Below are 286,961 nucleotides of genomic sequence, written 5' to 3' on the forward strand. Positions count from 1 at the left end.
ACCCCTGTGAAGCAGGCACCCTGGGCCCTGGAACACTCTTGAACTTCCCTGTCCCTATGAGGTCCAAGGGAATCCAAAACCCCAAGATCTAGCACAGACCCCTACAAGCTCTGCATTCACAGGGTGAGCAGGAACCCAGTGAGGAATCCCCAATTCAAGGGATTTGGGGATCCCCAGAAATCCTCGTATGTCCCCTGAGCTCTGACTGGGCTCCACCTCAGCCTGAAGCCACTGCTGTTGCCCTTGTCCCGGTGAGCACAAAGGTCTCCAAGACAAACGGGCCCGGAATGCTCTTTCCTTCCTCCTCCTCTCCTCCCCAAGATTCTCTGCCTCATCTATCCCCAGGATCTCACACTTTACAGCCTAACCTACAAGTAGACTTTGCTGAGAATCCTGTAAGAATTGATCCAGCCAATTAAGCCAGGAAATTGCTCTCTAAATTTAACATGTCCATCAGTCTCATCCAAAATGGAAGCACTGATTTCCTGGGCTGAGACTTTGAGGCTATTTTGATTTAATCCAGCAAAAACTACAGCAGGCTTCCCCCACCTCACAGGCTTACTCATGTCTCAGTCAATTTTGATTAAACTCAGCAGTGTAAATACTTCATAAAATACCCCTCATTAATACTCCCCTGCTGGACTCAGATATTTCCACTGTGGAGCCCGATAGCGCTGCTAAGGGAACAGGCAGAAATTTCCTGTTGTACTGCCTTGAGTTTTCTTTGTGTCCCTACTTGCGAATTTGTTTATCTGTAACCTCTTTTCCAACAAGGGTTTAGGGCAACATGTGTGTGGAGATTTATTCACAAATGGCAAGTTATCCTCTATTAAAGTCAAACTCTACCTGGGTCATCTGCCCCACCGTGAGAAGACCATCTGTCACCCCAGTGCATTGCCCTAATTGATCAGACCATGCCAAGAAGAGCCCACAAACATATGCACGAAGCCAACGTTACATTTGGAGACTGGGTATCATCTTTAATTAATCATGCCACAGCCTAACATCCTTTTTGTTGCTGTAGCAGATTGTGATTGTGTGTGTACGTGTGTGTGTGTTCCTGAACAGATGAGGGGCCAGCACAGACTCCCAAGCAGGTCTCAGCCAACAGCTACATCGAGCAGCAACTGGAAGGCAGTCTCCAGAGCAGCACCAGGGCTGGACTCGTGCCTCCCTTGCCCCTGGGCTACCATTCGTGCACTCTGAAGGAAAGGCTGAGGGATGTGCCAGCCCAGATTAAAGGACTTTTCAGCAAAGATCAGCCTCCAGCCCCCAGTCCCCACTGCCTCTGACCGGAGGGACGTCCCTGGGCCATGTTCAGACTGCTAGGAGAAAGTGGACAACCTGGGCCAGCCTTGGTCCCCATGTCACACTGGGGCAGCACCACAATGGCCCAGCCCTGGGCAGAGAATCCAGAACTATTAGGGCCATTAGATTAGTTTCTTTCCAAGATAATCGGGATGTGGCCCAGGCCCTTCCTGGGGCCAGCCAGAGAGGGGCAGACTCAGCCCATGAGAGCCACACAGGCCATCATTTCCAACCCAAACCTAAGAGCCTTCCTGATGTCTCACTCTCCAATTCCCTCACATGCCTAGCAGGTCCACAGCCCAGACATGGCAGAGGAGATCAGCATGATGGTGGGTTGCAAGCAGGCCATGAGAGACCTGGGCTGAGCCAGAACCGCAGCCACATGCCAGCCTGAAGCCAGCCCTCTCCCCCATGGTCACTGCCAGCCAGAGCTCTCTGAAGCCGGATGGGACCCTCGCAAGGCAAGGCAGCAAGTTCCTGGCCTACTGCAGAGGGAGAACACCAAACTGGCTCCACCGTCCCATCTCCACCTGCTCTGTGCCTTTGGAAGGCAAGGAGCCCAAGTCCCCAGGACAGTGATATCAGCTGTTGGGGAAGCACCGTTGTCCAGGTGAGGCCTCAGGCCGGAAGCTGTGTTTGTTCAGTGGGCTTGGGTAGTAGGTGGTCGTGTACACGTTGGTCTGCTGCAACGGGTAGAAGTTGGCTCTGTCATCAGGGATCAGGTTATTCTTGTTCAGGGTCTGTGGGAGAAGGAAGGAACCAGAGAGAAAGGGTGAAAAGGAGAGATGGGGCAAGGGAATAGGCCAGGGCAAGGAAGTCAGGAGCCCATCGATGAGAGAACATTCTGGCTATTGACACAGTGTTCTGTTCACAATACCACTGCCCCCTCTGAGAGCTCATCCCAGTGATGCCCAGCTTAGGGCCAGGACCCCTGTACCCTTCACCCAGCCCCTGCTTCTACAGGAGGGCTCCCACCTTGAATTCCATGGGCATGTACTTCTCATTCTTGGGGGTGCCCCCACCCTTGTAGTGCAGGTGGTTGGGGGTGGCGGGATGGACGAGCGTGGACTCCTGGGACTGGTGCTGGCAATGCTGGCAGGACAGGTACACCGCCAAGGTCAGCAGCCCAGAGCCCAGGAAGCAGGAGATACCCGTGGCCACCAGGTGGATGAGACTGAACCCTGGGAGAGCAAGAGGCCAGAAGTAAGGGAAGGGCCACTGTGAAGACCCCCCACCAACTGCCTCCCGAGAGGAGGCTCTGAGACATAAAGGGCTTTGAGGCCAGAGCTATCAGAAACAAGGAAGCTGAGTGGCCTGTCACCAGGGACCTGTCTCACAGGACCACCTGTGGCTTGGGTCAGAGGAGGCAGCCAGTGGTGTGGAGTTGCGTGACTCCTCTTGAATACAGACTAGACAACCACTTCTTAGTTGGGGGACAAGGGCGGAACTGCCTGGACTCCCCTACATATGGTCTAAAGCAGTGCAGGACCTCAACAAGGTCTGCGTGTCCAGATCGAGAAGTAGACTCCAGATTTTGGAGTAGGTGGGCCTCCTCCTTGTAGGGGTGGTGGTGGGTAGAAATGCCGCGTTGTGAGCTGGGGCAGGTTCCTTTTACCTCCACAGCTGGTGGCCTCATCCACACTGGAGGCAGGCAGGATCACTGCACGAAGACAAGCAGAGTGGGTGTCAGAGGCAGGGAGGGGAGGGGATGGGTCCCTCTTAGGGCTCGGTATGTCTCTCTCGCAGGACCCCTGGGTCAGCAGTAACCTGTGGGACTGGGACTGGCGACTTTCACTCCCCTTTGTCTCCCCCCGAACCTCACCTCTAAGAAGGGTTGGCCCATCCACTAGATGAGAAGGGACAAAGGCCCGAAGTGTGCGAACGTCCCACTCTGGCGTTTCATCCTGCACCCCCCAGAATAGTTCAGAAGGGGAAGGAAGTTGGGGACTCAGAGCAGAGAGGGTGGGTGTGAAGGTGCTGGCTAGAAGACTCACCGGGAATCTCGCTGTAAGGGCAGGGCCGGCTCTGGCTGCTGTTTCCAGCACAAGCGCTGGGCCCAGGGACCAGCTCCTCACAGTGCCTGTCGCGGCTTTGCACTCCATCCTCAGTGCATGCACTCCACTCAGACCACGGCGACCAGCCTTCTGTGGGTTGTGGGTTGGGATGAAGTTAACTCCTCAGATCTCATAGTGGGGATGGACAGGCTCCACAGTTGCTCCCCAGATCCTGCCAGACGTACTCAGTACCTGGGCAGGCCTGTGTGGCACACAGCGCCTCCTCCGTGTGCAGCCCGAGACAAATGTCCTCGCCGGGGGAAGGCGCGGGGCTGGTACAGGAACGGGTGCGTTGGTAGTGGCCGCCACCGCAGGAGGCAGAGCACGGGGACCAAGCGGTCCAGCAAGACCAGGCACCCCGCACTGCAAGGCATGGGGTGTGTGAAGAGGGGCCGCGGGTGCAGGCAGGGCCCAAGACAGTCTTTTCCCCATCCCAGGTCACTCTGCCCGGGCTACCTACAGCCCACTGTGAGGGAGTGCCCCCTTCCCTCAGAGGAGGCAGGGCAAATGCAGGCTGCAGAGAAGACCCCCAAAACCAACTCCATGTCAAATTAAGCACCTTCTCTGGCTAACCCATTAGGAAAGAGAAAACAGCAGCACAGCGGGTGAGGAAATGTCTGGTCCCTGGGAGTCGCTGCTCTGTCCATTTTCAGGGCCAAAGAAATTGCTCTGGGGCCCCGTGTGCAGAGTGGGCGGGGAGGAGTGGTCTCCACGCTTGAGCTGAGGCCCGGGTAGGCCTGGGAGTTCCCTGGGGGAGGGGTTCCCTGGGCAAGATTCCTTGGTAGAGGGTTACCTGGACAAGCGTGCGGGTTGCAGTCCTGATACTCGGCGGCATCACCCACGCAGGGCAGGCCCCCGTTGCGGGGCTCGGGGTTCGTGCATGTTCTCTTCCGGAAGCGGAAACCCAGCTCACAGTCCCGGGAGCAGGAGGACCATGGGCCCCAGGCGGCCCAGCCCCCGCTCACCATGAGCGGGGAGGCGCCCCCGCTGCGCAGGAGATCCTCCACCAGGGCTGGAGGAATAGAGGGGGCTGAGCTTTAGCCAAAATGTTAAGTCGCTTCAGTCGTGTCCGACTCTTTTTCGACCTCATGGACTGTAGCCCATCAAGCTGTCCATGGGACTCTCCAGGCAAGAATACTGGAGTAGGCTGCCATGCCCTCCTCCAGGGAATCTTCCCAATCCAGGGATCGAACCAGCATCTCTTACGTCTCCTGCATTTGGCAGGCAGGTGCTTTACCACTAGCGCCACCTAAGCCTTCTCCCAAACCGCAACCCTTCCCCGCCCACGCGTCCCCCAGCTCTCACGCCACCCCGCCCCTTCCCCGCCCCCATCGCCCTGGGGCTGTACCGTCAGTGTCGCAGGCTCCTGAGCCGTCCGCCGGGCAGGTTCGGGTTTCCATCCTCCTTCGGCCAAACTGCAGCCCGTGCGGGTCGGGCAGCGGCGCGCGGCAAGTGAAGCGGAAGCGCTGCTCCTGCCGCGCCCCGCCCTGGGTCACGTTCACCGGCAGCCACGGCGTCCACGGCGTGTTGCGCCGCACTTCGGGGCAGGCCTCGGGATTGCATGTCTTGAACTCCTTCGGGGTGAGATCCAGTGCTGTTTCACAGCCATGCAGACCCTGGCCTGCCCTTGCACTCCGACCCCGCCCCGTCTGCCCTACCCTGGGCTGCGGGTCCAAGCATCCCGCGCCCGCCCCGGCCTCGGCCGGACCCTCACCACGCCGCAGCCCGGGCAGGAGTTGCCGTTCTCACAGGTCCGGCGGCGCGACTGCACGCCGCCCCCACAGTTGCTGCTGCACTTGCTCCAGGAGCCCCAGGATGCCCAGAAGATGGGCACCGGGCAAGGCGTGTTTTCGTTACAGAACCTGAGGAGCAGAACGGGAGGAGTCATTACTCCACCATTTCGTATGAGAGGTCACTGGGATTGTGAGACTTGGGGAAAATTGGGAAAACGAGGGTCCATTGGATCACCCAGAGAATCCAGACCACCTTCTGGGGGGCCCCGGGAAGTCGGGGACCTCGGGCTTGGCTTGTCGCGGAAACCTCCAGCCACACCCTAACTCACCGCTCCTCCCGGCTCTTGCCCACGCAGATGCGGCCCCCGTGGCGTGGCGCGGGGTTGCTGCAGCTTCGCTGGCGGACCTGGAATCCGATCCCACAGGAGGTGCTGCACAGGGCCCAAGACGACCACGGTGTCCATGCCCCGTTCCTGGTGGGGCCAGAGGGGACAGAGACAATGACCCTCTGAGTCCTATAGCCTCTCCGATCTAATAACATCTGCATAGATGGGTTTTGTATTGTTGTCAGGAAATGCCATTCACGGGAAATACAATAGCTCCTAGCCAAACCATCTCAGGAATGACGTACTCCTGCCTTCATTTGTTCACTCGAACATAGATTGAAAGCCTTCTGCTATACACCAGGCTGTACTCGTGCTTAGAGCACAGCGATAGGACATGGCCTCTACTTGCCAGGGACAAAGGACATCTTCCCTAGAGAAGATGTCCCTTCCCATCTGTACCCTTTGTTTCAGCCTTGTTGGCTGGCAGACCTTACAAATTTTGGTTCTACAACTAACTGGCTTTTTAAGGCTGGGCGATTTATCGAAATCTTCTGTGTTTCATCATACTCTTACCTTTAAAGTAAGGATACTGATTGTATCCTACTCCGTGAGGGTGTTGTGATGGTTAAGTTAATAAATGGATATAAAATTATTTTAAGAGTGTCTGGAATTTTGGATTATTTATTTTAACCACTTTAGGGAGTCCCCAGGTAGTAGGCAGTGTAGTAGGTAGTAGGCAGCTCTCTCTCTCTCTCTCTACATAGGGAGAGAGTCTCATTTAACACGCCCGACAACCTTCAAGGAGGGCACCGTAACCCCCATTTAGAGAATCTCAGAGTGATCAGGTGGCTACTGCCATCCCATGCTGTCCTTCCAGTTGGGGACTGCAAGGCTTATTGAGGCTATAGATCATCTGGGAGTGACTCCCATGCCTATCCAGACTTCCTCTTTGTCTGCAAAGCACCACCAGGCAGACACTTCTCTCCCACTGGCCTGGAAACTCTCCCAGTGCTCGTTTCCTGCCTCAGACCTCAGCCACCTGTCCAGTCTCCTACACAGCCCTGAAGTATTTCCTGTCCCTTAGTCCAAACACCTGGCTGGGATGATGCCCCATTTGCTCTATTCCCCTTACTCCATTCCAAGGCCACCGAGGGCATGCCCTGTATCCTCACATACCTGGAGCAGTTGGCAATGTGAACGGCTGGCCCCAGGCAGTCGAGGCCCCCACAGCGGGGTCGAGGGGAGTCACAGGCTCGGGACCGACACAAGCAAGAGCCTGAGTTGTCCCCATCCAAGTGCTCACATGGTTGCCATGGTGACCATGGGCCGAAGCCCCCATCCCGAGTCACATTTCGCACCTGTGGACACACATCGAGAGCAGGACCCTGTCACCCAAGGCAGGGGCAGAGAAGACACAAGGCCTGTGGGGACACTGGTGGACAGTTAGCCTGAATTCGGGGGAAGAGGTCCCTGGTAGGGGCTACAAAAGGGTGCTCACAGGACATGCTGTGATGTTCTGGGTCCAGAGGCTCATGTTGGAGCTGTCCTCGAGAGTGCTGCAACGTTGCTGCTTTCCATCCCAGCCGCAGTACGGGTCCCGTGCCCCCAGGCAGGCCCTGCCAGACAGAGGTCAGGAGCCTCAAGCCCACTGGACTCCCACCCTCATCTGCATCCCAAGAATATGCCTGGACACTCCTCTCTGGACACCCCTCTCATCCAGATGTCTTCCACAATAGTAACTAAGTTCCTTGACTACTTACTGTGTGCCAGGCATCATTTTAAGCACTTTACAAGTGTGAATTAACTCAATGCAACAACTCAGTGAGGAAGGTACTGTTATTATCCCCATGTTATATGGAGGAAAACCAGAGCTAACCCTGGACTCACACTCTTACCCTCCAGAGCCCGCACACTTAACCAAGAAACTACTGAGTCTGAGTACTTGCCTGAGTCAGGGGTTCCACACTGCACATCTAGGGCCACAGGCGAAGATGTGGTGAGCAGAAACCCAAAGAGGCAGTACCTCCCTGCCAGACGCTATGATTATAGTGATGGAAAGGACCTTACAGATGATCTGAATCAGTGGTTCTCAACCCTGGCTGCACATCAGAATCACTAAAGGAGCTTTTTGAAAAGTACTGATACCTGGGCCCATCCCAGACAAAAAATCTCTGGGTGGGTGCTAGGGGGTTTAAAAGCTTGTGGATGATTCTAGTGGGAGCCAGGTTGGGAATCGTGGGCATCCATAATACAACCTTTCTGTTAAACAAAGGAAGAAACAATCACAGAGAAGGGAAGAGGTATTTCCCAAAGATCACACAAATTTTACATGACCGAGCTGGGGTTAGAATCTAGGCACCCCCTACCACCACTACCACCACACTCTTCCCCTTACGCTTCTGTGTCCCAGCTGGAGGCTGTATCTGACTGTAAACATGGGCGCATGCCTTAAAGCATAGAAGCAGGGGACACAATCCAGGGTCACCTGGACATCCACATGCTTGTGCTGCTCAGTGGCAGGGCCCAGTGTCCAGTGCATTAACATCATAAGAATAAGCTCAAACTGGGATGGGGCAGGGGTCACATCCCAGGTTCCTCTTCCCAGGCAGGCCAATCTGGTCGATCTGCGGTAAGCCAGGAGAGGAACGGTTCACACACCGATGAACGCTTCAAAGCCCCCACTTCTCATATCCTAGGCTCCTCTCTTTCCTTTCTCCTTCTGACTTAGTCATTGTATCCTCTATAGTTTTTTTTTTTTTTCCCTCTATAGTTTTTAACAACAACAACAAAATGTATCTCTACCAATAAGACTTCAAGGAGGCGGGGAAAGAGTATGGGAATTAGGGAATCAGGATGTGCTATCCATTGTTAAGTCAACACAATCTCACCTTCTGAACCCTGAAGGAAGTTCCCTCCAACACCCAGAGAGCCCACCGCCAATCTCAGGGGATACCCTGGGTCCCTTCTGCCTTTCATTCCCCAACTTCCACTCCCTCTGACAAGGCCTGGCTGCTCCACAGCAGTGGGCCTGCTGCGGACAATCTAGGAGCGCACTGCGAGTGGAGCAGAAATTGGAGGTTAGAAAGCAGAAGAGGCTTTGGGGTGAAGGAGGTGCTGCATGACAAAGAGGGTAGGGGAGCCCACGCCATGAGTTGAGTCTGCAGAGGGATTTTCCATTGGCCAAAGGGGCCAAGGCTGCCTAGCACTGAAGGGATACACAAAGGAGTCAAGGGGCTGCCCCTTTTCGTGAGTCTAGGATAGAATCTTCCTTTTCTCTTGAAGCTTCAGGGAACATCACCTGTCAGGGGAGTTCTTTATTTTCGGTGAGTTCAGTAAGCCATATCAGGCTCCAGAGAGAAAAGAAGTTATATGAAGACCTTATAAAGAAGAGGGTGGGGCTCCCCTCCTTGCCAGAGGAGATCAAAGACAGTGCTGTCTCTTGCTCCAGCAACTTATGACCTCATATAAGTGAGACAATGCCTGGGGTTTCAGTGAGTGACAGCCTCGCTGATTGCCAGTAAGCACACCATGGCCCACCTGGAAATCCAGAATGCTCATCTGTTGCTGTGTTTCCACTTTGTTCTCTCAAGGACAATTTGTGTGAATTATACAATGTACAGGTGCTCATGTTTTCATTCAGGATCAGTGGTTTGGCCTGGGGGTGTTTCACCAGCAAATGAGTCAAACTAGATGTCATGGGACTAAATACAATACATGTGCAAAAGTAGTCCCAGCAACCGGTGCTTTTGAGGTTCTGCTTACCTGCTGACATTTGGGCCAAATTTTCTGTGAGCAGACTCAGTCAATCAGAACTCAGTAAAGCCCATTCCTGAGTGTATTTGCCTTAGCTCTCAGAAATGGGTATCAAACTCAAGAAGCACTGACATGGTACTCCACAAGCAGTACAGATTAAATAATAAAAAGAGAACTAGCCATGACTAGTGATTAATAATAATACATATGATTCTACCCATCAAAAACAACTGTATGCTAGAAGAGAGAATGGATAAGAGTAGAAAATTTGAATTGATTTATACAAGGTAAAAACAGAAGATTCTGGAGGAATGCAGTTTGCCTCATGCTACTTCTCTCATCTAGGGCCTAACCAGTTCTAGAACAGTTGTTCCCAGTCTTGAGTACAAATTAGAATCTCCTGGGGATTTTTAAAAACAGCTTAGGCAAACAAAACAAAAACCCTCCTATTTCTGGGCCTTCAGGACTGGAGTAAGCCCAGGCACTGGCGTCTTTGAAATACTCCTCAGGTGATTATAATGAATAATAGCCTTTAGAATTGCTGTTCCAGGGCCACTTTTGTCAGGGTTCCCAAGTCAAGAGATGAGGTATCCTGTATTTCTTCTAATCCATGACAGGATAAAGAGCAAAGAAACACACAGAGTAGATGCTGGCCATAGCCCCTCAGCCAGGATCCCTCACCCTCAGCCTCTCCCGCACTCAGTCGTCCCAGAGAAGAAAGAGGAGAGCAGATTCTCCACGGACACACCTGCGCTGCCCTGGCCCAGGTTGCCCGAGGGGACCTGCGAGACTCCCCTGGCACCAGTGCCTGAGCTCTTTGCTTGTCCACATTTGCTGTTTTTGACCAAAGGCCACTTCAAAGCTTCCAGAGCAGAGAATGTCCTTAAGAAAATTAAAGCTCCAAGCAGAAGAGAGTTACAGTGTGTCTCTGATGGCAGGAATGGGTGGCAGTTAAGAGTTTCTTTCATTAAAAAAAAAAAAGAGTTTCTTTCATAAAGTTAGCCATCAGACTAATAATATATCACCATGTCTTTTTTACTGCAGTGTCTCAGGCAGTCATTACAAAAGGGAACAGGTTCATTCCATGGGCTCAGAAGCGGGACAAAGATGGATGGTGGAATTTACAAGGAGGCCGATTCCAACACCGTGTAGCCATAGTTTCACAAAGGGAGCTGTCCACAGTGGAGCTTGGGAGCAAGTGGTCATTACTTAAAATGGCAGTGGAGGGAGCCCAGACCCTCTGCCAGGGAGGGAGGTTGGGATAAGCTGGCAAGACAGGCCCCTCATTCCAAGGCGGCATGAAGGAGGAAGGGGGCGGTTCTTCAGGCATAAAACACTGCTTTGTAGAGCTAGTCAGCATTCATTCCCTCTGCTCCTTCTCCTGTGAGCCCTGGTCTCTCTGTGGTCAGCTCAGTGTCCTGGTCATGCCCTATGGGGCTGAAGTTTGCCTGAGTGAAAGGAGGGGTCTAGAGACAAGCCTCTGGATTCTGGACAGAGGAGGGGGCATGAAGGGGCCTCTGCTTACCTGTCCTCAGCTTCTTGCCAGCTTTGGAAGAAATGAGGAAAAAGGAAAGAAATGTCTATAGTGGAACACAGTAGAAGCCTGTGACAAACTGCCTCGCTACAGCACACATTCTGATATAGTGTGATGGGCAGGTGGCTCCCAGACTCCCGGAGCGCACAGCCTGCTGGCGGCACGGGCTTCCTCTGTTCATTCTGTTAACTTCTCATTAATGAGACCTCACATTTTAGATCCACCTACAGTATACAGTAGGGTTTCTACTGTACACATCAAGGCCTCTTATCCCAAACTCAGGAAACCAAAAGTATTAGATTCCAAATTGACCTCTGTCTATCTTTCTGTTCCACCCGGCCATGCTCCGTGACCTCCCTGTCCCCTGTCTGCAGCACCACGTGCATGGGGAAACAACTGGCATCATCCTTCCTTTCATTCCACTGCAGCCCCCATTACATCATATCTGGCCCAGAGCCACAGCAGCTCACACTGGCCAACCATCTGCCCTGCGACAATGCTACTCGCCACTGTCTGCTTGATCTTTGTAAAACACCTATTCACACTGCCCATCACTCTATTCCCCTGCTCAAAGACCACTTCAGTGCCCCCAGTCACAGAATTCAAGTCAAAATCCTCCCTTGGCATTCTTAGCTGGCCTCAATCCACTTTCCAGTCCCACTCCTCTCCTGCACCAACCTCCTCTCAAGGCCAAACAATCAATCAACTTCAGGATCAGTCATGTGTGGAAGGCCACTTTGCGCCTGGGGCTGGGTGTGGCCCTCCTGGTGGAGTATAGAAAATACTGGGACACTGGGTTTACCTTCGAGGATTTACATCCTCTTAAAGAACAGGATACATGTGAAAAGTTTAATAATGACACAAGAGTTAAAGAAGACAAGATATGAGGGAAACACCATGATTCATTGCCAAGCAGTGCTGTCTATATTCAATGTCACAGATCCTGAGACTCCAGAGAGCCCAGGAGGCTGATGGCCCCTAAATGCATTCGCAGAGATAAAAAAAAGGAACTAGGACCAACGATGATTAGTTACCAACGATAACTCACTTGCTGGACTAGGCACTTCATGAGCATTATTCCCAATCCTTACAGTTTGTTTGCCGAAATTAAATAGCATGCGTGTTAAGTCACTTCCCTGGTGGCTCAGATGGTAAAGTGTCTGCCCGCAATGTGGGAGACCCAGGTTCGATCCCTGGGTTGGGAAGATCCCCTGGAGAAGGAAATGGCAATCCAATCCAGTATTCTTGCCTGGAAAATCCCATGGATGGAGGAGCCTGGTAGGCTACATACAGTCCATGTGGTCACAAAGAGTCGGACACGACTGAGTGACTTCCCTTTCACTTTTCACTTTCATGCATTGGAGAAGGAAATGGCAACCCACTCCAGTGTTCTTGCCTGGAGAATCCCAGGGATGGGGGAGCCTGGTGGGCTGCCGTCTATGGGGGTCGCACAGAGTCAGACATGACTGAAGCGACTTAGCAGCAGAGGTGGGAAAACTGTATGTCTGAAGATTATCTGTTCAGCTGTTATGGCCTAAAATGTATCTCCCCGAATTCATGCATTCAAGTCCTATCCCCTGGTATCTCAGTGTGTGTTAGTTGCTTCAGTCATGTCTAAATCTTTGCGACCCAATGGACTGTATCTTGTCAGACTCCTCTTTACATGGGAGTCTCCAGGCAAGAATACTAGAGTGGAAAATTAAATTGCTTCATCACAATTTCCCCCTATTTTCCCACTGAGAAAGCCAAAGTTCAAAAGGTTCAGTAACTTGCTCAAGATCATACAGCTGGTATAGCTGACGCTTCAGTGGAGCCCCAGGTGTATCCAATTCCACCACTCAAGCCCCTTGCATTATACCCCAGTCTCTGCCCACACGTCAGTCAGATTAATGTCAAGGCTTCTCTCACCAACCAGAGCCCTAAAAGAAACGAGAGTGTTCCAGGCCTGTTTCATCTGGCCTCCCTCTTCTCACGCCGACAGCCCGCAAAAAACTCTGAGCATGGGAGGGCTTAGCACATTTGGTGCTTTGCTGATGGAACCCTGCATTAGGACTGAGGGAAGTTTGGGTGTTTGCCCACTGCCTTCCACTCCCAGCCCACCCCCAGCCCCACCCCCTGTCAACCCATGACCTTCCAGCCTCCTCCCCAGCCCCCCAGGCCCATCCTCAGTTCCTAGCACCCTCTGCCGGGACTGGAAAACAACCGTTGGCAGCAGGCATGCCATTTGTCTCCCAAATCTTGAGAACAGATGGGCACAGCCAGGAGGTCCCTGTGTTGCAAAGGCCACAGGAGCCCACGGGGCCTTGGCTATACCAGCTGCAGGCAATTTTTTATTATCTCCATAATGGGGGTGGGGAGCGGCTCAGGGTAGCCTCCAGTGGTTAGGAGTCTGAGGTACATCTGCATTTGGCTTTGGGACAGGTTTTGTTTCCCCTTAAATGCCAGCGTCATTGTTGTCAAATTTGTGGATCCACTAGAAGCTAAAGTTTGGAGAACTGATGGCAGAAGCAGCTGGGATGTCGGATCTCCACTTGGCTCCTTACCTCCACCCTACCCACGCCAGATCTCTCTGCCTCTTCTAAGTGGGGAAGTTAGAAGGGCAAGCTTGGGAAGCATAGCCTCCCATCTGCCCTCACATCTGGGTAGTAAGCACTGTGGTTTCAAAGATAAAGCCCCCTCTCTGAACTGAAGGGACTGAGAATAAATCGGATGGAGATGGCCGCCAGGCCTTCACTATGGGCTTGACAACAGGGATAACAACAGCCACCACCTTGTGCTCAACACATCCTCCCCCTAGGGAGAGTGATAAGTGGTTTGCGCAGATTATCCCAACCAGCCTTCACAAAAACCCTGCAGAGATTTATGAGGAGGAAGCCAGGGCTCCGAGAAGTGACTTGTCCAAAGGCACACCATCCGTGACTGCGTCAGGATGCCACCCCAGGGGTACCTTGACTCCGAAGCTCCATCTGTTGGATCTCCACTTCCCAGTGAGATCGACAGAGATCGGCGCTGGGAATCCGGCCCGCCAGCCCGCCGGCCGTGGCGCGGTGCCCACTCACCCCTGGCTGCGGTAGGCGGCGCACCTCTCCAGCGGGACGCGCAGCACACCGTCGCTCAACCCCACGAAGAGCGCGCGGGCGCTGTGCACGATGCGCAGGCTGCGCAGTGGCTCCCGGCGCCCGGGGGGCAGCACGTGCAGCTCCTCCAGGTAGCAACCGCGGAGGCTGCGGCTCGTCGTGGACAGTGCCTTCAGGATGGTGCCCGACTCTGGAGAGGCCAGATCAGGGTGGCCTTGAACCTCAGGGTGGCCCCGGAACCTCGCAGCCCAGTTCCCCACCCCTCCACCCCCTCCCACCCGGGGCACAGGCGGGGCGGGGCGGCCTCACCGGTGCCGATGTAGAGCACGTGGTAGAGCGTATCCTTGGCCTGCACAAGGTCCACCACGAGATGTGAGAAGCGCACGCTGTCTTGGGTGACGCAAGGCTCCGGTGTCACCGGCTGCACAGCCTCGCTCATCAGGAACAGGCGCTGTGCGTCCTGCAGGCTGCGCTCCGTCAGGTTCTCATTGGGGCCCACCTCCGGCAGGGTGCCGCACTGCGGCAGGGAGCCGGGTCACGCGTGCCCAGCTGCCGGGCTGCCGTGATCCCGGGTCCCCTCCTTCTTCCTCACTACCCAGTCCTTGATTCTCCAACCCCTGCTCCCCACCCCCAACATCCCCGCTAAGGGTCCTGCACCCTCTTCCAGGAAGATACCTCATCTTTGGGAACTAAGGGACAGTGAAGCTGAGAAAATGGGGGAGGAGAGACCTACCAGGGGTGGAGAGGGTAGGGAGATGAAAAAGGGGCTTGATTATCCAAAAGCTGATCATATGAGTGTGGATAACAAGTGTCCTGTTATTTCATGCTGTCGCTGTCGGTGCCCCTCCCCCACATTGGGCCAAGCCCCGCCTTCCCTCTCCCTGTCCCTCTCATCTCAAGGTTCTTACGCCTTCTAAACCAAAGCTGGAAGGCAACTGTCATTTACTGAGCACGTCAGGTGCATATCATTCTACGGACCCTGGTCAGGTGCATGTCAATCCTCCAATGTGTCTATGAGGTTGGTGATATTATCCCAATGTGCCAGATCAGGGTAAAGACTCAAGGAGGTTGAGTGACTTGCCCAAGGTCACACATAGAGAGGGCTAGATCTGGGTCAGGACTCTATGACTGAAAAGCCTGAGGTCTTTCCCTGCTCCATTCTGTGTCCTGGGCAGGAAGTTGGATGGATATGAAAGTCAACCATCTGTATTTTTCTTTGTCCTGTGGCTCTTCCTGCTTCTCCATCACACACTGGGGATGCTCATACCACCATGTCTAGGCTCTGACTCAGAGACCTTCTGGGCATCACTACCCATGCTGGGTAGACTGAGAGCAAACTCCTGGCCAGACAGCTTGTGAGTGTGCCCCCCACCCCTGGCCCCCTATACTGAGGAGGGTTGAGTTCCGACCTCCCTCCCTCTCAGGAGGTGAGGGGTCACATTTAGAGATGGCTCAGACCAGGCCCCCTTGCTCTGCATCCCATCCACTCTTCCTTTCTCGCTCCACAGTCTTGAGGTTACCACCCTCTTAGGGAACCCCTGCAGACCCCACAGATGGGCATAGACCAGCAGGGACACATTTGGTGGTTACACTAAGTAGTTGGGCATCAGCTTGTGGCTGATAGTCTGGGGGAGGGTGGTATGTGATGGGAGGGGAAGGAGAGAAGAAGCGGTACCTGGAAATTGGGGATGGGGTTGGCGATGGGGAGCCAGGCAGCCCTGGGGTTCTCCTGGTAGCGAAACGGGCCATTGAAAGCCTGGGAGATGGCACTGAGATTGAAGGCGCAGACAGCAGACGCAGCGATGCTGTTTCTGAAAGGCAGGAGATGGCGGGATGCTGCCTTCTCTGGAGGCCTCGGCACCCTCCCCTAAATCCAACCTCCAGCTGTCAAGTCAGTGTGGCACAGCTCCAGGGCTTACTAAACACCTATGATGAGTCTGGGGCCTTCTGTATCACGGGGCTCTCACAGAAGGAGGAGACGTGGTCCTTACCCTCTGGAAACCCTCTAGGAAAAAAGGACCCATGGATGAGAAAAACTGGTGGATCCTTCTGCGCTTCTCATCCCCTTCCTTTATTCAGTGGGAGGGCAAATAAAGTCAATGGTTTTCGAACATTTTAGTTCATGGTCCACCGTAAGAAATACATTTTATATGATAACTCAGTATGACACACACATACTATTAGACACACACATTCGCAATGCATTTTCACGAAACAATGTATCACCTTACTAAATACATTATACTCTGATATTTTTTTCTGTCAATTCTGTTTTATTATTTTATTAAGAAAATAAAAACAACAACCTGGTTACCAAACCAGTGTTCTATGCTGCAGCTCAACACCTGCAGCCAGGTGACCTCTCAGATCCCTTTCAGTCATGGAAACAAATGTTTCTCTGAGTCTGATGTGGACAGTTTGGAGAGAGGATACCAGTACACCAAATGTTACCAGGCTGTTCTCTGCACTTAGCCCCTCTCCCAAATATGTGCCTTTCACTCCCCCTCTGCCTGGTCGCAGCCCCCACTCTCTGCCAGGACACCATACTGTCCCTGCAGCGTGTCCAGTTTCCTCTAATCCATCCTGCACGCGGCAACTGGAGTGACTTGCCAAATGCACATCTGAGCTAGCCCTTGTCCTGCTTCAAACCCTCCAGCAACTTCTCCTTACCCTTAGGATAAAGATCAAAACCCTTAAAGAAGTCTACAAGGCCCTCCCGTCTATAATCCGCCCATGCCTGCCCTTCAGCCAACTCTCGTGTCTTTCTCCTCCTCACCCACCAGGTTCCTGCCACACAGGTCTCCTCTCAGTTCCTCAAACATTTTTTTCCCACCTCAAAACTTTGTGCATATTGTTCCCTCAGGCTGGAATGCTCCTGTCCTTTAGTTATTTCCCAGTCACCCTGTAGATATCACTTCCTACAGGAAGCCTTCCCTGATCATCACCCCTCCATAGTGATCATAGCTTCTCTGCACGTTGCCGTTTTCCTCTGGAGATTTTCTTGCAGTTCAAACCGGGCATTTAATAATGACCCTCTCGAGAATGCAAGATCCTTATGGGCAGAGTCAGGCCTGCTCTTGCTCACTGGCATGTCTCCCACCCTCACCTCCACTTGACAAGAACCCGGGCCACGGAGAAGGCACACAATACATAAACAATTTGCAGTTTATACTAACATTGCTATTTTCCCTTGATGCCTTTCCAGTGACTCCTGCCCTTTGCTCACAGCTGCCTACCTTCTACTGCTGACAGTGGACTGGTCACTAAGTCCCAGCTGTCAGCTCCAAGCTCATACCACATGGCTGTGTTGCATGTCTGTCCCTTAGCTTGGAAGGCTTCTCTGCTCCAGCTTCCCTGCTTTCCCCTCCCCCTGTCCATCCCCTAAACCATCCATTCTGTGGCTAATCTGGCTCTCATCCAGTGCTGCTAGCTGGGCCCTAGGTACCAAACACCACTCTCTGTTTCTGATGTCCTTACTGGGAACTCTCCTCAGCATGCTGGACAGCAAATTCGTTTCTCAGTCTTTGCTGCCCATTCAGCATTCTCTGTACAAAAGTCACCTGAATGGATCAGCCTATACACAGAAGGAGGCAGTGGAGGACAGACTCATGATCTCAGTGGGGGGTTACCCTTCTAATTCCCAGCCTGTGTTTTCCTGGGCAGTCAGGATTGTGACAAGACTCTGCTGGTTAGATTTAGTGGGATCATGGAGTTCTGAAGTTGGAAGGGTAGAGTCCTCTCTGAGCGTCTCCTGTGGGCAGCTGGAGGACCCTCCCAGGGCTGTCACCCCCTCATCAAAGGCAGCCTGCTGCACTTTCATCCCCAGCAAGTTCTTCTTTCATGGAGTCACAATCCAGCTCCTTTTATTTTCCTCACATCTGGCCTAGGCCTGCCTGTCACAGCGACCCAGAACAAGTGCTCACCTCCCTAAAGGCAGTGAGCCACAAAATCCTCAAAGGACCCAGGGCAGAAGGCACGGCCATCCTCATTTTACAGAAAGAGAAACGAAGACAGGGACTTGCCCAAGGCCACCAGGCTGTGAAGGCAGGTCAGAGCCCGTCCCTGACATCCAGGGGAGGGTATGGGGGGAAGGCAAGGACTCACACGTTGGTGGTGAAGACCCCGTAGATGAGGTCCTGCTCGGGCAGATGGAAGGCGCTCTGCAGCTCGTTGTAGTAGAAGGGGACCTCACCCGGGCGGGAGCAGTTGAGCCGGGCCTTCATGAACGTGGTCCAAGTGTCCTCCAGCAGGAAGCGGCCCCCCACATCGTTCTTGCACACGCGGGCCACCCGAGAGTACACGGTGCGTCCACAGTCGTGCTCCACTGCGTTCTCCCGCAGGAAGAAGTATGCAAACAGCCCGATATCATAGGCTGCAACAAAGTTTGGCTCTGGGGACAGAAGAGGAACAAGAGGTGGGTCAGGCCACGAGGAAGAAGACAGAGCTGGGAGCACTCGACCACTTCCACTTCCTTAGATGGGCATCCTACACCCCCCCGCCAGCTTGGTGACCTGGGGGCGCTAACCCTGTTCCCACCCCCAACACAAAGTGCAGTTACAATGATAGTTAACATGCATGACTGAGCACTCACCGTGCTCCAGACACTGCTGTAAGTACTTTATATGGATTAGCCCATTGGATCCTCTTAACAAGCTATGAGGTACATACTATGATTGTCCCCATATTATAGATGAGACCACTGTGGCACAGAGAAGTCAAGCATTTGCTCAAGGTCACACAGCTCATCAGTGGAGAATCAGGGATTCAACTCCAAAGGGCAAGAAACTCCTAATACCATCCCTCAATCTCTTCTTTCCTGTAACCTTTCCTCTTCATCAATTCCTAACTCTCTCTCCCCTCACAGTCTGCCCTCCATCTGCTCTGGGTCCTCAGGACATCCATGATTTCATCCAGAGTCCATCTCTGATTTGCTGTGGTCCTTGCGCAAGTGTCTGCCCACTTTGGTTGGGCAAAAAGGAAACTAAGGGTGGGCTGGCTGGGTTAGAACCAGGGGAGCCCTAGGGCTGGGTCTCCTTACCATTAAGCCACTTGGAGTTATACTGGGCAGTGCGAAGTGGTGGCCGGCTGCCCAGGCTGCGATAGATAGCAGGGTCCCGACCTGAGAAGTCGATGACTGTGGCAGCATAGAGCTCCCCCTGAGAGGAGATGACGGCAGTGGAGTTGTGGCGTGGGTCATAGGGGCAGCGGGCCACACCATTGATCTTCTCCACCGTCCGGCTGAGGTTCCCCACCTGGGACAATGGGGAGATGGGGCTATTTTCCTGAGACCTTGGGGCTGCCTGTTCTTTCCCTGGAATTTGCTTTCTCCTGGGTCCCTGGTCTCTCTGGACCTCTCCTTCCCTCCACCTCCTTCTCATCGCCCCCCACAGTCCCTCTGAGGGAGCAGTTACCATGGAGGGCAGAGGCTGTTCCCAGAGTTAGGACCCTCCAAGGTGAGGTTGAATTTTGATGAACAATGAATAGTTTTTTAGCGTAAGTATATCCTAAATCTTGCATGGGACATATTTATACTAAAATACTGTCTGTTTTTAATCTGAAATTCAAATCTAATTGGGCATCCTTTTTGTTTTGGTTTATGTGCTGAACTGGAAGCTCCATCTGAGGCTGTGTGCCTGAGTGAGAGAACCTCTTGGTGTCCCCCTCTGTCTGCCCGACCCCACGCAGCCCCCACCTGTCTGCTGGAGCACACTGGGGAAAAGGCATTGGTCCCACACATGAACACTTTCCGGCCAGTGACAATCAGGACTCGCACGTAGTTCTGACACTCCTCCTGAAGCAAGAAAGGGGAAGCAATAGAGGGACAAGCTCTCCACGGCAGAGCTAGGTGTCTTTCCCTCACTCCACTGTGCCACAAATATTCGAGAGCATTGCTCTGCCCCCGATGCACCCCACTCCAAAGTGGAGGGAGCATCTGTGACTGTCCCCCTCCCCCACCCCTCCCTCCCAGGCCAGCTCTCTGTCTCACCGCCCACTCAGATGCTCAGGCTGCCTTCTTGACTACACCAGGAGCCCCTGGCTCATTCAGGCTGGGTCTCCCGTGCAGGTGGCCTCGTGCCCACACAGTGACCCTCTGTCCCTGCCACCATGGGCCTCCTGCCAGCTCCAAGCCAGGCCCCTGCCTACCAAGGCCACCTACCTCAGTCTTCCCTTTGCTTTGGCAGGAGCGGCGCGTGTCCTCGTTGGAGGCCCACTCTGTGGCCTGTGGGAGGAGCACACAGACATCACACAGCTGTGTCACTCGCAGCCAGGGCAGGCAGTGGCCGGGCTGGAGGAGACAGAGAGCTGGGAGATGGCCAGCCATGGCCTGCAGGGTAAGGTTCCTCTCACAGCATCCTTGCGGGCCAGCAGGGCTGCCAGACCTCCTTACCCAGAGACATCCTCTTGGCCCAACACCCTCCACACCTGCTCGGGTTGAGGAGGCCTGAAGTAACAACCCCTTCATCCCCCATCATCCCCATGTGGCTCTGGCCTGGGGCCTCCCCCGCCCTTCCTCCCCGAGGTCAGCTGGGGAGATGCGAGTAGCCAAAGAGGACCCTCAGTCCCACCCCAGGCCCTGAGTAGGAGACAGGAAACATGCCTCAGTTATATACTAGATGTTCCTTAAATGAATGGGAAGCAGAAGGGCTGCCAACCTTAGCTACAGAAGAACAATGTCACCTTCCCACTGCAACCCTGCAAAGTCCTCTATGACTTGCTGCTGGGATGTGGGAGACAGAGACTGGAACCTCCGTTCCTGGTTCAAAAGCTAAGTATGCTTTTCCCCTCTTTATCCCACTGTCTCACTTCCCCTTTTTCACTTGCTACCCTCCGCCCACCTCTGTGCAGGCAGCTTGTTTCCCTGTAGCATCGCTCATGCTCTATTGTGGAATGATGTTTGGGGGACACAGCTTCCATTCAGGGACCCAGAGGACATTTCGTGTTCTCAAGTGCCCTTGGCATGAGGACAGAGCTGTCCCCACCCAGGAGACCTCCTTCCCCTGAATCTACTCCGCCTGTACTTCCTGAAACTCCTCCCAGCCACTGAAGAGCAACTGGGGAGGAAAGATACCCTTCACATCCAGGCAATGTCAGCCCCGGAGTGTGGTTCATTACATATTTCTGGGTCACATGTATAAACATGAACTGCCTACCTGTCCTGGGAGAGGGAGCCCTGAACAAGCAGCTCCTCCATGCAAACGAGCAAAAAGAAAAAAAACCAAAAAACAAAAACCACCTGCTTTTAATTTCTAGCAGAAGCCTTCTAGGCTTGCAGTCACTGTCTACTGAATTCCCAGGGCCTAGGATGTGGGAGGGGCAGGGGTGGCAGGAGCTAGAGTGGCAGAGCTGTTCTCTGCTGTCCAAAGTCGCAGCCCCAGCACCCCTGGGCAGACGGAGAGCTGACTTTGGCCGACCCCAGATTTGGGAGCTAGGTGGCAAGTTTGGTTGTGCCCCTATCAGATCGATGACCAGGCTGGGCTTATTCTGCCACGCCATGCCTGGAGCTCAGGCCTCTGCTCCCAGGCTTTCCTTGGAGAAAGGCAAATGACCCCTGGCATCTGGACACAGAGTCGTGGGCTTCACCTGGACAGGAACAAGGGAGTCATTGTCATACTCAGCACCCATCAGCTCCCAAACTGAGCCTGATGTGAGAGGAAAGAGGGACATAAGCAAACTCAGGGCCTCTAGGGGCAGAGAAGCGCAAAGACCCACATACACTGCAGATGTCCAGGCCTAAAAGTCTGGACAGTGGGACTGTGCTGCAGGGGACAGTGTGGACAAAGGGGCTTCATGGGGTCCCTGAGCACAGGGACATTTCAAAAGGACCAACTTTATTTCTAAGGGGATGGGAATCCCACTGTGAGGGTTGGGGACTCATGGGGGACAGGTGTGTACAATCAAAAGGTGTTAGACAAAGTCACATGGAGCTGAGCACTGGGACAGACACTTGATACACCTCTCTCTTCATTGTACAGGTGAGGCAAATGAAGCTCAGAAAGACTGAACAGTTTTCCCAAGGTCACAAAGCTAGTAAGCAACAAACCCAAGATGCAAACCCAGACAACTGGAACTAAGCTCTCTCTGTTACATTGTGCAGCCTCTCACTGTGAGTAGGTTTCTCAAACCAAAAGTTAGAACATATGGCCTGAAAAGAATGTGTATATTTATAATGATTACAGCACAGAACTGGCTTGAGTCATTTTATTTATTTTTATTTTATTTCAAAAATTATTTTTATCAAAGTAATGATGCACAGAGTTGAAAAAGTTAAATAGTATGAAAAAATAATTTAAAAGACTCCAGGAACAACTCCTCTCACACACCAATCCCATTTCCCAAGGACAATTATTTTAGACTTTTATTTTTCTATATAAAGAAAGATAAGCGTCAAAGAATTGAGGCTTTTGAACTGTGGTGTTGGAGAAGACTCTTGAGAGTCCCTTGGACTGCAAGGAGATCCAACCAGTCCATTCTAAAGGAGAGATCAGTCCTGAATACTCATTGGAAGGATTGATGTTGAAGCTGAAACTCCAATACTTTGGCCACCTGATGTGAAGAGCTGACTCATTTGAAAAGACCCTGATGCTGGGAAAGATTGAAGGCAGGAGGAGAAAGGGTCAACAGAGGGTGAGATGGTTGGATGGCATCACCAACTCAATGGACATGAGTTTGGTAAACTCCGGGAGTTGGTGATGGACAGGGAGACCTGGCGTGCTGCAGTCCATGGGGTCACAAGGAGTTGGACACAACTGAGCGACTGAACTGAACTGAACTGAACTGATTTTTCTATACATGTTTTTAAAAATCCAATTTCTCAGAAATATGTATCAATCTCAGACTTCATCTTCTGACTTCCTGTTATGGAGGTGAATATTTTTTTTCCACTTACCCATCTCCATTCTCCCCCACCCCTCTCCTCTCCCTGTTCTCCTATTATAATTAGGTATTTTAATATATTATCTAATGCTTTAAAATCAACACCATTATTTATATTGTTGTGAAAATTATTCACTGCTACCAACTAGAACCCTAGATTTGACTGAATGTAGGACACCATTGATTGTAATATGAATCATTAAGAAGGAAAACATGCTGGCAAATTCCTTTATTACTTAAATTTTTAATGTAAGCTTATTGGAAGTATTTTTACTTAGATATACATTTAATCATACATTAATTTTATGCATACAAAAAACAAAAATGTAAGCAAAATTTATTAAGTATTTTTAAACCTTCTTTGAATTCAGAGTGTTCATCTCTTCTGAGTTACTTTTCTATTCCGTCATCAGTGCTCATTTTTTGTTGTTTTGTTTGCTTGTTTTAGACCATCATTTTATGAACTGCCCAGGAAGCCCATGATGCAGCAATTCTTCAAGAATATTTCTCTTTGGTTTCCAGAATTTTCTTCCAAGTTATTGCCCCCACTTGACAGGTTGAGCTGGTGCTTTCTTGATCTTATCAGCAGGTCTCCACAGAAGGTTTCTGACAAACCAAGGCTCATAGTCCCTCCTCATATGATCCTTAAATGGTTTGTGAACTGAAATGTCAGTGGCTTGCTGTTGCTGGATGAGCACACCAGGAATAATGACCAAGTTCATGCCTGTACAGTTAGAGACAACTCCATCAAGACTGCAGTCTGCCAATGGTGACTGTAAAATGTCTTTGATAGAAAGCCATGGCCTGATTTCAGACTCAGTAAAATGTGAAAACATACGCCTCTGAGAATCAATGAAATATGCCTGTTCTGACAAGGTTTCCATTCTTGACCAACTTTTTGTTTCTCCTGGGCTGAATAGTTGTCTCGATTTTCTTCATTGGCTTGTTTTGTAATGTACCTATCACTGAATTTTCCCAAATGTCCATCATTCTCTCTCAGTATTACTTGCTAACTGTACACACAGATGGTTCAGAGAACCTATTAATTCCCACTGTCTTCCTCCTGCCCCAGGATGGACTGGTCCTCCTGTTTGGCTGTTAACCTGGGACTTACCTCCTCTCCTCTCCTGTTTGCTGAGTCCCATGTTTCTCTCTTTCTTGAATTATTGGCTTATTTTGGTAGAACACATCTTCAGTACCTTCCTATGAAAAGGAACATGGTAGATCAATTTTTTAAAATTCTTGCATGTCTGATTCATTCTATCTTCATACTTGTTTTGGTATAGAATTCTAAGGTGAAAATAATTTTCACTCAGAATTTTAAAGACATTTATTTCTCCTTTGTCTTCTAGATTCCAGTGTTGCTATTGAGAAGTCTGGTGTAATTCTCAGTCCCCATCGTTTGTAGTGACCTTTTTCTTTTTTTCCTTTAGAAAAGAATGCTAGAAACTTTTCAAATCATCTTTTTGATAACAGTATACTGAATTTCACACTGATGTGCCTTAGTGCAGGTCTCTCTTGGGAACTCAGTCAACCCTTTCAATGTGAAGACTCATCCTCTGTTTTGGCAAATTTTCTTATGGTATTTCATCCTTAATGTCTTCCTTATCTTTTCCTCTGTTCTCTTTTTAGTAACGCTTATTAATCCAATCCACTGTTCCTTGTGCACTGATCCTCTAGTTTTCTGTTATTTTATTTCTCTCCTGCTTTTCATTTCTTGTTTTTTGTTGTTGTTTAAATTTCTGAGAGATTTTTCTTCCACTTTATCTTCTAATCCTTCGATTCAATTTTTATTTGCCCACTCTTTAAATTTTCATTTTTTGTTTGTTTTATAAACAAAATAATTTTATATCCCAGAAAACTAGTTTTTAAAATTAATTTCAAAAGTGTTTTCTTGTATGTCTTGAATTATCCCTGTTCTTACAGCTTCCTTCATTCTGTTTGCTTGTTTGTTTTTATCTTTCTCCTTGACTTTAGAGGCCTTCCTCAAATGTCTGGTGAGTTTTGGCTGTTTATGTTTAAAAATAAATCACTAACCATTTCCCACTGAAAGGAATCAAGTTGTCTTGGAGAAACAGCTAATTCCAGATCTAGGGCAGGAAATGTACAAGGTGAGCCTAGAATATCACTTCATACCAATAGAAAGCAATAAAAAACCACCAGGGTCATAGTGTCATAGGAGTCAACTTGAAGAGGCTCCTTACTGGCAAAAGATGGGATAGTCATGAGAGACAACTGCAATAGGTTGAAACATCCACAATGTTTAAAGCCATGAGTCTGTAGTAAAAGCAGTAATAAAATATAAAATTCACTAATCATCATTGACAGATGCTACAAAGCCTGTTCATTATTTGAAAACTGGTGAATAAAGACAAAGTATCAAACATTTACCTTGTCTTTCTGTACAACTGTTTCATCAGGTAATCAAACAGTAGATAAGAAGTTTTTCCTTGTAAAAGTAGTCTGGCTAATGCATTGTAACCTAAAGAATTAATAGATCTAGGTAAAAATCATCAATGACTGCTAACATTAAAAAAAAATACAGAGAAAATCAGATACTATGCACCTCCTAAAAAAATACATGCTAACATCTCTGAAGTAATCTTGCCAGAATCTAAATTGAATAAAGTCTTCACATCTGAGAATCAACCTACAGATGGTACAGGGAACAGAGGAACCACTTGGACTACAGTCAGCAAAATCCAGACTGTGGGAAACTCTATAGGACAAATGACCAGGTTTCTTTGATAAATAAACTGCACAAAAATAGAAAAAGGAGAAATATTGTTGTAGTCCCATACCCCAGTGGTGAGATTTCCCCTTTCCTGGAGTCTCCAGATTTGAAGACTCACTAGTTGGGCCTTTAAAGAAAGAGTCTTAGTTTTCCTTTCTTGAAGTGAAGTGAAGTGAAAGTCGCTCAGTCGTGTTCGACTCTTTGCGACCCCAATGACTATACAGTCCATGGAATTCTCCAGGCCAGAATACTGGAGTGGGTAGCCTTTTCCTTCTCCAGGGTTCCTTTCTTGGGGAGGGGTAAAATGGAGGAAGGGATTACTGTGTGGGATGGGACAGGAGATCTGGGTTCCAGCTTCTCAATTTAGATAATTTCAACCATGGCCCCTTTTAGACTTATATCTCATCCTCACATTCTGCAATACCCAACAGCCCAATTTCTGAGGCCTTCTGGGGAGTCGTCTTACTTCTCTGCTATATCTCCCTTTGTAAACTGTTCTGCTCCACTACATCAGTTATGATTTGCTCCATCCACTTTCCACCTCCCCAGAATGCATTTAATCTTTTCTCTGCTGACATCTCTTTTGTTCTCTCTGTTATCGCAGATCTGTATCTTTTAAAATTTCTCATTGTCCTTTTAGTGGAATTTTGTGAAGGAGGGAAATAAGATGTGTATAATCAATCGACTACACAGAATGCTTTAAACTAGGAATTCCAGGATAGCAATCCCTAGTAAAGAGAAACTGCACAGTTTTCTGCTATGGGAGAAAGCAGTCAAGAGAGCCAGGAACTGGATAATCTCCTTATAGATTCAACAACTCCCCTGAACACCAGAGACAATGGCTGAACATGAAAACGTCTGAGCATTAAGTCCACCACTCAGCAGAGTTTAGATTTCAAACAACTCTGGAGCTGCCAGCCTAGTTTGGACAATGTGCAGATAACTAGAAAAGAGCTCAGAATCAGCCTCGCCATCTGCCCAGGCACAAACAAAGCCCCATATGCGTCCTGATGCTTATGTACGTCACAGTCCTCATTTCTGCACTTGCAGGACATGTGGCAGCCCAAGACCATAAATCCATGGCAATTAGGCCTCCAGCCACGTCATCCCCTGGAACTGCTCTGGCACAGGTGGCTCATGATCTCCTGATTGACAAATCCAAATAAGCTTACCACTCAGCAGCCCCCTGACACTGTTGACTACTAGCCACCTTTTCTTTCCCACAGCCAGCTTATTAAGTTACACTGAAAGATAACAATCACTGGTGAGCTGATTTGATTTCTCCTCCCCCTCTGCAAGCACAGGAGTGCACACACACATATGCACATGCACACACGTCCACGCTGCACGCACACACCCTCCCGTCTCTGCTGCTACCTGCATCTCTTCAACCACGCTGCTTGAACTGGGAAGGAAGCTGAGTTTTTCTATTTTTTTGAGGAACAGTAGGTTACACAAATTGTTTAATAGGGGTTAGGTACTTAGAAGTCCTTTTAATGGACACTAGTTTGCATAAACAGTTTGCATTTAGATTTTTCTTTAAGGGATGTTAATTATTTAAACTATCAATAAAACACTGCATTTAAGTTTGGTTAAATCATATCCTGGGGCCACGTGGGAGGAGCAGTTGGCTATAAAGGAGAGTTACAACCTTGAGCATACCCCAGGCAGCAAAGACAGTCTAAGAAGCTGGACTGGGGAGCGGGGAGGCCTTGGCCCAGCCTTGTCCTGTCACGGAAGTGGAGGAGCTTTTTGGCCCTTAGTTGCTGTGAGCCACTTGTGATAGCAGATGCTGAAAACGTATAAAAAGGGACCCAAAGCCCCAGGTAGGGCAGTGGAGGGGTACTCAGTGAAGTCCAGCTTTTACGGTCAAAAGGCAGGGCTTTCTCATCAGAGGACAAACAAGGAGACCAGAGGCTGTGGTCTACCTCCAGCCTGGTCAAGGTGATGCTGGACGGCCCCCTCCAACTTCTCTGTTGTTCCCTCCTCTTTGTGGCCAGGTGGGTCCCCCTATGGTGGAGAGGTGAGGATGTGAACATGAAATGCATTTATTTATCTCCTAGGTCCTATTACAAAGAATCCAATCTGAACTCCTGGATTCAGTCCCCTAAGATACACCCTGGGAAGGTGATAAAACCAGTTCCTGGTGCACTTGTGGCTGGTGTGCAGGACCCTTCAGAAAAGCCCCTGAGGTGCAGTCCCTGCCTCAAGCATGAGTGATGGAGCTGGAAGAAGATATCTCCATGGTGAGACCAGATCCACTCAGAGCTGAATGAACCAAACATCAGGCCTCAGCATCAAGCTAGACAGTCCTAACATCTGGTAAGGTAGGGTACCCAGCACCTGTGGGTCAGCTGTCAAGGACACCTGGGGAACCCAAACCAGTTGGGCAACATCTATGCTGCCTAAGACAAGGGCCTTCTTAACATCCTAGAGCAGTGCTTCCTAAATCTGGCTGCACATAGGAATCATCTGGGAGCCTTTAAAAATCCCAGTGCCCAGCCACACCCTAGAACAGAATCTCTGAGGATAGGATCCAGGCATCAGTGCTTTTTTAAAGCTCCCCCAGTGATTCTAGTGGGCACCCAAGAGAAAACCAGTGTCTAGAGCCAGGCTAGCTCCAGTCAACTCCTGGTTTATGCTACTCAGCTCTGTAACCAGAAGGCAAATGGCACCACTGTGGTCCAAGCCTCCACTAAACCCTCCAGGGTTGTCTCCTTTCCACCTCTAGGGGTCACCTTCACACAGAAGACAATGTGCCCAGTCCTCTTTGGAGCTGTGTGATGCTGTGACTCTGTAGGCGTCTGCCACCTGAAGATCAATTCCTGTCTTCTCTCCATCCCCACTCTGCGGCCTTAATTGAGTTCTCCCCATCAATCACCTTACTGCAGTTTCTCCTAACTAGCTCCTCCACTAATCCATTCTCTGCACGGGACCAGGTGATTGGAACACTAAACATAATCATATCACTTTTCTGCTTAAACCTTTATACCTTCAAAATAAAATATGGATCCCTCTGAAGACCCTCTGTGGTGCAGCCTCTCTCATCCTGGGCCTCATCTCCCATCGTTATCAATGCCCACCCTGTGATCCTCCCATACTGCCCCACTCTGTGCTTCATGCTACTTCACATCTCTGTGTCTCCTTGTGCCTCGGCCACCACTGCAGCCAGCATGCCCCCCTTCCTACATGCCTCCCACAGCGCTGTCATTATTTCTGTGCATCTGTTTCCCTTTCCTCACTTGGCTCCCAGAAGACCTTCATTTGCAGACCATGGGAGCTTAATAAAAAGACAACTGCCTGGGCTCAGGGAAGGACCCCTGGATCTACTTCCTCCCACCCACTTTGGACAATCTCTGCACTGGCTTCCCCTAGACCCTGGCCTGTGGGGCTTGGCATCTTGGCTTCAGTTTTCATGAAAGCCACTTGGAACCTAGGCTCTGGATGGGCTCCTTTGACCAACCAAGCAGGCAGGCCATGGGATGTTGCCTCTGGGAATTTACTCTACCTTGCTCCAGCCCAGGCCCCAGGAACATATCCCATCCAGTAAAGGAAATCATTTATAATTTATGTGCTTGCTCCTTGAGGCAAGGACTGAGGGTGATTCACCTTTGGATCTCAGATACTAGGACTGGACCCAGTTTTTAGTAGCTTTTCAGTAAATGTTTACTATATATTTACTCATGTTTATTATAAATAGATAAATGGCATTTCTTTTCCATTTTCTCTAGTTCTTCCTGGACTTTCCCTTCTGAAGTTCACATGTCTTTTTCTTTTTGCTCCTTTATGCCTCCTCTGTGGCTACCAGCTGCAGTGGCCCTGGAGGTCTAGAACAGTTTCTAGAAGAAACTAGACCAGAATATCACACTAGCTCACCAAGGAGTTCTCCCCTTCTCCAACTTCCCTTTGTAGTGAAACCCTACACTAAATAGCCCCATATACTAACAACCATTCTCTAATTAGATTTTGTGTATCTCATCATACTTTTTTCTGGCTGTACCGTGAGCCCTAGAGGCCGGAGATCAGTGTGTCTATAGCCCCTCTGCCTCCAGCTCACTTGTGATACACAGTAAGCACTCAGTGAACGCCCCATCACTGGAGACCAGCAAGCCTCCCCTGGACACAGGAACTGAGCCTCTCAGATGCAGAGACGGCCTTCCTTTCTCTAGAATGTTCAGCCTCTGCAGAGACGATTTGGCATCTGTTTCTCAATCTGGGATAAATGTTCTGGATCAAGGAGTCCCATTAAAATGCCTCCCAAAGCACTTAAGGAATTATGCTTGGGGAGTCCTTCTTGGCAGCAGATAATAAATCAATCACAGCTCAGTGAAAATGCTAAGCTAGAATGGGATCACTCAGGCCAAGCTAAGAAAGCAACCAGGGACACCCTTTCCCTCAAGGCCCAAATGCAGAGACCTTCCTGTGGATTTAGGCTCTGCACTTAGAATGACCAGCCCTTCCAGTTTGCCCAGTACTGAACTGCTTCTAGTGGAAGTCCTGCAGCCTGGAGCCCCTCAGTCCAGGCAAACAGGAGCCTTCAGCTCCTGTTCTCACAATGCAGGAGCCCTGTGTGTGCCCCTGTGTTTACATGGCCGCGACCCCCACTCCCAAATACCTTCCCAGCTGTCATCCCGATAGCTAGGGTGAGTCCACAGCCGCTGACAGGAGCACAGCGTTCCTGTTTTCAACCCTAGGGGCTGAATTCTGAATCTCGCTCCTTGTGCTGCCCTGGCCCCAGCCCCTAAACACCAGGGAAATTACAGGGAAGGGAAGCAAATGTACCTGAAGGAGGGAGACATTGGCAAGGCTGAGTCTGAAGAGGTAGTTCCTGTGAAAACAGAAACAGAGGTCGTAAGTCAGGCTGGCTCTACAGGCAGGTCCCCAGGAAGCGACTTTTTGGCTCCTGCCTCCGGGTGCCAGGACTGGGTGCCAGGACAGAGTGCCAGGACTGGGTGTCGGGACTGGGTGCCAACTGCAGAGGGCTGATGGTGGGCCAACCCCAGGGAGAGCTTTACCTTCATTAGCTCATTTAATCTGCACAGCCATCCAGGGAGCAGAGAGAAAATGCCATGTTACAGGTGAGGAAACATCTGGGGTAAATGGTCCAAGTCAGAGAGACAGTATGTGGAAGAGGTGGGATAGAAACCCAGACTCATGTGCCCCTGTAGGCCCACAGGCACGGTGAGTGGACCTGGAGGGTGGCAGGACCCCCAGGCCAGAGAACCGCATGGAAGTGAATACGGGCTCACAGAGTAGACCCTGCTGCAGAGACAGGGAGAATTCCACTTGCTGGGGGCCTCCTGAGGGCCTCAGTGTCCGCATCTGTAAAGTGGAGACACTGACGCCTGTCTTCCTTATTTCATAAGACCCATGGAAAGAGGAATGGCGTGATGCATGTTAAAAGGCTTTATTAATGTCAAACAGATGTAAAGTTTTGGTTTTCCCTAAGAATTTTCTTTCCTTCTTATATCTTCTTTTGGCTGTTCCTCTTTTGGTTCCTGAAGTTTTTGGAATAACTGCTTTAGAAAGTTTTGGCCTACCTAAGCTGTGCTGAGAAATGAGAGGAAAGGTTGTGGAGTGGGCCAGAAACAGAGGGAGGGGCCCCTGCTGAATGGATCCAGGGGCCTGAAGGAGACACCTCTGGCTCCAAGCCCAGGACCCACTCGGCTGCTTTGCTGTCCTGGTGGGCCTGGCCAGGGGACCTTGGCTTCAGGCCTCCGACATCCCTCCCCAGGCCCCCTGCCTGCACCCACCCGCCCAGGCTGGGGACAGATGGGCTCCAGCTTACGGCTCTGCCCCAGCCGTCTGCTCAGGTAACACAGGCATCTGCTCACAGCTTTAAAAAATTAAGGGAAACACTGCATCACTTTATTCATTTTTATCCCATCAAAAATCATTCATCACAACTTGAAGTTTGCTCTTCTGGGAGATGAGAACAGAGAAATCTCTATAGCCTGACCACCCTAAACCCTTTATGGAACAAGGTGGGGTATAAATGAATAAAAAATTTCCCTACCCTGAATTCCAGAGGCCCAGGGTGTCCCACAGAGAAGTGGGAAACTGTCAGGCAGAAGAGAAGGAGGAAGGAAGGATGATCCTAGAAAAAGGGTTCTCTGCAGGCATAACCAGGCCAAGGTAAGTGGGGAGGAGCGGACCAGGGAGGACAGTGTGAGCACAAGCAGGAGACGTAACCCTCCCAGCTTTCTGGTCCATGCAGTGGGGATCATCACAGGACCTACTGCCTGGGGTTAGTTATTGTGAAGATTAAATGATTTATTACATGTTTCACATATCTTACAGGCTTCCCTGGTGGCTCAGATGGTAAAGAATCTGCCTGCAGTGCAGGAGACCTGGGTTCGATCCCTGGGTCGGGAAGATCCCCTGGAGAAGGGCATGGCAACCCACTCCAGGATTCATGCCTGGAGAATCCCATAGACAGAAAAGCCTGGTGGGCTATAGTGCATGGGGTTGCAAAGAGTCAGACAGGACCGAATGACTAACACTTTCACTTAGATATTTTACCACATGAATGAATGGCCATTTTCAAAATGCTTCCACAAGGTTCAGAGCAAAGGCATCAGGATTTATTTATTTATTTGTTTATTTAAGGTCTAGTTGATTTACAATATAGTAGTTTCAGGGGTACGACTTAGTGATTCAGTATTTTTATGGATTATATACCATTTAAAATATTGGCTTTATTTCCCTGCACTGTACAATATATCCTTGTAGCCTATTTATTCTATACATGGTAGTTTCTCTTAATCCCCTACTCCTATCTCGCCACCACCACCCCTGCCTTTTTCCCTCTCCTCACTGGTAGCCACTAGTTTGTTCTCTATGAGTCTGTTTCTGTTTTCCTATATTCATTCACTTTATTTTTTATATTGCAAATATAAATGATAACATTCAGTGTTTGTCCTTCTCTGTTTCACTTATTTCAAAGGCATCAGGATTCTAAAAGCTACATGTAAAACTGGTGCACCCTGAATCAGGTGGGGAAATGGCATTAATGCCAGCTTCCTGACTGCAGTGCTGTACTGTGGGCAGGCAAACTGTTACCACTGGGGAAAACTGGGTGAAGGGTATAAGGATGGGATCTCTCTGTATTACTTCTTAGAACTGCAAGTAAATCTACCATTGCGTGCACGCTAAGTTGCTTTAGTCGTGTCCGGTTCTTTGAGACCCCATGAACTGTAGCCCTCCAGGTTCTGCTGTTCCTGGGATTCTCCAGGCAAGCATACTGGAGTGGGTTGCCATTCCCTCCTCCAGGGAATCTTCTTGACTCAGGGATCAAACCTGCGTCTACTGAGGCTCCTGCATTGCAGGTGGATTCTTTACTGCTGAGCCACGTGGGAAGCCCAAATCTACCATTATCCTCAAATAAAAAGCAAAACACTGACTCTGTTTGCTAGGAAAATAAGGTCCACACTCTTAGATACTTGTACATGTAGAGACTACCTCAGAGAGGACACATAAACTCACACACGGCATGCCTCCAGTCAGGGGTCCTACCTAGTATACTGGCAGGGGGCGGCTCTGCTTTTCCCTTTTGTACCTTCTAAATGTTATATCGTAACACATATCTGATACAAAATAATAATTTCAAAATAAAACAATAAAATGCATTCAACCCTAGCTTCTTTTTTTTTTAATTAATTTATTTCTAATTGAAGGAAAATTGCTTTACAAACCCTAGCTTCTTAATAGCCCTGTCATGTTGGCAGACCAGACACTGTAACCCAGACTTTACAGATGAGGAAACTGAGGCTCACAGGTCAAGGTCACCCAGGACAAGAACACAGCTCATCTGGTCCAGAGCTCTGTCCTCCTTTACACATGGCAAATGAAGGGGTGGGGCCGCTCAGGAGAGCCCCGAAGTCAAGGCTGGTCAGCTACAGAGTGCAGCCTGGAGGTGCCCAACCCCTTGGCCGTCCTCCCCTGGCCCAGACCTGCTCAATCAGAACTCCCAGGGCAGAGGGCTTCTGAGAAACACCAGTGCAGCTGGAGATGGTAACGTAGTTTGGCAGAAAACCTCAAACCCTGAGGTTCTAGGGGGCCTGGATTTTAACCCCAGACTCTGTTGTTATCTTGCTATGTGATCTCAGGAAGGTCACCTTCCCGTCTTGGGCCTCTGCTTCCTCTTCTTTAAACTGAGGGCAACTGGATTAGGCCAGTGATTCTCAAACCTCAGTGTGCACCAGGCTCAGCGGGAGGGCGTGCTAACACACAGGCCGCTGGGCCCCACCTTCAGAGTTTCCGGTTCATCAGGTAGGGTCCGAGAATTTGCGCTCTAACAAGTTCCCCAGTGGTGCTACTGCTGGTCCTATTGGAACAGACCATCTCTAAGCTCCCTTCCCAACCAGAGCTGGTGGTCTACGATTTTGTGAGATTTCTCTCCTCCTAATTTACTCTGCAAAGTTTCCATAAGTCCTTCAAGAATATATTATCCCAAATACTGGACCTGGGTCTTGGGGGTAACTGATACGGCAAGCGGGAGGTCCTTCACAAAAGCACACGGCCCACGGCCCATGGCCCAGGTGCAGGCAGCCAGCCGGCCAGCAGGGGGCACCTTCTCTGCGTGGAGCTCCCAGGGAGGACACCAGCTTGGTAGGTTCTGGCATGATGGCTGGGATGCAGGCTAGGAGGTTGACAGCATGCATTCCTGCCCTTAATAACGGCCACACCCTGGGGAATGTGGCTTGCTGAGATGTGGCGATTACCTCCTTGCCACTCCCCTCCAATGCTTCCTTTGCTGGGGGACAGGCATTCAGGCACAGAGAGAGTGTCTGGTAGAGAGGAACAGGGACCCAGGATGAGGGGTTGCCCACAGAAGGTCATCCCAAATAATATTCCCTCTGCTCAATGTGCTTAGAATCCATCCCCCAGTCCTGGCCCCAACTCTCCTGTACCTCATTACCTGGCTCCCACGATGAGCTGGTTTCTGGAAGGATCCAGAGCGAGCTGGGAGAAATCTTGGGCTCCAGGGTAAGTGAAGTTAGAGACCCATGGCTTCAGATCTGGGGGAGGGAGAGGCAGTTGTTCAGTTACTGTTGGACTAGGGGCTCCCAACTGTGCCAGCATTGGACCCAAGAACGGAAGGGCTGCAGTGAAGTAGGGGGCACCTCGGAGATCTGGGCTCCACCTGCCCACCTCTGAGAGCAGACAGCTAGGGGACAGGGAGTGGGGGTGTTGTCACTGCTCCTGCTTTGCTCCCTCGCTCAAAGAAGGGCTCCACCCATCCCCTAGCTGCACAAAGGAAACCTGTAACCATCCTTGACTCCTCAAGACCCTCACCAGCCGCACCAAACACACTGGCAAGTCCTATCCTCTGAAATCCAGCCATCTCGCCCCTGCACCCTATCCCCCCGGCAAGCTACCGTTATCTCTTGTCAACAGCATCCTAAGCGGCACAGCTTCTACTCCTGCCCCTCCAGCCCATTTCCCACAAGGCAACCAAGCCATCTTTCTAATACGCAACTCTAGCTGTGTCACTCCCCGGCTTACAACCCTTTAATAGTGCCCAGTTTCCTCCAGGCAGTCACAACTCCTGTGAAGGCCTTTGGTTTCCAGCCCCACTGTCCTCCCAAGTAGAAGGAATGCCCAGCGCATTAGTTATCTAGTGATGCACTGAAAGAATGACGCTTCAGCTTATACATTCCTTCTCAAACCCTCTACCCCAGCCACACTCAACCAGTGCACATCTCCAGATCTATCCCACCAGAGCTTGAGAACCTTTGCAATTCTATTCTCCCTCAGTGCAACAGCTCCTATGTGTCCCCATCCTCACCCCACCTCCTCCAAGAAGCTTTCTCTGACTCCCCCACACAAGGTGATAGGCTCCCATAGACCTCTACTTGACTGCCATCAAAGCCCCTATCTCACTGGTGTCTAATCTGGTAGTTTGCCCCGGGGGACAAGGAAGATCTTGCTTCTGGGATCTCTAGCCTCTGCCTAGCACCCAGAAGTAATTGATTAAATGTATGAATAATTGTCAACTGTCTCTTATACAAGAAGACTCGGGTTTTCAAACAAGACTCCACAGAGGTAGAAGAAAGGGAGGATGGGTGGACAGTGCCCATCTCTGTCTCCAAGGAGGATCATCCCAGCCAAGGTCAAAGTCTCTCATGAGGATTGGGTGGGCAGAGGAGACCTTGCAGCCCTCTGGATGGATGGGGCAGTGGTCATGGGAGGGTACATCTGGGAACAGTGCCCAGATAACTTTCCCTCAAAATGGAAGCTCACTTCCCCCATCCGGGCTCACAGCCCCTTCACAGCTTTCTTTCAGCCTCTTCCTCATGGATGCGAGGGAACTGACTGGTGAAGAGAGAGTGCTGTGCTATGAGCAGAGGAACTTTCATACTGGTAGGGTAAAGATGATGGGGAAATGTGAGGAGGCCCTGAGCTTTCTTCCTCTCAGTGCATTAGTAACTGGCTCCCAGAAGGCCCAGGGGAGAGGGCAGGGTGTGTGTGTGTGTGTGTGCCTGTGTGTGTGCAATCCAAGGGAAATAAATCATTGCTCATTATCCCTCCAACTACAGAGTAAAAGCAGCCCTTCATTTCTGCATGACAGGCAAACACTTAATCGCTCCCCGGAGAACTGAAGGTTTTGCAAGTTGGATGTTTTTCAGAAAACTGAGATATGCACCATTAAAAAAAAAAAAAAGGAGAAGAAAGAAATTCTGCAGCAAAATGAAGCAGACCCTTTGTGTCTGCCTCTGCCCTCAGCATGTGGCTATAGACTGGCACAAGCCATCATGAAGTTGCAATGGCATTTGGGCGATCTTAGTATGGGGAGTGGATCTGGAGACAACTAGGGTTTTTAGTTGATCTCAGGGCCACTCTCAAAAATCCGGATAGGATATCATAGTACCTTAGAGACTAAGCCAAAGGTCCTCCTCCTCCAGGAAGCCTTCCTGGATTATAACCTCTCCACCCTGATCTTATTTTGTTCTATGTTCTCTCTACGCTTCCAGTTCCCTTCACATTGTATGTTTTTGTCACTCTGAATGTGCTCATCTGTTTTCTGGGTGGTGTGTGTGTGTGTGAAGGGTTTGCCTGTCCCCAGCATACTGGGTGCTCTCCAATAAGAGCAACAAGTCACACTTTAATCCCCTTCTTCCCTTCTGACAGGGATGTTTCAGATGCTGAACAGAGGAAGAGGTGGCCTGACTGGTCTGCAGCAAACCAGGAGAAACTCCATCTGGAGATGGCTCAGCTCAGCCTTCATTACAGCCCTTTCTTGAGGTGAGGGGAGAGGAAGAGGAACCGGGGCAGGAGCCAGGATGACAGTGGGAGGTGGGGTGGAGGAGGGGTGGTCCCTTTCCGTTTCTGACCCTCTTCCTTACCCCAAAGTGACTGACAAGGGCAAGAGGGAAGGGGCGAGGGAGGAGATGCAACGGGCTCAGCGTGGTGATCCTGGGGGAGCCGTCTTGGGAAGGGAGCCAGCTTCCTCTTATTAAACAGGCAAAGAGGACCAGAGGGAAAGCTGTCGTTAAAACCCCAAGCACGTTCTGAGCACCGTGTGCAGTGAAGGCTTTGGATGGCAACTTTAAGAGAAAAATGACATTCTCCATGATGCGCCTGTGATTTTAATTATAGTCAAATCAATTACCCACTTTGTGGATTAACCACTGTTAGTGTTAACCCCATAGTGGCTTCTCCCTGCCACCTAGAAAGGCCAAGCTGCGGTGAAAGGAATAACATGCAGGCCAGAGAGCAACACAGGTGGAGCCCCTGAAAAGAAACCAATAGGAGAAAATTCATCCTTACGAAACAGAAACACGGCTGTCAGATTCTGTAAGTGGCAGCTCCTCTGGGGGTATTTAGGGGTTATTCACAGATCAGCCAGGTGTCAGGGCAGAGGGAAACTCAGAGCTACAGGGTTAGAAGCTTACTGATCAGTCAGAAGTAAAGTGTAACATCAGAGGGGGTCCCGGAAGCTGGGGCTTGGTGCTGGGCTGGATTTGGCAACTGGAATACAGCATCACCCAGCACAGAGTCACCTAATATGAATGCAGTCCCTAGTGTGTGCCCTGCAGAACTAAAGGATGGGGCGGCGGTGGACAAGAGGACCAGCCCTGGCCCAGGACGAACTGCGCTGGGGACCAGAGGGAGTGACATTTAAGGAACAAGAAACAGGAGTACTCAAAGGAAACACCTCTGAGGCCCCACAAAGTCCAGCACCGTGCCTAGAGTCAGGTATTGGGTCTAGGTTTGGAGAAAAATTTGGTGAATAGACAGGAAAACTCAAAGTTGTCAGAAAAGGGGAAGGGTTGAATTTCAGGGAGACCAGAAGGCCTGAGGAGGGAAAACAAAGATGACTCCACTCTCTGGGGCTGTCAGTCTAGGATGACAGACCACCTCCCCTCTCCTGGGACTCAGGGAATTCCTGTCACTTCATGTCAACTGTCTGTGTCAACTCTAACCTCATTCATTCCTTCTGAAAGGATGTGGGGTGGGAAGTCAGTTTCATTCAAGTACTTTACAGCTGAAGATCAGAACTGGTGCCAAGGAAGCCAAGTTTTTAAGGAACACGTCTTTACATCTCTCCACCCTCGTCCCATCACACCCAGTTTGTACCAATACAGACCAGCCTGGCTGAGCAACAGGGATTCCCCTGCTCTCCTTCCACTGTCTCTGCTCCCAGATCCAACCATGCCCCAGCAAAGCCCCTGAGAAGAAAGTGTTCATTAGGAGCTGCCACAAGGGGGTCCTCATATGACAAGGCCAGCCTCAGAATCCTGCTCCTCGGTCCTTCCCATCAGCAGCAGCCACCAGCATGCCAGGAGCCATCAGAAGTCTGAGGGTGTGCGTGTGTTTTGTAGGTTTAGGGACACTGCTAATTTACTTTAATCCACTTAAGCCTTCAAAGCCTCGGATCCGAGCTCCAACAAGACAGCACAGAGAAGACGGCTGGAAACTCTCCTCCCTGAGCGGGAGCCAGTCCACAGCTGGGAATCCCGCACATCTGAAAGGCCCCCAGCCTCCCCACCTTGCTGCCCCAGCTCCTATCCATACTGCCTTCCCCACTCCCCAGATCCCATGCCTGCCTCAGTCTCATGGATTCATTTCTCCACTCTGGTTTCTATCTTGCCCCTCTAAGCTGGCTGTGTGGAATCTCACCGGACAGGCTGCCAGGGCACCTGAGTTTGGAGTACCTGCCCTCTGCCCCGGGAAGTGCGAAGAGCCCCGGATGGGAGTCAGGAGGCCAACACTGAGACCCAGGTCTGACAAATCCCTCTAACCGTCTACACCTCAGCCCGCCTTTTTGTAAACAGAGATGAGTCCTTGCCCTGCTGTGCTGCCAGGGTTATTGTGAAGAGGAAAAAGCAGATAGTTTATCAAGCTTAAGAACCTGGGGACTACTGAGACCACATCTGCTGATCCTCATGTGAGCTGCCACATAGGTGATGGATCCTAACACCCCTAGTGACCCCCAAATTGGCTAACAGGTCGAGGGAGAACATGCAAGATGCTCTGGTATTTGTGTTTTATTTTTAGATTATCATCAAATATATATCATTTTAGAAACTCTTATTGAGAACTTATGGACCCCTCAGAATATGTCCAGTGATTCACAAACCCCAGCTTGGGAAAGACTTTAACAGGACACTCTCACGAGCAGAAGGAAGCTTTCCAGAGATCTCCAGGCATTCCCTCATGTGTGAGTCACCCTCATTCTTCCCCAGGGAAACCAAGAAGCAGAGCTCATGCTGCCAGAAGAGCTACAGCTGAGATGACCCACCAACCCCAGGCCACCCCACCCTGGGCAGCCACAACCTCATTCTCTAGCAATGGAATTCTAGGGAAGGACCCCAGGGAAACATGGAGAAAGAGTTGAAGGAATTGTCTGCAGACAAAATCAGATCCTCCAGCCCACTGCTACCCATTCCTCTTACACCTACCCCCAGAGGAAGAGTCTTCGTACCCTACAGAAAATGACTTCCAACATCCAGAGAGACCCTGCAGAGGGCCCACCTAAGTCCTTCAGGACACAGTTACTGCAAGAAAGGACCCAGCGGGAAGTGGCTCTCACCTGCAAAGGCCACGATGGGGTGTTCCCTCAGGGAGCACAGCTGCTGCTCACCGCTGGCTTCACCGGCGACATCCTGGGAGCTGGCGAGGTGCACTAGCAGCAGTGTGACAGCCAGGGGTCCTGGGAACACCATGGTGGGCCCCTCTGTGGTGCCGGCTCCGGAGGCAGGCTGGGCGGAGACCTGCAATGCAAACGCTCACTCACCACGCGCTCCCTTGGCAATGCCCACCTCTCCCGATTTCCTGTGTGCTTGTCAGTGGCCCCGCAGGATCTGTTTGTTTGTTTAAATGAAATTTATATTTTATTTATGATACTTAAGAGTTTGCTCTGCTCCAGTAATATAAAGTTATAGATCATATCTTGAAAGCTAATTTCCCTCATAATGGTATTCTGGACAAAACTGACAAATTATAGAGCTTTTTCTATTATGATCCCAAATGGTTTAAAATTTATTTTAATGATAAAGGTGGTATCTTAGGGATTTTAATAAATGGAGTTAGGATAAGTGGGTAGCCATTTGTAAAAAGATAAATTTAGATCCATAACTCTCACCAACTAGGGAAAATTCCACTGGATTAAAGATTTAAATGGATAAAATCAGATAAGATAAGGATAAAAGCAGAAAAATACTAGAAGAAAATGTGGGCAGAATTCTTTATAACCTTGGAGTGGAGAACCATGACTCAAAATCCAGAAGCTATTAAACAAAAGATTGACAAATTTAACTACATAAAAATCACGAACTTCTGCAAGCTCCTCCCCACCCCCTACAAAAAACAAACATCCAGCAAAATCAAAAGGCAAATGACAAACAAGGGAAAAGATTAGCAGTTTGTGGCAGACACAAGGGGCTAAGATCCCTAATATATAAAGAATTCCTGAGAATCCAGGGGAAAAAGACAACAATCCAGTAGAAAAATGGCAAAGAATTTAAATTCAAATAGGGCTTTAAAATATGAATGACACTACTCTCATTCATAATAAGAGCAACTCAAATTAAAAGTTGAACTGAGGTAAGGCTGCTCATATATCAATTCCGCACACATTCAAGTGAGATGACAACTCTTGGGGAGGTAGTGGGAAAGGGGTGCTCATAAGCTGCTGGCGTGCACGCATGCAAAGCCGATTCAGTTGTCTCTGATTCTTTGCGACCCTATGAACTGTAGCCCATAGTTGTCTCTGATTCTTTGCGACCCTATGAACTGTAGCCCACCAGGCTCCTCTGTCCATGGGGATTCTCCAGGCAAGAATACTGGAGTGGGTTGCTGTGCCCTCCTCCAGGGGATCTTTATGACCCAGGGATGGAACCCATGCCTCTTGTGTCTCCTGCATTGGCAGGTGGGTTCTTTACCACTACCCCTTACAATGCTGGATGGTGTACAAAATGATACAACCCCATGGAAGCGGACCTAGCAACATCTGGCAAAACAACAGAGGCATGACCCCCTTTGACCTAATTCCCTGGAGTAAACCAGTGCTACTCGAAGTGTGGTCCACAAGCTGTGACCACTCTGAGGTAAGATAAATGAAGAATTTGGATAGTGTTTTTTAAAACCTTTATAGTAATTTGACAGGGTAATTTTTATGTCTATTGGATCTAATAACAAAATATGTGGACTTGTATTTTGCCTAGTTTTTTTTTTTTCAATTCACTTCTTAAGAAATTCACTTTGATTGAATTTTACGTAAGTATCCATCTGCTGCTGCTGCTAAGTCGCTTCAATCGTGTCTGACTCTGTGCGACCCCATAGACGGCAGCCCACCAGGCTCCCCCATCCCTGGGATTCTCCAGGCAAGAACATTGGAGTGGGTTGCCATTTCCTTCTCCAATGCATGAAAGTGAAAAGTGAAAGTGAAGTCGCTCAGTCATGCCCGACTCCTAGCAACCCCATGGACTGCAGCCTACCAGGCTCCTCCATCCATGGGATTCTCCAGGCAAGAGTACTGGCGTGGGGTGCCATTGCCTTCTCCAAGTATCCGTCTGCAGCAGACTGCATATGGGAAAGTAAAACCTGCTCCTTCACCATAGTTAGTTAAGAAACAAGAATAGGTGACTGGTACACCTGCAAAGTGACTTATACACGAGATTATTCCTTGCGGCACTTTTTTTTTTTTTAATGACAAAAGACAAGTAACAACCAAATATCCAGCAAATGGAGACTGCTTAAAAAAGCCACGGTGTATCAGCTACAGAAAAGAATGGGGGGTTGGTCTTCAGATTTTGTTGTGGAGGAGTCTCCAGGTATATTAAGTGAAAAAAACAAGGTGCGTAACAGTGTAATATGCTGTTACATACTACATGTTACACTTTGTGTAAAAAAGAGGGTAGAAATAAGAATATATATTTATATTTGCTTATATTAGCATTACAATACAGTGGAAAAAATAAACCCAAACTAATTTAAAAAAAAAAGGACAGTTAAAAGTAGCAAAATGGTGATCCAGGTGTCTCAATATATACTTTTTATATAATATTTTCACTATTGAATATTAAATATGCTTAATAACATCTATTCAATTAAAAAAAAAGCTGGCTTAAAGTTCAACATTCAAAGACTAAGATCATGGCATCTGGCCCCATTACTTCATAGCAGATAGATGGGGAAACAGTGACAGACTTTAGTTTTAGTTTCTTGGGCTCCAAAATCACTGCAGATGGTGACTGCAGCCATGAAATTAAAAGACAAAGAAGGAAAACTATGACCAACCTAGACAGCATATTAAAAAGCAGAGATATTACTTTGCCAACAAAGCTCCATCTAGTCAAAGCTATATGGTTTTTCCAGTATTTATGTATGGATGTGAGAGTTGAACCACAAAGAAAGCTGAGCACCAAAGAACTGATGCTTTTGAACTATGGTGTTGGAGAAGACTCTTGAGAGTCCCTTGGACTGCAAGGATATCCAACCGGTCTATCCCAAAGGAAATCAATCCTGAATATTCATTGGAAGGACTGATGCTGAAGCAGGCGCTCCAATACTTTGGCCACCTGATGTGAGGAGCTGACTCATTGGAAAAGACCCTGATGCCAGGAAAGACTAAGGGCAGGAGGAGAAGGGGACGACAGAGGATGAGATGGTTGGATGGCATCACTGACTCAATGGACATGAGTTTGAGTAAGCTCTGTGACTTGGTGATGGACAGGGAAGCCTGGTGTGCTGCAGTTCATGGGGTCGCAAAGAGTCAGACATGACTGAGTGAACTGAACTGAACTGATTCAATAAAAATTTTAAAAATTAGTGTTGGTTCCTTAAAACTTCTAATACACAGAGTTGCCCAACAGTTCCTCTGGAGCCTGACTCAGACGCTCTGTATCATGTCCCACCTCTCTCCTTCCCCAGTCCATGCAGTGTGTCATCAAGTCCTGTTGACTCCACACCCTTTACATGTCCCGAACTCACGAAGTAGCCTCCTTGGTGTCACTTTCATTATCTGTGAAGTGAAAGGTTGAACTAGATCAGGGATTCCCGGCTGGGATAGCAGCAAATTGGAATCACTTCCACTGGAGGTGGAGTCCTGGGACCAGTAGGTGAGTGATCCCTAAGGTGATTCTGACAAGTCTCCCCAACACTGAGAGGCCCCTGGGGTTCCTTGATGCTCAAGATCGTTTTTACTCCTAATCTCTCCTCTCTCTTCTCTCCTCACTGCCTCTACTTACCCCAGGTTTGGAAAACTACAGCAGGATGTCTCTTCCTGTTTCTCCTGTGTGTAAAATAAGATAAAACCTATCACTGCATTGATGCAAGGCTTCGAGGAAGCATCCCTGTGACCACACAGTCCATGAACCTTTACCCTGCCCCATCCTGCACCTCACAGGTCATTAGCCCCCAGAGCACCTCTTTAATCTCAATCTCAGGCTCAACTGGCTGTTCCTTCCCAGGAGAGCCTGGCCATCTCTCTGAGCAGAAACCCTCTGGGAGGGAGATTTGGCCCCAACTTACTCCCTGGAGCTATTTTTCATACAGCTGTTCACAGAACTTATTCCTCAGTGCTAAGCTGGGTCCTTCCTGCTGCAAAGGGTTTGGCACTGCTCTCCTATCCCAGGTGCCAGCATCTCCTTTCCTTGACACGGATTCCTGGGCTCAAGAGACTGAGGGATCAAAAGGCAGGGCCAACTCTCTAGAGCCAGTCAACCTGAGTTCAAATTCCAGCCTTCTCCTTACCAACTGTGCAACTCTGGGAAAGAATACTTAACCTCTCCCTGCCTTAGTTTCCACAAATTGGGAGTGAGAGTAACAACATCAACTCCCTCAGCATCTGTAAAAGTTAAGAGAGTTACAAGTGGCTGCACCTGTGGGTTCTGCATCTCACCAATATGGATTGAAAATATTCTGGAAAAAAATTCCAAAAAGTTCCAAAAAGCAAAACTTGAATTTGATGTGCCCCCAGCAACTGTTTACATAGCATTTAAATTGTATTTACAACTATTTACATGTCATTTACATAATATTAGTAATCTAGAGATGATTTAAAGTGTATGGGAAGATGTGCATAGGTTATAAGCAAATACTGTACACCATTTTCTATTAGGCAGTTGAGCATCTGAGGGTTTTGGTATGGGGAGAGTGGTCCGGAACCAGTCCCCCATGGATGCTGGAGTGTACTACCTCTTAAAGGCATAGAACAGTGCCTGGCAGACAGTGAGCATTAATTAGAGCTATTCTGGTGCCTTGAGGGAAGAGGAGCAGGGAGGCCTGGGAAATTCCCTCATGTCCTTGGGCTGGAGGCCTTTCTGTTTTCTCCTCTACTCTTTTTCCTTCTCCTTGCTGTGGGCCTGGACTGTATGAGGGGCGTCCTTCCCTCTGGTCAATAGGGGGCACAGGCAGAAGATGGGGAAGGGGAGGCAGGGGTGGACAGGAAGCAACAGAGTGGGCTGCTGCATCCCTCCACAGAAGGTCAGAGCTCCTTTCCTACAGCATCTCTGCCTCCAGGTTTCAACATCACTCCCTCCTTCCTCCCTTCAGGCCTAGGGATGTACCACACCCCTGGTTATCAGCCCCAGGGTACCGCACAGTGAGCCTTCCCATATGGTTCCCCAAGCCCTTCCCACCCCTCTGTAAACAGTTCCTTTATTAAACTGCCCTCGCATTTCCCAATTTGTGTGTGCCATCTGTTTCCTGTGGGGACCCTGGTTGATATTAACACCTAATTGGCGATGTTCAATACATATGCAAATATCATCCTTTCGGACTTTAGCTGGGGCTTTTCTTCTATCAGCTCCTCAGGACATCCAAGGCAGTATGACAACTGCTCTCCCCCCATTATTCCCAACCCTCCCCTTGTCCGATGGTTCTTTCCAAGGCTTCTGTGCCACCCGGAGTCCCCAAGCCTAGCCCTCTGTGTGGCCAGATTCTGGGTTCCTCCAGCCTGAATTAGGCGGACATCCTGGGGCTTCCCAAGTAGTGTTAGGGGAAAAGAACCTGCCTGCCAATGCAGGAGACATAAGAGACTCAGGTTCCATCCCTGGGTTGGGAAGAGGAAATGGCAACCCATTCCAATATTCTTGCCTGGAGAATCCCAAGGACAGAGGAGCCTAGCAGGCTATAGTCTATAGGGTCGCAAAGCGTCGGACATGGCTGAGGTGACTTAGCACACACACATGCCCGCAACTGGGCCCCTTCCTCTCCCCTGGACCCCAGGCCTACAAGTACCTAATTTCTGCAGCAGAAGTTCCGCTCACATTATGGTTTTCCTGTAAATATGTCCTCCAAGTCCCTCCTGAATCAATAATTGCTTGGTGGACATCACTGTGCCCACCTGGGCCCCAGTGCAGCACGCCTGCTGTGTGAGGAGCAGGGAAGGGCACACAGCACAGGACTGAGGGTGGGAGGGACAGGGACTGAGGACAGGACCCGGATTCCAGGTCTCCTCTGCTCAGGTGAGGTAGGAGGGAAAAGGGAGAGCGAGCCGGAACAGCTTTCAGACATGGGAGCAGCACACAGACCAGAGCTGCCCAGAGACAGGCAGCCTCAACACTCATTAGGGAGGAGACGGGAAGAGTCTTTGTTGAGGTGAGTGTTGCCGTGCCCAGCCTATTTGTCCATCACCTTCAGGGACCTCCTCTGCCCTTGGCAAGAAAGCCAGGAGACCTTAAGAGGGGTTCAGAAGAGGGACAGAAGGAGCCCAGAGGCAGGGAATGGTGCTGGAGGGGCACACAGCCAGGGCTCCATGAACCAAAGCCCAAGGACATCAGCAGGGCAGGGGTTGCCATAGTGAAAAAGGCTGCCATAGTGAAACAGGAGAAGGTGGTCAACCTCTGGGTCACAGAGGGTTACAGGGTCTGACTTCCTGAGCTCTTTCTAGATACTTGGGGTGGGGCTTGACTTCCCAACTCCCAAGAAGTCCCCATCTTTGGAAATGATCTCTCCATCCACATATCAAAGGGATAGGCCCCCAGCAGGCTCACACGTACCCTATCCCCACCCCATCACAGCTGCCTGCACCAAGGGAAGACCAATCAGATGCTCTCCCCAGCCATTTGGGTATACACTCCCTACCCCAAGCCCAGAGTCAGGTTGGTCACTGTAGAGGAATTTGGAACACTAATGGCCCCATGGAATGCCATCTCCCACCTGTCCTGTGGGCTGAGAGCAGAGATGATCTGAAGTCAGAGACCAGTGACAGAAGAGAGCAGAGACTCCCTGGGACGCTGCCAGCCTTTCAGTTCCCAGTTCTAGCCCTTTTCTGAGTGAGGTCTGTGTTCTACTTCCACGAGCCACCCCCTCCCAGATCCTTGTAATCAAACTCCCTGTTTTTGCCTGGAGTCATGTCAGATCAGGTGTCACCTACTCAGTATTGTCTCCTCAGTGTCCATTCTCACCCTCCTTCTTCCTAAAGGAGCCTGTGCATCAGCAAGGGTGGGGTGGGGGCAGTGTGCCCTGCTCAGGTCCTGCCTGGTCTTCCAGACTGAGTGGTCCAGTGAGACACTGTGAAAAGTCTCATGGGGCCTGCAGGGAAGTGGCTGAGGAGGCTCCCTTCCTGCCTGACCTGTAGGTATGGGCAGCCTTGCAGCTTTACGTGACCTCTAGCCACATGGTAAGGATCATAGTGCAGAAAGACAGATGGAATCTGGGCTGCTGATGACAGAATGAGCCCTGCTGTGCCTACCTTCAGGCTTCTTTCCCATGTTTGATCATCACACTTTGGGGTCTATCTCTTGTCTGTAAAATGGGGAGAGTAATCCCTCCCTCATAGAGTCGCTGCAAACATTTAAGGAGCTATTTTATCTAATAGGCTTAGATCAGCACCTGCCACAAACTAGGAGATGTATAGGTGCTCAGTTGCGTCCGACTCTTTGCAACCCCAAGGACTGTAGGCCACCAGGATCCTCTGTCCATGGGATTCTCTAGGCAAGAATACTGGAATGGGTTGCCATCTCCTCCTCCAGGGAGGTGCTGTATAAAAGTTGGCTATTGTTATTATTATTTTTGAATAATTCACTCCTTATTTATTTAAGCCCTTGTTTTTCAGGTCTCAGGTATCATTAACCAAGCACCATTCCTATTCCACACAATTGGATTTCTCATGCCTACAACCCACATGCCTAAGACAATCAGGAATTTCTCTTTCTAATATGTTTGGGTGGTCTGGATTTCTCCACTGGCAGTGTGTAGTGGAGGCCATGCCACCTTCCTGAGGCTTGCAGAGTTCCACAGAAAGCCCAGAGCTTGGGAGGCTGCCAGACCTGGGTGCAAACCTTAGTTCTGTCACCTGTAAAATAAGGGTAATATGTCCTTGGATAGAATGCTTGTCACCACGCTCCCAGAACTAAGTCTGGCACAGAGCAGGCCTTCTATGAAATACATTTGTATAAATGTTTCACGTACATAAAACACTCACCTAGTCACCTAAGTGTCTTCCCAGGCTCTCCCTGCATTCGTTTATACATACTTCATTGGGCATCTGCTGAATGCCTATTACATGCAGTTTCCTATACAGATAAAGGAAGTGAGGGAGGTGGAACACCCACAGGACGAAGACTTGGTCCCTGCTTTCGTGGAGCTTACACTTCACTATGGGAGAGGAGACAGTCTCCCGAGGAACAAGCAGTCAGGAGGCAGAGACAGTGACCTGGGCCTGGGGTCTGGATGCTACGGGGGACAGAAAGCCTGTGCTTCTCCCTGTCTCCAAGTGCTTGTCACTGGCTCTGGGTGGGGTGCTCTAGAAGAGGGGGTTGGAGAGCAGCACCAGCAGACTCCTGCTATTTGGGGGACCCTCAGTGACGAGGAAAGCATGTTCCCAAAGCCTTGGCCAGACATTCTACTGTTTCCTTTCCTGCTGCTGCCCCAGTTCCCTGTGGTCCTCACTATGGGGTCACTGTAATGGTGCTTGGAAGCATGTGAATGCATGTTTGTGGGTGTGTGTGTGAGAGAGAGACAGAGAAAGAGTACGCACACCCACGTGGGCTGCCCCTTGAGGACGCCTCGCCTTCATGGGACTTCTCCAGAGCTCATTTTCCCAGCTCAGATAGTGGGAGGAGGATTAGCTGCAACCGTGGGAGGGGATGAAATTGCTGACTGAGAATGAAGGAAAGAGAAAAAAGGGCAGAGGGCCAGGCCCAAGGTCCAGGAAGGACCGCAGTCCTACAGGGACCTTTGCTCCTCTCTGGGGAGAAGGATGAGGGACACAGGGGTGGAGAGTGTGTGTGTGAGCTGACTCCCTACAGAACCCACACTGACCTCCCAGCACACTCCCTGCACAACCATGCCTTTCCTGCTTGCAAGGCCCACTGTCCAGACCTGCCTCTGGCAGGAGAAGCTAAAAAGTCACACCAAGGACCATCGAGTCATCCATCATTCCATTCCGTAGAAGGATAAACAGGGGGGTGTCCCAGCTCCCCTGCTGCTTATGGTCCCACAAAAGAGAAGGAAGTATGAAGAGGAGATGAGCAGGAAGCAGAGTCCAAGGTGCCCTGGGAAAGGGAAGTGAGAGGATGCCGGGGGATGGAGGTCTAGACCCTCCCGTAAAAGGTGGAACTCAAATAGGGCCTTCAGGAAAGAAGAGGAGCTCTCCCAGCCATCGGGGAGAAGAGCATTCCAGAACGTTGAACTGGTAAGGGCACAGGCTGAGACACGGCCGTGGTCCATCCTCGCATCATCTAGCGAGGCTGGAGAAGTGGGCAGCAAGAGACGAGTCTGGAAGACCGAGGCCAAATGAGGGAGACTTCAGCAAGAACCTGTAGCGTCAGGAGGTTTCTTCCGCTGAAAGGGAAGATGTGTCGATAGTTTGGAGCAGAGGAAGGATGTGGTTGAATCTGTGCTTTGGAAAGGTAGGTGGCAGGGACAGCGGGAGGGATGGGTTAGAGCAGGCCACCTGTCTGAGAACTGGAAATGGGTACCTCGTCCTCTGAGAGAGGCCAGCCCATGCTCAGAGCGTGGCTAGGTCTCAGCCCCACTAGCACTTGCCCAACTGCAGGGGCACAGCCCTGGAGAGAAGCCAGGAGGGGCTGGAGGAGCGAGGGGGAGGGGCGTGGGTCACAGAGCTGAGCAGGCAGCAGTGGTGTGTGTGTTTGGTCACTTCAGTTGTGTCCACCTCTTTGTGACCCCATGGACTATAGCCTGCCAGGCTCCTCTGTCCATGGGATTCTCCAGGCAAGAATACTTCAGTGGGTTGTCATTTCCTCCAAGGCAGCAGTGGAGACCATTCAAATTAATGCTGCAAGTTGGTTGTACCCAGAGTGGCCGGGGTGTATTTTGATTGCTATAAAAGGTATAATCAGAAAGGAAGAGACCCTGAAAGATGATGACTTGAATAAACATGGCTGCAGCCTGTTGAGAATGTGCCAAGCACTGTGCTAAACTCCTCCCTCCAAGACCTCATGGCAGTTTGGCAAGAAAGTTGCTCGATGCCCACGGATCACTATGCTCAGCTGATGAGAGGAAACAGACATGAGCAAAACTGAGGCACGCACACCACCACTTGATAACAGAGTGATCTGAACCCAGGACTGTCTGCTGCTGCAGCCCACCTCTGGGTCACTCCACACACCACCCTCCCTCGAGGAGAACTGGCCCAGCCCTCCTGGTATCTGCTGAGCCCTGGCTCTGTGAGCTCTCTAAGCAAACTTCAGAGTTTCATTTGGTTTCCTGAGTTGGCTTCCAGACCAAGGAGAGCGCTTTCTGGTTATAAATTATTGAGCTGACTTCCTGCCACAAATCAGTCTCCTGTGAGTCTGGCTGTGGAGGCCAGTTTTTCCAGGTCCTGAGTGACTCTGGAGAAAGGCATTCCAGAGGTTGGATGGTCAGGGCAGAGCCCCACCCCTAGGGCTCTGACAGTAGCCTGGCAGTGCTGGGTCCAGCCTTGACTGGATGGCCAGGGGCCAGGCTGGATGGGATAAACTGAGAGACTCCCTTCTGTCCCCACCACTGCTCAGCCCTTGAGCCCTCGGGGACTCTTGGGGAAGGGGGCTCGGCTGGTTCTCCTTCCTCGGGTTCCTCCCTCCTTGCCTGCATTCAAAGTCTCCACTTGGCTGCTTGCCTGGGAAAGGAGGAGAAAAAGAGAAGAAAAAGAAAAGAAGAGGAAATAGGGGGAACCAAGAGCAGGAAAGAACACCATCTGCCTGTGGTTTGGTGTAGAGGGGAAGGCATGGGGGCCGCTCCCCGCCTCCCACCCAGGATCACAAATGCTATCTTCCCACCCACCCATCACTCACCACTTGGGGGGCAAAGCTTAGCCAAGCTCAGCACAATGATAAAATTGAGATGCAGATTCCTTCCCATTGCTCTGAATAGAGCAGATTGGATACGGATTTCCCCCTTTTCTTCCCATTTAGACCATCTGGGCGGCTGGGGCCCCAGAGAAGAGTGGGACCAGGTGGGGGAGGGGCAGAGGTTTCCTAGCACTTTTCAGCTCTGAAACCTCAGGGTGAGGGTAACGGATGCCACCCCCACCGTATCCCCTTCCCTGGGGCAAGTTTGTTCTCTGTCTTTGTATTCTGCTCTCCGAGCTGGGCGGGGCCCGCTGGAGTCGCCTCTCCTCTGTCCTAGCAAACTCGAAGAGGTGCGTTTGTCATCAGGGTCTGCCGTCCTTCCTGCAGGCCCACCCACACCCCCTAACTGCAAACAAACCTGTGGGGAGGATGGAAGGGAAAATGCGATCATAGAAAGTTGATAGGAAGGGCTATTAAAGATTGCTTTAAGCCTGAGGAAAGTGAAGCTTGGGGAAGAGTATCCAGCTTAAGGTTGGGGAGGGAGCTGGTGGGAAAACCAAGACTAGATAATAACAACAGCAGCAACAACAAAGACCATGTTATTTTGTATCAGGATGTGTTCTACGCTCTTTGTATAATGCCATTTAATCCACACAATAACCCTACAAAGTAGGTACGATTATCATGCCTATTAGCCCATTTCATAGATGGGCAAACTGAGGCACAGACCTGCTAAGTAACTCCTATAAGGCCAAACTGGTAGAAGTCAGACCCAAATCCAGGTGGTGGGGCTCCAGAGCCTGCCCCTCGCACGGTCTCAGTGCACCACCCAGGAAAATGGCATTATTTGACAGACCCTTGGGAGTGGAGACATGAGTGGACATGACTGAGTGACTGAACTGAACTGATCTTGTAACAAATTTATTTCCTGTTTCATAGCTAAATAATTTTCCATTATGTAGCTCTAACTCACTTTCTTTACTCATCAATCAGTTGATGGACATTTGGGTTGATTGGGAAGATCTCCTGGAGAAGGAAATGGCAACCCACTCCAGTATTCTTGCCTGGACAATCCCATGGATGGAGGAGCCTAGTGGGCTGCAGTCCATGGGGTCGCAAAGAATTGGACACGACTGAGCAACTTCACTTTCACTTTGGGAGTGGAGCTCAGGCTGCTCCAGTAAGCATTTGCAGATGGGGAAACTTAAAAAACAGCCCACAGCCATTCTGTATTTATAATCACAAAATCTAGACTTGTTCCTCTGAACAGAGTATATCAACACAAAGTTAGAACTGGAAATAAGAATAGAAAGGGAATATTTACATCGCTTGGCAAAAGAAGCAAGTGTGAACCTCGTGAGGAGACGGCATGTGGCTGGACCAAACACGGGAGGAGAGAACCTGGCGCTCAGGGAGACGCCATGAATTAGATCCAGGACCCTGCCTCATGGTTGCAGCGCAGCTTAAGTGAAATAAGGTGAGTAGCATGTTTGGTTCATACCTTGTCGGAAAAGTAATATGAATGGTGGTGGTGGTGGTGGTCACCCTGAGGTGGTAAGGTCATGAGGAGGGGTTTTTTCCTGTCTTTCAGACAGTCTGTAATATTTAATTGTTTTCACATGGAGAAGAAAATAAAGGAGACTTGCCTACTTTAATTGCTGGAATTAAATGCTAAGGATGTTGCCAAACACAAATCAAGCTTATCTATTCATTAGAGCAGCCTCCTTTTTCTCCTCCCCGTGGGCAAGCTCTTTCCATGGAAATATTTTGCTATCAGATATTCAGTTGCTGTATAAAATGAAAACTGCATTTGAAAACATGCCTAAGCTCAAAAACAGCCCACGAATCCAGCTAAAGGCCTGGGTTTCCTTGGGGTTTCAATGACAGATCCACTGCTCAACATAAATCTTCGTGGGGAGGGTCCCTTTCGCCCCAGAGCATGGTTCTGAGCATCTGGAGAGGCAGTTCTATAACGTAGAGAACCCCGACAGAGAGGCACGGTGCTGCTGACGGTTACACAACAGCGTGAATGTTCCTAATGCCGCGGACTACAAAATGGTTAAATGGGGTTGATAAGAGTGTACAATAGTGCAGCTGCTATGGAAGACAGTATGGTGGTGCCTCAAAAAAATACAAATAGAATTACCATGTGATCCAGTAATTTCACTTCTGGGTGCAGGCATACTTCATTGTATTGAGCTTTGCTTTATTGTGCTTCAAAGATTTTTCTTTCTTTTTTCTTTTTTTACAAATTGAAGGTTTGTGGCGAGCCTTCCTTGAATAACTCTATCAGTGTCATTTTCCAACAGCATTTGTTCACTTCATGTCTCTCTGTCATATTTTGGTAATTCTTGGAATATTTCAAACTTTTTCATTATTATTATATTTGTTACGATGATCTGTGATCAGTGATCTTTGATGTTACTATTGTTTTGGCATTTTTTAGTAATATTTTTAATTAAGGCATGTACAGTTTCCTAGACATAATGCTATTGCACACTTATTAGACTACAGTATAGTGTGAATATAACCCTAATACGCACTGGAAAACCAAAACATTCCTGTGACTTGCTTTATAGTAATCTTTGCTTTATCGCTGTAATCTGGAACTGAACCCATAACATCTCCGAGCTATGCCTTCACGTGCGCGTGTGCTAAGTCACTTTAGTCATGTCCGACTCTTTGTGACCCCATGGACTGTAGTCTGCTAAGCTCCTCTGTCCATGGAACTCTCCAGGCAAGAATACTGGAGTGGTTGCCATGCCCTCCTCCAGGGGATCTTCCCGACCCAGGGATGGAGCCCAGGTCTCCTGCTTTGGCAGGCAGATTCTTTACCACTAGCGCCACCTGGGAAGCCCATGCCTGTATATATCCCCCCAAAATGAAAGCAGGGACTCAAAAAGATATTTGTATACCCATACACATCACAGCACTATTCAAAATAGCCCAAAGGGGAAGCAACCCAAGTGTCTATCAAAAGATGAATGAGTTTTTTTAAAAATGTGGTATATAATGGAATATTATTCAGCCTTTTATAAGGAAGGAACTTTTACACATATACAACATGACGAACCTTGAAGACATATGCTGAATGAAATAAGCCAGACACCAAAGGATGTATATTGTATGATTCCACTCATACGAAGAATAGTCTAATTTACAGAGACAGAAAGTAGAATGGTGGTTACCAGGGGTTGGGGAGAGGGGAGAATGGCGAGCTGCTATTTACTGGGCACAAAGCTTCAGTTTGCAAGACGAAAAGAGTTCTGTAGATGGGTGAAGGTGATGGTTGTGTTACCGAAAGGTATGTGTGGGCTGTCCGGCTGCTTACTTACTGCTCAAAAGCCAGCAAACAGGTTAGGTTGGTGGAAAGGAAAGTCTGCTTTACTTCAGATGCCAGCAACTGGGGCAGAGGGAGGGTGGTGGATGTCTGTCCAAAGGCCGATTCCCCCACTGACAAGCAGGGGATGAGAGCTTTTACAGACAGAAGTGTGTGTCGGGGGTGGGGGGGAGCTGTTTACATGCAGAAACAGCACAGCAATCTTTAACAGTCATCTTCAAATGGGCAGTGATCTGACCAGCATCATCTTGATTGTTTCAGATGAAGTTAATCTTCAGTTCCAGGGTCCATTTGTTTCCATTGTTTTGCGGTCAATTCTCACAATTGTGGCAGCTCGTGTCCTGAGTACAGTCTGGTCATCATGTAGTTCACTTCTCCACTGGTGTTTTGGTATCTATAACTCAGAGGATATGGCTCAGAATATTATCTATAGCCCTTGAGAAAGAGCTAAAGGTTCTTGACTATGCTAATGACTATATTATTATTATTATTATTAGTCTCCTTTGACTGTTTTCCTTTGTTTCCACATTTCTCACTGCTCTGATTAAACTTACTCTTTGACTAAAGTTTTCCAGAGGCAAAAGGCAGGCAGAGGACATGGTGCGTGGGCAAGGACTATACGGTCCTGCTCCATTTCAACTGGACAACAATGTGAATGTTTGTAATACCAGTTAACGGTACACAAGAATGCTTAAGATGGTAAATTTTACACTGTGTGTACACTACCAAATTTTTTTGAAAATAGTTTCTAAAATCCTCAGGATTGAGGAGGACCAAGAGACCCCAGCGGGTGTGCTGCCGACCCCCCAGAGGATCAGGTCTTCTCCCACTCTCCCCGCAGTGTGATGCCCACTGCCAGACCCTCACACCTCCCAAGGCATACTTGCCCCTGATCAGTGAGTGAAGTGAGCCCCCTACTGTCCATGCGCACCCTGGTAGCGGGCTGGGGCATCAGACTGCCCAGGCTGAGCTGAAACCACTAGGGGCAATTTCCGGTGAGTCCTTGGATATACAGGGAATGAGGCTGTCTTTTGAGACAGGTTAGGTGTGAGGACAGACATCTGGGTGGACTGTGTGCTGGCCACTGTCTTCGTTTCCTGCTGCTGCTATAAGCAATGACCTGGTGGCTTCAAACAACACACATTCATTCTCTCCAGTCTGCAGGTTGGAAGTCTGACATGGGTCCCCCTGAGCTGAAATCAAGGGGTGGGCAGAGCCACATTCCTTCCTGGAGGCTCTTGGGGAGGATCTGCTTCTTTGCTTTTTCCAGCTTCTAGAGGCAGCCCACATTCCATCATCAGAGCCAGGAGCCCTGCCTCTCTATAGCCCTTCTTTGGTAGTTACATGGCCATCTTCAGTTTCAGTTCAGTCACTCAGTTGTGTACGACTCTGCAACCCCATGGACTGCAGCACGCCAGGCCTCCCTATCCATCACCAACTCCTGGCGTTTACTCAAACTCATGTCCATTAGTCAGTGATGCCATCCAACCATCTCATCCTCTGTCAGCCCCTTCTCCTCCTGTCTTCAATCTTTCCCAGCATTAGGGTCTTTTCCAATGAGTCAGTCCTTCGCATCAGGTGGCCAAAGTATTGGAGCTTCAGCCTCAGCATTAGTCCTTCCAATGAATATTCAGGACTGATTTCCTTTAGGATGGACTGGTTGGATCTCCTTGCACTCCAAGGGACTCTCAAGAGTCTTCTCCAATACCACAGTTAAAAAGCATCAATTCTCTGGTGCTCAGCTTTCTTTATGGTCCAACTCTCACATCCATACATGACTACTGGAAAAACCATAGCCTTGACTAGATGGACCTTTGTTGGCAAAATAATGTCTCTGCTTTTTAATATGCTGTCTAGGTTGGTCATAACTTTTTTTTCAAGGAGGAAGTGTCTTTTAATTTCTGCAGTCACCATCTGCAGTGATTTTGGAGCCCCCAAAAATAAAGTTTCTCACTGTTTCCCCGTCTACTTGCCATGAAGTGATGGGACCAGATGCCATGATGTTAGTTTTCTGAATGTCAAGCTTTAAGCCAACTTTTCCACTTTCCTTCTATACTTTCATCAGGAGGCTCTTTAGGTCTTCTTTGCTTTCTGCCATAAGGGTGCTGTCATCTGAATATCCGAGGTTATTGATATTTCTCAGGGCAATCTTGATTCCAGCTTGTGCTTCATCCAGCCCAGCGTTTCTCATGATGTACTTTTCATATAAGTTAAATAAGCATGGTGACAATATACAGCCTTGACGTACTCCTTTCCCAATTTGGAACCAGTCTGTTGTTCCATGTCCAGTTCTAACTGTTGCTTCTTGACTTGCATAAAGATTTCTCAGGAGGCAGGTCAGGTGGTCTGGTATTCCCATCTCTTGAAGAATTTTCTACAGTTTGTTGTGATCCACACAGCCAAAGGCTTTGGCATAGTCAATAAAGCAGAAATAGACGTTTTTCTGGAACTTTCTTGGTTTTCCGATGATCCAGCGAATATTGGCAATTTGATCTCTGGTTCCTCTGCCTTTTCTAAAACCAGCTGGAACATCTGGAAGTTCATGGTTCATGTACTGTTGAAGCCTGGCTTGGAGAATTTTGAGCATTACCTTACTAGCGTGTGAGAAGAGTGCAATTGTGTGGTAGTTTGAGCATTCTATGGCATTGTATTTCTTTGAGATTGGAATGAAAACTGACCTTTTCCCGTCCTGTGGCCACTGCTGAGTTTTCCAAATTTTCTGGCATATTGAGTGCAGCACTTTCACAGCATCATCTTTTAGGATTTGAAATAGCTCAACTAGAATTCCATCACCTCCACTAGCTTTGTTTGTAATGATGCTTCCTAAGGCCCACTTGACTTTACATTCCAGGATGTCTGGCTCTAGGTGAGTGATCATACCATCGTGGCTATCTGGGTCATGAAGATCTTTTTTTGTGCAGTTCTTCTGTGTATTCTTGCCACCTCTTGTTAATATCTTCTGCTTCTGTTAGGTTCATACCATTTCTGTCCTTTATTGAGCCCATCTTTGCATGAAATGTTCCCTTGGTATCTCTAATTTTCTTGAAGAGATCACTAGTCTTTCCCGTTCTCTTTGCACTGATCACTGAGGAAGGCTTTCTTATCTCTCCTTGCTATTCTTTGGAACTCTGGATTCAAATGGGTATATCTTTCCTTTTCTCCTTTGTTTTTCGCTTCGCTTCTTTTCTCAGCTATTTGTAAGGCCTCCTCAGACAGCCATTTTGCTTTTTTGCATTTCTTTTCCATGGGGATGGTCTTGATCCCTGTCTCCTGTACAATGTCACGAAACTCCGTCCATAGTTCATCAGGCACTCTATCAGATCTAATACCTTGAATCTATTTTTCACTTCTACTGTATAATCGTAAAGGATTTGATTTAGGTCATACCTGCATGGCCTAGTGGTTTTCCCTTTCTTCAATTTAAGTCTGAAGTTGGCAATAAGGAATTCATGATCTGAGCCATGATTTGAGTCAGCTCCCAGTCTTGTTTTTGCCGACTCTATAGAGCTTCTTCATCTTTGGCTGCAAAGAATATAATCAATTTGATTTTGGTATTGACCATCTGGTGATGTCCATGTATAGAGTCTTCTCTTGTGTTGTTGGAAGAGGGTATTTGCTATGATCAGTGCGTTCTCTTGGCAAAACTCTGTTATCCTTTGCCCTGCTTCTTTCTGTACTCCAAGGCCAAATTTGCCTGTTACTCCAGGCTTCTTGAATTCCTACTTTTGCATTCCAGTCTCCTTTAATGAAAAGGACATCTTTTTTGGGTGTTAATTCTAGAAGGTCTTGTAGATCTTCATAGAACTGTTCAACTTCAGCTTCTTCAGCATTACTGGTCAGGGCATGGACTTGGATTACTGTGATATTGAATGGTTTGCCTTGGAAATGAACAGAAATCATTCTGTTGTTTTTGAGACTGCATCCAAGTACTGCATTTCAGACTCTCTTGTTGACTATGATGGCTACTCCATTTCTTCTAAGGGGTTCTTGCCCAGAGTGTAGATATAATGGTCATCTGAGTTAAATTCACCCATTCCAGTCCATTTTAGTTCACTGATTCCTAGAATGTCGACATTCACTCTTGCCATCTCCTGTTTGACCACTTCCAATTTGCTTTGATTCATGGACCTAACATTCCAGGTTCCTATGCAATATTGCTCTTCACAGCATCAGACTTTGCTTCTATCACCAGTCACATCCACAACTGGATGTTGCTTTCACTTTGGCTCCATCTCTTCATTCTTTTTGGATTTATATCTCCACTCATCTCCAGTAGCATATTGGGCACCTACCGACCTGGGGAGTTCATCTTTCAGCTTCGTATCTTTTTGCCTTTTCATACTGTTCATGGGGTTCTCAAGGCAAGAATACTGAAGTGGTTTGCCATTCTCCTCTCCAGTGGACCACATTTTGTCAGAGCTCTCCACCATGACCCGTCCGTCTTGGGTGGCCCTACATGGCATGGCTCATAGTTTCATTGACAAGGCTATGGTCCATGTGATAAGATTGGTTAGTTTTCTGTGACTGTGGTTTTCATTCTCTCTGCCCTCTGATGGAGAAGGATAAGAGGCTTAAGGAAGCTTCCTGATGGGAGAGACTGACTGAGGCAGAAACTGGGTCTTGTTCTGATGGGCGGGGCCATGCTCAGTAAATCTTTAATCCAATTTCCTGTTGATGGGTGAAGCTGTGTTCCCTCCTTGCTATTTGAATGTGAATGTGAAGTTGCTCAGTCCTATCTGACCAACTCTTTGCGACCCCATGGACTATATCCTACCAGGCTCCTCCATCCATGGGATTTTCCAGACTGGAGTAGGTTGCCATTTCCTTATCTGGGGCCAAACTATGGTGGAGGTAATGAAGATAATGAAGATAATGGTGACCTCCTTCAAAAGATCCCATGCATGTACTGCTACACTCACTTCCCCCAACTCTGCAGCAGGCCACCACCAACCCATGCCTCTGCTGGAGACTCCTGGACACTCCCGGACAAGTCTGGGTCAGTCTCTTGTGGGGTCACTGCTCCTTTCTCCTGGGTCCTGATGCACACAAGGTTCTGTTTGTGCCCTCCAAGAGTCTATTTCCCAGTCCTGTGTAAGTTCTGGCAGCTCTATGGTGGGGTTAATGGTGGCCTCCTCCAAGAGGACTTATGCCATACCCAGGTGTGCTGCACCCAGAGCCCCTGCCCCTGTGGCAGTCCACTGCTGACCCGTACCTCCACAGGAGATGCTCAAACACAGTTCTGCCTCAGTCCCTGTGGGGTCCCTGGGGCCTGGTGCGCACAAGGTTTGTTTGGCCCTCTATCTGTGGCCTTTATCCTCAAAGCCTCACAACCCACACAGGCTCCTGACTGGCTTCCAGTCTGTGACCCTGCATGTTGAACAACAAGGACAGGCAGCTCTGAGCCCTCATTCCCCCTTGAGACCCCACACACCTGCCCAGTTTTCTCTTCTGTCCAACTTTCCCAGGTCTTACCTGGGAAAGCTCTTCTGCTTTTAAGGGACTTTGTGATGACAATGGGCCCACCTGGACAGTCCAGGATGTGCTCCCCCTCGAGGTCCTTCACTGAACCACGTCTGCAAGGCTCGTTTGCTGCATAAGGTGACACCTCCACTTATGCTGCCTACCACACCCACGCTATGTACTCACTCAACATGCTGCAAACACCGCTGGCATGAGACTCTTCTGTGCCTGAATTTCTAAAGAAGGAAGAGCGGGAACAGGTAAAGGATCACCACCAAGTCACAGCCACAGTCTTGGGGAGGAAGAAAGAGGCTACTGGGGAGGGGACAGTCGGGAGCTCAGAGGTGGAACCAGTGGGGAGAGAGGAGCAGAGATGGGAGATGACTCATGCAAAGAAGGGGAGCAGTGTGTTTCCGGGGGCGGGGGTTGGGAGAAGGCAGTCACAGATGCAAAGGGGAGACTGCGGGAAAGATCTTACAGGTGAACCACATTTCGGACAAAGAAATTCATGAGCACTGGCACAAAAATTTTACCAAAGAGGGATGATTATTCACTGCCCCAAAGGATTTTCCAAAGCGTTCTTCAAGTAATGAGTTCCACTGTGTTCTTAAAATAGGATTTACACCCGATTTTTCAGTCACACATAAAAGGATGCTTGTAAATCTATGGAAATGAAGTGAGACCAGTAACATCTGCCGCCTTCTGTGCTGGTGGTGTCAGAGGGAGTGGGAAGGAACCACGGCCTGGCAGGGTGGGGGTTGGTGGCTGGGGAAGGAACCGACTTCCAGCGGGGGGCCGGGCTCAGCCTCTGGCCTCCATGTAGGCCTCAGGCAGGCTTCCTGCATTTCAGTTCAGTCGCTCAGTCATGTCCCACTCTTTGTGACCCCATGAACTGCAGCACGCCAGGCCTCCCTGTCCATCACCAACTCCTGGAGCTTGCTCAAACTCATGTCTGAGTCGGTGATGCCATTCAACCATCTCATCCTTTGTCGTCCACATCTCCTCTCGCTTTCAATATTTCCCAGCATCAGGGTCTTTTCCAATGAGTCAGTTTTTTGCATCATGTGGTCAAAGTATTGGAGTTTCAGCTTTAGCATCAGTCCTTCCAATGAATATTCAGGACTCATTTCCTTTAGGATGGATTGGTTGGATCCATCCAGGAGATCCAACCAGTCCTGCATTTCACATGTGCACAACCCAAGGGCAGAGAGGGGAGGGGACGGGAGCAATAGGTCAAGTTCTTGGACTCCAAGGCCCAGTTCCTCCTGCCTCTCCTCAGATTTTCCATGACAGCAGACCTGTGAGTCTGTGTCAGCAGCAGCAGTTGCTTTGCTCCTACCTGCACACAGCCTGCTTACACATTCCCGGGACAATACCGAAATGTCCAGTTAGGGACAGCGCCGTTCATCCTAAAGTTATTATTAAAGTTGTAATAATAGAGAGAAGACTCCAAATGCCCTCAAAGGGACATGATGTCAGTGGCTGATTTCCCACCTCTTTGAGGAATTAGTGAACATAGCAGCACCAGTAGGAACAAGGGTTTTGGCCGTTTCCCTCCCTCCCTTGCCCGCAGAGCCTGCAGGAAACACCTTGGACTGCAGAGCCTGATAATGTAGATGACAAGTGCCGTGAAAACCTTGGCCCCCGTACCCACTTCTCTGTCATTACCCCGTCCAGGTTCTTTGTAACCTTTCCCTTGGACTGAACTCTCATTTCTCGTTCTTTTCCCCAGATCTGTAGTTCTCCAAGTTTCTCCTGTCAATCCCCTCTTCTTTCACTCGGACAGACCTGGGTGGTCTCTGCTTCTTCCTCTCCAGGGTTTCCACTCCCCCCTCCAGCTCCATCAGCTCCCCAGGTCACTAGACCACCAGGCCATCTCTGTCTCAGTGATATCCAGACATTTCTTCCACAACCTGCCCCAAATGAAGCTGTCACCCCTGTCCATTAACCTGCTCTTCCCACGTGGGATCCCTCCCACCAGGTATCGTGACTCACATCTCAGCATTCCCAGATTCCCTCTCCCTCAATCCCCACATCCAACCCATCATCAAGCCCCGGCACTCGTATTTCAGCAGTGGATCCCAAACCCAGGGCTGGCGAGCCACACACGAGACAAGAGCACAGGGAGCGGGCAGGGGGGTGGAGGATGCACCCCCATCTGGACAGGACAGCTGTGACTCAGCTCACCTCTTCTCCAGACTGTTGCCGTCCCAGGATGGGGGCCCACATCTACCTGTTTCTAAAGTCTATACTTCTGTATTTATGGGAAGCTCCTTTATTTTTAGGCAATTATTATTTGCATTTTTGGAAATCCCTATGCACGCCAAACAAAACACATCTATGACCTCAAGGCTCCTCCCCCTCAGACTCTCCCCAACTCTTCCTTCTCTCTGTCCCCAATGCCCATATACCAGTATGTCCTTGCTCCCTCCTAGTCAGGAGAACCACCTTCTCAGGGTCTTCCTGGGCCATTTTCTCCATCTTTCCTCTGCTGATCTCAGGCCCCACTGAACCAATGTCGGGCCTTTCAGCTTTAGAGTCAGGCCCTCTGGTGGTGAGGAGAATGTTCTATGTGCTTAGTCACTCAGCTGTGTTTGACTCTTTGCGACACCATAGACTGCAGCTCACCAGGCACCTCTGTCCATGGGGATTCTCCAGGCAAGAATGCTGGAGTGGGTTGCCACACCCTCCTCCGGGGATCTTCCCAACCCAGGGATCAAACCCATGTCTCCCGCATTGCAGGTGGATTCTTTACCATTTGAGCCACGAGGCGAATGGCTTGGGTGAAAGAGACAGAGAAGAGAAGGCTGATGCCACTTAGGGTGACAGAGCCATTAATTAACAAAGTTAAACATCTGGTGTTTAATTAACACCTTCCCTCCTCTTTCATCCTCCCTCTCATCTTTCCCCAGAGGGGCTCCCTGATGGGTGAAACTGAAGCAGAAACCAGGCGGGCAGAGGTGGGAAAGCGGGAAATGGGATGGGAGGTCCCGGCTGGAGGCAGGCCAGGGGAGGGGACTCCAGGCGAGGGGAGGGGAGTGAAAGTCCCCTTATGCTGAAGAGGATGGGCTGGGAAGAAGCAGGCTTGTGTTTCAGCAGGAGGCACTCAGATTCATTCGAAAGTTTCTTGAGCAGAAGCTTGGTGCCTAGGATGGCATGAGGAAGTCCATGGCTCTCCTGCAGCCACACTGCTGGTTGCCTCCTTGACAGTCACTTGCTCATCCTCCTCAGCAACAAACCCCATGATACACAAAGTGGCATCATTCCCAGTCCCAGGTGAGATGCTTCCCAAGCTCTCCTGCAGTTAGGGGTGGCCTGTGTGCTGAGTTCTGACCAATGCGAACTAAGCTGGCAACTACAGATTCTGGAAAGTGTTGCTATCTTTACAAGAGAATAGACTCAGTTGACTCCATCCCCTTCCTCCCTGCCATGCAGAAAAATATGATGTCCTGAGCTACAGTGGCCATTTCCATACCCAGAGAGGATAGGTTCCATGCCCTCCCAGGGAGGAAGATACAGACTCTCCTGATGCTATCATGTCACTGAGGGAAGATCAGCAGCTGCTGCCACCTCCAAACCTCTTGTTAAGTGATTAAATGAGTCCTTATGTCTAAAGCTATTTTAAGTGGTGTTTTCTGTTTCTTGAAGTTGAAAACATTCCTAAGTGGCACACTCCCTCCTGTAAAATCTCTTCTTTCTAGGGAGATAACGAGCTGACCACTTTTAATTAGGGTTACGTCAAGAGCAGACACTGCTGCTCAGAGCATTTGCCAACCTAGACTGCCTAGGATGTGGGGTGAAGGATGGGACAGCTGACAGCAGTGTGAGCCGCGTCTGCATTGGACCATGAGCTCCGAGGGGAGCCCTCTCATCACTGCCTCCCCACTGCCAAGCACAGAGCCTGCCATGTAGTGCGAGCTCAGCTGAATGTATTTGTGAATGAATACACAAATGGATGGATGTGCCAGTGGCACAGGTGTCCCCATGACAACCAGCTGGCAGGAAGGGACTGTCTAGCAGCTAGCTTGAATCTAATGGATTCAAGACCCACCCTTCTCTGAAGGCCATCCTGGAATCCCTCACCCCTTTGGAAGCTCCCCCATACCCAGTTCCTACTATGCCCACCTACCCTGTTATTTGGCAATCCATCAAATGTCCCCATGGGTAACATACATGGCCCCCTGATCAGACTGAAAGCCTCTAGGGCAGATGTCAAGATCTTTTTTCCCCCAATAAACTGCCTTCAAATATTCTCTGGTCAATATAAAAAGTCTGAAAATATTCCATGTAAGTGAAAAATTCACCAAAGTCAATTTAGAGTGCTCCCTACCAGAAATGATGCCATTAACATGTTAATTTTAAATGTTCTAACATATCCCTTTTAATTAATTCTTACGATTTCCCCAGCTATTCATTTAGTTAAAACCAAAAACACATGACCCAAAGTGAACCAAAAGTCCTTGTTGGTGCATGCTGAAAATTACTCATATTTACTTTAATACTTACGTTACCTCTAACACCTAAATGGAAATATTAGAATATTAAAATAAATTTGTTGAAAAGCCTTTTGTTTTGGCAAAATTCTTTTAAAGCCCCCATAAACTACCAGTGTCTTGAGCACAGAAGACAGTTGATATTTTCATTTGAGGTTGATACTTTGGAGAAGTGCTAAGAGGCTGATGATTTAAGAAGTTGCCCAGAAAAGAGTTCCCCCTAAAAGGGATAGTCCCCTGATATCTACAATACACATGAAATTTTACTATTAGACTGATTACTTTGACTAGCTAAGTCACCTTAAAGTAAAACATTTAACCACCTGAGCAACAGTTTATATAATGAGAATAATACAAACAAAACCTTCTGTAGTGCCCTTGTGAGAATCTGATCAACATGAAAATTCATTTTAAGAATGCTTAAATAAGCATTTAAATGTAATTAGTCAAGGAAGAATTATCCCAGCAATTAATCACTTTTGAGTGCAAGCTTGTAGACCTTAGAACAGAAAAGAATCTCAGATTCCCGGCTTCCCAATCATCCTGCAAATGACCTCTATGAGGTCTTCAGAAATATCTGAGGAACTTCTTGAGTTTAATTAATGTGGTGCTTTGTAGGAGAGAAAGAAGAGGGGGAAATGTGGGGGTGGAAGCGCTCTGTAGCAGGTGCTGTTGGTGTCCTGCCAGACCCTCCTTTCCGGGCTGGTGTACCCATCTCCCAGCGACCTTCCCCAGAGGCCAGCCGACAGCCTAAGGCAGTCTCCTCAAGGAGAAGAGCTTGGAGGACTAGCAGGCCATCACTGACTGGTGCAGGGGTGTGAAAGCCCAGCCCCTTCTCAGTGTAACGCTTTCTGCAGTGCGGTTCTCACTCCAGGTCTCCCACTGGGGCCAGGCAGGCCTCCCCGTTTGGCATCCTGCCCTGGGTCTGTCCTGCTTCCCTCACGCCCTCTCAGATGCTTCATAAGCGCACTTCTAGCCAACCACCTACGTGAGAATCTCACTCAGGCTCTGTTTCCAGGGAAGCAGCCTGGAGGTTCTGCAATGCCTTGGCACTGTGGAGCAGGACTGATGAGGAGACAGGGGAAGAAGCGAACAGGCTGGTGGAGGTGTGTGTGCTCAGTCGTGTCCGACTCTTTGTGACCCCATAGACTGTAGCCCACCAGGCTCCTCTGTCCATGGGATTTTCCAGGCAAGAATACTGAAGCAGGTTGCCATTTCCTCCTCCAGGGGGTCTTCCCAATGCAGGGATCAAACCCATGACTCTTGCATATCCTGCACTGGCAGGCGAGCTCTTTACCACTAGTACCACCTGAGAATGGGACCAAACGGCAGTCTTGTCTGGCCTAGGGCTCTGCCCCCTCACCTCTAAGCCAAGCACAGCGTGGGCCAGGCCAGCCCGCAACCCCTCCAGGGCTGGAGCCTTGAGCAGAGCTGCTATCTGCACCTTCATCCTTCCTGCCCCCCGACCCCCTACCCCCGCCCCACTCCCACCCCATGCTCTCCTAATCTCCAAGGCCCCACACATTTTTCTAGGAAGTTGTAAATCCAAAAAGCAACTGGTCTCCACGTCAGGCCAGATTATCAGGATGGGCCCCAGGCAAGTTCAGGCTCACAGACTCACACAGGATTAGCACAGAAAGGGCCTTGGGAGGCAGTGTAACTCCCCAACACACTTTAATCTGGATTATATGTCTGCTTCCATGCTCTCCCCTCTCATTATAATTCTGATAATTACAGTCTGATCTGTTTGGCTGTAAACCGTTCACACAGCTAGACAGAGTCAGAAAAGCATGGTTGCCAATCCCCCTTCTGGGGTCCTTTTCTCAGGGCTGGTCTCCCCAGCAGCAGTGAACCTTAGTCAGAAGGGATGATGGTCCTGGGGGTGACTTGTAGTGGGTAGGCTGGAGATTGAAAGGGTGCTAATTGTTGAGAGTCCCTTGGACTGCAAGGAGATCCAACCAGTCCATTCTAAAGGAGATCAGTCCTGGGTGTTCTTTGGAAGGAATGATGCTAAAGCTGAAACTCCAGTACTTTGGCCACCTCATGTGAAGAGTTGACTCCTTGGAAAAGACTCTGATGCTGGGAGGGATTGGGGGCAGGAGGAAAAGGGTTCGACAGAGGATGAGATGGCTGGATGGCATCACTGACTCGATGGACGTGAGTCTCAGTGAACTCCGGGAGTTGGTGATGGACAAGGAGGCCTGGCAGGCTGCAATTCATGGGGTTGCAAAGAGTCGGACATGACTGAGCAACTGAACTGAACTGAACTGATGCCTCTAAGCTTGGAGACGGGGAGGGCAGCTGTTTGCATTCCAAGCTCCCCACCCCCACAACACAACTGGAAATATCAAGTTTGGTAAGAGAAAGTGGAAGTCACTCAGTCATGGCCGACTCTTTGTGACCCCCATGGACTATACAGTCCATGGAATTTTCCAGGCCAGAATACTGGAGTGGGTAGCCTTTCCCTTCTCCAGGGGATCTTCCCAACCCAGGGATCAAACCCAAGTCTCCCACACTGCAGTCAGATTCTCTACCAGAGAGGGCAGAGGGGAATCAGGGAAATCTGGGTCTTCCTGCGGTTCATAATGCCTTGAGGACATGTGGGGTCATCCTGTCCATTCCCCCAGGCTCCAGCTGAGACGGCTCCTCCCCACACCAGGGCAACTGGATTTGGGGACGATAGGGGTCACTTCACATCAACCACACCTCCTAGTGACCACATAAGTGTCTGCTGCTCATCAGTGTCAGGACATTCCTGCATCTTTTCTGCATTACGAACCAACACTTATCAAGGGCACTAATAAATGCCAACGGCCTCAAGAATTGGGGGAGGATACACTCTCTCTCTGGAGAAGGCAATGGCACCCCACTCCAGTACTCTTGCCTGGGGAGACTGGTAGGCTGCAGTCCATGGGGTCGCTAGGAGTCAGACACGACTGAGCAACTTCACTTTCACTTTTCACTTTCATGCATTGGAGAAGGAAATGGCAACCCACTCCAGTGTTCTTGCCTGGAGAATCCCAGGGACGGGGAAGCCTGGTGGGCTGCCACCTATGGGGTCGCACAGAGTTGGACACGACTGAAGCGACTTAGCAGCAGCAACACTTTCTCTCAGGCTTTCCCCTGTGGCTCTGCAGTGAAGACTTTGTCTGCAGTGCAGGAGCTGCTGAAGGCGTGGGTTCGATCCCTGGGTTGGGAAGATCCCATGGAAAAGGGCCTGGCAACCCACTCCAGTATTCTTGCCTGGAGAATTCCATGGACGGAGGAGCCTGGCAGTCTACCATCCATAGGTTTGCAGACTTGGGCATGACTAAACAACTTAGAACGCATGCACCCACACACACTCTCTCGATCTCTTTGGGGAGAGAGAATTCTGTGGTCTTCTGCTGACTTAATGCTTACCTCTGAACACATTTTCCTCACCAATGAGCCCAACTTACCAAATGCCAAATACCAGGTCTTCTGGAGATAATACATGATTCCTACAGTTTAATAATTATATCTAAGCTTTATTTTCTTTATTCTATGATAGGCAGTATGATTCTTGCTGCTGCTGCTGCTGCTAAGTTGCTTCAGTTGTGTCCAACTCTGTGCGACCCCATAGATGGCAGCCCACCAGGCTCCTCTGTCCCTGTGATTCTCCAGGCAAAAATACTGGAGTGGGTTGCCATTTCCTTCTCCAATGCATGAAAGTCAAAAGTGAAAGTGAAGTCGCTCAGTTGTGCCCGACTCTTAGCGACCCCATGGACTGCAGCCCACCAGGCTCCTCCGTCCATAGGATTTTCCAGGCAAGAGTACTGGAGTGGGTTGCCATTGCCTTCTCCATGATCCTTACCATATGCTATAAAACAAGCTTTATTGTCTTTTGACAGCTAAGGAAACTGAGAGGTTGGGTTGCTTGCCCAGAGTCACCCAGCAAGTGACCCAGCCCAGATCTGGCCTCATGTCCATTCAAGGCTAAAACCCATGCTGTTAGCCAGCTGGTTTCCCACCTCCTTACAGGGCTGCTGGAGAGCCGATTCCTCCAGGAAGAAAGGGGGGTTTGGTGATCTCTGCAGCTGTGGGGATGCAGAGCAGGGAAGCTTCCTGGGCCCTCTCCTCATCTTTGCCCCAAGGCTGTCTCCAGCTCAGCTCCTCTCTCCCTGCCTAGAGTGTCTTCTCAACTTTCCATGTCATACTGGGTTCTGGATCCATCTTTTTCAGCTCTTCTGCTGCTACCAGGGCCATTGATCATTATTTTCTGTTCCATCCTCTACAATGGGAGCTCCTAGCTGCACTCACATCCTGCTCCACCCCTCAGACCTCACAAGCCCTGAGTCCTCCCAGCGTGCCCCCCTCCCCGCTGGAGCCCACCTGTATTTATACTCAGGGGTAAGTCAAGTCCTCTGTGCCTCTCTGAATTGCTCACTGCAGCGGGACTTGGTGCCACCGGCACCCTCTTCTCCTTCACATTAACGTTGCTTTCCAGTCACTGCTCATCAGCTGGGCCAACAGCGGGGGTGGCAGAGAGCAGCGAGGCAGATAATCCAAGGTAGCAGGGAATGTAAAAAATCATCTCTATTTGGCTGTGGAAGGTATTTTTGGACTTACAGTTGAATGTGGGTGTGTGTGATGTGTTGGGAATTCACAACACTTCAAACCAAATCCTGAAGCGAAACCAGCAGGACCTGACTGCTGCTTTTAGGAATTAGAAAATCATCTACCCGTTCTAACTCCTGCTGGGCTGGGGAGCTCAGTGACATTCAAGATCAGCTAAAGCAGAGCTGCTAACTGAAAGACAGGTCCACACCATCCCCTGACCTAGAGCCCCAACTGCAAACTTGAAGCTGGATGCCGACAGGGGCCAAGCAGCCACGTGAGCAAGGCCAGCTGGGGTAACACAGGAGAGCGTGCACCGCAAAGCGAGGACTGGAGCCCCCTCATAAGGGCACAGCCACTCCGTGGGGCAGCTGCAACTCAGCTCCAGCTGATGACAGGAGCCAAACAAAACACATCTGTGAAAGAATCTGGCCCACTGACAACTGGTTTGCAACTCCATCCCCAGGGTTCTCACACTTCAGCCTGCACCAGAATCTCCTGGAGGGCTTGTTAGAGTAGATTGTTGTGCCCCATCCCCAGGGTTTCTGATTCGGTAGCTCTGAAGGGGAGTGCAGGAATTTGTATTTCTAACAAGTTCCCAGGCGATGCTGAGTCCAGGACCACACTTCGAGAATGACTGTTCTAGCCTAGTGGCTATACGACAAGGGAATTTTATGGTTCCTTACCTTTACATGCTAAGTCACTTCAGTTATGTTCAACTCTTTGTGACCCCATGGACTGTAGCCCCCCAAGGCTCCTCCATCCATGGGATGCTCCAGGAAAGAATACTGAAATGGGTCTCCATGCCCTCCTCCAGGGGATCTTCCCAACCCAGGAATCGAACCCACGTCTCTTACGTCTCCTTTCTTTAGCCTCTTTACCTTTAAAATGTAATATCCTTCCTGTGTGAACTCACAAGGTAATCAGGTCCTTAAGAAGTTGAAAGTCGGGTGTACACTGAAGAAGGATGCACACACCTTTATGAAGTGTCAACTGTGCCTCGGAAGCGTTCTTGAACAGTATCTGCTTTAATCACAGCAGCGTTTCCTCGAGGGAGGAGTTTCTGCCCCCACTTCACTGCTGAGGAGCTAGGGCACAGAGTTGTTTATGATGTGCCCACGCCACACAGCTAGTAGTGACAGTTCTGGGACTGGAATCCGCATCAGCCTCACTCTAGCGTCCGTGCTTTTGCCAAGCCATCAAATTCCACAGAGAAACAGGCCCCCTTTTTAGAGCACACCTTCTTTCTGGGGGCAGAGCAGAATGGCTTCCTCTTTAGGGGTCCTCTAAGTCTGTTCACTGGGGACACTCTCACAGGAAGGGCCAGATCAGGAGCCAGAGGACACAGCAGCCACCCTTTGTCACCTTCCAAAAGGAAGAATCAACCAAGACCTGGTCCCTGGGCACTGCCCAGTGGCTGTGATTCCCAGAAGACAGGACTGTGCAGCTCTGGGGCAGAAATGGCCCTCTGAATGCCTTGTGTAGGAAGCCACAGCACCTTAGTCCTTGGCAATACAGCAGAGCAGGACGGGGGAATTGTCTGGTTAATGTCTGTAAACTCCTAAGGGCAAGAACTGTGTTTGTTTTGCTCAGCCCTGTATCCCTAGCTCCTAACATAACACCCGATGTGTAGTTGACACTGAATTATTTGTTGAATGAAAATGACTGAATGATGGAACAAAAGGTAGGGAATCTTTGCTCTTAGCCAAAGGGACTTTGGATAATGTGCCCACTCATGACTGAAAGTCTAGACACTCATAAAGCAGCCAGCCTTGAGAAAGAAGATGTGGCAGGTGATAATTCTGCTCAAGGTAATGGATCGGAAATGTTTTTCGAATCCAGTGTGGGCTGAGAAGCAAAGATATTAACAGGTCTGCCAAGAGCTGACAAGAATAATGTCATGTTCACCTCTGGATCCCCAGCCCCTGTGCCTGTTAAATGAATGAGTGAGAGCCTCCCATCCTGAATGCCCAGTGGGGGAAGTTCATGCCCTGCTGGGAGGGAGCAGTGTGCCTCTGCAGAGGAGCTTCCCTCAGGCTTTTAGGCGAGCAAGAGGATGGAGTGAGAAGCACACGGACTTCAGTGGAAAGGCCTGGCTCCCACTGAACTAGTCAACACCACCCTCAGCGGGAGCAGTGCCCAGCACTGTGCTCTTAATCACGGGGCCTACTGCCTCCCTTCTCTTTCAGTGAGGGATAATAGCACAGGGACAACAACAATAGCACAATAACAACTACTGCATAGACTTGTGATAAAGACAAAATGCTTGTGAAAGTGGTGGCACAGTGAGCACTGTAAGTGCTTCAGTCTGTAGACTGAAGGAATCTATTGAGGGACAGGCAGCGGCTGGGTCACTTCCCAGTCTGGATAGGCTTGGGAAGAGCCTCTCACCTTTCTAGGCAGAAAGTTCTTCCACTGTTTCATCGCCTCCCTCCTACTGCAACTTCAACCCTCTTATTCCACTCTCCCTGGTGACGGGCTAGGAGGGCAGTTGCTGAGACTTTCCTACAACACTGGTTCTCCAGTACTTTCAGGAAACCAGCAGTAACAGATTGGCTGGAGTCATGCTTTAATATCGTATGTGCACTGACTTAATGTACGATTTGTCCAAATCAATGTGATTCTAAATTACATGGTAATATATGGAGTTGCTGTTCCATCTGCAACATGCCAGCCCTTTTCCTTTTCATCCAGCACATTCCTGGTCTCTCCCCTCACTCCTGATCAATCCCTTTATTGTCTATGTGCAAAATTCAGCCTGGACCAGTCATCCCCAGAACTTGAATCAAAGAAAAGTTGTTCTTAGACTGTACACTCTTTGGCATTATCTGTGCTATGGTTTGACTTTATTCAGGTCTTCGTTTAATCCACTAGCTCCAGATAATCCCACTGATGCTCTTGGGCGAACTGGGGAGCGAGGAGGCAGTGAGAGTGGTTGTGAAGCTGGCTTGGATGCAGTTGAAATGACTCAGCAGAAAGGAGCATGTTGGGGTGCATGCATAGCCCCTTCCCTTGATGGGTTCCTGAGGGTCTTCACAACCACGACCCCATCAGATCTCCTGTGAAGTCTGCCTGCAGGTTTCCATCCTTCCATTCAACAGATGAGAAGTTGGAGGACCTGTAAGTGGCCCCAGATCCAAATGTCCGGATGAGGACGTTGGCCCAGATCTGCCTTCTCCCCTGCATCCAGCTCCAAGTCCAGTCTTGATGGTTCACACTACCTGAGGCTTTGAGCAACTTGGGGCTGGGAGTCTGAAGTTGAGAGAGCCCCTACCAACCTAGGACAGGTAATTCAGAGTGTCTACATACCTTGTTTCAGAAATCTGGGAGCTAGAAGTGATTGAATCCCAAAGTGCCCTGAAAAACCGCTCTTAATACCCTCTTTGGGGAGTGAGCAGCATTGAGACTAAAGCAGGGATGAGAAGGGATGACTGCTCATCTCAGTCTAGGCCTCTGACTCCCTGACTTCTCTCTGTGTTCAAGTTACATTTTATCCTTCTCTCCCTTCCCACCCCCAGCTTCCCAGTCAGGGTGCCAAGCAGGCATGTGCCTCCAGACTCCTGAGAGGAGCCAGCCAATGAGCTGCCAAGTTCAGGGTACATGAGTTGGTCCAGTCCAGCTCTGGAGACGAAGCCAGCTGATGGCAGGACCCCAGACCTCTGAGGACAGGACCCCAGACCTCTGAGGACAGGGTCCAAGACCTCTGAGGATAGGACCCCAGACCTCTGAGGGCAGGACCCCAGATCTCTGAGGACAGGACCCCAGACCTCTGAGGACAGGACCCCAGACCCCTGTGCTGCAGGTGGGTCTCCTCCCCTACCCCCAAGGTGAGTAGGGCAGAGAAGGCTGGCTATAGAAGGTTCTGGAGTCTGCTGCTTTTCTCTTGGAGAGAGGAAGAAGGGAAAGAAGTGGGAAGGGTCGAGGGGAAAGGAGGGAAGGATGAATAAGGACAGGGACTAGAAGAAAACAAAGGAAACTCAATTGTTCATCCGTTGTCATGAATGGAGGGATCTTTCCTCCTTTTGGTTTGTTACTGCTCTTACGATGGTGTTTGGACAACAAATAAAACAGTGAAGGGCTAAGAGGCTAGAGTCTGTGCTGGACTTGTGTAATGCTACAGACGTGGTGGGCTGCAGATTCCCAGGGCAGGCAGACAGCTTGGAGTCCAGCACAGGGCGGGGAGGTGAGGAGGCAGGGAGGATCCTGGGATACCTCAAATCCCTCCAGGGTTTCCTGCTGGAGGGCTGAGGATTTTGTCACCAGGCTTAGTTCCTCTTGATCTGGGTCCTGCCAGCTCAGATTCCTGAACTTCCAGAACATAATTTTGTCACAACTCATCAGGATAAGGTCACAGGCCATCTGGGAGATGACTGCCATTCTCGGAGCATGTTACATCACTGCCCAGGTCCACTTGGCAGCAAATAGTTGGCGGAGGGAAGAAAGGGCTCAGGCACACCATCCCCCATCTGCTCCACACACACACCACGCTGCAGTCAAGGGAAGAAGGCTCACAGGTGGTTGAGCGGTGGGGCGGGTCCTGCAGGTCTCCCATCCAGCCCCAGCAAGTCTTTCCAGGAACTACTCCCATTCCCCTCTTGCCAGCTGAGACCCACTTTGCCTGCACAGGCAGGTGAAAGGTGTATCTGAAGAAAGACCAGGCAGGGACTGCATCCCTACCACTGCCCCAGATATGCAAGTGTGCATATACACAGGCCTGAGGTTCAGACTCATTTCCTGAGGTTTCTCCTGCAGGTGCCTAACGTAGGTCCTCACGGCTCCCTCAGCCCTTAGCAGCTACAAACTAGGTGACTGGACCTTCTAGTTTGAGGGTGGGGGGCAGGGCACGTGCTCAAGGACCTTCCAGGTGGACAGGCCTTGGGGCCTGGTGAGGGGTAGAAGACAGCTTTAGCCTTGGGCCAGGGGATGAGAGGAGAGGAGGGGGGTCTTTAAGAGAAGTACAGTGAGCGCTTTTTGACCTGGTATCAAAGCAGCCCTTCTTAGAGATAGAAAGATGGTCAAGCTCTGACAAAGCCCTTCCAGTGCTTAATGAATGTCTCTCTTGAAACCTGGTCATCAGTGCCAAAGTCCCTTAAGCTCCACATTCATAGAGCTCAGTTATAATAAAAATGACAGCTCACAGGCTTATTATTTGCAGGCATTTTTCTATGAGGACTTTATTACTCACCCTGCAGGTCTTGTCCCTCCCCCACCCACCTCCTTTTCCATAATGGAACTGCCTGGGCATAGACCGGCCATGGTCGGGGCCAGTTGGAGGAGCACCTGAAACACAGGAAACCTGGGAAGGTGCCTGGAAGTGTCCTCTGATAGAAGGGAGAGGGACGCAATATCGTTTTGCTCCTAGAAGCGTTAGTCAAGTGCTTGCAGGTGTGGTCTGCAGGCAGCTGTGGGGAGGACTAGATGGGAGGGATGGAGAGTGGGTGCAGGGTGAGGGTGGGGGAGGGGTCGAGGGAGGCACAGCTGGGCCCCTGTGTGCCAGGAAAGCAAACTCTGCCACCGATGGTGAAGGAATGCAGGGAATGCTCCCTGTCCAGCTGTGCCTCTCCTGGCTCAGGCCTCAGCCTGGGCAGGGGAAGTACTGAGAAAACTGATGACTACCCGCAGAGATGGGGACCAAGGCAGGGACCTGCTGGCCTCCTGCCCTAGGCCACCCTCCCTGCCTTTGTGTGAGTGCTCACACTAAACGCACAGCCCTGCATTCACATTCCGGCCTGGGCACTCCTTAACCTCTCCATCAGTCGGGTTCCTCATCTGTGAGACCACGCAGGGCAGTGTAAAGATGAAATGTTTGCAAAAGCACCCAGCACCGGCTGGCACTTACAAAGCACTCGATAAATATCAGCCATTATTTTACCATCGTCATTAGTGCTGTGATTATGCGGACCCTCCACAGCTCTCACTCCAGAAGCTCACAATAGCCTCCGAAATCCGCTCCCTATCTTTCATCTCTCCTCTCCAATCTGTCCCACACAGAGCTGCCAGAACAATAGTCAACATCGATGATTTGGTCCCATTATTCTGTTGCTAAGCCTCCACTAGCTCCCCAATGCCTACATGATCAAATCCAAACGTTCTTTCCATATGGTACAAACCATTCATCCTGCCTCCTCCCTGGCCATTCCCTCTCCATCCCACCTCCTCAACTCATCCCAAATCTCAACTACCCGTCAGGCACTTGCCTACCCCTGTCCCTTTGCTTCTACTATTCCCTCCACACAAAATGTCCTCCCCTACAAAGGAAACCTCCCATCCTTCAAGGCTCATGCAGATACCTACTCTTCTGTGAAGCCTATTCTGACCCTGGCACAGCTAACAGCTTCCCCTGCTTATGGACAAGGCACGTGGTTTATCCATCCTGTGTTCGGCTGTGTGTGAGGGCGTGCATTCACGTGTGCTTAGTCATGTCTGAGTCTTTGGGATCCTACTCACTGTAACCTGCAAGGCTCCTCTGTCCACGGGATTCTCCAGGCAAGAATACTGGAGTGGGTTGCCATACCTACCCTCCTTCAGGGGATCTTCCCAACCCAGGGATCGAACACGAGTCTCCTGCATCTCCGGCACAGCCGGCAGATTCTTTATCCACTGATCCACCAGGGAAGCCCTGTTTGTAAGGGCTGCTGCTGCTGCTGCTAAGTCGCTTCAGTCCGACTCTGTGCGACCCCACAGATGGCAGCCCACCAGGCTCCTCCATCCCTGGGATTCTCCAGGCAAGAATACTGGAGTGGGTTGCCATTTCCTTCTCCAATGCATAAAAGTGAAAAGTGAAAGTGAAGTTGCTCAGTTGTGCCCGACTCTTAGTGACCCCGTGGACTGTAGCCCACCAGGCTCCTCCATCCATGGGATTTTCCAGGGAAGAGTACTGGAGTGGGGTGCCATTGCCTTCTCTGGTATGCAAAGGCAGTGCTCCTCAAAGTGTGGTTTCTGGACCAGCAGTATCTGCATGCCCTGAAAACTTGTCAGAAATGTAAATTCTCATGTCCCACCCCAAATCTACTGGATTAGAAAGTCTGGGGAGGACTCTGAGGAACTGACTCTGAGCAACTCTCAGTTGGGGAACCATGGGTATAGTGTACCCATACCCTTCAGATGGTTCCTGTTACATACAGAGAAGTGATGGGTTAGATCAGATCACCTGGGTAGCTTTGAAAAGATACTGCTGCCTGCAGAGTTCCTGATTTGATTGGTCTAGAGTGGGGACTATGTATTCACATTATTCTCCTCCAAGATTTTATAAGTATTTTCGAGCATATAAAGCAGCTGAAAGATTGTAGCGTGAACACCTGTATACCCACCACCTAGATTCCATCATCAACATTTTGCTGTATTTGCTTTTCACATATTACTCATCATCCTTCTACCCATGCATTCATCCATTTTATTTTTTGATACGTTTCAAAGTTGGAGACATCACATGCATCACCCAAAGACATGTTAGAGCTTTAAAAGTCCTCCAGGTGTTTCCACTGTGCAGCCAGGGATGCTCTGACCTCAGTTGGGAACATGTGCCAGCCTCCTAGCCTCAGTTTCTGCTGTGAAATGAGGATGATGATTATGTTTGCTCTGCCTCACCATTGTCGCAAGGAAAGAAAGAGATCACACCTGATAAAGCCCTTTGTAAAGGGCTTTGTAATTAGCAGGAAACAATTGCTCATTTCATGGGCTGTCAGATAAAATATAGGATGTCTAGGAAATATGAATTGCAGATACATGACAAATAATTTTTTAGTACAGGTATATCCCAAATATTACATGAGATATACTTGTGCTAACATATATTTCATTGTTTATCTGAATTTTAAATTTCACTGGGCACCCTGTATTTCTATTTAAGTCTGACAACAGGAGCTAAACCCTGTCCTGTGGAGGGCAGCAAGGTTGGGACACCCCACTCACAACAGAGTCAGGGCAAGGCGATGGCACTTACTGCTCTGCCCCGCCAGCCTCTCTGGTACCTTGGAGCATGTTACTGCAGAGCCAGGGCTGATGGGGGGGGGCGGGGGGCAGGCAGGGGTCTGCATGCTTTCATCTGCCCAGGTCTGATTGTGATGGCCAGAGCCTTGCATATAGCAAGCCAGTGCTTTAGTCGGGATTCTCTAGACAAACACAACTATAGGAATTATATAGCTGTCTAGCCATATAAATCTGCAGGGTAGGCTGGTAGGCTAAATGTCCAGGAAAGAGCAAGTGTTGTAGTTCAAGTCTGAAGGCCACCACATGGCAGAATCCCCTCCTGCTCGAGGGGAGGTCAGTCTTTGTTCAATTAAGGCCTTCAACTGATTGGATGAGGCCCACCCACAGGATAGAGGGTAATCTGCTTTCTTCAAAGTCCACCAATTTAAATGTGAATCTCATCCCAAAACATCCTCACAGAAACATCCAGAATAATGTCTGTCCAAACTTTTGGGCACTGTGGCCCAGCCAAGTTGACAGAAAATTACCCATCACAGTCAGCAAGTCTCAAACATTAGGACACAAAAGTATCACTTGGGAAAACTCATTAAAATGCAGATCCCCAGGCTCCACCCAGAGGTTCTGATGCATGGGATCTGGCACAGTGCCCAGGAGCCAGCATTTTAACCATTCCAGATGGTTCCAATCCAAAAGCTTCATGGGCTCACTTTGGGAAGCACTGCAGTTGGACTCAATAAATATTTGCTGACTACAGGAATGCCGAAGACGACAGTGTTAGTGGGAAAGGGTCCAAGCTAGGGCTGGGCCACCCCTGCAAAACTGTGTCCTGGGGGCTCTGGTGTGGGTGTAGTGATGGAAATGGGGAGCCTGCCATCCAGTCCCACCCCTGAAGGGGATCCACACCAACGTCTGCAGACATATGTAGGGGATGGAGGACAAGACCTGTGCCTACACCAGCCCTGGTGCTAACCCAAAGGGCAAACCCTTGAGCCTCTCCTGACCCCACTCGGATCCTGAAGTGCCCCTCTCTCTCCCATGTGAGTGGAGTCGGTGGACGTGCTCGGCCTCTCACGAGCCGATGAGATCATGGCTCAGGAATCTGTGTGCAGTCGGTTGCTCCTGAAAAGAACCGCTCACTCAGCTGGGGAAGCAAGCAGTTGAACATTCACAGGCCCGCGGGGGAGGCAAAGCGCGGGCTGCAGGGGACCCACAGCATCCCAGACGCCAGCCAGTAAGCACTCTTCCTTTCCTGCAGAAAGAGGAAAATCGATCCAGGACAGCAGAAGCTTATATGACATAGCCTGTTTGTTAATGGACTCTCATGGACCAGGGGTCAAAGTTATATCCTTGAAAACCCTAAGAGCTCAGCCTGGGAGGGGAGGGAGTCAGGCAGAAAGAGAAACTCAGTGGTTGGTTAGGCTTCCCTGCCAGTCCCGGCATCACCCCATAACACAGAGTTAGCAGGATGGAGGCCTCTGCCAGGTGGCCTAGAGTAGAGCTCTGCAGGATAGAGAGGAAGCGAGGCTTCTCGCTGGAGGCCCTAGGTGCTGTGCATGTGCCCATGCAGAGAACGTAGGTGCTCCATAAACGCATCTTCAGCTCAAATGGGTGCAGGACAGGAAAGGAGGCTGACAGCTGCTCCTTCTTCCAGACCCCTTGGCCTCCAGCACTGTGTCTTGTAGCTCAGGGCTGCTCTGTTTCAGCCACTTCAGTGTGACCACAGGCCACCACGCTCCCTTCACCCCAGTCATCCTGACCAGGTCCTGTCGACCTTCCTCAGCCAGCCCTGAAATTGATCACACAGTGGCTGGATAGGGGTTCAGAGGGAGATATAGGGTAGAAAGCATATCTTGAAAAGAATGGCTAAAGGACTGAGGCTTTGCAGCCTGGAGAAAAAAAAAAAAAAAAAAAGAATATCAGTGGGATGGGGGTGGGGAATGCTCGTGTCAAAAATCCTCAAGACTCGGAAGGGCAATCACCTAGAGGGGATGACCAGGGATGCCTGGAGATGCCCGTCACTCTACGGATAAAGCGAGGCAGAGAGCATGAGACAAATCACAACTGAAGCCGAGGGGCAGGAAGGATGGCCCACTCCATCTCTGAGAGCACCCAGGCTGCCTCCAGAGAAAACAGCAGCCGGCCCATAGCCCAGCACCCCCTGAACACCTATTATGGCTTGTCATCCATGAGCATTTCCACGGTCTCCCTGAGTCTATTCCTACATTTAGCTTATGCTACCTCTGGGGGTTATGAGTTCCATATAAGTTTACTACCTGCTGTGTAAATAGCACTTACTTTCATTTGTGCTAAAGCTGCCTTTTGCCAGCTTCAAGGGTTGCCTGCTACCACACTCAGATTTCAGAGACTTTGGAGATGAAGTTCATATCCACTTCAGCCACAGCCTTAACAGGCAGAGGGGATTCACAATCGAGATGGCCCCTCCTTCCTGCTGGAGTCTGGGTAGACTGTCAGCCTCACCTCAGACAGACGATCCTTTACAGAAGGAACGAGACCACACATCCTGTTTTGCCCAGGTCAGAACCAAATGGCAGGCTGTTTCCAACACCCTCAACCATAACCCTGGCCATTTGGCTGGTCTTTCTGTCCAAACCAGCACACCAGGCCAAACTTCAGGCTGGCTACTTGTGGACATGACTTTACTTTTTTTCCCCAAATGTGTGGCCTTACACATGATAGGGTGGTGGGGGGTGGGTGGGGGAAGTGAAGTTGGGGCTTCCCAGGTGGCTCAGTCCGGTAAAGAATTCACCTGCAGTGCAGGAGAATTGGGTTCAGTCTCTGGGTTGGGAAGATCCCCTGGAGAAGGGCATGGCAACCCACTCCAGTATCCTTGGAGAATCCGATGGACAGGGGAACCTGGCAGGGTACAGTTCATAGGGTTGCCTTTGGTTCATTTGGTTGCCTTTGGTTCAGGGTACAGTTCAATGTCCGACAAAGAGTCGGACATGATTGAGCGACGGAGCGTGCAAAGTAAAGTTGACTCTTTGTTCGGCCCTACCCACCAGCTGACCTGACATTTCATCACCTGGAAGCTTTTGATGTCATCTACATTTTCCAGTGGATTCTGCTATCAGCTACCCCACTCCAACCCCCATGCAGAAATGTATTGTCCCAGGATGAGTCACTGAGTTGTGGACCCATGGAGCCCCAGAAGGTCTCCCTGTTCAGGGTGCGGGATGCTGGCAGGGCATGCCCACCCTCCCTGAAAACCTCAAGGCCAGAAGAAGACCATGCCTTCAGGCTAACAAGGCAGAGAACTGGCTCAAATTATTATAATTAAAAAAAAATATATTAATTTGACTGCACCAGGTTTTAGACGTGGCGTGTGGGATCTAGCTCCCTCCCCTGTATCAAGAGTCCAGAGTCTTAGCCCCTGGACCACCAGGAAAGCCCCTAAAATTTTTTTAATTGTGGTAAAATATACATAACATTAATTTACCATTTTAACCATTTTTAAGTATACAGTGGCATTAGGTACATTCACACTGCTACTACCACCACCACCCATCTCTAGAACTTTCATCTTCCCCACCTGAAACTCTGTACTCTTTCAACACAAGCTCCATTTCCCCTCCCCCAGCTCCTGATGACCACTGCTCTGCTTCCTGTCTCTGTGGATCTGGCTACTCTGGGTGCCTCGTGTTAAGTTAAATCACTCATTACTTGTCCTTTTGTGACTGGCTTATTCATTTAGAATAGTGTCCTCAAGGTCCGTCTGTGCTGCAGCACGTGTCACCACGTGATCTTTTAGGGCGTGTCACCATTGGCATTCTGTGGGCCTGGTGAGTCAGGAATGGACAGTTTCAGCAGTGGCCCCATAAACGTGGGCATGGGCACACACTTGGTTCCTGCAAGTCCAGGAGTGTAAATGCCCTCGTGCTCACACTCTCCCCTCCACACAACCTCCACAAATCTCCAAGGGCTGCTCTCCTGTGGATTAGGAGTAGATCTCAGACCTTGTGCAGTAGATGCCACGTGCCAGTAGAAACACGTGAAGAGCTGGTTCCACTGCAGAGAATTTCGTTGGGCAGGGTGCAGTGATGATGCTGGGCAGCTGATGGGGCACCTCACGGGACGGCTGCCTGTGCAACAAGGGGAGGGCCTGACGCCAGTCTGAGACCCTGTGCAGCCAGCCCGCCCTGGACCACTTGTGAAAACCAGCAGGAGAGGGCTCTGTGAGGAAATCAGGTCACCGAGTCCCCCAGGGCACACCTGGCCTGTGAGTCAGCGCTAACTGCCTACTCCCTTCCCCTCCTTCTCCACTCGACTGTTCCCTGGATAGCGCACGCCAAGGGCAAGACAGAGTGCTGGGGTCTGCAAGGAGGAGAGGCCAAGCAAGGACTTCCAGGGGATGAGGACAAGAACTCCGAGGCTGTCAAACAGGCAGAGTGTGGCATCAGGGGCTGGTTTTCGGAGCAGGGACAGAGAGCATTTCTGGAACAAGGAAGTCTCCTCCTCCAAGGTGGTACCAGAGCTCAACAGAACCCTGGCAGTAGATTCAGAAGAGGCAGGAAAGCGAGGTGTGACAATGGAAGTCAGCCAGGACCCAGTGTGATGTGGAGGGACAGAGAGGTCTGAGTCAAGACTCTGGGTACGATTCCAAGTGCTTTGCACTTAGATGTGTGACTATGGCAAGTTACCAGGTCCTGCAGGCTGCTGTTCCTCATGTCAGGAGCAGGGCTGGGGTGATGGGAGAGGAGGTTGAGACTGTACTATGGAGGGCCTCGAATGCATTTAATTCAGGGAGAAGCTGGGAACCATTCACTGTTCCAGAGAAAGATTCATCATACTCCTTTTAGCCACAGGCTTGTTGACCAGGGAGGGGAGGTGGATTCCTGACCTACGTCCCTCCTGTGAGGTTGGCCTGGTTAGTCTGACACCTCCAATCTCCTCGTTTCCCACTTCAGGAATTCCCTCCAGTGAGTACATAACCCCTGGAAGAGGGTTTCCTCTGGCTCCTGGAAGTGCTTACAGCCCCCTCCCGGCACCCGTTCACAAAATCAGGAACTGTGAACTCTAAATAATTTATAAACATGTTAAATAAGACTAGGTCTAGCCTTGATCCCTGGGGAGCTCACTGTTAATACTTCCCTCATTTAACATCAGCCTGAGCCAGACATCATTAGGAAGGGAAATCTCCCTCTCTCTCTTTTAAAAATCATGTAGCTTAAATGGTTTGGGATTATTTGCAGCTTTGAATCATTCCTGCCACTGCTCCTTCCCATTATGGGGATAATTAAGAATTGACTATGGTTGGCAAAAAGCGTTCGACAGCCAACTTTTTATTTGGTTTTTCAAGTGCCCCAGCCCTCCCTGCTCACCCCCCAGTCTTCCCTTTCTTGTCCCTGCAGCCTCGCAGCCCAGGTCCCCCAGGGCTCCCCCCATGCAGGTCTGCTGCCTGTAAACACACTCAGGGCCCCATGGAAACCACACACTGAATGGAGGGAAAGCAGGGACACCATTCACTTTCCTCTTATTCCACTGCCCCATTTCCTCCAGGCACCTTGCCTGCTGTCCCTTGGGCCTGGGGCCAGAGTGTGTTTGTTCGGCTGCCCTGGTCACCCGGGAATGGGGTGGGCTCAGATCCCAGACCTGTCCCCCAGCTGGTCATTCTTTCTTTCGAGAGTCACTCTCTCTGACCGGCTCAGGCAGGATTAGAGGCTGCAGGAGGAAGAGCGTGCCTCCAATGGCAGAAGGAGGGGTCCCCGACACCAGGCGACCTCCAAGGCTAGCCAGTGGGATGAGGGGCCCCCTATCTCCATCCCCTCAACCACAGAAGCTCCTTCATCTCCTGCTGATCAGAGAAGGCCAGGGGCATCCTGTCAGCCTAATTCTTTGAAGGCAGCCCTAAGACTAGGGTGATCTTCCTTTTCCTGCCCCCAACCAGAACTGTGTCTAAGTAAAAACTCCTAGAAATTCCTTTTGCTGTCTAATTTAAACATCTTCTACTGCAGGTTCCATGAATCGTGGTTTGTTCTGGGTTCAGAAAGCTGAGGCTCTATGTCTTTTGTGTAATAAATCATCATGGAAACAAATGTAAACCATAAAGACACACAGGAAGTCAAGCTACCTTTTGGGGGAGATTGAGATTAGAATACAAAGAAGCTTCTAGAGCAACTGCCAAATTCTCTTTCTCAACCTGGGTGGTGATATAAAGTGTCATTAGTAAAATATGTATTTTGTGGTTTTCTATATTTGTTTTATAATATCTCAATTAAAATTAGAAGTAAAAAATACATCATCAGAGTGTCACAAATGACCAGTCAGCTGTGTCATCCTTCAGGGTCCCCTCTCCTGAGCTCTTCTTTGGGTTGAACAACCCCACCTCCTTCAGCATTTCCTCCAAGTTCAGGATGCATGAATCAGATGGTTAGTCAAGTTCTCTGACATTTGTCTAAAGGAAACGTTTTGGGCCAGGTGCCACCGGGCCACTTAAAAGAGCAGAGAGCTGGGACTGCCTTGAGCTTCAAAGAACAGACTGCATGACTGTTTTGTGCTGGCTTACTAATAAAGTCTGTATGTAGAGAGAAGGCTGACACTGCCTTCCATGGTAACCTGTAATGAAGTGGGAGGAGGCCCATAGCCCTCACCTACCCATGATGGTTGCAGGTACTGACGTTTACCAGAAAGAACCTAAGAATTTGGCAGGCTCTGTTTGGCCAGGGTCAGATCATCTCAGCCTGGCATGAAGTAACTGCTCAATAAATGTTAGCTTCTATTATTCCCTCCATTACCAGTGCTGTGAAGAGGAGAGGCGTGGCAGGGAACATGGTATATAAAGGGGACAAAGGGAGGAGGAGAGGCGGGGCGGGTCACCTTCTGGTTTGGCCTTTTGTAAGATATTCATTCATCAGCCTTATTTCTGATCCTGCTGTGAAGAGGAGTATATATAAACAGCTGGCAAAGCTGAAAGAAACCACCCTTACCAGTCTACAGTGGTTTGCTACAGAGGGTTTGCCGATAATTCTCCAACTAACTCCCCCACCTCTTCTCATTGGTGGCCTCCCCCAAGGGGGCCCATAGTTCTTTCACATAGGGCCATCCCCAGCTTTTGAAAACTGCAAAGGTGAGTCCAGTGTCTCAGAGTGGACCCTCCGCTTGGGTCTGCTCGCCCAACCACCCAACGTCCATAGCTAATGAGAAGCCTGCCAAGGTGCTTAGATTGCTTCTACAACTCCCATTTGCCCCGCAGATGGACTCATTATCAGGAGAGTGTCTGGGTTTGTTTTCCTTCGTCACTTGTCAGTTGGGGACCACTGATCTGTCCACGTCTCTTATGTCCATCTGTAGTCTTCGGTTTGGACCCGTGTCTTTATCACTTTGCTCTTTTCCTCTAGGACACTCTTGGGCTCCCCTGATCCAAACCAAAGCTATGGTAGAATTCTGGATACACCATAAAATTTTCTTTTAGAGAATAATGACAAAGGAAGCTACAGAGGAAAAAAGAGAAAGGTAGATTTTATTCTAGATTTGTTCAATATGGGAGATTCCCCAGAGACAAGACTGAAAATGTGAAGGCCCTAAAAAGAAAGAGAAAAAAGATAAGAGAAAAAAAAATGTCCCCCTATATTGGGGGACAAAGACTTCCTTGAAATATATGATTTCAAATATATTTCTAAACTCTGAAATTTTTTCAGAATGAATAATGTGTTTAGTTTGGGGTATTTTGTATGTTCCTAAATCATTTCTAAAAATTATGCAGTAAGATTTTATGTTAAACAAGTGACATCAATCTTTTTGTTGGCATATAATGATGTACCTTGTTTGACATTCCTTTCTAAATGACCTACAGAAAAATCAATGGTTCCTAGGAATCCAAGTACATTTCCACTTATAAGTATAGAGAAAAGTAAAATAAATTACTTCAGTCAAGGATAGGGAAAAGTTTTGTCCTCAGCAACCCAAGTTTTTAAACTACTGGGTCTAGGATTCAGAGACAGATCTGTGGAGGGGTGAGAGGGTCACAGCATTTAATAAAACTACTAAAACACACACAAAACATGACCTAGCCGGTGGCAGGCATCTTTGGGGTTTGGGTTTAGAGGAAGCTGGGGACTCCCAAGCAAATCCCTCCCCCATGATGGCCACACCATTATATGGCTCCAATCTGTTCCCTAAGTCTCCTCCTGCATGTGAAAGAACCAGGCCATATTTAGGAAAACATGGTGCAAACCAAGAGATAAATTAACATGTGAAAGAAGGGAGAAACTTGTCTCAATCTAGGCAAACCTTCAGTTTTTAGGACTCTGGAAAGACCATAAAAATGAAGTGTTAGAAGAGTCAAAAATGACTTGAGGTGATGGCTCAGAGAATGAAGCTGATTAGATAAAGTTCTTTGGAGTGAATTGTGTTCAATGAGATTTAAAGATTTCCCTCTCCTTTCTTTCCACAATTCCTTTCCTGAAAATAAGTGCTTTTCTGTTTCTCGCCAACACCAAGTCCAGAAAACATAATACTGTCCTTTGTCTTACTCCAAGTGTATTGTAGATGGAGTCTTCTGTTTAAGGCTCTGACTACCTCTTAAAAACCGTCAGAAGAGAAGAGACACTAGACTTCTGAAAGAGCAAGCACTTTTACAAGGGGAAACTTGGAACTATTCACAGAATACACTGTAACATATAATGTGATATACTCAACAAGTTAATCTTATTTTTAAAAAATCAATCACACACAACTACTTTGATATTTTGAAACAAAGGGACATCAGGCCTTGTGACAATCACCAAAAACTTTCATATGTTCTTTTTCTTTCTAATATTTGAAAACCAATCTCTTTCCAACCCTCCTCCCCACCACCCCGTGCCTCTAAATTTCTGAAGGTGTTTAAATCCAAGGTAAGACACTCCTGGTGCTCCCCAGAAGGCAGGAGAGACAGGATGTGGCACTGGGAGGTGAGGAGGCTCCAAACACATGTGTGCACGGGTAGGGGGGCCCTGTATGTTTTTGCGTGTTGGCCCTCCCCCTCAGTCCTGCACTGCAAATAGTGGGTACAAGGGAAACGAGGAACACACACACACACACACACACACACACACACACACACACACACACACACACGAAGGGACAGTCACTAAACCAGGAAAAAAAACTCAGCCGAGGTTAACCCCATAACCCTGCCTTTACTCCACCCTCTCAAAAGAGATTTCAAATTCTTTCCCAAACTTTGCAGCACTTTCCATGAGAATGGGGATGTTCCTGCATAAAACATGAGTTTGGGAGGGCAGGGAGCAAGCAGGCTTGGGACAGCCTTGGGGAGCTTGGGGGAGTGAGCAAGGAGAACAGAGCCATGGGGGAAGGGAAAGGAGGCTGTTTTCTCAGGCTGCATTTCTTGCAGGCTCCTTGGAGACCACAGAAAGGCCGGGAAAGGTCTCAGCTGGGGCCGGGCCACTCACAGAATCAGTGGAAGGCGGGATGCTGAGCCTGACCTGATGGAGAGGAGGACTTTCAGGAAACTGATGCAACCTTCTGCACCAAGGAAGGACAGAGGGTTTGTGGGGGGCGGGGGGTAAGACCTGGAGGGAAGGAAAGCAAGAGGAGGGAGGCAGGAAGAGAGAAAGCCCTTATAAGCACTGAGGACCCTGGCACTGTTCCTCTCTAGACGGCTGGTTCATGGAGGTCAATGGCAAAAGTTCTGTTTCTTTTGGTGTCATCACACAATCCAATCCAGCGCTGGACCTTTGCCATGCTGTTTTGTGAATGACTGCAGGTGGCCAGACAGGATTCTTAGTCTGTTATCAGCACCCAGCGTGGAGGATTTAGGGGTCTGCAAGGGGTCTTCTCACTGGGAAACAGGTTATTAGTATTGCTTGAATTAACCCAGCGATGGGCTAAATGCCAGCAGCGGGAGCGAGATGTTAGGGCATTCTGCTAACAGAACAGGGAAAGAGGCCTCTTCTGTTAAAGTCGCTGGGCAGTGCTCTCCCCAGAGGATCTGAAAGGTCAGGCCCATTCATGCTGCTGTGGGAGCACGTGGGGAACATCAGGGTGGGCAGCCTGCAGACCGCCGTCTTGTCTCTGGTGGGCACTGCAGGTGCCCCATACCGGTCACTAGATCTCTGGCCACCTCTGAGGGCTCCTTCCTAATGGGCCTGGGATGGAAGCTTCCTTGAGTCTCTTTCTGGAAAAAGCCAGGGTATACATAGTGGCTTTGGTTTTGTTTAGCATTGTTTTAAGTTTGAGAATTGAATGATGCCCTCAGGATAACTCGCTGCGCTCCAGAATGTAGCTACTGCATTTCTGCAAGTCACTAGTTACTGCGAGGTGGGTGATAAGACCAGCAATAAAGCGGCAGTCAGAAGGGGACCCCTGAGATGTTCCAGAGCTGTGGTCCTCAAATCTTAACTGCATCAGCATCACCCAGAGGACGCGGTAAACACAGGTAGCCAGCCCCCAACCCCAGAGTTTCTGACTCTACAGTCTGGAGGGAGGCCCGAGGGCCTACATTTTCAACAGGTTCTCAGATGATGCGGCTGCTGGTCCGAGGACCACACTGCGAGTTCCCCTGTTCTGGAGCACCCCGTCATTTCATCCATGAGGAATAGGCCTTGGGGCTTTAATGGTAGAGCCAGGTACAGCTGTCCTTCACAATGGTACAGGACCCCTGTGGATACCAAAATCCAAGGATGCTCAAGTCTCATATATATCAATACAGTGGTGGAGTACAGTAGCCCCCAACCCCCGCACCATTTGCAGGTCCTATGTCTGTGAATACAGAGGGCCCACTGTACTCCCAGCCCCCTTCCCAGAGCCCCTCCCCCACTGGAAGAGGAATGTGTGGAGTGAATCCAAGAGGAGAGGAAACACACCAGAGGTTAAACTCACACACAGCCTCTCTCCATCCTGCCATCTATCCAGGTAGATCTACAGAAACAGCAGCAACCTGGGGCCCACTGGAGGGTCCAGATTGGCACTGGGGAGGAAATGATCAGTCCCAGGACAGGCAGAGGGCAGAGGAGGGGGAGAAGGCGAGAGCAAACAGACTGTGGAAAGCAATTAACCCAGAGCAGAGAATCTGGGGCACTGCGGAGGAGCCTCCTGCCAGCCCTGGGGGGCAGAGATTAACAAGACCCTCCAGGACTTGGCAGTTTGGGACCTGCCCTAATGCTTCCAGCTGCGACTTGTCCCCACATCTCAGTTATCTCCTGAAAGCCTTGGGGTGGGGCCTGGAAAGCTCTGCTGGGAGAAGAGCCAGAAAACCAATTAGTCTGGACCTTGACTGGGCCTCCCCAGCTGTGTGGGGGCCACCATGTTTCCATCAGCTTCCCCTAGACTGGGACTTCTCAGAGAGGGCGTCGTCTAGCACCAGGCTCATAAGAACTCAATACAAGTTGGACAAAGAATCGAATGCAGCCCTCCAGCTCCTGCAGTAGTAGGCTCTGCCTTCAGTGTGCTCCCCAACGGGAGGGACATCTGCTTACATGTTCAGGATGAGTCTCCCAGGCTGGGAACAGCCTGGTACTAATTGGCAGGGGTCCCCTTCTCCAAATGCCCCCTCCACCTCTCTCTCCTTGTTCCATTAGGAAAAAAACCATTTCTGATTAGCACATGTTCTGACAAGCTTATTCCCCCTGCTCGGGGGCCTGGGCTGGAACCCCAGTCCTATTAGAAGTTCTCTTGCCCACCTACCTAGTTCCCAGGCTCAGACACAAGGGCTGCTGGGGGACCAGAGAGGGCTGTGAGTTAGCATCACTGCCTGATGCTGCCTAGGTTCAGTGGGAGAAAGACCCCAGTGCAGAGCTGCACTATGGCTTTCTTCCTGTAAGCTGACCTTGAACCAGCCCAATAGGGCTTCCAATGGGCTCCCTGGTCTGTGCCTGGTCTCATGTACACAGGTTTGTGCCCTCTATGAGAACACACGAGAGCCTCTGGCCTGCTGAATGACCTCCATGTCCCCATTCCATATTGGGTAAGTCTCATGTCAGTCCTGGAAATTATATAAACCCAGGTCTGGCCCTGCCTGTGGCCTGTATGTGACCAGCCAGCCCAGAATAAAACAGACATATTGTAGGTGGGAACCCAGCTCTGTCTGGGACCATGAAACTGCAAACCTCGGAGCATTATCACAACACTCTAAGTTCAAAAGCTGTAAATCACAGAGCTGTTTATTGCCCCAAAGCTGCCCATAATGAGATTTCTCTCCCCTTCTCTAATGCCCTTCCAGCTTTTCAGAGAAAACTGCTCCTTGAGGGAGATGGAGCCAGGGAAAATGGGAAAGGTCAAAGGTTCCCAAAGAGTTGCTGGGAAACCAGATCTGTGTCGTTGGGTGAGAACTCAGAGACTCAGGGCCTACAGTGAGAACAGACCCTGGAGGCATTGCAGCCACTTCCTCAGCCCTGCTCTTTAGAGGCCGTTTGTTTGGGGATTATAAATTTACCTGCTGGAATCAAGCATCATTAGGAGATAAAATTTGCTGCAAATGGATCACACAAGGCGTTTTAAAGCCCAGCAGACTGATGAGGTGAAAATTTGCTGGTTTGTGCCACCTGAAGCACCTCTCTGCTCTATCCCACAAATCAGGATTTGACCATAATTCTCTGCAACACGAGGCTTCTTGTAAGTCCCTCCTCTGTGCTGGCAGGGCAGGGAAGTCTGCCTTCTAGCTCGAAGACAAATTCCAGCAGACAAATTCCAGCAGAGTAGATGGAAGGCCTGGGGGTGGGGGCTGGCCCTGCCTAATCAAGGAGTAAGGAAGGGCACTCCACAGCCAACTTCTCCACCTGCTCCCCAAACTCACTGTCGGACAAAGGGATGCCAAGGGTTTTTCTCTCTCTCCCCACACTGGCTCCTGACTACATTTCAGGTTCTGAAACATCTTCTCCTCTGTGAAGCCCTCCTGGAATGATGAAGAGCAGAGCCACCAGAACCCCACAGAGACTCTGATAAACAAGAAACTCAAGAGACTGCTTCTCCTCCTGTTGGCTCTTCCTCAGGTGCATTTTGCCTAAAAGGACGAGACTTAATCCAAGCAAGGCGTGGAATCCTCTGATGGGTTTATTTCTTTACTGGCGCATAACAGGATGTGTGTCTCCCTCTACACGCTCCTCAAAGCCGGGCTTACCTCATTCCAGGAAGCAGCAAGCAAGTGCATGTGCACCACACATACCCTGAGTGCTAAACCCGTCCTGGTCTTGGGGACAAATGTCAGGAGGAAAGAAGAGTGTCCTGCAGCAGGGTTTTCCTTCCCAGACCTCACCCCTCATGAAAAGTGAAGTGAAAGTGAAGTTGCACAGTCGTGTCCGACTCTTTGTGACCCCATGGACTGTAGCCTATAAGGGTCCTCTGTCCATGGGATTCTCCAGGCAAGAATACTGGAGTGGGTTGCCATTTCCTTCTCCAGGGGATCTTCCCAACCCAGGGATCGAACCTGGGTCTCCCGCATTGCAGGTAGACGCTTTACCCTCTGAGCCACCAGGGAAGCCCATGGATGGAGTCCTATTCGGGCATCCCTGAACCTCACCCCCCCATGAGAACCAGGAAGACCTGGAAGGTGGTACAGACCAGAGAGAACTGGACGCGATCCTCAGCCTAAATTGGATGGGAACATGAGAGAGAGCACAAAGCCCAGAGCTCAGGGTGTCTGCACTCCCAGGCTGGGGATGGGTATGCGTCAGGTGGCCACTCTGAGACCCAGTCCTGTGAGGCCTAAGGAGAGATGATAGAAGCAGCAGCATTAATGGGAACCAACATTCTCAACTGAGGTAACTGTGCCCCCATCTAAAGACATTTTTGATTGTCACAAATGAAGGTGCTACTGGTAGGGAGAGGTCAGAGATCCTGATAAACATTCTACAAGGTACAGGACAGGCCCCCATCACCAAGAATTATCCAGCCCCAAATGTCAGTGTTACCCTTGTTGAGAAACCTGCCCTAAACCCTGCTGCTCACTACCACAGCCCCCTTACCATGCCACGATTATGGAATTGTAAGATCAGAATTCTCAAATAGGTCAAAATCGTGGTCTTCTATTCCTGTCTGGATGGCATCAGTGATGCAATGGACAGGAACTTGGGCAAACTTCAGGAGATGGTGAGGGACAGGAAAGCCTGGCATGCTGCAGTCCATGGGGTCACAAAGAGTCGGATTGGATGACTGAACAAAAACATTCCTGCCTTGGGTTTTAGGCAGTCTCCAAAGGATCAGGATATATTGGAAAAGTGGGGTGCACAATTGTCCCCTACATGAACTTCTGGAAGGTTGAAGATATTCCCCAAAGGATCTGAGAAGTCATCACATTCAAACATACTCACTGTATGAAACATATGGAGATGCAAGCAAAGACTGTACAATCACAAGGGAGCAGAAACCATGATGGTTGACATGTTTGGAGTGCTATATAGATGGGCATTGCTGTGAGTTAAAGGGAGAGTTAGGACCCAGGCAGGAATCTAGGGAGCACGGCTTCACTGGGTGACCAGCAGCCTCATGGCTTTCTCACTCCCAAAGGAGACCCAGCTGAAAACATACCCATCACCATGGAGGATGACGGTTTAGATGAGAATGCAGAGGACAAGGCTGTGAGAGGGTCCTGCAACCCAAGGGCTGTGTCTCCCCAGCCTCACTGTGTTTCACTGTGCACATCCCAGGGGAGGACCTGCCACTGTTCCAGTGCCCTCTCCTGGCAGAGCCGACAGCAACCTGGCCCTCAGGAGCCCACAAGCCCATGGTCCAAGTGGAAGGACCAGAGTGGCCCCAGGATGGTGATGTCAGAGAGGGAGAAGGGGACAAGCCACATGGGGAAAGAAAAGGCAGTCTCACTCTGTGCTCCCAGCCCTTCAACCAGCAGCACTTTGGCAGAAAGAAGACAGACTGGCCCCAAAGCTGGAAACACCTGTGAGGGGCAGGCATGTTGGCTGCCATCCCCCCCACAGGCTCTGTGGCACATCTCCCTACACCAGTATGGGGAGGCTGGGAGAGAAGTTTCTCCTTCCAGGGTGCCCTTACCCCTGAGAAAAACACCTGCGGTCCAGATTCCCTAATGCCCCATGTCCTCCTCCAGGCTGACCCTGCTCCCCAGAACTTCTACCCCATGAGTTGGCATGGGGTAAGGCAAATTAAGGTCTAGTATCTAAGAATACAGTTGAAGATCTGGTCCACTGTGGCTCACCTGGGCACAGCCAGTGGACTCACAAAGGGACATCTGTCCAAGTACTCACCACTAGCAGCTCCACCACAGGCTCCCAGAACTCCAGACAGGAAAACCAGACGGCAGCAGCAGGAGAATCAATGCTGGGAGGCCCGCACCGGCAGCCCAGTAGTCATGCAGAGCCCGGGGAGCCCCGGGAACAGGGCTACCGGCACACCCGGCTCCCACGTCTCAGAAAGGTGCTGGGGGCTTCCTTGGGTTGATGAGTCCCCGTTAGTGTTTCTCAGTCCAGGGAACCAGACTGCTGCTACTGCGTTCAGAGAGAAGGCACTTCCCTGTAAAATCAGCCTGAGCTGCTGGCTTCAGGTTAGCGAGAAAATACCCGTGTCCTGTCTGGCGGCTGCGGCAGCTCCTCCAGCTGCAGGGAAAGCAGGACACAGCACAGCCGATCGGCCCTCACACTGCCAAGCCTCACTCCCAAGCGCCAGGCAAAAGCGCTGGAAACGGCTCGAAGCTCCAGCCGTGACACGCCAATCACCAGCTCCCAGGCTGTCTGCCGTCCAAACCCCGGTGCCACCCCACCGAAGACTGGCTCCCTCTCTGAGTTTCCCCAAAGGTGCCTGAGGATGCTTTAGGATGCTCTATCCTTATGGAGCAGACCACTCATTCCAGAAATACTCCAACTTTAGCTGGACCAGACAGCAGTGGTGCAATGCTAAAGCCTAGCTTAGGGAGACAGAGACACCTTCCAGAGTTTGTGTGTGTGTCTGTGTGTGGGGGGGTGGTGGGCAAGAGGAAGAATGTAAGAGGATTATATGGGTGTGAAAGTGTCAGAGACTGTGTGTGCATGCATGAATGTGAGCAAGAGAGGAGCATGAGAGGTCTGAAGTGTGTGTGTGTGTGTGTGTGTGTGTGTGTGTGTGCTGAAGCCATGTGTGAGAGCCAAGTGCATCTTCCCAAGGTGTCTGGCCCCCTCTCTCCTCGGGTTTTGAGATGGAGAGGTGGGGGGATGGGTGGTGAGAGACTAGGATTCCAGAACCGGCAGGAGACACTATCCCCTCCTCCCCTGAGGGTGATAATGCCACCCTCGTTCCTGCCGCCTCCACAGCTGCTGCTGTCAGCAGTCAGCTTCCTCTGCTGAACACTCTGGGTAACAACTTTGGAAGAAGCAGTGTTTCTCAAGAGTCGGCAGCACGATCCCTCCTTTTCCAGTCCAGATCCTTTCCCGTCCCCATTTTGGTCACTGTCTTCCTTCCCCGTTGTTCCGAGGCACATTCTCCAGAAGGTGGACAGGAAGCAGCTCCCCACCCCGCCTGCTCCCCTGTGAGCCACATCCCTCTTTGCTACCCCTCTGCATGTCCTAGCTGGGGGAGGATAAGGGAGAAGACAGGAACCAGGGTGAAAGATCTGATAGAGGGAAGAGTGCTCTGGAGAAAGATCACTGTCAGGCTGTGCCACCCCAGGCCAAAAGGTTGTCAGTTTGGCCTCACAAGGTGACCGCCTACGCAGCTTGGTGCTGCAGGTAACTGTCCAGGCTCAGGGGTTAGGCAGAACCAAGACTTTAAAACGTATTAACTGAGTGATTCTGAGCAAACTGCCACACCTCTGAGATTCAGTGTCCTTATATGAAAACTGGGAACATTAATGTCTACTTCATAGGATGGTTCTGGAGATCAAATGAGGAATGAGCAGAGGAGACGGAACACAAACAAGGTGATCCAGGCTGGAGAAGAGGACCTTGGCAGGGGCTGCAGGAGTCATAGGAGAGAACAGAATGTCTCCCCTCAGAGGAATGCGAGTCTGGAGTTTTCTGAAATGGAACCCAGGGACCACTGCAGAGCGGCTGCATCAGCACCAATCAGAAGCCAAAATGGACAAACTGAGATCTAAAGAGAAGACAGCCAAGTTTATCCAGAGACCAAGAGGGAAGTAAAGTAATGGCCCATACTCCACCAGGAAACCCTCCGTAACCACCCACCATCTCCCATGGAGATGACGTAGTGGGAGGCACGGCCCAAGAGTCAGCCTGCCGTCAGCCCCGGGGCAGAGAGGCTTAATCACAGGTTGACGAGCGAGCTCTCACTTCCTACCTGGAACAGGCTTGCCTGGACTGCACACAGTTTACATCCTGAAGCCCCCTCTGGTAGAGGAAAAGCCACAAGGGCATGGCGCCCAAATTTAAGAGGTAGGCCTGGCTCTGTTGGACAGCAATGGGGAGGGAGAGCACTGACGGGGTAGAGAGGAGGTGCTGGTCATGAATGCCCAGGACAGAACCTCAAAAGGGGCAGCCCAGGATTGTGGAGAGAGCCTGGGTGCGGGACCTAGGAGGCTTGGGTTCTAATCCCCATCCTGGCAACACCTGGCTGGGCTGCTGGCCTTCTCTGGCCCTCTGCACCTTCCTTTTGACATGAGAATATATTGGTGGGCTTCAAACTTTCTTTTCAGCAGCAGAATCCATTTTTCCAATGAAATCTTGTCTAGAACATCTAGATCAGATAGAAGTACACTGGTGGGCAAGGAGCTGGACCCTGGATGCTCAGCCTCTCTCAGCAGCTTTCCAGATAGTTAGGAGGAACCCCAGTGCTCCCCAGAGCACAGAATGAAACTACGGTACTAGCAGTCAGAGGCCTTATACCCCTCTAATGTCAAGGCTTTTTATCCTCAGGGGATGTTAAATAGACACCAGCTTGGATGGATACCAGCTGGAGAGTGGAGCAGGAGAGGGTCCCAAGGGACAGAGCAAGCCACCCCTTCCCCCAGAGCACCTGTTGGGCTTGTGGACTCCACAGCAGAGACTGTTGAAGGCGGGGGCTGTGGATACAGATGGCAGAACTGAGGCCAGCTGGGGCCCGGGCTCCAGAGTGACAAATGTACCACACAGCAAGGCCAGATGGATGCCCCTGCCTTTGGCACCGTGGCTCCTCGAGGAAACACTGGGCTGCTTTTCATACCACAGACCGTTGCAGGCTCCCTCTCTCCCCTGCTCAGCCAAATCATAAATCTAGCCTGCCAGGGCCGCTGGCTGCCCTGACCTCGCCCGGTGCGTCCTCTGTCTTGGCCTTGCCTCATGCCAAGATGGAGATCCAGGCACTAGCAGCAGAAGGAGGAGCCGTATGTAGAGCTGGGCCCACGTGAATTGAGGGTCCTGGCTTGGCTTGGTTTTCCAGAATGTTCTCCATCCAGATTTTTCTCCTTTTCTCTCTGAATCCTTTCCTCCTGTCCAGGATTCTGCCAGGGGCTTTGCCCACGACCTCCCCACCCTCCTCCACCTCGCAACCCCACATCAGCTATTCAGCCCTTCAGGAGTTTTAAGTCTGACAGAAATCAGGAAGTTCTGTGAGACCTTGAAGCCCAAGACTGCCTTCTCACGGCCGACACCCACCCACCCCCCAAGCTAAGAAGGAAGCCAGAGGGGCACTCCGCCTGCACCGGCCCTCTTGCACTGTTATCACCCAAAGGAAGGCTCCTCAGCCCAGATGCAGACACAGCTGGCCTCAGGCAGCTGCCCCTACCCTTCACAGAGTGGGATTTTATTTCTTCCTTGGTCCGTCTCCGGTCATTTCTTTCTCACTCCCACTCCGTCTCCTCTAGCGACATCCCCAGGAAAGGGAAGGCTCAGAAAGGCAGCTCCCGCCGCTCCCCACTCCCAGAGCCTGCTCTGCCTCTTCTGGGCGCTTTACTCACGAATTCAGCACATTACTCTCCGTGGCACTTCATGGTTGGTAACCTGCTTGCTTACCCCACAACCATGGGGCGGGTGTCCTCAGCTCCCTTTTTCAGGGGTGGAAGCTGAGGCCCAGAAGGTCTGACTCGTTGGCAGCGGGTGGAGACCAGACCTCCAAGCTGGTCTGCAAGTTTCTCACTTTATCATGGCTCTCTTCTCGCTTCTCCTCTGCTCCCTCAATTTTCTCTCTTCTCTATCTCTCCTCTCCTCTCCTTCCCCCTTTCTTTCTGGCATCTGTTCTCAACCCTTCCTCTACCTCCATCAAAAGATCTCCTCCAGGCCTACTGAGTTCTGAGCAGAAGGGGACCTCAAGACCACCTTACTTCCGTCATCTGGTTTATGAGGTTGAAGAGGCCACATTACTTGGCTGGGTCCCCAGACCTTTCCCTTGTCTCCACTGGGGCACATGAGAGGTTGCGGGAGGCCACGAGGGGTAATGGATTTCTTAAGTCATCCTGATTTTATTACTTGGAGCATTTCTAGGGCAGAACCCAGACAAATGCTCGCTGGCGTGCTCCCTCCCTCCTTCCCTCTGCAGCAAAGATGCTGCGTCTCTGCATAATGCCTGCGCCCTATTTCACTTAGAAGGAAAGGTCAAGGTCGTGCGTCTCTGCAGCAAAGTCTCAGAAGTTCAGCTGCTCCATGCGGCCTTCACTCCCAGGCCCAAAGGCCCTGCCCCTCCCCTACACTACACAGAGTAGGTTTCTCTCCTTGTTGGGTCTCACCCTGGGACAGACACCACCCCACCCCCAGGCTCTATGGATCACTCTGTCTTGCCCTCACATTCCCCTTTAGGGCACCCCCCACTTAGATGCAACCCTAGGCAGTCAGCACACACTGTCTGGGAGCTGCTGTGCTGGGCACCACTGTGTCGGGCACAGTGATAAGCTTGGCTGTACCCAGAGGTCAGAGGCGGCCATGGTCTGTCAAGAAGGCTCCTCACAGGCACCTCCCTGGGGCCCTCCACCCACAGATGGTACACCCCTGCCCCCACAGTGGCCTGATGATACATCCCTGACCCCACAGTGGCCTGATCTCTCCCACTCCCAGGGCTCAACCTCCACAAAGCCATGTGCCAGGGTGGCTTTGCAAACCCCCTTGGAATGCTCTGACCTGAGAGGCCTATTTCACCCCAGAGTCACTCAGAGCAGCCAGCAGAGGCTGGGTGGGGTTGGCGGGGGAGGACTGGCCAGGGCAAGCAGAAAGGCTTTGGAATCGAGAAGCCTGGGCTGTGTCCTGCACTATCATTCCTCGACCTCACTATGAGTGAGTCATCCCTCTGAGCCTTCACTTCTCACCTGTGAAATGGGAGACAGAAAAGTCCCAGGCTTACGGATTTCACCAGGTGCGAGAGGATTACGCAAGAGCACACGGGTGAATGTGCTCTGGAGATGGATGGAAGGCGGGGGTACGGCTCCCCAGGTCTGCAGAGCCGCCAGTATTCCACTCTCTGCAGGCCTCCAAGCCTTCCCTGCAAAGTGACTCATTTTGTTTTAGGATAGTGCCACCCACATTCCTCTCTATGTAGCTTTGTTCTTGACCCCTGGCCTCCTTGAGCCCCCAGGTAGGAGCCTGTGTGTCTCTGCTCCCTCTTCCCAGGAGCTCCAATAGGTGAAAACACACTCCAGCTCTCATCTGCTCAACTCATTACAAGAAGTGGAGAGATTTACTCCCGAGGCCTTCATTACCACTTAATTGTGTTCCCACTAAAAACTCATTAATTAGCCATTCTAAAGCTGTCAGCACATTTAAATAGACTCATAGACCTACAGACATTTAGAGTTGGAAGAGAACTTTGGCTAATCCAACCTGTTTAACCCCCTCATGTTAGAAATAAGGCAAGTGAAGCCCAGAGAGGTTAACTGACTCAACCAAGGTCACACAGCAGGCTAGTAACAAACCTGAGGTTAGAAACCCAGGTCACTGAGTTCCAACCCAGAGACCCTCCTTCCCACTACAGCACGTTCTGAAAAGAAAGCAATGTCACCTTTCTCCTTCTATTAGCTATCCTTTTCCCAAAGGAACGATTCTAGATTAAGGTATGACCCCAATTGGAAGAAAATATAAATATGGAATTTTAAGTAGATTAAAAAAAATAATGATATACGTACCCGAGGCATATGGTAATCAGCTGTCACATGGGCACTGAGCCTCTTGGGGCTGAGCACAGCAATGACTGCCCCACCCCCCTGCCTGGGGAGGAACAGACATGTGAACTGGACCCAGAGAGCTAGAGGCTGGCCCTATGGAGACCAGCAGCATCAGGTTAATGCAGACATTCAGCCCCTACCTGGACATCCCAGCCCTGGATCACTGGAGTGGGGCCCAAGAATCTGCATTTTGAATATGACAGGCTACAAGAAATTCTAAAAAAGACAGACACAATGGTGAAGACTGAGAGGAAAGGAGAATGAGGTCGAGTAGACTGCCAATGAAAGAGCAGGGGAACAGCCCTCCAGAGGCAGCTGATGGGGCCAGTGCAGGAGCTGGGCTGAGGGCGGCGTGAAGGAAGTCCAGGCAGCAGGCAGGCTCAGGCGGGGGAACCAGGTGAGCAAGCACCCACTCCGGAGCCAAGGTCCTCAGGCACAGTGGTCATGAGGCAAGTGTCTGCCAGGACGAGAGTTTCAACCTGAGGCCCAGGCAGGAAGCGCCAATGGCTCCGCAGCACTCCACGCACACTGGGCACTGTCCCGAGTCCTCATGGATGTTAACAAATCCAATCCTATTTAAACTCCGTAAAGTGGGGGCACCGCTGTCACCCCACACCATGATGAGGAAACAAGCCAGGAAAAGGGTCACAGGGCCAGAGCAGGGACCGGGACCTACTCTGACCCGTCCAGGCTGCCTCCTGCCTCAGGAAAAGATCAGAAGCTCGCCGTCCAGCCTGAGGGGGGTTGATGGCATGTCCTGAGGGATACACCTTCTCTGTGCACGGCATTCCTGCCCTCTGCCACCAAAGGACAAGAGGGTTCCCAAGTCACCTTGACAATAAGACACCGTGTGTGCAGCAGTGGGTCAGGAGCACCACCTAGGTGGGAGTCGAGGCTGGAGTGGGAAGATGCCCCAAATCCCAGAGGCTGGCTCTGCAAGGGGCTATGCTGGGAGGGAGCTGGCCAGACCACAGAAGGCAGTGCCTGGGAGAAGCAGGGTGGATTCTTGTATCTAAGACCCCTTCAAAGCCTAGGCTACTGGGCTTCTGGTGGGGTGGGGCAGGGTTGGGGAAGGGTGATGCTGAAGCAAAAAGAAAAGGGGTGAAAACCCATAAACTCAGATACCCTGCAATGCAGGAGACCCCAGTTGATTCCTGGGTTGGGAAGTTCCCCTGGAGAAGGGATAGGCTACCCACTCCAGTATTCTTGGGCTTCCCTTGTGGCTCAGCTGGTAAAGAATCCACCCTCAATGCTGGAGACCTGGGTTCGATCCCTGGGTTGGGAAAATCCCCTGGAGAAGGGAAAGGCTACCCACTCCAGTATTCTGGCCTGGTGAAGTCAATGGACTATATAGTCCACGGGGTCGCAAAGAGTCGGACACGACTGAGCGACTTTCACTTTCAGGTACCCGAGGCGTGAAAGGGAAAGCCCAGGTGAGCCTGAATGTGGGATTCGCCTCTCCTGCCTGCAGCTGCCCTCAGCATCTCCGTATTCTCTTGCACAATCGTAATGACTGCCCTCAGCTCTCAGAATTTTGGAGGGTGAGTTTCTCTGCAGAGGGCTGGGTAGCAATAGGAGTATCATGGAGAAAAAAAGAAACAAGTCTGAGAACCAGGTCACAGACTTTGGAGAAGAAACAAGAAACTATCTGCCCTCCACCCCACCACCGTTTATTTAAAACCTTGGTTGAAGACGGCAGAAAACTCACCAAGGGCTGCAGCGGCCCTGGATGCACTGGGAGAGCCCTCTGTCCCCTTTCATAGGGACCATCCCCCCACCTCCTCATCAGACACTCCGTCAGAGCGTCAGAGCGCGTCAGAGCGGGGTGGGGAAACTTCAGAGCTTTCTCTCATGGTATTCAACATATCACTGCGGCCAGCTCTTCTTGATTCCCACCTCTCTCCACAATTCCCAGGGACCAAAAAGCCAGAATGCATTTGTAATATACTAAGGAATGAGTTCGCACAATATAAGCTAGGTTCCCACCCACTCATCGCCTTAAGGGCCCAGGCCTGACACGCCCGCAATTCAGCCTCACAGTGAGTGGCCAGGAAAGGTACTTAAGAGGCAGGAGTAAACACAGATAATCCAGAAAACAGAACACTAAGAGGCCATAACATTCCTCAGGTATTTACTGGGTAACACACTCCTTGGAAAAGTCTGAAATCTACTGGATAAGGTAATTGCTAGACGTTGTGCCTCACACAAGAACAATGTAAAACATAATCCTTGCCCTCCAGGAAATGAGATCTATCGTACATACAGTGTTGTTTGCGAAAACAATGTCAAAATAAGTGTTCTACACAATAATTTCTATTGATGTTTGGAAGTGAAGGAGAGATCAGCTCAGTAACAGAAGGCAGAGGAGAGGGAACAAGCTGTGCATCCCAGCCAAGTGTCATTAGCGAGGCCCTGATGGGAGAAATTCAAGTGCAGGAAAAGCATGAAAATGGGTTAGGTCCACAGGGCAATGGGGAGTGAGAAGCAAGCACAATTCGACAGCATCATTCTAGGGGCTCAGTGCTGAGTCCAGGCAGACAGGCATCATGGATGAAGACAGAGGTAGAGCTAACCTTTTAACTGTGTTCTGTGAGCTCAGTGCTTTGTATACTGAAGTCCACATTTTTGATATGCATGTTTTTTTTTTTTTTAATTTCTGAGGGGCATGCATTCTCTCAGAAGCAGACCTACTTCAGAGCTCCCAAATGCCTATATGTGGATAACCATCGTGAGACAGGTCCCAGGCAAAGAACAGTCAAGTTTCACACTCCCTTTTTAGCTGCAAAACTGGCAAGACCAGGTGGACAGAGGCAAATTCCCGCTCCTCTTCCACTGGAGGGAGCAACCCAATTTGAAGAATAAGCACCAGTTATCTAGGTGAGATGCTCAAGCTGTAAATCCTCAAGAGCTTTCACCTGATGGCAAATCACACAACTTGGGGTGGCAGCGGGAGGGAGAGGCAGTCCCATCCTGAGACCTGACCCCCAGGTTCAGGTCGGTTTGTTATTTACAGTTCTTAGTGACCATCAGAGCACCTGTTTAGACGTCTTATAAGAGTGGCTCCTTTTAAAGCACTTATTTCAAAAGAAAGGGCTTTGGCTGCCATTTCAAAATTAAATTCATTAAGAACTAATTATAAAATTAAGCTTCATGTACACCTACTGACCCGTGGCCTTCTATCTGTAAAATGATGATCCGGCCCTACTTATTTCATGAGATAAGGGTGAGGTGGCGTGTTGTAAACTGGAAAGCACTACTAAACATGACTTGTGTTGAGAGCGTGTGGTAAGTCTTTAACAGACCAACAAATCTGAAGAGTAGAGAACAACAAGCACATGTAATTGCCAACAGGAAGGAGAAAGTGCTGCAGACGCATGCCGATTGCTGAGTTTTGGTCAATTTAACACTTTTTTTGAATGTCCAGTAAGTGCAAGGCACTGTGAACAGACGGGAGACGCAAAGGTAAATGAAAAGCAGTCACAGCCACCTGGAAACTCCCAGGGAGAAATAAGCTCCCACAACAAAATCACAGCCAAACTTCTGAGAAACCAAACCAGAGTAACAGAGTATGCATACTAAAGCAGGCTTCACTCAGAACCCATCCACTATTTCATATATTTGACACTTATCCCCTGGTGTGCTTTCAGTTACCAGTAACCCCAAATCCAACTCAATTCAAAGGGGCTTAAACCCAAGAAAATATAATAATTCATGAAAGGAGGTTTTTGTTGTTTAGTTGCTAAGTTGTGTCCAACTCCGACTCTTTGTGACCCCATGGACTACAGCACGCCAAGTCCTCCACTATCTCCCAGAATTTGCTCAAATTCATGTCCATTCATTCATGTCCATCGGTGAGCTATCTAACCATCTCATCCTTTGCTGCCCCCTTCTCCTTTTGCCTTCAATCTTTCCTGGCATCAGGGTCTTTCCCAATGAGTCAACTCTTCACATCATGTAGCCAAAGTATTGGAGCTTCTGCTTCAATATCAGTCCTTCCAATGAGAATTCAGGACTGATTTCCTTTAGGATTGACTAGTTTGATCTCCTTGCTGTCCAAGGGACTCTCTAGAGTCTTCTCTAGCACCATAGTTCAAAAGCATCAATTCTTCGGAATTCAAGCTTCTTTATGGTCCAATTCTCACATCCGTACATGACTACTGGAAAAGCCACAGCTTTGACCATACGGACCTTGGTCGGCAAAGTGATGTCTCTGTTTTACACTGTCTAGGTTTGTCATCGTTTTTCTTCCAAGGAGCAAGCGTCTGGTTCAAAAACACCATCCAGCTCATGGCTCTTTCCATCTCTCCACTCTGCTAGCCTCTGTAATTCCACATCTTTCTCTGCCATCCCCAGTAGGCTTTTTCCTAAAGAAAGATCTGGAAGTTAAAGTTCAGCTGCCGAGCAATCAGCTATGTGTCTTCTCATAGCTACGTGTCTTCTCAATCAGCTATGTGTCTTCTCCCACAGGAGAATGACTTCCTGTAGGGCTCTATTGCTAGTGAGGAAGAACTTTCCCAGAAATCAGCTGAGAATTTCTCTTCAAATTCCATTTGTCAAAATTTTACCATTTCCATTTGTGATTCAACCACTGACAATGGAAGAGAGTGTCCCCTTAAACCAATCAGGCTTGCCTCCTTGGGCTGAGGTCAATCCCAAATTTCATTGCTGCTACTCCAGTGAAATCTGGGTTAACTACAGGATGCCCAACTTGGTTATAAGGACTTTAGCTATCTATTTTCCAAGCCTCTATAATGAATGCAAATTAAAAGTGAAATTTGCTTTAGGCAGGTACATTTTGTCTAGCAAAACAGGACATCAGTCAGCAAGAAGCACAGCTGGAAAAACTATAAAACAGGCACAAAAACTCAAAACCTCAGGGGGCCATTTGGTATAAGCAAATCGTCCCATAAGCCCCACTGAATTATAGCCTAGTACATTAATTAAGGTTCCTAACATACCCCTGGGACATCAGGAAAAGGTTACATTTATGCTCGTGTGACTCTGTTTAAAAAGGCAGAGATGCGTGTAATGCATTTTACAGAGAATCACAAAAGCAGTGGTTGACAGTTTTTAAGTGTTGTTGCTTAAAGGGACAGATCGTACACTAGTTAGAAAACTCTGAAATTTGGAATGACCCACCCCAGCTTCTCTGAGGAACCGGGATTAAATGTGCAGATTGCAAATATGACACATCACATGCAGGGAGATGTCACGGCTGGTCTCCCCCCAGGCTCCCAGACGCTGATGGAAATTGATTGCCCCTCATCTCAGACTGGCTGGCGGCTTGCCGATGCCAAACAAACACTCCAGTAGGTGTTTGTATCAGGGTGTTGCTCTCCTCAAACAAATATTTAGATTCGCAGCCCCACCTAGACCTATCAAATCAGAATCTCATGGGTGTGCCCCAAATTCTTTCCTTAAAGTTCCCCTAGGAATTCTGATCATTAGAATTTCTAGAGGAACTTTAAGGAGCTTCCCTGATAGCTCAGTTGGTAAAGAATCCGCCTGCAATGCAGGAGACCCAGGTTCAATTCCTGGGACGGGAAGATCCCCTGGAGAAGGGATAGGCTACTCACACCAGTATTATTGGGCCACACTTGTGGCTCAGCTGGTAAAGAATCCACCTGCAATGCTGGAGACCTGGGTTTGATCCCTGGGTTGAGAAGATCCCCCAGAGAAGGGAAAGGCTACCCACTCCAGTATTCTGACCTGGAGAAGTCCAAGGACTATATAGTTCATGGGGTCGCAAAGAGTCGGATACGACTGAGCGAATTTCACCTTCCCCTTCTATGAGAAAAGCCCTCCAAATGGGAGGGCCAGGCCTCATGGACCTTTCAGAGGGCATGTACTTGTACTCACACCAGAAACAGTGGAAGCTCTGGGCACGCACCCGTTGCGGGGACAAGCACCATTGTGCCCCCCACCTCTCCAACAATGAGGAACAGGTCACAGACCACACAGCAAGAACCACAGCCAACCTGCCCCTCAGACCCAGCTGCTCCCCACTCAATCTCTTCCTTCCCAGAACCTTCTAGCTCCCTAGACCCCAACCTAACAGCACAGGGTCTGGGGAAGGGAGGCAATAACAGCTTGACAGACACAGTCCCACCCCAACCAGGAAGAACTTTCTCTGTCAACTATTAAATGACATCACTGCCAGTTTCTGGGCTTTCCCGGTGGCTCAGTGGTAAAGAATTTGCCTGCAGTGAAGGAGATGCAGGAGACATGGGAAACTCGGGTACAATCCCTGGATCATACCCGAGTATGATTCCTTGGAGAAGATCCCTTGGAGGAGGAAACGGCAACCTACTCCAGTATTCTTGCCTGTAAAACCCCATGGACAGAAGAGCCTGGCAGGCTATAGTCCATGGGGTTGCAAAGATTTGGATATGACTGAGCATGCATTGGAGAAGGCAATGGCACCCCACTCCAGTACTCTTGCCTGGAAAATCCCATGGATGGAGAAGTCTGGTGGGCTGCAGTCCATGGGGTTGCTAAGAGTCGGACACAACTGAGCGACTTCCCTTTCACTTTTCACTTTCATGCATTGGAGAAGGAAATGGCAACCCACTCCAGTGTTCTTGCCTGGAGAATCCCAGGGACGGGGGAGCCTGGCGGGCTGCCGTCTCTGGGGTCGCACAGAGTCGGACACGACTGAGCGACTTAGCAGTAGCAGCAGCAGAGCACGAATTTGCAACGACGACACCCATTTCTACCTCACAGGCTCTTTTTGTAATTCACTCCCCACTCCATTCTGTCTCTCTTCTGGATGTTCTTCATCTTATGTCTAGCCCCATTCTGTTCCAGTGCAAATGGCTGAGGGTGGAGGAGGGGAGGTAGAATAGACTCAGGACTCTGTGGTCACCGGAATTGACTCTCTTCATCTTTTTCCAAACAAGGGAGAAAGCAATGTCCTGACTTGGAACACTCAGCCAGCGAGATGATGAGCTGAGACACTTCCCTGGCTCCACCCAGAGCCACTGTATGACCTCAGACTCGGCCTTCAACCTCTCTGAGCCTCAGCTCCCCTTCTGGGATGGAAGAGGCTTGTCTTGGCTCAGCTTCCCCATTTCTTGTGAGGTTTTGAACATATAACAAATGTGAATGTCCTCCATTGGAACGCACTGCTCTCTCATGAAGGACCACTGTCCATTAGGCTCGGAGCTTCTCCAGCTGGGAAAACTGACCCATTCATCTTTGTGTCCTGCATGTCTGGTGCTGGCAAATGTCTCCTGAGCAATGGCAGGGAGTGCTACATGCACTGAATGAGGAAGGGGAAATGGGGCTGGCTGGAAAAATGAAGAAAATCTGGGATAGAAGAAATCCCCCTTTCCTATCACCCTCCAGTCTCCAAAAACTAACAAGCAGGCCCCTCAAATAGCAGCCCCTCCACCCCTGATTAGATAGGTCACTTTTAAACGTTACTCTGTGAAAGTTAAAGTGTCTGTAGCTCAGTCATGTCAGACTCTTTGTGACCCCATGGACTGTAGCCTGCCAGGCTCCTCTGTCCATGGGATTTTCCAGGCAAGAATACTTGAGTGGGTAGCCATTTCCTTCTCTAGGGGATCTTTCCAACCCAGGGATAGAACCTGTGGGTCTCTTGCATTACCTAGCGGATTCTTTACCATCTGAGCCATCAGGGAAGCACCGAATGTTACTCTAGCTCCCAGTAGAAAAGAATGTTATTAAAGCTTTTCATGCCAATTTAAATAAAATACGGAACATATTCAACCTTTAAGTGAACTAAAAATCCCTTTTTGTTAGCCACCCTCTAAGGTGCTAGCTTGACCTGGCTGGTGCCACACGAATGCCGAGACTGGGAGTTTTGAAAGCATGGAGTGAGGGCCTTGGAAGGCAAGGCCTTCCTCTAAAACCTCGTTGCTTTGTTCTCCTGGAGGAACAGGCACTCAGGAGGATGGGAGAGACAGGATGGCAACTGGGTATTTTTAAGTGAAGTGAGGACTTGTTCCTCCATGATGAGCAGCTCCAGTCCTGCGAACCCACAGAACAATCATTACCCCCCCACCCCACCCATCGGCTCTGTTCCACATACACCCCTACCACCACCCCCGTTCTCAGACAGAAACACAGGCTCTCAGAAGATGAAAAGGGCAGCTGCCTCTCCCCACACACGAGCCCTCCCACTCCAGGCCCAGCTGCATGTTCAGTTATTCCTCCCGTTGCATCCCCAGCCTAAACTATAATAGAATAATTGGGATAAGACATAAAGGAGAACTCCCCACCCAGAAAGGCAAGAGGAAGCAGAGAGCAGTAATTGTAGACATGAAAGAACTTCTACAATGTTACCCTTGCCCTCTGAGCATGGGGGCAAGTTGGCAAGCCTGAATACACTGGGGGCACATCCACAACACACACACACATACACACACACAGAGGTCTTGTTCTTGTTCCTTCCTTCCTGCCCACTCAGTGTTAGGGCTGGAGTAGGGCTTTGCTCCCAGGAGCAGAGGGTAGACAGGTGCTCTCTGGATGGCCCCACATCCAGGGGCATCTGACCCTTTCCTTACTCTCCAGGGACATCTGCCTTCTCCACCTCCAACCTCACTCCAGAGCTCTGACATCTGCTGCTGCTGCTGCTAAGTCGCTTCATTCGTGTCCGACACTGTGCGACCCCATGGACTGCAGCCCACCAGGCTCTGCTGTCCCTGGGATTCTCCAGGCAAGAACACTGGAGTGGGTTGCCATTTCCTTCTCCAATGCATGAAAGTGAAAAGTTAAAGGGAAGTCGCTCAGTCGTGTCCGACTCTTAGCGACCCCATGGACTGCAGCCTTCCAGGCTCCTCCGTCCATAGGATTTGCCAGGCAAGAGTACTGGAGTGGGTTGCCATTGCCTTCTCCGGTGACACCTGCTAGGCACTTCTCAATTTAAAACCTTGCTTCTCCCCCTCATAATAAGATACCAAGTCAAGTACAATCCAATTTCACAAACATCTAGTCTGTGCCAGGCAGTGGACTAGACTAAGAAAAGCTACAGAAAATGTACAGGCTACTGTCGAAGTATAGTTTTCAAAATGCTGTCATATAAATATAATTTAATTCAGAGTTCCAAAGAGAATTTGAAGAATAGGGAGGGGTTTATACAATCAGTAAAATGCAGAAATGAGTTTGTGAAGTGGAAACAATATTGGTTAATGTCCTGCAGGGCAAGAAGTAAAAACTTTTGAAGTTATCTTCTCTACTAGACAGAAATCATTTGAGTCTCTACTGGGTACACATCTCTGTTGTCAATCTACATGTTAATCTACATGTTAACATCTAACATCATACAATCTGGCTCTTAACAATAAGTTGAAAGTCAAGCAAAAGTACATCCCCCCAGGAGAGTTAAATAACTTTTGGGGGGACCAGATAGGCTGCAGTAGGAAGTCGCCAGGACATGGAGTTGGTCTTTTTTTTTTTTTGCCTTGTTTCCAAGCTTTGGGACCTTTTTCTTATCACCATGATCCTTGCCCTCAAGGGGCTTCCAACACCTGGTGAGGCAAGACTGCCACACACAGAAGAGTGAAACAGTCCCAGAAGAATACACTGCTCGTTTCCTTAGGCTTGACAATAGCGCTGTGTTTATATACAATGTAAATACATCTTAATCAGTTGAGAGGCACACTGAAGTATCCATAGATAAAACTTGGCACCACGTCTGGGATTTATTTTAAAATACACCGGGATAAATAAAAGCTGAGGGGGAGAATAAATGAAACAAGATGGGCAAAATATTGATGAATGTTGAAGCAAAGTAAGGGGTATATGGGAATTTGTGTATTCTCTCTGCTTTGGGATATATTCAAACTTGAATTATTCAAATAGTTAAAACAACATCCTACCACATGTTGTTTAGCTTCTCACACATTATAAGATCTACTCTGTTCACTGTTTTTCCTCTTAGAATATGAACTCCATGGGGGCAGGACTTGCCAATTCTTTCCCTTCCTGAGGGCTAGAAGAGCATTCAGCCCCTGTAGGCACACAGTAGGTATCTGCTAAAGGGTTGTGTGCGAGGCCCTCCACTGACTGGGGCCCAGGAGAAGGGGCCCAGGAGAAGGGGCCCGTGCACCAGGCAGGCTTGTCCTGGCCCTGACGGATGGGTGGGATCAGAATGGGAGGGGCACGCCTGAGGGAGTGCAGAGCACAAGAGCAGGGGGCAGAGTGGTCAGGAGCAAGCCGAGAAGGACAGGGTGTGAGAAATGAGGGGGATCCTGGGGGACCGAGCACTGGGAATTGGCCACTGGACTGAGTGACCAGCAGCTCTCAGAGAAAGCCACCGGGAAAAGTGACAGCAATCAGAGGGTAAGAGACTAAAGTGAGAACTGGGCAGGGAGGTGATGAGACAAAAAGCAGAAAGCAGCCAACCTGGTTGCAGGTTTTTGGAGAAGGGTCTGTTTTAGAGGCCAGGGGAGAGGCATGGCCATCTGAGCCACAGTTGAGACGTAGACCCACAGGGCAGGAGTCTCCCTGGGCCCTGGGTTCAGGAGCTGTGGGGGTGGGGGGGTGCTGGGACCTCCAGCTGGAGTGGGGACTACAGCTACCCAGGACTTCAGGTGGGGGGGCGGAGGATGCGGGTGAGGCAGGCACAGTCTGTGCACCCCCACAGGTGCACCTTTGATGTGGCTCAGGCCTCAGGGCAGAGGACCCCCGAGGTCCCCAGTGCTGTCCCCTGCATTGATGTCACCCAGTTTTCAAGGAGGCTGCAGGAGATGTGGGCCCATGGCGGGGCCATTGGTCTGCGGACAGAGCGGCTGGCAGGAAATCAAGGCACAGCACTGGAGCCCCATATGAAAAGCAGTTTTTACCCAGATGCCTCTCAACGCGCCCACACTGTTCTCCACTCTCTGGGAGGGGCTCCCACTTCTGCTACTTTCTTTCCTATTTCCTTACTTCCCCTAGGGGAAGAACACACAGCGGGGGTGTCTGTAAGGAGAAGGGCTGTGGGCAGAGGGAAGGGTCCATGTTATCTCTGCAGGTTCCAATTATCCAAGGATCCCCTGCAGGATGAGGGTCCTGTGGACAGGTCAGGTGTGAACACAGAGAGCCCAAAATGTGTTCCTTCAACCCTGACACATCATGCCCCAGCCCACCCTGTATCTAGAGATTCACCACCTCCGTTCACATTTATATTCATCTGTGTGAGAGAGAGACAGAGATCAGAGAGATGTAGCCCCATGGCTGCTCCACAAAGGACCTACTCAGGTCCCCTGCTCTGTTTCTAGGCACTGAGACTCACCAGTGACCCTGGAATCCTGCAAAGGTCAGATTCCCTGGGGTATAATATACCCTCACTGGGGGTGTAAAATCAAGGATCCCTTTCTGAGAATGTGCAGCATCCACACTGTGAAAAAGTGATCAAAGGACGGGAAAACCAAGATGTTTTCTGATTTTAGCTTCCGTGTGAGGCCCTGGTGTCTGGCACTAGGCTGGGCAAAGGAAACAGACTAACTGGGCCCTCTCTCTTCCCTGAGAGTGGAGCTCCCAGCATCATCAGGGGACTGATGTGTTGAAGGTCAAGGCAGAAGGTGCCCTGGACTCTGTCCCTGATGTCCTGGGCAGCCCTAAAATTCACTGATGCCTGGGTCACACATGGACAGATGGAATCCCCCTTCAATGGTGGGCTCTGGATTTCAGGAGTTTCCAAAGTCCCCCAGGTGATTCTAATATGCTGCCACGGAGGAGAATCACTAAACCAGAATCACTAATCCCCAGTCTCCGGGATCTAATGCCTAATGATCTGAGTTGGAGCTGCTACAGTAATAACAGAAGTAAAGTGCACAGTAAATGTAATATGCTTGATCATCCTGAAACCATCCCCCACCCCTCCTTGGTTCCAGGAAAAATCGTCTTCCATGAAGCCAGTCCCGGTGCCAACAATGTTGGGAACCACTGCCTTAAACCACACATCCCCTTTCGAAATGGCACGATGAAGGAAAATAGGGGTCAGGGCCCCGGGGAAGTGCTACCAGTCTAACCCACCAAAGCATGGCCCAGAGGGTATTCAGGCAGTAACAGCCACCCCCCGTAGCCACCTTAGCCAGGACTACCCAGAGTGAGAAGCAAATGGCTTGGGTTCTCTTCCCTGTAACACTGACCTCAAGGCCGGAGAGGACCAAGAGACTTTGCTGGCCTGGAGCTCTGAAGCACCCTGTCCCTCTTTCTGAAACTCCTTCCGAGTTCTATTCTTGCCTTTAAAAAAACCACTCCAGTGTGCCAGAGGAATGAGAAGGGACAGCACCTCCCCACCCACAGATGTCCAGGGAAGGGCGAGGCCACAGCTGTTGAAGGTGGGCACTCTGGGTGGGCGTCTTCAAGCCCAACCCCAAATAGGTCTGGAGAGGAGAGGCAGAGCTTACCCAGGAGGAATGAGGGATGTGCACAAAGTGGCTAGCTCTGCCTGACGTAGGACAGAGAGCCCTAAGCACAGCCAGAATTCCAGGGCTCCTGCTTAGGGCATGGCAGCCAGAGTCTCCCTGGACACCCATTCTGATGGCAGGTGCCATGCAGTGTGCTGGGACAGGGCTCGGAGTTCAGAATTGGAAACAAGGGTTTGAAACTGCCTCTTAGTAGATGTGTGGCCCTGGACATGTTCTTTCTGGAGGATTTCTTCATCTCTAAAATGGGTATAACAGTACCAAATTCAGAATTTTTATTGGTGTAAGAATTAAGTGTGATAATGTACAAAAAGGAAGTAGAACAATATCTGGCATGGAATTCAGTAAAAGGAAGTTGCAGTTGGTGGGAGAAGAAAATAAGGATGAGAATGTAAACACTTCACCAGGTTTTGAAGTTTAGAACCCAGAAGAATTTTAGCACAATCCCATCAGGGGTAGCCCAGCAGGAGAAATGCTGGTTTACCTGATGTCTCGAAGGATGGACACTTGACTTTCCACGGACCAGTCTGCAGGCTAAAACCCGGCCTCCCTCCCATCGACATCCACACCCCCAGGAAGGGTGCCAGGTTGTGTCAGACCCACGAAACAGGTCTCTTTAACACAGATAAAATAATCTGATAGCCTGTAGTGAGTCAAGTGTGATGTCTATCAGAGCTTCTGAGATGCAAGCCCCTCCAAATCCCCTCATCACCCCAAACCTCTAAGACAAATGTGGGGTGTGATTTGAGCTGAACGTCTAGGCTGTGCAGCCATGACGCTGTCATTGAGGTTAGGGGACTCCCTCAAAGATGGGTGCAGGGACATCGTTCACACGGACAACCTGTCCTAGGAGTCCACCCTCAAGTGAACAGGCCCAGGGGCCACTGTTGAATGCATAGAGTAAGGTGGCGGGGGTAGGTTAGTAAGCCTCTCAAATGAGCTGCTGAACCCCTTCCTCCTACAAGCCCTGACCTGTCAGGGCCACAAGGGAAGAGAGAGAGCCGGGGAGACAGAGTGTGACCTGGGGCCAGTTATTTAACCACCAGAGCCTCAGTTTCCCCAGCCATAACATGAGGGCACAAGTCTTGGGCTGGTCCCCAGGGGATCAGGGAACATGTGTTTGGAGAGCAGAGCTCCAGGCACACTGAGCATCCAAGTTGTGGTCACCCCGGTCCAGCCTCCTTGTCACACATGAGCAAGCTCAGGGTTGTACGGGTCCAACGCAGGAAAGAGTGGGACCTCTGGGGCTCACACTCAGTGTTGATTTACCCAGATGCCCTGTGCACACGGGAAGACAGGAGATGAAGTCTGGAGTTTCGGCCAAGAACAGTGGCAATCTGAATTCAGACTGGGATGGGAGGGCGGGCCTCCACAGAGCAGCTGACGCTGCCTTAGGCCTCTGTGAAATAACCCCTCCCACACCCTAACACACACATGCACACAGCCCGTGACAAAGTTCTGACCTGGAGGCTCAGAAAGTGCCCAAGATACAGGCTCCTGACAGACGTGCAGGGAGCGGTCACTAGAGGGCTCAGAAGGACATTGAGGCTGCTGCCCTAGAGAGGTCACAGGAGAGGGCTAGTCTGGGAACCAGTACAAGCTGCAGAGGGAGGGAGGGAGACAGAGAGAAAGCAGGTGGAGGAGCGGGTGACCACAGCTATGGAAGGGTGGGATGGCTTCCCATAAAAGCTTCTCCATCGCCCTGCAGCATGAAGAATGACCCGGAGAGACCCAAAGCCTGGGTCTCCAAGCAGTCACAGCACTTATGGACAATGTTCCGGCAGAAAAACACTCATACCCCAAGGCTTGAAGCCCTCATTTCCAACCTCCCCTCTACCTCCAGATATATTTCCCTGGTTCCATCTGGCCCTCCTGATCTGTGGGAGCCTTTAGGCAGGTACCAAGCTACTGAGAGAAGCCCATCATCAGCTGGAAAGAGTACTTGCTTTGGGTTTCCTGTAGCCTGGCTACCTCACCTGTATACAGCTGTGCAATATTAGGTAAATTTCTTAATTTTTCTGAAGACTTTTCCTCATGTGTAAATTGGAGGCTGATCTCTCCCTTTTAGTCCTCTGCTGCTGCTGCTGCTAAGTCACTTCAGTCGTGTCCAACTCTGTGACCCCATAGACGGCAGCCCACCAGGCTCCCCGGTTCCTGGGATTCTCCAGGCAAGAACACCGGAGTGGGTTGCCATTTCCTTCTCCAATGCATGAAAGTGAAAAGTGAAAGTGAAGTCGCTCAGTCGTGTCCGTTATAGTCCTCTAGGAGCACTTAAATGAGAGGCTGGCAGATAGAAGGGCCTCACCCATGGTATTTGTATTTGAGATTACAAAGCAGATCCTCCTAGAATTAATCCCTGGCAGCTGGAGGCATTTATCCATCCCTAGGGCTACCTGTGCCTTCTACTTTGAGCCCCTACATGAGGCCACAGCACCAGCAGAAGGCTTAATTCACAGCCAGGAAGGTTTTCCCAGGCAGGAAGCTAGGGCAGGACAGAGCAGGGGACAGTCACAGGCATTCCCCCCCTTATTCCTATCCCACCCAAGTCCCAGACCTGGGCAGAGACTCCTTGGTCCTATCCTCTCAAGAAGAGGAGTTTCTGAAATGGAAACCACTTCAGATGTTGAGCCCAAAAGGACGATCTCAGAGTAGTCCTCTCTCCCAGCAGGACCGGGCTGCGAAATGTAAGCAAAGCCACGGTTTACTGAGGAGGGTCAGCCATCTTGCCAAGAGGAGCACATCACTGCCACTCACCCTGCATCTGGAGACATGGTTCTTAGAGGTCCGGGGTGCAGCAGACCTACCCCACCCTGTTCCTCCTGCCTCCACCCTAGCCCGTAAGATCTCTGGCTAAGTCATGCCAGAGTTGCCTTCCATCAGCTGTTTTAGCTTCTCCTGCAGTTCACACTTTCCCTGTATCTAATGTAAATCCTTCCTCTACAGATTGATGGTGGGAGTAAATCCTTCCTTCTACAGACTGATTGATGTGAGTTAGGACCTCATGGAAGGTGCCCTGAGAAGTGTCCTTAGAGAAGGGTAGAGCCCTGAGCCCCACCCAACCCCCCAATTATGAAGAGGAGAAGCTGTGAGGATCCTGCAGGATAGAGCTGGGGATGGGGTCGTCATGATAGATGAAGGGAATGCAGGAACAGAAAAGCATGTGGTCCAGCAGAGGAGAGTGCAAGCCAGGAGACAGCAGCCTGCCTGGGCTGGAAACCTGGGCATTGGCTTCCTAGTTACCGAATATCTCCCTGTCTCTGTCACCCCATCTGTAAACAAGGGTGTGCTGTGTTGGTTACTCAGTCATGTCTGACTCTTTGTGACCGCATGGACTGTAGCCCGCTAGGTTCCCCTGTCCATGGAATTCTCCAGGCAAGAATACTGGAGTGGGTTGGCATTCCTTTCTCCAGGGGGTCTTCCCAACCAGGGATCAAAGCCAGGTCTCCTGCACTGCAGGCAGATTCTTCACTGTCTGAGGCACCAGGGAAGCCCCAAATAGGGGTAGTAAAGTCAGACCTACTCCTAGGGCTTTCTTGAGCTAAGATACATACCAGAGTGTTTTAAGTGGCCTGGCAAAACATTAGCTCTCAGGAAACTCTAGGTAATCCTTACAACCCCCCATCCTCTTCTGCAAATTTCTCAGTCCTGGGGCTTCTTCCTCCCCAACCTTCTCAGCTCACTTTCTCTTCTCCATTCTAACAGCCTAACTGCATCATGGCCTTCCCATGTGCAGGGCCCAGGCTGTGACCCCCAACTTCTCCCCACCCTCTGCATCAGACTCAGGCTGGCCAGTCCCCTCTGTACAAGGACTGGTTTGTTGGGTACCCCCAGACCCCAGGCACTTTTCCAGGTGACCTACTTTACTGAAAGGGACACGTTGGATTTGGCCCCCATGACTGCACAGCTTCCCAGGTGGTGCTAGTGGTAAAGAGCCCACCTGCCAGTGCAGGAGATGTAAGAGACACATGTTCGCCCCCTGTGTCAGAAAGATCCCCTGGAGAAGTATTCTTATCTGGAGAATCCCATGGACAGAGGATCCTGGCAGTCTACAGTCCACAGGGCCGCAAAGAGTTAGAGAAGACTGAAGTGACTTGGCACATAAACACACCACAACCGCACTCTGAAGTAGGTTTGATAACCAGTTTACAGATGAGGAAATTGAGCCTCAGAGTAGAGAAATACTTTGCCCAGTCACCCTACGAGGGAGTGGGGGAGCTGGCATGTCGCAGCCCTCCCATGCCCCAGCCCCTTGGTCACACACCTCACCTTTGCCCAAGCACCTCCCCTCACAGAGTCACAGAGCATCAGAAAGGAGAAGAGAGACTTTAGGAAAAAGAGAAATGTGGGGAAGAGGAACTGGGAAGGGGAGGAATGCTACACGGGAACTAAGGTGGCATCCAGACTGGGGGGCTCCTCTGGCGGGCGCTGAGCTTCTGTCTTCGGCTCCTGTCTTCTCCATCAGGGAGTGGGACTCTGTGGAAAGGTGCCACGGGCACAGGAGGCCCGAGCCAGAGGCTGGTGAAAAATGTTCCAGCTGCTCCGAATGAGTTCAGGCTACTGGGCCCAGCCACACATCCCAGGGAACATGCAAATGAAGCCCAGAGCAGCTGTCGATCTTGTGGAAATATGACAGGATTCTGGCAGGCATGAGAGAGGCTCACTTCCAGAAAGGGGTCTGAGCTGGCTTTTGCAAAACCATAGAGAGGGAAAGTCGAGGTGCTGCCTGAGAAAAATCCTGAAGAGACAATACAGGCAGGGTGGTGGGCACCTGGAGAAAGCAGCTGAGACTGCAGGCAGACAGCAGGCGTTCAGTAAGGAAGTCCTGTTGGGCAGAGCTCAGCTCCTCCACTGACAGGCCACCAGGCTGATAAGTGAGGGAAACAAGGTTTACCCCTCTAGCTGATCTTGAAAACACGTGACATGCTCTTGGTGAAAGTGTTGCAAGCAAGCCAAGGTGGCGGAACTAGTGGGACGTGTAGCCAGTTGCACAATCATAGGTACCCAAGGGTACTCACCACATGGGTCAAGGCCGCTTGGAGGGAGGGGTCCAGGTGAGTGCTGGAGGGCTTTGACCTGTCCCACCCCAATCTACATATTATAATTCCTGGGATCAACATACAGGAAGCTTTTGAAGCTGAGAGCAACACCAGGTATACTCAGTGTCAGACTCCAAAATATGCTAATCAGCTAGAGAGGTGGGCTGAACTCAGACAATAGAAGTCAGGAGAAAATGTAGAGTCCCAAACCTAAAACTGAAAAAGCCACAGCACTGCCAAGGGCTGACCTGTGCCTAGCACACCCCCTCCCAAAAAACCTCATGTGTTCAAGCTTTAACCCCCCAGTACCTCATATGATCTGATTTGAAAATAAGGACTGTTGCATATGTAATTAAGATGAGGTCATACTGGAGCAGAGTGGGCCCCTAAATCAGTATGACTGGCCAGCTTAAAAAAGGGGGGAAATTTCAGGACAGGCACACAGGGAGAAGATTATATGAAGATGAGCGTAGAGATTAGAAACACGCTTCTAAAAACCAAAGAATACCAAAGACTCCCAGGAAACCAGAAGCTAGAAGAGAGGCGCGAACAGAGTCTGCCCTCAGAGGGGGTCAACGCTGCCGCCGCCTTGATCTCAGACTTCCAGCCTCTAGCACTAGGGAACAATTCCCTTCCGTTGCTTAAGCCACCCTGTTTTGGTATTGCTCTGGCAGCCCCAACCAATGAGTGCAAGCAGAAAGACAAAAATGTGGAGATGGGGCTGAGCTGCAGATTATGGTAAAGAAACCTGGAGGTATTGACTGGTTGTAAGTTTAACAAATGTCAGCAGGGCTATGCAACTTCTAAAAACATCCAGGGCAGACTTGACACCACATTAATGGATGGGGTGTGCTGGCTGGGCCTCACCCACAGGACCAGACTCGGTTCCAGTGACCTCAATTTATGGTAAGTCAGAGGATGTTCTGAGTCCTGTACCCCGAGCTGAAGAGACAAGTCAGAGGAGGACTAATGGGAATGGGGGAGAGGTAGAAGGAAGTGGTCTCCAAGGTTGGAAAGGCTGTGCCATTGAAGTAACTGGTTTTGCCTGGAACAGCCACATGGGGAAGAGATGGAGCCCATGGGGAGAGACAAACTTTCAGAGAAACAGAGGAACTTCCTATCAGACTTGTTGGCCAAAAATCAAATAGGCCATCCTGTGGGGAGATGAGCTCTGCCTCTGATGAACTGAAAACTCTACCAGTCACTGGAAAGGGACTGGGAGAGATGACCCCAGAAACCTCCAGCTCCAAGAAGGGCCCACACATGTTTGCTGCCTGGCTGACACCAGCAACTCAGGCTTCTTACCTCCCTAAAGTCAGGGACTACTGTGAGACGTTTGGGCCCTAAGACCTTTCACTGGTGGTTTTAGCAGATAATGGTGCATGCCAAGAGCAGAGAGTCTAGACTCATAGACCTCAGAAGGTTGGGGTTGGCAAGACCCAGGTCCACTGGAAGGAGGCACCCACACATGCTCACAAGGATAGGGGTCTTGGATAGGAGTGGGAAGGAAAGTGGCCTTGGCTCTCCATTGTCCAGGAGGGAGGGAACTGGTGGTCCAAGAGTGAACTGACCCCTCATTGAGGGAGAGCCATGCTGGTGGGCACTGTGAGGGGATACAGAGGAGCCCACATGCAGGCTTCTCTTTGAGGGGCTTGAGGTGAGCACTGGGAAGATAGGCTTCTGTAGAAAAGGCAACTCTGATGCTGATAAGACTCTTCCAAGGATGACCTGACACCAATGGCAAGGTCAAGATCTACACGAACTTTGCCACATCCTTTCATTCTTTTTTAAACTTTTTGTTGTTGTTCGGTTGCTCAAATCATATCCAACTCTTTGCAACCCCATGAACTATAGCATGCCAGGCTTCCCTGTCCTTCACCATCTCCCAGAGTTTGCTCAAACTCACGTCCATTGAATTGGTGATGCCATTCAACCATCTCATCCTCTGTCGTCCCCTTCTCCTGCCCTCAAACTTTCCCAGCATCAGGGTCCTCCCTCATTCTACAGCACAAAAAGGAGGCTCAGGGAGGGAAACCTTCAACACAAAACCAGTCAAGCTGGGTTTGAACCATAGTCTCTCTCATCCCCACACCCATGCTCCTTCCAAGGTTCTACACTTGCTTCCCCAGCTGAGGACTGTGGGTTAGTGCCACAAACATCCAGCAACAGAAAGAACAGCCCAGGGTGGTCGAAAGCAGTGTCCCAAACTCTAGCACAAATCACAATGACCTGTGCTAAAGCACAGGCTGCCGTGCCCTGCCAGGGAATTGTCAGATTAGTAGGTCAGCTCCAGAACTGTTGCACTCCTAACAGGTTTCAGGTGAAACTGATGTTGCTGGCCAGGGACTTCGCTTTGAGAACCACACTGCTCTGCAGTATTCAGGAAAGGAGGCGGGTATGCTCCAGCCTCAAAGCCACAGAGAGATAGAGGTATGCTGCCAGTTCAATCATGTGTCTCTGGGCCAAGAGTTCCCCAACAGCGTCCCGGGCAGCAGGACTGCCAGCTGGTGCCGATTCACTGGAACCCATCTGGTTGGGAAGATGCAGACTGTGAAGAATCTAGCTTCCTGCACTTTCCACTCTGGAGCCTTCTGGTTCTTCCAGGCAGATTAACTGTGTTCTGTTCTACAGGAAGTCCTGTTTCTTCTGCAGTCAGCCACCAAGACACCCAGGATTTTCTCCCTCCCTTCACTAAGCCTTTCATGGCTGGGTTTCCCAACCTCTCCTGACACAGAATGCCCTCCAATTGATCATGCTTGAGTTGGTCAGGGTCCTCTCTAAAATCTACATGCAGACATGAGGACATAATGACCAGGAAGAAACCAATTTGGACCTTGCCTGTCTCTTAGTGCCATTCAAGATAGTATTGTTTTGAGCAACCCCATCACCCTGTCGGCTCCTATGAAGCCTGTGTCCAATTAAACCCCTCAGATGTTTTTCTCAGGCTGTGCAGCCAAATCAAGTCTCCCCCCACCCCCACCCCCACCATGAACTTGAGTAATTAATTTCTGCAATCTAAATGCAACTTTCCATCTGCCCCTGTTAAATTTCCTCCTGTTGGTTTAAACCCAGCATTCCAGGCTGTTGAGATCATTTTGAATATTTATTCTGTCTTTTATAGGAGCTGCCCATCACAGCCTTGTCATCAACAAATCTGAAAAGCTCGCTTACTCCAGTTTCACCCGAATCATGGATAAAAACACGAAGCTTCATTTTTCAAAACCTCACCTGCCACAAACCATCATCCCTTTTGGAATCCCTAATCATACTTCCCCATTTCAAATTTCTTACAGACTAGGGAGGGTCTGTGGACATGGCATCTTTTTTCTTGACCATCATTAATGCCAGGCTGATGTGGCATCTGTCATCTACACACTGTCACGCCACCAGCTAGTTCTTGGTCATGGTCAGAATCAAATCAGGACAGTTTTGGCTGCTATTTCAATGACAATGTTATTGTCATTGAGGCAAGAATGCAAAAATGTATCCAATCGGCAGTATTTGACATCCAACAGAAGTCAGGCTTCTCTCCTGCCATCATGACTATAGCATGCCTGCCTCCTTGACAGCTTTATAAGCCATTCTGTGAAACAGCATCCAGATTCTTCCGACTGGGTGGGGAAGCTATAATAGGGATATGTTATAACTTGGACCTGCTCAGCTGTAAGACATGCTAGGATCTTGGCAACTGGTTGGTGAGGACACAAGAAATGTTTTCTGAAGTGGGTACCTGGAGAGAGGGCTGAGGACAGAATCAAGGAAGTCAAAAGAAAAAGGGAGACATGACGAATAGCATCCCCGCTCTTCTGCAATTTGTATGTGAGGCTGCCCTTCTTCTTCTGGAGAAAGCCACAGTGTGTGTGCACAAGATGCTGATGGCGCATTTGTGAACAACTTGTGGTCACCATAAGCCAAGAATGAAAAGCAGTGTATGTACTGGTTAAGAGTAGGCTCTGAAGTCAGACAGTCTAGGTTTAAATCCTAGTTCTGCTACTTACTAGCTGTGTGACCTTGGGCAAACTGCTTTCTCTCTCAAAGCTTTTGTTTCCTCAATGGGAAGTGGAGGCAGAAATAATATGTGCATGAAAGGCACATGAGGATTAATAGAGATAAAGCGTATATCAAGTTTAGCAGACTCTCTGGTACATAATAAATGGTCATCTTGAAATAACCCGCCCTCCCCCACGGTCCATGGAAAAATTGTCTTCCACGAAACTAATCTCTGGTGTCAAAATGGTTGGGGAGCACTAGGTTAGAGGCAGGAGAGCCTTGAAGCTCACCTGAACAAGTGAGGCAGCAATTTGTGGAACTGACCTGGAGGTGGAGCCAGGCACAAGGCTGGGTCAAGGGTTCTGGCCTTCAGCTCAGATCGGAGCAGCCACTCTGATGCCTCAGAAAGGTTCATAGTTTGTTTTTCTAGCTCTGAATATGAAAAAGTTTTATTGCTCTAGGAAGTCAGTCAAAAGTTGTCTAAATGGGCCATGCTAAAAAGAAGCATAAATATTCTACTTCTAGAAATCTGCTCTGAGGAAATAATCATCAATAGACACAAAGATTTATAGACAAGGATGTTCACTGCAGCATTATTTATAACAGTAAAAAATGGTTTACAACCTAGATGTCTAACTCACACGGGATTTGTTAAATAAATTATGGCACATCCATAAGATAGAATACCCAGCAGCCATTAAAAAACCCATTTGAGAAGAATACTTAAGACAGGGAAATCATCACAATATGTGATTAAATGAAAAGGGCTTGCTACAAAGCAACCCAGACAGTACAGTCACAATTTTGTTACATACTTATCTAGAAGGAAATGCCCCAAGATGATGAATGAATACGCATTACTTTTTAAGAAAAAAATCACAAAGAAGTTATACTAGAAGGGAGCTCCCACAATCAGCTTATAATAGAAAGTCATTACATTCAGAACAGGAACACAAACAGTAGCTATGATCCAAATGCCAGGAGCTCTAGCTGGTACCTGACTGTTGTGAAGGACTGAGGGCAAAGAGAATTGGCATGCCTTTGGCGTGAGGCCAGAGAACCTAGGAAAGATTTAGGTCAGTGGCTCTCAACCATGGTTGCCTTTAGGAGCTTAAAAAAAAAAAAATCAATGCCCAGCCTCCAGCCTTGAGGATTTTGACTTAATTAGGGAGCTGGTCATGTATATTTTTTCAAAGCATTCCCAGGTGATTCTAACAGGAATTAGTGTTGAGTGGGACCAAGCTACTGTATACAAAGGTCACTTGAGCCTTGCTCTCCAGACTGAGCCCACCATGTGAAGACTCACTCTGGAAGCTAGAGAGACGCTAGAAGGGAGCAGATGGCCCCAAGGCACTTGATCTCTGCAGGAAAATGACCCTTGGCCTTGGGGGACATTCACAGAAATGTTCCTTTGAGCTGGCCTGCTTGGAAGCTTTTACCACAAGGACACTGCCCTTTATTCATACTCTTGACGGGGCCCAGGTTTCTAGCTGACTCCATAAACTCAAGTGACTACAAAAGGAAGAGAGAAGAAAACTAGATCCTGGGAAATCTACAGGAATTTGACTCTGCAGAAGTTGGAGCTAGTGGCATTTTCCTCTTCTCTTCTGCTTTTGGGCAGAAATACACCCTGGCCAACAGAGCAATGTGTGAACCTTAAATGCAGTCTGCTTTGGGTGGATGAGCCTCTTGGTGGGTGGGGCTCCTAGTTTCCCCCAGACACCTTGAGAAAGAGGAGCAGAGGGAAGAGGCTGCTAGAAACAAAAGTTTGTATTAAAAGATAAGATCTCCCCAGCTTCTCAGTGCAGGTATAGAGTTACTCAAGGCACCAAAAGAAGAGAAAGAAGAGTCCTGGGTCCGGTGCTTTGCACACTGAATCCACCCATCCCTGAATAATTAAGAGCCAACTGCAGCTCTTTTGTACTCCTGTACTCTTTTAGAGCTCCTGGGTAGGGGGCTTCAGGACAGTGACTAGGGCAGTATGGAGGCTGTTTTGGCTCAGGTGGACCAGTGGGGATGGATCTAAACTGCTATCCCACTAACCATTTCCCTGAAGTTGCCTCCCTAGGGGCAGACTCATGTCAATTCTGGCAGAGAAACAGAGCCAAGGGTAACTCTGGATGATCAAACTGTTAATATAGCTTTGCAATGCATTGCATCTGTGTTTACATGTAAATGTATATGAGTATATTACATATACACATACACCTACTATACAGATTTGCCTTCCAAATGACGTTTGGCTAAAAAGGACAGTGCACTTTCTGAAGATCCAGGCAGTCAGGTGGATTACCTGGATGTAACTAAAAACTAGCCTGAGACTAAACATTCCCCACAAATAGCCCACAAAAAAAAAAAAAAAAAAGGAAATGAACCACTCCTGGAAAATCAAGAAGTGACTAATCTCCCTTCAAGATGGGGAAGCCTCCCTGACTTCCAACCCTCTCTCATTTCTAAGCATTCTCCTTTGGGAATTTAAACCTATCTCCTCTAATTTGATCCTCAGGGGATGGTGGAACAGATGGTCACCAGCCGTCTTCTTATCACAGTCTTTCCTATCACAGAAGAGCCCAGAGACATTCTTGGTTCACATGCAAAGATATTCTGATAATATCGACAAGGCTTCAAATTCAAAAGAGTTCCAGGTGCAAGTCTGATTAAGTCATCCTTATTAAACAGATCAATGAGGGCAGTGTCATGGTGGGACTTGGCACACAGCACTGCCTTTAAAGCTCAGGGAAAGCCCAAAAGAATCCTTGTTCTCCTGTTCCACGTCAGAATGGAAGAAGATGCAAAGCCCAACTGCTGGGAAGTGTGCTCAAGGTCAAACTCTCCAGTCCCTGGTCACCATCCCTCCCAGGTCACTTGTCATGCTTTATCCACTGTGTCCAGTTGAAAATTGGAAAGGAAGCCTTTTTTTTTTTTTCTTTTCCCACTCTGGAGGTACCAAGCGTAGTCATGGCTTATGGGTAAGACCCTGACTAATGTCAGGATTCAAGAGTGGATTCTGCAAGGTTTGGTGTTCATCTCTCACGCTCACTAAAGAAAAGCACTGGAGCAAAGGGAAGAAAACGGGCATGGCAGAGCCACAGAATGTTTGGCACCCCATTCCCTTTCAGAACTCTGCTCCCAGCTGGTACTTGCTAGCATTCAAACCAGTGATAGGGGAACTTTTTCCAGAAAAAAAAGTCCTGGAGGAGATTCCTCCATCTGAGGCAGAGAATGGCACACACAAAGATCTCCTTCCAGATTACCCAACAAAGAGCCATCTCCTCAGCTAAAGCAGATGTCATCAAACCAAAAGTCAGAGAGAGGGAAGTTCATAAAAAGCATAGCAGTATGCCAGTGAAATCCAGGTGTTGCTTACACAAGCTCTAAAAAAAGGGCTCAGTTCAGTCAATCCAGTGAAACTCCATTAGTCAAAACACTTGCTTTGGCCTCTAGTCATACATTTAAGACACATTAGTTAAACTTTGTCATAAATTTAAGACCAACTTAGTGATGTCTAAAACTCAAATGCAAAGATCTGAATGTGAAGAAAACTCATTAATTAGTGGTAACTATTTCCAGCACAACACAAACACACAGTCACTGGATGATGAAGACGGGCTAGTGATCAAGGTGACTGGATAAGGCAAAGGATGATCCCAAGACTGGGGTTCAAACACTGATGTATAAATAACCAATATGCCCTCTCAGTAGTTCTCATCCTCAGATCTTCAGGTACCTGGCTTTGCCTCTGTACACACCACAAGTATAAGGTAGGTATTGACAGAGGTGTTCATTCCCACTTGTTGAGTGAGGAATCTGAAGCCTGGAGAGGGGACCTGGTGCTGAGTGAAGAGCTAAGGTGATGCAATCCCAGCCCTCTCAGCAACCCACCCCCCCAAACCCCAGACCCCAAGTCCTTTGGACAACTCCATATTAACTCTCAGGTTACTTAAACCCACAGGAAAACACCCACAGTAAATTCTATTACAGCAATCAGGCAATGCTAGTAATTAGGTTCTCCTAGTCATGCTGATTCACCTCCATTCCAGAGATCAGAGACATTATCTCCTGTTGTATCCATAGTGTCTAGTATCTGGCACATAACAGGTGCTTGATAAATAGTGACCATGTGACTTCACTGTCACTGTTGGTTTCATTTACCTTGTATCTACACAATAACAAAGTCAACACTTGAGGACCATGGGGGAACATTTAACTGCTGGGGGTGTGGGTGGTGGGGCATTGGAGTTCAGCCCTGGGTCCTTTAAGGCTATTTAACAAGGGACTATGCACTTCTAATCAGGGATCTTGTCCTTTGCCTTCTGTGTCCATCCTACCACCTCAATCCTCAGTGAAAGTAGTGAATTAGACCTCAAGGAAGTCATCATCTCACAGTAGAATCCTAGAGGGCCCTGACAGTGAGGGTGAGTTGGGGGCCCAGCAGGTGACAGGTAGGACTAGGCTGTGGGATGTTCCAGTCAATTCCCAAAGTAGGGGGAGATAGGATAACATGTACACACAGAGATGAGATCACTTATAATTGTAATTTCTAGATCTGTAGTCTTGGGTGATGGAATGGCAGATTTCCTCTCTCTCTCTAACATTTATCCCCCCTTCCTCCTTAGGTTGGAAATCTAGATTTGGGGCAGGGTACCAGCGGGTTTTTGCAAGCTACTTCTTAATCTGCCTCTCCCTGTTTTCCTAGCTGTGAGGTCCAGTTCTCAAGCTCAAGTTCCCCTCTTCCCCTTCTTCAAGGTCATCAATCCTGGTTCAGAAAAGGCGAGAGGCCACTTTTGAATGTCAAGAGGAACTGGGGTGGCGGGACGGGGCGAGGGTGAGAGAGAGGTTGCGGTAAAAGAGAAGAAACGGGAGAGAACAGGCTTGAAGATGAAGGAAAGTGGAGGTGGAGAGGGCAAAGAGGCCGGGCCAGAAGGGCCAGGAGAGAGAAGCTGCTGCCAAAGTGGTGGGGATGGGAGGGGAAGTAGGGATGTCTGAGAAAGGTGCAAGGAGGTTGGATTGGCCAGAGAAGGTAGGATCGTGGTGGGGTCTAGACATAGGCAAGCTTCCAACCCCCGAATCCCAGTTCCGTGGGCTCAGTCACGGGCCCCGGGAAGAGCGCATCCCAAGGGTTGGTAGCTCTTCCCCGCTCCGGCTGATCTCATATCCCCACCGCGGAAAGCCAGGAGGGGGTGGCAGGAGTCGGGGCAGAGTCGGGTCATCACCTCTCCCCATCCAAACTCGGGGCCCACTGCAGCCCGGCACGGCGCGGCGGGGCAGACGGAATAACCCGAGCACTGGGCACCGACTGAGGGGTAGGAGGCAACAAGGGCGCTTCAGGTGGCTCCTCCTGGCTGTTTAAAGTTTGAGGCAGGCGAAGCAGCCGGCTCTGTCCTCCCTCAGCCGCCGCCCGCGGCTCCGCTAGTCCTGGTGTCCTCGGCTTCGCCGTCATCCTCTGCCGGTCCTACGCCCACTTCCCTCTCGGCTCCCGCCCGGCTCGGGTCCCATCCCCTCTCCTGTCTGCATCTTTCCCTGTGCCCGAGCGCCCCCCGCTCCCTCCCTCCTCGCTGGATCTCCGGCACGACGTGAGCGGAAAGTGAATGGGCAGCCCAACCACAAAGACAAATTACCATGAGAAAAATAAATCAGGAAATTGCCGTTCGCGTCCCGCGTTCCCGCCGCCGCACCCCTTTCTGAAAGCCTAGGCGAGGGGCTCCGGGACGGCTGCGTCTGGGGCCTGGCGGGGCCGAGTTAGGGCTCCGCAGGGCCCTGCCAGGGCAGGGAGTCTGGGAAGAATCCAGTGGGGACCTCCGCAGGCGGCGGCAGAGCGGAGACGTTCCCGAGCGCGAGATTTCACACTCCGGGCAGGCCACGCGCTCCCACGCGCCTAGCTGCCCGCACTCTGCCCCCACCGGGTCTATTCGTCCGCCCTCTCGGAGCCTCCATCTCGCCGTCTCAGCCCCGTTCTTTCCCAGCCTTTCGTTCGTCCGTCCCCTCCCTTGGGCCCAGCCCCGGATCCCCATCCCGGTGTGCAGTCCAGACGCACAGATCGCGGCCGGGCCAGTGCCCCGGAGCCGGAGCCGGCGGACCGTGTGAGCCCGGCAGCACTGTGGGCGCCCCCGCCGAGGTGGCAGCGGGCAGCGAGGAAGCCCGGGGGCTCCCTCCCCTCGGCCCGCAGTCTCCGCAACCTGGTTCCAACTTGTCAGCGCCGCTGGGCCCCTACCCTTCTACCCACCCGAGTTGCTGAAGTTTGCAACTTGCAGCCCCAGCCCGCGTAGGCGAAGCGTTCGGGACTCCAGGGACTCACCTCCGGGTTGCTGGCGCAGGTGCCGGGCTCCAAGCGGCTCCCGGTTCCCGGCGGCGGGGAGCGGCAGAGGGGAACCGGGAGGACTCGCGGCCCGTCTGGGAATGGGCGGCCGCGCAGGAATGGCCCTCGACCCTCACTCGGCGCTCCAGTGCAGCCGCGACCCGGGTCCGCGCCGGCCACGCTCGGATCCGCCAGCAGCAGTCCGACGCGCCGCCGACCCGCCCGGCTCCGCCGAGCTGGGCTCGGGCGGCAGCCCCCGCGCTCCAACTAGCTCCCGACCCGGCGCGCGGCTGAGAGCAGAGAGGAGACCGAGGGGGCAAGGAGGGAAGGAGAGGCTATGGGGGAGGAGTTGGGAGCGAGGGGAGAGAGGGAGGGGGAGCGCTAGCGAAAAGGAGGAGGGGGCTGGAGAGGACCTGCCGCGGCGCGCGCGCCACCCGCCAGCCCCGTGGCGCGCGAGGAGCGCAAGGGGGCGCCCTGCACCTCCGCGTTCCCGGGATCGGCCCGGCTCCCGCCCTAAGTCTGCCAAGTGTGCTTACCCGGAGGATAGATAGAAGTCCCGCTCCGTGGTCGGCGTTCGAGAGGCGAGACACAGGTCCCTGGAGCACTTGATCCCTTTTGCCACATCCTGCCTTACCGTCCTCGGTAAGCCCGGTCTCGAACCCGGCTTTGTGCCGGGGAGTCTGCGCACCGGAACTCTGCCCACCCAACCGCTAGAACCTCAAGAAATTCTCCCTTCCCCTCGGCTCCCCACTTCCGCAGCCCTATCAGCTGGAGACGATCTTTCTGCCTGTGGTCTAGAAGGGGGAAAGGATCTCGTACACAACAGGGGAAATCTGATATTAAAAATGCAGTCGAAGGGCGTGAGGCGAGGCTGCTGGGCTGGACTGGAAAACTAGAATTGGCTTAGAAGGGTTAACTGTACAAGCTGCACGACCTGGAGAGAACGTCTCTACGCCTCAGTTTCTTCAGCTGTAATACTAGGCTTGGTGAAATCTATCCCTCCTGAGCAGGTTGAGTAGAGGCTACAATGAGTCCCATAACATCAGGAACATTGGGAGGGCATCCAAGAAATTAACGAGCCGGGAAGGCGGTGAGGGGCTCTCAACTGAGGAGGGAAGGTTGAGTGCGACCACACTGAACAAGGCTGAACTGTTTACAAGTGTAAGTATCTTAGTGTTTCTGATAGCTAGAAACCCGGAGGGAAGGACTGGGAGCAAGCTTCAAATCCTGTCTGCCCGGCTGCAAGAGGGATGGGAAGAGAGCCCTCTGCTGAACAAAGAAAGGTATTCGAAAAAAAAAAAAAAAAAAAATTGTTTTTTAAGGTGACCTAAGAAAAGAAAATGCAAGAATGAAGGATAAAGACAAAGACCCTGAAAAATTAAACCAGGGGAAGTGTGATTTTAAGGGCAAGCCAAAGAGAACTGCGAAATCAAAATGGATAAGCTGGAAGAAGGAAAACATTAAATGACTTTCTAGAGTATGCCAGAAACTGAAGAATTAGAGTGAATCATTTTACTTAACAAAATTCTGAATAAAGGAAATCCCAGGTACAGCAGAGGGATGGAGACAGTAATCAGAGAGGCATCCCCTCTCTCTCTCTCTCTCTCTCTCTCTCTCTCTCTCTCTCTCTGTCTCACACACACACACACAGACCCCTCTGAACCAAGGAGAGAAGCAGTTTGGCCAGGATGATGGGAAAGAAAAAAAAGAAAGAATCCTGGAAGGGTGTTTATGAGATGCTGCAAAAAGGGACACTGCACAATCTCAGAAATAATGCCTTTCTAGGGCAACAGGAATGCCGAAATTCATAATGTGCTGAATGGAGAAGAACTTGCAAAGGTAAGACATTGGACAAGAGGAGAGAGAAGCAGACAAGGGGAAAAGGAAGGGAATGGGCATGTCATGCATACTAGTCACACACCCCATCCATTTAATTAGGGGTAGAAATCAAGTTAGAAGAGGTTAACACAGGGCATCGAGTCCAAACCCTTCATTTTACAGACCGGGCAATGAGAACTAGAGGGGAAGCATTTGTCCCAAAGTTGCAGGCTGGGGTGGGGCAGGTCTCTTGAGCCTCCTTCCACTACTGTGAGTGTTGTCCTTCCCACACACCCCATTCCCATTTCCTACAGAACTGTGGGGACTGCTTTGTTATTGCAAAAATATAAGTGTGTGTGAAATATAGACACCTTTTAATTAATATAAAAATATGAAAATATTCTCTATATAGCAGGGAAAAGATATGAGTAGGAGAGTTTCCCATTTGTCTGGTTGGGAGAGTAGACAAAGTGCCTTCTGAGCCGTGGTCGGCAGCAGCTCTCTGTTGCTGCTGCTGCTAAGTCACTTCAGTCGTGTCCGACTCTTCGACCCCATAGACCATAGACAGCAGCCCACCAGGCTCCCCCATCCCTGGGATTCTCCAGGCAAGAACACTGGAGTGGGTTGCCATTTCCTTCTCCAATGCATCAAAGTGAAAAGTGAAAGTGAAGTCGCTCAGTCCGACCCTCAGTGACCCCATGGACTGCAGCCTACCAGGCTCCTCCACCCGTGGGATTTTCCAGGCAAGAGTACTGGAGTGGGGTGCCATTGCCTTCTCCAGCTCTCTCCTGCAAGGCAATAAAAATCTTGTCCATCCTTCACCATATTCTCTTACCCTCCCTCTCTTTTCCACTACGTTTTGATTGTTTTTTCCTTCTTCCTTTCCACTATCGCTTCATGCTTCTTCCTGGCTCCCCCTCTCCACATTATGAATGAGTGTGAGAGAGGGCTCAGTGCAGGAAGAGAAGAGAGGAGACCCCAGTCTGGGAACATAGCCTGGGAACCCTTCATTTTCAAGGGAAGCAGGAACCAAGAAAGGGAAATACCCAAGGAGACACAGAGGAGCAGAGATGCTTGGGATGCTGGGCTAATTAAGCCTAATTGGATTCTACAGTTTTCTATTGATGAACAGTGATTACTTAAGAGCTCTCAATACAAGAGAGCTTCAGAAGCCCACACTTTAGGAAGGGACAGTTATTTTACTAGCCTGGCTTATCACCTGCTTCAGGCATCCGCAGTGCTTGGCAAACCCAGCCAGGTTAGAATCTCTGAATCATTTACTAGGAACAAAACCTGGGTTGTTGACCCCACCACCACAGTGTCACTGCCACCGTCTGTCACTTTGCTTAAACCTTTGCAATAACCTGCACAACAATTACTTCTATTAGGAGCAGTTAAGCAGAATGTAAATAAATCAATTAATACAGAATTATCCAAAACAAACATGCTAAAGAGCAGTGAACATAGAGAGTGAGAAGGAGTTCTTAGAATTCACTCTTGACCTAGAAATTCCAAACTTACCTTTAACTAAGGTACCAGGAAGTTAAGAAGTCCAAATTCTCATGCTCAAGGGTGACAAAGCTGGGAGCCCACCTGAAGGCATTTTCTAGATCTAGCTACTTCTGAAAAACAAGAGTGCAGCCTCTCCCAGGAGCGTGTGGAGGTGTGTGTGTGTGTGTATCTTCCCACCTGTTCATAGCCCAGACACAAACACAAATCTGGCCTTGTGGCAAAAGGCAAACAAGCCATAGCCACTCGTATAACAATAGGAGAGAGAGAATTGAAAAAAAAAAAAGAAGGCACCAATCACTTATAATGTCCAAGTAGATTTCTGGCCCCAGAATCACCTGCTCATTGCACTTGGGGATGGAAAAGAAAAAAGAAAATTCCCACCCACCCCAGAAGTCATTGTCAGTTTTTAAACCAAAAGCACACTTAGGTCAGAGTAACTGAAGTGTCACTAAATGACAGCTTTGTCATTGTCCTGAGCTGATGGGAGAGAAGAGACCTTCCTTCCTTCCTTCCTTCCTTCCTTCCTTCCTCCCCAGACATTTTAAGTGCCACTCTCAATGCTCAGTGGAGAGGTCATAGGAAGAAGAGACAGCTAGAGCCATGATCACAGCAAATGCAGGACCAGAGCACTGGGGGCATGTGAAGGGCCAGCCAGCAGCTCTAGTTGGTGGGGCTAAGGAGGTTTTCCCAGCAAAGGGCCCTTCTATCTGGGAATGGAGACAGGACAGGAATTTGCCAGACAGAGAAGTGGGAGGAGGCAGATCATTCCAGGCAGAGGAAATAGCATGTATGAAAGCACACAGAGATATAATTAGATTTCTGTTTTGAAAGAATTACTTGGCCCTGGTTAACAAATTCAGAGAGAACTTAAGCAGTAAGTGTGAACAGGTGCATTGTTGGTGGAAAGAACACTGCACCCATAAGGTTCCCAGTGCTGAGACCAGCTTGGCTGCTGGCCACTGCCGAGCTGGGGGTCCTTGAACAAGCCTCTTAACCTCTCTGACCTGAGCTCCTCATGACTAAAGTGAGAGGGGTTGATCAACTGTTTCCTAAGGTCCTCCTGGTACAACATTCTGTGATTCTAACTCTCCCTGCAGATACTTCTTCAAGTTATGTCTTTTACATGTTGGTGCTCTGAGTCTTTTCCATGTGTTCAGCACTTCACAGCTTACAAAAGTCTTTTTCATGTGATATCCTTTGGCCTTCACGCCCTGCAAAGGAGATAGCCACACTGCTTCTTCGGGCTGGTCTTGTCCAGCCCTTGTCCAACCATCTCTCTGCTGATGACGTCTAAATTTCCGTCAGTAGCTCTGACCTTTCTCCTAAAACCTGATGCCTGCTGTCCTCCTCCAGCTGGACATCTTAAAGGCATCTCAGACTTAACATGTCCAGCACTTAACTTCTGATTATCTTTCCCCAAACCATCTTTTCCCTGAGAATTCTCCAACCTGGTAAATTAAAACTCCAGTCTCTGAATTCCTCAAGCACCAAATTCTGAGGTCATTTCACACTCCACCTATAAACCATCAATAAGTCCCATTAAAATATTTTCAGAATCTGACTTCTGCTTACTGCCTCCTTTGCTGCTGCTGCTGCTGCTGCTAAGTCGCTTCAGTCGTGTCTGACTCTGTGCGACCCCATAGACGGCAGCCCACCAGGCTCCCCATCCCTGGGATTCTCCAGGCAAGAACACTGGAGTGGGTTGCCATTTCCTTCTCCAATGCATCAAAGTGAAAAGTGAAAGTGAAGACGCTCAGTCATGTCCGACTCCTATCGACCCCATGGACTGCAGCCCACCAGGCTCCTCCGTCCATGGGATTTTCCAGGCAAGAGTACTGGAGTGGGGTGCCATTGCCTTCTCCAACTGCCTTCTTTACTAGCGCCCCAATTCAAACTGCTGTGTTTTCTCGCCTGGATGTCTGCCCTGCCTGTTTCCAACTTTGTGCCTACAGTCTGTTCTCCACACAGAAGTAATCCTCAGTCAGATCTTGCCCCTCCTCTGCTCAAAACCTTCCATGTCTCTCCAGCTCCCTAGGGGAAAAGCCACATCTCCACCAAGCCACGAGGCCCTTTCTGACGTCGTCACCTACCACTCTCCCGTCCGGCACTTCTACTTAGCCTCCCCAGCCTCTCCACTGCTTCTGGAGTCTCCTCTAGGCCTTTGCACTTACTGTTGTCTCCTCCTGGAAAGCTCTTCTGTCAGATGTCCACATGGTCATTCCCTCTCTTCCTTCAGAGTCTGTTCAAATATCAGTTCATTAGAGATCCATTACCATCCTTTCAAAAATGACAAACCCATGTCACCCCGAATCATTGTCTGACATTGTCCATATTTATTGTCTGTCTGCCCTGACCAGAATAAAAATTCCATGAAAGTGGAGACATTGCCTACTTTTGTTCATTGCTATACTCTTGGCCCACAGAATGGTACTTGGTAAAAAGAAGTGTACAATATTTAAGAATGAACCATTATTATTATCCCCATTTTACAGATAAGGAAACTGAGGTGTAGTGTGATAGCTTTTCTGTTTTCAGAGATGAGATTTGAACTTAGATTTTTCCATATCAAAATGTTTTATCCAATGGATGATCAGTTAACATCTGTATTTGCACCTAAAAACTTGTTAATAGAAGATACATATTAGAGTAAAACAAATACCAGTTGTTTTCTACCGAGTTCACCACATGTGTCCCTTGACCCACACAGCAGCTCTCCAAGTCAGAGCAGAGTGAAGATTGAGCTCTGAAAACCTCAGCCTCTGAATGGTCACCAACCCTTCATGTACAGTCATTCTGGTGTTATTTTTGCTTCTTGTATTACAGTTCTAATTTTTCTTCTCATTTCCTGAGAACATAAATCCCCTTCCAGGGCTTCACACATTGTCTCAGGCAAAGTGAAGATAAGTATGTACACGCACGCACGCATGCATGTACACACACACACACGTACACTCATGCACACATACACCATTTTCACATCTCCTAAGTCAGGGAGGTATGAGAAAAGGCAGGCTGACTTTGTAGTTTGCCCTTGGATTGACACCCAGGGGTTATCACATCTCACTTCTCAGGCAGTCAAGAGCACCTCTTCAACTTCCTCTTTCCTGATGTTTTGACAAACACTGTCAGACTGGGGCTGAGGATGAGTCAGGAGGAAGTGAGTTGTGGGAGGGGTGTGCAGGTCAGAAGAAAGGACAGGGGCATGGCTGGTCCCCCTGATGACACCAGCTTTCCTGGTAGATGCTCTAGATTAAGGGCCAGGTCAAGTGCTCAACTCCAGACGAGTGTGCAAGGGTCACTTTCTGGACATTTGGATCCAAGGAAGAACACAAGTCATGGCCACCCTTCTTGAAGACATTCGAAATAAGAACCATGTCATTCTCTCTGAGAACCATGGTAAAGCCACAGTGATCCTGGATGGGTCAGAAAGAATGTGTGTGGCCAAGAAAACCTATGCCACTGTCCCGAGAAGGGGATCTGAATCTTGAGAAGAGAATCCTGGGTTGTAACCAAGAAGAGGCCCAAGCCCGGCACTTAGAGGACCTGCGCAGGGCCAGACCTCTGGACGGAACTCAGGAGATATTGGAAAGAGACCCTGCTGCCTGATTTGGGATAGAAAATCGCTAACATGGTTGAGAGGTCCAGAAAGACTCCCTTACTCTGACCAAGATGTCTCTCCTCTGGTGTTCCATGGTCCCTGAAATCCATGGTAGGGAAACAATCAGTTCAGTTCAGTTGCTCAGTCCTGTCCGACTCTTTGCGGCCCCATGGACTGGGAGCACACCAGGCCTCCCTGTCCATCACCAGCTCCCGGAGTTTACTCAAACTCATTTCGGTGATGCCATCCAACCATCTCATCTTCTGTTGTCCCCTTCTCCTCCTGCCTTCAATCTTTCCCAGTATCAGGGTCTTTGCGAATGAGTCAGCTCTTTGCATTAGATGGCCAAAGTATTGGAGTTTCAGCTTCAACATCAGTCCTTCCAAGAGAAACAGTAGGTTGGCATAGTGCCTTGGGCTCACCCATAAATTAACAGCCCCTTAGCAGGAATGGAGGAAACATGGTAACTCCCTCCAGATTACCTACTGAGCACGCCACTGTGCGGGGACCATAAAACACATCCAGAATCCTGGCCCATGGAGGGCAGTCATTCAATACTTTATTACTAATTGAATATATGGAGAGATGCAGTAGGAGATGATATGGAACTGTGAGCAGGGCCAGATTAGGGAGGCCTTAAATGCCATGGAAGGGGGTTGGATTTAACCCTACAGGCCAGGCAAAGAGAATCATCTGGCATTTGGAGCAGGAGGCTGACGGGAGATGGGAGGCAGTGGGTGGACTTGAGTGAGAGATATCAGTAAGAGACCATTACAACAGCCTCTGAGACCTTGATTAGGGCAGACACGACAAAAATAATGACAAGCCCTAGGTCAGAATCTAAGGAATTGGAATACAGAATAGGGGACTGAGATGGAGAGAAGTAGGATTATAGGTGCCCAGAAAAGACGGGTGTGTGAGACAAGTAAATAATAAGGGAGAAAAACTTTGCCCCTGTCAGTATGGCTTAGCGCTGGCTCTGTCCCAAGTCTGGGCAGGGAAGGGGGTTGGGATCCTTAACACATCTTGGTGATGCTGCAGGCAGTTCAGATCTCAGATGCTAGCGAAGAAGCACCGATTTCCAGAAAGAGGCAGTTGGCTCCTTCATTTCAATTAAATACGAATTTTCCCCACCTCTGTTATTTACTCAGTTCTGCACTGAGGCTGGAGAGGAGACAGACATGAGCAGTGCTTAAGGGATGATCATCATTGTAGGAATGTGAAGTGCGAGCAAGAAGTAAATATCAGGTAAATGCCAGATGGGCTGCTCCAGGCAATAAACATCAGGCAAGTTCTGGAGAGAGACAGACAGAGCAACCCTGCTGGAGCTGGGTCCAGAAAGATTTCTTACAGGAAATGGGAACTTCCCTGAACCACACAGATGTAGGTGTGGACAGGGGAGGGAAGAGGCACAGGGTGGAGTTCTTTGTGAAGTAAAAAAGTAGATACAAGGGAGAAACAACTGTAACCTACTTACAATATTTTGAAGCTTTTGACAAAATTCTCTAAGAAGGTTCTCTTTTAAAAGGTTAAGTCGCCATGGGGCTAAAGGAGGGAATGATGTCTCTTTTATCAAGATTAACAAATGGTTTAGATACAGGCATCTCTAGATGGTGCAGTTAAACCCCCTCCTCAAGAATCTTTGTGATGAGTAGATAAACACAATGTGGTATAGACACACAGTGGAATATTATTTAGCCTTAAAAAACGAAGGATTATGGCTTTCTCTGGATATATGTCTAGGAGTGGGATTGCTGGGTCATATGGTAGCTCCATTTTTCATTTTTAAAGGAATCTTGAGGTCAACTATATTCCAATAATTTTTTTTTTTAAGGGAAGGAAATTTTGACACATGTTACAACATGTATAGACCTTGAGGACATCATGTTAAGTGAAATAAACCCAGGACAAAAAGGCAAATATCGTATGATCCCACTTGTACAAGGGGCCTAGGATAGTCAAATTAATAGAGACAGAGAGTAGAATGGTGGTTGCCAGGAACTAAGCTGATGCAGAAATGGGGAGTTAGCATTTAATGCGTATAGAGTTTCACTTGGGGATGATGAAAAAGTTCTGGAAGTGGGCGTGATGATGGCTGCACAACAGTGTAAATGTACTTACTGCCACTGAACTGTACACTTAAAAAAACCACGAATATGGAAATTTTTATGTAATGTGTATTTCTCCACAATAAAAAAAGAAAAAAAAAATGTGTAGAATGACCCCGTTTATATGCTAAAAAGTAAGTACTTGAAAAAATAGTTAACATGCTAAATGTTATATTACGTATATGTTACCACCACCACAACAAAAGAGTCTACTCCAAGACTGATCAGATTTAACATCTTTAACAATATTCTGAAGAAAGTGCCTTGACAAGCCTCCACATTACTGATGAGTAAATGTATTCTGCTTACAATCGAAATCAACTGACAGGTGTTGACAGTAGGAGGCACCAGAGCAGTGGTCCTCAGTCCTGGATGGACAATAGGTTTGCCTGGGGGAGCTTTTAAAGCTATCTGTATCTAGACCCCAACCCCAAAAGAGTCCGATTGAGCTGCCCTGGGGGAATTGGTGCTTTTTCCAAGCTCCAACCAGGTGGTTCTAATCTACAACCAGGGTTAACTGCAGAGAATAGTAAGGCTGAAAAACTCAGTCTTCCTGAGTTTGAGGCTAGGGTCTGCCGTCTGCCAGATGTGTGATGATCAAGTGATTTAATCTCTGTTAATATTCCCATCTGCAAAACTGGGTAATAATAGTCCCAATCTCAGAGGGTTGCAGAGAGGATTAGGAAAGATATTGCATGTTTAGCACAGTTCCTGGGGCCTTTTAAGAGCTCACTAAATGTTAATTATCATTGTTATCAACTGAGTTTGCATAAATGCGCAGAAAAGGAACAGATGGATTTAACAGTGGCATGTGCAGATATGTTTAAAAACAAACAAATCCAAACTTTATTACTAACATCTCTCTCAAAAATCAGGAAAGGGCTTGTATCTTTGGAGGCATTTTTATCTTCTAGGGCATGAGTTTGAAGTACTGCTTTGCTCCAAAGACCAAGAAAACTCCTATCAAGCATCAGCTAGGGGTGCAGAAGGACTGAAAATAACTGAGTCCACACCCTTTCATTTCTCTAAACTCTGTACATCTTTCCCTCAATTGTGACAAGTTCTAGTCCCTGAACCTCTAAAGGGATGTTCTGACAAGGAAGAAGGAACTAAGAAACCTCAAGGACTTAGTGGAGGGAAGACAGGCCATGAAGGTTAGGATTCTCCAGCCTGGAAAAGGACATGATGGGAAGCACTGAACTCAATAACCAGGAGCAAGTGAACAAGAACTCATTTAACCTATACACTTGCTGGAAGGGGAGATGAGGCGAGGAACACTTAGAACAAATAAAAGAAACAGGTTATAAACTCATGAAACACATTATGCCAAGATGTAGTACATGAGGGAAATATAAATGAATCCACAGAGAGTCTAGACAAATTAATGTCAGAGATATAAATGGATGCCCAGGGGAGCTGACATATGCCCACCTTGAAGGTTGGCCTCAGAGAAGGCAGTGGGCATGTCCTTTCCGGTCTGACCAGCATGAGCATTCCATGTCTGACCAGCATGTGCATTTGGCAGAGGGTCAGGAATCAATATTGTGTGTGCTGTTTTCAGGGACAGTAAAAACAACTGGCTTGGCTGGAGAAAACGGCCCATGTTAGGAAGTGAGAGGGCTTGGCTGGGTTAGATTGTCAAGGGTACCCAGAACCTGGGCTGAGGGGCTAAAATTAGTCCAATAATCACAGAATGTTTTAGCTTTTCTAATCCAGCCCCTTCTCTTAAAAGATGAACAACTAGAGCTCAAGGAGATGAATTAACTCATGCAATATCCTTTAAGGAACGAAGTAACAGCAGAGCAGAGATGGGAATCGTGAGGTTTTCCACGATGCCAGAGACTGGGCCTGGGAAGGACTTTGAAGAAAGATCATTCCTGTATCAATAGCCTCAAGCAAGCGTCTTAACTCCATGAAGCTGCTGTGGAATAACTTGGCATAAACCCTACCAGGTCACATTAGCCCGGGGGGAGAAGCAGAGACTTGGCAGAAGTCACAAGCTGTATTTCTCGAGCTCCACATCTGTTAGTTCTGCGGGAATTTAGCTTTCCCCAAATTCCTCCCGGTTAATCCTTACAAGCCACAGTGTGGATCTCAGTCGAGTCCTGACCCCAGTCCCGTCAGCTGTCGTTGCATTATCCGTCCTCCTTGCTTCAGTTGTTTGGGTTAGCATCCCCAGTCTCTCCTGATTTCCCATTTGAGTGTCCTTCTGGCATCCAACAGCGTCTGCAAGTCACGTGTTCGGATGTTTGTGTAGAAGGCACTGTCTCCCAGGGTGCAGAAACCGTGGGCCTCGGTTTTCCTCCCACTGTTCTTATCTATTGTTTCTTGAACGTGAAAACAAAGCAACTTTTGGTGTTTGTTTCCTCTGTACTGCAGCCGTCATGCCTTGGGATGGGGGTCTGGGTAAGAGGACAGTCTAGGTGGTGTGATTGATGTTGCCCTCTGAATTGGCCCTCTTGGGCTTCCCTGGTCATTCAGTGGTTAAGAATTCACCTTGCAATGCAAGGAACACCAGTTCAATCTCGGGTCAGGGAAGATCCCACCTGCCTTGAGGCAACCAAGCCCCTGTACCACAATTACCGAGCCCCTGCTCTAAAGCCTGCAAGCCACAACTACTGAAGCCCAAGTGCCTAGAGCCTGTGCTCCATAACAAGAGAAGCCACTGCAACGAGAAGTCCATGCATCACACCTAGAGAGTAGCCCTTGCTTGCCACAAATAGAGAAAGCCTGCATGCAGTAATGAAGCCCTGCACATTAAAATAAATAAATATTTTTAAAAAAGAATTGGCCCTTTTCTCTAAAACTAGTTTATTGCCCTTGGACCAGTCATCATTGTATCCTTGGCATCTAGCACAGTATTGGGTACATTGCAGATGCTTGGTAAGAATTTGTTGAATGACCAGTGGGCAAATTTCTCTCTTCCAGTGGATTCTCTCTTCAAACTTAGAAAATTATTTTTTCCCCCAGGAGCCTCAAACCAGTCCTTGCATCCTTATCCATCTCATCCTCCCTGCAACTTCCAGATGGGCTTTCCTGAACCATAGGGTAAACATGGCTCTGGCTCCAGTTAGGACCCTATAAATCTAGGATGCGGGCAATGAGATAATGTAGATAAACGTGTCCAGCATAGAAGCCGGGATATCATAGATTACTCAACACCATTTTGCCTTTTCTTTCTTTTGCCTAACTAGGATCACTGACTCAGAAGGAGGAAAAACATCAAAGGCTTCACACAAAGAAATTGATTCAAAATGAAAGCAATTTGGAGTCAGGAAAATTATGGTGTATTCACATCTGGCATAATGTGGGCAGTTCTGCTCACTGAACCTTACAAGGGTTGCAAGGATTTTATTTATTACAGTTTTACTTTAGACCTTATCTGTTTTCATAGAGGATTGGAGGCAGGTTAAAAAAAAAAAAAGTTAGAAAACAAACATATAAGAAAAAAAAGGGAAAAGAAAAAGTATCAATCAGCTGGCTGAGCACACGTGGTTAAAAAACAGAGAGTGAAAAGTGAAGGTGGGTGCAATTGTCTGTGGGAGCAGAGTGACAGGTCCCAGGGGCAGGGTCCGGTGACAGGTGGGGGGTGAGGTGCGGTTGAGGGGCGGGGGGTGAGAGGAGGGCAGAAATGGTTGTCAGTGGATGAATGTGTCACAGGTGAGGGAAAACAAAGAGGTATATTTGTGAGAGTTTCTGGGTGAGAGGAGACGTGCTTGGTGTTTCTTTTATCATTTATCATTCTAAGTAGAAACCTGGTTAGAAGAGATACGTTGGTAGATTTGAACTTGGAAATGAAAAATCATAGTGCTTTGAAGGAGGCAATCCATACAGATGCGACAGAATGATATTTGAACTGTTAACTACTGTGTTCTTTTCTCCTCCTCTCTTTCCTCCTTCTCCATCTCATTCTGGCCTCAAGGCAAAGGAAGAGAAAGCCTCCTATATTTTCTAAACCTTTTGAAATGACACTAGAGAGCACATGTAGATCCTAAGAATGGGACACATTAGCTGAGACAGAGTACCATACTGAGCCTCTGCGCTGGAAGGGGTGTCTCCATAGGCTGAGGGGACATGTATCAGAGGGATGTGGTCCAGACTGTCCCCAAAGTGAATCTGATGGGGAGGTGACCACAACTTAGGGATCCCCTGCGCCAGACCCATGCAGTCTCCATTCAAAGGAGAGCTAAGTATTAACCCAGCCAGCCTAACTATGAGGCCCATAGAAGCTGCAGACACTGGTTTCTACCTCACAACCCCATTGACGGGTGTGGGGATCATCTGGAGGGTCCCATGTTCCTCCATGAACTCAATACCGTCCCCAAGCAGAAAGGGAAAATCATCTTGAATTGACTAAATATTCTAAAGAAATGGCTAAGAAGCACTGAATCTTATTGAATTTACTCAAAAGTGACTAGAATGCATCCATTGCATCAAGCAGAATAAGAGCTTGGGATAAAAAATGAACTTGAGTTGCAAGAAAACATCGTTACATGTTTGCACAGGCTAGTCTGTGCTTATGAAATTTGTACTTGCTGTTTTGATTTTTTTGTCACTGTTGCTATAGTAATACCTCAATTAACCACAGAGCATCCTTCCAGGAGCTTTAAGCTTCAGGAACAATCCCCCCCCCCCATATGGAGATGAAAGCTATTTCTAATGACAAATAGTCCCTGGACATGGAATGACAATGACATCTGTAAAAGTAGAAAAGATCTAAAGAGCTCTCACTGAGACTGGTTGATTTGTATGCTGGACACCCCGATATTTTCCTTTCTCTTCCATCACTTCTGAATTGTATGAACTTGGACGAGTCATTTAACCTCTTTAAGACAAAGAACTGTGGAGAGAGAGAGTCATGAGTGTGCTTGGGAACCATGATGAACTGCACATGTACACGTGATTCCCGTATTAGATGACTGCTTCTAGTCATACTGGATTGTTTTCATCTCTTATTCCCTAAGACAGTGTTTGACATGTGCTAATTGTTCATTCTACACGTGTTGAACTGAACTGAACAGGTTGACGACAGCTGGAAAGGTCAAAATGCTCCTTGGAAAAATGAAGACTGTGAGAAGCGGGATGAGGAGAGAAATAATAAGAAAAAGGTCAGGATGCAGAGCAGGATGAACAGAGCAGGAAATGTGGGGGAAAGCCAGTCAGAAGCACACCAGGGCCAGATCTACTGGCAGCGTGACCTTGGGCAAGGTAATCCATCGTTCTGTATCTCATCTGCTAAATGGGGATAATATCACCTACTGCATCGGGTCTATGCAAGGATTAAATGAGTTAGCATAAGTGATGCAGCTGGTTCATGGGAGGACCTCCACATTAATTATTTCTGTTATTAGACACATCATACAGAATATGAAAAATGGGTATGCTTACTAATAATTTGGGCTTCCCTGGTAGCCCAGATGGTAAAGAATCTCCCTGCAATGTGGGAAACCTGGGTTCAATCCCTTCCCTGGGTTCAGAAGATCCCCTGCTTCTGAGAAGAAGCAGAGAAGGGGAACTGCTACCCACTCCAGTATTCTGGCCTGGAAAATCCTATGGACTGTATAGTCCATGGGGTGGCAATGAATCAGACACAACTGAGAGACTTTCACTTTGACTAATAAGGAAATGGAAATAAAAACAAGATACTATTATCACCTGTTGGCAAAGAAAAAAAAATTATTTGTAATCATGAATTTTTCACATTTGATGGAGATATAAAAGAAATTGGGGAGATGATGACTGCACAGAAAAGGATTAAGGATTAAGAGAATTTCTTTGGAGAGAAGTGTGCTGAAAATCACACACACACACACACACACACACACATACCATGAGGAGTAGGATGCCTGTGGCCATTCCTCAACTCAAGCCTGGGATGTGGCATTCAATAGGACCACTCAGAAAATGAGATATGGGGCCCTACAGTTGGAGGAAGGGAGCACAGCAGACTGGTACCAGCTCCCATGAACCTAGAGGGCGAGAGGTTGTGTTTGCTGCTTGGGAGGCTGACAGCAAAGGAGGAAAGCTGCAAAGAGACCCAGCAGGGATGTCTTAAAGAGTATATGAAAGTAACCACAAGAGAGTCCATTTTAAATATTTGCTGTGCTATGAGAACACTTTCTGCCATAAGTGTGGTGTCATCTGCATACCTGAGGTTATTGATATTTCTCCCAGCAATCTTGATTCCAGCTTCTGCTTCATCCAGCCCAGCATTTCTCATGATGTACTCTGCATAAAAGTTAAATAAGCAGGGTAACAATATACAGCCTTGACATAATCCTTTCCCGATTTGGAACCAGTCTGTTGTTCCATGTCCAGTTCTAACTGTTGCTTCTTGACCTGCATACAGATTTCTCAGGAGGCAGGTCAGGTGGTCTGGTATTCCCCTCTCTTGAAGAATTTTCCACAGTTTGTTGTGATACACAGTCAAAGGCTTTGGCATAGTCAATAAAGCAGAAGTAGATGTTTTTCTGGAACTCTCTTGCTTTTTCTATGATCCAGTGGATGTTGGCAATTTGATCTCTGGTTCCTCTGCCTTTTCTAAATCCAGCTTGAACATCTGGAAGTTCATGGTTCACGAACGGTTGAAACCTGGCTTGGAGAATTTTGAGCATTACTTTGCTAGTATGTGAGACGAATGCAATTGTGCGACAGATTGAACATTCTTTAGCATTGCCTTTCTTTGGGATTGGAATGAAAACTGACCTTTTCCAGTTCAGCAGCCACTGCTGAGTTTTCCAAGTTTCTTGCATATTGAGTGCAGCACTTTCACAGCATCATATTTTAGGATTTGAAAGAGCTCAACTGGAATTCCATCACCTCCACTAGCTTTGTTCATAGTGATGCTTCCTAAGGCCCTCTTGACTTTGCATTCTAGAATGTCTGGTTCTAGGTGAGTGATCACATCATCGTGGTTATCTGGGTCATGAAGATCTTTTTTGTACTGTTCTTCTGTGAATTCTTGCCACCTCTTCTTAATATCTTCTGCTTCTGTTAGGTCCATACCATTTCTGTCCTTTATTGTGCCCATCTTTTCAGGAAATGTTCCCTTGGTATCTCTAATTCTCTTGAAGACATCTCTAGTGTTTCCCATTCTATTGTTTTCCTCTATTTCTTTGCATTGATCACTGAGGAAGGCTTTCTTATCTCTCCTTGATATTCTTTGGAACTCTGCATTCAAATGGGTATATCTTTCCTTTTCTCCTTTGCCTTTTGCTTCTCTTCTTTTCTCAGCTATTTGTAAGGCCTCCTCAGACAACCATTTTGCCTTTTTGCATTTCTTTTTCTTGGGGATGGTCTTGATCCCTGCCTCCTGTACACCCTGCCTCCTGTACAATGTCACAAACCTCCATCCATAGTTCTTCAGGCACTGTTTCGGATCTAATCCTTTGAATCTGTCACTTCTACTGTATAATTGTAAGGGATTTGATTTAGGTCATACTGGAATGGTCTAGTGGTTTTCCCTACTTTCTTCAATTTAAGTCTGAATTTGGCAATAAGGAGTTCATGATCTGAGCCACAGTCAGCTCCTGGTCTTGTTTTTGCCAACTGTATAGAGCTTCTCTGTCTTTGGCTGCAACTGGTTTCAGTATTGACCATCTGGTGATGTCCACGTGTAGAGTCTTCTCTTGTGTTGTTGGAAGAGGGTGTTTGCTATGACCAGTGCATTCTCCAGGGAAAACTCTATTAGTCTTTGCCCTGCTTCATTCTGTACTCCAAGGCCAAAGTTGCCTGTTACTCCAGGTATTTCTTGACTTCCTACTTTTGCATTGCAGTCCCCTATAATGAAAAGGACATCTTTTTTGGGTGTTAGTTCTAAAAGGTCTTGTAGGTCTTCAAAGAACCATTCAACTTCAGCTTCTTCAACATTACTGGTCAGGGCATAGACTTGGATTACTGTGACATTGAATGGTTTGCCTTGGAAATGAACAGAGATCATTCTGTCATTTTTGAGATTGCATCCAAGTACTGCATTTCGGACTCTCTTGTTGACTATAATGGCTACTCCATTTCTTCTAAGAAAGTGAAGAAGTAAAGAGTTTCTTGATTAAAGTGAAAGAGGAGAGTGAAAAAGTTGGCTTAAAAGTCAATATTCAGAAAACTAAGATCATGGCATCTGGTCCCATCACTTCATGGCAAATACATGGGGAAACAATGGAAACAGTGACAGACTTTATTTTTTGGGGCTCCAAAATCATTGTAGATGGTGATTGTAGCCATGAAATTAAAAGACACTTGCTCCTTGGAAGGAAAGTTATGACCAATCTAGACAATATATTAAAAAGCAGAGACATTAACTTTGCCAACAAAGGTCTGTCTAGTCAAAGCTATGGTTTTTTCCAGTCGTCATGTATGGATGTGAGAGTTGGACTATAAAGAAAGCTGAGTGCTGAAGAATTGATGCTTTTGAACTGTGGTATTGGAGAAGACACTTGAAAGTCCCTTGAATGTCAAGCAGATCCAACCAGTCCATCCTAAAGGAAATTAATCCTGAATATTTATTGGAAGGACTGATGCTGAAGCTGAAACTCCAATACTTTGGCCACCTGATGTAAAGAACTGACTCATCTGAAGAGACCCTGATGCTGGGAAGGATTGAGGGCAGGAGGAGAAGGGGACGACAGAGGATGAGATGGTTGGATTGCATCACCAACTCAATGGACATGAGTTTGAGTAAGTTCTGGGAGTTGGTGATGGACAGGGAAGCCTGGCATGCTGCAGTCCACGGGGTCACAAAGAATCGGACTCAACTGAGTGACTGAACTGAACTGAGAACATAAGGCAATCTTAGAACAGTCCATTTAAGGAAAACTTTCTTTTTCTCCTTCCCATTCCTTCTTCTCCTGCTGCAACCACAAAGGGATGAGAAGCAGCAGGTAGTGAGAAAATAGGCTGACCACTCTCATTGCCAAAGGCAAGCAGCTTGCTTGAACTAATCCTGACTGGGTAAATGGGGGAAGTCTTATCTTTGAATTAATATTAAAGTGCTAATAGAATCAACATTCTATTACCTAATTTAAGGTTGTCTTTGCATCTTAAAGTGAGCAGAGGCTGTTTTATTATTTAAAAGTGAGTAAAATTTGTACATTCCATCACGGGGAGTAGATTTCCATCACTAAGGAAGTTTAATGAGATGTGGGAAGCAGAAAAAAATTGTTTCATCATTATGTCTGATGAATCCTGTTTACTGATTGTGCCTCGTTTTCTAGCAGTGCTCAGCTAGTGCTGTGGTTGACTGCATTTGCCTACCCACTTTCCAGCCCCGTCCAGTAGCAGCACCCTGATTTCTCTGTGGGGACTGACTCCTTTCCCATGATAAATTTTTAACAGACATGTTAATCAAGGTGCCTCCTCTGGCTGAGAATGGAATGTATCCAAGCTAAGCCAATTGGACTTTCCAGATTCTTGGACCTTGAGGACAGAACTGACATGCTGAAGTTAATTTATCCCAGCAACTGTGATTAATTCCTCTATCCTGATCTCTGGAACTCCCCTTGATTCTATGAGCTTCCCCACGCCTGTCAAATAAATTCCTTTCCACATAAATTAGCCATTGCCAGTTTCTGCTGCTTGCAATGGAAAAAATCTAAGTGTCAAATTGGAGGGAAACCACATGTGCCAGAACAGAGCTGATGATGTGACAAGAGTCATCTTATGAAGGGTTCCCAAGTTCCTCTAATGCAAGTGTCACAGAGCATGTCTCAGCTGTGGTGGAATGTGGACAGTTATAAAAGGTGGCAGGCAGGTGGGTAGGTAGGTAGGTAGATAGCCAGGCATATAAGTAGATATTGATAAACTTTTTATTGATAATTTTGTGTATCATATATTCATCCTGTCTTTGGCCCATTGCCCACTGAAATGGCTAATGGATTTGAATGAGCCAGTGTGGTTGATGGAGTCATGTGTTTTCTGAGAGGCTGCTTTAGCATTTCAAAATGAGACACAGAATTAGAAGGCTATACCAAATTAATGAAAAGTAATCACTTTGTCATGAAGCTGTAGACCAATTTTGTGGCTTTTACAAGGAACTCTTTTCTGAATTCTGTCTCTCTTGAGCAGTTTTATAGTGTTTCTGAAACCAGTTTATTGTGTGAGTCTTAATGATCTCTCTCCCAGTGTGTGTCAGTGAATCAAATGTCCTGGGGTTTAACAGATTTGAGCCAAGAAACGTGTGTTGACCCCTCTAGTAGACCGTGTTGGTTTCCTGACCAACAGCCATCCCTTTACCTCCACTTTGGTTTAGATCAGGCAGTCATGTATTTTAGGGATAGGTCACCCAGCCCCAGCCCCAGAGACAGCTTTAGTCATTCAGAATGAGTCTATGTATTTGCTAGTGTCTGACTCTGAAAAGGACACGTGACTGAATTTCTGTCTGGTGAGATGTTTGTATCCATTTGCTGAGTAGAATATTCCAAGAGAAATTTCTTAGTCTTACACAAAGGCACAAGAAAGAGATGGCCCCTTTCTGCCTCTGAAGGGCAGTGTATAATGTTGTGATGCCTGGAGAGAGTGCAGCCATCTTGCGACCACCAGGAAAGATAACTAGTATACTTCAGGATAGCAGAAAGGAAAGATGGACTTTGGATCATCGATGATGTTAAGCCAAGTAACTGACCAAGCCTGAAACTACCTTACCTCTAGCCTTCTTGTTTTTGTTTTTTTTTTTTAGCCTTCTTGTTAAACCTCTTTTGTTTCAATCATTTTGAGTTGTTTTCTGTTTTTCAAAAGCCTTTTATTTGGGGGATTTGTCATATCTTTTTTAAAATGTCACAGACTGGATCTTTCAAATATATGGCAATGATTGCTCGCAAAGATATTTTTCCTGACTGGTACCATTAAAAAACAGAATTCAACCATGTAAATTTTTTCTAATTTTGTTTATTCAGTGATTCATGAAGCAGGTAGCATCCCGTCTAGCAAATAGAAAAAAAGTTCCAAAGAGCTACAGAAAAGGAAATGTTTTTAATGTAAGAGAGGAGGTGGGACAAGGAAGTCATAAATTAAAAAAAGGATTATTTCAGGCAAAAACTTTTAATTGAATTTATACAAATAACTGGTGCCATGAAAAAAAATACTTCAAAGTTTTTGAATTTTGGAGAGATCACTTAGGGAAAAATAGTAAATGTTTTATCATTGTTCATAAAGATATAGTTTATCAAACTGCTGCTAAGCTTAAAGAGAAAAAGGTTTCCTTAAATCTGGAAAAATAAAACTGAAAAAAATCATCAATGTTTCAAGCAAAACTTATGATCATTAAAAATTATGATCATCCTCTTCAGTTTATTCAATCCCATGGTATTAATTATTGTTCTGCTTGAATCCATTTTCCCCATCAGTTCTGGAAATTTCTACCCAGCTCTGTTTTATGATCTTAAATTTATCAGAAACTTGTACTTGTCAAAAGTCCTTTCCTTGAATTTCCGTGAAGTACTTTTGAAGGAATGCTTTTGAAAAGGCATCGGAGTAAAACAATAACTATCTGCAAATGACAAAAGGCTTTTTAAATGCTCATTGTTAAAGATCTAATGAGAGCTTATTAGAATGGAACTGATGAAATGTGGTTGTTCCTATAACACACATTTTAAGATGGTAACTGGAATTATGATGACAACATCATACCAGGTCGTATCAGACTTTTGGAATTTTATATAATGTCGGGAACATTCATAACATATATCTACACACATACAACATAAAGAAGGCTTAGTATTACATCTTATTTGACAATACTTCCAATGTAATTTAACAGATTTAAAAAGCTCAATTCAAATTGTCAAATAAGTTTAGCGTCTCCTTTCTTATAAGGAGAGAAACAAATCTTTTGAGATGTTTTGGGGCTCTCTGGGGTCTTCCCAGGTGGCACTAATGGTAAAGACTCTGCCTGCCAATACAGGAGATGTAAGAGACTAGGGTTCAGTCCCTGGGTTGGGAAGATTCCCTACAGGAGGGCATGGCAACCCACCCCAGTACTGGTGCCCAGAGAATCCCATAAACAGAGGGGCCTATTAGGCTACAGTCCAGAGAATCGTAAAGAGTCAGACTTAGCACTCATGCACACTACGGGGCCTTCTAGAAAACCCCTATGTTAGTTGAGGTCAAAAAAGATTTCACTTAGAATTTGACTTGGGGAAGTTTGTCAAAAATACTGAAAGCTTTAAAATGCTTGGTCAAATAAGATCACAGGTCACTGTGAGACAGTATTTAGTTACTCATTTAATCATAGAGACAAAGACTTCAAAGGCAAATGCAGACAAATAGTTGTTGTTGTTTTAAAAAGAACAACTTAACTCTTTTAATTTAGAAGACTCAGTCTTCTTTTCAAAGACCTGATGATAAAGACACAGGAAATTATTTTGACAAGACACAAAATCTTGTTTTCTAGGTAGATTACTTAGAAGGTAGAGAAAAAACTTTTACAATCACTTTTTTAAGAACACCCCAATAGTTTAAGAAAACTTTGTTTTTTTACAAGAGAGAAAATCAAATTTTAACTTTGTACCAGCTTACTTTTGATTTTAAGATTATTTAATTAAACTCATTTAATCTTACCCAGATTGACCAGATTAAAAGTTTCTTTCCAAAGATTTCTTTCTCCACAAAGCTTCTATAACTTTGAACAATTGTGAACTCTTACACTAGCATTCTGTGGATTGGAAGACTTATAAACACTTTTTATGATTTCTACAACACATGCTTTCTCATAGTAAATTTTTCAGTGTAGCACAAAACATGTTTACTAATAGATCCAGATATGTCTTAGTTTCTCTGTAAAGGAAGCAAAAAATGGATAAACTTGGTTCAGTAACAACTGTTTGAGTATTTCGTCTTATCTGGTAATTATCTAGGTATTTAAATATCATCTATTGTTTAATTTACCAAAATTTTAAGGTCTCAGGTTACCCGAATGATTAGGGAAACTGTTTAAAAATCCCACCTAAACCCTTTTTATATTACTTACACCTATTTAATTTAGTTGTTTTGAACAATTATGTTTCAACTACCCACCAAAAAGTTCATTAGACATTAGACAATGTCAGTCATCATCCCAAGTCATTTTTCTTATTGACAAATTTTGTAAGAGATAACATGAACTCACTTGATCTTTGATAAGCCCAAGTAGAATAAAAGGATTATATTTAATGTCAATAACTCTAAAGATTGCCTTTTTTAAAAAATTAAACTAAGAGGTGTCTGGTGTGCTGCAGTCCATGGAGTTGAAAGAGTCATGACTTAGTGACTGAACAACAACAACAAACTTAAGCTTTAATATTTCCCAGATCACATAAACCTGAGATAGTTTCTGTTATATTTCTGAAAATTTAACTTATATAAGTTCTTAATTCTTTTAAGCCCTTAAATAGAGCTCTTTTACAAATTACTTTTAGCAATACCATTTAAAGGTAGAAAATACCATACATCTACAAAACATACATATAGACACATATGAACATACAGTCAAACAGAAACCTTATAGTTCTTATTTTATTAGTTACAAAATAAACTGGATCTAAGTTGTTTGCCTGGTAGTGGAATAAGTTAAGGCTACCAGCTCAGATAACTAAAACTAAGTTTCAAATGACCGCCCCCTTTTTAAAAATAAGAGTTAACTCCTGAAACGTGTGCTTTAATATTTACAACTCAGAGGTACAGGAAGGAGTGAAAGTTACAAGCCTTTAAAGATAAATAGGGGAGGTTGGGGACTGATGACAAAGAACAGGTGACCTTTGAATTGCTTCTAGAGCTGCATTTCTATTTTGTAAATATTTGTAAGGTAACAACTGTTGTTTTTAATTCCTCCAGGAATTGTAACTTAAATGACATCATAAGAAGATCCATTCATAAATCTTTTTCCAAGGGCTTTAAAAGGTTTTCCTTTTCCTATAAGTACATAGTTTCATTTTACCTTGGTGGATCAGATCAGATCAGTCGCTCAGTCGTGTCCGACTCTTTGCAACCCCATGAATCACAGCACGCCAGGCCTCCCTGTCCATCACCAACTCTCAGATTTCACTCAGACTCACGTCCATCGAGTCAGTGATGCCATCCAGCCATCTCATCCTCTGTTGTCCCCTTCTCCTCTTGCCCCCAATCCCTCCCACCTTAGTGGAGGAGTCCTTTAAAAAAAAATCTTAGCAGACTCTGAATATCAGCTTCTGACTACAGAGCTACTTAAAAATCTTTTAGATATCTTTTCAGTTTTCACCCAGGATAAACAGTATTTCTGGCAGTATTAAATAACCCCTTGGACTACCGAGGCGTCCCCAAAGAGGGTGCAGAAGAGATTTTATTTTTCTCTTTGTCAGTTATTTTCTTTAGCAGGTTGTACAGAGAGTGTTTCAGGAGAGCTGACTCTGGTCAGAATTCTTATCCTTAGCCAATTCCTGCCACTTCTTTCAGGATCCTATCTATACATTGTGAGTGGGGTTTAAGTAGAAAGTGCAAGTATGGTGTTCCTATGTGGATCTTGGGGGCAGAACTAAGGGCTGGGGTTTCAACTCAAAAACCTGGAAATTGTGGTCCAAAATAAAGGGTAGACTATAGGCTTTGGGTACAACTGTCTACCAGCTCAAGCTGACCTACTCTGCAAAGGAAAACCAGTTAGATCAGCTCAATGCAAAGAGTAGAGCTCAGAGCCAAGAGGAACTTAACCCTGGCTCTCAGAAATGGCAGAAAAGACAGGGACCTCAAAAAGAAGTTCAAGGGCATCATGCCTGTGTTTCTCCTTATCTCTAAATGCTGTCAGATGTTCACTTTGCTGCTGCCAAATTTTTGTTAAAAAAAACTCAGTGGAGTAAATTTAAAATTTTTAATTGTCTTTACTCAGTGATTCATGAATCAGCAGCATCCCACCTGGAAATACAAAGGAGCTCCAAAGAGCTATAGAAAAGGAAAAGATTTTAAAGGTAGAGAGGCGGTGGGACAAGGAAGTCACAAACAAAAAAAAGAGAATTATTTCAAACAATGTCACATTTCTCTGGGGACAGAAGGATCTATTAGGTGCATTGCCTCACTGGTGCTGACAGGGAAATTCCAGGAAATTCCTGGGAAAGGGTGAAACTGTGATTAGATTAGGTATTGTCCTGATTGTGATGGGCTTCCTTTGTGGCTCAGCTGGTAAAGAATCTGCCTGCAATGCAGGAGACCTGGGTTCAATCCCTGGGTCAGGAAGATCCTCCTGGAGAAAGAAAAGGCTACCTGCTCCAGTATTCTGGCCTGGAGAATACAGTCCATGGGGTTGCAAAGAGTCAGACATGACTGAGCGACCTTCACTGATTTGGTGATAAGGGCTTAGCCCAAGGGCCTCCATTTTGGACCTGTTTCTTTTCTTTTTTTAACAGTACTAACATCCTTCTGAAGCTGAATAAGCTTACTTGAGAACCAGAGAACTCCCTAGGTAAGTAAAGCTGTCTTATTACTAGATAATTATAAAATGCTCCCTGAGGTTATTGTCTGATAATATTTTTACTGACTTTCTACCCTTCCTGTCACCCTCTCCCCGCCCATGCTACTTCCCTGACCTGACCTATGGACCAGGGGGATGTTATGAATATGATCAGATCAGATCAGATCAGATCAGTTGCTCAGTCATGTCCGACTCTTTGCAACCCCATGAATCGCAGCACGCCAGGCCTCCCTGTCCATCACCAACTCCCGGAGTTCACTCAGACTCACGTCCATCGAATCAGTGATGCCATCCAGCCATCTCATCCTCTGTCGTCCCCTTCTCCTCTTGCCCCTAATCCCTCCCAGCATCAGAGTCTTTTCCAATGAGTCAACTCTTCGCATGAGGTGGCCAAAGTACTTGAGTTTCAGCTTTAGCATCATTCCTTCCAAAGAAATCCCAGGGCTGATCTCCTTCAGAATGGACTGCTTGGATCTCTTTGCAGTCCAAGGGACTCTCAAGAGTCTTCTCCAACACCACAGTTCAAAAGCATCAATTTTTCGGCGCTCAGCCTTCTTCACAGTCCAACTCTCACACCCATACATGACCACTGGAAAAACCATAGCCTTGACTAGACAAACCTTTGTTGGCAAAGTAATGTCTCTGCTTTTGAATATGCTATCTAGGTTGGTCATAACTTTCCTTCCAAGGAGTAAGTGTCTTTTAATTTCATGGCTGCAGTCACCATCTGCAGTGATTTTGGAGCCCAGAAAAATAAAGTCTGACACTGTTTCCACTGTTTCCCCATTTATTTGCCATGAAGTGATGGGACCAGATGCCATGATCTTCGTTTTCTGAATGTTGAGCTTTAAGCCAACTTTTTCACTCTCCACTTTCACTTTCATCAAGAGGCTTTTTAGTTCCTCTTCACTTTCTGCCATAAGGGTGGTGTCATCTGCATATCTGAGGTTATTGATAGTTCTCCCGGCAATCTTGATTCCAGCTTGGGCTTCTTCCAGCCCAGCGTTTCTCATGATGTACTCTGCATATATGTTAAATAAGCAGGGTGACAATATACAGCCTTGACGTACATCTTTTCCTATTTGGAACCAGTCTGTTGTTCCATGTCTAGTTCTAACTGTTGCTTCCTGACCTGCATACAAATTTCTCAAGAGGCAGATCAGGTGGTCTGGTATTCCCATCTCTTTCAGAATTTTCCACAGTTTATTGTGATCCACACAGTCAAAGGCTTTGGCATAGTCAATAAAGCAGAAATAGATGTTTTTCTGGAATTCTCTTGCTTTTTCCATGATCCAGCGGATGTTGGCAATTTGATCTCTGGTTCCTCTGCCTTTTCTAAAACCAGCTTGAACATCAGGAAGTTCACGGTTCACATATTGCTGAAGCCTGGCTTGGAGAATTTTGAGCATTACTTTACTAGTGTGTGAGATGAGTGCAATTGTGCGGTAGTTTGAGCATTCTTTGGCATTGCCTTTCTTTGGGATTGGAATGAAAACTGACCTTTTCCAGTCCTGTGGCCACTGCTGAGTTTTCCAAATTTGCTGGCATATTGAGTGCAGCACTTTCACAGCATCATCTTTCAGGATTTGAAAGAGCTCAACTGGAATTCCATCACCTCCACTAGCTTTGTTCGTAGTACTATTAAAAAATAAATGTCATGATCAAGCTGCTCTAACTTGGAGACACTACAGAGGATTTCTTCAGCCTTGTGACAATATTAAAGATATGGCTTTCATATTGCTTATGCCTAAGAGTCTGTTGAAAGTCAAACATTAAAAAGAACTTGAGGAAATTGAGACCAGTGGCATATTTGGAGAAAAGTATCCCCTGGTGAAGAGGAGGATGATAATAGTGATGTTTTGAATAAACTGGTGTCTAAACACTTCTGCACCATCTCTTGGCAATGGTGAAAGATAATCTTCCTTCACATCCAATCACAAAGCTCCTACATGTGAGGAAGGCACTGTGGGTCCCAGTCTAACTGATGATGGTAGAAATGCAGAAATAACTGATACAGTTACCATGCTGCAGAAGGGTTAAAAGACACAATGGCCACAGCCAAGAAGAAAAAGCTATTCTAGAGACCTGAGCAATTGCTGGGGAGAAGGCAGCTCTGACCTTTGATTTGCTTAATTTTGCAGAAGAACAACTTGCAGTATGGTGCCCCCAAGAGCAGGCTGGATACAACCTGCACCCAGGTTTATGAGAGAGAAACAAATAGCCAAAAAGCAAGCTGACTTTGTGGCCTTTCCAAGAGAGCACTCTGCAGGGCATTTCCTGGGGTCAGTGACCATTCATCTCTATGGGCCATCCTGTCTGCCACCATTACCTCCCTGCAAAGTGACGGCTGTAGTTTGGGAGGTTGACCAGAGACTGCGTGGCATGGAGGGATGCCCAGGCTTTGAAGGCACCCAGCTCCGACCACCCCTGCCTCCAGTCTCCACCTCTCCCTAGCTGTGTGTCTTGGGCGAATTCCATATCTTTTTTCAACCTTAATTTCTTCACTTAAAAAGTACAGATAACAGGCTCATCCACCTTAAAGGTTTTTGGAAAGATTAATGGAAATAATGCAAATGTGCTTATTGTTTTGTGGATCCTACTCCTTTATCTGGGGATCCCTCCAACTCCACCTAGAAAGTTTCCAGGGTAGTCATCCTATGGGTCTGAGACACACACCAACCAAACTGGACCAACTGGAGTCCTATCCCCAGGAGTTCAGGAACTGATTCAACCAAAGAGAGCAGGGCTATTTTCTTTCTGAAACTGAAGACCTATAAACTCGAAGATGAAAGCCCTGTTCTGCAGAGCAGAAAAGGATGGTCATCAGTGAGATAGAACAAGAAAGCGGGAGCCCAAAGATAAGCAGAGAGAAGAAGGAAGTTTCCCTGGGCCCCCCGACACACCAGGGCTCCAGCTTAGTCCCAGTGATTGCCTAGTACTCAGACTCCAATTAGAGACTGCATAAATTCTTCTGATCCTCTCCATTTTTTTGCTGAGCTTAGCAAGAGTCATTTCCTGATACTTATGACCAATAGAGTTCTTCATAATACAGCATATTATACAGCAAGGTGTTCTTACTCATTCAACAAATATGTCTTGAGTGCCTGCTCTGGGCTAGGCATGTCCTACACAGTCTAGTGGGGAATACAGGCATTCACAAATAATCACCCCAAAAATATATAATTCCTGGTTCCATTTCCTTGTGTTGTTAGAAAAAGGCTGAAGTATGTTCTGCACAGACAATTGAGAAGATGGAGAAGCACCTTAATGGAGTTAAAAGTCAATCCTGACTCTTGGACAGTTAAAACGTCAGTCATGTGGAAAATGTACTAATCCCAAGAGCGGACTCCCTCCTGCCACGCGAGTCAAGCCTTGATGTGTATCCATGGGCCTCACGTTTCCCATCATCACCTTTATTGCTCTCTTTAAATCCTGGGGTTTCAATTTCCCTTCCCATCAGAAAGATTCTGCTTTTAACAACCCCAGACCTTTCCCCCTGTTATTCCGTAGCCCCAGGCTGGTGCATCCACATGATAGGAGAGGTGTCTCTTCCAAGCAGAGGGCTTCGCGACCCCAGGGAGCTGTGTTGTCATGATTTATGGCTCCCTGTCCTTTGCCTGTTGAGGAAAACCACTTTATCAAGATGAAAAGTTAAGGGTGGGGGTGGATCAGGGCTTCCTGTTTGGCTCCACGCACTCTCCTGTGTATTCCAGAGGCGCTTACATTTACAAGTCATCAGGACTACATGTGAACGATGTGGAGAAAAATCACCAAATATTGAAAAGCAGTGTGTGATTTGCCTTTCATTTATTCAGTTATGCTTTCAGGATTTTAATGTGAGGCAGGGAAGGGGAGCAATTCTGCATGTGGAAACAAGGAACAAAGCCAGCCTGCCTGCAGACGTTTTAAGGAGATACTTTTCTGCCTCTTAATCTGCCATTTAATGCTATTGAACGCACTTGGGGTTCATTAGCATTGTCTTAATTGTCATCAATATCACGATCATTACGTTTCAGAACCGGAAGTTTCTGAGCATCCTTCTAGTTGAGTCTGTTGTTTCACAGATGAGGAAACTGAGGTTCAGAAAGGAGGAATGACGTGCTCAAGATTAAACTATTAAACTGGGGCAAGAGCTAAAAATCAGATCCTCTGATTTCTTTTCCACAATGATCACACTTTTGTTTTGGGTGAATCACTGGATGTTGGCCTCAGCATGGTGGGTGGAGTTTCAGACAGACATGAATAAATACACAAGGCAGAATTCTCTTGCTATTTGTTTCTGTCTAAGTAGCAATGTAACCATATTGTAAAAACTTGGAAAGTAGGGAAAATTATTCCCATCATCCTAACGCAGTCTATGCTAGCATTTTGTTCTTTTCTAGTTTTTTCTTTTGGAGAAGGCAATGGCACCCCACTCCAGTACTCTTGCCTGGAAAATCCCATGGATGGAGGAGCCTGGTGGGCTGCAGTCCATGGGGTCGCGAAGAGTCGGACACGACCGAGCGACTTCCCTTTCACTTTTCACTTTGATGCATTGGAGAAGGAAATGGCAACCCACTCCAGTACTCTTGCCTGGAAAATCCCAGGGATGGGAGAGCCTGGTGGGCTGCCGTCTATGGGGTCACACAGGGTCGGACACAATTGAAGCGACGCAGCAGCAGCAGCAGCAGCAGCAGTTTTTTCTTTTACATTTAGTTTTCTTTGCATGTGATCAAAGTGTATCCACACACTTGTATCCTGTGTTTTCATTTAACATTACAGTACAAGCATTTTCCAAGTTACTGCTTTGTCTTCTTAGCCATAATTTTAATGGTTATTTAATAATCTAGCAGATAATTATACCACAATTAACTTACCCATACCTGTACACTGGACATTTAGATTTCTCTAGTTTTCCATTAATATAAATAATGCTGCAATGAACATCTTATGCATATAGCTTCCCCCTATATTTATGTTATTTCTCTAGGATGGATTCCAAAAGTAGACAAAGTATGCCAATGATTTTTAACAGTTTTATGGTTTCTGATATGTATTGCCAAATTGCCTGCTGAAAGCTTCTTAACCAATTTACATAAGCAATTTTGAATGAATCAAAATAGTGATCAAAGAAAAACTTAGCAGGAAATGAAGAACCACTTCCTGTATCCATCATAAACACATGCTGGGTAAACACATTCTAGGCTGCTGGTGTGGGATAATCCTAATCTCACAGGGTTGAAACCAGAGGAAGAAAGTAAAGGCCCTCGTGTTTGTTGTGCCATGTTTATCTCCAGACTTCTGGGGTGCAGTTTTTGTGGCTGCACAGGGGAATCAACTAAAACAGTTATCAAACTGGATGTCCTGGGCCAGCCCTCAGAGATTCTAGCTGAATTGACCTGGGGTGTGATTCAGCTTCGGAGATTGTATTAGGTGATTCTAATGGGAGAGAGAACTTTCTTCCTTGGACCCAGAGACAGGCAGGGAGGCTGAAGAGGTCAACAGAGGCAATGATCCTGAGTGATGTCTCCAGACCCACTTCCTTCCCTGCTTCCTGTGCCCCCAGGGAGACCTCAACCCACGGGTGCCGATAAGTCTCTCACTGCTCCTCCCATCCTGAGGCCGGATGTGCCTGGCTGCATTCAGCTCCCACGAGCCCTGACTTTGGAGGCCCAAGAATTCCAGTGAGGAGGAAACTCAGAAGAGCACAATGTTAGGGACAATTGTAGAGTCTTCATCAGCCAGCTTGAAGTACCTTAAATGGATGGGAATCCTGAATGTCTGACCTTAAGGGATCGGTAAACACGTAGTATAGTGTGGGGTATCATGTAGCCGTTAAAGAGTATATTCATGTTAAATGCAAAGATCTTCAAAATACTAAAGGAAAAAAGCCAGGTACAGAAGAGATGTACAATATATTCTGATTTGGAGATAAAAAGAACCCATTGCCTGCATAGTCACTTGCATGGGCCCACAGGTGTCTAAGATACATAAGAAATGAATAGGAGTACTGGTCATAGGAGGGTGAGATTGGGGCCTTGCGGTAGGGAGAATGAGGGCAACTTGAACTATTTACCTTAGGCCCATCTCTACTGCTTATATTGTGCGCCTCAAGAATGTATTGCTTTTAATTTTATTTTTAAAAAATATTATAAGGTTTTCCAATGGCAAAGTGGCATGAAAGAGAAACAATAATAGGAAGAATAATTATCTCGTACATTCCTCACAGCCCATGACACTTTTAAAAGTGCTACCACTATCCATTTTGGGATGAGTTGGGTCAGTATTATTCCCATTTTATAGACAAGGAAACTGAAGCTCACCAAAGTAAAGAGATAGTCAAAGCATCAGGACCATGTCAAGAAGTGGACTGATGTCCAGGGCTCTGGACTGCAAGGCTCTAACCTCAGTAACCTCTTTCCATTTCCATACTTCATAATTAAATTCCCAGAGGAGCAAGATTCTGATGTCCCAGAAACCACTAATTTCCACTGGTCATGGCTTCCCCTACTCCCACCCTGTATGTAGTGGAGCCCAGAGTAGGGACCTCAGTGCCCTAGAACCCAGCTCCCTGAGGAGACAGGAGATCAAGAAGAGCTGGGGAGCTCATGTGCCAGGAGACCAATGGCAGAGATGAGGCCAAAGAGGCGAGCAGGATCCTCTCCTGGAGGTCTCGCTGTTATAGTTCTTCTGCCTCCCCGGGTGTGGGTTGAGCAGAGGAGACAGGCAGTCTAAGGGTGAACTTGCTGGAAGTGTTTGTGGGGAAAGAAGGAAATACAATCTGAGAATTGAAAATGTGACAGGCACCATGGAGCTTACAGGTAACACTAGGGAGCCACAAGCAGTCCAACCCCATCCAAGCACCAGCTGAGTCTGGGCCTTGATTCCTTTAGGCCAAGGGTGGAGCCTTTCAGAGCAAGGGGGAGAGAGAGAGGGAGAGAGTGGGGGAGAGGATAGCTTATAAATTCCATCAGAGTTCCATAAACCACCACACCTAAGAGAGAATCTTGTAAAGGTCACTTGTGTACCTGTCTTCTGCACTATACCTGCTCACCTCTCCCTACTCCATCTGGTGTGCTTGGGGAGGTGGGAGATGCATTTCCTTCCTTCTATGTCCTCTGTCGGAGAAGGCAATGGCAACCCATTTCAGTACTCTTGCCTGGCAAATCCCATGGACGGAGGAGACTGGTAGGCTGCAGTCCATGGGGTCGCTAAGAGTCAGACACGACCGAGCGACTTCACTTTCACTTTTCACTTTCACGCATTGGAGAAGGAAATGGCAACCCACTCCAGTGTTCTTGCCTGGAGAATCTCAGGGACGGGGGAGCCTGGTGGGCTGCCGTCTATGGGGTCGCACAGAGTCGGACACGACTGAAGTGACTTAGTGGTAGTGGTGTCCTCTGTAGTAACTTGCCAGCTGGTTGTATAAAAACTCCTCTATGAATATATATCAAAATAAGACGGAATGGACACCAACAAAGATGGTGATGGTCAATATTTATTCCATTTTATTAATCAATTTATTAATTTTATACATCATATAAATTAGATGGACCTTATATAATGTCATTATATTGCATCAATTTAATACATTTCCATAAATTATAGAAGAATTTATAGAAATTCTATAAATTACAAAAGAAGCTAACCATTATTGACTCCATTTTACAGACAGAGACTCAGCCCAACAGAGATAAGGGAGCTTGTCTGAAGCCACACTGAGTGAGGGGAGCCAGGCCCCCTGGGCAGGGTGATTCAGAGTCCTCCAGCTCCGCCATGGCCTACACCACTTTCCAAGGGCAGTGCAGTTCTCCAGCAGAATGTATTGAACCTTAGTTAGGCAGTAGGAGATTTCCTGCTGCAGGATGGGGTAGTTAGGGTGATGGTTTCAGGGATAGCTTTGATAGGGAAGGATGTAGGATTGTTATATGAAGAATGAATCTGTGAGATGTGTTCATCTGATGAAAAATCAATCCAGCCACACTTATGATTTGTACACTTTTTGGTATGTAGGTTATGCTTCAATAAAACTTAAATTAAAACGAATGAGCCAGCAAACAGTCCCTGGAACTCCTGGTACTGTATTATACAAAAGAATGACTAGTTAATTCGTCGCCTCCCCCGTGGGGCGGGAGGTGGCATGTGTTGGTTTCTCAACTGCTCAGCATCCTCCACACTGCCACCGAGCTGTCATCCTGAAAAAAGGCTGGGCAAGTCATCCTCTGTCTACAGTTCCTCATTAGCTTCTCATTCCCCCCAGAATACACTCCAGACTCCTTGGCAAAACTAGCCATGTTCTGTGCCTAACCGACTTTCCAACCTACTCTTTCACAGGAGACGCGACATAAGACCCTGAGCTCTACCATCTCCTGGCTATGTGACCTGGGCAAGTGACCGAACCCTACCTGTAAGACAGAAGTGATGGTGGGCTTCCCTGATGGTCCGGTGGTTGAGACTCGGCCTGCCAGTGCAGGGGACACGGGTTCAATCCCTGGTCAGGGGAGAGTCCACACGCCATACAGCAACTAAGCCAGTGCGCTGCAACTACTGAAGCCTGCTTGCCTAGAGACTGTGCTCTGCGACAAGAGAAACCACCACGATGAGAAGCCCCAGCACTGCAATGAATACCAGCCTGCACTCACTGAACTAGAGAAAGTCTTAAAAACAAATAAACAAACCAGAAAACAGGAGTGATGGTTATCTACCGAGATCGTGGTGAAGACAGCAGAGATTATGTCCTTGGAGTTCATAAAACAGTTGGGGGCCCAGTTACTACTCAGTAACTGATATCACGTCTCTTTTTTCACTTGACTACCCAGACACAGTAGGTTTCTTCCCCACTATTCTCTGATTTCTTCTTCCTCTCTCACCTTTACATTTTCTTCACTCATCCTAATTTTCCTCTCCTAAGAGAAGCTCCACTCTCACTCCTCCAGAGAGGCTCCTTTTGCTCCCCCCACCTCCATTCTGTTTGTAGTGGGGGATTCTCAATCCTCTCTCACATTCTCATGATGCCTGCTTGTGCTTCCACTGGAGCACTTATTCTGTGGGACCTGTCATTAGTGCTTTTGTAGGGACCTTCTCCCTTGCTCTAGTGTAAACGTCTTCTTGCTCATCTCTAGGAATCTCCCAGTGGCTGGCACTCTGCACATTGGAGTGGACAACACCTGAGATGTGTGTCCAGCAGGTGAGCCAATCTCCCGGCCCTTTCTCTGAGGCATGTCCACGAACACTTTGTGCAGTGTGACTCCTTGTCCCTGCTGTCCCCTCCAGACAGTATTGATAGCACTAGGTATAAGTCGCTGGCCCAAGCTGGGCTGATCAGAATGTTTGGTCCTGGGAGCTGGAAGCAGAGGGGACCTTTATGTTGGTCTGCCCCAGCATTGTCCCACCTCTGTTATGACTTGAATTTCATGGGCTTCCCTGTAGCTCAGCTGGTAAAGAATCTGCCTGCAATGCAGGAGATCCTGATTTAATTCTTGGGTCGGGAAGATCTCCTGGAGAAGGGATAGACTACACACTCCAGTACTGTTGGGCTTCCCTAGTTGCTCAGTCAGTAAAGAAACTGCCTGCAATACAGAAGGCCTAGGTTCAATCCCTGGGTTGGGAAGATCTCCTGGAGGAGGGCATGGCAATGCACCCCAGTATTCTTGCCTAGAGAATCCCATGGACAGAGGAGCCTGGCGGGCTACAGTCCGTGGGGGTCTCAAGAGTCGGACACAACTTAGTGACTAAACCACCATCATGTGCGTCCCCACTCCCCCGCCTGCAAATAATGTTGAAGTCCTAATCCCCAAGACCTGTGAACGTGACCTTATTTGAAAATAGAGTCTATGCAGATGATTAAGATGAGACCCATTGGTATGGGCCCTAATCTAAAACACTAGTGTCCTTATAAGAGGAGGAAATCAAGACACAGAGACAGATACATACAAAGGAAAGATTTGAAGACAGAAGAGAACCTACATCTACAAATCAAGGAATGTCTAAGGTTACCAAAAGTGAGGAGGGAAGCCTGGAAGAGATTCTCCATCCCAGCCCACGAAGGAACCACCCTGCCCACATCTTGACTTCAGATTCTACACTCTAGAGCTGACACAATTCATTTCCATCCTAAGCTACCCAGTCTGCAGGACTTTGTTACAGCAGCCCTAGAAAATTAACACACACTCCTTTGGTTGAACTTCTCCTCCTGTCTCAAGCATATGGTTCAAGAAGAATGTGTCTCCTCTCGTCCTCTCTTGCTGCGGTTGTTGTCATAATCGTCACCATCATTGTCATCATTGCTGACACATAGAGTCTTACCATGTGGTAGGCATTATTCTAAGCACTCTGAATTTAATCTTAGTAGCAATCTATGAGATGGATCCTATCATAATTCCTATTTTACAGACAAAGAAACTGAGGCATAGAGAGGTTGATTACAAAGAGTTACACAGCTAATAAGTAACAGAGCCAGGATTTAAACCCAGGCAGTCTTACTCCAAAGTCTATGCTTTCTCCTCTACCCTTATCTAGTGACCCTCTCACCCAACCCACGAATGGAGTCATGCCCCAAGCTGGATCAATTCAAGTCCACTCTAAGAATTTTTCTTAAATTTGAATTTATGGAAACGAGCCGATCTTCTCAGGTGGCAGATTAAACAGGTGTCACTAGTGTCCTTTGACATGTGGATACTAGGTAGAGTCGATCCACCTTAAGAAAAGGGTGCTCACAGGCAGAGTTGGGAAATGGAGAGAGAAATGACATCCAGTCTCTGTAACCTCCTTTCCAGGAGGCCTCACACAAGCCCTCCCTTCCCAAAGCTTGTTTATCAAAGCCTATAAGTGACATTTTTGCCGAGGTTAGTTATGTTGGGTGTCCATCATTTGCAGGCAAAAGATTTCTCACCAGCATACCTGCAAACTGGAAACTGGGACCAAAAGACTCCCTTCCCCTGGGGGATGGTCTCTTGAGTGGTGTCAATAAGAAGAAACCTTGGTTCCTGTGAGGCAGGCATCTTGTGCACGTGACTGAGTACCAGAGAGAGCTGGAGTCTGCAGGGGAGATGGAGAGGCAGATGCTAAAAGAGGCAGAGAAGGCATTGTCAGAAAACACCATGGAGTCCTGAGAGTTTTCTAGGTCTGAGGCTTGGCTGCATTCCTGCCCATGAGTTCTGTGAGATCCCACCCGTAGCTATGTCATCAAATCCCATTTTCAGTTTAAACTGGCACATGTTGTTTCCACTAGGTTTTATGCAAAGAATCATAAATAATTCACATGCAGTTGGGACTTGATACTGTTGACTATAATAGAAAGTTTCCAAGTGAAGTGATGGTAGCATAAGGACTATTCCTGAGGAATTATTGCCCTGGAGGCTGTATGTAGGAGAGATTATTTGGGGGAACATGGATGGGAAGCAGCAGGGATAATAAAGAGGGATGTTCCTGCAAAAGGCCAGTCTGAGAGGTGTGTAGAGCCTGAATGACTGGAGAGAGATGTGAGGGTTGCCGAGGCAAGGGATGTGGTTGAACTCAGCAACTGAGAACATGGGGCAGTAAGGGAGATGGATTTGTCAAGGAAGACTGGGGATTTGAGACTGGTTTCAAGAAGGGAGGAGGACTCCACAAATGGAAGGAGGGCAGGCAGGAGAGAAGCTGAGTGGCTCTCACACATCAGCCCTGAGCCAAAGTACCAGTGACAGAGCTAATTAGAGCAACTAAACAGAAAAGAAGCACGTCCTGGTGTTCAGGAGAGTAGCTGGCTGTAGAGCAGAGACTGCAAGGAGGCTGAAGGAGAGCACAGAGGAAGAAAAGGCAGTGGGCGCCTGACAGGAAGTGAGAGAATGAAAATAGGGAGAGAGCACTCAAGAGGTATAGGGCAGACATGCAGCATGGGCAAAGCTGAGGAAACCGACAGTTTCCAGAAAGAAGGACAAGATCACAGGAAACCTGTAAGGGAGCCAGGAGTGGATAATGAGGGGAAAAGGCAGGTGGCAAGGCTTGCGGGAGAGGACAGGCTAGAAGTAATTCAGTGCCCCTGTGGTCTGCAGCTGGGTTTGCCTTCTCAACGGGTGGTGAGACTGATTTTGCAGCTAGGAAGATGTTTGGACAGCCTGCTTGAGTGAGGAAATGAAAGCTCCCGGAAGTAACCTGGATAGGCTGGTAACATGAGGAACCTGAGTCTGAACTACTCTGCTTGATAAAAGGGGAGGGTGAGAGCCTGGGGCTGTGGGTCAGGGGTCAAGGAAGATGTAAATAAGTAGTACCATCCAGGCTCTTGATTGTAAACAACAGAAACTGGATAATTTATGTAGAAAAAGAAACCATTGGAAGGCTTTTTGGTGGCTCACAGAATCCAGAAGTGTAATAGCTATTGATGCTCCATAACAAATCATCCCAAAAGTTAGAGGCTAAAAACCATGCACATTTATTATCTCCTAGTTTCTGTGGGTCAGACATTTGGGAGCAGTTCACCTGGAAGGTTCAGGCTTGTTAGTCAAGGCATCAGGTGGGGCTTCCATCATCTGAAATTTGACTGGGGCCAGGGAGCTGCTTTCAAGATGGCTTGCTTATTTGGATGTTGGCAGGAAGGCTCAATACTTCATTAGTTATTGATAGGAGGCTCTTATCCCCTGTACAGATTTATGAGTTTTTTCCACAAGACTGTCTGAATGTCCTTATGGCATTGGAGCTGGCCTCCCCCAGAGTGAGGGATCCAAGCAAGAGTGTCAGGAGGAAGCTGCAGTGCCTTTCATGACCTAGTCTCGAAAGTCATACACTGTCACTTCTACCATATTCTGTTCATAAGAAGAGAGTCACTAAGTCTGGCCCATCCTCAGAGGCAGGGGGAAGTGAGCCCCAGTTCTTGGAGAGAGGAGTATCGAAACTTTGTGGATGTGTTTTTAAACAATAACCATTATAGAACAGTTAGAGGATCAGACTTGAAAATCAGGCTGGAAGCCAGATACTCAGCCAAGGTCACACCAAGGAACAACTGGTTAAGGGTGTGTGACCTGCTGCCCAAGCATGGGTCCTCCTCTTGTAAACATTCCCTGTGTTTATGTAGCATTTGCTCCAGAGACACAGTCACTCTGGCCTAAGCAGCTGATTGGCTGATTTGGATCACGTGCCCATACCCTGCCTGCCACACAGCCTTTCAGTTCAGTTCAGTTCAGTCGCTCAGTCGTGTTCGACTCTCTGCGACCCCATGAATTGCAGCTCGCCAGGCCTCCCTGTCCATCACCAACTCCCAGAGTTCACCCAGACTCACGTCCATTGAGTCAGTGATGCCATCCAGCCATCTCATCCTCTGTCGTCCCCTTCTCCTCCTGCCCCCAATCCCTCCCAGCATCAGAGTCTTTTCCAATGAGTCAACTCTTCACATGAGGTGGCCAAAGTACTGGAGTTTCAGCTTTAGCATCATTCCTTCCAAAGAAATCCCAGGGCCGATCTCCTTCAGAATGGACTGCTTGGATCTCCTTGCAGTCCAAAGGACTCTCAAGAGTCTTCTCCAACACCACAGTTCAAAAGCATCAATTCTTCGGTGCTCAGCTTTCTTCACAGTCCAACTCTCACATCCATACATGACCACAGGAAAAACCATAGCCTTGACTAGACGGACCTTTGTTGGCGAAGTAATGTCTCTACTTTTCAATATGCTATCTAGGTTGGACATAACTTTCCTTCCAAGGAGTAAGCATCTTTTAATTTCATGGCATCAGTCACCATCTGCGTGATTTTGGAGCCCAAAAAAATAGTCTGACACTGTCTCCACTGTTTCCCCATCTATTTCCCATGAAGTGATGGGACCGGATGCCATGATCTTCGTTTTCTGAATGTTGAGCTTTAGCCCAACTTTTTCACTCTCCACTTTCACTTTCATCAAGAGGCTTTTTAGTTCCTCTTCACTTTCTGCCATAAGGGTGGTGTCATCTGCATATCTGAGGTTATTGATAGTTCTCCCGGCAATCTTGATTCCAGCTTGTGTTTCTTCCAGTCCAGGGTTTCTCATGATGTACTCTGCATATAAGTTAAATAAACAGGGTGACAATATACAGCCTTTTCCTATTTGGAACCAGTCTGTTGTTCCATGTCTAGTTCTAACTGTTGCTTCCTGACCTGCATACAGATTTCTCAAGAGGCAGGTCAGGTGGTCTGGAATTCCCATCTCTTTCAGAATTTCCCACAGTTTATTGTGATCCACACAGTCAAAGGCTTTGGCATAGTCAATAAAGCAGAAATAGATGTTTTTCTGGAATTCTCTTGCTGTTTCCATGATCCAGTGGATGTTGGCAATTTGATCTCTGGTTCCTCTGCCTTTTCTAAAACCAGCTTGAACATCAGGAATTTCACGGTTCACATATTGCTGAAGCCTGGCTTGGAGAATTTTGAGCATTACTTTACTAGCGTGTGAGATGAGTGCAATTGTGCTGTAGTTTGAGCATTCTTTGGCATTGTCTTTCTTTGGGATCAGAATGAAAACTGATCTTTTCTAGTCCTGTGGCCACTGCTGAGTTTTCCAAATTTGCTGGTATATTGAGTGCAGCACTTTCATAGCATCATCTTTCAGGATTTGAAAGAGCTCAACTGGAATTCCATCACCTCCACTAGCTTTGGCCTATGAGGCTCCTCTAATATGAGGCAGAATCTTGACTCCCACCAAGACCTACATAGTTGCAGATCTTCCAAACACACACATCTCAGAAGACAATGCCTATCACAGAAGGACTCCTGTCTGATTCTCTAATGGGTATCCAATAATTCAATTCTGACACCAACTCTCGGATTTAACATGAACCCTGTAGGTTAAGGGCTCAGTCCCATAAGATTGCCCCACTTTGGATGCCAGCTAGAAATGGAGTCCCTGGGAGACCCACACTTCTGTCTGGCTGACTACATATTTGGGGGTTCCCACAATCACCTTCAGGCTTGATAATTCACTAGAATGACTCACAGGATGCAGGAAACACTTTACTTAGGTTTACTAGCTTATGATAAAGGATTCCACTCTGTTACAGTCTAATGGGCAAAGTATTTGTGAGGGCACAGAGCTTCCATGCTCTTCTCCACAGGCATCATCCTCCCAGCACATCAATGTGTTCGCCAACTTGGAAATCTTATTGTTCAAGAGTTTTTATATCTCAGTCTCCAGCTCACTCGGAGAAGGCAATGGCAACCCACTCCATTACTCTTGCCTGGAAAATCCCATGGGCGGAGGAGCCTGGTGGGCTGCAGTCCATGGGGTTGCGAAGAGTCAGACATGACTGAGCGACTTCACTTTCACTTTTCACTTTCCTGCATTGGAGTAGGAAATGGCAACCCACTCCAGTGTTCTTGCCTGGAGAATTCCAGGGACAGGGGAGCCTGGCGGGCTGCTGTCTATGGGGTCGCACAGAGTCGGACGTGACTGAAGCGACTTAACAGCAGCAGCAGCAGCTCCAGCTCACTACCTCTCCCTGGAGGTTTGGGTTAGGGGTGGTAATTTCCCACTCTGTAATCAGGTGTTTGGTCTTTCTACTGATGAAAGTGAAAGTGTTAGTTGCTCAGTCGTGTCCAACTCTTTGTGACCCCATGGATTGTAGCCTGCCAGGCTCCTCTGTCCATGGGATTCTCTGGGCAATAATACTGGAGTGGATTGCCATTCCTTTCTCCAGGGAATCTTCTCTACCCAGGGATTGAATCAGGTCTCCTGCATTGCAGGCAGATTCTTTACCATCTGAGCTACCAGAGAAGCCCTTTTCTACTGATGTGCGTGTGTGCTAAGTCATTTAAGTCGTATCTGACTCTGTGACCCCATGGACTGTAGCTTGCCAGGCTCCTCTGTCCATGGGATTTTCCAGGTAATAATACTGGAGTGGGTTGCCATGCCCTTCTCCAGGGGATCTTCCTGACCCAGGGATTGAACCCATATCTCTTATGTCTCCTGTATTGGCAGGAGAGTTCTTTACCACTAGTGACACCTGGGAATCCCTTTTACTGATGGGTTCTGTTCTATTCAGAAGCTTTCTAGGGGCCCCATCCTGAGTCACTCATTAGCATAAACTCTCGTGGGGTCTACAGAGGCTCTTATGGATGACAAAAGGCACTTCTGTCACCACTCAGGGAATTCTAAGAGTTTCAGGAGCTCTGTGCCAGAAACCCAAGACAGGTGATGCACAATGTGGGTGTGGGCAGGGGGTCTGAGAAGCCTTAGCCAGCAAGGAGCTCCGTGGGATGGAGTGTGCAGTGAGCTTTTATTATATATTCCAATTTAGGTCATTTGCCATTTGTGGTATTGCCTCGTAGTTGCATGATAATGTAACGCTCCTTCATAATCAATAAATCCTTCAGTAAAACTCTGCTGTATCCTTGTGCTTGTGCTTGCCTTGGAGAATCAAAGGCAAGGGTGGCTGCATCATGTTTGTGTCAGCACCGGGGGGAGAGAAACCAAAGTGAAGTTTACATGCTGCAGTGGAAGCCAGATACCAGAGCTCTCATCCTGGAAGCCCATCCGGGATGGTTCCAGGGACTCTCCAGAGGTGCATGGTGGAGGAAGGTTTTGGGCAAGGTGTTGATTTGTAAGTGTAACTATCAACAGAAGAGTGAACCCACCAGGTAGAGGATGTGAGGACATCCTGGCTTTTGACACTTGGCTTTAGATACAAGCTTGGTCTTTAGTAAGGTGAACACTGTTGTTAAGGAAGAAAACAGATCATCTAAGGTCAACTCTGAATTTAGTTTTAGCAAGTCAATTTTTTTTTTAATGAGCTCAAGCCTGGGGCCCTGTAGTTGAAGCCAGTTAGAGGACTAAGTCCTGAGGAAAAAAAGAAGGTGAAAAACATCCAGAGACATCAGGGACACAGTCTAGGAGACCTGACCAGTACAAAGAAGTGCAAAGCACAACATCAGGCTGCTGTGGTTTCACACTGGGTTCAGGCCAGGGGGACATGGCTGGGTAGAGTGCTAGGGGCTTAGAGGGAACCCAGTCACACAGGGAAGATGACTGTTCTAAGTGAAGGCCCAGGGGTCGGCTTGGGGGGACCTCAGGTTTAAACATGCTGCTGGTTGGAGTTAGGACAGGCAGGAGGAAGGTGTGGGGGGTGAGACCATGGGAAGAACTGAGGATCAATGCCAGAGAGGACAAGCAGGAAGTACTCTTGCTAGCTTGAGGACTGGTCTTTTAACATGATACTTTTTTTTAACAAAATGTCAGAGGGAGGCCCTGCAATGAGCCTATGTTCAATCAATATCCAATAATGAGTTACTAGTTATTATTCAATAGCCAAGCACACTCTTTCCAGGCCTGCCACAGAAACAAGGGGCAGACCTCTAAGCTGTCCCTTCTATACTATATATATACTCTCTATACTTCTCTATAGAGAAGTACATACTCTAACCCAGATCTCTGAGGTTCTTTTTTGGTCTCCTCCACATCCTTGATGACACTTGTTTTTTGAGGGTTTGCTTGTAACCCTTGTGGCAGAAAGTGAAGAGGAACTAAAAAGCCTCCTGATGAAAGTGAAAGAGGAGAGTGAAAAAGTTGGCTTAAAGCTCAGAAAACGAAGATCATGGCATCTGGTCCCATCACTTCATGGCAAATAGATGGGGAAACAGTGGAAACGGTGTCAGACTTTATTTTGGGGGGCTCCAAAATCACTGTAGATGGTGACTGCAGCCATGAAATTAAAAGACGCTTACTCCTTGGAAGGAAAGTTATGACCAACCTAGAGAGCATATTCAAAAGCAGAGACATTACTTTGCCAACAAAGGCCCGTCTAGTCAAGGCTATGGTTTTTCCAGTGGTCATGTATGGAGGTGAGAGTTGGACTGTGAAGAAAGCTGAGCGCCGAAGAATTGATGCTTTTGAACTGTGGTGTTGGAGAAGACTCTTAAGAGTCCCTTGGACTGCAAGGAGATCCAACCAGTCCATTCTAAAGGAGATCAGTCCTGGGTGTTCATTGGAAGGAATGATGCTAAAGCTGAAACTTCAATACTTCGGCTACCTCATGTGAAGAGTTGACTCATTGGAAAAGACTCTGATGCTGGGAGGGATTGGGGGCAGGAGGAGAAGGGGACGACAGAGGATGAGATGGCTGGATGGCATCACCAACTCGATGGACATGAGTTTGAGTGAACTCTGGGAGTTGGTGATGGACAGGGAGGCCTGGCGTGCTGCAGTTCATGGGGTCGCAAAGAGTCGGACACGACTAAGCGACTGAACTGAACTGAACTCAATGGATGTGAGGTGGTTTTAGTTTGCATTTGCCTATTGATTGGTAATTTTGAGCATCTTTTCATATGCTTGTTGGCCATGTGTATATCTTCTTTGGAGAACTATTGAAGCTCTTTGCCCATTCTTAAATCAGGTTGGTTTTTGTTGTTACTGTTGAGGTGAAGGAGTTCTTTATACATTCTGGATATTTACCCCTGTCAAAAAATATCCAGACAGCTTTACTTGATATGAACATTTTATTGAGTGAGAAATAAACTGTTAAAGAACAGAGAGACCTCAGAAGCTTGTTTTCACCAGTTGCAGCTCAGTTTGTGAAGCATGAATGAGGAATACCTTGTTTTTAGTTGTGACTGGTTCTTAGAAATTCACGTTTCTTTTCATTGCATAAGCTTGTTTATTTGTAGCTAATTGGCTGGGAAGCCATAATACCACATTGACATGAAGAATGCTTAAGCTTTGTTTACGGTCAGAGTCAGTTTTTTGGGAAAATCAGGACACTTACACGTGACTATGAGCATTAGGTCTCTGGTTATATTCAAACTGTGGCCTCTGTTTTGGTTTACTTTAGTGCCTTTTATTGGATAAATCGTATATGATTTGCAAATATTTTCTCCCATTCTGTGGGTTGCCTTTTCACTCTGTTAGTTGTGACCTTTGATGCGTGGAAGTTTTTAATTTTGATGTAGTCCAATTTACCTATTTTTACTTTTGTTGTTTGTGCTTTTGGTTTCATATCCAAGAAATCATTGCTAAATCCAAAGTCATGAAGCTTTCCACCTATATTTTCTTCTAAAGCATTTTATAGTTTTGGCTCTTATATTCAGGTCTGTGACCCATTTGAGTTAATTCTTGTATATGGTTCAAGGTAAGGGTCCAACTTCAATCTTTTATGTGTAGATATCCAGTTTTCTCAACACCATTTGTTGAAAAGACTGTCCTCCACTTTAAACCATTTTAAAGTCTACAATTCAATGCTATTAAGTGCATTCATATTGTAGGGCAACCACTATCCATCTCCAAAGCCTTTTCATCAGTCCACTGAAATTCTGGGCTTCCCTGGTGGCTCAGTGGTGAAGAAATCTGCCTTCCCATGCTGAAGATGTGGGTTTGATCCCTGGGTCAGGAAGGTACCCTGGAGAAGGAAAAAGCAATCCACTCCAATATTTTTGCCTGGGAAATCTCATGGATAGAGGAGCCTGATGAGCTATAGTCCATGAGGTTGCAAAGAGTCAGACTTGATTTAGTGATTGAGCACAGCACTGAAATTCAGTAACTATTCAACACTAAGACCTAGGTCCCCTCTCCTCTCATCTCCTGGAAGCTACTGTTCTACTTTCTGTCTCTATAAATTCATCACAGTCCATGTTCTTAAGGACCTCACTCCACATGGGAAATTGTGGGAGTACAGAGAAGGGACACTTAGGCCCAGACTGCTGGGTGTGTTGGTGGGAGAATGATGAGTGTCAGAAGAAGCTCTTGGAGGAGGGGTTACCCAATCTAGGTGGGTATCAGCCAAAATGGGGGGGTGCAGGTGGAGTGACATCTCTCAATGAGCAGAGGCAAATGCTTGTGAGCATGGGGTGTTCTGCTACGACTAGCTTCTCACCCAGGTGTAGGGATTACTAATGATCTCCCAGCTATCTCATCTTTAGACTTTGCCCCTCCTTCCATCATCCCTATGCAGTGCTGACTTCTTTTTCCCTCCATTTCATTTCTCCTCTTTTTTTTTAACCTGTGACTTCTTATTCAAATATAACTTAAGAATTGGATAACCTATGAAAGTGTGTGATGAAGTTTTACAAAGTGAACGTACCCAGGTAGGTACCCTGTACTCAGATGGAGTAACAGAACCCCAGAACCACAAGAAACCCCTTCCAGTGACTACCCACATCCTTCCCTCAAAGGTAACCACAATTCTGACTAATAACAAAACAGAACTTTTGCCTTTCTTGTAGCTCACATAAGTGGAATTATACAAAAGAATATACTCTTTTGTGTCTGGCTTCTTTGACTCAGCATTCCTTCTATTTCGTTCTGGCCAATTCTCATCCATACTTAAATGCCAGAAAATGGTCTTTGTGCTAGTCTACATCTCAGCCCAGATGATGGAGAGGAACTGGCTACACAAATATCAGATGGCGGTACAATTCACAATTCACAATAAACCTCAGGACGAGAAGTTTCTCTGGCTGGCCCCGTGGGGCTGCTGCTGGAGAATGGATGGTTTCCATTGAGGGCTGTAATGGAGGAGGGACAGCACTTGCCCTGCGCTATTCTCCTAATATTTCAAGGAGAGTGAAGCTTAGAATTGTTAAACATTCCCAGAAGGGACATAAATCTCATTTTAGCTTGTTTCAATTGCAGGATGAAATGGCTTGTTTTCTTGGCAATTTTTATTTTTCCCTCTCAGTCCCCTGCCCTCTGGTTCTCCGGCTCATAGGCGCATGGCTTCCTTCCTTCCTTCCTCTCCTGGACTCTTTCCCTTTTGGCAGTCACATCTCTGCAGAGTACAGCCCTCCTCTGGACCCAAGAGCTTTTAGCTAGTCTTGGACTCAGGAGATACAAGGGATTCTGAAGATTAGCTGATTCATTCTATCCTTCGTTTTTTGAACTTTTAAAAAATCAAGATATGATTTACATATAGTCAAGTGTACAAGGGCTTCCCTGGTAACTCAGCTAGTAAAGAATCTGACTGTAAGGCTGCTGCTAAGTTGCTTCAGTCGTGTCCGACTCTGTGCAACCCCATAGACGGTGGCCCACCAGGCTCCCCCATCCCTGGGATTCTCCAGGCAAGAACACTGGAGTGGGTTGCCATTTCCTTCTCCAATGCATGAAAGGGAAAAGGGAAAGTGAAGTCGCTCAGTTGTGTCTGACTCTTTACGACCCCATGGACTGCAGCCTACCAGGCTCCTCCGTCCAAGGGATTTTACAGGCAAGAGTACTGGAGTGGGGTGCCATTGCCTTCTCCGACTGTAAGGCAGTAGACACCAATTGTCCTGGGTCAGGAGGTTTCTCTGGAGAAGGGCTGGGCTACCCACTCCAATATTCTTGGGCTTCCCTGGTGTCTCAGATGGTAAAGAATCTGCCTGCAATGTGGGAGACCTGGGTTCAATCCCTGGGGTGGGAAGATCCCCTGGAAGAAGGCATGGCAACACACTCTGGTATTCTTGCCTGGAGAATCCCCATGGACAGAGGAGCCTGGTGGGCTACAGTCCACAGGGTTGAAAAGAATCAGACAGACTAAGCAACTAAGCACAGCACAAAGTATACAAATTGTAGCATATAGCTCAATTAATAAATTAGTCTTTACATATGTAGACTGCCACATAACAGTCGTTTAATCAAAATATAGAACATTGCTAGCACCCAGAGGTTTGCTCATATTTTTTCCCAGTTGATCTCTCCTGCTCCCCTCCCTCCCCCGACCGTGGGAACCCTTAGTTTTCTTCTATCACCAGAGATCGTGCTTGCTTGTTCTTGAATTGCAGATAAATGGAATCATACAGTATGTGCTTTTTCATGCCTGGCTACTTTTGCTCAACATCAAGGTTTGGAGATTCATCTATGTTGCTGTGGATATCTGTACTTTGTTCTTTTCTTGTTGTTGCTGTTGCCGAATAGAGTATCATTTACTTATCTACTTTTCTTTTCAAGGGCGCTTGGATAGTTTTCAGTTTGCCCCTATATCAGTTTGTTAGGGTTACCATAACAAAGTACCACGGAGTGGTTTAGATAACACAAATTTAGTTCTCACAGTTCTGGAGGCTAGAAGTCCAGGGTCAAAGTATCAGCAGGGTTGGTTTCACCTGAGGACCTCTCTCCTTGGCTTGTAGCTGGCCACCTTCCCTTTATGTCTTTACACAGTCTTTCCTTTCCTTTGTCTTTTTATAAGCACACCAGTCATGTTGGATTAGGGCTCACCCCAATGACTTCATTCAACTTAACTACTTCTTAAGGCCTTATCTCTAAATACGTAGGACTTCAATATATGAACTTGGCGGGGTGGGGGGGCAGTGGTGGAGAAAGAATAAAATTCAGTCCCCAACAAGCTACTATGAATAAAGCTGCTATGAACATTTTGGTACGCGTTTTGTACATGCACCATTGTCCAAAGTGGTCAAACCAATTCACGCTCCTGTCATCATTTGGGAGTACAGTTGCTCTGCATCTTCACCAGGTGCTTCATTTTACAGATGAGAAACAGAGACCCACAGAGAGGAGCTGAAAGGCCCACTTTCCATATGTAGATCATAAGCTTGAAGATGCAGAGCATGCAGAGGAAGCCCCGTCTCAACTTGCTTTGGGAATTTCTGAAATTCTCCAACACTTTACTCCATTCAATCATTCAGTTACTCATCAAAAAGAATTCCAAAAACCACATGAGGCTCAGGTCCTATGCTAGGCTCTGAAGTTAAGTGGTTAACAAGAGAGATGTGAATCTTATATCCCACTTGTAGCAACAGAAAATGAACATACCAGCTAAAGAAGTAACTGCAGAATGTGGTAAGTGCTAGCAAAGAAACAATGGAAGCTGAGTTAGAGAATAAGGGGGTTGGGGTGGAGAGGGTATAATCGCCTTTAAATGGGTTGCTCCAAGGGCCTTTGTCTTACATAGAGGCAAGCCCTGAAGGGATGAGAAGGTGGCAGCTGGACCAAGGGCCAGGGAAGGTGTTAAGGCAGGGAGAATAGGAAAAGTACTAGCCTTGAAGTAGGAACAGCTCTGATGGCCGGGAATGTGCAGGAAATAATGGTTTGTGTAACTGGAGCCAAGTAGACAACATAGAGGAGAGACAGTAGATGAAGTCTAGAGGTCAGGCCCAGACCATTCACGGCTCACAGCTCATGCGGAAGTGTTTGGATTTCATTTTATGGGCAATGGGAAACCATTGGAGGGTTTCAAGGAAATGGCAAACAAAATCCAACTGACATTAACAACTGTATTGTAGCGGATATAGGGAGGAAGGAGCAGCAAATGGAAGGAGCAGTCTCACCCTTGCATGGGGTGAGACATGTCAGTAACTTAGACTTGAGAGGTGGCAGAAGAGAGATATTGGGTTGGCCAAGAAGTTTGTTTGGATTTTTTTCCGTAACATCTTATAGACAACCTGAACAGACTTTTTTGCCAATCCAATATTTTGGCAGTAGAGCTGACATGACATGGTGATGGGTTGAATGGGCCTGTTGAGAGGTGAGGATGGATCAAGGATGACTTTTAGGCATTGAGCTTGGGACCTCCAGACAGTATGAAAAGCTCTTTCAGCTATAACCTATCAATCCTAGATTGTACATCCTTGTCCATCTCAAACCTCAGAATATAGTAGGTGTTCAATAAACATTCTTGAATGAATAACTGATTCCATGCATGAATGTTTTAGCACATGAATGGGTTCAATAAAGGGTTTTTAATGAGATAAAATTCACAAAACATAAAAAATAACCATTTTAAAGTGTACAATTCAGTGGCATTTAGTACATTCACAGGGTTGTGCAATCATCACTTATGTGTTGCTTCAAAACATCTTCATCACCCCCAAAGGAGATCCTGCACCCACTGAACAGTCACTCGCCAATCCCTCCTCCTCTCAGCCGCAGGAAACCACTAATCTACTTTCTGTGCCTTTGAATTTGCCTGTGGATGGTTCATAAAAATGTAATCATACAATATGCATACTTTTGTGGCTAGTTTCTTTCTTAGCATAATAGTTTCAAGCTTCATCCACATTGTAGCATGTATCAGTAGCTCATTACTTTTAATGATGGAATAATATCCCGCTGTATGAATATATCCCATTTTGTTTATCCATTTATCTCTCAGTGGACACCTGGGTTGTTTCCACCTCTTGGTTATTGTGAATACCGCTGCTGTGAGCATTTGTGTAACAGTAGTTGTTTGGATGTCTGTTTTCAAGTCTTTGGGGTACATGCCCAGGAATGTGGTTATTGGGTTATATGGTAATCTGTATTCAACTTTCTGAGGAAATGTCAAATTGTTTTCCAACAGATCAATAAAAATTTCTTGAATGAAAAAAAAGCAACAGTAGGTGGGAGACAGGGATGAGGGCTTTTCGGCCCTCCACAAGCAGCACTGGACTGTGCCATTTGCAGGCTATGTGATCTGGGTCAAATGACTTAAGTTCTCTGGGCCACCTCTTCATCCTCAAAGTGGGGAAAATAAAACTTTTCTCTGTGAGCCGAAGGACATGTTTTTTCTAAAGTTCTAGGCACAGAGTAAGCCTCCCATATTAACTGCTTTCCCTTACTCTGACCTTGACCATATGGCACTAGGCTCTTGATTCTACCTGGCCAGGGGGCTAAGTTCAGCCGTGCTGCAAACTACAACTCCCAGCACGCACTTCTCCCGGGCCGGCTCTCCCAGCGTGGTGCGCATGCTTTGGCAGACGTGGCACCGGGAACTCGGAGGCGGGGAGCAATTGGGAAGTGGCGGCGGCGGTTGCACCCGGCGAAGCTGCGGTCGCGGGAGCCCGAGTGGGGACCGGAGCCGGCTGGGGGCAGCGGCAGCAGGGATGGCGCGGGTCGTGCCGGCGTGGCTGCTCCTGCCGCTGGCAGTCTGGGTAAGGCTGTGGCACTGGGGTTCGGGCCGGGACGGCACGTGCGCCCGGCGTGCAGGTCCAAGCTCCCTGCTCCCGGCGCTCCCGGGGCTTGCGGGGAGATGATGCCTCCGGGCGCCTGGGTGGGGGCATGCGTGCTGGACGGGCGGAGACCCGGTGGCTGTGCGGGAGGCGGCGGAGCGGTCGCCGTGCCCTCCCTGCGGAGTGCTTCGGCGCTCAAAGGTCGAAAGGAGCCCGGAGTCGGGGAGCCTGGGGGCGCTGGGCAATCGCTGGCTGGGGGCTTGCGCGGTGGACACGACTATACAGGGGTGCAGGTCAGGGGGCGGCCACGGGCTAGGGCTGAAAGCCGGCGGCTTGCGGGGGCACTGCGCCCCAGACTCGGGGCCCTGCACCTGTGTGAGTTTGGGGTAGGAAGGGGATGCTTGGCACCTGCACTGCCGGAAACCTTGTTTTAGGGCCGTCTGGTTCTTGGTTTTGGCCCTGAGCAGCCGGGAAACTGCCGGCCACCTCGTGGACTGCCCTCCCGAGCAGCCCCCGCCGGCCAGACTTGGCTGGGCCGGGTGGGGTCGCCCGGGCGGGGAGTTCTGCTCCTTTACCCAACTGAGGTTCCAGCCACTTTCTGGCTTGTGATGCGGCCTATCGTTTAATGTAGGTGATTTAGTCTCCTCATCCATGAAATGGGGACGCTTTAGATACCACTCCAACCCCCCACCTCCCGCCCGGTTGTCAGGATGACAAATTGGAGGAGGAAGCTCTAAATTTCGAAACCCTACAAGAGGGGAGGAGGGACGGGCCAGGGTTATGGGAGTGTGGGATCTCCGGAGCAATTTGCTACGCTTGGGGTTGGGGATGGAGAGTGTACCTCAGGGCATCGCTGAGAGAGGTCGGAATGGGTGTGTCCACAGCACCCAGGGCCGGGGGTTGGCCCTGGTGTTCCCGTGGGTGTGTGATACCGTCTCCTTCTCTCTTGTAGTTTCTGGTCTCCTCTCTTGTCTCCTCTCTTGTAGTTTCTGGTCTCCCTGATTATAGGACAGTTTTGGCTCCTTCTTTTCCTGAAGCTCCTGAAGAGAGACTCCTGCTGCTGGAACTCTTTTCAACCTGGATTTTCCAGTTTTTTGTGTTTTTTTGGGGTGTGGCAAGGATGCTGGACAACGCATGAGGAGAAAAAATGGAGTGTGGATTGAGTTGTTTTAAACACTTCCAGCTCTCAATACTGTGCCCTTCTGGGATCGCCATTGAGGAGTGGCCCAGTAGTTTCTGGTTGTCCGAAAGTGGGTAGAAAAGGAAGCTCCCTGTCCCTCTAGATCTGTTTCTCCCTCTTAGAAGCAGGGCTGGAGTAGGGCAGTGTCACTCTCCCAGGTTTGTTTAGGTTTGTTTGATGCTCTGTTTGCATTCTGTTCCCTCGGCCAGTTGGCCTGGATGGTCTCTGTGCCAGGCCGCGATGCTGGACTGTGTAGAGGGGGCCATCTCCAGTGCCACCCGGGAAAGGTGTTTGAATGCAGTCTGTTTTAGGAGGTCTACTTTCTTCTTCCCCTTCCTTTTCCTTCCTGTGAAAATGAAAGACTTGGGACTCTGACCAGAAAGAAGTTTCATTCGGCAAACATTCATTTATTGGCTGGCACTGGGTTGGATTTGGGATCGAGGGCAAAATACACATTGTTCCTGCCCTCTGGTGTTGCCCTGAGTTGGGCAGGGAAGTCAGTCCTGTGGGCAAATAAAGACAGAAGAGTGAGTACCCATACTCGAAGTTCTGGGAGCACCACTGAAGGAGAGCTGTACATTAATTTGCAGGGAAGGTCAGCCATGACTTTCCTGAGGGGTGAGTTGAGCTGTCAGGAGTGAGTGTGGGAGTCATCTAGGCAGTTGAGATCTGCTGATGCCCTCCGCTGGGAGGTGTGGAGAGTGGGTAGGTTTGCTGAGAGCACTAGAACCTGGGAGTCATCAGCAAGGAATTGGCATTTTCTCCTTTCCCCAAGCCCAAGATTGGCTTAGCAGGTGTGAGACTGAGGTGTAGAGTCAGTGATGAGTGGTGAGTGGACACCAGGGTGCCATGCTATGCTGTTTCAGTTGTGTCCAAGTCTTTGCGACCCTATGGACTGTAGCCTGCCAGGCTCCTCTGTCCGTGGGATTCTCCAGGCAAGATTACTGGAGCAGATTGCTGTGCCTTCCTCCAGGGATCTCCCAACCCAGGGATCGAACCCATGTCTCCTGCGGCTCCCGCATTGTAGGCAGATTCTTTACCACTGAGCCACTGAGGAAGCCGGACACCAGGATGGGCCTCTGTGAATATAAACTGTGTCCATGTGATAAGGGTTCCCCAGCTCCTGGGAGTGGATTGGGTTTCTTTGTTCACTCATTCTTTACTGAGAGCTGAGATGTGCAGGGCACTGGGCTGTGACCCAAGAAATGCAAAGAAGTGTGAAGGGGTCTACAGAGATTCATGGACAGGGGTGTACACACATCCTATTTTTTACAGTAGCAAAAATATGGAAGTGGCAAAAAAAAAAAAAATATGGAAGTGGCTTACATGCTTAACAGTAGCACCATGTTTAAATGACTTGTAGCCCTACCCATACCATGGAAAGTGATGTTTATAAAGGATGTATGTATTTGCTAGAATGCTGGATTTGTTGTCAAAATATTTTATAATGCTTATGAGGACTATCTAAGGACATGAAAAAGTACTTGTGTATGATAATTAGGGGAAAAGCGGGATACAAAACGGAACCCCAGGGTGGCTGAAGCTAGCTATAGAAGTGAGGGATTAGCCAAACCTCCAAATGTCAACAGTGATTGCTCTGGAAGGTAGAGTTGTGGGTGACTTTTGCTTACTTCTTTGTTTAGGCTTTTTTTATATTTCCCAAGTTTTCTTGAATTTAATGAATGTGCATTAGCTTTTAATCAGAAGTTAGTAAAGGAACTTAAAAAAAAATGTTTCTTTGGGGACTCCCAGTCTTCCAACACTGTGACGTGGAAAGAGGTGCAGTCAACACTTGGACAAGTTGGTCCCAGCCTTCCAGGCTGGGTGTCCCTGCCTGGGGCCTGCAGCTGGGGAGGCCAGGCTGTCCTGTCCCCGACGCCTGTGGCTGCCTGGCCCTTCATGCTGTCCCACTTAGCTCCTCCCTGCAGTCAGCCCTTCCTCAGGCCATCCATGCCGACTGTCCTATAGTCTCCATCCAGAACTTGGGAGGACATGACCTTACCCTGCTCAAGGGTCTCGGTGTCAGGCCAAGGCCCGGAGTGGGCCTGTGATGACCTTTTCACAGGTTCATAGACAAATGGGAAAAATAACAACGGTGAACTTTTTCTTTCTTTTTTTTTCATGATTCCAAATATTTCCAGTTTAAAAACTTAATTTCTCTGACATGGTATCCATATTGAGAGGGTGCTGGGAGAGTGGCTTAGAGTGTCCTTTTGGAAAAAAAGATGAAAGCAGTGATACTGTAATGTGATTTTTTAAAAAAGCCTTCGATTGATAAAATCTAAATTCAAATATGTATGTTATATACATAATATATTTTAACATTTTAAAAATATATTTTTTAATTATTTAAACTATATTTTAAAATACATCCTGTTACTCTGTGAGCATCAGAAGTCTGAGAACTATTGACCTAATTCAAAATTCTCTGATTTCACAAGAGAAAAATGAGGCTTTGAGAGAGAAGGGACTCACCCACGTGAGGCCACCAAGTTTGTAAAGACAAGGCGGGTGTGAGAGCCAGGCTCCTGAATTACAGATGGGTATTCTTCCCACTCCATCTATGTCATCCAGCTCCCACCTGCTTCCTTCCACCCTCGCCACTGCCCAGGCCTCTGCCCCTGAGGGTGGCATGAAGCTCAGAACCTGGTGGGACAGGGGGCGGAGGTGCAGGGAGCAGCAGATGTTTGCCCCATCTCTCCTGCAGAGCTTTTAATGTATACGAATTTAGGTTCTACACCATTATATATTTAATAGGCTCTTGTGGGCTGGCCTGGGGGCCTAATTGCCAATTATAATGCTGCTTGGAACCTGGAGTGCACTTTTCCCACAGAAATAAGTACTTTACAGAGGAAGTGTTAAAACAGAACTGGCACGTGAGTTGGGGGGATGACCAGGTGCCTTAGGAGCGGCAAACAGGGTGCTGTGGATCCTATCCAGGGTCAGCCTCTGGGGCACCCAGCGACCAGAGAAGGGCCCCAGCTTATGCCTCACAAGGAGGGCAGACCCTGGGCTCTGTGACAGTGGGGATCCTCTGTGTGCTGGCACCTCGCCCAAACCTGACATGCAGTCACCCCTGGTCCGTATTTGCTGGAAGGAATCAGTGTTGCAGGCAGGGAATCCAAGACAGAATTGTAGGCAATGAGGAGCAATGGACGAGGCTAGATGGACAGAAGGATTTGAGTCTGGGGCTGGGGAAATAAGACTAGAAAAGTGAATCCAGTAAAAAAAAACCTTAGATGCCTGGCAAAGCTTTCAGGACTCAAATCTGTAGGCAATGGAGAGACATGATGAAAGCTGCCCTTTTTTTTTTTTTTTTTTTTTTGCCCCGCCCCCGAAAGTTGCCCTTTTTAATAACAAGAACAGTGAGGCCACGGTGCAGGGTTGAGTTGGAGCGGGAGAGACTAGATTAATTTTCCCAAAACAACACTTTCTTCCTCTTACTTTCTTCTCTGTTATCTATAAGATGAAGTCCAGTGTGATGTTACGGAAAGAACACGAGCTTTTAGCCACACTCAGGAGCTGTGTGACCTTGGGCCCTGCCTATTTTCTTGTTTGTCAGCAGTGGTAATAATACCCATTGTGCAGAGTAGAAAGGATCAGAAATAATACAGGGAGCACCCAGCACAGCACATGGCACATGGGCACGCCCAATAAATAGGAGCCGGCAGGCACCTCGGGTGGTTGGAGAAGGGGTGCCTGGAAGCCAGTGAAGGGCCAGAGGGGCTGTGAGTGGAGGCTGTGAGCCGTGGGTAGGGGGCTGAACCATAGGATTCTTGGATTCTTGCCATCATGGGTCCCTGGAGCCGAGGTCCTGATGGCTCCTTGCCCCTCTGCACTGGGCCCTTCAGAGCCTCCTGATGGGTAGGGGGTGTGGGGGTGTGTGCGCAGAAGGGCTAAGAGTTTAAGTGCTCTGCTTCTTCCCTTTTTTTCTGAAAGTGGATCCTCTCTTGAGACTGGAGATACCAACCACACTGCCTCCCTGGAGGGTTTGCCCCAGCTTTGTGGTTTTGTTTGGTGAGGCTCTTGTGTTTCCCTTGGTGGTTGTAGTAGGTTTGGGAGGCTGACAGTGGACCAGAGAGTGACCCCCGGGGTGTAGGAGAGCCTAAGTTCTCCTGCATTACCGGACTTTGGTGGTTTTCTTGCCCTCCTTTCGTTTCCCCCACACCTGGCATCTTGGTGGGAGAGGGAAGGAGCACTGTGCCTTGCCCATCCTGCAGCACTGACCTGAGTCTCTGGCTTCCCATCGACCTATCAATGAGAATTATAAAACACCTGGTACATTGTAGAGGGCTTGCAAAGTATTTCGGTGTATCTCACGTCTGTGTAGTTCTGCGTCCCACACGAGCTGGGTGAGATGAGCTGGTTGAGTACTGTTACTTCAAGAGAGGGATGGGTAAGTTGACAGAGAGTGGGGAGAGAGAGACCATTGATGGACATGGCCTGGAAGGGGAGGGCATAGACAGATGAATGGGTCATCTGACTGAGCAGCCTCCTTGGCAGGTGCTATTTTCTGAAATAGCAGCACCAGCCGGTTACCTGGGGTGTCCGTGATCCTTGCTCTTTAGCTCCCTGATGGCCTGAATACGGGAGGCGGGGCCGCAGCCAGGCTCTCACTGACCACCCTCCTTGCCCTTCTCATCACCCTCCCTGCAGGGCTCTAGGTAACTGTCCCCTGTGACCACCTACGTCCATCAGGGCCTCATTCCATTCACCAGTTTACAGTCACTTCTAAATAATTAGCTTTGCAGTTATGTGGTGAGGGCTGGGGATGTGGGGTTGGAATAGCCTTTTTGTATCTTTTTATTCCCTGAAGTCATACTGAGCCCCCAGCTTGGATGTGTGCTCTGTGCCCAGATGGCCTGGTCATGAGCCTGTGCCCGGCTTCAGGGTATCCCGCTCCTCACAGCTGGCCGGGGCAGGAGTAGAGATCCATCACCGCAAAGAATCCCACCATTCCTTTAACCTTGGCATGAGCAAATGTCTTTAATTCGTTAGCAGATCCTTTAATCCTTGCCTTGGAAGGTATTCATGGAGATCGAGGTCGAGGGCTTATGCTGGGGCTTAAACATAAGGGTGATATAGCTTCTGAGCCAAGTCGTGGGCTTGGCTGGAAAGCTCTGCTCCAGGGCCAAGTAGGGCAGGCTCCCGAGGAACAAGCACGTTTGCTGTCACCAAGGAGTCTGACCTGGCTGGGTCCTGGGCAGGGTGTTGTATGCTATGCTATGCTAAGTCACTTCAGTCGTGTCCGACTCTGTGTGACCCCATAGACGGCAGCCACCAGGCTCCCCCGTCCCTGGGATTCTCCAGGCAAGAACACTGGAGTGGGTTGCCAGGCGGGGTGTTGTACATGCTCCTTATTTCAAAGGAACATGGACCACCGTCTGCGTGTTACATATATCATGTTCATTCATTCCACAGATCTTTTTTTAAACAGACACCTCATGAGACTCTTTTATGAGCCAGATATACTGTGCCAAGGCATTGGGGACAAACTGATAAAAAGGATGGATACCATCCCTTCCTCCCTCTGCCTGGTGAGAGGCCACTAATTTATTATTTAATTCAAGTAGGAAGTGCTAGAAGGAGGGAGATAAAGTGGTTAGAGCGTGTGTAACAAGGGTCCCTACCCTGTTGCAGGGCGTCAGAAAAGGCCTCTCTGAAGACTTATGGACCCTTTCTCAAAAAATGTTTTTAAATGTATAAAACAGTATGCATAGGATTATAGCAGAAACCCGTGATATTGAAATAGTTATCAAAATATTTTAACAAATTGTGACAAAATAGTATGTATTTTTTTTAATGCATCATGTAGGAAGATCTAGTGACAGAGTTGATAATTTCTATAAATTGTAAGTAGTGATGAGCATAGATATCTGCAATAATCCTCTTGTTCTGAGAAGATGTGATTTCTATTGGTGACAAGGTCACGGACGTTGTCAGTGCAACTGTAATTGGTTACCTACATTCATAATAAAGGGAAGACTAAATTTCAGTGAAATTAGTGAAAATAAAGATCCCATCCAAATTCACAGACCCCCAGTGTAAGAAAAATTATCCCCAAACTTGGAAATTAAATCTGATTTCATGACTTTCTAATGTCACACTGGAGCATTGTCTAGGAAGCCCATAGGGATTGTCACTATGATTTTATTTCTTAAGACCCATACTCTGTAAACTTAGAAAGGATGCAGATGATTTCTGTTAGGGAAGAGAGAGTCTTCAGGACATTAACTGGCTTTTTATCTCATTTAGCAATCATATCATACCTTTTTTCATCGATCATAACATCTTTTTTTTTTAAAGAATTTGGCTGTGGGCTTACAGGATCTTAGTTCCCCCAATAGTGAAAGTGTGGAGTCCTAACCACTGGACCACCAGGGAATTCCCTATAACTTCTTTAAAAAAATATTTCTATTAACCTTTTTTTTTTCCTTTCTTACATCCTCTTTTGACCTAGCTTTGTCATTTTAGTGGACCCCTTATTGAGTTAATAACACTTTGAAATATGCTCAATCTTTGCATGAAAATTGGGTTTTTAAATTTGAAAATTATACTGGATCCCTGTTGAAGAGCCACGGAGTGAGCAGAATGTGAGGCTGTGGCACTCAGAAGGGAGGTCTGGGTGGGGCTGTTAATGTAGGGGTGCGGCTCAGGTGGGGTACCCCAGGGGACAGCGTGGGGCGGGTAGAGAAGATGGACTGAGTGAGCCCTGAGGAACTTCTGCATTTACAGGATGGTGGCAGTGGGTTAAGAGAGGCCAAGTGTGTTGTGCTGGGGCTGAGCAAAAGGAGAAGTGGAGGTGCCTGTTGGGTCAGCCACATGGAGGTCATTGCCGAACCTCCACCAGGAGCCTCTTTGGTGGTGGGGGCAGATCTGAGGGATGCTGAGGACTGCTTAGAAGGGGAGGAGGGAGGTGGAAAATTCTGGCTGTGAAGGAGTGGGGAGTGGTATGGGGTCCAGAGAGGAGGTTTTTGAAAGATGGGTTAGTGGCCTTCCAACCCAGCTGTGACTCCAACCACCTCAAAGAGGTATGTGTAAAAATGGATTCTTGGTCTCTCCAGACCCACAAGATGATTTTCTTCAAGGATGAGGCCCAGAAAGCTATCTTTCCAGAAAGCTTTTACTTACTGCCGTTGTGTAGCTACAAACCAGAGATGTTTACAAGCTAACATTAATTTTACGTGGTGGACATATCTTGCCAGCCAGAGTTGCCTCTTTGGGCCGAGTGGCATGACACAACGTCTGCCCATAATAAGAGCCACATACACCAGTGACGCTGTGAGACTCACTTGGCTGGAGCATGTGCCGTTTTTGCTGTTTTCTGTGGGCAGTGAGGGAATTGTGCACAACAGGTAGCAGAGAAGAGATGACTCCCGCTGTCCTTGAAGCTCTTTCCAGTTGGTTGCACTCAGTAGCTAGATTGGAAGGGGAAGCCGACTTGCTGGCCTCTCAGGTCTTGTTTGGGTGGAGCTCTGGGGAGTGGAGAGAGCTTGCGGGACATCAGTGGGGAGTGTGTGCACTGACAGGCAAAGACAAGAGCTTGTGATCTGTGCCTAGAAGACCTCTGAGTCCCGGTTCTGCTGTTTTAGGCTTCACCTAAGTTGAGTGCCTTTACTTCTTTGAACCTCAGTTTTCACATCTCTAAAGTAGGGATGGTACACCTCCCACACAGATTGTTTACAGCAGGTTTTCAAACATTTTTACTGCAATTCCTGCAAGAACAGTTTTGCATTTTACATTTATAACCAAGTACATATATCTATATATGAACATAACAGTTGCAGATTTTTCACTGAATACACAGTCTTGCTACCAATGTACACACTGATGTTTCCTTCTTACTGTTATTTTAAAAAAATGCTCGTGGTAACCCACTGAAGTGATTTTATAACTCTGCTCTTGGGTTAAGGCCTGAGGGATAGAAAATACTTATTTCAACTCTCAGCTTTAGGGGATTGAGTGAAATACTGTATGTCAAAGCACAGATGTATCTCATGGGTCATGAGCCCTTGAATTGTTATTTTCTTTTCAATTAATGGAGCTTTGAGACAGGGTTGGGTTTCCGAAGTGGGAATTCACCTGCTCTTCCTCGGGCCCTGCTGCCTACTTCTCTGCTTCCTCCTCCAGCTCTTCCTCGTTAGCAGGCCTGGCACACCAGGCTGGCAGCAGCCCAGAGCCCTCTTGGCTCTTGAAGAGGTTTTCCACAACATTAAAAGCTTTAGGGACTTAAGTCCTGGTTAAATGCACTGCAGTTGCAATTTCAGGATAAAAAACCCTGTTTTTATAAGCTCCTGGATCAGTCGTCCTGCCCCCGAACTGCCCCTTGTTGACAGTCACGTTTGTGCCATGGAAAATGGGTGGGAAAACTGTGGAGCCCACGTCAAAGGTGTGGTTTTTAAAGGAAGCAAAATATAAGACATAACCTGGCTTTGCATTCACGGGAGCAAGTGGTGAGACGTGCGTGGCTCTTGGTCTTCCCACTTCATCTTGGGTCCGGGTCAGAGCTTTCACCTACTTGCCGGGTAATGTTGAGCAAGTTTCTAACTCTTCATTTTGGCTTCCTTATCTATAGACTAGGTATAATGAAAGTACCTACTTAATTCACTTGTCAAGAGAATGAGCTGCACAGTCATGTGAGCAGTTTTGCTGGCTCCTGGGCACACATGAACACTCTAAACTCACAGCTCCTGGAATGATCATGGCCTCGTCCCCAGACCTTTGGTGTTGGGATTAAAGAGTCCTCTCTCGGGTTGGGTTCCATCCCAGCTGAGTGCTTTCCAGTTTCCCTCTCTTTCTTTAGCGCGTTTAGCTCCTCAGCTGCAGCTAGTCAGGGGTCCACATTCCAAGGGCCAGGCTTCTGTCTTTCTGCCACACAAACACACGCACACACACACACGCACGCACGCACGTGCCATCCAGGCAGCGTTCATTTTTATTTCAAAGGCTGCTGGGTGGTGGACTTTTGAACACTGGGAAATATCAGTGGTGAAATCTTCAAACTTGGTTTGAGGTCAGGCCTTAGCTCCTTGTGAAGAGGGTATTTAGCCATGGTGATTGGTGACAGATGCTTACAATTTGTCCATTTAAGGCGCATAAATTAACCTGTATTTAAAAATGAACATTTCTCTCTCTCTCTCTCTCTTTTTCTCTCTCGTCAGAGCCATTCTAGGTATGCGTTGCATGCAGAGTTCTCTGCAGATTCTGTAGAATAGTTCTTATTAAAAACTACGTGTCAGGTGAACAGAGGAGCCAGCAGTCAGTCTGCTCAAAGTGAAGAGGGGAAGATAAGCACTGCTCTCGCTTGGGAAGGTGCCAGTGAACGCTGAGATAGATGGTCGAGGGTATCAGGAGGCCTGTGAAAGAGCGGGGGCAGTATTTGGTTGTATTCTGGGCATCTGGGCATCTCTCTTTTTTTTTTTTTTCTGTCTTATTTTAGGTGTTTTTTCCCTAGCTCTAATTTTGAGATAGAGAAGAGCTGCAAGAAGAGTATAAAGGATTTCCATCTTCCTTTCACTCGATTCTACAAATATTAACATTTTATCACATTTATCATACTCTCCCTCTGCATATATAAAGTTTACAGACACAATTCTCCTTTGTCCCATAAATACTTTATTGTTTCTTAAGAGGGAAGGACATTCTCTTATATAACCAGAGAACAACAGTCAAAATCAGGAATGTAGCACTTGGCTCAGGACTTGATCTAGAATCACGTGTTGCATTTGAAATTAATTGTCATGTCTCTTTAATCTCCTTTAATCTGGGCCACTTTCTCAGTCTTTGCCTTTGGGGACGTTGGCATTTTTGAAGAATGTCCCTCAGTTTTGTTTTGGATGATGTTTCCCTTCCTTCGGTACCTTTTATCAGGAAACATATGTTCATTTGACCCATTCCTGGTGGTGTTGATGTTGGTCCCTTAGTTGAGTTTTCTGCCAGATTTCTCGTCTATGAAGTTACGTTTTCTTGTAGTGGAGAAATACTTGGAGATTGTTAATTGTTTCCATGATGGTAGCCAAATGATGGTAATTTTAAAAAAGTATTTGTATCAGGTATGCCTATTATGGTTAGAAAAATACACAAAGGAGAAGAATAAAATCTATTCAAGGACAAAGCCTTACTTTGGTGAATTTCTTTTTCTTCCGGTCATTTTCTTAGCATAATTGGCTGTATAGTTGTAATCATACCATGTACATTTTAAATTCTATTTTAAAAACTTAACATTAAAACAAATATCTTTTCACTGCACAATCTTTGAAAACATCTCTTAAATGCCTGTTTCATCCTGTCAAGTGGTTTATTCTAAGAAACGGTTCCCCCGATGTTGGATATTTAAGTTGTTTACAATTTTTGACTCTTATGAGTAAGAATGAGTGAGTCATATATGTGTCAGAATCTCTGCGAATTTCCTTGGGACACATTCCCAAAAGTGGAATTACCACGTGGAGAAGCAGAAATGCTTTTAAGATACTTGATTAATTGTGCCAAATAGCTTTTCAAAAGAATTGTACTGGCTTAAGTCTTTGCCAGCACTATATGACAGTCAGGTGTCATATTTTAAGAGATTCACTAACAGTGTTTTTCAATTTTTTTTAAAACCTGTGATACAAAAATCAAGATTGGTGTTGAGATTAATTTCCTGTATTTTGAATTATGAAAGCATAGATATTTATTTCCAAAAGTAAATTATAGTGTAATATGGCACGTTACTCCCTTCAGTCTCTGCCACCCCACTCCTGGCCTTGGGATAGCTCCGGGAACTGGGAGCATGGGTGTGTCTAGGGCAGACTATTCAGGACATTGAGGGGCTTGGGGGCACGTGAGGAATTGGGGAATTTCACCTACAGAATCCTAAGAGTGAATGTGTTTGCTGTCTTCAGAGTGTGGTAGGCAGGCAGAATGGCTTGGGACGGGGAGGGATTGGAACTTTCTAATGACTGGAGCTGTCCAAGATGAAATGGTAGGACATGGACTTCTGTGCATTAACATGTTTAGTTTCCACAACCTTCCGGACTCCAACGTGCTGAGCAGCCTCAGGAGATTTTGAGTACTTGGCTCTGGAGGCTGGAGATGGCATGGAGAAATGTTGAGAGGAGTCTTCTATCTGGAAACCAACCAACCCAGCTCAACTCTGAGGGATGTCCTGGCCTGTTGGTCTCCTGCAGTGGTTTCCTTACTATTAATAGTAAAGGGCTGGGGTTGTGGGGAAACTGAAGAGTTATTAGTTTTTCTTTCATTTGTGGGTAGCCATCACCAGGTGACCAAGATACTTGGGATGGGAATAGGCGCAGTGAAACTCGAGTAATTAGGAGGAAAACAGTAAATCAAACCCTTGATAGTCTGTCTCCTTCCTTGTAGCAGTTGATCTAAAGTATAATGCATGATTTGATGCTTTGAAGTATCCCAAATTGAGTAGTTGTTAATATTTCTTTCTAGTTAAAGCTTTTGTTTCAGTAGGCACTCAAGATCTATTTGCATGTGTGCCAGAAAACCCAGAATGGTAGTGCCTCAAAGAGATTCTTTATTCCACTCACATAGAAGTCTGGAAAGGGGTGTTCCAGGGCCAGTATATTCCTCTGTGGTATCATAGTCCCAGGTGCCTTCTATTTTGATAACTCTACATCTTTAGCAAGTCCTTCAAGGCTATGGTTTTTCCAGTAGTCATGTATGTATGTGAGAGTTGGACTGTGAAGAAAGCTGAGTGCTGAAGAATTGATGCTTTTGAACTGTGGTGTTGGAGAAGACTCTTGAGAGTCCCGTGGACTGCAAGGAGATCCAGCCAGTCCATTCTGAAGGAGATCAGTCCTGGGTGTTCTTTGGAAGGAATGATGCTAAAGCTGAAACTCCAGTACTTTGGCCACCTCATGCGAAGGGTTGACTCCTTGGAAAAGACTCTGATGCTGGGAGGGATTTGGGGCAGGAAGAGAAGGGGATGACAGAGGATGAGATGGCTGCATGGCATCACCGACTCGATGGACGTGAGTTTGAGTGAACTCCGGGAGTTGGTGATGGACAGGGAGGCCTGGCATGCTGCAATTCATGGGGTCGCAAAGAGTTGGACACGACTGAGCGACTGAACTGAACTGAACTGAACTCCACCTCATTGTCTCAAGGTAGCTGCTTGAGTTCCAGCCATCTTTCCAGATTCTAGGGAGCAGAAAGGAGGAAGGGACTAAGAAAACTCTTAGACTGTCTATTAGGGACACTTCCTAAAAGTTGCTGCATAATACTTCGGTTTACATTCCAGGGGCTGGAATTTAGCCACAGGGCCACACTTGATGCAGGGAAGACTGAAAGGTTTGACTTTTAATGTGGGTGGCCACATGCCCAAGGCAACTCAGCAGTTTCTTCTTGAGGTGTAATTACCTCACTGTACTTCTCTGGTAGTGGTCACTAGATGAGGTTTGCAGAATATCATAATTGTAAAGGACTTTGGAAATCACTTTCAACCCCTTCATTTTACAGAGAAAGACACAGAGAAGGAGGCATGGCTTGTCCAAAGTCACACAGTCAGTAAATATCAAAACCAGCACAAAACTTGGGTCTCTGACTCTTGCTACCAAACCTCTAGCTCTCAAATATTCAGCCAGCTGTGGTTCTCTGACCTGGGGTTCAGGTCATGTGTTTGTAACCTTATTCCTGGATCCCTTTACCACCAGCTTCCTAAGAGTCTAGACTTAGATTCTGACATTTCAAAACTATTTTGAGTAAGATGTGGGCTACACTAAATTAAACCAGTTTCTTCACAGCTCCAAACATAAGAAGGCTATCTTTTTTCCAGGTGACAGAGCAAAAAGAAGGTCAAGTCCCACCTCCACCCTTTTTCCTAAATGTTAAAGTTCTGTCCTCAACTCTTCCTCCTTTAGCAAGTCGCTTTTACATACTTGAATACCTCTGGCTTCATAATCTGCATTGAATAGTGAATCTGTAACAACAGACAACCTCCTGGGCTATAGAGAATGTGAGGGTGCTGGCATGTACCCCAGAGATCTGGAGCTTTTTAAAGCTGAGGGTGTAATGTGGCAAGGACTGATCTCCTGTTATCTTCCAGAATTGCATGACTCTGTGTCTAGCCTGGTGGTGATGGTGGGTGAGGTTAAGTGAAGACAGCGGAAGTTGTGATGCGATGTATTAGAGAGAATGAGAGGAGGCAGAAAGGAGTCCAGACTCTGCACACACCTCTGACGAACCGCAGATCTGGGCTGACTGCCCCAGGGTCTTGAGAAGGGTGGCCAACAGCAGGTGTTCTGGGCTTGCAGGAAGTAGAGAGTTGGTGTAAATCCCTGCTGGGACCCTGCTTGCCCATTCTGGAAGATCTTGTCTTTTCCTGGTTAATTTGATTTCCCCCAACCGCGGGAAGGAGGTGCTTCTGGGAAGGATCCACTTAAGGTGCTGTGAGTCTAGGAGCTTGTGGGGTAGAGGTAAGCCACTACCTCTGGCCAGGACCTGGGAGGCCCGAACTCTGTGGCTTGACCTACTGTGTGACCGTGGTAAGTAAGTTAACCTCCCTGAGCTTCAGTTTCTTCATCTGTAGGATGAGGCTAGTGCCCACTTGTCCCGGAGGGGCAGATGGGCACAAAGCCAGGAAGGACCGTCCTCCGTGTGCTGTGTAGCCGGGTAGTTATTCTCGGTGCTGATGCTGGATTTGTGTACGTGCACATTTCTTCCTGCTTGGACGTGCTGTCCTGCCTGATTGCAGGCAGGGCCCTGAAGAGGAAAAGGTGGTGCTGGGTCTCCTGTTGTCCTCGCTCTGCCTGTGATTTGTCTCTCTAATAGTACTAATACAGATAATTACGAGGCTTGTGTCCTGTGTGCCAAGCATAACGTTAGGTTCTCTGTGTAGTTTAACTGCCTTGTTTGATCCTCAGCCAACACTGCAAGGCAGGTGTCAGTATTATCTTCTCCTCTTTGTAGGTGGGGAAGTGACACTCGTAACCCCTCAGATCATTCTGCTGTAAATGACAGTGCCTGGATTTGAGCCCAGGTTTGCCTGGACTCCAGACACAGTGCTCTTCCCATGTGTCTTGGCGGTGGTGAGACCACAGGGGGAGGAGAGCAAGCTTCTTGGCTGGAGGCCCCTGTGTCCGGCAGGCCCTAAAACGGGCAGACACCTATTCAGAAGGTGAGGGGAGAAGCCAGTGTCCTCGACCCCATTGCCTCCAGCTGTAGTAGAGGGTGGGGGTGAGGGCCTTTGTGTTGGGCACCCTGAGTGGCTGCTGGGCTCTGCAAGGTGCCTTGTGCTCTGATTGGGGGAGGGGCTCGAGTGGAGGAGACTGCTTCTCTGATGCTGGGTCCTGGTGTTCTGAGAAGGGTGCTGTGACAGGGCTTGGGAGCTCTGGGATCAGTACTCTGATGGGGGGCACTGGCTCTCTGATGCAAGTGGGACCTGGTTTTGGGGCCCGTGTTCCCCAGCAGTAGAAGGGAGTGTCCTTCCCAGGTGTGTTCTGCCCTGCACCCAGGGGAGGATTTATGGGTCTCAGCCCAGCCGGTGGGGTAGTTCAGCCCTGATGGAAATACTGTGAAGGCTGGGGTTGGCGAGCAGAAAGAAAGCAGTTATTGGGGGAAAGTCAGAAGGAGTTTGCACAGGCAACAGAAGGGGATTTTTTTTTTCTCTTCTTCCTCCAAAGTGAAAGACTTAGGGTGTAAAGAGCCTGCTTGCCTGCCAAACCCAGGAACAGCTCCATGGTTGGCTCGGATGGTGGCTGGCTTCCTTCGCACACATTGCCGTGTCCCCTCCTGAGGGCTTGACAAAACAGAGTTTGTGCATCATTAACATTGTTATTGTCGCCTTAGTTATTGTTATCAAGGTTTGTGGGTTGTGACTTATGAAGTCTGCAGGAAGGCTCTTGGCAGGGCTATCCAGGGCTCCCTGGAGCTGCATCTTAAGGGAGGGAAGGAGTGTGCATGCTGGAAAGGTTAGACTGAAGCGGAGGAGAAAGGAGAATGCTAAGCGGCTGGAGGAGAGTCCCCTTCGTTTAGAGGAGGGAGGAAAGGGCCGTGCTCCTGCCTGTCCCTGTGGTTGCTTGCTAAGGTGAGGGTCTGTCTGAGGCCATATATAGGGGCCTCTTACCCTCCTGTCAGAGATACTAAAGCGAGCATCTGAGCTCTTTGCACACCAAGTCCCCTGATTTCCCCTGGATCTACCTATCCTGACTGTTTTCCTCTTGTTCCCTTTATTTCAAATCCTCTCCTGGCAAATCCTGCCTCTCCTGTGCCCACAAACGTCCACGCGGCTCCCCGCCTTTGGTGGAGACAGCCCGCGCTTCTCCCCACCCTGAGCCGCCTGTGCTCCTGCATGTGTGTGCTTCTCTCTGCAGCCTGGCCTCCCACTGCACTTGGCCTGGCCTTTGCCTGTGTGTCTCCTCCCTGGTCTGCGTTGATGTGGTACTTCCTGCCTTCTTCCTGACTTTTCTCCTGGTCCCTCCTCCTCCTCCTCCTTACTTCTCCCTCTGGACCCTGACCTCTGAGACTTCACTGAGTCTCACTCTCCAGTCTGGAGGACACCTCGGTGGGGTGTCTTGTCCACATATCTGTGCCTAAGCTCATTATCACCTTCCTCAATGGAAACAAAAGCCTTCTCTTCTTCTCCATTCTTGCAATTTTGATTTTTGTTCCCTTTGGGTCATTTCGGCTTCTACTCTTCCTCCCTTGCTTACAGATGAATAGTCATTGAGTTCTGTTGTTTTTCTCTTGAGCCTCTTGGAGTGAACCATTTCTCTTTACTTGGGTGCCCCACCGGGGAGTCCCTTCACCTCCAGCCTTCTGACTGCCCAGTCTGAGATCACAGCCAGATGGGGCTTTCGAGCCAGGCTTTCAGGGTCCCACCCCACCCACCCTGGACTGGCCCCACCGGCCCTCTCCTACCACTCTCCAGCCCAGACCCTCCCTGACTGCCCTGGGTCTGTCTGGTTTCCGTGCTCCCTCTGGGTCTCCCAAGAGCTGTCACAGACTCACCTTGTAACATGCTCCCAGCGGAGGACCTCTGCAAAGGTCAAGTGTGTGGCAGTCGTGTGTGTCATGTTTATTGTGTTGGACAAACGTATCCTAAGGGCTTTCAAGGGGCAGGTGCTCCTAGTTTAGGGAGTGGAGTAGGGATGGCGCAAGGTGAGGAGGAGATGGACCCTCCATAAAGAGTTCTTAACCAGGCCGGCTGCAGACAGTGCTACGTTTAAGCCCCAGCCTCAGTGTATTTCTGGTAGACCTGAAGCTGTCTGCTGTGTGAGGGTGAATGCTGGGGCAGAGGCTTCAGTGGTTTGTGTACTCTGAGAGTAGCTGTTGGTTAGAATATAACCGTTAGATGACCTGAGGGATTCACTGGGCTTTCTAGGAAGGAAGCTGTGGATAAGCCTTGAGACTTGGTGCTCTTGTGGTTTCTGCTGTGGACACTTTGCTGTCGCTTGGCCCAGCGGAATGCTGCTGTGCTGCCTGGGCAGGTGGGCACAGGGCCCGCCATCCCTTCCCCTTTCCTGACCCCCCAGTCCAGAAATGCAGGTGCCTCTCAGGAGCGCTGATCTGCGGGTCAGAGTTCTGAGGCACTGGTCAAGGGCAGTTGTTTCTATTGACTACCCAGGTTATTTGAGGATTAAAAACAGCAGCATCAACATGTTTTTCCAACAGATTCTTTTCTTTTTTTCTTTTAACCATGTGCATTTTGTTATGGACCTTTCTGGAACAACATGTAATAATAAGGTGGAGTGGACTTTCTGGTGTAGTCTCAAAGCTGCTGTGTGAAGGCGGGGGGTCCTCAGGCATTGCGCACATCCTGCCAGGGCAGAATAAAGGAAAAAGCATTCCTGGACAACTCCTTCTGATGGTTTTACTCTGTGGAGAAGGTTAAGTTGCATCCAATGGCAGATTATATTTAGAAGCACTAGAATATGGACACATTTCTGTCTTGTACTCTGCTGAGATGGAAATTTACATTATATATTACAGTAACTGGTACTGTTAGAGTGCTGTATGATTTATAAGGCATGTTCGATAAGTTACCCCCTTTCATCCTCACAGCTGTCCCACAAGGGGAGGTATCATTATGTCCACATTGGATGCGAAGCACTAAGTCTGTAGAAGGTTGAGTGATGTTGCCTGGGCATCTTCACTATTGAGTGGAGCTCAGACTCAATGCAAGACTTCTGGCTACAAAGAGGCAATGGCCTAAGAGGACCTGGGGTCACATAGAGAGACGGGGGTTCAGATGCTAGCCCTGCTTCTTATTAGCTATGCAACTTTGGTCAAACTAACTGATCTATAAGATCAAGCGCATCGGATAATCTGTAGTTGCCTCTTCTTACCACATTCCTCCTCCAGAACCCTCTTGGGGGGACTAGGTTAGCAACATTCTGGAAGAGGGAGGGGAAGGTGCTGAGGGGTAGAGGCCTAGAGAAGATGGGTGATCTCAAGGTTCAGTTTGTCTGCACCCTGCCTGGTGTCTCCTGGCAGAGCGTTTCTTATTCCGTCTCTCCAGGTGTTAACCGCGGTATTTGCTGGCTGTGCAGGGGCCTGTTGGCCGGCTGTGTGGGTGAGGGGCTCTGCTGTGTCACAGTTTTGTTCAGACATTTAACAGCCTCCCCGTCCCTGCTCCTGCTTTCAGCCCACCTCTCATGCCTGCAGCAGGGCCTGGTACTTCCAGGGCCCAAGGTGTTCAGGGTTTTCTGTGGGAGAATTGGCTTGTTTCTTGTTGGCTGGTCTCCTTAGACCATTAGCTAAGTGGGGGAAGTGGAAAACCCCTCACCCACCCATTCATTCCCATCCTGAATGGGATCACATTAAGAGGCGATCATACTTCTCTGTGGATTTGGGGCTTTGGTGCTTCTAGGCAGGATGGAGTTTTCACATTGCTCCACTGTGTGACATTTGAGGGCAGGGCAGAGTACAGACCTTGACCTCGCAGAGAGGTCTTGATTGAAAGGGTGGCAGGAACGTCCATGCAGCATGCTTATGCACCCATGCAGTCCGTATGGCCTCATACAAAAAGTGCACGAAGAGGAAGGGGGAGCTGGTGGCTGGGAGTGGGCTGGAAGAGTCCCTGTGGGAGGGGTGCTACTTGGAGAGTACGTGCGTGAGTGCTAAGTTGTTTTAGTCGTGTCCCACTCTTTGTGACCCTGTGGACTGTGGTGCTCCAGGCTCCTCTGCCCATGGGATTCTCTAGGCAAGAATACTGGAGTGGCTCGCCATGCCCTCCTCCAGGGGATCTTCCCAACCCAGGGATGGAACCCGGGTCTCCTGCATTGGCAGGCGGCTTCTTTACCACTAGTGCTGCCTGGGATTTGGAGAGGGGGTGAGGCAAAAGGCAGGTGTCGGGTTGAGAGGAGGGTTGTACCTTATCCCTCCCCAGTCAGTTGTGCCTAGGGGCAACACATCTGGGGGTGCTTCTTGTCCTCGAGCCCACTGGGACTTGGGACTCACGGTCCTTGGCTCCTTGATCCCCAGGTGGTCCTGCCGACGTGGCTGTCCTCCGCAAAGTTCTCCTCACTCATCGAGAGAATCTCTGACCCCAAGGACTTGAAAAAACTTCTCAGGACCCGGAATAATGTACTGGTGCTTTACTCCAAATCTGGTGAGTGCCTCTCCTGGCCTTGGGGCCGTGGTCAGGGATGCAGTGGGATAGAAAGGAAGGAGCGGGGGCAGAGATGGGAGGCAGAGACCCCAGGACTAAAAACTGCTCACTGAGGGTCCTGACGAAGGGGCATTAGTGCTGCTGCTTTGGATCCCTAAGAGGTTATTTTAGTTCCTTTTACCAGGGTTCCTTAGGAAAAGCCCCCTGGAGTCCCTCAGTGCCTCAGGAGGGAGACGAAATGTGTGTGAAGGAGGCCAGAGGACACCCTGGATGGACTCTCTGGCTGCTGGACAGCAGGCCATCCCCGCCAGGGCCACACTTCACCAGAGCTGTGGATTAACTGACTGACTGGGCCAGCCTGTCTCCAGCTGATGCCCCAGGCATGGGGGCACACACCCAGGCTGGCAGTCCTGGCCTTGCCTGGCCCCAGTCTGTCTCGCTCTGGGGTCAGAACAAGAGACTGAGTTTGGAGTGGGCTCCGCGCTCAGTGTGGGGTGGAAATAGCGGTTTGCTTCTTCTGACCTTGAGGCTGGAGAGGGCATCATAGACGGAGAGGTTTGCTCAGCTCTTGGCTGCGACTTCGAACATCTGACTTGACACTGTTCCAGCAGAGTTAAGTGTTCTTGCTGCCCTCAAGGATGCCAAGTTTTCTGTGCCCCAGAGAAGCAGTAGCCGGTAGTCGGGGCCAGTTCCGGCACAGCTCTCTCAGCAGCTCATACTCGACACCCAGCCCAGGGCGGGAGCAGAGAGGTGGTGGTGCTGATGGATCTTCTGGATAGACGCGTGTCCCTCCTGAGGCCTGCGTCCTCCACACACCCGGCACGTGCTGGCCCATGCCGTTCTGAGGGCCTGGCACACGCTCCCAGGGATTGTTTTTCTGTTGGGAATGGGGGAAACTGAGGCAGGGGGCAGTAAGAGTCGCTCCTGAGGCCTGGGCTCTAGGGCCCTGAACAAGCGTGTCTCAACATCCTTGGGTGCCCCTGGAGCTAGGGGGTCGTCAGCCCACCCAGGAACATGCTCACTTTCTTCCCTGTGCACACCCCTTCCCATAAGCTCACCTTCTTAGAAGGGCTCTGCAAGGAACTTCTGAGACACACTCTCATTTGCTGCCTTGCCATGAGGGAGGCGGAGAAGGCAATGGCATCCCACTCCAGTACTATTGCCTGGAAAATCCCATGGACGGAGGAAACTGGTGGGCTGCAGTCCATGGGATCGCTGAGGGTCAGACACGACTGAGTGACTTGACTTTCACTTTTCACTTTCATGCATTGGAGAAGGAAATGGCAACCCACTCCAGTGTTCTTGCCTGGAGAATCCCAGGGATGGGGGAGCCCGGTGGGCTTCCATCTGTGGGGTCGCACAGAGTCAGACACGACTGAAGCGACTTAGCAGCAGCAGCGTGAGGAGGCAGTGCAGGTTGTCAGGTGATGTCCAGTTTACGAGTGAGGAAATTGGAGCTGCCTGGCCTGAGGTCCTTCAGGCAGTAGACGCTAGGGCGGGTCCCTCTGTCCCCTTTTTTTGCCTGGCCTCCTCTGCTGGAGGCAGGAATAACGTGCAAAATCTGCAGTGATGGAGGCACAGCCACCAGGAAAAGATGCGGAGAGTAGAGAGTGGGAAGGTGAGGTGTCTAGCCCAGGGCCTGAGGGGCTGGGAGCGCTCTTGTTTTCTCTTCTGCCCTGGCCCAACCTCTGTCCCTGCCTCTTGGCAGTGGAGCTCTCAGCAGCCCTGTGCACCTGGCTCCTCCCTGGTCGGGATCTCTGGGCTTGGACCCCAGTGGTCATTTTACCGTCCTGCCTCCTGCCCAGGCCTGTCCTGACACTGGGGACCTCCCGTGGCTTCAGGAGCACTGGCTTCTCTCCCCTCCTCTTCCTAGCCAGTGCCTCCCTTTCCATGGCTGAAAGGCAGGCTTAGGGAGAGGGCTTCATGTGCTCTACTCAAGTTTCCCTCCCCCGCCTCCCGATCCCAGTCTGAAGGGTGAGGACGACCTTTCCCACCTCGGCTGAGCCCCCGCACCCCCCCCACCCCCCGCATTGGCCTGGGGGTTTCAGGGAGGGCCTCTGTGGGTGGCTCTGTGCAGGGCTCTTGAAGGATGTTTTCTGTTCACTGCATAAAAGACTCAGCAGGCTTTGTGTTCACAAACAGCTTCCATTATCCACACTAGAAAAGGAGATCTGAGGAGGCAAATAATTCAGATATCATTTCTGCTTGGCTTTGAAACATATCATGCAGTTTCTGGCGGGTGAGGGCGGCAGCCTGCTGTCCCCACAGTGTCTGCATAGGGGCCCTTTCCAGGGAGCTAGCTGACAGGGACAATGGGGGAGCGTGACAGCCCGGCCACAGCCACCACGCAGTGGAGCACCACAGGCTGGTGGCATGGCGATCCTGGCCACAGGGGCTCCATGTCTAAGAGCCTGCCCTCGTAGCGTACATTCCAGGGGCTCTGCCCCGACACCTCGTCCTTTCTCACGCTCACTCTGCCTGGCCCTGAGGCGTAGTCCGTGGTCCTGCAGCTGACCCCCCCGGGGTACTGCCAGGCTGGGGAAGCAGGCTGTGAGAGTGACTTGGGTACATTTAGCGTCGGTCCATCAGAGACCAGAGTCGCAGGTAAACCTCATTTAATCACGGTGTTGTGCAGAGCCCCTAGGTGAGTGTGTGACGCACAGGTGAAGGAAAGGGTCTAGTCCCTGCCCTTGTCAATTCCCAGGTTGGGCACCAGGTCAGGCAAGCGTGGAACCAGCAGACTCGTTGCCTGCTTAGTTATAGAACTGTAATTGTTTGGTTATAGAATTTTCAAAGTGTGTCCCAGAAAGGTAACGAGTCAGAGATTCTACGGGGAGTTGAGGATCTACCTGAGAGACGGCAGAGTGAGGTGTGAGACGTGGCTTGAAGGAGGGGTGACGGGTTCTGCATCTGTGAGGGTCTCCCCTGCAGGAGCGGGGCTTTCTGAGAAGAGCTGGATGGTCCTCAGTTAGAACCGTTGCCCACAGGGATGTATTCTAGCTGGTGCTCAGAACCTCACCTCTAGGACTGGCCTCCGTCCTTCCTTGCCGAGGCAAGATGGCAGGGGTGGGGGCAGTGTGCTTGGGTACAGGTGTTTATTTGTTTGTTTATTTTGCAGAAGCTGCAGCTGAAAGTCACCTCAAGTTACTGTCTACTGTCGCCCAGGCAGTGAAAGGACAAGGCACCATCTGCTGGGTGGACTGTGGGTATGATCCTGGGGACGTGGGACATGGTGGCTGGAGGGCGAGGGGTGGGCTCTGGTAGGTTGGGTGGGAATTGTTCCTGATTGATATTCTGGGAGAGGAGGTATGATGGAGAGACAACTGCAGAAGGACACCCTCCCCCGAACCCCCCCAGTGATGCTGCAGGACCGCTATGGGCTGGAGAAGGGTAGGTGTGGCTCCCCCTCCTGTCTTTCCCCATCCCTCTTCTTCCCTTTTACATAGTACTTTTACTTGTTAGTCTGTTGTCATGCACTTGATTTTTGTCTTCTCAGAGGGTGGCAGAAGGAGCCTTGATGCCCGAAGAGGCAAGATGATTTTCAGGGCCACTTGGTGGGCTCGTTTATGGGGGGAATCTGCGTTGAGAACCATGTGCTTTACCCGCAGCCCAGGCCCTTCATGGGGGTCTCCAGGGCCCACAGGGCACAAGTTGGGAGTCAGCTGGCAGACCTGTCTGTTGCCCTGGCTTCCGAGGTGGCTCCGTCACACGGGTCAGTCCTGGACAGGTGGCTGAGTCCTTCCAGCTCTTTGCTCTGGCCTGTGTCCCTACCCCAATGTGTCCCGATGACAAGGCTGTGAGCTGCTCCTCCTCCTGCTGCCCCTGCCCCCTCCCAGAGACTCTGTGTCACTGTCATGGTGGCAGAATCACACGCCAGCCCACAGGAGGCCCCTTCTGAGTGTGGCAAAGGGGGCGCTTTGAACTCCTCAGATCCTTCTGAGTTTGGGGGTTTTAAGTCCATGGTGTTTTCGGCTTCCCTTCCTTCTCCTCATTAGGAGTAATTGCCACATCTCTCCACATTCAGCACTTTTGCTGCTGGGATTTATATACACACACCTCTTGTCACATAATTAGTTCCCAATTGGGCATAGATTGGCAAAAACAGAGCAAAGACACAGACAGTGAAACATATGGAAAAGGTCGGGAAGAATAGGTTTGTTTTTGCACGTTTGTTGAGCACTGTCTGCCTGCAAGGCACTGCACTGGGTGGACACCAGCATTTACATGTCCTTCTGATCGAGGACAGGAGGTGTTCCCAGGGCCGCTGGGTCCTCACCTGGATGTGGGGTTTATTGGGAACGTGAGTTTGGGAAGAGCAGGGGAGAGGATCACAGGTAGTACTATAGTTTTGTTAGTACGGGGACGAGGTGGGGCTCTCCTGGGAACATGGCAGTTCTTTTCCTGCATGGCCCATAAGGGTCTTTGTAACCTTTAATATCTCTGTCCTTGCCTGAGTCACAAACCTTTTACTACTGTGTGGGTTCCGTGAGCTGTTAGGGGCTCCACTCCAGTGCAGTCGTCTCCCTCTTCAACCTAAGTTCTCAGTGGCTGTTTTGCAAATAAACTTCTGGGACACAACTGTTTTATAATTGGTAACCTCAAGCTGTGGAGGAGCCTGGTAGGCTGCAGTCCATGGGGCCGCTAAGAGTCAGACACGACAGAGCGACTTCACTTTCACTTTTCACTTTCATGCATTGGAGAAGGAAATGGCAACCCACTCCAGTGTTCTTGCCTGGAGAATCCCAGGGACAGGGGAGCCTGGTGGGCTGCCGTCTCTGGGGTCGCACAGAGTCGGACACAACTGAAGCGACTTAGCAGCAGCAGCCTCAAGCTGGTCCTGCCTGTCATTGGAGAGAACTGATAGAAAGTCATATTTTGACAAAGCACTGAATGAGAGCAGAAGACGTCTTCGTCAAGCAGTGTTTGCTGTACTCTGTGTGTGTGTGTGTGTGTGTGTGTGTGTGTGTGTGTGTGTGTGCGCGCGCGCGCGTGCCTGTCTGGCCTCACACCTCCCGATTGATTCAAACACCAGTTTAATGGAACAGATGGCTCACTAAACAGTTGATGAGATTTCAGTTGTTGGTTGCTTCTAGTTCAGAGTGGGTCTGGATGTGTTTTTATCTCCCAGGTGTGTCTCTGTCTCCTGTATTTTACCAGGACTGCTCTGTGTGACTGGCAAAGTGATAGAGCCCGTTAGAGGGGATAGGGTTCTCTGGAATCTCCATACCAAGCCAATGGAGCCTCATCACAGGGAGTTCTTCCCAGGCTCGTAGGTGGCGGAAGTGGGCAGGAGAGCTTGGTTTAGGTGGATGAACCCCATCCACCTGGGTCCATTCACTTGAGCACTTACTCTGTGCTTTGAGGCACAGACCTGGCTAATAGTGTCTTTGAGGATTGCAGTGTGCAAGGAGGCAGCAGACATCTAGCCAGGTGATTACAGTCACTTCATTCATTCTGCCTAGAAAGGTTGAAGACAACTTCACAGAGGAGGTTGAGTTCAGACTTGGGGCAAGCCTTCAGAGGACCAAGTCTTTCACATGCCCGGGGCTTCCCTGCAGGCAGCTCCCTGTGGTGTGGCCCCTTGGGTTGTCTGGCCGATGGGACTGGAGGTGACAGTCCTGCCTTGCTCCCTGGACAGGCAGGACTGTATGGGACTGGGCTTGGTGTGTAAAGACAGACTAAGAAGAAGAGAACTGGGGACTCATTTGGAGACATAATATCTGGAATCAATAAAAAGTGCCGCTGGGAGAGAGAATCCTGTGACTTGATGCTCTAAGATGAAGATCTAGGGGGCAACTTATGACTTTAAAGAGGTAACCTGAAGACAAAGGGTTGACTGTTCACATAATTGCTACTCAACTCATGCCTCTAAGAGGAGGCATAAGCTGAAATATTAAGTAGCTTTTAAAAGTTTAGATAAGTAGGTGGATTATGGAGCTATAATGGATGATGTTGGAAGCCAGAATATCAGAGGTAGGATACAACTAAATCTTCCCCAGAACAACCACAGGGATAGAACTGGGAGCTCTGGTCCATGCGGGCCGCCCTGGGGGGCAGGGCACGGATCACCATTACACAGGGAGATCCCCATGGATGTGAGCTGGAGAACCCCTTCTGTCAGCTGCTCCTGCTCAGAGATTTCTGAACGTGCCCCATAAACCATTAGGGGAACCCAGTGTGTTCTTTCCAAGCCCTGTGATGACAGCTCTCAACCGTCGCCCTAACAGCACTCAGCTGTGTTCTTGAGTCTGAATGAGATGCCCCTGGGGTGGGCAGATGGAAGGGCAGAAATGCTCCGGCGAGTGCTCTCCTCTGCTCTGCAGGCGTGTGAGCGGGGGACCACAGGTGAACAGCCGGAGCACGGCTGCCCTTGCATGGGCCCTGCTGCATGTGGTTCCCCACCTCTGCGTCCCGCCTTGCCAGCGAAGGGATGGAGGCAGAATAGGGATGCCGGGTCTTGCGGTGGGATGATGGCCCCTCTGCTTTCCTCCTTTAGAAGGCAGGTGAGGGGGCCAGTGGGCATCTGGGGGAGAGAAGACAGTGCTCCAGGGTGGGGAATCTGTAGAGTGTGTGCTGTAATGACACAGCCCCTGGCTGAAGGGTCAGCTCAGCTGCTTACTAGCCCAGTGACCCTGGCCAGGTCGCTTACCCTGAATCTGTTTACTCATCTGTAAACGGAACAATAATACATAGTCTGCTTTCTTTCTGGGTCTGTGGTGAGGATCAGGTAAATGAAAGTTCTTTGTAGAATAGAATTTAAATCTGAGATCCCATTCTACTCTTTTTATTTTTCATCTGGGCCAGTTTGTTAGGGCATCAAGAAGTTGGAGGGAGGGAGATGATATATTTGTCTTCAAGAGCTTTTCCTTGGGTGAGGACCCCTTGGTCATTGTGAGGATGCCTCTGAAGAGAGATGAGTCAGCTGCAGTGCACAGGCTGTTCTGTTTGGACCCTTAAGAACTATGGGGTGCTGTGAAACTTGTGGGACTGTAGGTTTGAGGCCTGGCTTTGAGCCTAGGCTCTGACAGCAAATAGCTGTGTGACCTTTGGCAAGTCACTGCCTGTCTCTGGGCTTCAGTCTACTCTTGGGTGAAACATGGAGTTGAATCTTCCAAGTTGCTCTCATCCCTACATAGCCTGGTTGAGAACATTCTGGAGCTACCAGGCTCTTACATGTGTACACATAGGTGCCTGTATGTATGCACATGAAGGCACGTGTATTCATCTAAGTGTGTGGGAGGGTGTGTCTTCTGGTCTTCACGCCTTTCCCCACCCTAGGTATCTGCCTCTGACATCCCTCCTGTCCTTCCCTCTCAGCCTCTCTCCTCCTCTGTTCCTCTCTTTGATGGTTTCTCTTGCCTCTTCCTTTCTCTGGTCCCTGCCCATTCTTTTGGTCTTTTTCCGCCTCTCTTCTCTATGTGGATATTTCTTCTCTTTTCCTTGCTTTTCAGGCTCTTTCCTCCCTACCCCTGCCTGCACACCGACAGCCACACACACCCTTCTCTGCCGGTTTTCTCCCAGGCCCCGGGCCCGTAACTTGTTGCTCTGAGGTGTCTGTAGGCTTTCTGGCCTCCGTCCAGGGACCTGTCAGCTCTCCCTTTCCCTCACTCTACCTCCTGGCTCAGATCTCAGCAGCCACACTCGGGTTGGCTGGTGGTACTTGTTCAGCTCTTAAGTGGGTTGTGTGTGAGGGAGTTGGTATTCCCTGCGTGCTCTGCAGCCTGGCATCGGGCTCGGCCTTGGCTCGGAGTGCTGCTGTCTGGACAGCAAAGCTGGAGCCAGCAGGCGGGACCTGTGCCCGGCGTGCTGATTCCAGGGGCTGATTCTCACTGGGCCGAGGCAGCCTTATGGGGTGCTTGCCGCTTTCTTCTCCCGAGGGTGAAGGTCATTATGTTACGGCATTTTCCTCCTTTCCCGCTCTCATTCTCCCATCTGCTGTCTTTCTCCAGGAGCAGCACTGGCTTCCCAGATCCGAGATGGGGGGGCCTGCCAGGGCAGGCATAACGTATTTTGAAGCCCATGTTTTCTTCCAGAAATTATTTGCTCCTTTACATGTAAGCATGTGGAATCACCGTGGGATATAAAGTGGGCTTCCAGAAACGGTTGTCGTGCTTTTGTTGTAGCTTCAGACACCTCCTGGCATGCTGCCATGCTCTCATGAGGGCTCTGTGTCCCCTCCAGAACTGCTGGGCTGGGGAAGCAGGTGGAGGATGGGATGACACACTCCTCTTTCTTGTGTCCCGTCTCTCTTATGAGCTCTGCTGGGTGATTCATGCTCGATCAGGTGCCTTCTTGAGGTCATACCCAGGAGGACAGGCAGACCTGGGAGGATCCTGCTGTGGGAGTCCCGTTGTCAGCAGGGCTAATGACCAGCCCCCCAGGTCCTGGCAAACTGGAGGCCTGGCTCTTCCAGGGCTGTTCTCTGTCTCCCGGCTTTGTCCTCCAACCCCTTCCTTCCATGTCGTCCTCTACAAGTCACTCTGATGCTGTTTCTTGCTCACTCGCTCGTCTTTCATTTTCTTCATGTCTCTGAAGTGGGGAACATGTCCCACCTTTCCTCTCCTTCCCACCCTCAGGGTCACAGGTACATCTGCTCAGAATCCTGCCGTGTTAGACCCAGCAGATAGGGTCTCTTCTTTGGTGGGAAAACGGACCCCAGGAAGGCTGAGTGGGCCAAGGGCACACAGTGTCCAAGACAAGCTGGGGATCCTTATAGTCTGCTTTCTGCCTGCTGCAGGAGGCTGCCCAGGGTTTGAGTGGATGTAAGGTTGTTGCCTGGCCAAGCGAGGATCTGATCATGAGTTAGGAGAGAGATGATGGAGGTTCAGATCTTTTTTGAATCTCCACCATCTGTCCTGGCTTCTGGCTCCTAGTTCGTCCGTCAGGATGCAGGCAGCCTGCCTTGGTGTTTTAGTAATACTTGACCCCATAGGGGGATGGAAAGCTCTGTCCAGCTTGTGTGACAGCTCTGCATTTTGCAGCTGGGGAACCAGGGTCCTGCTGGAGGTCACAGGCTGGCTAGTGGCAGAGCCAGACCTAGATGCCCAGTCGCTGCAGCTGGCGGCCACTGCGGGAGGATTTCCTACTTAGGCTGTGACTTCTGTAAGTCGAGTACCCCCTTGCAGAGCCTCCAGCACCTTACTTCTCCCTCTTCTGCTCTCACCCTCTCACCTTTTATCTCTGGTGGGTCTCTTGAATGATCCTCACTGCACGTGCAGATCTAGTAAGCACAGCACTGTATACCTGCAGCCACTCTCTGCACTGCTGGCCAGCGACCCACAACAAAGTTGAACAAAAACACTGGGCTGTCTGTCTGGGCTGGGGATAGGGAGGGAAGTGTGAAAAGGCTTCAGTGATCTTCCTCCACATTCTCTGTAGAGCAGAGTCCAGGGAGGCGGGGGAAGAGGGGATGTGGCAGGTCGGGGTGAGTAACCAGTAACCAGGCAGAGGACGGTGAGGAGCCACAGAGAAGGCTGGTTCCTGCAGGACAGTCTAGGGAGTGACAGGTGAAGACCTCTGCACTGCCAGTCACTTTCTGTGGTTGTCCCCTCCCTCTCATCCCAGCAAAGCAGCTCATTCCCTGTTGTCTGCCTTTGTCTCCTTCCCCGCCAGAGCATTAGTCATTGGCTAGGGAAGGGCGGGAGCACAGTTAACTGCGAAATCTATCAACCCAGATCCTTTTAAGTCCCTGAACTTGGGTAATTTCTCCCCTTCTTGAACTCTTACGAGTTTTCGTGTACTGCACAGTTAGTGCATATGTGCACACACACACACACATACACACTCTGAGAGTCAGAATCATAGGACGGAGGGGAGCTGATCTGAAAGCGCACTGTCAGGAATTGTCACCTGGCAGGATTCCTGGAGCTAAGTAGGCAGAGCCCAGAGAGCCAGCCATGAGCGCCTCATCCCAGCACGACAGCCAGCATCACTCACTCACTCACTCAGGCTATTTATAGAGCGCCTGCTATGTGCCCTCAGCCGTTGTAACCCTGGGGAACCAGCCATGAACAAAACAAAGCCATTGGCTTGGTGGAGCAAACCTTTCTGATGGGGCTGACAGTCAGTGGACATATTGGGGGAAGGGCAGAGAGCCAGTGGGGAAGGGCGGGCGGCAGTGCCAGATGAGGGGGGCTGAGGCGCTGGGATCTGAGAACAGAGGTGCTCATAGAGGTTGGGAAGCGGGCTCCCCACCCACCGTCCTGGGTGCCTGCGCGCGCTGTGTGTGTGTCGGTGGGGGGGAGCGGTGGGGGGTGGGGGTGTGTGAAGCAGAGGAGAGGAGAGGGTTGCAGAGTCGGCCTGAGGGATCCTGTGGCCAAGATGGAGTTGTGGTTGCTGGAGGGTCATGGGGTCCTAGGCTGGCAGCGGGCGGGGCTGGACATGCCTGAGAGGAACCTCCATGCCCACCCCCAAAGCTCCACCCAGCCCAGCCAGCTGCTTTGGGACAATACTCCTAAGCCTGGCCTGGATTCCCCGGGACAGCAAGGCTTTTTCCCAAGGAGTAGGTTTTTTCTGCACAGCCAGCCGGGGTTGGGGTTGCAAAGACTAGGCCCCGTCTCTCCTCTCTTTGCTTCATAAAATCACAGGAAGAGGCTGCCAGCCAGGCTCCATGAGGAGAGCGCTGGTGTGAGGCTGCCTTGCAGTCTGGGCGCCCCTGCTGGATGCTAGCATAGGGCAAGGGTGCGGCAGGTACCTGAACCTGGTTTCTGCCGTAGCCGCTATTTGTTGTCATGTTTGAGTGGACAGTAGGTGGTCCCAGAAATCGTTGCATAAAGCAGAACAAATCCGGACAGGGAAAGTGCCAAGGGAATGGTTGTAAACATCCCAGTTGAGCCCTCTCGTCTTCCTTGGGGCACGGAAAGGGCACCTCGGACACAGTTGTCAAACAGACCCTGCTGCCTGTCCATGTGGCTTCACCACAGAGCACGTGTGGGACAGGGCAGACTAGACGGTAATCACCACCGTCAGTGGGTGCGTGGCTTCGTGGCTGCACCTTACAGGCCCCCACGCTCTTGGCCCTTCTGGGTCCCCTCCGCACCCCAGCTTCTCTGTCCTCTCTGGACTCCCTATCTTAAAAGATTCTCACCTCCCTGGGGGAGCAGCCATGGCTGCGTCATTAGCCTTCCTTCCTGAGATCATTGAGCGTTTCTTGAGTTCTCTGTGAGCTGGGGCAGGGTTGTGGCTAGAAGCTGCAGGGGCTACAGTGATGGCCACTACAAGCAGGACTGCGTAGGGAGGGATGGTGTGGAGGTTTCGGGGGGTCCCTGAGTGTGCCTGACACACCCTCTCCAACCCACACACCTGGCCGGTAAGACATGCTTCTTGAATTGCAAATTGCATATTCACACTTGAAATGAGGTTCCATAGTGTTGCCTGACCATTGTGAGTGTGGCTTTTAGAATTGAGCTGAATGGTGTAATTAGTCCATCTGCTCCAGGGCTGGTGCACAGCTGTGTGAAGCTGATGGCTGTCAAAGGTGAACAGGTGGGAGCTGACAGGACTTCCCTCAGGTGGTGGTCATACCAGGCAGAGCAAATTTTCTCATGCAGTGTGTACCCACTCCAGTGTTCTTGCCTGGAGAATCCCAGGGACGGGGAAGCCTGGTGGGCTGTCGTCTATGGGGTCACACAGAGTCGGACGCAACTGAAGTGACTCAGCAGCAGCAGCAGTGTAGTCAGGGATTGGTGCAGGGTTGGGGGGCGCTGAGAGACCCTCACTGAGTCCACTGAGATGTGGGGAGAGGGTCCTGGCATGAGGAGCATGGCCGTATGAGTGGGGTAGCTGGTTGCCTCTGGTTGGAAGTTGGGAAGACGTGGCTGAGTGTGGTGAGGTCATAGGGAGGCTGCGAGAGCAGGTGAGGTCTCTGAGGGGACTGGTGCAGGGAACAGGGGAAACCAAGCCTCATGGGGGTGGGAGAGGGGTTGGAGAGATGAGGGAGAGCCAGGCAGGGTAGCAGCAGGTATCAGATCACCTGGGAGCCTCCTTAAAACACGGTTGCATGAGGACCCGCTGGGCGTTTTGATTGAGTAGGTCTGGGAAGGAGCTGAGAATTTGCACTTCTGACAGGCTCCTGGGCTGTGGTGATACTGCTGGTCCAGGGACCACATTTTGAGATCAGAGGTCTAACAGAACGGGAAGCAAGATTAGAGGGGTCATGCATAAGCACTTGGGGAACAGTGGATGGCACCCGGCCGACGCGTCTCGTTAGAAGGGCTGCAGGGGTGTGATCCTGCAGACGCTAGCACCTCACTGAACCTTTCGCTGTTCTCTCTCTGGCTTTTATCAATACCTGATCAGATTTTGTAACTCCTTCAACATCATAGAACATTTTTCTCCTACCCTGGTCTGGTGGTGGCACATGCCGCAAATCAGAGGTTTAAAAAAAAAAAAACTCGCTGGGGCCACAGGTGGAGCTTCTGAGTCATGGTCTGCGAGAGGGTCAGGGAATCAGCATGTTTGAAAACTTCCCCCAGGTGATTCTAATGAGCAGCCGGGATTGGGAACCACTCCCCTGAGCTTGTTTTTCTTAAAATGTGCCACCTGCCCACTAAGCTTTTAGGGAACTTACTTTGTCTGGATCCACCAGATGGCCCCTTACAGGCAGTGATCTGTCCTCCCCATCTGCTTGCCTCTGTCTTTCCAGATCAGTCCAGATCCTGCTGGTTTCCCTCCTTCCTCCAGTTCTCTGAGAACTCATTTGTAGTGAGGGCCTCACTTGCTATTGAGAATCCTAAGTTATCTCCTTTACTCTTAGGTCACCAGCAGATTTTCCTCTGTCAAAACCTTCACAAGGACTTTAGGTAACAAGTGTCTTTTCCCCAACATTTGTGTCTTTCAGTGACGCAGAAAGTAGAAAATTGTGCAAGAAGATGAAAGTTGACCTGAGTGCAAAGGACAAAAAGGTTGAATTATTCCATTACCAGTAAGTACACATAGACTTTTCCAATTTCCAAATAAATACTAAAAGCTTTCATTGGTATTCTCCGCAAACCACAGTTTTTAGTGAGATTAATTTTATTTCAGAATGATGTTTTTTGTGTTTACAATTATTTCTTAAAAAAAAAAAACTTGAGCTGTGTTCAACAGCTGAATCTTACTAAGATTCTGCAGGAAATCTAAAGGTTAAGTGTCTTCAGGTGAGTGCGTGCCAAGTCGTATCTGACTTTTTGTGATGCTGTGGACCGTAGCCTACCAAGCTCCTCTGTCCCCGGGATTCTCCAGGCAAGAATACTGGAGTGGGTTCCCATGTCCTCCTCCAGGGAATCTTCCCTACCCAGGGATCAAACCCAAGTCTCTTTTGTCTCCTGCAGGCAGCTTCTTTACCACTAGTGCCACCTGGGAAGCCCATGTCTTCATAACCAATCCTAACATTAACACCTTTTTCTCCTGTTTTCACAGGGATGGTGCATTTCATACTGAATATAACCGAGCTGTGACGTTTAAGGTAAATTTCCCTGCCTTGTTCTCAGCAGAGGAGGAAGGGCAGAGTGATCTGAGGGAGTCTCATCTGTAGAACACAGGTCAGCAGAATGCCTGGAGAAGTTTGTAGCTGTGAAACCAGAGGGGATGGCCCACTGCTTGGTAGACAGTTTATGACTCTTTCAGTGAGAGAGACATCTGACATCACTCTGTCCAGTGAGACATCTGACATCATGCCCTCCTCTGCAGAGGCCAGAGTCTCCCTTCAACTGTCCAGAGCCCTCCTTCACCTCTGCAGTCATGTCCCTGGGGGCTGCCCATAGGCCTGAGGGGGCCAGTGGTGCCCAGGTTAGCACAGCATGCAGGACCCGGGCAGGGCAGCAGCTGGGTCCAGATGAGATGCCCACGTCACTGAGCCATTCTCGGCTACAAATCCGATTCAAAAAGAGATAGAAAAGCGTCAGTGAAAATAAGGATGGAGATTCTCTGCCCTGCAGGTGTTATCCTGTATACCCTGGCAGCTCTCCGGGCCCCGAGTCCTTCCACTGCCCTTGGTTCTCCTCCTTCATGTTCCCTCCCTCAGATCATTCTTCTCCTGCTCTGGTCCAGGCGGCAGCCCCTGCCCTGGCCAGGGCCATGTGTTCCTTCTGTCGCAGCATATGTTGAACCCACCCTCTCTGATTCTCCTGCTTAGACTGCATTAGACCCTGGGCTCCTCTCTCTTTCCATCTGTTTCCTTCCATTCTTTTCTGTCTGTCCATCTGTTTGTGTGGCTGTCCATGCCCTTCTCCCTCTGCCTCTCTCCCCCTACCTCCTTGGTCATTTCTTGTTTATCCATTAAATCTTGTTTTTTTTTTAAGTTGCCGCAGCTTTTACTTAATACAGACTCAGCCTGATTACTCATCATCTTAACACCCACTTAGACACTTAGAGATAATTCTACCAACTAGAGTTGCTTAACCCCTCTTATTCTGTGTTAAGATGTCAGCTGAAGTGGTAACACGTGCGCCTCAGATGTGGAAGCTGGGTGGTGTGGGGGCATTGCTGATAGAGGCGGCGGGGCTTTTTGTTTTGTGTCTGGAGGTTGTGTTCAGTGTATATTTAGCTGGCCCTCTGAGGAGTCCGTCCGGGGCTTGAGGAGCAGGGAATAGCAGCTTCTCAGAACTGCAGTGGCAGGAGAGACACCCAGGTAGGTGGTCTGGACCTGCCTGGGTCGGGGAGTCTGAGTCCTGGCTTCTGTCCACCTTCTCACAAAGACCAGGTGTATGGGATCTGCTCACTCCCATCCTGCCTGTGATCTTGGCATCAAGGAGCTGGAGAAGTGGCTGAGCATGGTACAGGGTCAGGGTCATAGGTGGGGACAGGGCATCCTTGGTCCCAGGGTCCCTGAAGCCCATGGGACCATCAAGGACTGGGGAGGAGTCCCTGGGGTTCTCTAGGGTAGGGGGGTGTGATGGTGGAGCTCCCCATGGCTGCCCGACAGCTCCAGGTTCTCAGGGGGAGCAGCCGTGAGCAAAGCCCTCCCTGGTCTCGGGTCTGTTTTCCCTTCAGGGTTTCTCCTGAGCTTCTATCTCTGGGAAGATGGAGGAGTCCCCCGGCAGGGTGGGTGCACAGTCTGGCTGTTGTTGCTGTACCCTTGTTCAGAAGGGGCCTTGATGCCGAGGCAGGGGTGGGGTGCTAGTACTTTAACTCGGCTGGTGCTGGCACAGGCCAAGAGTGCCACCCCCCCACCCCCCCAGGGCAGTAGTTCCTACCTACTTTGAGTTCCTATGCTACTGAGAATCTCCTGGAAGCTGTGGACCTTATCCCTAGACACTGTGCATACATACATCGGAAGGAGTGTTTTCCCATGAGTCTCGGGCTGCACAGACTGTTGAGGTCCACGGTGCACCCTAAGTTGATAGCATCTGCACCAGGCTTTCTGGAACAGCAGGCGGGTGGGCTCCCATAAGCATCTTAATCACATGGCTCGTGGGCGTGCCCTGTGGCTGTGGGTGAGTGGGGCTTTCAGGGCAGCGCTGCTGGCCTCACTTTGGCTGTTGTCATCACAGTGAAGCTTTGACAAGGTGCTGAGAGAAGGCTGATCCGCCTCTGCCTGGTAGGAATAGCCGTCTTCTCTTGCCAGCAGGCATTTCATAGCTCTGTTTGGACAGACAGGGACCACTATCTGAATGAAATTCTGCGAAGTCCTGGCTGACTCCCACTCTCCCACAGAGCTCTTTCCAAAAAGGAATTTCTAGGAAATAGCAAGCCTCCCAGGTCGTCTGTGTGTGACCGGTGGGGGGCTGGATGCACAGCCTCACTCAGGGGTTTTTCCGTCCTCACCACAGACCTCCCTCCCTTCCCAGCACACACGTGGCACACCTAGCTCATCATCTGCTCACAGGAGTGTGCTCAAAGCGGGTAGATGTAATGGAATCTTGCATCCAGTTGCAGAACACTGAGGGCTTGTCTGATGACAAGGAGGCCACCTCTCCAGGGTTGGAGGGAGGCTCAGCTGGTTTTTGGTACCTGGTCCTGGCTCTCAGAGGCTTTGAGCGGCATTTCTCAGATGACTGTTTGAAAGTGAAGGGAATGCAGCTTCCGTCGTGTGGCTGGTGGGGAGGGGAGCAAAGGGACGTGTCCACCCCCCCCCCCCACATTCCTGCTCCATGTGTGTCCTGCCCAAGGGGAGCAGAGAGCTGAATCAGTTGTCCACAAGACAAAGGCTAGTTAAGCCCTTTATCCTGAAGGTCTTGGTCCGTCTAGAAAAGTGTCTAAGGAGAGAAGTCCAGCAACCAGGGGGCCACAGTTATGAGCACCCTGCCTTGGGGGGCTTCCCACTTGCGTCCCAGAGAGGGTGATGAGGATTTAATGCACTCCCAAACCAGTTTAGATCATGAAATACCAAGCAGGTTACAAGCAGGTGTGATTAACTTGCTTATGCCATTGACAGTTTTAATGGCTGTGTGAATGTGTAAGTATCTTACATCGCACGTGACTGGAGACCTTTATTCAAACTGGTCAGGGAGACTTTTTGGAAGAGATGAGATTTATTAGAAGCATGTGCCTCTGTTTTGAATAAGCCAACTAGTTGTCTCGAACTTTCTCTCTTGTCCCTGAAGAAGCATCGTAGGTGTCAGTGGACCAGAGTTAGTGTCATGTGGGATGCATTTTTAGGGTGCTTAGCAGTGCTGCCAGTGGGTGATGGCATGGCACACCTCAGTCGTTTGCCCATAGGCTGTGTGCCTCCGGTTTCAGGCACTGTAGTCTCCAGGTAGGGGATGGGACAGGTTTCTGATCCCCTTACCTCCTTTTTTCCTGGCTAAAATGAGTTTTCCCTTCTCTCTCCTTTTCCTCAGTCCATAGTGGCCTTTCTGAAGGATCCAAAAGGGCCCCCGTTGTGGGAGGAAGATCCTGGAGCCAAAGATGTTGTCCACATTGACAATGAAAAGGTATCTGATGGGCTTTGGACGCTTCCCCCCAACCAGGGTTCCCCAGGAGAGATGACTGAGGAACTGAGAAATAGGAATATTATGGGACCTCCAAGGGAGCCCTGGGCCAGGCCTTAACATTTGGTTTCCCTTCCGAGCTCCGAGATGGAAACAACAGGAGATCAGCTGCCTGGGACTTCTGTTCTCCACTGCCTTATATAATGTATTTTAACATGTGTACATTTTCCTTATAGGGACATTTAAATGTTTCTTTCTCATTATGTAATGTGGTTGTTGCCTTTATGTTTTTTGGTATTATTTCTAAGGTGGATTTTGTGTTTGCCTTTTTTCTTGTTGTTTAAAAATATCTGAGAGGTTTGGGTTGGATTTTCAGAGACTTGAATCAGGTCTTTACAATTCTGGGACACTGTGTTAATTTTGAACAAGTTCAGTTTCTGGGTTTGGCTGGGGTTGGGGGTGGAAGGGTAGTTCTGAAGTACAGTCTGCATACAACCCTGAACCTCTTCCTTTCGAAGCCTGCCCCACATGACCTAAAGGTGCCTCTTTGTCCACGGGTGCCTGTGTTTTTATCATGTGCACACGTGACCTAAAGGTGCCTCTGTCCACGGGTGCCTGTGTTTTTATCATGTGCCCATGTATGCCTTACTTGGTTGACTGCGCCTTCCTATTGGGATGGGCAAGAACTTCTTTGTCACATTTCAAATGGCCTGTGCAGCAAGCAGTGCTTTTTTGTAGATGGAGGGAGAACGTTCGTTTTATCCTGAGAAGATAAAACGTACGTTTTATCTTCCTCTGACTCCCTTCCCTTTTCATTTAAAATCATTGACTCTTGATGCTTGTTACTAGCTCAGAAGAAAATGATGCCATTTATACTTTCTGGAGGAGGGATCATGTGTGATCATCATGAGATAACCAAGTGGGCCTTTCAGATGAAGGTGTTTTGAATTAAGGCGCTGGGCATCAACATTTTGGGGATAGAAAGTGCCGGTGTCATCAGCTGGAAAAAGAAGGAGGAGGGGAGGAGGGCCCAGTGTCTGAAGGTGGTGGCATCTGTACCCATAGCCATGAAAAGACAGACAGCCTAAACCGATGATTTCTCCTGGGTGGATTTTATCATAATACGTGTTTTTAAAGCCTCTCAGACAAACGATTGCCTGCTGCCTCCTTCCCCCAAAATGTTCATGTCCTGAAACTCCTAAAACTGCTCTTCTGTAACTAGAAATATTAAGCAGAGATATCTTTTCCATGCCTGTAGGCAGTCTTCTTCTTATACTGTGTACTATTTTCTCTCATGTAGAAATATTAACTGCTTTTGTGCTAATAAAATCCACACATAAAATAACTGAAGTTCCAAATTCAGGTTTGAATTGCCGACTTCTGTTTGTAAACTTAAGAGTTCCACGCTTATTTGAAGGTAATTAAGCATCTTTGGATGTAATAAGATATTTGTTACTGTTCAGGGTATGAAACCAAATTGCTGCAGGCTCAGGAAAACCTTTTCTTCTCAGATCTTTTTAACAATTTTAGCTCCGGGGATTCCAGAAGATCATTTTCAAAGCATCCTCCACTCCTAGTCAGGGTCAAAGATCTTGGTTACTGCTTCTGTTCAAATGGATGCCTCTACTCTCTATATACATAAATAAGAGTTAACATTATCAGAATTGATTATGTACTGTTTTAAATTCTCACAAAATATTTTAATCTTTTTTCTCTTACTGGAAAATTATAACTAATATACGTTCATTGTTGAAAATTTAGAAAATACAGCTTAAGCATAAAAGAAAAAAAAAAATTACCCCATCCCTGCCTATTGAGAGATACTCACTGCCAGTATTTTCTGTAGCCTTCAGGCTTTCAGTGTAACACACACAGAAACATTACATTTTATATGCTGTTTTGTCACTTGCTTTCCCCCATTACTTAATGTGACATGTGCATCTTATTGTGACATTAAATATTCCTCTCCATCATTTTTAATGATGCAGTAGTATTCCATTGTGCAGGATGTACCGTCATCTATTTACCTAATGCCTTGTTTTGGCCAGGAAGCCTGCATTTTGAAATTTCCTCTTATTTTCTTTATTATTCAAGAGAGAAAAACCTCTAATTTTCTTCCATGGAAACTGGTTAGAGGAGCTTATTTTAATCAAAATGTGCTCTGTCATGGTGCTACTCTGCAGTCCTTGATAGATTTGCTTTTTCCCGAACATCATTGACTGGTTGGAAGAAAAGTCTCCTGCCCTGCTTTGCACTGAAGTCTCTCCATTAGCATTGTTGTGACCATTTGTCTTTTTACATTTATTATATTCATTTAACAAATGATTATATATTGCCTGATAACAAGCCAGGCGCCGTTCTAAGGGTTTTACAAATACAAATGATCCACTTAGCCTGTAGCCTCCTGGGGATGGGTGCATCTCATCCTTATGCTCCTGTGTGCACCATGGTCTTCTGGGCCCTGGATGGTTGGTAGCATGACAGGACTGGGCTGGGGAAGGTTCATGGGGCTGGGTGAGCAGGGTTGTGTGACGAGCAGATCCCTGCCTGGCCAAGTTGGGCCTCCATGAAAACAAGCACCCACCGTAGCAGAGCCGTAGATCATAGAACAAGAGACAGCCTCGTGGGGCCCAGTCGGGTCCTTGCAGTGTTTTCATTGTTGGGTGGGAGCTGAAAGTAAGGCTGGTAACCTGGTCCCGACTACCTCGTCCCGCCAGGTGGCCTTGGGAAAGCCATTTGTCCCCTCGGGCCCTCAGTTTCCCCATCTGTAACGTGTGAGGTAGCTAGAATAGATGGTCTCTGAGGGCCTTTCAGCCCCTGACTTGCTAGGATCTGTACTGCACTGCATCCCCCAAGTCAGACCGTGGGATTTCAGAAGTGCTTGCCGCACTCGACCCGCAAGGGTCCCCAGGGTGTCACCCCTGTCCTGTGCTGTCTCTAACTTGTGATGTTCTGTGTGCCTCAGGACTTCCGTCGGCTCCTGAAGAAGGAAGAGAAGCCGATCCTGATGATGTTTTATGCTCCATGTGAGTGCCTTTCTCCTCTGCACTCAAGCTGGACAGTCAGACTCTGGGTGGGGCCGCTGTGGCTGTGAGGGGGATGGAACACTAGCCCCCGGCCTCCCTCTGGAGCACCTAGGCCTGCCTAGTTGCTGTGCTCACCCCGTCTCTCTGCCTGCACCTCTTTCATTTGTCTGTGCCTTTTCATCTGGCCCTGTCCCTCCATCCACACCAGTTTTTCTCTCGCTGGCATTGGCATCCTTCTGTCCCCTTCCCCCGGCATCTGCTCAAGGTGCCTCCGCCTTCCCTGCCCTCTGCCTCCTGTGGCCTGAAGCCCTTGGCTGGCAGCTGTGCAGCCGGTGGAGCCGTGCCTCGGCCCTGGCGTGCTCTCTGTGGTTACCGCTGCTGACCATCCAGAGCCTGGCCAGCCTCGGGGCAGCCACACATCCAGCTGGGAGATCTGAGGGATCAGGACCAGGGAGAAAGGGGCCACTATTGGGGTCCAGTCTCTATATGAGGCTAAAGGTCGTGAGAACAGCAGAAGGATCACTGAGACAGTGAGCAGAGGACCTGGGTTCTAATTCCAACTGTGTCATCAATGAGCTAGGTGACCTTGGTCAAGTCCTCACCGCTCTGTGCCTCAGTTTCCATTTCTGAGAGGGCAGAAAGGGGCTGGATCCAAGCTGTGGCTTTCACACTTTTGACTGTATTTGTAGTATGAGTATATTTTACACAGCAGCCCTGTACACTGTAAGTATATAAACTATATATATAAGCTGCAAAGTTTCACTAAACTAGACTTACCCTTCCTTACTGCTTGCCATCCACTCTACCAGATGTGGAAGACCTGATATTTTCTTTTTTATTGTTTTTTTATTGGTTTTTCCTACTGCTTCATAACCCTCTAATAAAGGGTCAGCAAATCATGGCCTGGGGACTGGCTGCCTTTTCTGTAGATTAATTTTTGTTGGAACGCAGCCACATCGCTTCATGCGGCTCTTCACAGCATGTTGTCTGTGGCTACCTTCAAGCTGCAGCTGTGGAATGGAGCAGTTGTCCTCCAAGCCACAGATACGCCCCCATCTGGGCCACCTCTGAAGTCTGATTTGTCCCTACCCATGGATTGAAAAGCAAAGACCTAAAGGCCTGAGCAAGAGATGTGTGTGTGATGGGAGGTGGGTGTGTCCAGACATGTCTATGGCTTGAGTGGGTGGCACAGGGTTCTAGTTACTTTTTTTTTTTTAACTACAACAGGAAGTGGGATATACATATTGTAGTGTGTGTGTGTATATATATTTGAAATTTGTTTAATTGGAAGATAATTACAATACTGTGGTGGTTTTTGCCATACATCAATATGAATCAGCCATAGGTATACATGTGTCCCCTCCATTCTGAACCCTCTCCCACCTCCCTCCCTACCCTATCTCCTGGATTGCTCGGTGACCCCTACCCGGCCCCCCACCTCACCCCAGGACTGTGCCTGCCCGTGGAAAGAGGCCCTGGAGTCCCACTTCCTGTTAGATCTGGCTCTGCCCAGGCGGTCTGCACTTTAACCCCTGATCTTTCTCTCTATTAACGTTCACTGGTTGGTGTCACCCCTTTTTGTTTCTCCTTGTGTGCATGCATGCTAAGTCGCTTCAGTCGTGTCCGACTCTGTGCGACCCCATAGACGGCAGCCCACCAGGCTCCCCCGTCCCTGGGATTCTCCAGGCAAGAACACTGGAGTGGGTTGCCATTTCCTTTTCCAATGGATGAAAGGGAAGTCGCTCAGTTGTGTCCGACTCTTAGCGACCCCATGGACTGCAGCCTACCAGGCTCCTCCATCCATGGATTTTCCAGGCAAGAGTACTGGAGTGAGGTGCTAAGTCGCTTTACTCATATCTAATTCTTTGCGACCCTATGGACTGTAGCCTGCCAGGCTCCTCTGTCCATGGGATTCTCCAGGCAAGAATACTGGAGTGGGTTGCCATTACCTACTCCAGGGGATCTTCCCGACCCAGGGATCAAACCCAGGTCTCTTAGGTCTCCTGCATTGACAGGCAGGTTCTTTACCACCAGCGCGACCTGGGAAGCCCTTTGTTTCTCCGTGCAAGTGAAAGTCGCTCAGTTGTGTCTGACTCCTTGCGACCCCATGGTCTGTCCATGGAATTCTCCAGGCTAGAATACTGGAGTGGATAGCCTTTCCCTTCTCCAGGGGATCTTAGGTCTCCCGCATTGTGGGCAGATTCTTTACCAGCTGAACCACAAGGGAAGCCCAAGAATACTGGAGTGGGTAGCCTATCCCTTCTCCAGCGGATCTTCCTGAACCAGGAATCGAACCAGGGTCTCCTGCATTGCAGGCAGATTCTTGACCAACTGAGCTATGAGGCCTGCCCAACTGTGAATTGCTTCAGGAATTATCCTGCTCGCACAGTTCCTGAAGATGGGCCTCCTTTGGGTCATCTTAGAACGCTTCCGCTCTCAACATATTGGCTAAATGAGACTAAAACAGTGAGGTCAGTATGCAGTCCATGTCATGAGGCAGATTCACGGTGCAACTGGGCAGGCTTCAGTGTAATGATCTAGGAGTCTCAGAGAGAGGTCCCCTGGCAGTGTGCACCTAAGTGCGTGTGCCATCCCCTCCCCACCCCACAGCACCTCCCCAGGCTGGCGGGGTGACCATCCCCATCACAGGAGGCAGAGCTGTGAGCAGAATTATCTTCCTAGAGCAGAAAGCTAGGACAGAAGAAGCTAGGTTCCTTGTAGGTGTTACGGAATGATTAGTAGTGAGGAGGGAGGGAGGAAACTCGGAGCTGTTAACACTTGTGAGGGCCGGATTGGATGGCTTTCTGGGTCCCTGGTACCCCCAGATTCTGTGGGTACTGTTGTGCTCTTATACTGATCCTGTCAAGCCCTCGTGGCCTTATAATTCAGCTTATTCCTGGGAGTCGCTAGATCCCTCGCTGGGAGGTCCTTTAGGACTCTGTTCCTTTGATCATGACTAGGGTGAATGAACCCAGAGCCAGTGGGAACTTTTAGTTGTGACAAGAAATCTGGGTCCCCAGGACCTACTGAAGTTACTTAGTAAATGCTTGTTGACTGAACTGATGGGAAAATGAATGGGCTGGTGCTCTAAGCTTTGGGGTTCGAGAGTGGTCATTAGTCTTCTCTCTTTCCCTGCCTCCCAGTTATGTCAGCTGAAAGGTAAACTCAAATAAGGACCACCATACCTGCTCTATTTCTGGTAAAGTTCAAGTGGCAGCTGACCTGGCCCAGAGCTTCCTGTTACTCTTCCATTATCTCTCCCCTGCCAATAACCTCTTCACCTGGTGCTGCTGATTTCTACCCTGGGGACAGCTGGCTGACTTACCATTCATTTAGAGGTCATGGGGGATAATGTGATTTGAGGTCATAGGCAGAGCTGGGGGAGAGAGGCCACAGCTCTGAGGACAGGCAGTAAGTTCCGGACTGCAGAATGTGCCCTAGTGGGTGTCTGACTCCCCTATCTCATCAAGTCACTGGCTAAAGAGAGGGTGAAGGGCTCAAGTGTGCCCCCATCATCCTCCTTCCTGGGGAGTCAACTGACATCCCCGTTCCGGGTGGAAGTGTCTCCCCACCATGAACTGAGAGGCGGGCTCTCGGGCCCTGTGTTGGCAGAGCCTCCCCTCCTGGCGCCGGTCCTGCCCCCTGCCCCCGCCCCCAGGTGTTGGCTCTGCCTTACAGATGGGGAAACTGAGGCTCAGACTGCTCTCACCACTAGCCCCGGGTCACCCAGCAGCAGTCCAGGAGAGATGCAGACCTGGGTCTCACCTTCCCCGGAGCCGAGCTCCTTCCTCTGCTGCGTGACCTCCCATCCCTACCACGTGCATCTGCCTGGTGGAGCTTGGACATCCCAGGGAGCTGGCACTGCCTCCTCGGTTTCCGTTCTTCTCCCTGAATCCCCACAGTGGGAACAAAGCCCCCTGACAGGTGTCACATGCCTCCCTTCCCAGTGCTGGTGGGGACCACGCTGGTGGTGGCAGCTGCTGGGGAGAGGGGCCGCTTGTCCTCTGCGGGCAGACACTAAGGGACCGTGCTGCAGGCTGACCTCGTTGCAGCTCCCATGTCTCCCTGAGTCTGAACTAATGGCATAAACTTGAGCCCAGATGTGTGTCTGTCTGTCTGCTGGGCAGGAACGTCACAGAGGGGCTGTGGGCGTGTTGAGAGTTTCACATCAGAATATCCTGCACTGCGTCTTGTCTGGTAGATGCGGTGCTGGGGAGTTTCGAGCGGTCCCCGGAGAGATCTGAGCTGTTCACGGTCTCCACTGTTTGTATCTGGCGATGAGGGGGTGAGTGCTCCTCTCTGAGCCGTGTTGCTCTGCCCACGGCCTGCTGAGGCCTTAGCTAAACGTAGATCAGAGCTTGTCAGCCTGCTGCTGCGTGGCCCTGTCCCCACTGTGCCGTGTGGAGCTGACGTCCAGACTGACGTGGGCTTCCAGGCAGCTTTGGTGTCTGTGGCCTTCAGAAGCATCTCAGAGTCTGTTTTGCAGCAGAGCAGCTGTCAGGAAGAGTAACGGCCTTGTGTGTCAGAATTCCTCCTGTCTGAGGAAACGGGCTCATGTTCTGTGGGGTCAGTGCCTGTGTGTGGCTTGTTCTCACTGAAGGGATGGGGCAGGTTTAAATCAGAGTCTCTCTGAGGTAGTACTGGGTGTCGGGGACCTTGAGTCCCCCAGGTTGGGGGCTTCACCACCCAGGAGAGGAGTGTGACCGTAATGGACCAGAGAGGGTAGAGCCAGAGACATCACAGAGAACGAACGGCAGTGTCAGTGCTGGAAGGGGCCTGAGGCCATCTGGTCCAAGCCCCCTCATTTGCCGGGAGGGGCAGTAGAGAGAGGAGGTGACCTGTCAGGGTCATCGGGCAGGTCAACGGAAGATAAGAATGGAATGTCATGTCGGATCCTGGCCAGCGCTCGGCTGCCTCCTGTCATGGCGTGATTATCTGTTAATGAAGGAAAAGAGGCAAGAAATCCCCAAAGCCACTGTGTGTGTGGTTGTACGTTTTCCCTCCTAATAGCATTTGCTCCAGGTTCATCTGCAGCCCCTGGCTGGGCAGCGAGGGGAGGCTTTCAGCTGTGCATGAAGCGGGTGCTCCCCTGGCTCTCTGGATTCCTGTTGAACTCTTAACCCGCTCTCAGTTACTCAGTGCTTTGCTCTCCCCCAGCCACGTCAGGTTTGACAGTCCCGCACCTGTTGAGGGACTGCTGGGCTGGGTCCTGTTTCATGCCGTGGAGTTGGTCCGCTCTCGGGGACTGGGGCTTTTGCCTCTGAGGCTGTGTGTTCCCAGAGCCTGGGCGGTCCTGGCTTCTGGAAGTGGGATAAATGCTTGTTGGTAGAGGTGGGCCTGAAGGGAGAGAGGGCTGAGCACGGGGCCCATTGTAACCATTTCATTTCTCTCCTGCTGGTGACCAGGGTGCAGCGTGTGCAAGAGGATAATGCCACACTTCCAGAAGGCTGCAACCCAGCTGCGGGGCCAGTTCGTAAGTGAGGCACCAGGGGCCAGGCAGGGCTGGCTGCCGGCTCTCGACTTCTCCCTCTCACTTGGGGAGGTGGCAGGGGGAGGGGAGAGGGCACACTTTAAAATCATGAGAAGGACTTATTATGGCTGCCCCTGGCATGTGGTTCAGAGACCTATCCTCAGTGGATGTTGAAGACTCCTCCCCAGATTTCTGGGACCAGGAGAATTTGGGGCCCTTCGAAGGCCAGTGATGAAATAGCCAGGACGGTAGCAGGAAGCCCTGTGGTGTGCAGAGACCAGGGGCTGACTGTAGACCATCAGGGTCTACAATGCTGGGGGCTGGGCTCCAAGGCAGGCTGAGGCTCCGGATGCTGGGCAGCCTAGTGGCAAAGAAAGAGGGCACAGTGACCCCGGTGGTGGGCCCAGAGCACACGCGGGCCCACGAGGCAGCCTCCTGCCCAGGCATGTAGGGCTCTATGGTTCCAGAGGGACCAGGAGGGACATCGTCTATGGTGCAGGAGGGATGTCGGGACCTCAATGGAGCAAGGTGATGGGGAGCTGGAGACCCAAACACACCAGTTCTCTGAAGAAGTGTGCAGGGGGAGTGGACAGGAGACAAGGTCACCTCAGGGTCACCCACCTTTGGGAGACGGGAAGGCGAGCCACAGAGAAAACGAGGAAACTTCAGAGAAGTAGGAGCGACCAGGATGGTCAGTGAGGAAGGAGGGCAGGCCAGGGCGGCCAGACCTCATCCAGGTCTGAGCATCAGTCACTGACCCTGCTCGTCTCTGTGTTTCTCCCGCTGCCTTGCCAGTCTTATCTCTTCTGTGCCATAGGTCTGTCCATTTTCGCACCTACCACCAGCCACAGAGGTTTTGAGGTTTTTGTTTGGTTAGTTTTGGGTGTTTTGCCTTTTTTTTTTTTTTTTTTTTTGCTTTTTGGTGGCAGCAGAAAAATAACTGCTGACTCCTCTGGGAGCATGGAAAAGTCCATATGCCTTTCCTGAAAGGTAGTCGGGAGGTGCCATCTCAGTGGGGCAGGTCAGAGTGCTGCTACAGGACTTCTGAGATCTTAAAACTCATCCTTATCTTTATGGATCAAATTGGTGATTAGTTCAGAGTCAATTAAAAAAGTTTAACTGGCGGCCTCTGCTAGCCAGCCCCAGGATTGGGTTGCAAAGAGCCACGTGCTTTCTCTTCTGACCTCATTTCTCGGGTGACACCAGGGTCCTGCTTGTTCCTCACTAATGAATTTTTAGCAAGCTGCCTGGAGACGTTTGGCCCTGCAGCACATACATCACTCTGGGGAAGTTTCACTGCACATTCTGGGGCCTCAATACATACCATATTTTAAGATGATTTTGCCTGAAGGAAAGACATAATTACCTACAAGTTCTCACCTGCATAGGCTTCCCTTGTGGCTCAAATGATAAAGAATCTGCCTGCAATGCCGGAGACCTGGGTTCAATCCCTGATCAGGAAGATCCCCTGGAGGAGGGCATGGCAACCCACTCCAGTATTCTTGCCTGGAGACTCATGGACAGAGGAGCCTGGTGGGCTACAGTCCATGGGGTCGCAAAGAGTCAGACACAACTAAGCGACTTTCACTTTTTCACCCACATATCCTTAGACAACCACTCAGCTCACCCTCCAAACTCTGGTCCAGCCCCAGTTAGATCACAAATTAGCTGGCCAATCCCATCAAAGCAGGTAAGGTCTTGGTGCCAATTTCTAGCACCTACTAGAAGATTCTAGCTAATGCTGCATCTACCTGCCAAAAGCATTTTTCCAGGCCCCTCCCATGGTCCCCCAGAGCCTGTCCCTGCCTTGCATGGTCCTGTCTGCTCATCTTTGCTTATGTTCTGAATCACTGTATCCACAGTTGATGCTAATTATGAGAAGGTTTTCTAACTGAGAGATGAGTTTCTTGAGCATTTCTTCAGTACAGAGTATGGGCCAAGCACAGAGTAGGAGCCCAACACCCCTAATGAATCAAAGAATGGGCATGTGGCTTACCACCCCTGAGTACATTTTGTTAAGCTGTGTATTTACATTAAAAGTGACATTCTCCTTTTTAAAGGAAGTCAGAGCATCAGTTCCTAAGGACAGAGGCAAAGTAGGAAGGATGTTTGTGGAACAAGGGCCTTCTTTTCTGGCCCTGAGTTCACACTACGTTCATACAAAGCTCTACAACGTTTGCCCTGAAGATTACTTGTTAAGGGTTCAGTTCAGTTCAGTCGCTCAGTCGTGTCCGACTCTTTGCGACCCCGTGAATCAAACGCCAGGCCTCCCTGTCCATCACCAGTTCCCGGAGTTCACTCAGACTCACGTCCATCGAGTCGGTGATACCTGCTTCCAAAAAAGGAAAGAAAGAAAGAAAAAACAAAACAAAACAGTGCTCGCTGCTCCTGTTTGGGCCCAGGTCAGAGGGTCTGGCCGACTGACCCCAGCTTTGGCCAGGTGTTAGTTGCCTCTGTGTTACGTGAACTCATCCATTTCTTTGCTTCTGAATTTTCTTACTTGGGGCTTGTTTTGTTCTTCTTTCCCTTTGGTTTCTTAGGAAAGTATCTTTTGAAAAGTTTTCACCTTTCCTAGCTCCATGAGGGGAAGGGTCCTCGCCACTATGAACATCACCTACTTCAGGAGGTCCTTCGAGGCCAGGGCTCATGGTTGCAGCCGTAGCCTCCGAAGAACAGGGCAGCCAGAGGGGTGGATTCCTTTTTGACCTCGAACCTGGGGCAGAGATGGACTGCTTGTTCCCTGAAATCGAAAGCTCACCCCCTCCACACTGCTGAAATCCACTGGTTAGCACCTCCTATCTTCTCTTTGTCTCTGTCATCTTTGAGCCCTCTTTGGCTGGCCCTGTGTGTGGCAGGGGCTAGAAACCTTCCTCCTCGACAGATTTCTTGGGAGGCATCCAATCTGATGATGTCATTAAGGTGGAAGCCAGGCTGGGTCAGGGATGCACAGCCTTTGCCATTTTCCAAACTCAGATCCTCCTCTTCTTTTTTGCTGTCACTGAGTCATCGCATTTGTCCCATTTAGTCCCGCTGATTGACACCCTTAGCAGCCAGCACAGCTGCCAGAACGAGCCCATGCCTGCCCACCTCCTCTTCCCAGCCTTGCCAGTTATCCACGTCCACACCAAGTCTTTTGTTAACCTTGGCCATGATGGGCCATCTGGGTGTAAATGGTGAAATGGGTTGGTCTTGGCAACAGGTTTGTGCAGAGCAGACTTTGCTGATGGCTGTTAATAACTGGCTGGGAGATCTTGGGAAAGGAGCCCTGGAGGCTTCATTTCCCCATTCTTAAAATGGGGATGGATGATAACACCAGCCCTGCCTGCCTCACTGGGCTGTTGGAAGAGTGAATGGGCTGGTGCATGGGGACAGCTCTGTAACCTGCAGACACTTCACAGATACAGGTGATGGGCACCCCCCACCCCACTGTTCTGTGCTTGCTGTTCCTCACTGCATGGAGTGCTCCCAGGGTTCTGCTTTCCACTCTCTCTTCTTTCTTAGTAACACACTGGAATGAGGGCCTGATACTGTGCTCTCCTTGTCTTCTACGGACTGTCCCTCAGTGGTTTTTATCTGTGTTGGTAGCTCAATAAGAGGTAGCTCCGTGGAGACTGAGTCTCTAAGCTCGAAATGTGTCAGACTGCTTGCTTGACGTCTTGGTCTGGATTTCTCTCCCTGGGTCCCAGATGCAGGGAGTCTAAAATATTTACTAAAATTCAGTGTCTTTCCATCTGGCAGGCGGCCAGCTTCCCTCCATGCCTCCTCCTGAGCACCACAGGCTCCTCTGCCAGGCTGTCACCATCCATCTCCCCCTCAATACATCCTCCATCCGAGAAGAGACCTGCCCACCAGCCTGGGTCAGACCCCACTCAGCCCACCCAGCGTGGCTGCTGTGACTGCTCACTTATCTCCCTGATCCCACAGCTTTCCCCTTACAACCCCCAGGAGCTCTCTGGCACCTCCTGAATAAAGTCCTGGTTTCTTAGACACTAAAGGCTGGTCCACAGCCTGAGCGAACCTGCCCACCTTCTCTCACTGCCTTCTCTTGTGTCCTGCAATTAAACCAACATGGTCCCCAGTTCTTGAGCTGCATCTTGGTTTGTCTTACCTCTGTTTTCTCTTTCTGGACTGTCTGTGGAAATCTTACCCTCCCTTGACTACTCGCTCACATGCTCCTGTTTTGTGGAGTTTCTATGATTCTTCTCTGATTGTCCCCACAACCATGGGATGTGGGCTGGACAGGAGGAAGGCCATGTTGTGCCAGCTGACCGACCCCCAGCACACACGGTTCCGTGTCAGGCAGCCCTCACTTCTCTGTAGGCTGAGGTCAGTTCTGCCTCATTTGGAATCACAAACTCTAAAAAGTGCTTGTCAGTAGTTGTTCAAAAAATAATCACCTTGTTAACTAATAAATGCCCCCAAAGTAGTCAAAACTACTGCAAAAACCCAGAGAATTAAGACTTCATCACAAGCAAAGGTGGTTGACAAAGGCCACCTTCTGGGTGGGATTTGCTTTGCCTTAAGAGATGGATGCGTCTTCTGTGGTGGCCAAGAGAGGGGGTGTAGGCAACCTGAGCACAGGGCTAGAGGACTCAGGAGTCGGGGCCAGGAAAGCACAGTCTGGGCTCTGGGGATGTGAGCGGATTTGCAGAGCTTCTTAGTGGTATTCATATTAGTGGTGACAGCTAACAGATTCTGAGTGCTGTGGATACTTTGCTTGCACTGTCCCATTTAGTCTTCACAGAAGCCAGAAGACGGAGCTGCAGATGAGGAAACTGAGGTGCGCGAGGCAACTGTGACTTGCTCAAGGAGAACATCTGCTGAGAGGGCAGTTAGGCTTTAGCCCCAGCATCCTGACCCCCGAGCCCACACTGTGGTACATTTCCATCTTCAAGGTGCCCTAGACGGCGAAGAGTCCAGCTGCCTCCCTGTGCAGAGATCTCAGACTGTGTCATTCCTGGGAGAATAAAAAATCTAGAGTCTAGCAAATGTACAATTAAGGGTTTTGTAGGAAAGAAGAATTAAAAAATGAGATAGGGACCATATGATCTTTGAGTGTGGAGTCAGACGTTGGCCTCCATTCAGTGGAATTGAAGGGTTTTGTGCAGGGAAGTGATGTAATGAAAGAGGAGGATGTGGAAGATTAATCTTGTGAATGTGCACTGACAATGAGGAGATCAATTAAACATAAAAAAAGAACTTTAAAGTAGACAGTTATTACTGGAACTGGCTGCTGAATCAGTCTGGGGAAATGAGCAGAAGGGCTTTTAGAGGGTTCCAGAGCTTCTAAGTAAATCTATCTCAGGTTTATTTTCCCTGTATTCCTTGTAGCACCCCAAAATGGGATGGGAGGAAAAAAAATCAGATTAGCAAGCATTTATTGTGCGTCTGCTTTATGTCAGAAACTGTGCTGGGTATTTAAAATGGTTGGTATGTTTAGCTGCCTTGTGGGATGGAGCTGCCAGAGGCCCAGGTGATTCCCACCACCGAGAATTTGGTAGGAAATAATGAATTTGAGCAGCAGTTTCGTGCTAAGTTTCTCAGTTGTGTTCAGCTCTTTGTGGCCCCATGTGACCTGTGAAGCTCCTCTGTTCGTGGGATTCTCTAGGCAAGAATAGTGGAGTGGGTAGCCACTTCCTTCTCCAGGGGTCTTCCTGATCCAGGGATTGAACCCAGGTCTCTGGTGTTGCAGGCGATTCTTTACTATCTGAGCCACCAGGGAAGCCCTCTGACTTGGGTCATCTCCTTCAGTTCTCTTAAGAACCCTATGATCTTCTCCTGAACCACATCTTCCAAACAAGGAACCTCAGGGAGGGTGACTTGCCCAAGGTCACACGACTGCCAAGTGGAAGCAGTCTTCTGAGTCAAGTTCACTGTCCACTGAGACTGCTCTTCCTCGTGTTCTCTCCATATGCCTCCTTATGTATTGTTCAGCAAAATTCCACTTCCTGGTTTCTCCTCTCTGCTTCTCTAACCACTCCTGGCTATTTTGAACTTCTTCCCTCCCCTCTATGCTTTGTGGGAGTCTTCCTGCATCTGGTTGTGCTGTGTTCTCTTGTGATGACAGAGCCAAAGTCCTCTTTCCAGGCACCTGATCCTGCCCTACAGGAAAAAGTTGCTGCTTTGGGCAAACAGTTCCTGGGGACTCATTCTGGGTTGCTCTTAGCGTACAATCTTGTTGTTGGTAACACAGCTACTGAAGTTCCTTATCCATTCAGGGGTGTTGGCATATGTGGACCCCACGACCCAGAGTATGTTCAGACTTCAGAGATGATGGTCAGGTCAGGCCATAGGTGATTGTCACCCGCAGGTCACCTAACAGGGTCTGAAGGGAGCAGAGTCAGGCAGGTGGGTCGTCCTGAGAACTACACACCCTCTTTGGCCACATGAGCTGTGTAATCTGAGAATGTGGTACATAAAGCCAGGCTGGACAGACTGAGGTGTCCAGGAAGGTGTCTGAGGACCCCGTGGAGTGACTGAGTGAAGAGTACACCCTTAGTTGACATGGGCAGAGAAAAGGCATAGTATGAACTTGGGAGGCAGTGGCCCTACTCTCGGACCTGGTTGACCTTGGTAATGAGGCCAGGTTTCCTCTTCAGTCCTCAGAACTGTGTTTTGCTCTGGGATGATCTTCCCTGCAGGGCAGGCAGGAGGGAATGCCTGTCTGGGGGGCAACCCTCAGCCCAGATGCCTGTCTTTTCCAGAGAGCTCGGGCATTGTTCCTAGCTGGCTTGGCGGGCCTTGCTCCCCTCTGCACCACACGCATCAGTCTCTGAGGCTCAGTCCCCATCTGTTTCTGGTGGGACAGCTGAACGAGCAGTGTGTGGATGAAGTGAAGGGCGTCTGCGGGCAGAGAGTGGATGGGTCTGTTCTCCCTTTGCTCCCAGGTGCTGGCCGGGATGAATGTCTACCCCTCGGAATTTGAAAACATCAAGGAGGAGTACAGCGTGCGTGGCTACCCCACCATCTGCTATTTCGAGTAAGTCCCCTGCCTCCCTGTGGACGCTGCTCCCCCCACGATGGCGTCTGCCCCCTGGCTGAGCCCACGGTTTCTCCCCACGTTTCACAGGAAAGGACGGTTTCTGTTCCAGTATGACAGCTATGGGTCCACAGCTGAGGACATTGTGGAGTGGCTGAAGAAGTAAGTTGGTGTTTGCCTTGGTGGGGGTACCCAGAGGGACGGGTATCTGCCGGGCCCCAGTATTTCCCTGGTCACAGGGCTCTGCCTGGCGGTTGGAAAGTGAATGAGGAAGGAAAGGACCATTTCTTGCTGCCCACACAGCTGATTGTGGGTAGCATCTAGGTGAGGGATCTGTGAGTGCAGGATGTGAAAGTTGGGAGAATTTCATGTGACTCACTGTGATGACTGCATTTCAGATAAGTTTTTTTTTTTTCTGCCCCTTACTGTCTACCTGATGGATAGAAGCATTCTCACCCAGGATGGCAGGTTTGAGAGAGGTTCCACTGCAGGTCTCTCTGAAAATAGAGTTGTCAGTCGAATGCTTATTTCAAACATAACACTTTGTATTAGGTGCTGTGAAGCTAAGAATTGTCCTAATGTCTTATATTTGCAGACTGCTTTGCGGTTCACCGTGCATCCCTGCAGAGCGTTTCATAGCACCCTGTGATCCTGTTTGTAATGTAATTAGATCCTTACAACCCAAACCACCCCTGCCCCGCCCCCACCATGATAGATGTGTGACTTTTGTGTGATACTTGGACCCTGACCAGTGTGTTGGCTAGGGAGTCTGTCTCCCCCACCCCTTCTTCGTGGCTGGAGTTCTGACCACCCTGACACGCCCCAAGCACTCACCTGCTCTGGGCTCTGCGGTCATCGCCCTTGTGTAGCTATTTGTGCACAGTCCTTGGAATAACAGCAGCGTTTTGGGGGCTCCATTTTGTGCCTGACTTTGTTCTAAGCACTTTATGTGGATTCTTAAGGAATCCTCAGAACAGATACTATTATCCTTATTTCATGATTTCATGAATGAGGTAACTAAGCAGAGTGATGGAGTGGCTCGTCCAAGCTCCTGACAGGCAGCAGGGCCAGGCTTGGCCCCAGGCAGCAGCTCCCCTGAGTTCTGGCTGGAGCCCCTCCTGTTTTACCCAGGTGCCAGCATGGTGGACATTTATTGGCATTATTACTGCATGGACACAGGATTAAAGAATTAGTTATCCAAAGACATGGAGGTTGAAAATGTGTATTTTCAGAATGAGAAAGGAGGATAAATTTTGTACACACACACACACACACACACACAAAAACCACCAGAATCCACAGAAAACAAACTGTTTGATTCTAAAGGCTGGAACTCTCAATCTTCTGTTCCATGGGTTCCCAGGGGCCCAGGAGATAAAACAGCACAGCCAAACCATGTTTGCATGTTGTCTTTTATTTCTTGGAAGCATTTTCACATCTCTGTCTCCATCTCTTACTTCAATTCCAGCCCGTGCCCAGGAAGGCAGCTCCCCATTATTCTGTACTCATTGTCTTAACCTGGGCCTTCACACCCCTGTTTTCCTTTTCATTTGATAATAAGCATGTCCTCTCCTCCAGCCAGACATGTCTCGCTCTGCATTGGGAGAAGGTTTCAACAAATGGCAATCTCATTTGTCACCAGAGCATAAAGTCTGTCTGCTTCCCTCCCCCTTCTCTAACCTTTTCTGGTTTCAAAATGCACTCATATCTTCTTGGAAGGATAAGGTTTATTATTTATTTTTTTAGAAAGTGTTCAGAACTGCTTGCTCTCCTAGACCAGGGGAGCATGTCAGTGGAGGCTCTGAGACAGGTTATTTTCTACCCTCGGGAACCCACTGCTCTGTCCCCACCCCACACACAGCCCCAGCCTGGTTCCTCCACCTTGTCCTGGGCTGGCGTCTCCCCATTTCCCACCTCTTCTCTCCTTGCCCCCCATGGAAAGGAGATCTTGTTAGCAGCTTTTGGTTCACCCTGGGTGTGCAGTCTCCACACTGAGGTTGATGGGGTAACTCTGGGGAAGGGAAGGCAGCCTCTGGGTACCCTGGGCAACAGCTTCTCCAAATGCAGGACCATAGGCCACTCTCCCAGCATGGTGGGGGCAGAGAGGCTCTTCCTGAGGGACCCCTCATGGACTGCCTCATCTCATGCCCCAACAATATCTAGCAGTGCCATTGTGCTTCCAGTTAGCTAAATTTTTTTTTTCAAAGTCTTTTCTGATTTTAAGGTTATTCAGTGAGGTATGTTATTACCGGAAAACTCAAATATTTAGTTAAAGGGAAAAGTGGCCCCCTTATCCCACTACCCAAGAATAATGTGTTGTGGCATTTGGCATTTCCTTACAGATTCCCCCCAACAGATAGCCAGCTCTGTGTGTGTTTTTCCCTGGTACCAGGTGTTTTAAGTCTTTACCAGGTTTCCCCCACATCCTGGTTCGTGGGTCGCAGTGTTCCCACCTTTCCTGCTGCCCTGCACTTCTTCCCTGGGCCTCTCCATTGGCTGCTCATAGCTTACGGCAGCCAAATGCAGAAGGATGAGGAGGATGGTCCAGCCTTCCTAGTTCTCCAGATGACTCTCAGAAGCCCAGGAGAGAAGGGCCAAATGCTGCCCTGTGGCACGTGACTCTGGCGAGTGGGCAGAGCAGGGCAGGGCATCCCTGTGTCGGAGCGCCCCGGGCTCTGGGGTGGTTGCAGTGATCCTGGCGGTTGTGCCGTCTTGTGCTCCCAGCAGCTGCATTTCTCATTCCGCTCTCTGCAGATTTCATGCTGCTGAGTTGGGCTTGGCAGGTAGAGTATTCACAAGTGGCGATCAGTGTTGACCTGGCTATGCAGTTCTGCCTATGTATTTTTATACTAAGCAGAAGTGGATTGGAAACAAGCACAAAGTGTTCTTGACTTGTCCTGCTTTAAGTTGCCTCTTCTCTTCTCTGGCATGGGCACCTCCCTCAGGCAAGGACCTGCTTTGTGTGCATTTCGCAGTCCTGGAGAGCCCGGGATTTAGGGTCACAGGATGGTAAGGGAATGGGAATGTCAGTGAACTGCCCCCAGCAGTTCCCTTTCAGTGTTGTTTTACCTCTAGGACAGGTGGAGTTACTGATGATGCTTGAACACCTTAGAGAACAGGGCCTCAGTGTTACTGAGTCCAAGCTCGCTCTGCTTGCCTCACGACAGGCCCACGATTCCGAGAGATGAGGTGTTGAGGCAAGGAAGAAACTTTAATCCGGGAGCCAACTGACCAAGAAGATGGCAGACTAGGGCTTCAAAATAACCATCTTGTCAGGGCCTGGTTGCCAGGTTCTTTTATGGATCAGAGATGAGGGGGAGGTGAGGAAATAAAGTAATAAGACTGTTCAGTCCTTGCAAATGTCCCCTAGAGTGGCAAGCCTCGGGAGGGGAATGTGTTGGTTTCACTTCCTTACAGTCCTTCACAGGAGGCAGGCCATTATGTATGTTTATAATAACAAAAAAGGGTTAAAGTCACTGAAGCTGATCCTGTGTAAACTTAAAATTAACCTTTCGCGGTTACATCGACTCATTCTGAGGGCCCACTCTTGATTGAGTGATTCTTATGATTTAAGTTATGAGTGATGTCCAGGGACACCTGGGTAGCATTTTATACATTTACAAAGTATCTCAAGGCCATTGTCTGTCTGGATGTACCTGCAGGGCAGATGAAGAAGGGCCTGCACATATGTTGATAGATGTTTTAAGTCGGACTGGTTGCCTCAGCCCCTAGAGCTGAAAGGTGGAGGAAACGACTCAGAGCCAGGTATTCTGACTCCTAGTCTGGCTCTTTCTCTCTTATCTGCTGTAGATAGGAGGTTCTTACTTCTGTTGAGCTGAAGTTTCCTTCTCTGGAGCTTCCATCTGGTGTTGGTTCTCCTTTATGGGGCTGTAGAAAATCAATCTTACTTTCTCTTCGCACTACAGTGTGAAATGTTTGAAGAAAACTATTATGTTCCCCTTGTCTCTTCTTCTCCTGGCTAGACACCTCCAGTTCCTTCAACGATTCTTCTCTCATTCCTGCATCGATTCAAAGAGTGTTTATCGCGTACCTGCCTTGTGGGAGGCGCAGGAAGTAGAGAGATGATCTAGAGGGAGCCCCTGTCTTTCAGGGGAGACACAGTAAAGGGCATGATTCAGTCATTGTGCCCTCTTACCGCTGTGCCTAGGTCTGCAGGCCCCTCCAGAAAGCAAACTTCCTACTGTCCACTGGGTGGGAGAGGGGCAGCCACCTGGCTGCTGGAGATCCCAAGGTCTCCCATTTCCAGTGCTGCGCCCCAGCCCCACTTCAAGGGGAGCCTCTGGTCCTCCGGAGCTTTTGCATGTTGGGGTAGTTCTTGGGTCCCTGCCCCCTCTGAGCACCCAGCACCTCTGGTTTCTGTCTTCTAAGAAAAGCAAACATTTTTTTGCTAAGTCAGTTTTCTAGCTTCTAAATTTGCACTGACCTCTTTTTCTCTCTTTGCTTTTGCTCCTGTGAGTTCATTACCTTTTTCTTTTTTAGCTCTTGTGATGTTATTTTAGTGGCTTTGGAGTGTGTCCTCCTCCATGTTTAATTAGAAAATTTTCAGTCGCCTTCATTTACTTGTACTGACACTAAGGCATGGCTTCTCCATTCTCTGTGTGTACTCTTGCTGGATTTTTAAAAATTATTTTAATTTTAGAATAGATTCCATTCACATAATTTAAATAATTTTTTAAAAGATACTTAAAAATTATGCATTGACGTCTTCTTTTTACCTGTTTCCTCCATCCTATTCTCCCTCCCACCCCCTAGAGGTAGCAACTTTAATTAGTTTCCTTATGCCGACGCATGCAAATATGAATAAGTATTTTTTATCTCTCTCTATTTTACGCAAAAGTTAGCATATTATGGCCTGTTGTGTCTGACCCTGCGGTCTACATGAGAGTGTAGGGAGCTTCGTTGTCCCCCTGCACCATGCTCAGCCCTCTGGGGTCCTGATGGACTGCAATTTACCTAAGCAGTTTGTATACCAGTGCGTACTGGGTTCTTCCAGTCTTTGCTATAACAAATCATCTCTAATAAATACCTTGGAATGTGTATAATTCTGACCATGTCCAGGTATATTGAAAAAATAAATTCCCTGAAGTGGAATTGGTGATGCTTTCAGGAATTGGTATTGAGTCTGTGTATGGGAGCCTAGGTTTCCTGGTGTTGGAAATGCTGAATGGCTGGCGGTGACTCATTCTAAAGCTTGATTTTGCCATCAGCCCCGTCTAACGTTGGATGTACATGGGCTCAGAGTGGTTTGACCCTCTCCCTGCTACTTCCCATTGCTGAGACCACCAGTGGGGCCTAGTCAAGAGCACCAGAGAGGGTTTCTGAAGGTGCTGTCAGACCCAGGCTCCGCCGTGGGGCAGGGGTGGCAGGTTCCACTGCGTCAGCCACACGGGAGGATGGCAGCTTCCATTGTTTGGGCCACATTGCTCTCATGACTTGTCAGTCCTGGCTGCTGGAACTTTGCACTTTTTCTTTTTTACTGTAGGCTCTCAAAGGCAGGAAGCAATGGTTGTCTTTTCACATTTGTCACCTTAAAGGGTATTTTTTCAAAGTAACGATTAAGGTGGCTCTGGCGAAGGTGTTCATAAAGCATCAGGGAGTTTGTGTCACTGGCAGACTTACCCTTGGCTTTGAAGCGAGAGAGGGCAGCTGTGAGCCTCCCCCACTGTAACAGCTGGTGATGTATATGTCAGCACACAACTGTCCCAGGTGGGGCGGGCTCCAGGGAGGTGGGCCACCACCCTGAGGTTTTGCAACTCATGGTGGCAACAGGGATTTGACCTGACCTCTGACCCTGGCCCTTTCTGCTAGAACATTCAGAGAACTTTGTTTCTGGTCTTGAGGAAGGGTTCCTACTGTGGGTGTGTTCTCATAGATAAGGAGCCCCCAGCCTTGTTTACCTGGGCCCCACTCTTTCTCATTACGACCCTCCTCCCACACTGGTTGGTGAACACCTCTCAATCCCCTCTCCACCCCCAGTCCTTCCCTGATACTTGGTCTTTCTCAAGACCCCTGGCCTCTCTCTCTCCTCCTCACCCACCACCCCTCCCCTCTTATTCCCTCTACTTCTCACCCCTCAGCCTGTGGGCACCACTCAGCACAACAGTTAGCTTTGTCAGAGGTCACTCTTTGTTGCCATAGTTTATATTCTTGCCAGTTGGCTAAAGTTTTAGATGCTAGTGAATCCCCCCACCCCACCCTGATCATGGGGAGGAAGTGAGGTTTCCTGACCTGACTAGAGAGCCACAGCTGGAAGCCACTATTTGCCAGAGGATATCAGCTGAGCACCTCTGGGCTCTTGAGGGGATGATGGAGGTGGGCAGGGCCGAGGAGTCCCCCACCCCCTGCTCCCCCGGGGGGTCGCGGGGAGCCCCTGAAGCAGGCTGTGTGAGCCAGTGGGGGTGAGGGCTTCACCGGCCCCGGAGTGTGCTCTGAGCTCTGCCTGTTTTTGGTCTTCCAGTCCGCAGCCGCCACAGCCCCAGGTCCCCGAGACTCCCTGGGCAGATGAGGGCGGCTCCGTTTATCACCTGAGCGATGAAGACTTTGACCAGTTTGTGAAGGAACACTCCTCTGTGCTCGTCATGTTCCACGCCCCATGTGAGTGGAACCTTGCTCCTCCCCGCCACAGCCTCTCCCCCTCGGCTCAGAGTGGACACCTCTCTCAGCCTTTAGCTGTTTACCTAGAGCAGCAGTCATCCCTTAGCTTGCAGGTGGGGACACTGAGGCCCTGAGAGAGCCTGTATCTTGTCCAGTAGTTGAAAGGGCACAATGAAGCCAGGGCTGGAGCCTCAGTCCCCACAGCACCTAGAACCCCTTCTTTCTGTTTCACCTGGTATCCATCACAGCCTGCAGTGGCCGTTGTGAATCAAGGGAAGAAAAACCTGAATCCTGTAAAATGCATTTACAATATTGACCGACAACCCTGTAGCTCAGGGTTTTTCTAGGCCAGTGTCCTTCCCATTCCCATGAAGGATAGAAATGGATTGTAATTCCTTTCTAAGAGAGAGAAGGCTGCTCCTGGAAAGATGAGCAAGGGATGACAACCCCTGGCCACAGAGTTCCTGGGAGCAGCTTCTGGGAAAAGCGGGCCCATCCTAATGGGTGATGAAGCTGGGTCCCCAGCACCCTGGGACAGGATACATGTGTGGGGTGCTCTTCTCTTATAGCTTCTTGCCAGCTCTTTGGCCCAGTGATGGTGGGTAAGGGATTGTGAAAGAGGAGAAGAAGCAAAAATAACCTCTGCACAGATCAGTGTCATAATTGCCAGTCCACAGAGGCATCTTTAGTGGGAGATTACTTTATTAATTGTCTTAGTCATAGAGATCTTTCTGCTGTTGATTGTGATTTGCTCTGTGGCGACAAAGTGGCTGCCCACAGGGCCATCTCCTTCTGTCTCACCCACAGTGCTGCAAAGCAAATACGATTAACTCCACTTTACAGACCAGTAGACAGTCATATGGAGAAATGGCACTGCTCTTTGAGTCCTATACCGCTGAGCCCTGGCCTTCCCACACTCTGCTTCCCTGCAGTATCACAGGGGTTTGGTTAATTAGCAGTTGTTCATAAGTAGACCACTCCTGGGGATTTCCCCAAGTCCGTCTTACAAGTGCCAAATTCTGAAGAGAATCCAAAGGAAAATTATTGGCCTTTCTCCTGAAAAACGACCCCCAAAAAACCCTTTAAAAAACCCCCAAATTTCAAAGGGCTTCTGATTAATGGCAGTGACAGAGAGGGCCCTAGGAGCATGTCACCCCAGCCCTGCCAAGGCTCAGTCCCTGTGGCTGGAGGAACCCTGATGAATGAACATCCTCCAGATAGCACGGCAGCCCTCTGCCTGCTGAGATACACTCTCCCAGCCAGTCTCAGATTTGCTAATGAAAGCAAGTCTTACGGGAAGTCAGGCTGCATCCAGAGCTGAACCCACCCTGCCCCAGTTCCTGCCCCAGTGGTAGAGGCAGAACCCGGGCTCACTGTTTTCAGTTCCTTCCTGGTAACTTCACCCCGCATGTCGGTGCTTCTTGTCTGTGCCAGAGAGAGCCCTCTGGCTCCTGGAAGATTACAGAGTGGTTTGACAGTGCTTAATGCATCAGAGCATGAAAAGTACGTGTCCCCTTTGATGAATCCTAACAACATGTACCTGACAGATTGGAATTGTTTAATAATTGTTTATTAGTTGTTGTTTAGTCCATAAATCATGTCTGAGGCTTTGCAGCCTCCTGGATTGCAGCCCACCAGGTTTCCTCTATCCATGGGATTTTTCAGCCAAGAATACTGTAGTGGGTTGCCATTTCCTCCTGCAGGGGATCTTCCCAACCCAGGGATCGAACCCACATCTCCTTCATTGGCAGGCAGATTCTTTACTGCTGAGCCACTGCTGCTGCTGCTGCTAAGTCACTTCAGTCGTGTCCAACTCTGTGCGACCCCATAGACAGCAGCCTACCAGGATCCCCCATCCCTGGGATTCTTCAGGCAAGATCACTGGAGTGGGTTGCCATTTCCTTCTCCAGTGCATGAAAGTGGAAAGTGAAAGTAGGAAGTCACTTGGTCATGTCCGACTCTCAGCGACCCCTTGGACTGTAGCCCACCGGGCTCCTCCGTCCATGGGATTTTCCAGGCAAGAGTACTGGAGTGGATTGCCATTGCCTTCTCCGGCTGAGCCACTAGGGAAACCCAATTGTTTATTAAGCCCCCCCCTTTTTTTTTTTATAGAACCCTGGTTGCAAACTGGGAAAATTTTTGTCTGTATTCTTTCTTGTACTCTTAGGTTGTAAGGAATTCATTGTAGTAGCAGATGCTGGCAGGGTCTGGGCCCCGGAGCCTGGCTATTGAGTTCTTCCCTGCCCTCTCCCCTTGAAATGCACCCACCTGGCTCCCTGAACCAGAGTGATCATCACTTCCGCATCTAAGTCATCTATGAGCATAGAGTAAGGGCTTAATGAATGAGAAAACGAACAAATGAGGTTGTTGAGACCTAAATTAGAAAATGAGAACTAGAAACCAGATGGCAGCCTTTTGTTTCCCCATTAGTCATTGTGAATGAGTATTATGAATACCAGCCCTGTTGAGGCTGTTCCAGCTTCAGACTTAACAAATGAAAAGAGCTGAGATTTTGCTTGTTCAGTTCAGTCGCTCAGTCGTGTCCGACTCTTTGCAACCCCATGGACTGCAGTACCCCAGGTCTCCTTGTCCATCACTAATTCCTGGAGTTTATTCAAACCCGTATCCATTGGATCAGTGATGCCATCCAACCATCTCATCCTCTGTCGTCCCCTTCTTCCGCCTTCAATCTTTCCCAACATCAGGTCTTTTCAAATGAGTCAGCTCTTCACACCAGGTGGCCAAAGAATTGGAGTTTCGCTTGTTAGGTGTCTGCAGATCACAGACCCTACATTCTCTAACAAGGTGTTTGCCTGTCCCCTGCGCACGTGTGCACGTGTTTGTGTGTGTTTCTGCTGGACTATCAGAGTGACAGGGCCAGGGCAAAAGCCTGAGGTGAAGCTCCCTGAGGAACTGCGCATTTAAATTCCCATCTGATGTATGTGGCTCCACATTAAATTAATCTCTCTACAGAGTCCTCCTTCTCTATCTAGGTGCCTGGGCTTTAGAAGGGATGGAATGCACACTGTTTCGAGGGGAATCTGAGCCCAGGAGGTTGACAGACAGCAGGGTCCCTTAGCTGCCTAGCTGTGTATCTTATACTGGAGTGCTCCCGAGAACCCACCCTGATCAGGAGACCACTTCTGTGATATTTGAGGGACCTAGAGAAAAGGACAAATGTCAGGAGGCCGGAGATTGCGCTGCTGGCTCAGGGTTCCCAAGCAAATATTTTAAAAAACGTGAGTTCTGGAAATCACAGTATTATAGGTGCCAATCCCAGACCATATAGGGAGTGGTTAAGAAACAGACCATTTTGGAGACCTAGGAACACTAGTTGGGATCTATCAACATAGAAGATCACGGATTCTACTCAGGATTGTCATAAGCTTGGTTTGTTTCCTAGTATGGGATTGCCAGGTTGATGAGTTAGTGTGTCTTTCTTTTATCAAAGGTGAGTTGCTATTTTCCCAAGTGCCATTGGGAGAACTAGGCAGGGTGGGGCCACCCCGAGCGGAACACCTCCCTTGGTGCTATGTGACTGTGAGTCTGGCCTGGTTCTGTCTAGAGGGTGCTACTTGTTTTTTAATCAGCACTTTTGTTGAAACTATAAAAAAAAAAAAACAAGGCAAACTTTCAAATCTACAAGGGTTAGAATTAGAGAAAGGAAAGCTAGTTAAAATACTGAGCAACTGCATGAAGATTTTAAAAGATCCCCACAGACTGAAATAGTGGAAGTCAAATTATAAAGCTGAATTTATCTTTATGATTTTCTGCTAATTAAAAAGGGAGTGCATATATGTTTTATAAAGGGATAATACAGGAAAGTACAGAGAAGAAGATTAACCTTGTTCCTGGTACAGATTCCCAGGAAGAGCCATGGTCCCTCTTTGCCGTGTTATTTCTGTACAGAGGAAGTGCTCAATGTTAGTTTCCGTCAGAGTCCCACTTGCCTGGAACCTTAATCAAGTGCCTGTGGGACTGCACTCCTGGGTTCTTGGCAGGAGAGGCGCCTGGTATTATCAAACACCTCCATGGCCCCCCTGCTTCTTTACCCTCTTTTCCAGCTTTCCTGCCACGCAATTCCCATCTCAGCCTTTTCCTCCATCTCCCTCCCAGCTGGAGTCCTGGAGAAATCCCACACAGATTTTTCTGCAGCTTGTACTCCCGATGCCCGAGTTGTCATTGAACAAATAAACTCAGCCTGGCCACAACGAGCAAACAGTCACAACAAGGGAACGGGGTGCTGAGACTCACAAGCAGGTGTGCCCCCAGAGCCCACTGTCCAGGTCTGGGCCACCTCCAAGGAACAGTGTGTTGCAAGCAGTGGGCTCCTAGAGGGGTGGTGCCCCATGCGGGGCAAGGACAGAGCCCAGTCCCCTCTGCTCTCCATGTGGCCCTTGACACGGGGCTCTGAGTGGTTGTGGGGAGGTCACAGCCCCAGGCCCAGTCCTGTGATCCGCAGAGCAGTAAATAGTATCTGAAGATGGCGAGGTAGCAGGACCCCAGTAGCCAGCGCTCCGTGGTGCCTTGTGTTTCTTTCTGCAGCATCCGAATGAGAAAAGTCACTGCCCGTTGTCACTCATCTCTCTTCACTGTTTGCTTTGCTGCTGTAATGAGTACCAGCTCCTCCCTCTCTGTGTGCCTGCAGCCCGGCTAACGCAGGGAAGGACATGCTGCTGTAATGCCCCCCGCCCCCCGGAGTGACTGTCACTCACGTGGGGAGATAGAAGGAACAAAGTGGGGCTCCAAGGAGGGGGGTCTGAGGAGCAGCCTGTCTCTCCCACGGGGGTCCTGGGGCCTAAGGAGAAGCTGCTGGGGAATCAGAGCACCCTTGCTGCCCCTTCCCCAGGGCAATGGCAGCCTGCCCACAGCCCTGTCCCATTTCTTGGCAGCAGCCCACCCAGGATGAGAGGTTTTCTTTGCCATAACTCCTGGTAGCAGGTATGTGCCAGAGATTCTGGGCCCAGCCTGCCTTCAGGAGCTGGGCTGCCTGTCTGGATTCAGTATCAGACCCCTGTCAGACCCCAGAATTTCTGCTGCTTATTTCATTTATGTCTACTCCAAGTAATATGTGATCCCTGGAACAGTACAGAGAAATATAAACAAGGAAAAAAACTATGTATAATCCCATTATTCAGAAGCAGCCACTTTATTTTTGTCATCATTCTTTCTAGTTGCTTTTTCTTTTTTATTTTTCCCTTGTTTTCAACTTTAAAAAAAATTGACATAAAGTTAAATTGACTTTTTTCCCTAATATATGTAGATTTGCGTAACCATCTTGCCATAAAACTCCTTTGTGTGATCACTCTTATTTTTTAAGGGCACAAATAATTTAAGAACAATGTTAACATTCTTGTTATTGGGGGCACAAAGTTCAAGGGATACATAGAATATAGTGTAAGCAGTGACAGTCCCCTCCCCACCGGGCCCCCCTTCTCAGGGTTGACCAGTGCTGACTGTTAGTTGTCTCTTTCCCTCCTGTGCTTCTCCCTGAATAACAGGGATCGTTTCTTACCCATTTTCCTGTGATTTGCATTTTTTTCACTTATCACTATATAGGTCTTGAATATATTTTTGTGTAAATGTAAGATGTTAGTATATAAATCTACCGCAGTCTTTTAAAACTAGTAAATAGTATTTTATAATTTACATATGCTATGGATTTTAAACCATCCCATCATAGACATCTATCTCCAGTATTTGTCCAGACAACACAGTAAACCTTTATAAACACATGTATTAGGGAACATGTCTAAAGGTTGAGATGTGTTAGGCTCCCGGAAGGGAGGGTGCTAGGCCCTGTGTTAAGTGTGCTTGAGCCTTGATAGATGCCACCCACTTCTCTCCAGGAAGGGCTCACCACACCCGGTGAGCAGTGCGTGACAGAGCCTGCCTCCTCGCCAGCCCTGAATACTATCAGCCGTTTATATTCCTGCTAGATGGGGCAATGGGACAACTTGTCCGCAGCTCCCAGGCCTCCAGGGAAGTGAGCATCCCTTCATGTGGTAATCAGCCTTTCGTACTTCTTCTGTGAGCCAACTGTTCATTCCCTTTGTCCGTTGTTCTATGGGTTGTCTTTTTCTTCTTGACCTAAACTATTTTCTGTGTTCCAGATGTTCCCTGTTGGTCTGTTGCTTACTTTTGGTCTATGCTGCCTTTTCATTGTACAACAGCATTACCTTTTTATAGTCACATACAAGCTAGAATGTTTATTGAGCACTTGGTGTGGATCAAGCATTGTTCTAAGCACTTTCCATATATGAACTCATTTAATCTTCACAAGAAGTCCTGTGAAGTGGGTATCATGATTATCTCCATTTTACAGCTTAGGAAAGGGAGGCACCAAAAGGTTGAGAAGCTTGCCAGAGGTCATATATCCAAAAAGGTAGGGCCAGGGAAAAACCCAGGTCCTAGGGCCACAGCCTGCAAGGACCAAGCCCTCTGAGAACCTGCCTTTTCCCTCTTGACCTCTGGGATATCCATCCCCGGGATGTAAAAATAGTGTCCTAGGACTTCTGGGTGGTGCTAATGGTAAAGAATCCAGCTGTCAGTGCAGGAGACAAAAGATGCAGGTTCCATCCCTGGGTTGGGAAGATCCCTTGGAGGAGGGCATAGCAACCTACTCCAGTATTCCCTGGAGAATCCCATGGACAGAGGAGCCTGGCGGGCTACAATCCATAGTGTCTCAAAGATTCAGACAAGACTGAAGCAACTTAGCACAAATCTATTTTGTGATATTTTTGTTTTTCTCATTTTGCTTTTTAATTCATCTGGATTTTTCATTTGTTTTGCCAGGTGGGAGGAAGGGATTTCATTTTAAGTTCTGTTTTCCATGCTTTTTCATTTATATTTTTCTTAACATAATACAAAATAATGTTATTAAAAATGCTTATTTGTTCATACTTTTGTGGTCACATAATATTCCATTATATAATGGCACCATAAATTACCTAACCAGCCCCATAATGTTGGAGGTTTGAGTTGTTTACTGTATTTCCCCTTATAAATCATGCTGCAGAGGGCAATTTTCGTGTATAAATATTTGTCCACGTGTCAGATTATCTCCTTAGGATAGAAGCCTGGAAGAAAAAATTTTACAGCTTGTTATTTACATTGTATACTAATGTAAAGGAAGGGGGGAAAAAATCCCATGCTTTCTCTTTAAACAAGAAAGATGAGCCATTCATCAGGATGTGTCTGCCCCAGAGTGTCTGAGTGTCTACAGTCAGCTTTGGTGCAGGTACAGCTGGAAGCCTCGAAAGAGCCCTGAGGTCTCTAGGGGGGCCTGTCACAGTGTTAAATGTTAAAGCATTAGTGTTTCTGCTAGCATCTTTAGGAGACCCACCTCCCTGGCTTGTCCAAGCCAAGGTCCAGGCAAGGCAGCAGGAATCTGGGTAGGAAAATCCAGGTTCCTCTCGAGTGTCAGGTACTAGGGAGCTTTCTAGAATAATCTGGTCCCCTGGAAGATTCTGGTTCCAAGAGCCAGGAAAGTCTCCATTGCTGGTCTGTAATAAAATCTTAGGTGTAACTGAAGTTAATGGAATCCAGAGGAATGCGAAGGCCTGAGGTTGACGGGAGGCCAGCATTCCCACAGCCAGAAAAGAGTGGTCGCGGAGCTGCTGGGCAGCCTCTTTGCCAGGTCGTGAAAATCGGTGTAAGTGTACTTACACAGCTGATAAAAACCCAACAAGGAAGTTTGGCAGTAAAACTTAATGGCCCATCAAATCACAATCAGGACAGTAATGCAGCGGGCCGGAGTTCTCACTGTCCTGTCCACATAGCCGTCCTGGAGGCTGGGGTCCAGGCAGTCACCACTCACACTCTCAGCTCCCCAGGACAGGCGGTTGCCAGCGAGGGAGACCTTTGCTCAGCCAGACAGCTCTCCTCCCAGGGGCCTGGCTGGTTTCCTCAACCCAACTGTTTACAGAAGTTTATTGCTTAGCCTTTGTATCTTGTTCAGGGAGCAGAGGGAATAGCGGCTGGTAGTGAAAACCAGTAACTCTATCGGGAGAACTCTTGGAAATGTATGGGAAACTTCAGGACGACATCCAGATATATTGGAGATTTCCAAAGATGTTTTCCAGACCTAGTAAGGAGCATGGAAGTGTATAAATTTGGGGGTGGGGTGCGGTGAGGCTGTGCACATTGTAAATGACATAGCTACTGGTTTTACTAAATAGAGGTTTAGTCAACCTAGTAACTGGTGTGGCTTTTGCCCCAAAAGAAAGCGGATGCTCTCCTGACCATCCCCTCCTCAGCCAGGCATGAATGATTCAGTTCAACCTTGTATGCACTGCTCTAAACCTGAACAACACAGCCATTCATTCACAAAGTGTGTAGGATGCCATCCTCAGTACCAGAGATGTGGTGGGGAGTGAGACTAAGTGAGATCAGTGTGTACAGAGCTTCATCCCAGTTGGGGGTTTGGAGGGTTCAAGTAAGCAGATTACTCCAGCTATTTGGAGAACAGTCGAGAAAATCAACAGGCTGTTCGAAGCGAATGTGATGCGTTGAGCCTCCCTGGGGTTAGGTGGTCAGGGAATTTCTCTGTAGAAGTGAAATGTGAGCTAAAGCCTGCGTGATGTGAAGCGGTCAGTCATACAAAGACCTAGGGGAGGATCATGTTCCAGGCAATAGCTCGTTAAGAGCTGTGAGGGTAGAAATGAGCTTGCTGAGATAGGAAAACAGAGGTCACAGGTTGCAGTGTAGAGGACAGAGGGACACTCCCTGAGTTGAGGTTGAAGGCAGGAAGGTCTGATTATGTGGAACTTGTGGCTGTGGGAGGGAGTTTGGATTTCAATCTGCTTGTGATGGAAGCGATTGGAAAGTTTTGACCAAGGGAATTTGATAAGACTTATGGTTTGAAAAGATGCCCTGGTCACCCCCTAAATATCAGGAGACAGCAATCTAACAGTCACAGGGCATTGCAAAATGAACTACCATAGGAGTATATGAATAAGACGTCCTTTATGAGTAGAAGAGAAATAGGTGGTCTAGGGGAGCTGAAGTGAACTAGAGAGTCAAAGTCTGGGCCAGAGCTGGGGTGGACATTGTCTATAGAGGCCTTGTCCATCAGGGCTGAGGCTGTGATGGAGTGAGCTGGGGGCTGTGGACAGAACTTTGGGAAAAAGACTGGCTTGTGTGGTTGCAGTGTGCTCCAGCCAGAAGCCTTGTAATCCTACTTTGTAATCCCATCTTGTTTATCCGTGGCCCCTGGAAACCCACCCCCAGTTTATCACTTCATCTCCCAGAGCTGTCATTTCTGGTGATCTCTGTCCTATGTTTCGTGAGGCTGCTGAGACAGTGTGTGGAAAGCCAGTGCAGAGAGAGTGAGCCCTTTTATTACTTGGTAGAGTCCTACAGACGGGGCTGGAGGTTCAGGAGAGCTGTGTGTGCACACCACAGAATCTGTCACCTCCGCATGTCCTCCAGCCACCCCTCCCATGTCTAGGGCAGGCCTCACGGGTCGATCACAGCTCCTCTTCCCTGTGAGCTAGTTTTCCATCTCAGGAGTCCATCTCCAGCCCGCCGCTGATAGAGGCTGGCAGGCGATGTGGAGTCCATTTGCTTCCCCAGGGAGCAGTAGCATCAAAGGACTGAGTCTGTTAAAAGTATGAAGGTGAACTCACTCATCTTGAGGGGTCCTGCCTCATTGACTGGTACGTTTTGGAGAGAAAAAATGGTTTTCTGTGAGTAACTTTGTCTTTTTTGTCTTCTCTGCCCTCACTCTCACATAGTCCCACTGCCCACCTTGAACGTGGGCCCTGCTGGCACTTGCTTGACATCACGTTCTTATCCTGATGGAGGAGGGGGTGGTCAGGGGAGGATCCCCTTCCTGCCCCTCCTGCCTGCCGTGGAGGCCTCTTAGAGCCGGAAGCCCGGGTCTCCTGAGGCTTGCCCAGGCCTCTTTTCCTTCTGCTCTTCTGGGTTGAGTGGCTCTGCTCAGGCCACTCACTACTTACTACAAGGCAGAGAGAACTCTTGGGTGTCAGTCCTCCACAGCAGGGGGAGAGCCTGTGAGCTTCTTTTTCTCAATGTCTCTTCATGCAAGGTGAGCCCCTCCACCCCAGGGGGAGTCAGCCTGGGAGCTGCGGGTAGTGGCGAGGAGCGGGTGGTTACCTCGGGGCAGGGTGCCGGGAGTTCTCAGCCTGGAGGCAGGCCTGCGGATTTCTCTAAGAGCTGTAGACCCCCCTGACTGTAAACCCCAGAGAGTGATTTATTCCTTTTATTTTAGTCAGATTAAAAAAAAAAAATTTTAAGTCAATATATTTTATGTTAAGTCAGTAGAATCCTCCTTAGAATATCTGATTTACTCCAGACATGGGGATCCACGTGGAAGGGAACCTCAGTCTGACACCTGTGTGGACAGCTCCTTGTTCTTCTACCCCGACCACTACGGGAAAGTGACTGCCTCGAGTCAGCCCTTCCCTGTCTTGGCCTCTTATAAGACCAGGGGTCTGTGAACCAGTCAGGACATTCAAAGCCCTCTGAAGTTATTCATAAGTATAGACTGTATATGCATCAATATGGGAGAGGTGAGAGAGAAGCTTCCATTAAATTCTCAAGAATGTCAGTGACCCAAAAGAGCCCAGAGTCCTCCCAGACCAGAGGAGGATGCTCTCTGTTTGGCTGTTGTGGGCGGCTGCTGCCTGCAGGTGGAGGCCCGTGGGGGAGTCCCAAGCTGGACTGTGGGCTTTAAACAGAAATAATGCTGTGCTCTACATGCTTCAGGAACATCCTGTTAAATGGGCTTTTGTGGTCTTTCTTGAGGCTCTACATAGAATCTGTGTAGAAGATTGCTTCTGTGGGGAAATCACATTTTCAGTTCCAAACAAAGTTTACCAAAACAAAACGAAAGATACTTTTGTAGCTCAGTTGTTTATAAAGTGTAAATGGGTTCTGATCATGCTAAATGTTCAGCTCTGGAAAATAATGTTCTTATATTTTAATATTGTGATGACTTTGATATCTGCATGGTTCACCAGCGTCCCAAGTGGGCTCTAGTCAGACCATGAGCCCACAGGGGTCCTCTTCCTCTGGCTCATTTGAGAAGGACCAACATGTTAGTGCCGCTGAGAATCGTGGCCACTCCCCGGGCTGGATTCCATCAGTGAATTTCGTCCATCGAGTCATCTCATGTCTTCCCCGGAGCACTCTCTCCAGAGGAGGGCTTGACAACACTGGCCTGCATTTTCTGGTGTGTGTGTGTGTGTGTGTATTTGTGTTTGGGGGGTTGTAGTTAGGATAGACACTGCGGGGCCCCTGTATTTTCTGTTATGTGTGTGTGTATTTGTATTTGGAGGGTTGTAGTTAGGATAGACACTGTGGGGCCCCTGTATTTTCTGTTATATGTGTGTGTGTGTGTGTATTTGTATTTGGGGGGTTGCAGTTAGGGTAGACACTGTGGGGCCCCTGTCAGTGGGAGGAACAAAGTGAGCATAGACTGAGGAAGCTGGAACAGACAGAGATTGAATGTGTGTCTCAAGGCCACGTGGAGCTGAGCTCTGCAAGAATGACCTTGAAGGAAAGAGGAACTTTTGTCCTAGCCAAAGTGCTCAGATGGAGGCAGGAAAGCTGTTTACGTGGCCCAGTGGCTTCTGGGGAGAAGGGGGTATGTGTGAGAGGGCTCCTCTGGTAATACTGGTGTGTGTCTTCCTTCCTTCCTTCTTTTGTCCCAATTCTTTTTTTTTTTAATTAAAGTGTAGTTGATTTATAGTATTATATTAGTTTCAGGTATGCAACATAGTGATTCAATATTTTTTAGATTGTACTCCATTTAAAGCTTTTACAAAGCGATAGCTATACATCCCTGTGCTCTGTCCTTGTTGCTTATTTTACACATGGTAGTTTGTAACTTTGCATCCCATACCCTTATCTTGCCCCCTTTCCCTTTCCTCTCCCCACTGGTAACCTCTGGTTTGTGCCAGCTGTGAGTCTGTTTCTGTTCTGTTATAAACATTTGCTTCTTTTATTGTTTAGAGTCCACATATAAGTGATTAACATAGAGTATTTGTCTTTTTCTGTCTGACTTCACTAAGCATAGTACCCTCTATGTCTATACACATTGTTACAAATGGCAGAATTTTATTATTTTTATGGTGGGATAATATACCATTGTATACATGTACTGCCTCTTCTTTATCCATTTATCTGTTCATGGACACTTCAGTTCAGTTCAGTCGCTCAGTCATGTCCGACTCTTTGCGACCCCACGAATCGCAGCACGCCAGGCCTCCCTGTCTATCACCAACTCCCGGAGTTCACTCAAACTCATGTGCATCAAGTCGGTGATGCCATCCAGCCATCTCATCCTCTGTCGTCCCCTTCTCCTCCTGCCCCCAATCCCTCCCAGCATCAGGGTCTTTTCCAATGACTCAGCTCTTTGCATGAGGTGGCCAAGTTGCCTCCATATACTGGCAGTTGTAAATAATGCTGCTATGCATTGGGGTGCATATATCCTTTCAAATTAATGGGGTTTTTTGGTTTTTCTTTCAAAATATATACCCAGGAGTGGACTTTCTGGGCCATTTGATGGTTCTATTTTTAGTTTTTTGAGGAACCTCCATACTGTTTTCCATAGTGAATGCACCATTATATTCTCAATGGTGTACCAAGGTTCCCTTTTATCTACTTCCTTGCCAACTTTCATTGTTTGAGGACTTTTTTGACGAGAGCCATTCTGAAAGCTGTCAGGTGATATCTCATTGTGGTTTTGATTTGTATTTCTCTAATGATTAGCCCTGGGATTTCTTTGGAAGGAAGGATGCTAAAGCTGAAACTCCAGTACTTTGGCCACCTCATGCAAAGAGTTGACTCATTGGAAAAGACTCTGATGCTGGGAGGGATTGGGGGCAGGAGGAGAAGGGGACGACAGAGGATGAGATGGCTGGATGGCATCACCGACTCGATGGACGTGAGTCTGAGTGAACTCCGGGAGTTGGTGATGGACAGGGAGGCCTGGCGTGCTGCGATTCATGGGGTCGCAAAGAGTCGGACACAACTGAGAGACTGAACTGAACCGAATGATTAGCAATGTCTTTGGGAAAATGTCTGTTCAAGTCTTATGCCCATTTTTAACTCAGATTGTTTGTTTTTTTTGATTTTGAGTTATTTGAGCTGTTTGTTTTTTTATTAACCCCTTATCAGTCATATCATTTATAAATATTTTCTTCCATTCAGTAGGTTGTCTTTTCATTTTGTCAGTGGTTTACTTTGCTACACAAAGCTTTTATGTTTAATTAGGTCCCATTAGATTATTTTTGCTTTTGTTTTTTTGCCTTAAGAGACAAATCCAAACAAACTTTACTACAATTTGTCAGTGTTCCACTTGTGTTCTAGAAGTTTTATATTTAGGTCTTGACTCTGTTTTGAGTTCTTTTTCATATATGGTGTGATAAAATGTTTTAACTTTATTCTTTAACATTTAGCTGTTCAGTTTTCCCTGCACCACTTATTGACGAGACTGTCGTTTTTTCTTTATATAAATTTGCCTCCTTTGTCATAGATGAGATTAATTGATCCTAAGTGGGTTTATTTCTGGGATCTCTATTCTGTTCCATTGATCTCGGTTTTTGTTTCACTACCATAGTGTTTTGATTACTGCAGTTTTGCAGTGTTGTCTGAAGTCAGGGAGTGTGGTATCTCCAGCTGCTTTGTTCTTTTTTCTCAAGATGACCTCGGCAATTCAGGGTCTCTTGTGGTTCCATATAAATTTTAGGATTATTTATTCTAACTCTGAAAAATGTCATAGGCATTTTGATAGGGATTGTATTAAACCTGTAGATTGCTTTGGTAGTATGGACATTTTAATAATTAATTAATCTTCTAATCCACAAACACAGGTCATCTTTCCATCTCTGTGTATCATCTTCAATTTGTCATCATTGTTTTATAGTTTCAGAATATAGGTCTTTCATCTCCTTAAGTTTATTCCTAGATATTTTATTCTTTTCAATACAGTTTTTAAACAGGATTGTTTTCTTGCTTTTTCTTTCTGATAGTTTGTTATTAGTATAAAGACAATGACATATTTCTGTGTATTAAGTTTATATCCTACAACTTTACTGAACTCATTTGTTTGTTCTAATAGTTTTTTGGTAGAGACATTAGGGTTTTCTATATGTAGTTTCATGTCATATGTAAATAGTGATGATTTTATTTCCTTTCCAGTTTGAATGCCTTTTATTTCTTTTACTTGTCTGATTGCTATGGCTAGGACTATGTTGAATAAAAGTGGTGAGAGGAGACATCTTTGTCTTATTCCTGATTTTAGAGGAAAGGCTTTCAGCGTTTCACTGCTGAGTAATGTTAGCTGTGACTTTGTCATGAATGGCATTTATTTTGTTGAGCTGTGTTGCCTCTGTGCCAGCTTCGATGAGAGTTTTTATCAAGAATGTACGTTGAATTTTGTCAAATGCTTTTTCTGCATCTATTGACATGGTCTTTTTGTTAATATGTTGTATCACATTGATTTATTTGCAGATATTAAACCATCCTTTCATCCCTGTAATAAATCCCACTTGATCATACTGTATGATTCTTTATATATATTGTTGAATTTGGTTTGCTCAGATTTTGTAGAGAGTATATTACATCTGTATTCATCAGAAAGTTAGTTTGTAGTTTGTTTGTAGTGCTTTTACCTGGTATCAGTGTCAGGGTAATGGTGACTTTGTAGAAAGAATTTGGGAAGTGTTCCATTCTCTTCCATTTTCAGGAGCTAGTTTGAGAAGAATAGATATTAGCTCTTCTTTACATGTTTGGTAGAATTACCCTGTGAAGCTATCTGGTCCTGGACTTTTGTTTGCTGAAAGTTTTTTTTTTTTTTTTTTTATGAATTCAACTTCACTAGTAGTGATCAGTATGTTCAGATTGCCTGTTTCTTCCTCATTCAGTCTCCAAGGATTATGTTTCTAGAAATTTGTTCATTTTTTCTAGGTTTTGGTGTATAACCATAGTAGATTTTTTCATATCTCTGATAACTGGTTGTTATTTCTCCTCTTTCATTTACTTGAGTCCTCTTTTTTCCTTAGTGAGCCTGGCTAAGGTTTATTAATTTTGTTTATCTTTTAAAAAAAGCCAACTCTTGGTTTCATTGATCTTTTGTATTGTTTTCTTGGTCTTTGTCTTATTTGTTTCCTCTCTGATCTTTGTTATTTTCTTCATTCAACTGACCTTTAAGTTTGCTTGTTCTTTTTCTAATTCCTTTAGATGATAGATTAGGTTGTTTATTTGAGATGTTTCTTGAAGTTCCCCTTTATCATTATAAACTTAAGTCTCAGAACTGCTTTTCTGCATCCCATAGATTTTGGAAAGTTGTGTTTCCATGCCTTGGTATTTTCTGATAGCCTCTTTAATTCTTTATTGACCTGTTGATTTTTTAGTAATAGCATGCTGCTTGGTCTCCACGTATCTTCCTTTCTTGTCTTGCTTTTTCCCAATAATCAGTAGTAGAATCATGGTGCTCTAAGCTCCCAAGCAGCAGCACACACCGCAAGAAGGCCAGGTCACGTCCCTGTATCCAATTAGCCTTGTCTGTGTGTACCCACCCCAGCCAGCTTTCCCTTGAGAGCGGTCTCCAGCTGAACCAGTCTGGTCCTACTGGCCTCATAGCCCCCTTTGCCGAGATGCTAGAAAATTCTCTTTCTGCTAAAATGAAAGCAATTTAAAAGTGTCCTGTTATCACCTACAGAAAGTAGGTGGGGCTTCCTTTTTAATGTATCAAATGTTATTATTTGTAGCATTATTGCATTCAAGTGGTTGTAAGGAGAAGAGGGCAAAGCAAAGCAGTCTATCCCAAGAAAATGCCATTTGTTTGGAAATGACAAGTGCTTGTCAGATCATACCACCTCCCTTGTGGGGACAGTCAGAACTTGATTTTTCCCCCATTCTCTTGCTTTTGTGAATTCTTATTCTCAGTTCAAGGCCCAGTTCACTTCTGCCTGCATGGTGCTAGGAAGCACACGCTGCTGGTGGCCGTGGCCTCCAGCTAGATTGCTTGGGTTTTCAGCCCAGCTGTGTGACGTGTGGCTGTGTATGAACCTTGGGCAGTCATCCACCCTCTCAGTGCCTCAGCTTTCTCATCTATAAAATGGAGATAACATAGTTCAGACCTTGTAGATAACATAGTTCATACAGACAGTCACCTGGAGCAGGGCCTGGCACATGGGACCTATATATATACGTATCACCAGTATTGTTAATGCAGTTGATTCATTTTTGCCTCTTGTGCCCCTCCCACCCCCAGTGGATCAGGTGAAAGCTTTCTTTTCTCTGAGCTGGTACTGTTATTCTTTTCTCCTGGGTACCCCTGATATCTAGTACTAGGACCCAGCCGTTTTCCGGAGGCAGGAGACATCCTTGGAGCCTCCATGCCATGGGGATGGTTTCTCTTGATTTCTTCCCACAGGGTGTGGACACTGTAAGAAAATGAAGCCAGAGTTTGAGAGTGCAGCAGAAGTCCTCCACGGAGAAGGAGATGTAAGCTTTCTTTCCTTAACCTCCCCCGTTGCTCTCTACTAAATTCGTATCATTCAGTAATACGAACCCTTAAGACAACTTTCCCCTGCAAGCTCTGTAGCAGCTCCCCAGCTCCAAGCAGCTCCCCAGCTCCATGGAGCCCTGCAGGCCTTCTCTGTCCCTGAGTAGATGTGTCTTAGTCAAGCAGGTGGGGCTCCTACCAGGGGTGGAGCAGTGCTCAGAGACCATGGGGTCTGGTTCAGAGGAATGTACCTGGAGGTACCCATCCAGGTGACCTATGCCAAGGTCATGGGCTCTGGGATGAAGCCCCATGGTTCTTTTTCTGTGGGACCTTGCCTATCGGGAACTGCCACAGTCTACTCCAGGCCACAAATGAGATTGGTGGACATGCCAGTGTCCAGTTGTTCCTGGGATGTATGGAGTTCCCGCCCCATGAGGTTCTGACAGGCCCAGGGTGGGCTGGGGCCGGCGTCCGGGCTCCTCTTCTGCCAGCACCGCGTCTGAGGGTGTCATGCATGGTTGGCCTCTCCCCCGTCCCAGAGCTCTGGTGTCCTTGCAGCTGTCGATGCCACCGTCAACAAGGCCCTGGCAGAACGATTCCACATTGCCGAGTTTCCTACACTCAAATATTTTAAGAATGGGGAGAAGTATGCAGTGCCTGCGCTCAGAACAAAGAAGAGCTTCATCGAGTGGATGCGAAAGTGAGTCTGATGGTCTCGATAGCACGTGCTGGTCCCTGGCTGTTGGCCGCTGGACAGGGCCTTGAGGAGATGAAGTACACTTAGGAGCTGCTGACCTTGGCTCAGGGCCTAGGAGCCAAGACAGATAGGGCTTCCCAATCCTCAGGGCACCTCGGGTGTGCTGACCCCGTGTCCTCATCCAGCAGGTCACAGTAACCTTTCTAGGTGTGGTGGCGTCAGCTGCAGGAAGCCATGTGATTCTTTATTAGGACACCCTTCCCCAGTGTGCTAGCCCCAGGTTTCATCATATACACTTTATGCCATTCCTTGTGAGTGGACAAAGGAAACCCAGCTCTTCACGTCCAGAGCTGGACTCCAGGGGCCCAATTCTGGGCCTTCAGTAGTGTCCATGGGGCGGCCCCTGGTGGTTTCAGGTTGAAAAGAAAGGGTTGAAGAGCTCCCTCTGCCTGAGTGTTAGTTTGTGAGGGCTGCCACTGCCAGGACCACAGGCCAGGTGGCTTAATAGCAGGAGTTATTTTTTTTGTTTTGTTTTGTTTTGTTTTGTTTTTACAATTCTAGAGACCAGATAAGACATCGGGGGTGTTGCTTTCCCTGAGCCTCTCTGTGGCCATCTGCGTGTTCTCACATGGTCTTCCCCCAGCCGTGTCCTAATCTCCTCGTCTATAAAGGACACCCGTGAGATCAGATGAGGGTCTACCCGAATGACCTCATTTTAACTTACCTCTCTAAAGACCCTCTCTCCACATACAGTCCCGTTCTAGGGTATTTGGGATTAGGACTTCAGCATAAGAATTTGGGGTAGGAGACACAGTTCACTCCATGGCAGCTGGCAAGTCCAAAAAACATCATGAGGAGCCTTGCAATTGTTCATTCGAGGACTTTGGAACCTGCAGTTATTAGCCTGTCCCCCTCCTGCGAGGGGACTAACTGGGCCACCACACAAGTGCTTTCTCCTGTCCTCACCCCTCCCCCGAGAATCACACCTATACGTAACTTGAATATCTGAGAATACTGCCCCATTTCTGCACTGAGGGAAAGGTAAAGTCAAAGAAGACACTCTCCAGCCTTTGCAGAGGCCCCTGGTGTGTGGCATAATCATGCCCGTGTGAGAACCAAGACTTGAGAGTCACCCAGTGATGTGAGAACTGTGCAAAATAGCAGCATCCAGGGGCAGTTACTTTGTCAGAACACTGGTCCTCAAACTTGGATGTGTGTAAACATTACCTGGTGTTGAGGTGCTTATTGAAGTACAGATTCTGAACCTTTGATTCGGAAAATGTGAATGAAAGAAATCAGTTGGGGTTTTGAGAAACACCAACTTATGGAACAGGAGCAAAGTTTCCACTTGGTTCAGGAGAGGCTCCTGGCAAGAGGTGAGTGGACTGGTCAGGTCCTGGTCTCAGCCCCTCCAGTCTCCTGCTGATCACTAGGGGTGGATGCTCAGTAGCCAGGCCTTGTCTTAGGACCAGAGGGAGCAGTGGTTCATCTCCAAGAGGACCGAGACGCTCTCTCTGCCGGTCCTCTGGTGCAGGAGGCAGGTTGCTCTTCACACCCACCTCTCTGGCCTCACTCTGCTGCCAGGGCTGGTTCCCTGGGAAGGACTGGGCAGGGCAGGGGCTCAGGTGAGGTGTCTGGTGCTTGCACTGTGGTTAGAGGGCTGGGGGAACCAGAGGGTTGATCATTGCCAATCCTTGGTCCAGAGGACTGGACACAGATGGCGAGCATGGAGGGTCTCTGTCCTTCCTGTCCTAGTCACCACCTGAAGAAGCACGAGGGTAAGAGTGTGGGCTTCGGAGTCTGAGAACCCTGCACTCAGATCATGACGCTGGGCCGTTTACTTGACCCTGCTAAGCCCCAGCTTCCCATCTGTAAAGTGGAGACAATACTTTTCCCATAGACTTGTTCAGAGAATTAAATTGGATTATTGTGCATGGTGTTTGTTATTGATGCCAGTTCTCATGTGGTGCAGTAACTGATGGTGCTGCCACCTAAGTGCTGGAACCTCCCAGCCTTGGCAGCATGCTTGTATAACTGTTGCCCCATTTTATACTCAGATCCTACCGAGGCCTATCCCTATTTCCTTGGTTCAGAGAGGTGAAGTGCCTTTCCTTGGGACAAATTGTGGTTCTTTGGGAGCTCAAAAGGAATCCACCAGGCAGAGCATCATTTAACAGCAGATGCTTTGAGATGATGAGGGGCTGAGGCCACCAGCAGGAGGGTGAGCAGATGGTGTTGGGTGAGGTTGATGGCGCCTCTAGGCTTGTGCACGAGTGACCCAATCAGGTGACTAAGATGTGCCCACCAGCAGACCAGCCCAGGGAAGCAGGATCCTGGGACAGAGCAGAGCAGAGGGTTGGTGGGTGGTGTCAGCTGAGGAACCCAGGGTGTATGAGGGGATCTGGAGGGCAAAGAACGGGGCAAGACAGGAAGGCTGGGAGAGGCCAGTCTTGGTCACAAGAGCAGGGGTGCCATTAACCAAACGAAGAAGGTGGGGAAGAAAACTGTTTCGGGAGGTGTGGAAGAAGGGGAGCAGTTCTAAACCTTGTTGGGATTGGGGTGACGGTTGGACCTCCAGGTGGAAATACTGGGAGAACACCTGGAAATGGGCTTGGATGAGAGGTCAGGGCTCGAGTCATCCTCAGCCTAGGGCATTATGGAAGCCACGCAGATGGATGAAACCTTTTGAGAATTGCAGGAGCATGGAGATGGAACCAGAAGAAGAGAATGGGCTTTGGGGAAGGTGGATGGGGTCTCTGCAGGTGCCTGGAAGGAGGGCTTCTGAAAGATGAGCGTGAACTTGGGGCAGCTGGCACTGCGCTTTGCTGCCTTCGCTGGGTACGAGGCCTGAGGTCTGGTGGGCAGGAGCTGTGTGGCACCAGGAGAAGAAGGGAGTGCAGGCAGGGAGTGGATGTGGCAGCATGGGTTCTGGACCACTCCCCAGAGCCACTTCTCAGAGAAGGGAGAGAGAAGCACGATTGTAGGAAGGGGGTCAAGGGCAGCAAGGGCTTTAAAAGACCCTGGAGATCTATACTTCTGTGAGGCAGAGTGGAGGGACCAGTGGACAGAAGTAGCCTGAAAAATTGTGAACCTTTATCGAATGGCTGTCCTGTATGAGTGCTTACAGGCTCTTAGCAACTGTTAGTTGCTTGACCGACTAGGTGCTTTACATGCTCTGTCTCTGCTCTTCTTAAGGATCCCAGGAAGTAGGTATCATTGTACTCATTTAACAGAAAGGAAAGTGGGAGCTCAGAAGGGTTTGGTAACTTAACCTAAGGTCACGCAGGTGGTCGGTAATCTGGATTTGAATGCAGACCCTACCTCACTCTTTGGCTCATGCTCTCTCCACCAGAACAAAGGCTCGGGAGCAGAAGATCACGGAGTGCTTAGGGTACCAGAAGAGGCAGGAGGGAGGGAAAGAGGGAGCCCAGGTGCTGGGGTTCTCCCCAGGGCGAGGAGATGACTGGAGAGGCTCCTTGTCCCCAAAACAGGCTCAGGTCCTTCACACCTTCACAAAATGGCTTCTTAAGAGGCTCCTTGGAGGGAATCTTTGCAGACAGTTCACTTTTCTTTCTGTTTAAACTGAGGATTTGAATTCAGTTTTGGAAAGGATGCCAAGTGATTTTCTCTTATGTGCTCCCCTGAGTGGTTGGGGGTTGGGGGGGTGGTGGAAGCATTTCTTCCAATGACTGTCTCCCCTCCACTCCGATTCCTTTAGCCCCGAGTCCCCGCCACCCCCAGACCCCGCCTGGGAAGAGCAGCAGACCAGCGTGTTGCATCTGTCTGGGGACAACTTCCGGGAGACCCTGAAGCGGAAGAAGCATGCCTTGGTCATGTTCTACGCCCCATGTAAGTCTCTGGGGTGGTCGCCGAGGGGTGAAGGATGGGGTGAGAAGATCCCCTGGGGACCTGGGCAGCCGCAAGCCAACCCTGGGCCATTTTCGCTGTGAGCAGGGCTCTAGTTTCATTCCTGGCTGAGGTCCTTCAGAATCCAGGGCCGGCTCGGTTGGGTTCTGTTCTCACAATAGTCCTAAAGCCCTCTGCTTCTGCCTGTGCCTGGGGCCTGCCTTGTATTAATGATTACTCAGCCACCTCACGTCCCTGGACTCTCCCCATCTGGCTCCCTCCATCCCTCCAGCCATTGACTTCACCTTTGAACCCTGGCACTTCTTAGCTGGGAATTCAGCCCGCCTCATTAGGCCTCTGTGTTCCTATCTTCCTAAGCACCGCCAGCCCAGCCTCCTCTCCCTGACCTTCCTGAGTGGCTCTGAAGCCATGGGGTTGAAGCTGTGGTGGAAGTTCAGTCACATTTGCTCAGAGCTCCCCACCAGGATCCCCATTTTAATCAAAGCTTAAGTTGAGGGAATGACGTGTCTCCTGATGTAGGTGTTTGTGATCTCAAATTGTGTGTTCACTGATTCGTAAAGGAAAGGCTCTTGAATTTCTTGCTCTGCCCTTTCTCCCCCAGGTTACAGCTTAGTGTAATGGAATGGGGATAACAAAGCTGCACTCCACAGAGAAGCAGGCGGCTCAGTCTAGTCCTAGCCTCCCGTGCCTTCCTCTCCAGTGAGGAAGGTCTGCTCAGCTCTCACTGTCCAGGCAGGTCGCCTCCTGGCCTAGCCTCCAACCCCGCCCTCCTGTGGCTGACGCTTCCTCTGGTTGTGCCTTTTCTTCTGCAAGTGGGCCTTGTGCTCTTTCAGTCCCTTGCAGAGCTTCCTCCTGTCCTCCTCTGTCCTGAGAGTAAGTCCAGAAGACTGTGTGGATCTTCCTTCCAGGCAGAGTTGGGGGTGCAGCACTGAGACCAGGAGATGCCTGACTTGCCTGAAGCTTGGCAGCAAGTTAGTGATGATGGAGCCCTGCCCGCGGCCTGGGCTGATACCCTGTCTTAGTCACAATCCTGATTCAGAGGGTAGTTACTTCCCAGCACCTGGTGAGAACCTGGCTGGAGAGAGAGCCTTTGACCAGCCATGGGGTAGACTTGAGAGAATCCAGACTGAATACTTTCTCCAAATTCTCTCACCTTGCCCCCAGACCTCAGTGGGGACACCTACCCTGAGGGGGTGCTAATGACCTCCTTAAAGTAACAGCTTTGTGCTTCATGTTTGGGACCCAGGATACTTGGGAAAGAGGCCCGGTCCCTGCCCACCTCAAAAGTCTCACAGTCCATACCAGTGAGAAATAACTAAATGTGATCCATGCAGGACCTGTTGCTGAGCGACTCAGCTGCTGGCAGAGGGCTTGGTGTCTGGAGTCTCCCATCTCTCTGGCTGCCATGTCCTGCCCTGAGCTCTGCTCTGGGCTCTGAGATGTGTGTTCATCACTGGACAGGAGCAGGGGGGAGGGGACTACCTAATGGAAAAAAATCTTTAAAATGTTTTCAGCAATAAAATCAGTTCAGTCGCTCAGTTGTGTCCGACTCTTTGCAACCAAATGGACTGTATAGCACGCCAGGCTTCCCTGTCCATCACCAGCTCCTGGACCTTGCTCAAACTCATGTCCATCAAATTGGTGATGCCATCCAACCATCTCATCCTCAGTTGTCGCCTTCTCCTCCTCCCTTCAATCTTTCCCAGCATCGGGGTCTTTTCCAAGGAGTCAGTTCTTTGCATCAGGTAGCCAAAGTATTGGAGTTTCAGCTTCAGCATCAGTCCTTCCAATGAATATTCAGGACTGATTTAATTTAGGGTGGACTGGTTTGATCTCTTTGCAGTCCAAGGGACTCTCAAGAGTCTTCACCACCACCACAGTTCAAAAGCATCAATTCTTATAGCGCTCAGCTTTCTTTATGGTCCAACTCTCACATCCATACATGACCACTGGAAAAACCATAACTTTGACTAGACGGACCTTTGTTGGCAAAGTAATGTCCCTGCTTTTTAATATGCTGTCTAGGTTGGTCATAGCTTTTCTTCGAAGGAGCAAGCATCTTTTAATTTCATGGCTGCAGTCACCATCTGCAGTGCTTTTGGAGCCCAAGAAAATAAAGTCTGTCACTGTTTCCATTTTTTCCCCATCTATTTGCCATGAAGTGATGGAACCAGATGCCATGATCTTCATGTTTTGAATGTTGAGTTTTAAGCCAGCTTTTTCACTCTCCTCTTTCACTTTCATCAAGAAGCTCTCTAGTTCTTTTTGCTTTCTGCCATAAGGGTAGTGTTATCTGCATATCTGTGGTTATTGATATTTCTCCGTGCAGTCTTGATTCTAGCTTGTGCTTCCTCCAGCCTGGCATTTCTCATGATGTACTCTGCATATAAGTTAAATAAGCAGGGTGACAATATACAGCCTTGACATACTTCTTTCCTGATTTGGAACCAGTCTGTTATTCCATGTCCGGTTCTAACTGTTGCTTCTTGACCTGCATACAGATTTCTCAGGAGGCAGGTCAAGTGGTCTGGTATTCCCATCTCTTTCAGAATTTTCCACAGTTTGTTGTGATCCACACAGTCAAAGGCTTTGGGATAATCAATAAAGTAGAAGTAGATGTTTTTCTGGAACTCTCTTGCTTTTTTGATGATCCAGCAGATGTTTGCAATTTGATCTCTGGTTCCTCTGCCTTTTCTAGATCCTGCTTGAACATCTGGAAGTTCACGGTTCACGTACTGTTGAATCCTGGCTTGGAGAATTTTGAGCATTACTTTGCTAGTGTGTGAGATGAGTGCAATTGTGCAGTAGTTTGAACATTCTTTGTCTTTGCCTTTCTTTGGGATCGGAATGAAAACTGACCTTTTCCGATCCTGTGGCCACTGCTGAGTTTGCCAGATTTGTTGGCATATTGAGTGCAGCACTTTAACAGCATCATCTTTTAGGATTTGAAATAGCCCAGCTGGAATTCCATCACTTCCACTAGCTTTGTTCCTGGTGATGCTTCCTAAAGCCTGCATTCCAGGATATCCGGTTCTAGGTGAGTGATCACATCATTGTGGTTATCTGAGTCATGAAGATCTTTTTTGCATATGTCTTCTGGGTGTTCTTGCCACCTCTTCTTAATATCTTCTGCTTCTATTAGGTCTATACCATTTCTGTTCTTTATTGTGCCCATCTTTGCATGAAATGTTCCCTTGGTATCGCTAATTTTCTTGAAGAGATCTCTAGTGTTTCCCATTCTATTGTTTTCCTCTATTTCTTTGCACTGATCACTGAGGAAGGCTTTCTTATCTCTCCTTGCTATTCTTTGGAACTCTGCATTCAAATGGGTATATCTTTCCTTTTTTCTTTTGCCTTTAGCTTCTTTTCTTTTCTCAGCTATTTGTAAGGCCTTCTCAGACAACCATTTTGCCTTTTTGCATTTCTTTTTCTTGGCAATAAAATAGCAATAAAATAATATATTCTTATATAAGTGTATATAACATAGTGTATGCCACTGCTAAGTCATTTCAGTCGTGTCCGACTCTGTGTGACCCCATAGACGGCAGCCCACCAGGCTCCCCCATCCCTGGGATTCTCCAGGCAAGAACACTGGAGTGGGTTGCCATTTCCTTCTCCAATGCATGAAAGTGAAAAGTGAAAGTGAAATTGCTCAGTCGTGTCCAACCCTCAGTGACCCCATGGACGGCAGCCTACCAGGCTCCTCCGTCCATGGGATTTTCCAGGCAGGAGTACTGGAGTGGGGTGCCATTGCCTTAGTGTATAGCGTATAATATATTCTTATTTAGTGTATAGTGAAGTGAAGTAAAAGGGTTAGTCACTCAGTCATGTCTGACTCTTTGCTACCCCATGGACTGTAACATATACTTAATTTGTATATAAAGAATCTAAATACTGCAGAAAGGTCACATACCTGATAAAGGTAGGTGGAAAATAAAAAGCAAGCACCCATTTGCCTGTCCCCCTGTATCCCACCTCCCCCCACATCCTCCCCCCATAGTTTCTACACAGCTCTTCTCCTGCTGTTTTGTTGTTCTCTCCTGTTCCAAGCCCCTCTGTTTGCTCTGAATGGTCTGGTCATGGTGACTGCCCCTCTTAGGCCAGCTTGGCTGAGTTGGAATTGGAATTTTCTGTCCTGTCCTTGGTCTTTGTTCCTCTCTCCCAACTCTGGGAGGCTGCTTTAGTTTCCTGCGACACAGAGGTGGTGCCTTTTTAAAGAGCCCATATTAAAAAATCATGCCTCTTCTGGCCCACCTGACATGTCTGGGGAACATCTTCATGCCCTTTCTAAAACAACCTCCCCTCTAGTTATTCATCTGCCATGCTCTTTCTTTTGGGTAATGAGAAAATGAGATGTAGCAGAAGGCCATTAATCTGAGGCCTGGATGCTTTAAATTGATGGTAGCAGGAATTTGCACTAAACTGACAGTGACCTTTATGCTTTCAGTAAGCAGAGAAGTTAAAAAGGAGAAATTAGTAGTGATACAGATTTGGGGGAAGGGAGTAGCTTATTTCCTGCCAGCCTGATGTCTTAGTGGACATTCACGTGCCACTCACAGGGGACCTCTAGGTACTGCAGGGCACACTTTGATGAACTCTCGACCAGTATATTTTGCTCTTTAAATGTTTTCAAAGCTCTATACTGTCATTCCTTTGTAGTATTGATATTTGCATGAATTTGAGCCATTCTTCCCTCTATTGGGAAAAATTAGTACCGTGTTCTTATAATTGCCATTGGCATCTGCCATGAGTTAGGCTGTGCTCAGTACTTTGTCTCAGTTCTGGTGTAACTGTGACCAGCCCAGCTCTCATCTCTACTCCTGTGATGGATGTTGGGAAAATCCTCCCATCACCACCATCCATGCTGCTCTGGGGCCATCTGGCCACTCCACTAGCCAGGCCATGTGGGTGGTCCCGCCCATCTCAGAAACCAGCTCACGTGCTAAATTCAAATTAAAGTTGTAGCTCTGCCTTAATTTGGTTTCACAAACCCTTTGAAATGCCAGTCATTATTACCTTATTTTAAAAAGAGAGAGAGCAGATGAGCCAGGCTGTCTCTGTTCTCTGCCTTGGCTTCCCCAAGGCTGTGGGAGGGCCTGAAGGCCTGGTCCGACTGTTGGTCAAGAAGTTGGCTGGAGCCCGGGCTCCGCAGGGTGCATCTGGCCTCTCCCACCTGTGTTTTGATCAGAATTAATTACCACAGTCAGGGAACTCCTTCCCTCAAAGCAGTTCTGTTTTTTTGGCAGTTGGGTTCAGTGTCTGGAGAGCGGTAGGGAGAGGTGGGTTTGGGTTTTAGTGGACCAAAGCTGAGGGGAAGGCTGGAAAAGCGGGTTTGGGCCAGAGAAGCCTTCAGTTTCTTGGGCTTCCTTCCTGGAGGACGGTGTCTTGGGCTTGCCAAGACAGGAGAAAGAGGCCGCACGCAGGTGGGCCCCATGCCGGGGACCTGTCGCTGGAACCGGAGGGGCTCGGGGCAGCACACATCCCACTGTCCCATTCAGGGCCTCTGGAGCTATGGTTCTCTTCCCCAGGTCGGGAACCCAGGCCCTGAGAAGCGGCAGGGACTCCGGCAGTTTGTCCTCCTCTTAGCCTGACCTCAACGCTCCCGTTCCTAGATCCAGAGTTCAGGCGGACTCTAGGGCAGGAGTGGAAGGACAGCATGACAACCAGGGGTCCTCGGTCCGGGGGTGAGGGCTGGGGGGAATGTGGGAATCAACAGCAGTGCATGAGCTGCCCGAGTCAGGCAGAGTGCTTGCTCCCACCCTCCACTTTCCCACATGCGCCTTTTCAGTCGTGAAGTGGCGAACTCTGCCATTGTCACTGGGGCACAAGAAGGAGCTTCATAACAGGCTCCGAGAGGCCAGAGCACATGTCCTCCTCTTCTAAGCCCGAAGCTCCTGCTGCACCCTGGATCAGGCTCTTCTGAACCCTGAGGGCAGCCCTCCGTGCAAGGAGCTTGCAGAGCAAGACCACAGTGTCTGTGCCCCCACCCCCAGCCTTGGGGGTGGGTGTGGGGTGGGAGGGTATGGGGTGGGAGGTCCCAGGCAAGAGTGAACCTCACTCTGGCACAGGCCTCCTGCAGAGCCCTCGTGCGGACAGCAGACGCACAATGGAGAGTTCGAGTGGTGGGGTTGATGCCTGAACCCTGACGGTGGGTGTGCAGTGGGTGGGAGTCAGATGAACCCTGAAGTCTGCTGGGAGGAGAGAAACTCCTGCAAAGGCCTCTCTGGAGGCTCCATGTGCAAGGCTCTCTCCTTCCCTCTCACACAGGGTGCCCGCACTGTAAGAAGGCCATTCCACACTTTACTGCCACTGCTGATGCCTTCAAAGATGACCGAAAGGTAAGGATACCCTTCCTCTTCATCTCTTGTCCCACCTCCAGCTTCCCATTACCACCAGTGCCCACACCTTCCTCCCTTCTGTTCAGGTCGCCCTCCCCAAGCAGCTTCTGCTGAGACATAGGGATTTCTGGCAACCAGGACATCCTGTTTAGAAGGCAGGATAGAGCTGGCTGCATTTATGCTGCAAAATCGACTGAAAGAGATACACTGAACCGTTACAGCCCTTCCTTGAAGGAGGGGGTGGTAAAGGGGTCATTTGTTCATTCTTTTTTAATGCTCACATCTTTTTACGGTAGGATTTGTAGTCATGCACTACTTGTATAATTAAAAGTACAAATAAAAATATCCCACAAAAGTCAACTGGAGGCGGCCAAGGTGGAGGAGAGCAAGGCCATGGGAACGGAGCCTCATCCCGCCTAAGTGAAAGGCTCCTGCAGCTGCTGACTGATGAAGCAGAAAATTAACAAACTAGAGCTGCAGATCGGCTTAGAGCACAGGGAGGGGGCCTCAGGCAGTGCTCTCGGCAGCTCCAGCAGACCAGGCAGACTCCGAAGCTGCAGGGGCATATGGCAGCGAGAAGACCCCAGAACTCAGGCTGGTGCATCTGCGCTGCTGCTAAGCTGCGTGAGCTGTAAGACTCTCCAGGTCTCAACGTTTCCTTCTTCTAAAGTCACAGCGCTGGTTTAGATGGTCTCAAAGTCTCTTCCCAGTCTGGGACTCCATCGTAGGAACCTGTCCCCTGAAATGCCCCCCAAACACACACACACACACCCAAATCCAAAGTCCGATACATCTCTGCCTTATTTTTCCAGGTGGAATTGTCAGGCGCAGCTGGGGCAGGTGGGATACAGATGCTGAGATCGCCTTGCATTGGCCCCACGGTGGCAGTGATGGGGTGGTGAGAGCTATATAGGAACAGTGAGTCAGAGGAAGCCAGGCACATGTGGGAGGACTCAGACTCCAGACACCTTCCCTGAATCAGGAAGTCCCATGGTCACCTGCGAGCCCTGCCTGTGCCCTTGAGACACCCTTTACCATCAAGAGGGAATATAAGGACAGAAACTTGTCCTCTCCCTGCCACTTGGCTTGCATTGAGAGGGGCATGGCAGGGAGGTGCTTCCTGTCTTCTGTCTCCCTCACCCCTCCACCCACTTCTGCCACCCTCGACCTGAGCAGGGTGGCTGCTCCCAGTCTGGCCACTCCAGCATAGCCCAGGCTGCTCGTCCCTGCAGGGTGGGCATGGGTTGGTTCGGGGAGGCCTTTACTCCCCAGGACCAGAGCTGGACTGGCAGTCTCTCCAATAAAGCTCCCATCATTCTTTACCAGAACACTTGGTGCCCTGGGCACCAAGGTCCGGTCCGAGGGTGACCGGAGTGGGGGTTCCCCACCCCTTGGCTGCTCAGGTCTCCAGAGCCCGTGAGGGGATCACACCAGTCCTCATGAGACTAGCCTGTCTGTGCCCACCATTGGCAGCTGAGGGCTGTTCCTTCTCTTCTCCATCCCCCCTGCTGATGTAGAGGGGTCTCGTTTCCATGGTGACCCCCTCCTTCTCTGAGATACTGATACGCCTTTGCTTAATTATCTTAACTTGGGCCAGTAACGTTGCTGACCTTTTCCTAGAGTTATTCCTTGTCTCCTTCCAAGCCAAGCATCACCCTCACCCATTTTCAGGAACACACTTAACTCTCTGTCCCCGGCAGCTGGCAGGCCAGCGTTCCTGGAGATGGCTCTCAGTAGCAGCAGGAAGCATCCTGTTTTCAGCCAGGGCGCTGGTGCCGTAATGGCTGGGTGCCATCCTAGAACTATCAGATCAGAGCCTTGGGGGATGGCTCCAGGAATTTGTGCTGACCACAGGCTGGTGTTTAGGGACTGCTGGCCTGTCCAGCCCGCTCCTCCTCCTGAGGGATGAAGGCCCAGAAAGGAGGAGCTGTGTCTTTTGCTCAGGGACACCCTGTGTGTCACTGACAGCCAGAAGTGGGTCTCCTGACTCCCAATTCTTCCTGACACCCCATGCTGCCACCTGTGAGGCAGAATTGCATTTTTTTCCCACCCAGAAGCTTGTCCCTGTTCCTTCCCCAATCAATATGCAGTTGGTTGTTCACTTCCATTTTCATAGCCAAAGTCAATATTAGCTCCTGCAGAGATTTATTTTACTGAATCAATAAAGCCACATGAGGCAGCTCATATTTTAACTGGGGAGCCTCCCCCTCCCAGGAGGTTACTGGGGACTTTAGCAGTTGACATGCTGGGGGTAGAAAGGGCCGCACACTGTTAGTGTTGGAACAGGAGGCGTTCTGGAGGTGGCCGTGAGGACAAGGATCTCAAGTGGAAGGCTGACCACTGGCCTGGCAAAGTGGGGCCCGTCTCTCACGGCTCAGCAAAGTGTACCAGCGCGGGGGTGGGGGTAGGGGGTCAGCAGTTCAGCACGGCCCCGGCCAGGTGCAAGGTCATCCCAGGAGCAGGCCCTGGAGCAGCGGGATCCCCTCTGTGATTGGCTGGTGAAGCTAGGGTGGCTCTGGCTGTGCGGTGTGTGTTGTGTATCATCCCCCGAGTTCATAGAAGGGAGCTCTCCCTCAGGGCAGAGACCTCATTTGCCCTTGAATCCCCCCGAGTCTTGACGCCTGAAATCTCTGTAGATGTTGACTGGATAAAGGACCTGGGTAACATGTTTGATAGTTCCTAAGTGCTCCTCCTCTTCTGCTGGTATTACTTCTAAAGCCTTTTGTTACATTGTCCTCACAGTAGTTTAGTCACCTCGATATTATTACTCTCTCATTTTACAGATGAGGAGATTGAGTGTCAGCGAGGTTAAATGACTAGCCCAAAGTACCAGATGGAAAGGGGCAGCATCAGAACCAAATGTATAGGCATTGTCAGAGGTCTCCCAGAAGTGGAATCGGGGCCTGGACTCCCATGCAGGGGATTTCTGGGGAGGTGGTCTTGGGGATCAGTGGAGGGGACAGAGGAAGGGAAGCCAGAACAGGTGTGTTAATGAGCAAATCACTTCATGGCTAACTAGGTTCAGTCCCTGGAGACCTCAGCAGGGACAGGGTCATCCCCCTCGGAGGTCGAGGAAACCAGGCGAGGTGTCCTCAAGCCTCTCCATCACTGCCTCATTTCTAGCTCCCTTCAGCCAGGAGTTGCAGGTGCCATTGGCAAGTGCTGGACGGACAGGGCGTTGCAGGACACTGAACAAATCTAGAAGTTAGTGTACATTCAGCACTGTGGGTGAGCTGGTGCAAATCTTGAGGGGGTGTAAGGGGGGCAGCACTTAGGTGCAATTGGGATAGACGTGGAGAGGTTTATTTGCTGCCTTCTTTCCAGAGAGTCTAAGCCACTTCCTGCAGAGGGCCCACGCTTGTTTCCCTTCTGCTGTAGAGACTGAAAGCTGAGGAGCCTTTGCAGCTGGAAGAAGCACTTTGGATATGTAACTGGCAGCTATATTAGGGGATTCAGAACAAGTACCCATTTTTTATTTAGTCAGTTTATAAAACCATACACTACATTTCCCACAGCTCCAGGGAATGTATACAGATTAAATTCATAATTTAAAGCGGATGCAGGAAGAGTAGCGGCCTGGAGCGAAGCTCATTAAACACTTTCACAGCCTAGCAGGGGAGCGACGGCCCCTAGACGAGGGCTGCCCTGGTGCATGATTCCCACCGGGCCGGCCGCTCAGCACCTGCCTTGAGAAACGGAGCCCTGAAGATGGCCAGAGGAGCCTCTGCCTCACATTCCTAAATAAATCAGGAAGGGCTTTAGAGGATGAGCTGGAATTCTCAGAAGCCTGCTGGTATGTGTGGACACAGACAGCAAGCTGACCCTGCCTGAAGGAGACAGCTACCCCACTTTCCTAGCCACATATTGCCCATGGGAATGATGCAGGGCAAGTGCCCTCAGATTTGGCTTTTAAAGAAAAGCTGGAAAGCCAAACTTTATATAAAAATCTCTGGGCTCTTTTTCTAGGTTGGCGACTAAGTCAGATTCTTTTTTTTTTTTTTTTTTTTAATTTTCTGTGGGCCAAACAGAAGAGGACTGAGAGTCAAATAGCGATTGTGGGCAGTTTGCAGACTCTGCTCTAAGAGGTCGCATCGTATAGAATGCTGTGTAGCCGAGGAGGGGCGGCGTGAGGGTGGGTAAGTGGGGGACGAGTGACTGGTAACCAGAATGCAAGGCTCGCTCTTCACTGCCTGTCAGCCCTGGGCACAGGTAAATAAGCATGACTCTTGGTGCCCTGCAGGGCTCTCCTGCCTAGAAAGAGGGCCTCCATCCAAATGTGAGTAACCAGCAGCCAGACAACCCTGTGAGTCACGGCTATTCAGCAGTTTTAAACTTCCAGCACAGTCGTAGTTCTGTGTGGGCTCCTGAGTGGGTTCCGGCCCTCAAGGTGCCTCGCCGATTCCTCTCCCGGGTCCTGGCATGGGCTGGTCCTAGCTGGGTGCTCTTCCCTCGGGCCTTCATGCCGCTGGCTGCCTTATCACTGGTGGCTCAGATCAAATGTTAGCTCCTTGGAAAGGCCTCCTGGGCCATCCTGGTGAAAGCAGCCCCTCTGGCCGTGGTCTATCCAAGCACCCTCTTAGTTCCTCAGGGCATCCTTTGGACTCCACAGTGATCTCGCTGGTGATGTGTCTGTACTGCCTTCCTGTAGTAAGAATGTCAGTTGCTCGATGGCTGCCTTTGTCAAGGTCACCACTGTCCTCGTAGCATCCAGAGCAGGCTTGGCTTCATCAGTGCCACCCCTGTTCTGTAACGCTTGTGGATTGCTCTTGCCATTAAGCAGCCCTCTCCTCTCCCCGCCTGCTCCGTGACCCTCAACAGGAGAAAAGTTCCCCATGTCTGCTTTGTACCCTCTTATTGGGAAAGAGCAATAAATAAGCAAAAACTGCCCAGCATGTGGAATTTGTTAGACAGGCAAGAAGAGGGCAGTGGCCAATTTAGGAATCTCTTTCTGGCCAAAACCTGTTTGCTTTAGTCATGTTGAACTCTGTCCCGGCTTCTGGAATGTGTTCCCTAGGATGGAATCTGCTTCTCCCCCTCCATCAGTCCTCCACCCATGGGGCAAACTTGGCAGAATGCTTCTGAGCCCCTTTGCAGGCCATCCTGGCACCCTGGAGCACCTCCACACACCTCCTGTCATGCCTTGGATTTGCCTCTTTACCCAGCTCCCTGACCAGATTGTGAGCTCCTGTTGGGGACAGAGCCAGTGTCCTGGGCCAGTAGGAGTGCCTCTAACAGCAGCTAGCGTGTACTGACCTCTGACCATGTGCCCTTCACCTCCCCTGACTTATCTCACTCAGTCTTCAGGATGTCCTGATAGCCGGGGTATTGGTACTGTCTCCATTTTACAGATGAGGATGTTGAGGCATGAAAATGCTAAGTGACTTCCTGTAAGTGTTAATATGCAGCCAAGCCAAGACTTACACATGGAAAACTTGACTTCGAAGCTCTTATTCTTGACCTTGGTACTACACTGTCTCCCCAAAAAGATGTTCAGGAAATATTAGCTGATGAATGAATAAGTCCCACAGTGCCTCACAGAAAGTATCAAAAACTTGTAGTGTTTACAGATGCTTTCAAGTCATAATTTCCTTTACATTGTACTCTTGATTCTAAAGGGTAGTCTGAGGGCATTCCTCACCTGTCTGCCTGGAGAATTAAAACCCAAGTGCTGTTGGCCTCAGTGGAGCATGGGGCTGGGGGTGCTTTGGTTCATTGTGTCCCTGCTGTTGGGGAGGAGCTCAGAAATCACAGGATCTGGGCCTCGGGTGCAGCCTTCACACAGAGGGTCCAGGCCTCAGGTCTCAGATTGGAGACCCCCATGCTGACCCTCGCATCCTTGCTCCCTGCAGATTGCCTGTGCCGCTATTGACTGCGTCAAAGAGAACAACAAGGACTTGTGTCAGCAGGAGGCTGTCAAGGCCTACCCCACTTTCCACTACTACCACTACGGGAAGTTTGTGGAGAAGTATGACACCAATCCGACGGTGAGTCGTCGGGGGGTGCTGCCCCGAGCTCTGTCTGCTGGGGGGCAGGGAAACAGCCACTGAGGGGGCCTCCCAGATAGCACAGTCAGCTGCGACGCTCAGAGCCAAGAAGGCAAGGCTCCGGCCCGGCTGGAAGGGAATCCCAAGAGGTTCTCATACAAGTCCTGGCCCGAGAGCAGGGTGGGGGCAGAGAATTCCAGGGTTCCCGGGTGTGGGAGAATTTCCTCACCCACTTTTCAGGGCTTCTCCATAGTCAAGCCGATGCTGCCCACATGGCCCCGGCCACCCCCTCAGGCGCCTCTCTGTGTCCAGAAGTGTGAGCACGTGGAGGGTCAGGGAAGGGGCGGAAGGGGAGGGCGCACATCCTCGTGAAGTTACAGGTCCTCTCCTCTTCCCCTTCCCTACAGGAGCTGGGATTTACCAGTTTTATCCGAACGCTCCGGGAGGGAGACCATGAGAGACTAGGAAAGAAGAAGGAAGAGTTGTAATTTCTGCCTCAGAGAAAGCTTTTCCATTACACTGTGAACGATACCTGTTTTGTTGTTCTTTCTGAATTTCCACGTGTTCTGAAGACGAAGTTTTTTATAGCCGCATATGGCCGTTTTGTACAATTTTGAAATAAAATTCAACCAATTGTTCGGTGGTGTGGGTTATTTCCGCAGAGCCCAAAGGTGGATGCCGTTTCCTCCCACCTTCTGTGTCCTCTACTGGTGGGCGGGGAGCCCCACTCCTCGGTCATGTCTGTCCAGGAGAGACCCTGGGGCAGGCGGGTGAGGACGGAGGCAGGGATACTGGCCCCAATCAGCCACTGGAGAGCGGAACAGGGGAATCAGATCATGAGATAGCCTGTTGGACAATGACTGATTTGGGTGGGGGCGGGGAGGGAAATGCATTAGGATGGTCAGGAAAATGGGATTCTGAAGCTTATGGGAACCAAGCATTAGCTTTTTCTGGATCATTGTGGTTTTAGTTTGGGTGTGTTTTCCTGGAATGTATTTGCATCTTTCTCTGGCTATTTCTGTCTTCCTCTCTCCATCCCCTCCCAGCTCTCCCATTAAAGAAGACTAAGTCTCCACTCCAGGAGATGGTGCAGTGGTCAAGCCCAGGCTGGAAGGGCATCTAGAGTGGATTGGGGAGTGTGTGGGGGGGAGTGCTTTGGGCAGCCGCTTGCTCCTCACCCTGGCTGGAAGGGATGGTGTGTGGGATGTGGGGGTATATTTTCAGTGTGCAGATGCTGGTCTGTATACCAGCTCCTCTCGCCCCATGACAGTAACCTCCAGATCTTTGCAAGCATGCTTCTCATGGATGGGCACCAACCAGGCCTCACTCTTTGACACTCATGTCTCTTTCCTGACTGTCTTTCCCACTAGGCCTGCTCTCTGTATCCCCGCATGAGTAGCACCAGCCCTGAGCTTAGCACTTCTGCCAGAGCCATGGTCCTTCTCCACAGGAAGTAGAGCAGCCTCGCTCCGCTATCTGGACTTCAGTGTTCTGCAGCGGTCCTGCACTCCTCGGGGTAGTTCAGAGGTGGCGTCTCCAGAGCTGCAACACTGGGCAGCACACTTTGGTGGCCTTATGGGGGAGTTGGCCTGTGGGCACAGCCCTGTTTCCTGGACCAGACCCTCCCTTGCAGCCCCTGCCTTCCTGCTGATGGGTTGCCCAGTAAGGGGTGGGAGCCGCAGAGTTCCCCTTGGCAGTCTTGACAAGCTACCACTGCATACAGTGCTGTTAAGTGAGCGCGAAGGCTTTGAAAACCCCTGTTCTGGGGCAGTGTCTCAACTTCCCAGTCCACCCACTCCAGGTCAGCCTTTTATTTTCTTTAAGCACCCACTTTTTAAAGTGGCCCCTGGTCTCCCTCCAGGTGAACGGGTATGAAAGAAGCACATGTTTATCTTCACTGATCTCCCCTGGTGCCATACACTGTCAGACAAGGAGCCATTTAATCCTGATGCTGAATGTCATATACCTTCTGCAAGGGGCTTGTGAGAGCGTGTGCGCATATGGGCATGCTTAACAGTTGTTTGGAGTATTTGTGGGAGAAACGTATTTGTGTCTCCAAAAATGTTTTTAACTGCATCTTTAACACCTGAGAAAAGCCACTCCCTGGCTGAGAGCCACTGGTGCTCACATTCAAAGCACAAGGCTTTCTCTCCGTCTTATTCCACAGTCTGGGTCGGCGTCTGTGTAAGAACTTGAAAGCATCAGGAAATGGCATTCTTTTCACTCTATTTGCAGGATTTGTTAGTTATGGAGCCCTTGTTAGAGTGTCTAGTGTTTGCTGTGACTTTGGGCATGACCAGAGCAAGTTCAGCCCAGCTCTGGGCAGCTGCATCTGCAGACAGAGCTCCCTTCCTCCACTCCGCCGCCCCCTATCTCTCCCCCCATGCCCCAGTTCTTGAGCTCTGTGCAGCTTGGTTAGAGCATGGCCCCGGGCTAGTCCCGTTCCCAGTGGTTGGTTCATTCCCATGCTTGGCTCACTGGGGGCTCACTGGTCTTCAGGACAGTGTGCGTGCTCAGTAGCTTCCGTTGTGTCCAACTCTGCGACCCCATGGACCACAGCCCGCCAGGCCTCTCTGCCCATGGGGTTCTCCAGGCAAGGATACTGGAGTGGGTTTCCATGCCCTCCTCCAGGGGATCTTCCCAAGCCAAGGATCAAACCCAGGTCTTCAGGTTCTTTATCCATTGAACCACCTGGGAAACCCAATCTTCAGTCCAGACCCTTCACTAACCCTCACTCGAGGACCTGCCATTATCCCCTCAGTTCCCCTAGATCTTACCTTTGCTGGCTGATTTCTCTGCATAAAGCAAGGGTATGAGTTAGGAAAAAATGGATTCCCAGCCTTCATTCTGGTGGCTTTGGCATAACCTTCATTTCAGTTTCTCTCCTTTGGGTCATTGCTTCCAGTCCATTCCCTCCTGGTCTGCCTTACCCTGTGGCCCCCTGTGCCTCTCGCCCATAGGTGATTGCCTATCAGCACTAACTGGGGCTCCCAGAGCTGGCCCCCCAACCCTTCCCATCTTCCCCATGTGATACCCTCCCTCTCTAGAGATGTTTGGCTTCCAGAAACTCTCCAATGCCAGGCACAGGCAGGTGGTGCTCTGAGTTCAGGAACAGATTTGCTCCTCCAGTGTGAAAAGATGTGTAATTTCATCTAGAAAGCACCAAGAGGTGAAGCCTGGGGCTCACACGGCTTGCCCAAATCACACAGAATGGAGGAGGGGCCACTCCTGTTCCCAAGAGGCTCCCAGGTACAGTGACTGGGCATTGCTGGTTAGAACTGAGCTCCCTGCAGCTATGCTTTTGCTGTTTACTCAAAGCAATATTTCCTAAAGGAAATCAACCTTGAATATCCATTGGAAGGACTGATGCAGAAGCTGTTGCTCCAATACTTCAGCCACCTGATGCAAAGAGCTGACCCACTGGAAAAGACTCTGATGCTGGGAAAGCCTGAAGGCAGGAGAAGGGAACAACAAAGGATGATGGTTGGATGGCATCACCGACTCAATGGACATGAGCTTGAGCAAACTCCGGGAGATGGTGAAGGACAGGGAAGCCTGGCGTGCGGCAGTCCATGGAGTCACAAAGAGTTAGACACGACTTGGCAACTGAACAACAATTATTTTATTACTTTAAGGCTGGAAAAATGGAACTGATATCCTTGAGCTAAATGTGAAAACCAAATGACTGTTATGTTCCTATCAAATATATGCCTGCCCCCAAATCCTTTTTTAGGCCTAGAATGTCCAACATAGTGGCCGTTAGCCACATATGGCTATTGAGTATTAGAAATGTGGTTACAACTGAGAAGTGTGTGTGTGTGTGTGTGAGTGCCTTTTTTGTTATGAAATATATATAACATAAAATTTACCCTTTTCAAGTTTATACAGTTCATTGGCACTGAGTATATTCACATTGTTGTGCCAACTCATATCATTATATCATTAATATCCGACTCCAGAACATTTCCATCACAACAAACTGAAACTCCATATTCATTAAACCCTCCTCCCTGCCCCTAGTCACCACCATTCTACTTTCTGTCTCTCTAAATTTCCCTGTTCTAGGTACCTCATATAAGCTAGAGCATATGTCCTTTTGTGTCTTTTTTGTCTATTTGTCCTTTTGTGTCTGGTTTATTTCACTAAGCATGATGTTTTCAAGGTTCATCATGTTATAGCATATGTCAGATTTCCTTCCTTTTAAGGCAGGCTAATATTCCATCATATGAATACACCAAATTTCGTCTATCCTCTCACCCGTCAATGGACATTTACGCTATCTGTGCCTTTTGGCTGTTTCAAATAATGCCCTTGTGAACAAAACTGTGCAAATCATCTGTCTGAAAGAGTCCCTGCTTTCAGTTGTCTTGAAAGTGGAATTGCTGAATCATGGTAATTCTGTGTCTAGTGTTTTGAGGAATCACAGTAGTATTTTCAATAGTGGCTGCACCATTTTAAATTTCTACCAGCAATGCACATAGGTTCTGATTTCTCCACATCCTTGCCAAAAGTTATTTTCTGGGGTTGTGTGTGTGTGTGTGTGTGTGTTGATAATAGCCATCAAAAATTGAGGTCCAGAGGAGAAGGAGGCAACAGAAGATGAGAGGGTTGGATGGCATCACTGACTCAAGGGATGTGACTTTGAGCGAACTCCAGAGGTGGTGAAGGACGGGGAAGCCTGGCGTGTTGCAGTTCGTGGGGTCACAGTCAGACACGACTTAGCAACCGAACAACAGCAGTGGCGGTAGAGTGGTATCTCATTGTGGTTTTGATTTGTATTTCCTTAATGATTAGTGGTGCTGAGCGTATTTCATTTGCTTTTTGGCCATTTGTGTATCTTCTTTGGAGAACTGTCTATTAAGTCCTTTGCCCATTTTTGAAATGGATTGTTTGTGGAGTTTTGTTATTGTTGTTTCCATGTAGGAGTTCTTTATGCATTATGGATATTAATCCTGTATCACATATGTGATATGCAAATATTTCCTTCCATTCAGTGGATTGTCTTTCTTTTTTCTTTTCTTAATAGTGTCTTTGGATGCACACAAGTTTTTAATTTTGGTGAAGTCTGATTTATTTTTTCTTTTGTTGTCTGTGCTTTTTCTAGTAAATCATTCTAAGTTTGAAGCTTTTCTCCTATGTTTTTTTCTAAGAGTTTTATGTCTTACCTTTGTGACTTTGATCCAGTTTGAGTCAAGTGTAAGGTAAGAGTCCAGGTTTATTGTTTTGCATATGAATATCCAGTTTCCCCAACACCATTTGTGGAAAAAACTAGTTTTTCCTCATTGAACAGTCTTGGAACCCTAATCAAAAATCATTTGACCATGTATGTGAGAATTTAACTTCTGAGCTTTCTATTCTATCCCATTGGTCTGTGTGCTTGTCTTATACTGTGATCACACTGTTTTGATTGCTATAGATTTGCAGTAAGTTTTGAAATCAGGAAGTGTGAGTCCTCTAGGTTTGTTCTTTGTCAAGATTTTTTTGGCTATTAAGGTCTCTTGAAATTCTTTATTTCTATGCTGTTTATTTCTGCTTTGTTGACTATGCCAAAGCCTTTGACTGTGTGGATCACAATAAACTGTGGAAAATTCTGAAAGAGATGGGAATACCAGACCACCTGACCTGCCTCTTGAGAAACCTATATTCAGGTCAGGAAGCAACAGTTAGAACTGGACATGGAACAACAGACTGGTTCCAAATAGGAAAAGGAGTTTGTCAAGGCTGTATATTGTCACCCTGCTTATTTAACTTATATGCAGAGTACATCATGAGAAACGCTGGGCTGGAAGAAGCACAAGCTGGAATCAAGATTGCCAGGAGAAATAGCAATAACCTTAGATATGCAGATGACACCACCCTTATGGCAGAAAGTGAAGAGGAACTAAAAAGCCTGTTGATGAGCGTGAAAGAGGAGAGTGAAAAAGTTGGCTTAAAAGCTCAACATCCAGAAAAGTAAGATCATGGCATCTGGTCCCATCACTTCATGGCAAATAGATGGGGAAACAGTGGAAACAGTGTCAGACTTTATTTTTGGGGGGCTCCAAAATCACTGCAGATGGTGACTGCAGCCATGAAATTAAAAGACGCTTACTCCTTGGAAGGAAAGTTATGACCAACCTAGATAGCATATTCAAAAGCAGAGACATTACTTTGCTAACAAAGGTCCGTCTAGTCAAGGCTATGGTTTTTCCTGTGGTCATGTATGGATGTGAGAGTTGGACTGTGAAGAAGGCTGAGCACCAAAGAATTGATGCTTTTGAACTGTGGTGTTAGAGAAGACTCTTGAGAGTCCCTTGGACTGCAAGGAGATCCAACCAGTCCATTCTGAAGGAGATCAGCCCTGGGATTTCTTTGGAAGGAAGGATGCTAAAGCTGAAACTCCAGTACTTTGGCCACCTCATGCAAAGAGTTGACTCATTGGAAAAGACTCTGATGCTGGGAGGGATTGGGGGCAGGAAGAGAAGGGGACGACAGAGGATGAGATGGCTAGATGGCATCACCGACTCGATGGACGTGAGTCTGAGTGAACTCCGGGAGTTGGTGATGGACAGGGAGGCCTGGCGTGCTGCGATTCGTGGGGTTGCAGAGTCAGACACGACTGAGCGACTGAACTGAACTGATGCCGCTTATCATATGTGTAGATTTGCATCACCAGGACTGCAATCAAAACACAGAACTGCTCCACCAAAGTTCTCTCCTATAAAGCTGTATGTTCACACATGTTCTCCCTTTCCCTCTCACCATTAAAGCCTGGCACCCACTAACTTGTTTTCCCTGTCTATACTTCTGCCACTTGGGAATGTTATAAAAACGGGATCATACAACATACACTCTCTCGAGATTAGCTTTTCTCATTCTGTGTAATGCTCTTGAGGGCTATCCAAGTTGTTGCATGTACCAGTATTTTCTTCCTGTTTAGTGCTGAGCAGGGTATCGTGGTATGGATGTACCACAGTTTGTTTACCCTTTTGCCTATCAAGGAACATTTTGGTTGTTTCCAATTTTGTACCTTTTCAGTAGAGCTGCTTTATGTATAGATGTAAATTTTTATTCTCTGGGGTAATTACTCAGGAGTATGATTGCTGGGCCTTGTGTGTGTTTGCTTTTAAGAAAACTGCCATACTTTTCCAAAGTGACTTTTCCCCATTTACTTTGTCCCCAGTAATTTTGAGAGATCCAATTTCTCCACATCCTCACCAACATTTGGTATTACTATTGTTGCTGCTGTTGTTTCAGTTTTAGCGGTTCTAACTGGTGTGTAGTAGCCTCTCATCCTGGTCTTACTGTACATTTATTTCCCTAAAGATGTGACGCTGGACATTCTTTCATGTGTCTGTTTGTCATCTGTGTATCGTATCCAGTGAAATCTCTATCTGTGTCTTTTGCCCATTTTCTAATTGGTTTGTTTTCTTTTAACTGTTGAGTTTTGAGAGTTTGTTTTTTTTTTTTTTGTATATTCCCCCTAGTTTATATCTTATTTTTTTTTCATCTGCTTAACAGGGTCTTAGAGTTTTAAATTTTGATGAAATCCAATATGTTAATTTTTTTTCTTTCAGGGATCATGTTTTTGGTGTCATATCTAAGAACTCATCAAGCTCTAGTTCCCCAAGATTTTCTTCTATGTTTTTCCCTAAGGTTTTACATTTAAATATGTGATCTATTTTGAGTAAATTTTTATATGAGATGTAAGACTCAGGACTTCCCTGGTGGTCCAGTGGCTAAAAGTCCATGCTCCCAATGCAGGGGGTTCGGGTTCGATTCCTGATTGGGGAACTAGATGTCACATACCACAACTAAGAACCCAGATGTTGCAATGAAGATCAAAAATCCTGTGTGCCGCAAGTAAGACCTGGTACAGCCAAATAGATTAAATGAATATTTTGCAAGAAAGATGTGAGACTCAAGTCAGGATCCATTTGTGACCTACCTATGTCCAATTGTTCCAGCTCCGTTTGTTGAAAACCACCTTTCCTCCACTGCATTGCTTCTACATTTTTGTAAAAAATCAGTTGGCTAAAAAATCAGTTAACAGAGTTCTATTTCTGGTTTCTCTGTTTCATTGATCTATGTCTATCAACACCATACAGCCTTATTTACTGGTATCCATCTAGTAAGCCTTGAAATCAAGTAGACTGATTTCGCCCACTACCTTTCTTTTTCAAAATTGTTTTACCTTTTCATATAAATTATAGAATAATCTTATCTATATGTGAATTTTTCTTGAATTTTTAATATTTCAAATTACTCAGGAAAAATATATACGTGCAAACAAAGACAGATAAAGAAACAAGGCTAAAGAGACAAAAGGTAAATAACTGCTGAATCTAGGTAAAGGGCATAAATTTTAAAAGTTTGAAATTACATCAAACATGTCTCATAATTCAGTGACCCAGATTAACAAATAGGGCCTGAGTTTAACTCTCTCTAGGCAGCCCTGTTTCCTTTATGGCTGAGACCAATTTCTGTCCCCAACAGAGGGGTATAGAAGTGGGCTAAGAGTCTGGCTGATGCTCTTGCCAGAGAATGTCACCTCAGTGAGATTACAGACTAAGCTCAGGGGTCCACAGCACCAGCAGGAATGAGGTGGTGCCCAGGCAGGCCTGGAAAAGAAAGGAAGTTGCATGAGCCAAAGCTTCAGGGGCACACAGCAACAGGATACCTCAGAGCAGGAGTCAGTGCCCCTCAGCAGCCACCATGCCAGGTGCAGCCTAGACCAGCAGGGGGCGCCAGGATCCGCAGGACCCGGTGTGGATCCAGGTCCCTCTCCCTGGTTGTCAGTTTTCACTTTGTCCAGACACGACCGAGCGACTTCACTTTCACTTTTCACTTTCATGCATTGGAGAAGGAAATGGCAACCCACTCCAGTGTTCTTGCCTGGAGAATCCCAGGGACGGGGGAGCCTGGTGGGCTGCCTTCTATGGGGTCGCACAGAGTCGGACATGACTGAAGCGACTTAGCAGCAGCAGTAGGTAGCAGCAGCATGAAGAAGGGGGCCTCTGAAAGACTGAATATTTACCTAAAGAGTCATTCTAAAGCTACCTAAGGAGAGATTTTAGTTTATTGGATCAGACTGAGATCACCAGTTCTACTAAATCAATCAATAGAAAAATACACACACACACACAATTTCCCTCTACAAATAGGCAGTGTAAATATACATCTTCTACATTCCTGACAAAATGTGGTACCTGGTCCTGAACATAAGGGTCCAGGTGAGACCTGGCCAGTACAATGGTCAGAGGACCATGAATCCCTTATTCCAGATCTTATAGGATATATCTCGATTAATCTAGTCTAAGATTGCAGACTCACTGTCAGCAAACACCATCAAAACTTTTTCACACTGTTCACAGAAAAGACCTTGATAGTTAATTTTCATTGAATAGTTTTCTTTATTTTCAAGATACTACATGTATTATAAAAAACTTTGAAAATGAAGAAAAGCATGCAAAAGAAAATGTAAATCATTCATAGCCCTGCTCATCAATTACTACTGATTACTTTGATTACATCTTCCATTTTTTAAAAATCACACACAATTGAAATCTCTTAGTGTTTTATAACTTAAAATATTTAGAAGATCTTAAACATTTTCCTGTACCATTAGATATTCTTTCTCCTCATTATTGTTAAAGACCATATAGCAGAGTTTCTCAACACTATTTTTGGACATTATTGACATTTTGGAACATATAATTCTTTATTGTGGGGAAATTTTCTATACAGTGTAGAATTTTTAACAATATCTTTGATCTCTACCCACTAAATGCCAGGAACATCTCTCCTTCCCCACAGGTTGTGACAACCAAAAATATCTCCAGGCTTTGTCAAACGTCCCGTGGGGGCAAAATTACCCCCAGTGGAGAATCACTGCTTTATAGTACTTTATCCTATGTAAATACTATCCTTTATTTATATAGTCATATCACTAAATATATCGATGTATGTTATACATAGCTGTTCTCTGACATAATGCTGGGATGGACATCTCTCATTTTGTTATTTTATATATTTTACACATTTTCAAAAGTGACTTTTTGGGTCTAAGAATATACTTGTTTTAAAGGTCTGTTTTTTAAAGGCCAGTGATATACGTTGTTAATTTTCTTTTAGTAGCATACCTCTTTATACTCTTACCAAGAGTTTTTGAAGTAATCTGTTTTCCCAACCCTTGCTAGCTCTGGGATTTATATTTTTTTTTTAAGATTTTTGCACATTTTTGTTTTGATATACAGTTGACCCTTTGATAACACTAATTTGAACTTCACAGGCCCACTTATACTTGGATTTTTTTCAATAATAAATACTACAGTGCTACATGGTTGATCCACATGGTTCCTGAATCCATGCGTGCAAAAACACAGATGAGGAGGATTGGAGGATGTGGAGGGCCAACTGTAAGTTACAATCTTATAATGCTATTTTTGACTACCCAAAGGGTCGGTGCCCTCAACCGCCAAGTTGTTTAAAGGTCAAGTGTAATTGTAAAGCACAGTCATTCTAGTTATACTTTATCTTGAAAACTCTTTGTTTTAGTGTGTGAGGACATTTTATATTCTGTTTCTGTCTCTGACAAGTTTTCTGTCTTTAACTTCATGTCACTTCCAACTTTGATGAGAATTAAAACACTATAAAAGATAGTGAGTGTATCCTAGACTCCTGCATCAGGCCAATAGAAATTTCCCATCAATGCAATAGTTGGGCTTCTTTAGGTTCGGCCACCCAGCAAGTCCCTCGCTTGTCCCAGCACCCAGCTCACATTTTCCAACCTTTCCTAAAAGATACGGTGGAAGATGCTGTCAGATGTTTTGTTGAGGTCTGGGTATGCTGTGTCTACCACATTCCTCTGATCAAACAGTCTAATAATCCTCTACCTGTGCCTAGTCCCTTACATATGGGAAGCGGTTTTAGGACCATTTCATGCAACATGCACACAACTCCATGGTATTGTAATGAGGAGGCTGAGGCTCAGGAAGTTTAGGTAATGCATAAAGGCTGACAGAGGTGGTAAGTAGCACAGCTCAGATGGGACACAGGATTCCTTACTTTCTGCCATGACCAACACAATTTTTAGTGGTGATCCTTGCTTCTAGCAATTATTGCTTCCTTTCCAAGTCCCATTAGTCAGTATCAAACTCCCCAGCATAATGCCTGCTAGGAAAGTCTTAGGCAAGTCCTAGGAAAGTCTTCCCTTTCCTAGATCATCATTTAGCCATGTCCCCCATTCTTTCAGAACCCTGAGGGCAAATGTGTCTGGGCCAAAAAAATCTGAAATTATTTAGAGAAAGCAACTGCTTTCCCTCAAACTCTTGACCAATGTTGATTTTTTTACAATTTAAAAAATTTATACTTCTCTGTAAAACTAAATCAACTAATACCTAAATACATATAAATATATTATAGATAAAACATGTATTTAGTTATGAACTTAATGTATCTGTGTCTACATCTATATGTCTCCCTCTGTATATATATATATATATTTTTTTTTTTTGGTGTGTGTGTGTGTGTGTGTATATATATATATATATATATATATTACACATACATAGAAAAAAAATAGAGAGAGAAGAGAAACTGTTTCACTTTATTGACTTCTGGTTTCATGCCCCCAAAATAACAACTGTTAACTGTAATATGTATCTTGCCAAGCATTTTCTTAGGGGATTTTTTTTTTGTTTTGTTTCATAAACAGACATGTAGCATGCTTTTTATGTGTGTGTATGTATATGTATATGTGTATGTATATATAGATATCTGTGTGTGCGTGTATTCGTTCACTGAGTTGTGTCTAACTATTTGCAACCCCATGGACTATAGCCCACCAGGCTCCTTTGTCCATGGGGTTCTCCAGGGAAGAATACTGGAGTGGGTTTTCGTGCCCTTCTCCAGGGGCTCTTCCTGGATCAGAAATCAAACCTGTGTCTCTTGCATTGGCAGGCAGATTCTTTACCGCTGAGCCACCAGGGAAGTCCCCATATAGTTATATAGATTCAGAAAATTCTTTTCTTCTCTGAGACCATCATTTTTACTTTTGATTTCTGGTATCTAAAAATACACCTCAAATTCAAGTTTATTTTAAGATAAAGAATGAAGTAGGAATCCAGCTTTTTGTTTTTCAGAATGACTAGCCACTTGCCCCAACATCATTTTGATTAATTTACCTTTTCCCCACTGAAATGCCACTTTTATCATATGGTAAATTTCAAAATGTGTTCAGATGCCTTACTTTTCTGCCAGATTCCACTAATCCATTTATTCCTATTTTATTTTATTTTTAAAATTCCATTTTAATTGCTTTCTTTTTGAATAGAATTTTCCTAGCTGCTTAGACTGTTTTTTTCAGTTAAACTTTCTATCTTTGATCTCAGTTCTTTCTAACCCAAAGTCATCCTAGCCTTTTCAGTACAGTGATTACCTCCTTTAATGGAATAAACAGGAATAAAAAGTTGTGGAGTTTCATTTTCTTTTCTCATCCATCAGCATTATGAAGTTGTCTCCAAGTAATGAGCCCAGATCAGATCTCCCTCCTTGAACCTCTTACTCTGGACTTAACTGAAGCCGCCCTTTCTGTCGTTGTAGCTTTTTGCTGCAAGCCTCAATAGCTAGACTTCCAGGAACTCTTCTCAGGATCACTTTCGTGCATCCTCCTTGCTCCCTATGTGACCTGAGTCCTTCTCACAGTGAAACGCGCCCCCTCCCACACCCCCTCCCGCCCCCCGCCCCGCCGCCCAGATTCTTTTATGTAGACCTTTCCTTTCTTCCCTGGTGGCTCAGATGGTAAAGCGTCTGTCTACAATGCGGGAGACCCGGGTTCGATCCCTGGGTCGGGAAGATCCCCTGGAGAAGGAAATGGCAACCCACCCCAATCACTCACTTTCTTTTCTTATCACTGAATCACTTTCAACAGTAAAGTCTTGGTCTGTACCTTCTTCTTCTTTTTTAATTTAAATTTAATTTTTAACACCCAAAACATTTTGTATTGGTGTATAGCCAATTCACTTTGTTGTGATAGTCGTGATAGTTTCAGGTCCCTATCTTCTTACTCTGAGTATTTAGCTTAGAAGGAGGGCATCTTTTCTACGACAGTCACCTTCACAGCCTGAGCTGAGTGTTGTGCCCCAGGGACCCCAGATACCCTCCTACCTCAAACCCTAAGTATGTCATGATGAGGAAAAGGAAGAAAGAGATGACATCATCATGTTGTCATTGGAAGCTGGTAACCCCCAGGGCTAAGTTCTCTGCAATCACCCGGATTTTCTGCTACTTCACTTCTTGGGAAAAGGATAGATCACCATTCATGCCATCTTATCCCAGGTTCTATGATTCTCAGTCCTGAACACTTGATTAACCACTTGGGGGAGCTTGGAAAGCTATCAGAGCCAGAGCCCCACCCCAAAGCAACTGAACTGGAGTCTCTGGGGATGGAGTCCTGTCATTGATATGTTGCAGAAGAGCTCCAGATTGTTCTAAAGTGCAGCTGGAGTTCAGAAATGAGCTGAGTATTACAGGCTTCAGCAGTGTGTTGTTTATTTTCTATATGTATGGAAAATGAAAGCCTGGAAAGCCTGGAAAAATGAAAAAATCAAGGGAAAGACATTTTCAAACAACATTATTCTCCAAAATGTTGGTCATTTTTCATTTTGATTAAGTAATCAAGTTGCTTGTCATCTATTGCTACTTTTAACTCTCCTGAAAATTGCTTCTAAAAAACATTCTCTAGGGAGCTATATATGTAAATCCATCCACATTATCACTGCAATACAGGATCCGTGTAGGTAATATAACGGTGGCTCTAATAGTCAAAGGCAGCAAAGTGACAGTAATAATACCACCACTCTATTTTTCCAGACCATAGAATAAGCAGCACACGCAGAACATGCTTCAAAGGCTGCCGCATCACTTGAGTGTTCCGCATGGCATCCAGACTGGGAGTCTGCCAAGTAAATGTCTCCTCTAACAGGATGTTAAAACCTCAGCAGACTCAGACTTTAATTTCTGTCATCATCTGATGCTTTCAAACCTTCCGCTTTCTGTGGCATGGAAGCAAATTGGTCTGGGTTTCAAAATTCTGTCAAGAAATAAACTAACACATGAAGGCATAGAGGGTCTTATCTGAATGCAAGCAGACACTGGGTTTTCAGAAGACTTTGATGTGTTGAAAAAAAAACCAGAGGTGTCTGAGGAAGGTGAATTGCTGATAGCAATAGCTCAGAGAATGAACTGAGTAAACCAAGCTCCGTCAGCTGTGGTGATGCAGGGGGTGGCCGTAACTTTTTGCTATATGTGTATATACAACCCATCCTTTTGTTTAAAGCATCGCTTTCAGATATACTTGTGGCCCCAAATCTTTTTATTTTGTCCACGCCCCTGCAGTTTGCAAGATCTTAGTCCTCTGACCAGGGATCAAACCTGGACTACAGCAGTGAAAGCCCTGAGTCCTAATCACTGCACTGCCAGGGAATTCCCAATCCAAATCTTAAACCTGCCCCAAATTATGTAATGTGAATCTGCTTCTGGGCTTTTCTACTGCCAGTTGGGCTTGTAGTCTGCTAAGTCAGTGACCACCCACCAGTATGACAGTCTAAAGACTGATGCCCAACCCCATTCTCCCTTAAAGAGTTATATCTGCCAGCCTCCCTCATAGAGAGCACTGCCAACCACAGATCTGCGATTTGTGAGCACAGGTGCCCATACAATTTAGGGGTCCTCTTTAAGAAAAAGAATATAAAAATTGGGATAAAGGCAGATATTTATTTAGAATGTAAAGGAAAAATCTCAAGTTAAATAATTAAAAAGCTTACGTACACCACAAATAACACAAAAATCTAGAATAATAATAATTTATAGTTGTTCCGTCGCTAAGTCATATCCGACTCTTTGTGACCCTGTGGACTGCAGCACACCAGCTTCCCTGTCCTTCACTGTCTCCCAGAGTTTGCTCACATTCATGTTGACTGAGTCGGTGATGCTATTTAACCATCTCATCCTCTGCCACCCTCTTCTCCTTTTGCCTTCAGTCTTTCCCAGCATCAGAGTCTTTTCCAAGGAGTTGGCTCTTTGCATCAGGTGGCCAAAGTATTGGAGCTTCTGCTTCAGCATCAGTCCTTCCAACGAATATTCAGGGATGATTTCCTTTAGGATTGACTGGTTTGATCTCCTTGTTGTCCAAAGGACTCTCAAGAGTCTACTCTAGCACCACAGTTCAAAAGCATCAATTCTTCGGCGCTCAGCCTTCTTTATGGTCCCACTCTCACATCTGTACATGACCACTGGAAAAACCATAGCTTTGACCATATGGACCTTGGTCGGCAAAGTGAAAATAACAATACAGTATTTTTTATTTATTTTTGTTTCCTTAGGTGTCTTCTAAAATATCATCTTCCTTGGGGCGGAGGGGCCCTCCTTCTCTCACCACCGCACACAAGGAAGGCAGCACCCTTATATTGGGCTCCATCCCCTCACTCTGCTTTCTTTTCCATAGCACCTGTTCCTCAGGATGTCGTATCTATTCTTATTTGTCTGCTTGTTGTCTTTTTTCTTTCCTCACTAGAATGTAAGCTCTGTGAAGGTAAAAATATTTTCTGTCCCCTCCTCTATATTGTCCAACAACCAGGACATGCTAAGTACTCAATGAATGTTTGTTGAGGAAATGTTGAAAATTTTCACACAAAATTAAGTATTTTATAAAATATACATAAAGTATGATCCAGCTTTTGTAATAATATGCATAAGAATAAAGAAATAAATAGATCAAAATGTTAAAAGTGATTATTTCTGAGTGATTTTCATTTTCTTCATCTTTCTTTTCTATATATTTCAATTTCTCTTCAATGCTGTTATACATTTTAGATAAATTAGAGGTGAAATGCTTGTAGATGAAATATGAAGAAAAGCAAGATAGAAAATGTAGCTAATAAGATCCTGATTTAATGGTTTTTTTTTAATTTATTTATTTTTGGCTGTGCTGGGTCTTTGTTGCTGTGGGGGCTTTCATTGCATGGGTCAGTCTTCTTATTGCAGTGGCTCCTCTTGCTGCAGAGCACAGGCTCAAGGGCACTGAGCTTCAGTTGCTGCAGCCTGTGGGCTCAATAGTTGCGGTTCTTGGGCTCTAGAGTGCAGGCTCAATAGTTGTGGCCAACAGGGCTGAGTTGCCCTGCAGCTTGTGGGATCTTCCTGGACCAGGGATCGAACTCCTACGTTGGTGGGCGGATACTTTACTACTGAGCCACCAGTTCAGTTCAGTCACTCAGTCGTGTCTGAACCTTTGCAACCCCATGGACTGCAGTATGCCAGGCTTCCCTGTCCATCACCAACTCCCAGAGCTTGCTCAAACTCATGCCCATTGAGTTGGTGATGCCATCCAACCATCTCATCTTCTGTCATCCCCTTCTCCTCCTGCTTTCAATCTTTCCCAGCATCAGGGTCTTTTCCAATGAGTCAGTTCTTCGCATCAGGTGGCCAAAGTATTGGAACTTCAGCTTCAGCATCAGTCCTTCCAATGAATATTTGGGACTGATTAAGGGACTCTCAAGAGTCTTCTCCAACACCACAGTTCAAAAGCATCAATTCTTCAGTGCTCAGCTTTCTTTATGGCCCAGCTCTCACATCCATACATGACTACTGGAAAAAGCCACCAGAGAAGCCTCTAATGTCCTTTTTTTTTTTTTTTTTTTTAATGAGAAGAAAAAGGGAATGTAGTGATGAATTAATAGTAGTTACTTATTGGAATAACTGGTGGTTTTCAATTCTTCTTACTTTTTGTGTTTTTCCAGTTTCTATCATGGGAGTGAATTACTTTGATAATCAATGAAAATTAAGATAACAAATATTAGTATGAAAAATAAGATAACTTAGAGATGTAGCTAGACATTTGGTGGTGGTCAGAGAAAGGTCAGGGCAAGATAAAAGGAAGGGCACCCAAAAGGAGGGAATAAAGTAGAAATAGGGATCTGGATGAGATTAAAATAAAAGAGTATCAGGGAGAGAAAGAGGAACCCACCACAGCAGTGGATGAATATAATAGAGGAGAAGTGGAACCAAGAAATGCCCTCATTTTGATTCAAATAAGTGCCTCCCCTCAGAGTGTCCTAAATTTCTAAAAAAACCCAAAATTAAGTGGTAAGTGGAGAACATTTTGTAAACTTTTGATGGGCTGTTTTAAAAAGCAATGAAGGAAAAAATATATTCTGAAGTTGCCCCAAATGCCTTCTTAACTTCAGTTTTTCAAGATAGACATCTGAATTAGAATATTTATGACTTAATTGTGCATTAGTTCTGGGTGCGATGATTGACCGTAACTGCAGGTAACTGGACAAATCCTTGTGGTCTCCAAGGACTACTTGTTTAATGGAATAATAATGATAACTAGGATGTGGTGAATCCACCTTCTCACTAAGAAATAGAATGCCAAATAGAAGTCGTTGGTATTCATTGAAAACAGCATGTGAATAATCAGATAAAAGAAGGGTACTTAGTGAAGGCACAAAAACACTCAGTGAAAATCCTTTAACAGGTATTTTTGTAGCACAATAAAATAAAAATGTGGGTTAGTTTTAAAATTCATAGCTTATCTAAAGGAACTCCTTGAGACTTGCTGGCTACATATAAAATTACTTTAAAGAGCAAAATAGAGACTGTATTATAAAATGGAAAGAATTCAAAGCTCCTTCTTACTAGAATACATATTGATATGTAAAAGTTCTTTTCAGTTCAGTTCAGTTCAGTCGCTCAGTCGTGTCCGACTGTTTGCGACCCCATGAATCGCAGCACACCAGGCCTCCCTATCCATCACCAACTCCTGGAGTCCGCTCAAACCCATGTCCATTGAGTCAATAATGCCATCCAACCATCTCATCCTCTGTCATCCCTTTCTCCTCCTGCCCTCAATCTTTCCCAGCATCAGGGTCTTTTCAAATGACTCAGCTCTTCGCATCAAGTGGCCAAAGTATTGGGATTTCAGCTTCAACATCAGTCCTTCCATTGAAAACCCAGGACCAATCTCCTTTAGGATGGACTGGTTGGATCTCCTTGCAGTCCAAGGGACTCTCAAGAGTCTTCTCCAACACCACAGCTCAAAAGCATCAATTCTTCGGCTCTCAGCTTTCTTTATAGTCCAACTCTCACATCCATACATGACCACTGGAAAAACCATGGCCTTGACTAGACAGACCTTTGTTAACCAAGTAATGTCTCTGTTTTAATTGAAGATAATTAAAATAATAGGCTATCTTTAAAATAATTACATACTAATGTCTACAAAATGATGGGCACTTGGTTATAAAATTTTAACATGAGCAGTATCAAGACATAATAATGCCATATCTAAATGAATATATATATTTTTACTAATTTATCTATTCACCTTACATGCTCTTCTGCTTAGGAGGGAGGGGGTGAAATCTCACTAATATATAGACCCTGATTCAGCAGGTACAGAAGGAATTTACTGGAGTTAGAGCTCTATGACAAAGTTATAAATGTAAATTTACCATTGAAATAAAACTTGAAAGTAGTGGGCCCCCTGAAATATATATTCATATTCATATATCTATTGATAGAAATAGCTACACATTTAATTTATGATAGGCTTAACTGTGTTCCTTACATTAATAATTAACTCCAAAGGAAATGAAACTAGAAGGTCCCATCTATGAGGGATGTTTAACTTAAGGAGTAATAAAATGAAATGCAACTTAACAAGAAGCTTTTTTAAAAACTTATATTAACAAAGTATTTTAAAGCTGGTAGTATCCAAAGCATCATCATCAATCATCACCAATAGCATTTCAAAGTGATTCAAACCTCTTGGAAAGTAATCTGGCAATATAATATTAAGAGACACAAAAAATTATAACTTTCAATTTAGCAATTCCAGTTCTAGGACTGTATCCTAAGAAAATAATCCCAAGTGTGGAAGCAGCTATAAACAAGAAAACATTAATCTAGGCATCACTCATAATAGGGGAAAAAAGGAAGTAGATGTCCCAGAAAAAATGCTAAATATCTAATAAAATAATAGTTACGTGGATTGTATAGTACATTCATTTGATATATTCTGCAGCTGGTAAAAATGACAGTTATGAAAACTAGGGAGAAACATGGAGGAAATCTTATGGTGTGTTAAATTTTAACAGTAGAATGCAAATGTATGTATACTGTATGATTGTAACTCTTCAGAGATATGCTTTTTTAAAAGTACCAGAATAAAATGCATTAAAATGATAATGATGGGGCTGTTAGGGTGAGAAGAATATGGCTATTTTTATTTTCTCTTCTTTCTACATTTTTTAACATAATTATATTACTTTAAAAATAAATGTTATTAAACTTTTTGTATTGGAGATTTGATTTGCTAGTTTGAAGTGTTTTTTGGAATGTTTTCCAGCATCTTCTCCAATCCCGTAATATCTCTGAAGGTTTGATAAAACTTAATAGCATAACCTGAAAATAAATTTGGGAGGAAATTTTAGGTGAAAATGCACATGAGAAAGTATAATATGAAAAAAAAGCTGGACATAAAATGCTTCCTCTAATATGATTCTGGTTTGTTTAAAAATATTTTTATAAAAATTAAGGCAAGAACTTCTTATATATGACATCAAAAGCACAAGAGCACAAGCAACCAAAGGAAAAAAAAAGATAAATTGGACTTCACTGAAATGAAAAACTTTTGTTTTTTAAAAAATACCACTGAGAAAGTGAAAAAAATAAGCATAAAATGAGAGAGAATATTTGCAAATCAGATATGTGGTAAAAGATCTGTATCCAGAATATATAAGGAACTCATAACTCAGCAATAAAAAGAAATAATCCAATTTTAAAAACAGACAAAGGATTTAAATAGATTTCTGCAAATAAGATATGAAAAGATGCTCAACTTTACTGGTTATTCAGAAATGCAAATCAAAACCACAGTGAGCTACATTCAGTTAGCTATAATCAAAAGACAGACAACAATTAGCACTGCTGAGGATGTGATGCAATTAGAACTCTTATTCGTTGTGGTGAGAGTGTAAAATGGTACACTCGATTTGAAAGATAGTTTAGAATTTCCTCAAAAATTAAGCATAGAGTTACCTTATAAGCCAGCCTCTTCCCTTGTAGCTCAGTCAGTAAAGAATCTACCTGCAGTGCAGGAGACCTGAGTTCAATCCCTGGGTTGGAAAGATCCCCTGGAGAAGGAAATGGCAACCTACTCCAGTATCCTTGCCCGGAAAATCTCATGGACAGAGGAGCCTGGCAGGCTGCAGTCCATGGGGTTGCAAAGAGTCGGGCACGACTGAGTGACTAACACTTACTTACATACTTACCTTATAAGCCAAAAATTCCACTCCTGGGAGAAATGAAAATGTGTGTTCACACAGAATACCATATGTGGATGTTCAAAACAGCATTATATTTAAGAGCAAAAAGTACAAACAACTTAAATGTCCATCAACAGATGTCTAGATAACAAAATGCAGTATATGCACATCATGAAATGTGACTCAAAGAAACGAGGTTCTGATACATTCTACAGCATGGATGAACCTTGGAAACATCATGACAAGTGAAAGAAGCCAGTCACAAAGGACCATATATTGTATGAGTCTATTTATATGAAATGTCCAGAATAGGAAAATCTGTAGGGACAGAAAGTAGATTAGCGGTTGCCCATAGCCAGGAGGTAGGAGGGTGGGGGAGTTGTGGAGCATTTTTTAAGGTTGGCTTTTTTATTTATAATTTATTTTATTATTTTTGGCTGTGCTGGGTCTTTGTTGCTGTGCGTGGATTTTCTGCGGTTGTGGTGTCAGGGCTCAGTTGCAACCCACAGGCTCAGATGCCCCAGTATGTGGAATCTTCCCAGACCAGGGATTGTACCTGTTTCCCCAGCATTGGCAGGTGGATTCTTAACACTGGACTACCAGGTAAGTCCTGTGGAGCATTTTTGGATAGACAAAAATAATCTAAAAAATTGGACTTCCCTGGTGGCTCAGATGGTAAAGCGTCTGTCTACAATGCGGGAGACCTGGGTTCGATCCCTGGGTTGGGAAGATCCCCTGGAGAAGGAAATGGCAACCCACTCCAGTACTCTTGCCTAGAAAATCCCATGGACGGAGATAGTAGTAATGATTGTACAACTCTGTGCAGGTACTAAAACCACTGAATCCATAGGCTTTAAAATG

The 286,961-nt window shown here is 48.3% G+C and overlaps 2 protein-coding genes across 3 annotated transcripts; one reads left to right on the forward strand and one right to left on the reverse strand.

Moving 5' to 3' along the window:
- Nucleotides 1-954: 954 nt before the first annotated feature.
- SEMA5B (semaphorin 5B) lies at nt 955-125,015 on the reverse strand. 2 transcript variants are annotated; one of them, XM_019956632.2, is made up of 22 exons: nt 124,552-125,015; nt 39,432-39,612; nt 34,314-34,413; nt 30,176-30,221; nt 19,943-20,005; nt 19,478-19,576; nt 18,824-19,037; nt 17,890-18,175; nt 15,461-15,596; nt 14,095-14,302; nt 13,768-13,975; nt 6,920-7,037; nt 6,598-6,779; nt 5,425-5,568; nt 5,077-5,224; nt 4,711-4,936; nt 4,156-4,374; nt 3,555-3,725; nt 3,303-3,452; nt 2,924-2,968; nt 2,284-2,489; nt 955-2,048 (listed from the first exon to the last, which is right to left on the reverse strand). In XM_019956632.2, exons 2-22 carry the CDS (start codon nt 39,562-39,564, stop codon nt 1,890-1,892), a joined length of 3,261 nt encoding a protein of 1,086 aa, XP_019812191.2. In that variant the 5' UTR covers nt 39,565-39,612; nt 124,552-125,015; the 3' UTR covers nt 955-1,889. The 2 variants fall into 2 exon arrangements, with proteins under 2 accessions (XP_019812191.2, XP_070644803.1); XM_070788702.1 differs by lacking the exons at nt 39,432-39,612; nt 124,552-125,015 and having other exon boundaries at nt 34,306-34,416.
- Nucleotides 125,016-173,553: 48,538 nt separating this feature from the next.
- Nucleotides 173,554-266,432, forward strand: PDIA5 (protein disulfide isomerase family A member 5). Its single transcript, XM_019956650.2, has 17 exons — nt 173,554-173,734; nt 193,362-193,488; nt 196,607-196,694; nt 206,327-206,410; nt 206,887-206,932; nt 210,249-210,341; nt 213,304-213,364; nt 218,770-218,837; nt 225,722-225,813; nt 225,904-225,975; nt 232,292-232,428; nt 248,837-248,907; nt 249,448-249,608; nt 253,324-253,454; nt 259,740-259,810; nt 265,660-265,794; nt 266,202-266,432. Exons 1-17 carry the CDS (start codon nt 173,687-173,689, stop codon nt 266,280-266,282), a joined length of 1,566 nt encoding a protein of 521 aa, XP_019812209.2. The 5' UTR covers nt 173,554-173,686; the 3' UTR covers nt 266,283-266,432.
- The last annotated feature ends 20,529 nt before the right edge of the window (nt 266,433-286,961 follow it).

This window comes from Bos indicus, chromosome 1, assembly GCF_029378745.1.
Source record: "Bos indicus isolate NIAB-ARS_2022 breed Sahiwal x Tharparkar chromosome 1, NIAB-ARS_B.indTharparkar_mat_pri_1.0, whole genome shotgun sequence".
Lineage (NCBI taxonomy): Eukaryota > Metazoa > Chordata > Mammalia > Artiodactyla > Bovidae > Bos > Bos indicus.

Excerpts from the sequence above, each read along its gene's own strand:
- SEMA5B (XM_019956632.2), bottom strand. The coding sequence starts at position 39,564 with ATGGTGTTCCCAGGACCCCTGGCTGTCACACTGCTGCTAGTGCACCTC. Across the intron at positions 14,303-15,460 it reads ACCCCATCCCCAATTTCCAG|TGCGGCACCCTGCCGGAGGT; the intron begins GTACCGCTTCTT and ends TCCCTGCCGCAG. Across the intron at positions 3,726-4,155 it reads CAACCCGCACGCTTGTCCAG|TGCGGGGTGCCTGGTCTTGC; the intron begins GTAACCCTCTAC and ends CATGCCTTGCAG.
- PDIA5 (XM_019956650.2), top strand. The coding sequence starts at position 173,687 with ATGGCGCGGGTCGTGCCGGCGTGGCTGCTCCTGCCGCTGGCAGTCTGG. Across the intron at positions 253,455-259,739 it reads GGTCATGTTCTACGCCCCAT|GGTGCCCGCACTGTAAGAAG; the intron begins GTAAGTCTCTGG and ends CCTCTCACACAG. Across the intron at positions 265,795-266,201 it reads AGTATGACACCAATCCGACG|GAGCTGGGATTTACCAGTTT; the intron begins GTGAGTCGTCGG and ends CCTTCCCTACAG.